Here is a 288,358-nt window from a genome sequence, read left to right as displayed (position 1 = left end):
GCGAAAGATTGGATGGGTTTCGGCTGTCCTAACTGGGGTGGGTAGTTCATTCCAACATTGTGGGGCAAGGACTGAGAATAGACAAGAAGGCAGAACTAAATTTGAAAGTTTAATTGCATTGACAAGTTGACAAATACATAACTTAATGCATCTTAATGAACATAAACAGGAAACACATCTTTAGGCCATCCTATATAACAAAATAAGAACACAATAAATCGGCCTAACAATAATAGCCTACACAACATGTCTAGTAAAGTACCTGCACAGCAGGATGTCTGGCAACACCACATTAGAATAGTATACACAAATATACTAGTATAATATAATAGTATACCCAAAAAACCCAAATATCGGTTATCGAATATCGATAATATAACAACCAAATATCAGTTATTCGATAGTTGCCCTTTATCTGGCACTATTTAAAAGTTTCACTGAGATCGGAATAAAGGAGTTTTTAAACCTATTTAGTCTAGAGCGTGGAACTCTAAACCTTCTCCCATAGGGCAGTAGCTCATACTCGGCATGTAAGACATGGGAGGGGTCCGAGACTATTCTATTGGCTTGCCTTAGAGTAAGTAGCCTGTTAAAAAATAGACTGCAGGGATGGGTGACCTTTCACCCCTATGATCTTCCATGCACTCTGCATCAGACGGACCAGTTTGGACTTTAATTGTACAGACAGGTTACCAAACCAAGCTGTAATACCGTATCTGATGAGACTCTCTAATACAGATTGGTAGAAAAGTAACAAACATTTTTTATCTACACCATGAACTCTAAGGCGATGTAGAAAGTGCAGTCGTTGTTGTAGTCTGCTACACAGGCTATCTACATGGGTGTTCCAGGTTAGTGTGTTATCGACAAAAATCACAAGATATTTATATGAAGAGACCGGCGAGATGGACTGTGTGTGGATGACCACAGGCCTGTGGTCCCCAACACCTCTGGGGTCAAACACCATCTCCTCAGTCTTAACTGATTGAAAATGTTATTAACAGATTGCAGAATGGGTACAATACAGTAAGGCTCAATACACACAATTGTTAAGGGGATGCAGACCAGAGAAAGACTTTCGTCTTGTTTACACCAGGTCCCCCATTTTCTATTTATAATGAATTGTAAGTAGGGTGCAACTAGCACTGTGCAATCCATTCTCCAGCCCTTAATGTTGCTAGTCTTTAGCACTTTGTGATGGAGCAGTTTGTCAGCCATCAGTTGAGTGTTTGCATGTGTTTTACACAAGCATGTGTCCCTATCACGGACGGTTGGCCTCACTATCCAAAATGGGCAGGTTTTCCATAACTTACTATAGGAAATCTTGAGCTGTGGATGTTCATTCTTGAATATGCCAAAGACTGTACGTTTCATTCAGAAAGCGCTTTTGCATTTTCACTTTCTTCTGCGTCAATGTGTCTCTCTTCCCTGTTGTTGCCCGTGAGTTATCATCACGTTCCAGAAACTCTTTGACTTTTGTCCTGGTAGAGAGAGGCAATGCATTTGCATGTTTCTTCTGAAGTCCAGTTCCTCTTCTGTATTTCCGCATCATCTTTGCAGAGAATCCAAGTTCCTTTTGAGCCAGATACACCAACTTGTACTTTTTCAGAATTCCCCCCCTTAGAATCTTTGAAATTACTTGCTTCTCTTTAGTGTTGGTGTCTCGCAGCTCTGACACTAGAGTATTGTGGAACAATAGTGACTTCCTGAGATCACATTTCTTTGACTTCATTTGTTGTTTTGATTTTGATCGTGGTGATTCTTGTGGTTTGAGCTTATTTGACAGTCTTTCATATCGTTTTTTATATTTCTCCATATTTCGTTTTGCTCTCTCCAACATCAGGTTGGCTTCACACAGATCTCTGTAGACTTTACTTCTGTTTCTGTTCACCTTTTTTCGTCCTCTTTGTTGTGGGGTTTCTTGTGGTGTAGGCTGATTGGGACTTTCACATCTGGCAATAGGGACAGGGACAGCATTGTGTTGATCAGGTTGTTGTGTTGGTGACACTGGTGGCCTATTCACTGTTAGGTAGTCATCCATATTTCATATTTGCTTATCGTTTGTTCTTTTATTTCTTTGATTGATTCGCCATTGATGCCTTTTATATCTTTGTGTGCATTTGGGCAGCTGAGATATGCATTGCAGCTTACCCGTCTCTTTTCTCTTTTTATACCGCTCTTTTTCTTTTTGAAAGTATCTTTGATATTGTTCTGGATCATCTTTAAGTCTGTCTCTGTATGATTTTGACCTTTGGCCTGTTGATTTAGGTGCCATGGTGAAGACACTAGCATAAACAAATACAAAATACTGTCATCTTGATAGTTTTTAATAATAATGTAATCATACTGTGAGATATCTGTTTAAATAATCTAGTGTGTTCAATAGCTAAGTGGGGGGCAATAATATGCAAATAAAAAACTGCATCCAAATATCACAGTTTTCTCCTAATTATAAAATATATATGTGCGAATTGTATGTGTTTCTTTTAAAAACAGGTGGTTTACATAAAATATTTTATTTATTTATAATTTAAAGCAAACAAATAACCCTGTTCAGGAAAGGGACATCATACCTTTCTGAAAAAGTAATTTTCATCTTAATATTGCAATGAAAACATATTTAACAGTAATGTATTATGTCCATGACAGGGTGGACATATCTCATGGTTTATTCTTTGAATATATGCCCATATTTATCTGAAAATATGTGTGGGAGCTCAGCTTATATATATTTCTACAACTTCAGTATCTACTATTTATGATAAGACATAAATGGAATGGGAATAGGGGGGGGAGACACCCCACTAATACTTGTCTACGCCACGAAGCCCCGCCTCAAACCCGTGAATGGCCCGTCTGCATCAGACCAATCAGATCAATCCACTACTGTACTACTGTATATATAAAGTGTTATAGTTTGTACAGTGTGTTGTGTTGCTGCCCAAAATGACTAAAATTTGCAAACAACACTCGAGAGATGTGCGCAGACTTCGATCTCAAGGCATGTCGACCAAACAAATTCGGCAACACCTTGCATCGGTCGGAATCCACGTTACACAGAACACAGTTTGGACACATTACAAAAGGAAAGAACCACGACCTCGAGCGCCTCCTAAATTGTCTGAGTAAGTACATGTAGAATGTAAAACGTTAGGTTGGCAATAGTTTAGCGATAGGTTAAAAGTGCATTTATATCATTTTAAGTTTTTATTTTCCACTCGTGTTTTGAGCTACAAAAGGTAACGTTTTTGACAAATATTGAAACGCAGCTACAACAGATTGCAGAATGGGTACAATACAGTACAGCTCAATACACACAATTGTTAAGGGGATGCAGACCAGAGAAAGACTTTCGTCTTGTTTACATCAGGGTCCCCCATTTTCAATTCATCAGGACATATATGACATACATGACATACAGATAGTCAGTACTGCTACATCTATACATTTATGACATACCAGATTTGCAAATACAGTATATACATTTGACGTAGAAACTGTACATTGGAGGAGGTTGGGTGGGGGGGGTTGGGTACACTGGGATATTGATGCAAACAAATGTTGCAGGGACTTATTATAAACATCATATTGGCGTGACTGTATGCATCAATTAATGTCCTATTTTTTTTCTTTCTCTATAGCAATGTCATGGTTGCTATTGACGAGATGACCAAGGCACGCGATTGCATGGTTGCAAGACAAGTCCAGAAACAGCTGGATGACATGTTTGGGGTCCGTGTCGGACTGAGTGCGATACGGGGAGCGAGTAGACGTCTTGGCTGGAAATATGGCCAGACAAAATTCTGGCCAATGATTCGGGAAAAGAATAAAGAATTACGACTTGCACAAGCTCACCTATGGCGTGACACATTTGAAACGTGGCATGACGTCATTTTCACAGACGAAAGCACTGTGTCACTCGAACATTTTGCTAGGCAATGTTTCTCCAAGAAAGGCCATCGAATGGGTAAACCAGCCCCAAAACACCCATTGAAACTCCATGTTTGGGGCGCGATTTCCAGAGAGGGCCGGGGCCCTCTGGTAATTTTTGATGGGATCATGGACAGAGTGTTTTTTGAGGACGCAATAATCAAGGCAGTTGTCAGCCCCTGGATACGTTCAACCTTTGGGAGACGCCACAGATTCTTCCAAGACAATGACCCAAAACACACAGCCGCACGACATTGCATTGAAGCAGAGGGAATTAATTGGGTCAAAACACCCGCTGAGTCTCCAGACCTGAACCCGATTGAAATCGTTTGGCACATGTTAAAAGATTTCATTCGCAGAGAGGCGAAACCTCACACAAAGGAGGAATTGGTGGATGCCATCAACTTTTTTTGGACAAATAAACTCACAATAGAAATATGCAACAACCTCATAACTGGTTTGATAAAGGTTTTGCCATTAATTATAGAAAATAATGGAGGTCAAAGCGGAAAATAGAATAATGAAAGAAGAAAGGGGGACCCTGATGTAAACAAGACAAACGTATTTTCTCTGGTCTGCATCCCCTTAACAATTGTGTGTATTGACTAGTGTACCCATTCTGCAATGTTAATAAAATTATAAAAAAATATAGAGTGTTTTGTGATGAATGTACTGTACATAACTATCAATAGACTAGCTAGCTATTTGTCTGTATCTCTTTCACTGTAAACATTTTTTTATCTATTCTATTCTACTATTTTATTGCACTGCACTGCACTATTCTATTTTACTCTGTCTACTGTAGGTTCAGTGATGAGCTGGTGCAGGTCAGGATCTGACACCACCCTCTTTGATGCCCCTGTTAGAAAAGATAAATATTAAGCTGTGTGCAAGGAATAATATGAAAATGTGCCATTGAATAGCCTGTAGCTATTTACAAATACAGTACTTTGTACAGTGATACAGGTATAAAGACACTATGGTAGTAAGTCATACTGGCCAGCAGCGTAACTAGTAAGAGTAGGTAAGAGATATGTACAGATATAGATATAGTATTAATATGTACAGTGATACAGGTATAAAGACACTATGGTAGTAAGTCATACTGACCAGCAGTGTAACTAGTAAGAGTAGGTAAGAGATATGTACAGATATAGATATAGTATTAATATGTACAGTGATACAGGTATAAAGACACTATATGGTAGTAAGTCATACTGGCCAGCAGCGTAACTAGTAAGAGTAGGTAAGGGATGTACAGATATAGATATAGTATCTACAGATATGTAAATGTCATTAACAGATTGCAGAATACAAATACAGTACTTTGTACAGTGATACAGGTATAAAGACACTATGGTAGTAAGTCATACTGGCCAGAAGACCCTATTGATAATTTTGCCAACGGAACATATATTTTCAGCAAAGAAAGAAACTGCAATAAACAAACGGATACATTCACTGTGTGTTCTGCCTCTCATTTTGTTGATGAAACAAAACCATCAGCAACACAATTTACCACCAAGAGCGGATAGTTTAGTCTCACAAAAGACCGCCGGTGTTGTTAGCTACATGCTAATGTGAATGGCTATATCCATGTATAGTATATAGCTTAAATGCTAACGTAATGTGGTAACGTTACCGATATGAAATGGATGCAAACGTTATTTAACACATTGCAGAATGGGTACAATACAATACGGCTCAATACAAACATCTGCCTTGCTTAAGGAGAGAGATAGAGCCTGGTCACTTGCCAGACGCTCTGGTGATCAGTCTCACTCCATCCAGTCAAGACATTCTCATGGCTCTGTAAAGAACTCATGCTTAAGGGACCCAGCACAGAGAAGGTCTTAATATACTGCAAGAGAATTGAAATAAAATATCCCTATAGGCCGTAAAGTGAATGCTGTATCGTTTCACCCCTTTTTTTAAGTTTTAAATAGACAATAATAAAAATAGTAGATGTAAACAAGACGAAAGTCTTTCTCTGGTCAGTATTGTACCCATTGTAGTGGAATATACTATGGAATATATTACATTGGATGCCATTTTGTCACAGGAAAGATTAGCCTCTAGGATGGAACTGTGACCGTACTGTATCAACCAGAGGCATTTGACACCTCCCTGCCCCCTCTCCTTGATGAGGTGTTAATAGGTGGATAGGTGGGGTGGGGGGGGGGGGCTGTACAAAGAGAGTGTTTCATCTATTATAACTCCAAGCAATATGGCCTCCTGAAGAAGTGGCTCTATTTGAACTCTGCAGAGGAAGGGTGGCAAAATGTTCCAGTTTCTGAGTCCTGATGGGGGTTGTCAGTCTGCCTGCAAGAAAAAAATTAAAAATTAAAATGTACAAATCTCCATCTCTGCTTATTTTTAAAGCAAACTACAAAAAATGGTAGTGGCCATACTGGTTGTTTACATCAGGGTCCCCCATTTTCAATTCATCGTAACATATGACATACACGACATACAGATAGACATTACTGCTACATCTATACATTTATGACATACCAGATTTGCAAATACAGTACTGTTTGTGATACATAGTAGTATAGACATAGCAGCATAGGTAGTACTGTAGTAGTAGATAGTAATACATACTGTACTGTATTCTAATGATATTCCTACTTCTGCAGTAGTTGCATTTATTTTACAACATATTCAAAATAGTTTTGGGAGCAGGACTAAGTGGATTATGACTTCTGGAATCTATTCAGTTCATGACAACAATACAAACATTAAAAATTAAAATGTACAAATCTCCATCTCTGCTTATTCAAACCAGAAGCTCGCCGACAACAAACTATCATTACACATGGGCAAAACAGAGTCCATTCTCTTCGGTTCAAATAACAAACTCAGCAAAACAGACGGCTTCTCAGTTACAGTGGGTGACAATATTGTCACAAGGAAAGATGAAATTACCTACCTGGGTTCCATCCTAGAGGCTAATCTTTCCTGTGACAAAATGGCATCCAATGTAATAAAAAAAGTCAATCAACGAACTCGATTCTTGTACCGGATCTCCTCCCTGGTAAACAAGAATACCCTGAAGACTCTGGCAGGAGCACTCATTCAAGGGTACTACGACTATGCTTGCACCTCATGGTACCAAAGCACCTCAAAGGCACTAAAAACCAAATTACAAACATCTCAAAACAAACTAGTCAGACTACTGCTTGACCTGACTCCTAGAACCCACCTCACCCCTGCACACTTTGCCAACCTAGGATGGCTTAGAGTAGACAACAGAGTACAGCAACTTGCAATGGGCCTGGTCTACACGATACACTACACGACCAAGGTACCCATGTACATGTCAAAATACTTCCCAAAGGTCAGTGAATACCACGATCACAACACCAGAGGGAGCTCCACAAATCATGTAAAACCCAGATTCGGCTCAAACAAGGGACTAAACACGTTTCGCAATTATGCCACAACAATGTGGAACGCCCTACCCAAAGCTGTAAAGGAATGTAAATCACTACCCACCTTCAAAAACACTCTCAAAGAACACCTACGGGAGACTGCAATTCAAAACTGGCCCCTACAAATGTCCTAACCCAGTTGTACAATAAAGACCAAGCATGGCTTTGTCAGTATTCCAATGTACAGCCCCACCCAACCCCACCCCACCTACCCAACCTCCTCCAATGTACAGTTTCCATGGCAAATGTATGTCAGTATTCCAATGTACAGTGTCCCCCCCCCCTACCCAACCCCCCCCCCCCCCCCCACCTCCAATGTACAGCCCCACCCCACCTACCCAACCTCCCCCAATGCACAGTTTCTATGTCAAATGTATATACTCTTCTTCTGGATTTTTTTAGTATCACAAACAGTACTGTATTTGAAAATCTGGTATGTCATAAATGTATAGATGTAGCAGTACTGTCTATCTGTATGTCATGTGTGTCATATGATGAATTGAAAATGGGGGATCCTGATGGAAACAAGACGAAAGTCTTTCTCAGGTCTGCATCCTCTTAGCAATTGTATGTATTGAGCTGTACTGTACTGTACCCATTCTGCAATCTGTTAATAAACTTTTCAATCAATCAATCAATCAATCAATCAAGTGAATAGGAAAATATGATTATTCGATCCACAGGACAGCCTGATCACAAGAGTCGACGGTCCAGTTTACATTTTAACATAGATAAATGCCTTGTATTTTCAATTCATCATAACATAATATGACATACACGACATACAGATAGACAGTACTGCTACTGTACATCTATCCAGCTAAATGAACGTTAGCTAATGTTACGGCCAGCCTTGCGGTCGCATTCTATTTTTCGAGGGACCATAACCATAACGTTAACTTGACAGCAAATGTGGGTATGCTTTATTTGAGCAGTTGCTAGTGTTAGTTGATTGTCGTTCTGACATAACTGCAGTAAACAAACGAACGGTAAACCTAAATTATCTTACCATGATGATCCACCAGCCTGCTCAATCCAGTTACACTCCCCCCAGAGCGTAACTAGAGCCACAGTCTGCGAATCAGAGGCAGAGTAGGGCGGGTCTTCGGTGCCAGCACGTTGGGTTGTCTCGTAAAAAATAATACTGCACTGTATCTAGCTGATTATCCTTAAAAAACGCACGTTAATCGAAAATACCACACCATTACTGTACCCATGACAGTCAAATAATCAACAGAAAAGCATTACATTGCAAAATAATATGTCCAAGACTAGTGTCGCATGCACACACACACACACAGATTGTACAATAGCCCCCTCTCTCCACCGTGTAACTCGACTCCCCCTACTGGTTGAACCAGGCAGAGCAGCGTCAGCTGACGTCATCTTGCGTCAACAACCGGCGTCTAGCTTGCTACCGGCGTTAGAGACCTCGTTTTCCAGTCCCGCATCTGTATACTAATTAAGAACACAGTGAAGTTTGAAATTATCAGGGAAATAAGGGATAAAGAGGGGAGGTATGTAATGGTCAAGGGGAAAATGGAAGGTCAAATGGTAACACTAGTGAATGTGTATGTGTAAAGGGGAAGCCCGTGGGTATGTCCACAGTCACGGAAACAGGTGTGTTGACGAGTGACTGTGGCAGTGCGGGCTGGTAAATTAAACTCACTTCCCCATAACAGGGTTAACAGACGCATAGGTACGGTAGTTAGGAGTGAATTCACTTCTTAGTGCAGCGGCCTGTGTCGTCGCCCGCGGACGCGGGAGCCCCCTGTTCGACTCCCCCTCGGGACATTAACATTTAACATCAAACACAACGCAGACCAATATGATCCATCACAGTGTTGCCCAGTGACCCGGATGTCCTGAGGGGCGTGAGTTTAGGGAGGTGAGTGTAACGGGGAAGCCCGTGGGTATGTCCACAGTCACGGAAACAGGTGTGTTGACGAGTGACTGTGGCAGTGCGGGCTGGTAAATTAAACTCACTTCCCCATAACAGGGTTAACAGACGCATAGGTACGGTAGTTAGGAGTGAATTCACTTCTTAGTGCAGCGGCCTGTGTCGTCGCCCGCGGACGCGGGAGCCCCCTGTTCGACTCCCCGACATTAACATTTAACATCAAACACAACGCAGACCAATATGATCCGTCACATATGCTCCACCAGAAAGTGAGAAATATCTATTTGAAACAATCTTTGATATCATAGCGATGGAAGGGGAAGGGGTCCTAATCTGTACAGATGATTTTAATGTAGTACTGAACTATGACATAGACACGACAAGCACAAAGAAATGGAGGACAAACATTAGCAAATATATGAATATACAAATGGTAGAATTAGGAATCATGGATATATGGAGAGAAATGCACACACTAGACAGAGAATACACACATTATTCACATCCACACACAACATATTCAAGGATAGACTATTTTCTCATGACAACAGGGGACAGATACAGGGTAGAAGACTTCAGGATAGGGGTAACGGACATATCAGACCATAGCGCAATATATCTGACAGTGAATCTTAAAAGTAGGCGGAGAAATACAGTTTGGAGACTGAACGTAGGACTATTAAATAACAAAGGTTTGGTTAACAAAGTAAAAGGAGACATAATTAGATACAGAGAAGAAAATGATAATGGAGAGGTAGACCCAAACATTTTATGGGATGCACTAAAGGTAGTAATACGTGGACAATTTATAGCAAAGACAGCATTACTCAAGAAGGCCAGAATAGAGACATACCAGAACTTGATAAAGAAACTGAAAGAATTAGAGAAAGAACACCAAAGCTCAAAGAACCAAAAGACACTTAGTGAGGTAAAGGAAGTTAGAGGAAAGATGAACAAAGAACTGCTGACAGAAATAGAGAAGAAAGCTAGGTACATGGAACAGACATACTATGAAGGAGGACAGAGAGCGACCAGACTTTTAGCTAGACGAATCAGGACACAACAAAAACTGAACACAATACACACAATAAGGGACACAAACACAAACTAAATACTAAGAGAACCAGCTGAAATAGAGAAGACATTTGAAGAATACTATATAATAATAATTAATAATTTAGGACCTGCTCAGAGGTCATCAAACGGCACACATGCGATGCATGCATGCAATTCGTATCTGCGATTAACCCATCCCATCGTCCTTCCCCCCCAAGGGCAGCCGGGAGCAGACAGGCGTCAACGTGAGCCGCGCCAGGGGACCAATCCAAGTGCTCCTGTCCGTCTTCGTCAAGGACGCCACAGCGTTAGCGATCTATTGTTGTGCATGTTTTTCCATTGGGTTTATCTTATCGGGGGGAAACCCTTGCGAGCACGGGGAGAACATGCAAACTCCACACAGAAAGGCCTGGGAGATACCCCACCTGGGTAACTGGCATCATGGAAACCTGGTCCCCAAGCGGGAATCGAACCCTGGACCTTCTTGCTGTGAGGCGACAGTGTTAACCACTACACCACCGTGCCGCTATAAGAAACTATACACACAACCAAAAAGAGGAGATAGACTTTTTTTTTAAATTAGATCTACCATCGATAGGGAAGGAACAGAACAAAATATTAAACACAGAGATTACAGAACAGGAAGTGGGGAATGCGATCAGTAAAGCAAAGAACAGTAAGTCACCGGGTAGCGATGGATTCCCCTCTGAATTCTACAAAACATTTAGACAGGAACTGAGCCCCATATTAGAAGCAGCATTCAGACACACGATGAAAGAAGGCACAATGCCACCTTCATGGAAAGAAGCCATAATTACTACAATTCCAAAAGAAGGGAAAGATAGAGAACTGTGTAGCAGTTTCAGACCAGTGTCCATACTTAATGTAGATTACAAGATGTATACATCAATAATATCCAAAAGATTTGAGACATTTATGACAGATATTATAGACGAAGACCAGACCGGATTCATTAAAGGAAGACAGACACAGGATAACATAAGGAAGACAGTGCACATAGTAGAGGAGATACAAAAGGAAGGAGGAAGTGCAGTATTAGTTAGCCTAGATGCAGAAAAAGCATTCGACAGTGTAAGCTGGATATTTCTATATAAAGTATTGGAGAAATTTGGATTAGACAAAAACGCTATGAAAACAATTAGGGCATGATATCAAGAACCGACGGCAAGGATTAAGGTAAATGGTAGTCTGACGGACCGGATTAAACTAGAGAGAGCTACCAGACATGGTTGTCTTTCGCCGACGCTCTTCGATGTATTCATCGAACCACTGACTCAACTAATTAGACAGACCAAAGACATCAAAGGGGTGGAGATAAGGGGAACAGAACATAAATTGGGACTGTTCGCAGACGACGTGATAGTATATATGAGACAACCAGACACAAGCTTTCCGATACTGATGGATTTACTGACAGAATATAGATATTACTCGGATATGTGGACTCTGAGGTACTTAAAACTGTTCACTCTCTCAACCGGTGCCCCTCGTCGATGCTGAGGGGGCTGTAGTCCCTGACCCCCGACCTCCTAAAGTCCACAATCATCTCCTTTGTTTTGCTGACGTTCAGGGAGAGGCTGTTCTCTTGACACCATCCCGCTAGGACCTTGACCTCTTCCAGGTAGGCCCTCTCGTCGTTTGCAGAGATCAGGCCCACCACTACTGTGTCGTCAGCAAATTTGATGATTGTGTTGTTGTTCCGCTGTGCCACACAGTCATGTGTGTACAGGGAGTAGAGGAGGGGACTCAGAACACAGCCCTGGGGGGCCCATATGTTGAGGGTGATGGATGAGGAGGTGCAGTTGCCTGCTCTCACCACCTGGGGTCTGCCCGTCAGGAAGTCCAAGACCCACTGGCAGAGGTCATAGTTCAAGCCCAGGTCCCTGAGCTTGGCTATGAGTTTGGAGGGGACTATGGTATTGAATGCTGAGCTGTAGTCGATGAACAGCATTCTCACATAGTTCCCCTGCCTCTTGTCCAGGTGTGATGCTGCTGTGTGCAGCACATGGGCTATGGCGTCCTCCGTGGACCTGTTGGGGCGGCATGCAAATTGCAGGGGGTCCAGGTTGATGGGGAGGGAGGAGCAGATGTAGCCCTTTACTAGCTTCTCAAAGCACTTCATGGCTATAGAGGTGAGAGCTACAGGGCGGTAGTCGTTGAGGCAAGCAGGCTTGGATTTTTTGGGTACGGGGATGATAGTGGACTTCTTCAGACAGGTGGGGATGACAGCCTGTTCCAAGGACAGGTTAAATATGTCAGTGAATACCGGGGCCAGTTGGTCGACACAGACTTTTAGGATGCGGCCGGGGATACCATCCGGTCCTGCTGCCTTCCTGATATTCACTTTCTTAAAGGTCCTCCTCACCTCATGTTCTGTTACCCTGAACACTGAGTCTCCCTCAGCAGCCCCCCCCCCTCCATTGCAGTGGCTTGTAGGCTGGTGTTATTCCCAGCCTCAAACCTCGCATAGAAGGTGTTGAGATCATTTGCTAAGGAGATGTCACTGTTCAGCTTGAGGGAGGTGCCTTTGTAATCTGTCATCGTTCTGAGGCCCTGCCACATAGCTCTAGAGTCAGCCTGTTCATATTGAAGTTAAATTGTATCCCTGTAGCGCATCTTTGCTTCTATTACTGTCCTCCTGACGTTGTATCTCGCCACCTTGTGGTCATTCATGTTGCCTGCCACAAGCCCGGCGTTGTAGGCTGCAGTTCGTGCTTTCATAGCCTCACGGACGGATTTGTCTCCCCACTACCCACTCTAATTGTGGTAGTGGGGATTGTTTCTTCCACCAAAGTACATATAAAGTCCAGCACTGTCTCCGTGTAGTCATTAATGTTATCTGTGTTATCGCGGAACACCCCCCAGTCTGTACATTCAAGTGCAGCCTGTAGCGTTTCCTCTGATTCCACAGACCATTTCTGCACCTCTCGCGAGACTACCGGCACACGCTTGAGACTTTGCTTATACTCTGGAAAAAGAAAGATGGCGGCATGATCCGACTTGCCGAAACCACTGGCAGAATGAGCCTTGTAACCACACTTTAATTGCGAATAACAATGGTCTAAAATGTTACCGCCTCTGGTGTTACAAGTCACATGCTGGTAGAAGTCTGGCAATACTTTTCTCAGATTGGCGCTATTGAAATCACCCACAACCACAATAGCAGCGTCAAGGTTCGCTGACTGGATTATATTTACCTCGTCATGAAGCAGGGACAGCGCGTCGCCTGTGTTTGCTTGTGGGGGAATATACACTCCGACCAAGATGACCGACGTTAACTCTCTCGGGAGAAAGAAAGGCCGACACTTGATGGATGTTAAGACAACCAGTTCAGTAACCAGGAGCTCAAGTGGGAGGTGTTAAGACAATGTCTACATTTATGTTTGTTTCATATTATATATTATTTATATTACATATATACAATGTGGGAATGGTTCATTTTTCCTAATACATTCTAAGGGGTATGATTTGTGACAAGATGGCCGCCAACCCTGAGCTGCTGTGATGAGAGTTGATTGCTGCAGGGGGTAATGAGCAGCAATGCAATTCAGGTGTGAATGCCATCTTGGGGTGGAATAGGCAGAGGGAAAAAATTCTTTGCAGTGGAAGGACTAGTTTCCTTCAGTGGGAGAAGAATGCCCATTTAGAATTAGAAAAGAGGGTTCAGTGAAAGAAAGAATCACTCCAGAGACGCCATTGGTATGTATGTTTGTAGTTGTGTAATTGTCAATTTAGATCACTATAAATTGTACCTGTGGAGGGCTGGGTTGGTGGCAATTTTGTGGGAATCATTCCAATTAATGAATGTTTGGGTGTACTGTGTAACTAGATAGGAGGGGATGCCTTTTGGCAAGTTGTTTTGTTTACTTTGGGTTGGATCTGGTCCCTTGTGATCAAGTAACAATTGTTTGGTTAAATGTAATTCAAACATAATTGATTTGGTCTGGTTAAATTTAAAGTAAAATGTAATTGGAAGGTTGGTAGACTAATTTGGTTAAATTGAAATTCAAACTAATTGATTTGGCCTGTAAAATAGCCAAATGATGTATAAAATGTAATTTGGTTAAATTGAAATTCAAACTAATTGATTTGGTCTGTAAAATAGCCAAAGAATGTATAAAATATAATTTGGTTAAATTGAAATTCAAACTAATTGATTTGGTCTGTAAAATAGCCAAAGAATGTATAAAATATAATTTGGTTAAATTGAAATTCAAACTAATTGATTTGGTCTGTAAAATAGCCAAAGAAGAGGGCGACATTGAGAGGGCTGCCAAAGGAACTCAAGCTACATTTGAAGAAATAAGAGACATGGTCCACGATAACCTGTGGTCCAGGTATGGCCAAAGTGAGCTCACAGATGCAGTTCTAGAAGCAGAAAAGACATGTGATCAAGCGGAGAGCTTACCTGTTCAAAGTGCCAACCTGGAGTGCTACGAGGTGCACCTGGCTCTCTTGGACAAGCGGATAGGGGAGGCCCTCAGAGTCCTGTCAACGTGGGAGAGATGGGTCCCCTCGACCCAAAAGGGGGACCTAGATGGCAGAGGCAAGGCCCTGAAAGCAATCAACAACCGGCTGGAGCTAAGGAAAGCTGAGTTTGTCACTGCACGACGGATTGAGACGCAGGCAGTATCCGCAGCCACAGGAGCTCCAAGGGAAGGAGCACTGCCCACGCCAGCAGCACCGATGGTGAGGATTAAGCCAACCACCCTACCTATCTTCAAGAGCTGTAAAAGAGAGTATCACAGATGGAGGAAAGACTGGGAGAGCCTGCAAAGGCAAGGGGAGCCATCTGGATCAGCTGAAGTCAAGAAGATTCAGCTCCTGGACAGTGTGGATGACAAGATTTCAAGGGAGCTCAGGCTATCAACCTACAACACTGCTGAAGAGATATTCAGAGTCATGGAGAATAGGTGTGGAAACAAGTCAACCATCGCCATAGAAATACTGGAGGAGCTGGAGAAAATACCACCTGTGAGGGGAAACCAGCCAAGGAGAGTAATCGACCTCATACAGTGTGTGGAAAAGGCCCTGGCAGATCTCACAGATCTGGGAAACTCTGGTGCCATAAACAACCCGCTGGTAATTAAATCTATAGAGAGCAAGCTACCTGACTTTGTTCAAAGAGACTGGCTAATCCTCATGGTTGATCCAATAAACAATGTAACTCCAGACAACCACTTTAACATGCTCTTGAAGTTCCTGAAAAATCAAGAAGAAATCCTCGAGCGGCTTGAGCAGCTAAGGATTGTGGAACGGACGGACAGACCAGACCATCCTGAGAAAAGGTATGAGAGAAAATATGCTGCTACAAGAACCACAAAGAAAGGAGAGCTGGAAGATGGGTGTGTTGTATGTGGTGATGAAAGGCACATCAACAATATATTCTTCTGTCGGAAATTTAAAGAGCTGAAGCTACCTGAAAAGAGAGCTGCTTTGAAAAAGCTGGGAGCATGCAGCAAATGTCTTGGATGTCATGACAGGAATGGATATTGCAGAGACACTTTCCTTTGCAGAAATATAGACTGTAAAAAAGGAGGCTGCATCCCAGATCACCATTACTGGCTCTGCCCAAGAGGAGAATTTAAGAAGGGCGATGAGAAGAGTGGAAAAGGCAGCAGAAAAGAGAGCAAGCTGACAGATGAACAGGAGAATTTTCTGTCAGAGCTTTCCCCAGATCTTGCAGAACGGTGCAAAAAGGCTTTCACCAACAAAACAATGACGGGCAGCACTGGGAAAGACCAGTCGAAGCTTTTGGAGAGAAATGGCCTGTGTGAACTCCCTGTCATCATGATGCTGATGGAGGTCACTGCCAATGCAGGGCAGAAAATTGGAACTCTGGTGGACCTTGCTTCAGACACTAACTACATTACCCATAAGGCTGCGGACAGACTAAGGTTACAGAGTGAGAAGATAACCTTAGGTGTGCATGGGGTTGGTGGAATGACCGTGAAGGTGGACACTGAAAGATATATCCTCAGAGTCAGAGTCAAGACTCCCAAAGGAACAGAGAGATCTCATCAGCTTGTCTGCTATGGCCTGGATGAGATTGCTAAAATCCACAAAGTGATTGAACCTGAGAAGCTGCAGAAATTATTCCCAGAGGTCAAGCCTGAAGAATTGAAGAGGCCAGAGGAAGTTGAACTTCTCATCAGTCACAGAGAGGGAAGACTCGCTCCACAGAGGGTGAGAGTTGTTGGAGACCTCGTTTTGTGGGAAAGCCCCTTGGGAAAGACAGTGGGCGGAGCACACCCGGACTTGTTTGAGGAAGTGGAGGTGGGAGCTCATGAGTCCAAAATACACTTTGCCCGTTCCATGAGAACAGCTGCTGTCAAGTATGAGGAGATCATCAGAAGCCCCACAACTGAGACAGCCCAGCAACATGTGACTCAGGGAAAATGTACAGCGGACATTTTGAAGGCTAGGGGATTCTTTCTCAAACCTTGGGTTCGATCAGGGCAAAGTGGGAGGCAAGACACTGCAGCAAAAGTCATCCCGAGCAAAGAAGGACCAAAAACATTGGTTCTCCCCAATCAAATGAGGGAGGAGGACAACAAAGCCCTGGGAATCGGATATAAGGTGGAGGATGACAAACTCTACATGATGACCTCAGTAAATTTTTCCAAAAGGAAAATGAGAATAGGAAAGGATCTTCTCCAGGAGGAGGTGAGACCTGAGACACCCAACCCCCTGACTATGAGGGCTCTCCTAAGTCAAGTAGCTGGACTTTACGACCCAGTTGGGCTAGTTACACCTGCCAAGCGGAAGGGGGAAACCGTTGTCAGGAAAGCATTCCAGGAAGCAGGGGGTGGAAAACTGACCAGAGAAACATGGGATAAACCACTCTCAGAGGGGCTCAGAGAAGAAGCTATTCATCTGTTTGAAGAGTATGTGCAGCTTGGTCAAATTAAATTCCACAGGAGCCTCACACCACCTGACTGGAAAGGGAAGCCATGGGGAATCACATTCTCAGACGGAAGTGACAAAACCTATGGCGCTGTGATGTATTTGAGGTGGGAAACGACAACAGGAGTTGAAGTCCGATTGGTGGAATCAAAAGCCAAGCTGACACCACTCGATCAAAAGGGAGAAGAAAAGTTCAGCACCTTGTCCAGACTGGTCTGGATCATTGCCTGGGTGTGGCGAGCTGCCAAGAAGTGTCTGGAGAAAAAAGGCCAAGCCAAAGACGAATCAAAGTGGGAGGCAATGTCACTCATGGAAATGTGCAAGAAAACCGTGCTGGGTGTGAACAACTTTCCAGACACTACACTAAGCAGAATGGCAGTGTACAAAGATGTGGACTCTGGACTCCTAGCTTGTGGAGGCAGGATGCAGATGTTCAATGAAGACAAGAGTGCATTGTGAAATGGTGCTGTGGGAGATGATGCCTTGAAAGGTCAATACAAGTTGTAAAAGTGTAAATGCTTACAGGAAAGCCATCGTAAGAGATGTACATGTAAGGACCTTCCCCAGCTATCCTGTACACATCGGAAAGCCAAAGAAAGGAGGGGGCACAGAAACAAACACTAAAGGAACCGATAAGCTATCGATTAAGATCCCAGCCACCATTCTTCACAGGGATGTCAGACGTCTGGTTATCATACTTCCTGCTGAAGAACAGCGAAATGCTTAAAGGACTGGTATGACCTCCTTGGGTTCAGTAACCAGGAGCTCAAGTGGGAGGTGTTAAGACAATGTCTACATTTATGTTTGTTTCATATTATATATTATTTATATTACATACAATGTGGGAATGGTTCATTTTTCCTAATACATTCTAAGGGGTATGATTTGTGACAAGATGGCCGCCAACCCTGAGCTGCTGTGATGAGAGTTGATTGCTGCAGGGGGTAATGAGCAGCAATGCAATTCAGGTGTGAATGCCATCTTGGGGTGGAATAGGCAGAGGGAAAAAATTCTTTGCAGTGGAAGGACTAGTTTCCTTCAGTGGGAGAAGAATGCCCATTTAGAATTAGAAAAGAGGGTTCAGTGAAAGAAAGAATCACTCCAGAGATGCCATTGGTATGTATGTTTGTAGTTGTGTAATTGTCAATTTAGATCACTATAAATTGTACCTGTGGAGGGCTGGGTTGGTGGCAATTTTGTGGGAATCATTCCAATTAATGAATGTTTGGGTGTACTGTGTAATTAGATAGGAGTGGATGCCTTTTGGCAAGTTGTTTTGTTTACTTTGGGTTGGATCTGGTACCTTGTGATCAAGTAACAATTGTTTGGTTAAATGTAATTCAAACATAATTGATTTGGTCTGGTTAAATTTAAAGTAAAATGTATTTGGAAGGTTGGTAGACTAATTTGGTTAAATTGAAATTCAAACTAATTGATTTGGCCTGTAAAATAGCCAAATGATGTATAAAATGTAATTTGGTTAAATTGAAATTCAAACTAATTGATTTAGTCTGTAAAATAACCAAAGAATGTATAAAATATAATTTGGTTAAATTGAAATTCAAACTAATTGATTTGGTCTGTAAAATAGCCAAATAATGTATAAAATATAATTTGGTTAAATTGAAATTCAAACTAATTGATTTGGTCTGTAAAATAGCCAAATGATGTATAAAATGTAGTTTGGTTAAATTGAAATTCAAACTAATTGATTTGGTCTGTAAAATAGCCAAAGAATATATAAATGTGTTTGGAGGGAAGAAATAATCATATACTGAAAATACTACAATTGAAATGTATTTGATTATTTGGCATGCACTTGTTATTTGTGGAGTGGCAAATGTTTGTGTTTTTCTTTAAAGGTTTTCAACCTACTTCTGATGATGCAACAAATGATGATGTGTTGGACCAAAAAGTCATTAAAAACTGCAATATTGAAGTCGAGTTGTCCCAGCGTCCTCTGTTGAGGTTTCAAGCCATTTTCAAGTTTGGGCAGCACTGGCACCAAAGGGGGAAAAAAACCACATAACTTGACAATGGATATATACTCCAGGTTGGGGGAGCAGTGGTTCGAAAGCTCTTTCACGTTGCCTGGATCGCTCCAATTGTTGTTTAACATGAAGGCTATTCCACCTCCCCGTTGTTTTCCGGACTCTGCTGTTCGATCCTTGCGGTGTATGAAGAAGTGATCGGCCGGTTGGATAGCGTGGTCTGGGACGTCCGGCGTCAGCCACGTCTCGGTGAAGCAGAGAACGTTACAATCTCTAACGTCTCTTTGGAATTGAATCCTTGCTCTGATGTCGTCCAGTTTATTGTCTATTGATTGTACATTGGCTAGCAATATACTGGGCAGTGGCGTCCTGTGCCGCCTGGCTCGCAGTCTGTTTCGGACACCGGCTCTCCTTCCTCGACGCCTGGTCCCTTTGTTGTTGCGTGGGCGGAGGTATGGTCCTGATGTCCTCAGGATCTCAGCAGGCCATTGTTGTGGTTCGGCGAGCTGATCCAGAGAGTAATCCAGTTGGTAAATTTCCCGTAATCCAATGTCTATGAGTGACTGACGGTAATACACATTAAAGGCACCTACAGTTGGTACAAACAAAACTCTTAAAACTATAAATATTAACAAAAGTAAGCACAGTCTCGACGGAGTGCACAAATAGGCAGCCGGTCGTTGCGGTGCCATTTTCCATCCAAGAGGGGTGGAGGGGTTATACGATGCAAACTATACATAGATTAATCAGAAAATCAAGAGAGACCTAGAACGATGGACAGTAATGCCCCTAGATTTCATCTCAAGGATCGAAATCATTAAGATGAACATATTACCAAGGTTATTATACCTATTTCAGTCTTTACCTATATTAATACCACAAAAACAATTCAGAGAATGGGATAGACAGATATCAAGATTCATTTGGGGGGGGGGAAGGCCAATGATCAGATATGTGACTCTACAACTACCAAAGGAGAAAGGAGGAATGGCAGTACCCAGTTTAGAAGACTATTACTATGCAGCACAGCTTAGAACGTAAGGTTATGTATATAACCTAGTTATATGAGTACTGGCTAAGCGTCCCGCTCTTAAGCCTATCGAGATATACCTCATCTCATGTACCTATTGTACTCCATCAACGAAAAAAACAAGTACACCCACACCTGCCGGGTCCCGCCCCTATGGAGGCGTAGCCTATAAGACAGTAGGCATGGTCACCAAACACTCTTCCTCGCCAAAAATCCCGTTTCCAGTAAAAGATCCCTCAAAAGGGAACTCAGGGCCGCTTAAGAGCGGGACGCTTAGCCAGTACTCATATAACTAGATTATATACATAACCTTACGTTATATTATCGTACTTGGCCATCGCGTCCCGCTCTTAAGCCTATCGAGATATGGGGTAGAGCGGATGCGAGGCCCGACAAATGTACCCCCTGAGGACCCGTAAGCCCACATCAAGGGGTTGGGGAGCCCCGTCACCCCATCCTTCCTAATGAAGGGGGTCGCAGTCAACTCCACCTGAGTGCGAGCAAGAGGGAACTAGAACCCCTTGAACACACAGCACAGGCGGAACCACATGTGACCTAACACACTGTGGCCCATACCCACACACTCCTGCTACCCTACCAAAGGACGGGAAGCAGGAAAGGCCACAGACCCCAGAACCGCCTGGGAGACAGAACCCCCGGTCATGTCCATGTGGTAAAACCTTACAAAGGGGCCCGGGGAGGACCATGAAGCTGCAGCACAGATGTCCTCCACCGAGGCCCCACCCAGGAGAGCGGCAGAGGCAGCCACTCCACGAGTGGAGTGCGCCCTGACGCCCCCAGGGGGATCCAGCCCGGCCAACGTGTAGCAGAGGGAATGCCCTCGCACAACCAATGGGACAGGCGCTGTTTCGATAGTGCCTTACCGGCACGAGAACCACCGTGACCGGCAAAAAGCTGATCGGTGACCCTGAGGTCCTGAGTACGGCTGAGGTAAATTCCCAAAGCACGGACCGGACATGACAGGTGAAGGCCCGCATCTAACTCACTAGCGTGAGGAGGCGGATAAAAACGCCTGAACCACAATATCCCTGGAGTGGAAGAACTCCGGATATTTTTAGGCACGAAGGCAGGATTAGGCCGCAGAGTGACACCGCAATCGGAACGAAAGACAGGCACTCTGGCTGTACCGAGAGAGCACAAAGCACACCCACGCGTTCAGCAGAGGTGACGGCCAGCAAGAACGCGGTCTTGAACGACAGCTGTTCCAACGGCGCTTGCTCAAGAGGCTCAAACGGGGACAAGGACAACCGACCGAGGACCAATTGAAGATCCCAACTCGGAGCCAAAGAGCATAGCACCGGCTTAACGCGTCGAGCGCCAAGCAGGAAACGCTTCACAAGAGGGTGGCTGAACAAGACATCCCCCTCAAATCCCTCATGATAGGAGGATATAGCTGCTGCATATACCCTCACCGTCGAAGCCAACAGTCTATCAAGGAGAGACTGGAGGTAACTAAGGACAGCATCCAGGGGGCAGGAGACTGGGTCCCGGCCCCCCGCCTTACACCACACTTGGAACATACGCCATCTGCCCGCGTAAAGCGCGACAGTGGAGGGAGCATGCGCATTCCGGATGGTATCACCATCAAGATCAAGAACCTGCGCCCCTCAACGTACCCGTCCCAACAACTGACCTAACAGATGTATGGGGAAGAATCCCAGGCGGCACGGCATCGGAGTACTCTACTTCCAGTCTACAGCAAACCCCAGGTCGGTAGAGACCTGCCTGGTACAAGACCCGACGATCCACCTTGACCGCGAAGGACCAGAACGTCGTCAGGGCAGAATACACTTCGTAACCCCTGACGACGCAGAGGCCCCAGTGCGGCCTCCACGCACTTGGTGAAGATGCGGGGAGCCAGAGAAAACCGAACGGCAGCCTCTGGTACTCATACGCTAACCCTGCAAAGGAAGCGTAGGTAAGCCCTAGGATGGAAGATCGGAGATGCGAAAACGCATCCTACAGGTCTATGGAGGAGAACCAGACCCCCACCTGACCGTGTTCAACAGGCAGGAGACGATCCAAAAAATGCTGAACCTTCCCATGGGACAGGTCCAGCATGGGTCTGACACCGCCCCCCCCTCCCGATTTCTCACCAGAGAACACCGGGAGGAGAACGCCACAACGATGGCTTGCTTCGTCCACAGAGATTGGATCTCGTTGACCAGAGCTGTCACTGCTGGTGACCCTGACAATAGGGTCTGTACCAAACCCGAAAACGGGTGGGGTTGTGTAAACACAAGTCCCCGCCTCAGCGTTCTCTCCATCCACCTTGACATATGGTACTGCTGTAGTCATATGTGATGACACTCCCAACGCAACCGCCGCCATGTGGCGCAGGTCCGCCAGGAACTGTAGATAGTTGGCCCGGTTCCACCCGCTGTGCGTAGCCAACCCTGGACCCTTGCGAGCAGAGCGTTCCGTGGAGTCGGGTCGGAACCTGACACTACCCACGAGGCAATCGCACCCAAGGGGGGACCCCGACAGAAAGGGCCGGTTTGATACGGGGGAAGCTGACATCAATCTAGGTGACAAAAGCCCCCCCACTGAACACCCCTCCAGAACATGCTGAGGAGTTGTTCTGCAGCCAGACATGCAAGGCGTGAGGACCCCATGGGTTCCTACACACCGTAGCCCTGCAGTGATATTACTACCACCTAAATCACGCGCACCTCTTCATTTCAGACCACTGCCGATCTCGCGGGAGTGGGAGGTACCAACATGATACCTGGCCTGGCGAAGGCAAGGCCGGGGAAGCCCGCACTGTGTGCCTCAAAAGGTTTCGAGCCCCCCTGCTGACAACACTTATAGTTGACAGACGTAACACCAGGCTCAACCAACACAGCTTATGGTGTGGGAGCCGCTTGACAGCACAACATTCTCACGGACAGACCCAGGCTCAGCCATCAACTGGGTGTCAGCCCCTGTCCCCATGAGAAGCGAAAAGTGGGGCCGCCCGCGCTTCAACGAAGGCACACGGCCCGCAGCCAAAGGAAACAATCAGAGCCCCCTTTTTCCGCTGGTGTTGGGGGAGGGAGTGATCGGAGAGCGGGCTGCTCGCGGCAGGACGGCGACGGCTTGTTGTTCAAGCCGAGCCCAGCCAACATGGCCGATCCCTCGGCCGCCAAGGCTGTCGGCCTTGTGGACACCTGTCGATTCAACGCCCAGGATACCTCTGGCGGGGGAAACATGGCCGCCTGTCGAGGGCCTCATCATCGCCGCTGACGAGGCCGTGCTCTCTCTTCTCCTGGCTGCGCGGTGTGAGGCGGTGTGGGGCCTAGGACAATACCGCCCGCGCTCCAGCAGAAGACCAAAATCCCCTGCGGAGAGGGGAACCCTGAGCGGTTATAGCTTGCGGCTAGGTCAAAGCTAATAACGTCAACAACCTCAGATGTGTCGACGTCGGCTTGCCCTCAAGGCCCCGCCACCAGACACCATTTTTTTTGATAGAAAAAACAGCAATTCGAACACAGTTACTAATCACTGCCAATTCCATACCATGGCGGTACAGGCTTTAGCAGCCCACCAGCCACTCGCCAGGCCGACCCACCTCATGGCGTCGGCCGGGCGGGGCACTGTTTCAATATGTCAAAAGCAAAGGACTGATGTTAACACGGAGCACCATTGGTGGTTGCAAACAGCAACCTCCACTGTGGTGTGCACCATGAAGGGGTTAAATGAATAAAATAACTAACACCACAAATACTGTAGAATGAGCAAGCCCATGTACACAACGTTAAGGGGAGGCGGACCAGAGAGAACCAGTCCTGCATTCATTCATAATATTCACAACAGCACACCAGCCCTAGCTTAGCCCATTTACCCAAAAGGTAAACAAAGCCCCCCCCGCACTACTCCCCCAATAGACACCAATTGACCGTCAGCAGGAATGGTTGAGAGGAGAGAAAGCTGTAGCATAGACAAACATTCTCATAGCGGAGAGACAGAACAAAACAGTAGCCCACTACACTACTATAGCATAGCGTTCAACGCTACTATGGACAGAAAACAGTCAGCTGAGCCACAACACGGGTCGCCGCTAAGTCCCGTCCTGCAGTAGTATAGATCTACTGCCACCCGCCGAGCCTCCAGCATCGGCTTCCGGGTGGAAACCCTGTTCAAAGCCCCGCCGGGGCACAGGTTTAACGCTACCTGGCTAGGCCTACCTAGTCATGGCACACCCTGTTGACAACCCATTTACCCGTAAAAGGGTAAAATAGGACTCAGCAAAACCCCCACATTAGCTACCGACTGACCTTCATTGAGGAACCGGGCAAGAGGAGGGAAAAGCAGCAAAATCCCACGGCGGAGACATTAGAACAGCGTAGCAGTAGTGTTAGCATATAGCATTAGCATTAGCCTGTAGCGTTAGCATTAGCTGTTTAGCAGCACGCTTCCAGGATCGTTTGGAACCCGTCCACTGCAGTGAACCGTTCACCAAACCATCCCGCCCCTGGTGCCGACACACAACATGGTTGTGTAACAAAACAAACCAGCATTACTAACACTAACATCAATGCCTCTGATGACACAGGGCCTACCTGTGTACAAGCTGGCCCGATAGCCAAACCTTGCACGCTGATCCTTGGTCTGCTGCCATCAGACGAGGAAACATCAACATAGGCCCGACGTGTCGCTGAAACATGCCCCGAAGATTCCAGGGGTAAGCAAACCTCCGGTAACTTTCAACATTACGCAATTTCTCATAATCTTTTCATAACAACTAGTTTACATAAGGTGCACTGCGACCGTTATGATGGAAACGAAAATAGAGGAAGAGTGTTTGGTGACCATGCCTATACTGTCTTATAGGCTACGCCTCCATAGGGGCGGGACCCGGCAGGTGTGGGTGTACTTGTTTTTTTCGTTGATGGAGTACAATAGGTACATGAGATGAGGTATATCTCGATGCGATGGCCAAGTACGATAATATAACAGTAGCATGCTGGTGCAATGTGAATTATGAAGCCAAATGGAAAGACATAGACACCAAAAGAGAGGGATTCAAAGTGCAGGCACTAATAGGAGATAGGGAGCTGTTCAGAAGACGGGAACAACTACTAAACCCAATTACCAAATTCACTATAAACGTATGGAACACAATAGTAAAGCTATACATAGGAAAGAGATGTAGAAAAATAATGTTGTTTTGATTTTTTAGGATCCGAGTGTGGGATGCCGTATGTATTTTATCCAAGTATGATTTAAAATGTTTTATTTTTATCCAGGTAGTGGAAAGCAATAAGTAGAAGTTAGGATCTATGGTTAGCATATTATACTAGCTAATTAAGGATAGTTAATCTCTATCCGAGTGTGGACTGTAGTATTATTTGATAACCATAAATCCACATCCTGCCTGAAACTTGTGTTCATACAGATAAGAGAAAAGGATGTCTGTTTCTAGGTTAAGGAACTCAGTAACTAATCATTAAGTCATGTGCAAAATGAATGGATCATGTGTCTAGTCTTATAGAAACAGTCAAAGTGTAACAGTTGGAAATCAAATATACTGGGATCTACTGAGAATGACAAAAGAACATGTCTCCTTCAAGCAGCTGTTTACTAGGAGGAACTAGGTACAGGATTACAACAGAAACTGTTTATACAGGGTGTGTGGGAAGCAGCTTGGAATGTGAGAGACAGTAGGTGGGTCAATAAGAAATGTTTACAATGGGTGTGGGCAAACAGATAAAACAAAAGGTGACCGCATCACATGTAGCCGCTATCTCCTGCCCCGCGGCCTGGGGACACAGGTGCAACCCAACTGGTCTGATCAGTATGGAGTTTCAAATAGAAATTATTGTTAAATAACTGAAAGGTGTTTTTACTGATTTAGGATGTTTACAATGAATGTGAACTACCTGTAAATATTACTGTTATGTTGGACTGATTATGCTGAACAGAATGATATGAAAATGCTGTGTTTATGACAGAAAGTCATCGAGGTTACAATCAAGCCTTTATATAAACCAAACTGGATTTTTACCTAGGTTTGAAACTGGGCTTGATGGTAACAGACGGTGATTCTCATCTCATATAAAGATTCTATTAGTTAAAAGTAATATGTCTGTATTTAGAAAATCAATCTCAAATCAATTGGATATATCTTGAAGCGTAAATACTAAAAGGTATTAAGTTTAGTTTAGGCAATTCAACTCTCTGACTTAAAAAAAGGCATAAGTAAGTTGGTCTGCTTAGAGGCCACCTCCTTTTTAAATACCAACTATGAAGGCTTGCGATTGGGTGAAAATCATAGGGGTGGGGTCACTTGGTGACGTCACACCGGGATTTCTCTCATGGATAAAATGGGAAGGTGGGAGACACACAGAAACGGAACGGACACAAGAACACACCTCCCGATTCACACAGAGGACGGCGCGAACAGAGGAGAACACGGAGAAGGAGCTTTTTGGAACGAGAACAGAACCTCTTTGTTTGTCACCAGACAGACAAAGACAATCCACAACTCAACGACGAAGACCATTCTTTTTAACTGCTTTCTTAGACTAATATTAATGGCAAGCGGCACAGTGCTTTTGGTACATTAATATTATAGCACACTTTCTTTTAATTGAACCAGAATCATTGTTCACTTGTTACTTTGAATTAAAAACAGATGCTGATACAACTTCTCCTCCTTCATTCTCCTGCATAGCTGCCGTCGAACAAGGCCATTTCCTGGCCTTTTGAAAGTACAAGGGAATTGGTACCGGACAAACACACAATGCAGAGTAGGTTAAAGCTGGTTCTGTATATCAGAACAGAAACATAGACCCCTTGATACTTTACTACAAGAGGATAAATTTGTCAAAATGGGAAAAGTGGGAGGAATATAGGAAGACAAGAAACGACATCACAGAAGAATGAAAAGGAAACAAGAAAAGAAATTGAAATGTAAATAAACAATGTAAAAATAGAATGGACCGAAGAACCCATGTCACCCTTTTTTCTTTTCTCATTTTTGTCAATTTATTTTTTATTTTTGATATTATGTCTTTATAATTTTGTATGTCGAAATGTACTGTTTATGTTGTTTATCAAAAAAACTGCAAATAAAAATTTAAATAAAAAAAAATAGTACTGGTAAAGTCTGATTCATTATTACAATATTTTTTTTATGGTATACAGTTTTACACTGGATACCTTTGCATGATGGCGGGTGGTGAATATTCTGGAGTTGGGAGGGGTGCAATGATGTACACTCCGATTCCATCAGTTGGGAGGGCTAGCACCAGTTTTCAGAATTCACCTCTCACATCTACACCTATGCCTGATCTTGGAAAGTTATCAGATGCCAATGACAGTTACACTGTTCCGCCACAATTGAGTGCAGTTAAATTAGAAGTACCTGACACAAATATTGGGGGTCCTTCAGTGGAGATGGTAGCAGGCATAGCGAAGCAGATTGGGATCTCCATAGGGGAGAGTATTGCCGCATGCCTAGAATCAAAGGGGAACAGTGGGATCGGGTACAATGTTGCAGCGAGTACATTAAACTCAGGTGGGACGGTCCTGTCTCTGGTAAACATGGTGGTGAAGTCTGAGATTAGGGAGCCAGTGTGCTTTAGAGGAGATGGTTCTGATACATGCACAGTGTATGAATGGGAGTCAGTAGTCAGGACATACTTGCGAAAAAGGGGGATCTCAGTGGCAGAGCAGGCTGAGGAGGTCATGAGTAGGCTCATGGGGAGGGCACAGGAGGTGGTGAGAGTAAGCATACGCAGTAACCCCTCTTTTGATCTGTCTAGTGGCCCAGGTCCTATTTTTGATATGCTAAAACAGCACTTTAGTGACACTGCTTTCTCCACCATGCCTTTAGCTGACTTTTATTCCACCATCCCATTCTCTGGTGAGCAACCTTTTGATTATTGGCTCAGACTGAACAGGGCTATGGACGTGACCGAGGACCGAGGTCTAAAGAGACAAAGTAAGACAATTGATGATCCATCTCGTGAGCTCACAGCCATGTTTATTAGACATTGCCCTGACCCTGAACTGTCTCTCATATTCAAGTGCAAGCCTTTACCACAGTGGACAGCTGCAGATGTCCATGAAAGGCTGGTTGAACACAAAAGGAATCCGAGACAATCATCCTGGCCAAAGGTAACCCCTGCCATCACTACGCTGCGACAGGAAGTCGGTTCAGCTGGTCATCCCACATCACCTGTTGCTAAGCCTACTAATGAGCCTGCTCCAATGCCTACAACTCAGGCTTCCCAGGGGCCCACAGACCAATTGGAGCGTATCATCGGTATGTTGGAGCATGCTCTTGAGCAAAGTCCTCAGCAGCGCCAGTTTCAGGGTAGGACAGACCGTCAGTATCCAAGAGGCCAAAATAACAGAGGCAGGCCTCCGGTGGCCTGTGAGCTGTGCAGGGATATTGGGCATACCACCAGTTTCCATTGTAGGGCCAATCACCTCTGCTTTCTCTGCTATGCATCTGGCTTTGCAATCATCTGGTGTGGTGTCTTCAGAACCCACCTCTCTGCAACAAGGAAACTAGAGGGCCAGCATTTGGGGGGGGGGGGGGGTGAGTGTTGGGCCTTCTATCGATACCCCAGTAATGAGAGATGATGATTTAGATTTAGTCCATTCACAAGAGTGTGTTTTGTGAAATGAGAACGGTGACTGAAGTTGTAATGCAGAATACTCAGAAGCTTTCCCCTTATGACGATCTGTTTCATGCAAAAGTATTGCTTGGAGGCAAAGTTGAGGTGAGGACCATGCTCGACAGTGGGTCGATGGCTTGTTCGTTGAGTGCTAAGATTTTGCCACAACTCTTATAGGAAGGAGTGTTGAAAAGCCCTGCATTGAGCCCAACAGACGCGATTCTAGTGGGATGCAGTGGATCAAAGTCTACACCCTTAGGAGTGTGTGAGCTGGAGATGGAGGTGTTTGGCTGTCGTGTGACTGTCCCAACATTCGTGGTTGAAAATCAGGGAGATGATCTCATAGCTGGCAGTAACCTCCTAAAATACTTGATTCGTCAGCTAAAGATATCAGGGGACTTGTTGAACAAGGGCCCCACATCTGAACACGGTGAAGCTGAACAGCACAAGTTATTGAGTTTGATGGCCAATGTGGAGATGTGGACAGGCAATGACATCACTGACAAAGTGGGGACCATGAAAATAAAAATAGCCATGACTCTAGAGCCCTTCAGTGAACATTTGGTATGGGGCAGGTTACAGAGTGTGAACAACATCTCAGCTGGTAGTGCTGTCATTCTGGAGCCCAGCTGTGTGAAGTCAATACCGGGATCAGTCCTGATTGGGAAGACAGTGGCCCTGCTGAGGAATGATGGATGGCTGCCAATGAAGGTGATAAATCCCTCTGGTAGATCAGTGACCCTCAGACGAAATGCCAAGCTTGCCGACGTATATCCATGCATGGCCTTGGAGTATTTTGACTGCTCTGAGGTGGATGACGTTTCACAACCCCTTTTGCAGCAACAGGGGCAGAGGGCAGATGATAACCACCGTGATGAATCGAGTCTGACTGATACATCCACCTTATCGGACAGATGTGACAGAGAAGAGGAACCTGGTGGATGTGATGGCAGTCCTGGTTCAGTCTTATGTGGTTTAGAGTTGTCTGACATAGATCTTGATTCCTGTGATGTGTCCTCTTTGTGTAAAGAAAAACGTGTGCATCTGATAGCTCAGTACCAGTTTATATTTTCCAGGCATAAGTTAGACTGTGGAAGGGCTACAGGCTGTCTTCACCGGATTCGACTCAGTGATGAGAAACCCTTTCGCTTGCCATACAGACGAGTTCCACCTAATCAGTATGAGAAGCTCAGGCTGGTGTTGAGTGAGATGGAAGAACAAGAGATCATAAGTAAGTCAAATAGTGAGTTTGCTTCACCTTTGGTCATTGTTTGGAAGAAGTCGGGAGACCTGAGACTCTGTAATGACTTCCGATGGATTAACGCATGCACCATCAAAGACACCCATCCTCTTCCACATCAGGCTGATGCTCTAGCAGCATTGGGTGGCAACGCCTACTTCTCCACCATGGACCTCACTTCCGGCTACTACAATGTTGAAATGCACAAGGATGATCGGAAGTATATAGCCTTTACATCGCCATTCGGACTATACAAATACAGCCGCATGCCACAGGGTCTGTGCAACAGCCCTGCCACCTTGGATGATGTCCTGGTGTTCGCGCCTACAGAAGACCCATCCTGATTTCAGTGAATCTTTCCTGTTCTCAGTGGATGCCTCCAGTAATGGCCTTGGTGCAGTTTTGTCACAGGTGCCTGCGGGTGGGACAACAGCAAGACCAATTGCTTTCGCAAGCAAGTCGCTCACCTATGCACAGTCGAAGTATCCTGCGCATAGACTGGAATTTTCTTCTATGAAATGGGCCGTCTGTGACCAGTTTCACCATTGGTTGAGGGAACACCAGTTCACAGTATGGACTGATAACAACCCGTTAACGTACATCTTGTCCAAGGCAAAACTGGATGCGTGTGAACAGAGATGGGTTGCTAAGCTAGCCCCATACCAGTTTGACATCAAATACATCCCTGGTCCCAAAAATATTGTTGCAGATGCCCTGAGCAGAGAACCGTTCATCCGGCCTAGTGCACTCCATCGTCTGACGAGGGTTGCGTACAAGGCATTGCTGGGTGAAGCTGATGCTGTGCGCACAGAACAGGTTCAGGATGTGTTCCGTTGGTCTAATCATCCATTCGACGTGACCTCCGATGTTGAGCCTGCGGTGGCATGCCAGTGTGTGACTGTTTCCCAACCTGGTGCCCTTTCGAGACAGGAAGTAGCAGCTGTTTGAGTCACACAAGCTGCAGAACAGTGATATGGGGCCCCATGCGCTGCTGCTGCCACAGCTTCCTCAGATAGTTATGCCATCAGAAGAGATTTGTGGAGAGGTGCTGTCACATGATCAACTCATGAATAAGCAAAAAGATGACCATGTGTTAAACAAAGTGATTTCCTTTGTTAAGAGAGGACAAAGACCTTCAAGAAGAGAGCGTGCTCAGGAGTCTGTGGATGTCCTTCGGTCACTGAGGGGCTGGGATAAGCTAACAATGAGGAGGGGTGTGCTGTATCACCTGTCAAGGAACACAGTTACAAAGAAGAAGATGTACCTGTATGTGGTCCCCGCTTCGCTGCAAGCCATGGTGTTGAAAGGTGTCCATGACGAGGCTGGTCACCAGGGCCAACAGCGGACTTTGTACCTTACCAGACAGCGGTTTTACTGGCAAGGCCTGGAGAAAGATGTGATGGAGTATGTGAGGTGCTGTCGGCGATGCGTGATGAGCAAGACTCCTGAGCCTGAAGCCAGAGCCCCATTGGAGAACATCATAACGACTGAGCCCCTTGAACTTGTGAGCATAGACTTCTGGTGTGCTGAGGATTCTGCAAACAAGTCCTTGGATGTGCTTGTTGCTACTGACCACTTCACGAAGATGGCACATGCCTTTTTGTGCCCAAATCAAACTGCTAAGGCTGTGGCTCATCAGTTGTGGCATAACTATTTCTGTGTGTATGGCTTTCCGAGACGCATTCACTCAGTTAGGGGAGCCAATTTTGAGAGTGCTTTGATCGCTGAGCTCTTGGATGTTGCTGTTGTTCAAAAGTCCCATACGACACCTTATCATCCAATGGGCAATGGATCATGTGAGAGGATGAATAGGACTCTGGGCAACATGATAAGGGCACTGCCTCCAAAAGCAAAGCACAGATGGCCACAGGCACTCAAGTCTCTCACATTCACCTACAATTGCACTATCCATGAGACCACAGGATATGCACCATTCTTGCTAATGTTTGCAGAATACCGAGACTGCCTGTTGACATGGTCTTCAGTACGGTTCTGGACAACCCTGAGGTTGTGAACTATGATAAGTACGTCCAGCTCTTGCGGAAGGATCTGAAGGAAGCTATGGGAATAGCACAAGCCACGGCAGTCAAGCAGTTGAGGAGGCATGGTGACATATACAACCGAAAAGTTCAGGGAGCACCTGTTGAAGTTGATGACCGGGTATTGTTGGCCAACAAGGGAGAGCATGGTAAACGAAAGCTTGCTGATCGGTGGGAGAACACCATCTACCATGTTGTTGGGATGAATGCTGACAGTCACACTTTTTTTTTGTGATCAAATATTTTTTATTTTAACTTCTTCACATGGAACAAGACACATCACAATACAACAATAACAATAATACACAAAAAGACATCACAAAACAGCAACCTATTACAAAAAATGGGAAGACAATAATGGAGACATACTGTAGTGAACATCCTGAGCCCCCACCCTCACCAGACACGGCAGCCACAATCCCCATCCCTCGAGGTCCCCTGGTCCGGCGCCCCAGCAAACCAAAGCCTCTTTAATACCACGATCCACCGAGACCCCGAACCAAGGCCCCCCCCCCCTTCCGAGCCCGTGACCATCAGACACACAGCCAAAGGGGCCCAAAACATATACATAATTAAATATACAAATAAAAAACACCAACCACCAAAAACAAAAAGAAAAAACAAGTGGACATGGGCATTCGCATGCTCTCCCCCCCCCCCACTCACCCCCGGACCTCAACGTGAGTTAAATACATAAAATATTATTCAGCAGCAATCGGGTTATATGCGCTCTTTTATTTTTGCCACAGCTGCCAACCAGATCGCGATACTCGACTCATTAACCCCTATAACCCGTGCAGTGGATATCTCCAGATAAATCACATCAAGATAAGTGAGAATCCATACCTTCGGGCATAATTTATCTGGGTGTATCCATCTTGAGGCAATACATTTTTTGGTGGCTGTGAGGCCGGCTAGAATGAGTCTCTTCACATGTATAGAGGTCGGTAATTAAGAAACATCATTCAATAACAATACAGAAGGCAGAATCCAGGGGGAGGTCCTTATATGAGGACATAAGTAAATGGCGATAAAAGTCAGAAACGAAGCCTCTCGATGTCTCTTTGTCATAAAAGAATTTGTGAAAACGATGACGCTCTAGTGGAACATCCCATGGAACGCCATGAGCCCTTAGAGCTGCTCTTATTTGTAAATAAAAGAAAAAGGAGGTTCCGGGGAGATCATATCCGTTGGATAGATCCTGGAAAGAACGGAGACCAGAGTTAACGAAGATATCCCCCAACGTGTGGATGCCTTTCTTTTCCCATCTAGGGTACGTAATAGTAAATTGTTGTTAAATAGAGGGGAATGCGTGTGCCACTTATGGTGGTTAGTACACACTTTCTGGGTGTCACGCCAAGTCTGGATCACATGTCTGATAAGAGGGCATAATTTGCATTGCTTAATTCAGTCGTGCCCAACCAGTCCGACCGGTAGATCGCGCGCTGGTTTCAAGTAGACCGCGAGATTATTTTGGAAAATCATTTAATTTGATTTGATTTGGAGGGGAGGACAACACACGTTCGAGCAGTCCTGTGTATAACAGGCAGTCGGCAGCCTGAGCCAATCGATACCGTCTACATTCCGTACATTCCGGACAGCAAGCTTCACCCATAGGGATGCAAATTGATGCCTTTGTTTTCATGGAGTGGCATGAGTGCGGGTCGGGCCCATCACCTGGCAGGTACAGTATAAACATGGCTCTGAGACCAGCCTTGAGTCACTCGAAACTGCAAGATGAATGGAACACCACCAGCTAAAAAGAGGTTCATTCAGAGGACGCTACTTTTCAACAACGCAAGCAAGACTTCACTGCCGCCAGAGCCAGGACCCTCCGACAAGTTGCCGCCGCCAGGAGCAGCTCCAACGCCGCCTCCGATGAGCTGCCGGCGCCGCCAGGGAGCTGCTCCAACGGCGCCTCCGACGAGCTGCCGGATAGCACCAGCGTCAGCGCCGCAAGCAGAACCGGAGCAGCCAAAAGACCAAAAACATATAATTTCCATGAAGAGTGGGAAGAGGCTTACTTTTTTGTTTATTTCAACGCAAAATCTGCAAACAAACCGTGGCTGTGCCGAAAAAGGGTAATTTGGAGCGGCATTATACAACGATGCACAAGAAACACTGCGTGCAACTTTCCTCACATGCAAGCAGAACTTCAACGTCAGGGTGAGGACACCGCACAGTTTGATTGCACACATTATGAGGAGCAAGTTCAAAGCATCTTGTCAGAGTTTGATAAGCGCTTCACAGACTTTTCAATACTTGAACCTGTTGCAAGCTACATGTGTTTTCCATTTGGAACTGTAGATGTGGATGACATCACATCCAAAGTGGCCACACTGTTTAATCTGGACAGCCGTGATTCCGATCCGCGTGAAAATATTTACGGCCATAGAGGAGACCGTGGGACACCTTTTTGCAACCGAATATGTGTCTCGACAAAATCATGCAAGGAAAAATCGGACCAAAAATGAACCAATGCTCCAGCAGTATTAACACTTTAATCGCCATGGGTTAAATTCATAATTTACCATCCATCGCCAGCTCTATTTGTCTATGGAGAAGTTCCCCTTCTTTGCAGGGCTATAACTTTTTAAATTCTATTGCTAAATTGCCATTATTATGGCCCATTCAATGTCCTATATGTATTGTTCAGGGTGTAGCAACGTTAAACTTTTTCATTCACATATTCATATGGTCTAAAGTATAAGTATGTTTTTATCGTTTTCTGCAGCTTTCTTCAGAACGTGATTTATAGCCCTAAATGCATTATATTGATGATCAAATACAGTTTGGTAGGAATCTGTGCGAGATAAAAAATTTCAACTGGACGTGGTTCTAGAAGTTTCTACGCATCATCTGATGATGACCGGATGGGCGGGGGATCGTTTATAATTCCGTGGGCAGCGTTAGATGATTCATCTAGTGTGGGTCATATGTTCATCAGATCAGTTAGTATAGAAGACGTTAGAATATAATGCTGAATCTTACCGTGGCTTCCTCGCGCCGCTGGCAGATGAGCGTGGAACAGAATTTTTTCTATTATGGGATGGAGAAATGCCCGATCCATTTCCAGGTTGTATAATAGTATATACGTCCAAATCATGTTGTTTTTTCGAGTTATTTGCACAGATCGATGTTCACTGTGTCAATACGGAGTTTCTCTAACGATAGCGAGTGCCCGGACCGCATATGGATGAGCACTACCGGTTCAAAGGTTAATTTCCGGCTGGTGATCTGCCGATCGGCCACCAGATGGCGCTCTTGAACCGCTAGAGAGTTGAGTGGAGCTTTGCAGTGTGTCTCAGGGCTCCGGAAAGGAAATATGTGACCGAGTCCAGGGTTTGTGACTACATGTCTCCATTTTCATTTTCCAGATTTTTCCAGATTGTAAAAGTACAGAATGTAAGCTTTCAAATGATGTGTCATACTTTGAAATATGAGAATGTTTTGAATATCATATATTAATTTAAATCTTGTAACTCAGTCTGTTGTCTAAAACACTCAAGGGGAGAAAAAGCCTCTCAAAGATGTTCACACTTCAGCTAGTTTGGGGGGGGGGGGGGGGGGGGCGTGGACAACTACCCTCACCTCATCGTTAACGTTAATGACTCTCTCTGTGTGAATGCCTTTACCTGGCTCAGTGAATCTGAATCCCAACACGCAGCTCTATTCAGATGCAAAAATAAACACAGCCCCCACCTCTCCTCTGTGGAGAGCACAAACTGTGTTTCAAAATGGCCTTTTTTAAACACAGAATTCTTACAATTAGAGTTATTATATCTGTTCGCTGTTGTACTAAATATGTTCTTCAACTCTCGAACTGTAGTTATATATATATAAAAAAAGATAAAATCTTTTTTTATTGTGTCTATCTGTCATTTCACCCTGGCGACTTGTAGGCTACATCACCAGACTGGGTCACATATGATTTCGATGACAGATTTTTGAAATATTGACATCAAAGACGAGTTACGGCGTCTTCGGCAGAATGAGCATGGCTAGGAATGACGTGTAAAGTCGTCCACGGCGATCATAGTGTTAATGACCCTGATGTAAATAAGACAAACGTCTTTCTCTGGTCTGCATCCCCTTATAAAATTGTGTGTATTAGCGGCGGCTACGTGGCGTAGTGGGCAAGGCGCTCGCCACGAATGCAGAGACGCTGGGCTCGACTGTTCGAGCCCAGCGCTCCACATTGCTTTCAGTTTAGCTGGTCGTTCATACTAATAAACATTGGCCGTATTAGGGGGTGGGAAACTGATGGGTGGGGATCAGGCGTTGTGGACAGCGACTCCTACAGGTTGGTTGGTGCGCCTGCGCAGTAGAATCAGGAAGTGTCGGGGGCAGCGTGAGCCTCCCACGCGTTACTCCTCGCCACTGAGAGATCGAGCTGCGCAGGTGAAAAAATGCGACTGCTGTTACCTCAAGTACCGGAGGGGACTTGTGCTATGTATGACTTAGTCCACATTGCAGCCGGCTTGTGGGAGGCAAGAAACAGCGTTTGTGACAGGGGAGGGTTGAATTGGATGATACGAAATTGGGATGGGAGAAAAAGTGGATACAAAAAAAAAATAAAAATTGTGTATTGAGCCGTACTGTATTGTACCCATTCTGCAATCTGTTAAATAAATAAAAAGAAAGTTTGACTGGCCGCCGAGCCATACTGTAGTCAGTGTACATGGTGACTGCTTGACTTAAAAATAATAATAATAATAATAATAATAATAATAATAATAATAATAATAATAATAATAATAATAATAATAATAATAATAATAATAATAATAATAATAATAATAATAATAATAATAATAATAATTAGGGATGTCCCAATCGCCTTTTTTTGCTCCCGATCCGATCCCGATCATGTGATTTTAAATATCTATCGATCCGATCGTTTCCGATCCGATCTTTCAGATTAGTAATCAATTTTGACGCATTTGTCAGAAACTGGCGGAGCGAGACAAGCCCCTCTGTTGCCTATAGTCCGGGGCGCGAGCGCGGAGGCTTTTGTTATTACATTCACCCTGAGAAATGTGCTTCTGCTTCATATGAGAAATATTAAAAGTTTCAATATATGTTTGCACATTAGTATACATTCAGATTCAGTGTTCGACTTACGTAATGGTCCATTCTGGTCTTAAACGCCGACGATAATCATCAGTCACAGCAAATAATTGACGTTATCCTCCAGGTGAAAAGTTAGTCTGAAAACTTCGCCTCCAGCCTGTCCTCCTTGCAAACATTGCAACTGGCTTGACTTTCTATTTTAAAATGCTTAGTTCCAAACCTCTGACATTAAGTCTAGCTGCTCAAGTCAGTGGATATTAACCGTGTTTCAGGAGCGACGTGTTGTACTGTTGTTGTGATGTGAGCGTGTAGCCGGTCTAAATTAAAGGGAATGTGTTTGTTGCAACGGTGTAAATTAAAGGGAATGTGTTTGTTGTGGACAATTATTCTGCTCTGTGTAACAATAAATACATTAATGATGATATATTATATGTAATTTAAAACCAAAACTAAGGCCTCCGTATGAGTTTAAGACGTGGACATGGTCATGTTTGTTGAATAAAACAATCTTTTTTTGACTGCCGATTTTTATTATAATTTTTTCCCGATCCCCGATCCTCTGAAAAGCATGTGATCGGCGCCGATCCCGATCACGTAATCGGATCGGGACATCCCTAATAATAATAATAATAATAATAATAATAATAATAATAATAATAATAATAATAAAAAAATTTAATACATATTTTTTTAATAATTCTTTTTTGGCATCCCCTGTTATTTTACCCACGCGACGCCACTGAGGAGATGTGCCATGAACTTAACAGCATTTTTTGGATCAACCTACCTGTGTGAGTCTGCTTTCTCTCACATGAAGAGATCATCAAGTCCAAGTACAGAACCACATTGACAGATGACCATCTTGTGGACTGCCTGAGGCTTGCAACCAGCTCCTACAACCCAGACTTTGAAAAACTAGCTACCTCTTCCCAGTGCCAGCGTTCTCACTAAGAGACATTTAATAAAAATAAAAAAACAAGATAAAGGAGAACTATCAGTGACTGTTGACAGACCTTTTTGTGGAATTGTTTTTTGATTGTATTCCATTTTGCAATGTGACAGCTCTGTTTACACATCATTCCTATTCCCTTTTAATTGTACATATATTTTTGTTTTGATTGTATTGTTCCACTTTTGCTTTGGCAATGTAAACACATGTTTTCTCATGCCCATTGAACTGAGTGTGTGTGTGTGTGTTGTCAGTGTGTATGCAGAGTGTGAAATAAACGTGAGAAGTTACAGTTACAGTCTTGTCATTCTTGTAATTCCTACACTACACTGTTACAATGATATATAAAATAGCATATTATATTATATACCCATTCAATATGCACATGACAGAAAATATTATATGCCATATAATATTTTCTGTCATGTGCATATTGAATGGGTAATACTATTACTACTAATACTAGCCTTATGCACCTTATGACACTGTGATTATATTTTTCAGTTAGTTAGATAGTCAATTATATTGACCTATTTGTTTACACTGCTTGTGTTGTTTTTACTACCTGTACCCCATTCCCCCATGCTGCTATTATGCCTGAATTTCCCCAAGGGGATCAATAAAGGAATATCTTATCTTATCTTAGCCGAGAGTAGGACAAATTTGGGCTTGTAGCTCTCGGCTAGGTGGCAAATTAAAAAGTAGATCTTGGTTCAAAAAAGGTTGGGCACCCCTGGCTTAATTGAAATGTTGGTATACACAATATCCTGAAGTCTATGTGGGGACACCATCTTCTCCTCCAATGGTCGCCAAGACACGGCTGCTTGAGCGCAGTGTTAATTTTGGCAGCTATTTTCATTTTAGTTTTAGTCTTAGTCATGTGTCAAGTGCTCCTTTTTCGTTTTCATCATATTTAGTCATCTTCATTTATTTTTTGTTTAGTCAGTTTTAGTCAACTAAATGTCTGAGCATTTTAGTCATAGTCAGTTTTTGTCTCAATTTTGTCTTTTTTGTTTTAGTCTAGATTTAGTCGACGAAAACGGATGACATTTTTGTCTATTTTTAGTTAATGGAAAAAAACTTCAGAAAGTCAGAAATAGTCAACATGGAACATTTTCTGATTTAAATTGCGTATTTATTTTTTAACCTAAGGGAATCTGAGTCGGTGGCACAAGTGATACACAGGAAGTATATGTTGGTGTAGACATGGTCCAATGTATTCTTGCTCTTACAGTACAGTATATGTTGGTGTAGACATGGTCCAATGTATTGTTGCTCCTACAGTATATGTTGATGTAGACATGGTCCAATGTATTGTTGCTCCTACACAGTATATGTTGGTGTAGACATGGTCCAATGTATGCATCAAAGAGAGCATTACGGATGTGGTGACGTTGTTTCTGACCAGAGACGACACTGAACTCTGTCTGTCTTCTGATTGCTGTGTCTTTCCTTTCTCTCTGCCATGTCTGTCCTCTCTCTGCTGTGTCTGTCCTCTCTGTCATGTCTGTCCTCTCTCTCTGCTGTGTCTGGCAGCGGTTTATTCTATAACAGGATACTGTAAACTAAGTAAACAGAACACACAGTAGTACTAGTAGTAGTACACTGATTGCAATCTGCTTGCAAGTTGCATACAAACATTATATAAAATCACATTCTGAGGTCAGTGTTAAAGTGCCACATGGAAGAGGTCTGGTTAGTGGTTAGAGGTGGTCTAGGTCTGGTTAGGGTAACTTAGGGGTAGTTAAGCATTCATTATAATTTATTATTATTATATAGATAGATGGATGTAAAGGGCTAGACCAACTCTTAACCCCTATCCGGACCTAGACCACCTCTAAGTCACAACCATAACTTAGGGGTTAAAGTTAGAGGTGGTCTAGGTCTGGTTAGGGGTTAGAGTTAGTGGTGGTCTAGGTCTGGTTATACTGATCCGATACCAGTGCATACATACATAAAAAAAAATATTATATTATATAAATTATAAAATTTTGTTTCTTTTCATTTTTACAGCTACTGTTTTATATATACTGTTTTTTAGTAATAACTAGAAAGTAAAGGTATTTATTCAACAAGAGGTGATTGTATAGATTAGTATTAGTATCATTAATTGACAACTAAGCTCAATGAGTTCACCCACGGAATGGTTGTTGGTACATTGGTTCCACAAGGACGTTAAACGTTGTTGCGCACTTCCTATCCAGAGGGCTCCGGTTCAGTTAGCTCCTAGCAGAGGATATGTTGTGATTTTTTATGCAAAATAAATATTCAACATTCTCTTTTGAGACTCCGCCTCAGACTCTTATCATTTGGCACTAAAAGCTAAACATTGTCACCGGTATGGCTGTCTGCATTATGTCATTAATTGTGTGCGAGAGTTCGATCAGTTAGCCACGTTAGTGTGAGCTAGGTTAGCCACTAGCTAACGCGAGCTAGATGGAAATACAAACAATGTGGTGAATAAGTGATTTACCTTGGAATACTCCTTTACCAACTTGCTGTACTTTGCTTGCAGGTCTGCAGCTGGATTATGAATAGTCCCAACTTTAGCCAAGGTAACGTTCAGCTAAAACTAGCTTTTCAAATAGCTCCAGCTAATGCTAATAACACAGAGCTCCCGTCAGCCGTCACACTGTTCTGTCGGGACGATGGCATTAAGAAAAGTTATAATTAGTTTGTCTCGTCTTGTTTTAGTCAACAATATCAACATACATGAAGAGAAATTTCGTCCTGGTTTTTGTAAATTACATTTTTGTGTGCTCAGTTGTGGTCAACGATATTTAATAAACTATTTAGTCTCGTTAGCGTCACATGGTATTCAATAATGTGACGTCACGTCTCGTTGTCGTCATGAACAAAAAAATCTTTCGTCATCAATTTAGTCAACAAAATTAAAACTGAGCGTCAAACCAAGTGATCAGAGGTCTCAGAGAGAAAGCTTGAAAATAATATTTAAAGTCTGGAAACGCTAAGCCTCCATCGAGTTTACTTCTTTGGGCAGTTGATCTCTTCAAGCGAGGGCGTTTATTGTTCCATATGAATTTATATGAGGCAGAGCGCAATTTCTGCCAGTAACCAACAGGAAGAGGTAACGGGAGCATTGAGCTGATACAATTTATTCTCGGTAAAATATTCATTTTAATTATTGACGCACGGGCCTGTAATGAATTTTTTTATTTGGACCATCTGTTGAAGTCATTCGTAATCCTGTCACCCAAGCTGGAGTAATTATACCTTACCGTCTGGCTAATAGTGGGGAATATTTCAATCCCGAGACATTTAAAGTGCTCCACCATAAGTATGTTTGCAGGTAGGATGGTAGCCTTCGCAGGCTCATTAAGTGGGAGAAAAGCAGATTTTGGCCAGTTGATCTTAAAGCCGGACAGGCTGCCAAATTCATCTATCACGCTGAGCAGATGAGGTAGAGAGACGGAGGGATTCTGCATAAACAGGAGTACATCATCTGCGTATAAGCTGATATGGTGATGTGTGCCCTGAATTGAAACAGGAGATATCATTTGGGATTGTCTTATGTATTGAGCTAGAGGTTCGAGAGATAAGGCAAATAGTCCGGGGCTAAGAGGAAAACCCTGTCTAGAAGAGCGCGAGACAGAGAAGAGTGGCGAACAGAACTTCCCCGTTAAGATCATGGCCGAAGGCCCTGTGTAGAGAACTTTGATCATATGAATTAAACCCTCACCCAACCCCATCCTTCTAAGAACTGCCCACAAGTAAGACCACTCCAATCTGTCAAATGCCTTCATTGCATCCAAGGACATGACCGCTGTAGGAACTGCAACACCCTTGCTGGCATCAATCACATGCAGTAACCGTCTGATGTTATCAGTAACCAGGCGGCCTCTTATGAAGCCGGTCTGATCAGGGTGAACAAGAGATGTCATATGCTTTTGACGTCGGGTGGCTAGAACCTTGGCATATAGCTTAAGATCGTCTCCGAGGAGACTTAGGGGCCTGTAGCTGCCACATTCGGTGGGGTCCTTATCTTTCTTGAATAAAAAAGATATAAGCGCCATATTGACGTCTCTGGAGAAATTGCCCTCTTTGATTGAGTGTAAAATCATTGTGAGTAATAAGGGACCGAGTACATACCAGAATGCAAGGTAGAGTTCCGGTGGAATGCCGTCCCATCCGGGAGCCTTGCCCCATTGCATATCCGCAATCGCCTCTCTAAGTTCAACTAGCGTGATAGGTGCAGCTAACAGCTTAGCATTATCTTCCGAGATCTGTGGTAGGTTGATTTGATCAAGAAAATCCTCCATCTTGGTATGGTCAAAGACCACCTCTGACTTGTACAGGTTGGAATAAAAAGAGCGAAATGTATCATTAATCTTTTTGGGGTTGGTGGTTACCTCCCCCTGTTGGTTCTTAATGGAAGGGATATCCGCAAATTGCTCACTGGCACATATAGCTAGTAGGTGACTAGGCCTGGAGCCGTGAAAGTAGTAGTGCTGTCTTGTTCTGTGCATCTGAAATTCAGATTGTTGTCTTAAAATGGAGTTAATCTCTTTTTTCACTACCTTCATTTGAAGCTCTAGTAGTCTAGTCGACTAGAGCAGGGGTTCCCAAACTTTTCAGGCCGCAACCCCCAAATAACGGTGTCAGAGAGCCGCGACCCGCACTATTATAGGAGGTAAAAACATTTATTTTACAAATAATTATAATATATATATTTTTTTTTATAAATGGAAATGTATGGTTGAAACATGCAAACGTTCAAATGCACACACACTAATAAGCATTGGAGGCTTTTAACCAGGGCCGGACTGGGGAAATCATTCAGGCCAAGAAATATAGTGCAAAATATAGCCCCAGTCAGGCCACTTTTTAAGCAGGGGGTCTGGGGGTCACCCACCAGGATTTTTTTTTGTTACAAAGACTTTATTTCCTGCATTCTGGTGCAGTTTTTTTTTTTATTTGTACCATTTAAATGCCAGTGTTTGTGATGGAATCACAAATTATTGTAAAAAAAACAGGCTAGCATATATGATTAGTAACAACACTGATTTTTCATTATTCTTTTTTTAATCCTCTTTCTCCGATTTTTCTCTGTTTTCTCCCCGTCCCAATTTAGTCGTTGTGCCAATTCCCCCCCTCCCCTACCTGGTTGTTGTGTGCATGTTCTCCTACTGGTCGGTACAAGGGAACCCTGAAGTCATCCGCGTGCTTCCTCCGACACACGCGGCGACAGCCAGTGACTCTTTTTTCACCTGGCAGTGAGGACTCTCATTGGTGAAGTGTAATGGGTGGGAGGTCACGCTGCCTTCATCAAGTCCTGCCTCCGCTGAGCAAGCGCCCAGACCTGACATGTAGGCGTCGCTGTCCACAACGCCAGATTCCCACCCATGACTTGCCCTCCCCCTAACCCAGCCAAACGAGTTAGTATGACGATCAGCCCAAGCCTCAAGCAATGCTGACTCCGGGAGTCGAGACCGCAGTCTCTTGCATTGGTGACGAGTGCAATCTCCGCTACGCCACCTGACCGCACAACAACAACACTGATTTGGATGGATTTTCAATTTTTTTGTAATGTCAGATTGAAAAAAATACAATCTTTTATTCAACTTCAGCCCTGATCATAACACCACATATTCATTTTATAATTATAACCCTTTAAATGCCAGTGTGTGTGATGGCATATATCAAATGCAAAGTAGATTTTTCTGGGGGGGATTATTACAGGCTAACATGTGTCAATGATTAGCAACAACACTGATTTTGGTGTTTTTTTGTTTTTTGTAAGGGTCCCGCCTCCACCAATCACATGCGGCTCCCTTTGTGTGTGTGTGAGAGCAAGAGAGAGAGAGAGAGAGATAGTTCTCCAACTTGTGTGAGTTGCAGTGATCTCCTGGTTGTTCCCCATCTAGGTTATCTAACTATTGCGCTGCTGCAACTAGAAACACTGACCTGGCCTGCTTATAAGTTCAGTGGCCTGACTGCATAAAGTTTTTATTTTTATTTTTTAATCATCTGGTGACCCCCACTTTGGGAAACCCTGGACTAGAGTAGTTGTGCTGCAATGAAGAGATCAACGCGGCATGAAGCTTTTCCAATTCCACCAGCTTGGAGAGACGTCCCTTGCGGAGAGTAGATGCAAAGAGTGTCAGGATCTGAACTTTCTGGACAGTCCTTTGGCGCCCCCGGGTGGTCTGTTCGCGGTGCTACAGGCCGCCGCCTTTCGTATGGACTTTTGTGTACACATATTGTCAAGTCTGTTGTCTGTCTTGCTCCCTGTGTATCTCCCATTAGTCCAGATTGAAGGATTTGGGGTGCGTTTTCAATGTATGTGATGTATAGATTGGGGGGAGATGATCACAGCTAAAACGGTGATCGAAATGTGCATGGAAGACGGTGATAGAAGAAGCGGTTCAGAGGCAGTAGCCAGCAGAATGTTTAGCAGCCAGCCGAATGTTTGTTGACATTCCTTGTAAGAACATCTGAGATAAGAGCGAGTGTCTCCCAGAGCAGGAGGGAGAGGTTCATCTTAATGAAACGTGAAATGTGTGTAAAGGTTATTAACGCAGTTGTCATGACAACACGTCGCATGACAACCAGAAGGCTGGGCCGTCGTTGCGACGACGAACAGTGACAATAAGTCGAACAGTGTTTCCGGGTGTAAGACAGACTAGAATCTGACCAAGAGCGAGTAGGACTGAGATCACACAGAAGACACTCTCTCCTCTCATCACAGAGAGGAGGGGGGGGGGAGGAAGAATGCCACATCATCATTAGCTTCGGCTAACGCGAGGAGGGTTAGGCTAAAGACCAGGCCTGAACACTATTGGACTGAATAACAAAAGGACGATAGACGAACACACCGAAAGATCATTAGAATAGACTATTCAAGGACAATACAATCTGTTAACATCTGAGCTGAGGTTTCTGTTCATCAAATAAAACCACGCTTTTCCTTGTAAGGTATTTCACATTGTCGAAGTGTCGGATTCTTACGGAGGTGGAGAATTATTATGGTTTATGGATTGCACTAACGGGGGAGATAGGATCTTATCAGCCAGTGTCGTAGACGTCAGGACCATTAAAAGTACACAACGCAGAGGAATTGGATGGAGCCAAACAGACGAAGACGTGATACTGGCCAGTTTGATCAGGATCTAACAGTTGGAGCCGATGACAGCCGGATTTGCAAGAGATTAAAACAACGGGAACAGTTGGTTGCCGAGAGATAAGAACAACGGAAAAAGACTTTTTCAATAATGGGGTGACAGTGGACAACAGTCATCGTGTGTGGGAGAATCATGATCGAAGCAAGGCCGGCCAGCCCTGGGAGAGAGCGTCGAGTCGAGCGGTCATGAGGCGGACCAGCGCTGTAGGAGAAACAGCGCTCCGGAGAAAGATGTGAGTTCACTGTGCACACATGGTTGTTTTGATCTTTTAAGCCAAATAAAAATGAACAGATAGTGCATCCGTAAATAAGTAGCGACAGAGAAGCCAGCTGTGATAATATGAGCAGAGAGCCATGGTGTTTTGAAAAACCAAGATGGGTTTTATCTACAGGGAATGAAAAACAAACGGGCCGGTGAAGGAAGGCAGTGTTCTAAGGGGTTAATTCCATTTTTGTTGGTCTGTAATATAAGGGTTGTTTTCCTCGCAAGAGGCGGGAACGCGGGACTGTGAGTCGGGAGAATCTACCTACGTTTTTCAGACCTACCGTCATTTGGCATTCAGTCTATTTTTGACCTGTTCAGTACTTGCATGTTAGTAGATCATCTATTGTCATGTGACCTGCAGACATCATTATGACCCGTTTGGCCGACGAGACTCTAAGAAACAGTTGTTTTGTTGTTAGGCCTTGAAAAAGGAGGGCAGGGTTCGTTTGTTTGAGAGAGTAGCCATTATGAGCGAGACAAGATGGCCGCAAAAGGGGCCACGAGGAGGATGATAGGTTTCTGTTCATCAAATAAAACCACGCTTTTCCTTGTAAGGTATTTCACGTTGTCGAAGTGTCGGATTCTTACGGAGGTGGAGAATTATTATGGTTTATGGATTGCACTAACAGGGGAGATAGGATCTTATCAGCCAGTGTCGTAGACGTCAGGACCATTAAAAGTACACAACGCAGAGGAATTGGATGGAGAGCCAAACAGACGAAGACGTGATACTGGCCAGTTTGATCAGGATCTAACAAGATGTTCTAGTCTCCCTTGTATTCCCTGTGTTGTTATGTTACAATGTTTATTCCTGCCTGTTAGTTCAGTGTCTAGTCTCCTTCCCTTGTATTCATGTGTCCTGCCTGTCAGCCCCCAGCTGTTCCTTGTTGTCTAATTAGTACCTGTATATATTCTCCCCGCCCCTGTCTTCCAGTGTTGCGTCATTGTTTTCCCGTCAGTACCCTTCCATACTGTGTGTATCTCCGTATCTCCTGTGTCAGTACCTTCCCATATTTGTAGTCCATGTTTTCCAGCATTTCTGAGGTTTTGTTTTCCCCTGTAACGTGTGCCTTTTGACTATGCTCAAGTAAAGCTATTATTATTATCAGAACGTCGACTCGTTGCCTTGTCTCTCATACTCCACATTGTCCCGCGATTGAATCCTACACTCCTCTCCTAAACTTGGATCCTCACAAAGAGAGTAGTGTTACTTCTGATAAAACCCTTAACCGAATCCCATAGAATTCTGGGGTCCTGTACCGAACCAGCATTAAACTGCAGGAATTCAGTGAGCTTCTCTTTAAATTGCAAGTTAAACTCTCCGTTTTTCAGCAGTGTAGAGTTAAAGCGCCATCTAGGGGCACAGGACGTTATTTTACTGAGTGAACCCTTGAGTAGGATACCTTTGTGGTCTGAAAGTGCTATGGGCAATAAGTCAACATCAAAGCTATCAAAGAGACGTGGGGAAGAAAAAACATAATCAATCCTGGAAAAGGTCTTATGTCTCAATGAGAAGAAGGAATCTCTCACGGATGGGTTGACCAGTCGACCAGTGCTATAGCCTACATGTCTATTTTTTCATTTTCCAGATTTTTCCAGATTGTGAAAGTACAGAATGTAAGCTTTCAAATGATGTGTCATACTTTGAAATCTGAGAATGTTATTATTGTGATGTGCTAATTTTAAATCTTGTAGCAGTCTTTTTTCCCCAGAGACCTAAGCAGAGAAAACAGCTCTTAAAGATTTGACACCTTTTGCCAGGATTCTGCTGGGCGTAAACAATACCTCCCAGCCACACCTCTCCCCTGAATAGTATTAACATAATTAAGTGCTGTGACAGCCATGCTGACAGATCAGATACAAAATCAAACATTTTGTATTGTAGTAGTAATATAACTACTAGTCTGAATAATGTATATTTCAGTTATTGAATTGAAAACCTTTATTTATGTATTCCAATATCTGTTTTATTGATTAATGATATATTTTGAAAGAATGCAGGTTATAGCTGTATAAAACAAATGTCTGTCCCATTGTACCAATCAATGGAATATATTGCATGTTGGCTATAATGATTTTATAAAAAAGAGAGAGATTAAATGCATGGCCATATATTTATACATTCATGTGACATCACAGCATATTCTTTGTATAGCCCAGTGTTTCCTGAAAACAGATATGTACAGTGTTCAGGTTATACATCTATCATTACACAATTACAACCAAAATAGGAAGAAATTATGTTGACCGCAGGGAATTTTAATGCATAGTTGGTAGAACTGGCCAGCGGAGTGATAGACACAAGCCTCATTATTATCATTATCATTATCTTTGTTACCACCTTTCATGTGACAACTGGACGAAAATCAGCAGACAATATCAAATCAATTCAAGAGGTTTATTAGTCACATACATACCAGGGCATACAGTGAAATGCGGGTGGTCATGCCCGCATCGATTGTGCAATAATCCTAATAATAAAATACATAAACAGGTAATAAGAAGGCATAAGATGTGCATGATAAAAATAGACATGCTAATACAGTTTCAACTCTGTCATTATGCTATACTACAATAATCTAAACTATACAAGAACCACATCGGTTCTTTACTTTAAAGTGACCTTTCCATTTAGTTTAAAGTGACTTTTTTTTATTCATTGCATACATACCAGGGCATACAGTGAAATGCGGTTGGCCATGCCCGCTATGATTGTGCAATAAAACAATAGTAATAATAATAAAAATATAATGTACATGTACCGGTACACAACAATACAATTCTTCTATGTCCCTATGCTATACTAGTACTACTATACTATCAAGTCAAGTCAAGAATGCAATAATAAGAATCCAATAGGATGAGAATGCGACATTGTGCAATAATACAAGTAATAAGAATAAGACATATCAGGTATATGTACATGAGTTTTACAAAAGCTTTTACTCTACAAGAACCACTCCTGTTCTTGTTTAATTTTTTTAAAGTGACCTTACATTGTGAGCGTGTGCAGCATGAGTGTGTGTGTGTGTTCATGTTAAAGTGACTGCTAGTACAGTGTGTGTGTGTGTGTGTGTGTGTGTGTGTGTGTGTGTGTGTGTGTGTGTGTGTGTGTGTGTGTGTGGGTGTGTGCTCTACATCCATGTGTCTTCTCCATGGTATCTAACATCGTACAGTCTTCTTGTTCTGAGGTGCTCTAGACGTTGGGAGTGGGCATGTAATGTCTTTTGCGTCATCAGAACAGTATTGTCTTATCTCCTTATAAAGATATTCCTGTCGGTCGTTGTCTAGACCAGGTGGGGGGAGGACAGGAAAACCAGAGATGGTTGGGTAGCGTTTTGGGTCTTTCAACAGCTGAAACGTGAATGGCTCTGTATCGTCACAGTGTAATTTCGCCGTCACCATGCCAGGACTGTTGGCATCGAAGCTGAAGTGCTGGTATTTCTTTATTTGTGGGAATCTTTTGAAGAAGCCTCCCAGATGTTGTTGCCAGTCGTAGCTTGGAACATACACTGTGCCATCTTCGCGACCGACAAGTTGGGGGATATTGACTCCTTTCACTGCAGAGCTTTTCCTGACGATGTCTGCGATGCCTGCCAGGGTGTCGACCGCAGTCTTCCTGTAGACCTGCTTTATCAAACCGAAGCACCAGTCGGGGCCAAACTTAGTGTGGCCTGCAATTAGGAAGTGGAGCGCAAGCTGCAGGTGAAGTTTGTGAATAGTACGCCACGCAAAATACCACAAGACATAATTGTTTTTATTTTGCCCGGAGCAATTGTCGCAGTGCAGGTCCACTGATTTTTCTCCAACTCCATAGTTGGTGAAGAAATGATCCACATAGCTGATAATGGCATTGCTGCCTTTACCAGTTGACATCCCTTCATCAATCAGGTAATTCACCTGCTTCGTCAGCCCTTCACAGTGGACACTGAACAGGCCACATTTGCGCGGTGTCTGAAAAAAGATGGGACCCACTTGAAAAGGGTGAGATGGAAAATGAACCTGACAGAGAAAGAAGAAAAAGAAAAAAGGACATTGAAATAAGGGAACAGGGGAGGAAATTAGGCCACTTTACTAGCCAAATGCAAGTATTTTTTATGTTTGGCGAGTAATTCATGAAAAAATACTGCTAAAACTATAAGGAACTATTTTTACATTAAAACTGAATAAACTATAATAACAATAATAAACCGTATTTGTATAGCACCTTCATTCCAAGAATTGCAGCTCAACGTGCTTCTCTCTCTCTCTATTCTCCTCTCTTTTCCTATTCTCTCCTCTCTTCTCCTATTTTCTCTCTCCTCTCTCCTCCCACTCTCATCTCATCTAAATACACTCCAAATACAACTCAAACGTTCCTGTAAGTTTTCCTTTAACAACAAAAAGCAACATTATATTGGATATTCACCTGCTGTGCGTAATCAAAGCTGTAGTGCATCGTGATATCTCTGCTTGCAGGTGGGGAGGGGCCTAGCGACAGATCCATGTTCGCGGCGCATGTGCTCTTTGTGGCGGCAGTCATCTCCTGCAACAGCTCGCGTTCTCTGTCAACAAGGGCCAGATGTTTTAACTGCACCTGGATGAAAGCATGAATGAATGAAAACGTTATTTAACAGATTGCAGAATGCGTACAACACAGTACGGCTCAATACACACACACACACACACACACGGCTAATGAGGTGGCAGTGCTCAGTTATCCTCAGGTTATCCTAATGTCATGTGTGTTGAAGCTAGGGCTGGGCGATATGGCCTAAATATGATATCACGATATTTTCTGACCTTTCGGCGATACACGATACACATCACAATGTTTTTCTTTTTTTCCCCAAACAATTCATTATGAGGCTTACCAAGACAGTATTCGAGTTTGTAAGCTAACATTAAAGACAAAAAAAAATACCCATGCATTTAGCATTTTTATATTATATATTAGATTTAGATTATTGGATTATTAGATTATATATTGCATATATTTAGCAATGAGATATTATATGATTTAGATATGAAATATGATTAATTGAAAATGGGGGACCCTGATGTAAACAAGACGAAAGTCTTTCTCTGGTCTGCATCCCCTTAACAATTGTATGTATTGAGCTGTACTGTACCCATTCTGCAATATGTTAATAAAGTTTTAAATCAATCAATCAATAGCATTTTAACATTTTTATGAAACTACTGTATATTTGTATGTCTCTAAATGTTTTGATGAATTGAAAATGGAGGACCCTTATGTAAAAAAGGCGAAAGTCTTTTTCTGGTCTTCATCCTCCAGTCCACTGTTGTTGTATTGAGCTGTACTGTACCGACAACAACAACAGCTCCCTGCGGCTGAGATATGAACAGTAAAATGCTTGCTATCTATGTCGTCATCGGACGTTGGTATGTTTGGGTAAATACGCTGATGTTATTGAAAGTTGAAGCAACATAGACGTAAGGCTGTAAACAAGCCACTATGGACGGGGGTACAGGGGAATAGATGGTGGTAAAAAACATGTAGTGTAGTAGTGAAAGTAGACTGTACACACCTGGAGTTTCTCCACCTGCAACTTCTCTGGCCTTCCCGCGGCTTGCTGTAATTGGTGATTGTTGGAGTAGCATTGAGAACACAGATCTGTCCTGGGTTTTGTGATCATTATCTGCGGAAGGAGTGCTTTCCACAACCGAAGGAAGGATCTCTGACCAACAACACGAAATCCTGAAAAGACAAGTGTTTTTGTTAGATTGGTAGAATAAGAAAAAGTGGGAACCATGTGTGTGTGTGAGAGAGAAAGAGAGAGAGCAAGGGGTGGTTTTGTGACATACCTTCTATACTGCTGTAAAGGCGCCACAGGGAAGCTTTGGTAAGATTGGTTGGCAGTAACTTTGCAGTGAAATCCTTGTGACCAGCATGACGGCCAGGCAACACAATCGCATGGAGGACAGCAAAGTTGATCAGAAATTTCACAACCCTTTTTACGTCAAAAAGAGACAAAAAACGCTTGTGATTTCTCGGCTGTTTCTTCCTCTCCCGCGGTGTGAGGCCATCTGTCTTGTAGTGTTTGAAAATGCTTTTGAGAAGCGCATCGCTGATCCTAAACAAAAATGTTAACAATAGGGAAGAGAATTAATGAATGAAATACACACATTGTACACACTGTATCTGTATGTCATGTATGTCATATATTATGTTATGATGAATTGAAAATGGGGGACCCTGATGTAAACAAGATGAAAGTCTTTCTCTGGTCTGCATCCCCTTAACAATTGTATGTATTGAGCTGTACTGTACTGTACCCATTCTGCAATCTGTTAATAAACTTTTCAATCAATCAATCAATCAATCACTCTTGTTTACATTCAGGTGTAGTTTTTAAGAATCCCTATCCTAGCGATGTGCATTACAAAATGGCCGCACAAAAACTACACTACCCAGAATATCCAAAATGGACGCCCTCGCAGGGTAGAATAGGATTCGACGACTATCTCTAGACTTTAACACCTATTTAAACCGATTTATTGCTATTGCTAAACATACATATACGTCCAATACAATACATCTACGTCCAATACAATATACAAGCATAAAGACACTTACCCATAAATGAAACAGAACGTTGGACGACAGACAACAACGTCGTGAAATCTGTATGTTGTCCTCGAAGCCACACGGACAGCGTTTACTCTCTTTGTACTTTGCATCTTCTCTGAAACATTTTGGCATGTTCCAATAATGGACAACAGACACATGTCCCTTTCTCTTGGTGTCAACGACGCTGTGTCCAATCGGTTTTGGTAAATTAGCTCAACCGACAGTTTTTTTGAACAAGACAGGGCAGATCGTTCTGAATTTTCCTTTCGGCGCGCCTGGCACTTGCAGTGTATCTTTCTGAGTTCCTCTTCTATTTCGCCCTCCACCGTTAAACCAGACATCTTTTCAACTGATCGCATGGTCGATTCAGCTGAAAAGCCCAATGCTACAGTTTCAACGCAAATGTCCCCGTCTTCCTCTTCTGTTTCGTCGGTAGGTTCGATTGGATCTGGGACAATTTCACCTGCGTCTTCGGTCTCTTCATCGTCGGATGAAAGAGCTGGTGGCCGCTCACCTTCCGTGATGTAGTCCGTGATGTGGTCACTCATTAACGCCGAGGAGTCTATACTCATTCCATCTCTTCCTCTATTAAGAGCAACTGATAATCTTTGTGCGGCCATGTCGATGTTATCTAAGCAGCAAACAAGTGTTGTGGGCTACAGGTGCTGTGAATTATAAACACCAGACAGTGTGGGGGCGTACCTCACATTAACAGCAGCCTTTCACATGCAAAAATAGGACAGCCCGAGGGAACTGCCCCCAGAGCTTCGTGAGAGACGATCAGAGTATGTCTCAAGGAGCCATTTTTAAACACAATTTAAACACAATTAGAGTTATTATATATGTTTGCTGTTATACTAAATATGTTCTTCAACCCTCGAACTGTAAGTATATATATATATAAAAAAAAAAAAAAAAACGGAAATGAAAAAAATAATAAAATAAAAAATACTTTCCCTTCTCGTCAGGAACCTGGGTCGCCGAGTTGTAGGCGCGCACGCTGGGCGTGGTCACATATCGATTACCCCCGTGTCCTTAGACCTGGGCCCTCATTTATCAACGTTGCGTACGCACAGATATGTGCGTAACCCGTGCGTACGATAATTTCTAAGCAAAGTGTGGGACTTATCAATTTGAACTTGTGCTTGACTTTGTGCGTATATCTACGCACAGCTCGGAGCATGCGTAGCTGGCGCCCGGTGGTAGAATATGTTTACAACGCGGAAATAAGCACTGACTGCGCTCCGCGTAACTCAACTCGTTATTATTTTGCGCATAGATTGCAGAAATACGGGAACGTTTTGATTATATTTAAAAGGCTTTGCCATTGTTAAACGTAATAAGTGGAACCCCGAAGCTGTAAGCAGAATACAAGTCATATGAACACCCACGATATAGTGTTCTTCCCCCTTCCTATAAGAAAGAATAAAAAACGCATTGCAACGAGAACAGAGGTTATTTGTTGAGTTTATAAAACCCTTGCAATAAATGTGTCTTAAATTAATGAAAAGCATACATGCTCTGGATACAGAGCATATATCGTGTGGGTGATATGACTTGTATTCTGCTTACAGAATTCCACGTATTTAGTTTTACAATGTCAAAGCCTTTTAATATAAATCAAAACGTTCCCGTATTTCTGCAATCAATGCGCAAAATAATAACGAGTTGAGTTCTAACAAAGAACGTATTACATGCTGGGTAGGCTGATAGAGTAAACTATGATATGAATATGATATGATATAAAGGTATACTGGTCCGTCCGAGGATAGCAAGGAGTCGGATAGCCATTAAATGCCATTTGAGAATATAGGCTATTAATGCAAAGCGACGGCCTATAGCCTATACATATTATTTAATGTTTTCATAAGCGTAAAGATACAACAGCTAGATTAATGATCAAGTTGGTTTACTGTATGCAGGGCTTCGCAGGGCTGTGCCATGTGTTATTAAATATGTGCAAGTTACTGTTGCATAATGTAGGCTATGGCTGCTATTATATGTAATTCATATAGGCTACCTAATACCGACAACAAAATAGATTGTATGCCTCTAGTACAAATCATATTATACCCGGTAGCCAATCGAACAGAACGAATAAAGGCATTCATATTCCAGCATGGTTATAATGACACACTAACGCCAAACAGTGGTTAACGAACGGTCAATATTAGTATTTTGAGCTGTCCAGGCAGAATTGCAGCAATGGTCTTAGGGAGTCTTGATATCTGACATCACCATGTACAAATCCTGTTATTTATCCCATAACACGGGTTGTGTCTTATTGGTTCCGTGAACAATCTCGCTCGTGGAGTTTCTCGGGTCAGTCCATTATTTCACATCCCATGGGGGGTGTTTCATGACCATATATGGATAATCATGCACGAGCATTGACGGTAGAACAAAGAGGTATTTATCAACACGGAGGAGCGTAGGACCCATGTACGCACGGTTGATAAATCCCAATATTTCTGTGCGTACACACATTCTAAATTCTGTGCTTACGTACAAACATAGAACACTTTCTAAGAATTGTTGATAAATGAGGGCCCAGGCCTGTAGGGCTGTGGTAGCTTGCTTTTGATCAGAGGTTTTCAGCGTGATTGGACCTATCAATCAATGGATCCCAAACTGCATTAAAATCAGCTCCTACTATTAATGAGTAATCAGGTAGTTTCAGCATAGCTGCAGTGAGTACAGCATAAAAGTTAGCGTCATACAAATTAGGCATGTATGCAGAAATCAGCGCAATTTTCCGGTTAGAACATTCTATTTTAGCAATAGTAATTCAACCATCTGCATCAGACCACACATCTAACAGTTTAATATAAAAATGTCGCTTCGCTATTATGGCTACCCCACAGGCCTTGGTGCTAAAAGAAGAACTTATGTTATGGTAAAATGTATTTGCCAGTCTTGCGTTATCCGCCAATAAAAGGTGCGTTTCACTCAGTAAAGCAAGGTCCACTTCCTTCCTTTTTAGCCACGTTAGTACACTTGTGCGTTTATGCGGTATATTGAGACCCGCTTTATTCCAGATCAATATGTTCAAATTAGCCATAGTCTAAAAAGGCTACAGTATGACTGAATGTAATTAGTTTGGAGTAGAACACCATAATAGATACATATCCACTTGTTAAGGTCCTATTAAGTTCGGAGCGTGAGCGTGAAAACAAAAATAAAACAGAGCGAGTCGATTGAAAAGAAAAACACAATCCCCCATTCCCTCACCCATCCCCCACATCAGAATACTTGTCCGGTATCGATCAAACATCAGTTGGTCAACCTTGACCGAGCACAGCAACCACAACAACATTATGTATTGAAGTGGATTTCCCAAGCTATTTCGGTTCTGCTCTGCTCAGAACCGGGTTGCTGGTACTCTGCGTTGTGTTTCAATACCTTTAAAGCTCTGGGAATCACTTCTCTTCAAACTGAGCGGTGCAGGCAGAAGGAATTAGGAGGAAAGGTAGTATAACAGTTGTTTAATCAAAGTTTAAGAGTGTATACAAATTACAATAAAGAACACTATAAAAGATTCAAGGTACCAGAGCACTATGCCGCTCGCCCTATCTAAGAAATCAGATTAAAAAATGATAGTTGATAAATTGTTGATGGCTTTGTTCTCTGGCTAGTGAACAAAGTAAAGCTATGTTTCTCCCTCCAAAAGTGATGTTCTTTGTTCTTGCCGCCTGCTGCCTTGCCCGCCTTGGTGTGGATGGGTGGTAGGTGTTGTCCTGTGGTTCGGTTTTTCAGAGTCCCTCTTCCCCCCAGCACACCCCATTATATCCCCAAGGCCCATTGTCTCGGAGTTGATGACATCATCACATTCTTTCCTCCAATGCCAGGCCGGCTTTTGCTGATTTGAAAATAGGGGTTTGGCTTATATGCCAACCCCCTTCACATAAACCCGGATAATATTTTCCCTGTATTTTTACTTAAACACATTACTTGACTTGTTAATACTTTGATGAACCTCAAGATATATTGATTACATAAACACAGATATATTTCTTTATCACTCAGTCTGCTGACTTTCAGAAAATATCTAACAAATCTAATCATTCTGTTAGCTTAATAGAATACAAATCAATACCATAGATCAAGAGGATAGAACAATCAATTAATCATATTGAACATAAATGAAAACAGAACAGACACATTAACTAATTACCTAATTTAAGTATGACCAAACCTAATTATATTTTAACTTACTTCAATGACTTCAGAATTACAATATACCAGGAAATAGTTAGCTTGTTTGGAGCTCAAATTAAGGATTTCAATAGTGATCTTCTCTGTGTGTCTGTGAAAATGTGTGTGTGTGAGTGTGTGTGTGTGTGTGACTATGTGTGTGTGTGTGTGTGTGTGTGTGTGTGTGTCTCTGTGTGTGTGTGTGTGTGTGTCTATGTATGTGTGTGTGTATGTGAATGTGAATGTGAGTGTGTGTGTGTGTAATCAGACCTTTGATGGTCACATGTAGCCATCAATATGTGACCTAATCATTGTCTTTGGCAGACCAGTTGGCCCTTTTATGTCTCCTAAAAGGAGACACATGTTTCTCTAGAATTTCCTGCCCTTTGTTCTTACACACCCCCTAAGGGGAAGTAAGTATTACCCCAGCTGCCACTATATGCAAATGCCCTCCTGGAGTGACCACAAGGTCTTGGTGACACAATATGAACTATAGTTAAGGGCCAATTGTTTCTACACATTAGTTTGATTGTTGTTCCACTTTGACTGTTTCTTTAAGACTTTTACACCACAGTTTGATTAGATCTTTGATGATCTATGTTTGGATTTTACCACAGTTCCCCACTTGGATAGTTTACCTATCCTTAATATGTCAAACATAGATATCAATCTCTACACACTACTATCTAGATAACACTTAAGACATTTTAAATCATATTAGGATAAAATATATATGGTTTTCCACACTCAGATCCTAAAATTCAAATTAGCAATTTCAGTTTTTTGTGATCGTGTGTACAGTCTTTAACAACTTGTTCTCGTACCAAGATCAATTTCCATTGGTCTCAACTGTGAGTTGTCAAATTCTGACTTGGAGCATTGAGGAGGGGGGTCCATGTTTTCTAGATTTGACCCTGCCTCCTCTTTATTGCTCAGAGCTGGCGCAGTATCACGACTGCTGGGTGCAACTCCCCATTCTGGGAGGTGGAATTTAGAAAGCAAATTGCCTTTCTCATCACACTCCATCTTCTGTCGAGCACATCTTGACTCGTGTTGACCTCTATTAGGGGGTAGGACCCCCTGCTGTATTGCTGGTTCAGTTGAACCCGGAGCTCTTTCCTCGGGTGTCGCTGTCACGGCTGTGAGGAGGTCATCGCTGGCTGCCCAACCCCCGTTGACCCTCGGATTAGTGGAAGAGGTTTGTTTCTCCTCCCCTTCGCTTGTTGACCCCCTGGTCAATAGTTGAGGCCTTGCTTCTGTTGACAGCCAGAGTTGTTGCTGAGGCCTAGCCGCCTGTCTCCTCGTTGGTTGCCTGTCGTTTCCCTCTGAAGCCTCAAGACTTGGTCACTGCGTTGGCCGAGACTCTCCCGGCCCGAGAGGTAGGCGTCGCCTGGTTCTCCGCAGTGTTGTGGTTCCCCATGGAACCGCTGGGTAGACACTAGCCAGTGTCCTCTCCCATCCGTATCCTGCAGTGAATATATATCGCTTCGGGGGACAGTGCAGGTCACTTCTACCACAAGAATTGATTGAGAATCCATAATTTTCCTCCCTCAGACTCTCTTTACTGGTCTGAGCTTTGACAACTCTCTTTTCCAAATCATTTATCTATATATTTCATGGCTTCTAGATCATATAATTTCAAAATTCTGAAAAATTCACATGGCTCTCATTATATTATGCTGTCAAAACAGTATACTCCTCCACCTCTCGATGTGGAATACACATTCAAACATCGTTACCGTCGTCCTTTGAACAGCCGCACCCGGACCGGACGGTCAGCACCGACACATCCACTCTCCCAGTAACCTGTGTGTATGGCAACAGTCCGCCTTAAACACACATCTTCCACACCACAAGCCAATTATCAATTGCACATGTTCACACCCTACACAAGACTAATTTGGCCAATAGCGACCAAACCTATTGAGCTTCATTAATGTACAGAGAATCATGCTTCCCAACACTTTCACCAATCACGACACACCCCCAGCCCCTAAAACTGGGTATTCAATGGGCGGAGAACAAAAATCCACAACTAGCTCATGTTCCTTCACTTTGTTCCCAGTCCATTTTACAGACATATACTACCCCGTCCTGATGTGTCGAGATCACTCCCAGCTTGCCAGGTACCCTAAGAAAAAATATACAGAAAGAAAGAAAACAGAAAACCAAACACACAAAGAAAACGCTGCCAAACCAATAAATGAAAAAATAAACCAAACTTGTGAGCTTTTTTTTTTTTTTTTTTTCTGAGCTCATTTTTAACTAAGAAACAAAAAGGGAAATCAAATGAATAAACAAAATGTACGCTCCCGGCCTAAGTCAGGAATTGCTCGTAACACACTAGAAAAGAGAAGTAAAAATAAAAGTAAATAAACACCTATCCTATTGCTCATAACTGTTAATACGCTTCTATCAATACTATAAAATACTAGAAACAACTATGAGTCTTTTTAATTTCTTAATCATGCAGTCCACCCTTTGATCAATCTGAATGTTGACCAAGCATGGATAATTTACTGATCACTAGCTGCCGCAGTGTCACATCATCACACTGTCTAATATTGATTAACTGTTTAACATAATTTGATCCTCTTGTTAGTCTGATTAGTTCATGCATTTGTCAGTCACTCATACATCCGTTTTTAGTAACTTTCATTCATAATCTAATCACCTAACACCTCTATCTATTTTTATTTTTTATTTTTATTCTAATCTAATTAGGAGCATATTTTATCATTCAATATATCCCACCTCTACCCTAGTCAGTTGCATATATTTTATTCTGCCGGTGGCCTCTGCAGACATGACCTTTGAAAATGACCTTTCACTCCACAGATCCAACAACACTGGCAGTCTCCCCCGGGTTGTGGGACCCGGTGGGTCAGTCGCCTGTGACCGGATGACCCTGGGGTCATCGGGCCCAGAACATGTCCTGGTGGTATGCCATCATCGCCATGGTTCCCTGGAGCCTGTTCGGAGGAGAAAGCCACGTACCTATTTGGTCCAGTCACAGTTCCTTGAGAGGGGCCCGTTGTTGGGAGGGGCCCGCCACCTGTTTCTGTACAAACACGCCCTGTTGTGGATAGATGGTCCCGCTCTGCACAGTCCCGAGAAATGTGTCCGAGGGTCCCACACGTCCAACACTGCACCCGCCGCACACGGTAGCCATTCGGATTCCTGCCTCTGCCTCCACCTTTTCCTCGTGGTTGCCACATCGTGGGTGGTCCTATTGGGGTTTGTTGTTGTTCCGGCACGGGACCCCCTTGTGGCCCCAACTGGGCCCGTCTCTGGCCATCTGGTTCTCCATTGGAACCTGTCTCCCCTCCGGGCTGTGTGGACTGGATTAGGCCTTGGAGATAGTCCACTACCCGTCTAGCCTCGGCTAGCTGTTGTTCGAGAGGGAGGCACGTCTTTAACTGGCAGTCATCTGCAACGGACACTTCAGCGTGGATTGACTCGGGTAATACAGCTGTCTCTGGGTCGCTTGCTGCAACGACTCCCTGTGGCGGAGTAAAAGACATTATTTCCAGTCCCTCCGTCTCACTGGACACTAGAGGGGAGTCGATCACATTCCAGTCAATCAAGTTAACGTCCAATTCGGTCAATGTAATGTCTGCAGAAGTTATCGGCATTATCTTGATTTGGGTACGCATTCTATACCGGCCTCCTTTAACTACAAGGTTCTGTAATGGCCTGAATATCTTTGGCCATCTTTTCGTCACTTTTATTGTGACATCTCCAGTCGTTGAAATAGACAGATTGTCTACCCTTTCTATGGTCAGTGCATCTAACCCTCCGGTTGCTCCTATCTGTGTATTTTCCATTCTCACCTTTCTTCAAACACTCGTAACGTCACCGTTTGGAAAGCAAGTTTCTCTGTATTCAAACTATTTTTACCAAACTTGAGTTAATTTCACTCACACTTCTATATTGGTGTAAACAGGAATTGATAATCTCGCTCTTGTGATACTATACCCCCTGACTGTCAACAGTCTCTTTGATTTCCCTGTTGGGGTTCGGAATTGTCAGCGCTGGCCATCCGTCCTGGAGCAGCTGTGAAGAGAGAAGCAAAAAATACACTTAATTATCAGTGACATTTCCCATTCACAATCCATCATTTGTCTTTAAGCATGGAATGTCGGGCATCTCCTATACTAAGATCACTTGAGAGCATTTGTGCAATTTTCGTTTTTGATTTATCAATGACACAGCCTTAATCTTTTTCCAGTTGTCTCCATCGGAAAACCAGACTCTCAACCCTGTTGTCATGATCCTCCTTAATACCACTCCGGGGAACTTATTTTGCATCAGCCGTTTCCTTCTGTTGGTCAATCAGAAATTTGTTATTTACAGCCTATCATTTCTAAACATCTGTATTGGACATGGTAATTTAGGTGAATAATCTCACTTTTACTCTAATTGTTATTTGCAAATGACTATGTGTATGTGTAACTATATTTATTTCTGTCCGTGAAAGCCTAGTATGTATTTCGCTCATATTACATTATACATCTCAGTAACATACATATTTTCCATTCATAATTTCTCACACAGTTACTATATCACCCCCGTAACACCTAACCCTTTAGGTGTTAAATAACGCGCTTCTCACGGGAACAGAAATCAATTTCCAGTGCCTTATGTCACTGAAGTCCCCGTGCATTTAGAACAGTGTCACACAACCCGTTCATAACCACCGGTGCCGACACCATCCCCACATTGAAAATCCTGCCGACCAATGACATTCCACTGGCCACCTCGTCCTGTGGCCCACGGCATCACCCCCAGTTTCGAACCTGGAACGCGAAACCCCGGGCCCCCTACTCAAGGATATTCAAAGATCATTCCACTCACAACCACTGCCACACACATACAGCACCTCTGACACCACCGTAACCAGTCACCCAAATACCCACACACAATATAATTCGACGCGCGTAGTGTGGCAGCGAGCCTTCGACGAGTGCACGCATAGCGCACCCCCGTTAATGCGCGGTGGCAGACAGCGAGCCCACCCCCGCCACGACGTTTAGCAGTCCCCGTACCCCTGGTCAAATGAAAAATGTGCGCAGTGCGACAGCGAGCACCGACGAGTCGCACACAGCGCACAAAGCGTGGAGGCAGACAGTGAGCCACGACGAACTGCCTACCCACACCCCCATCGCAGGCGCAGCCGAGTAGAGTATTTATGCCCCGACTTACGGCCCACCAACATGAACTGACACGGAGCCCCCGCCTTACCAGCCGGAGCTTGTCCAAATGCAAGGAAAGAAGTACGAGCGCCTTGTCGAACAAAGCGTAGTGCCAACGCCAGCCAATACCACTGCCAGCACTAGAAATTCCCTAAAAATAACAATAAAACTGAATATGGAACAACAACATACGCATAATAAGTCCCAAACTCAACCCACCGCCTTTGAACCCTACAGTAAACAGCAATAAACAATATACCTAGCACTACACCGCGTTTGAAACCCATAAAAAAAACCTTTGGCCCAAACTAGGAGAGAAAGAGAAACGTTTCGGGGGGGCCGAGGGGGGGGGAAATATATGGAAGAGAGGCGGTGTGGGAATGAGGGGAGTGAGTGAGAGGGGGGGGGGTAAGAGAGAGAGAGAGAGAGAGAGGGAGGGAGGGAGAGGGAAAGAGGGGGGGAGGTGAGAGGGAGAGGGAGAGAGGGGGAGGTGAAAGAGAGAGGGAGGGAGGAGGGTGAGAGAAGGAAAGAAAGAGAGGGGGGGGTGAAAGAGAAAGAGAGAGAGAGGGAGGGGAGGTGAGAGGGAAAGGGAGAGGGAGGGAGGAGAGGTGAGAGGGAAAGAAAGAGAGGGGGGGTGAAAGAGAAAGAGAAAGAGAGAGAGAGGGAGGGGAGTTGAGAGGGAGAGGGGGGGAGGTGAAAGGAAGAGGGAGAGAGGGGGGGAAGGTGAGAGGGAGAGAGGCGAAAGGGAGAGGGAGGGAGGAGAGGTGAGAGGGAAAGAAAGAGAGGGGGGGTGAAAGAGAAAGAGAAAGAGAGTGAGGGGAGTTGAGAGGGAGAGAGGGGGGAGGTGAAAGGAAGAGGGAGAGGGGGGGGGAAGGCGAGAGGGAGAGAGGCGAAAGGGAGAGGGAGGGAGGAGGGAGGGAGGAGAGAGAGAAGGAAAGAAAGAAAGGGAGAGGAGGGAGGGCGAGAGAAGGAAAGAGAGAGAGGGATAGGGGGAAGAGAAGGAAAGAAGGAGAGGGGGGGGGGGGGGAGGAGAGAGACAGAAAGAGAGAGAGGGAGGGGGGGGGGGGGGGGGAGGGTGAGAGAGAGTGTACGAGGGGGAGGGGGGGCCAAGGCCCCACAATCCACCGCCAGATTAAAACACAACAACCCAATCTCACTTTACCAGCACACTAACCCCCTAATGAAAACGTTCTGTGAGCAGAATCCAAAAATATTCATCCTGTCCTCTTCCGCCCCCTACCGCATTCCTAAATAAACTCCACCCTCCCCTTAAAGATGGACGCCGGCGCCCCTGCTAAGATGGACGCCCCCTCGCGAGACATCCCGAGAGCCCCGTCATGCCATGACGTCAGCACAGTTAGCTTAGCTTCGCTAGCCACGTCGCGGGCCGTCAGACCGCGCACCCTTACGACGTCACAACCGGCGACCATTCTAGTCGTTAGCGCGGCTAGGTAGCATTAGCTTAGCTTCACCCATGATCCCATAAAAACGCTTCCCAACGACCCACCGACCCGTCCCGCCGCGCGGGCCGTCTCCTTGCAATGTTAATATAACACCACATTCCCCTCAACAGAATCCTATTTCCCTCAAAACGCCAGTGTAGTGATCTAAATAGAAATATAAAAACATAACAGCAAAACACTAGTTTGACCCCTCTGTCGTCATCACCGGCGAGCTTAGAACGACTTCCGGGTCCCCGTCTAGATAATCCCAATCACCTTAAACATTACACATCTATTTTATCCGCCACGAATATGAAAACTTTTAAGTGCCTTACACATCCCCGTAATCTCAAGACACTATCGATCGACCCTATACATTTGACCCTATGCCTATTTGTCCTGCCGTATCCTCCGGCGCCTCAGAGGCTAATACAACAGCTAACTGCTGCTGCGTTCCACGGGCCCCGGAAAACCGGCGTTACCATTACACTTCCCCACGGCCAACCGGTGACTTAAATTACATAATAACACAACTATACTCTCACACGTCCCACCAATCACTCCTAACCATAGCCATTCGCCAACTAACCATAGCCATTCGCCAACCATACATTCATACACGCTTCCTAACACAAATAAAAAATACAAAATCAGCATTTACGCACATTACCGTCTCTCGAACGCCGCACAGCAGCGCGACCAGTAAACACTAGACTAAACGAAATCGCACACACTTTTATACTGAATGTTTAAGCTTACCATATCGTTTCCTATAGCTTTTTAATCGACTTTTTCATTAAGTACTTATCAGTCATCTCGACCGAATTGTTTTTAAGCACATTGTTTTCGTATCACAGCGCATGTAATTCAATCAACATGCCGGTTTCGCTCAAGATTAAAAAGGGATCTCCGGACCCAATTCGATATTATACCTAAGGACGAATATATATCTTCATTTAATTCGGCCGATTGGTTCCCGCAGACACGTCCTGACTATCACGCGATCAGCCAGTAAACCATTCTATTATTGAGCCTCTTGAACACACCGGCACCCCTACCATCTATTAATTACTACGTGTTATTCCTGTAATCGCACAGACCAAGTTCCCCGATCATGCAGGGGCCAAACTCATCTTTACCATACCTGATTTGCATGTTCTAAATAACAACAGAGCTCTTCTTATACACAGCTCCCTCCCCATTCAGAACAAAAAAATCTTAATCAACCATTACCCGCGCCCTCTTCCTGAGAATAATTTTTAGGGAATTTATATACTCAGAACGCGCCCCTGTCGCACACACCAGATCGCCGCGCTTCCTAGCCAGAAAAGCCTTTTATCTGCCATCATGCGACGCTAATCATCCCATTACACCATGATCAGATAGTCTGTGCACCCAATACGTCATCATATTACAACAATATGAGGTCTTTTAACTACTTCACATAATTCCACATGAAGCAATTGCTTTACCCAACCCCTCGTTGTTCGAACTGAGCAGCCCATTCTTCTTCAACACTCACCTCTCTCACAGGAACGAAGCTCACACAGTTGCGTCCTCCGTCGTCCGCTGATGAGGTTGATGAGTGAAGGAAAAAAAATTCTCGTCCAGGGCCGCCACTTGTTCACGGGTCAAACGGCACCAAAATGAAGTGGATTTCCCAAGCTATTTCGGTTCTGCTCTGCTCAGAACCGGGTTGCTGGTACTCTGCGTTGTGTTTCAATACCTTTAAAGCTCTGGGAATCACTTCTCTTCAAACTGAGCGGTGCAGGCAGAAGGAATTAGGAGGAAAGGTAGTATAACAGTTGTTTAATCAAAGTTTAAGAGTGTATACAAATTACAATAAAGAACACTATAAAAGATTCAAGGTACCAGAGCACTATGCCGCTCGCCCTATCTAAGAAATCAGATTAAAGAATGATAGTTGATAAATTGTTGATGGCTTTGTTCTCTGGCTAGTGAACAAAGTAAAGCTATGTTTCTCCCTCCAAAAGTGATGTTCTTTGTTCTTGCCGCCTGCTGCCTTGCCCGCCTTGGTGTGGATGGGTGGTAGGTGTTGTCCTGTGGTTCGGTTTTTCAGAGTCCCTCTTCCCCCCAGCACACCCCATTATATCCCCAAGGCCCAGTGTCTCGGAGTTGATGACATCATCACATTCTTTCCTCCAATGCCAGGCCGGCTTTTGCTGATTTGAAAATAGGGGTTTGGCTTATATGCCAACCCCCTTCACATAAACCCGGATAATATTTTCCCTGTATTTTTACTTAAACACATTACTTGACTTGTTAATACTTTGATGAACCTCAAGATATATTGATTACATAAACACAGATATATTTCTTTATCACTCAGTCTGCTGACTTTCAGAAAATATCTAACAAATCTAATCATTCTGTTAGCTTAATAGAATACAAATCAATACCATAGATCAAGAGGATAGAACAATCAATTAATCATATTGAACATAAATGAAAACAGAACAGACACATTAACTAATTACCTAATTTAAGTATGACCAAACCTAATTATATTTTAACTTACTTCAATGACTTCAGAATTACAATATACCAGGAAATAGTTAGCTTGTTTGGAGCTCAAATTAAGGATTTCAATAGTGATCTTCTCTGTGTGTGTGTGTGTATGTGTAAATGTGTGTGTGTGAGTGTGTGTGTGTGTGTGTGTGAAAATGTGTGTGTGTGAGTGTGTGTGTGTGTGTGACTATGTGTGTGTGTGTGTGTGTGTGTGTGTGTGTGTGTGTCTGTGTGTGTCTCTGTGTGTGTGTGTGTGTGTGTGTGTGTGTCTATGTATGTGTGTGTGTGTATGTGAATGTGAATGTGAGTGTGTGTAATCAGACCTTTGATGGTCACATGTAGCCATCAATATGTGACCTAATCATTGTCTTTGGCAGACCAGTTGGCCCTTTTATGTCTCCTAAAAGGAGACACATGTTTCTCTAGAATTTCCTGCCCTTTGTTCTTACACACCCCCTAAGGGGAAGTAAGTATTACCCCAGCTGCCACTATATGCAAATGCCCTCCTGGAGTGACCACAAGGTCTTGGTGACACAATATGAACTATAGTTAAGGGCCAATTGTTTCTACACATTAGTTTGATTGTTGTTCCACTTTGACTGTTTCTTTAAGACTTTTACACCACAGTTTGATTAGATCTTTGATGATCTATGTTTGGATTTTACCACAGTATCTTAACCATACTAATAAGTAATAATTTGTAAGGTATATTGTAACAATTTAGAAAAAAGGAACCCACTTCACTCAACTGAGAGAAGAAATCTATGCAGAGTTCAATGCGAAGTTCAAAGTGCAGACGATAAAAGCAGGTGCATTAAAACACAGCTTGTCTGAGTTAAACTTGAGAAAAGGGCAACATGCGTACCCATCATTGAGATAACACAGTGGATATAAACCTTGAGCGTTATCATTCAGCCAGAGCAAAAAAGTCATAGTAGACACATGGCAACGGTAATGTTAGCTATGAGAGCTGGGCAACCAGCACGCCTCAAGCTTAGGTTAATCGGGCTCAAGGCCTGTTATATCCTGATTCACGTAGGTAGCTCCACCGCGAGAGGACCATCCCCCTCGACCGGCAGATACGTTAGAACATAGTTCGTTTGAGTGAAACCTGTGAAGCACAGTTCGTCCAGTCAACAGTCAATGCGAAGTTCAGTGCGAAGTTCAATGTTCAGACAATAAAAAGGCAAATGCGTTAAAAAGCACAAGTCGTCTGAATTATACTTGAAAATAGTCAGTGTGCATACTCATTTCTGGAAATATACAGCGTAGAAAAACCTTGAGTGTTACCGTTCTGTTGGACCGAAAGGCCGCGGTAGGCGAGTGGTAACGTTAGCGTTAGCTTGGAGAGCCTGGAAAGTTAGCATAGCTCACGCTTAGCATACCAAGGCTCCGAGGCCTGTCACTCCCCGGTGCCCGTTGCCTGCTCCGCCAGGGCCGGCTCATCATCCTCGGCCGGGGGGGACGCCGTGCCGCTTCGAAGGAATCTCTCCGCCTCGGACGGCGACGTGAACAGGTGGTTGCAGGAGACAACTCCGCGGCCCATCTTGATCTTCAGAGTCGCAGGGTATAATAGGTAGGCTTCTATGCCCCTCTCCCGAGCAACTCCCATAGCCTTAGAGAAGGCCCTGCGACGTCTGGCGGTGGGGTCGCTGAAATCCGCGGGCGAATCTGAGGGTATAATTACCCACTTTTGGAGGGTGTTTCCTGGCCTCTTGGAGAATAGCCTGACGTATAGGGAACCGCAGGCAGCCAAATATAAAGGCGCATGGACGTTCGCCCTTCTCCGGAGGGCCGCTCCTGAATATTCTATGTGCCCTCTCAATCTGTGGTTTAGAGACGGTCGGAAACCACTGTGGAATCATCTTTTCGAGATACTGAATCGGCGCATCGTTTTCCATGTTCTCGGGCAAGCCGTATATTCTGACGTTGCACCTTCTATTCCGGTCCTCTAGTCTAGGTCAACGATCTTACTTTCGTAAAATCGGAACTTGTCTTCAATCGCCGAGATCTCGGAGTGGGTTTCAGCTACGACCGCCACCTCTTCTTCCACCCTAAAGAGCTGCGTGGTCACGCTAGCTACATCCTCCTGGAGCGAGTCCAGTCTGTTGGTTAGCTGCAGCATGCTAGGATCGAGCTCAGCACGGAACAAAGTCCTGATAAATTCACCGTCAACCTCATTTAATGTTCCAATCTTGTTCGGTATTTGTTTAGCCATATCTACGAGGTATAATGTGAGTGTATGTCGTAAAATTAGTGTCGTAATCAATATTAAAGTGAAGTGGTCACGGAGCTCGGAAAAGTTCTGAGCGGAGCGTAAACCGCAGCAACAATCAGATTTGAAATCAGTTTCAAAATGGCTGAACTCTTGCAAGAATAAGAAACCTACTTTACATACAGTAGATTTCATTCTCTGTTCTTCTTGCACGCCTGGTGATACTAAATCCAAATTGAACTCGCCCATTTGAAAGATAAGATTTGGCACAATCCATAAATGTGAGAATTGGCTATAATAAGGTAATTTAGGGGAGAGTGGGGTAAGTAGTGCCAAGGGGCAAGTAGTGCCACCCCTGTTATCTAGAAAACCATAGAAGAAGTTGGTCATGTGACAACATATTTTTGAAGAGGCATCCATTTCACTCGACCTGCAGAGAAGGGAGACACCTGGCTTGAGAGGTAAGCACATTTAAGTTAAAAAAAAAAAGTTTGCCCTCCAAAGTAAAATTTGTTTGATCAAGGTTTTTTGATTGCTGTGTTTGAACAATTATAGACAACTTTGAAAACAGTTCACACATGTTTTAGTGCTTTAGTAAGCTACACCATGAGTCTATACAGTTAGCATGATGCTAGCTCAAAACAGCTGGGGGATGCATTTTTTTCAAAATGGTAGGCTTGGGGTGATTTGTGCCAAAGGGCCTGGGTTAAGTTGTGCCAGGTGTTCTGTTTGTTAAGTTGCCCCAACTTATAATTATTAACTATATATTACTTTATTGTATTTTATTGTTATTGTACATTGTATTCTTACATTTGATCACTAAAACTATGTGATATTCTTAATTTTAGACCAAAATCCATCATGCCACGCAGATATACAAACGGAAGACAGACAGGGTTTCAACTCCTCTTGAGAAGTTGGAAAGAGCAGTGAAAGAGGTGCAACAGGGGAAGACTATACGTCAGGTTGGAAAGGAGATGAAGATCTGCTTTTACCGCTTTTGAGATTAAAATGATCTGTTTTACATAAATTATCAATGGCACAATTTACCCCAGTGTATTCTCTCTAATGTCACAACTTACCCCGCACCGGGGGCAAGTTGTGCCACAAAACCATTTTTTTTTTTTTCTGAAACAGTTTATTTAAAATCCAAAGTGATTGTCCCAGGGATGCACAACATCCTAAACTATATGTACATATTTTAGTTGGGGGCATTACTGTAATCCCCTTGCTTTAAAGGCACTTTAAGTAAAAAGTGGCACTACTCACCCCACTCTGCCCTATAGGCCTGCTATTCTATATTCTATAATAATATTTCAAATAGCATTGGCCTGGATGGGAGAATTCAGTACTGTATCTACAAAACCTTCTGTTTAATCATCTTCCCTTTATTCATGTCCTTAGATCTTTTGTACACCTGATCTCAAGAAGGTACTGAACGAGCTCAGTGGCAATTCTTCATGTCTGGTAATTGTTTGCATGGTGTTATTCACTGTCAAAGATGCAAAGAAAAATCATAATTCATATTCTCCTTTGTTTCATCACAATTTAAGCAAGCCTAGTAATAGACACTCTTTCTGACACTGGGAATACATTCACTGAGGTCCACAGATGTCCCTAGATACCAAGAACATGCAAATGGACCTTGTAGGGGCGCCCAAGTGGCGAACCATGTAACGTGCTGCGTCGCGAAGCGGCCGACCCGGGTTCGACATACTAATAGGATTGCATGATGACGCCGCTGTGTGGCCTGCCGTCTGCCTCTACAAACACTGTGTGTCATTTTAATGTTTGTTTTTCTTTTTTATCATGTTAACTCACTTCTGGTTTATAATCGCCACACGCTCCTAGATCTTAGGCACTCTACTAATGATCTAGCAAATTTTTATCGCAGTGGCCATGAAACATTGCCTCCATTCCTGTCGGATATCCTAGCTTACCTGTGCCGCGCCCCAGCACCACTCCCTCGGCGCAAGCGTTATCGCCGTCGTGGGAAGCAAGGCGGCTATCTGGTGAGACTGAAAGCCGGCTTGGAATAGATTGGGATATGGACCGACCTCATGGCCCGCCGCTACCTTGCGCCTATTGGATCCGGCTGGCACCTGTCGTGGGCTCGGATGAGCTGTTTCAGCCCCGCGGCTACTGCTCTACTCGCCCCCGCCTTCGCGGGGTGAATCTGCGGAATCTCCGGTCTCTGTATCGTGCTCCCCAGGCCGCTGATGGCTCGGACCCGCCGCTCCCGTCCAGATTTGGCCTGGTAAATGCTAGATCACTGGCTAACAAGGCTTTCATACTGAAGGACTTCTTAATTTCCCGGGGACTGGATTTCCTTTTTATAACCGAGACCTGGCTACATGATGGTGAGTCCAGCACAATCACCGAACTCTTGCCGACAGACTGCAGCTATTTTAACACCCAGCGGATGTCAGGCCGAGGAGGGGGGTTAGCGATTGTTTACAAAAGTGGCTACAAGTGTAATCCACTATCGCTACCTTCACCGTTCTGCAGCTTTGAGCTGAGCATGTTTGAGATCAATCAAACCGTGTTGTGTGCTGTGATCTACCGCACCCCTAAGTACAATAAGGATTTTATTAATGACTTTTATGCCTTCCTGGTCGATATCATGCCAAATTATGATCATGTCCTGATTGTCTGGGATTTTAATGTGCATGTGTATTGTTCCGACAACCCTTTGGCAAAGGACTTTTTGAGCACCATCGACTGTTTTAATCTTATCCAATCTGTGTCTGGCCCCACGCATGAACGTGGGCACACACTTGATCTGGTTTTATCATATGGTTTAACTGTTTTTAATCTAGAGATATGTGGATAATTTTTCTCTGATCATATGCCTGTCCTGTTTGACGCTGCACTTGTCGGTAACACAGTCAAACCTGGCGCTTCTGCTCGCCGTTGCCGGATTATTAACCCATTCACTGCTGAGCGTTTCTCTGCGGTTTTCTGTTCAAACAATGTCATTCCAGTTTGTGATGATGCTGAGACCCTTAGCTTGTGGTTTACTGACGCCTGTCAAACTACTATGGACACTGTTGCCCCTTTTAAGACCAGACAGCCCAGGGTTAAATCAGAGCCCTGGATGAATGACTTGATCCGTTCTGCGAAGCGCGAGTGCCGCAGAGCCGAGCGCAAATGGAAGACGGGCAAATTACACGTATCTCTTCAAACACTAAGAGACTGCTGGCATCACTTCCAGAATATTGTACGGGAGGCTAGGACAACATATTTTGCTGAATTATCATGTCAAACTGCCATAAGCCCTGTGTCTTGTTTAAGACCATCAATGATGTACTGAATGCACCATTGACTACCTGTGTGGAGGCCTCTCGTGCTGCCTGTGAAGGTTTCCTTAACTTCTTTATTGATAAGGTCTCCTCCATTAGGGCTTTTATTTCACCTCCTGCTCATGACCCCTCCGTTTTTGTCCCCAGCCCCGCTGTATTTAAAGGGGAACTATCTTATAAATGGCCTTTTTCAGTGTTTAGCATTGTTTCCTAGCTATATGGACTTATATTAATATGATCTATGTCTCTAATTCTCATATTGGCGCATTCTTCCAATTCTCCTCTCACAATATTCACCCTCACTGAACTGAGTCATCTGAAAATGTGCTGATTTGTGATGTCAGAGAGACTCAGCTGCATGTTGAGACTCACACACTCAGCACAGTTACCATTGTGGTTGGAGCCCAGGCTCAAAACGGCTTAAGATCTTGAGGTAGAAAAATGCTGTTTTTGAGTACTTGATTAGAAATACAAAACAATGAATTAAAAAAATCAAAAAATTACAGAGGTGTTCCATAAACTCACAGGAATTGTGTAAAAGTGCCCAAATAGTGAAAGAAATAGTAAAATAGTTCCCCTTTAACACATTTGTGCCCATGATGCTGTCTTCCTTACAGGAGGTCATTGGCAAAATGAAGCCATCGGGCTCCCCAGACGATGCTGTTCCACCTCGACTCTTTAAGGAAGTCTTCCCAGCTGTTGGGCCTACTGTACTTAACATTATAAATAGCAGCCTGTCCTCTGGTGTGGTCCCGGCACTTTTTAAACATACGGTTGTGCAGCCCTTGATCAAGAAGCCTGGGCTTGATCCTGCACTGCAGCCATGGCAAACTTTAGGCCCATCTCCAAACTGCCATTTTTATCAAAGATCCTTGAGAAAATTGTCTATACTAAGCGAATGAATTTTTTAAACAAGCACAATATTCAATGTTTTCCAATCTTGTTTTAAATCCCTGCACAGCACTGAGTCGGCACTTTTAAGAGTTTAATAACATCTTTTTAGCTACTGATTCCAGTGACTGTGTTGTCCTGGTCCTTTTAGACCTGTCGGCCGCATTTGACACGGTGGACCATGAGATTTTAATTGCCCGCCTTGAACAGTGGGTGGGCATCAGAGGCATAGCCCTTAAATGGTTCAAGTGGCTAAGGTGGCTAAGGTAAGGTATATTCTATGTCCATTTTACGGAATCTGAAACGTGTTTTTCTAACGATCACAGTTCTGTTTCACCGGATGTAAATCATGCTCGGCAAACACGATCACAGTTTTGATTTTAAAACGCCCCCCCCCCCCCCTTGATGATTTTGTGAAGGTACATATATACATGTTATATACCTTTGATTTGGGAGTATTTGGGGGTTCAGGGAATCAACCAGAACGATTCGGGCTTATTGCACATAACACGTTTTATTTCGCGATCTATGAAAAAAGACTGGATTATCTTGGAAATGGGCAATGTTTAGCGTGTAATAAACTAGTGTGTAGAAACAAAAAATAAATTCCATGTTGCACTACAAGTAATTTCTGTCAAATGAGCCATTGCCTCCACAGCTATAATACAGAACACACACAGCTTTGCAAATATAGTGAAACACTGCGGAAACTACTATCAAGCTAGCCATCTAGCGGTAGAGATAACTGCTAAGCATGGGGCTCAAAGTGTTAAGGGACCAAAAGTAATTAGACAATTGGTTGCTCAGCTGTTCCATTCCCTCAATATTCAATCTACAAGGAGCAGATAAAAGGTCTAGAGTTCATTTCAAGTGTGGTATTTACATTTGGAATCTGTTGGTGTCAACTCTCAATATCAGTTAAGCAAGCCACCATTAGGCTGAAAAACCAGAACAAACCCATCAGAGAGATAGCAAAAACATGATGTGTGGCCAAATCAACTGTTTGGTATATTCTTAAAAAGAAAGACCACACTGGTGAGCTCAGCAACACCAAAAGACCACAGAAAACAACTGTGGTGGATTATTTCCCTGGTGACCCCTTCACAACATTTGGCCACATCAAGAACACTCTCCAGGAGGTAGGCATATATTTTTTTTGTATCCACTTTTTCTCCTTTCTATTTTTCTCCCATCCCAATTCCACTGTGCCAATTCTCCCCTCCCCTGTCTTGAACGTTGCTCACATATGCCCCCCACTGGCCGGTTGTAGGGAGGATAGAATCCTTGCATCACATGTCCCCTCTGATACACGAGGAGGCAGCCTGTCACATCTTTTCACCTGCCAGCGCGGACTCTCATTGGCGAGGTGTAACGTGTGGGAGGCTCACACTACCCCCGCCATTTCCTGTCTCTGCTGTGCAGGCGTCCCCAACCGACCTGTAGGAGTCGCTGTCCACAACGTCCAGATTACCACCCATCGACTTCCACCGCTAACTCTGCCAATTGAGTTAGTATGACGGCTGGCCCAAGCCGGAGGCAACGCCGACAGCCGGAGTCGAACCCGGTGTCTCTTGCGTTGGTGACAAGCGCAATGTCCACTGCGCCACCCAGCCGCCGGAGGGAGGCATATCTGTGCCAAAGCAAAGAATCAAGAGAAGACTTCACCAAAGTTTGCCAAAAAACATCTTAACACTTTGATTGCCATGGGTTAAATTCATGATATACCATCCCTTGCCAGCTCTATTTAACATGGAGAAGTTCCCCTTCTTTGCAGGGCTATAACTTTTTAAATTCTATTGCTAGATTGCCATTATTAGGGCCCATTCAATGTCCTATATGTATTGTTCATGGTGTAGCAACGTTAAACTTTTTCATTCACATATTCATACTAAAATATGGTCTAAAGTATAAGTATGTTTTCATCTCTTTCTGCAGCTTTCTCCAGAACGTGATTTATAGCCCCAAATGCATTATATTGATGATCAAATACAGTTTGGTAGGAATCTGTGCGAGATAAAAAAAATGTCAACTGGATGTACTTCTAGGAGTTACTACACGTCATCTGATGTTGACCGGATGGGCGAGGGGGCATTTATAATTCCGTGGGCAACATTATACCATTCATCTAATGTGGGTCATATGTTCATCATAGCAGTTTATATCGAACACGGTAATACTACACGCTAAAACTCACCCCAGTCTCCTCGGGCCGTTGGGCAATCAGCGTGGAGTAGACAGTTTTCCATTATGGGATGTTGAAATACCCGATCCATTTCCAGGTTGTATAATAGTATATACGTCCAAATCATGTTGTTTTTTCGAGTTATTTCCACCGATCGATGTTCACTGTGTGAAGACGGAGTCTCTCTAACATTAGCGAGTGCCCGGACCCCATATGGAGTGAGTCCTGCCGGGTTAAAGGTTAATATCCGGTTTCGATCTGCCGATCGGCCACCAGATGGCGCTCTTGAACCGCTAGAGGGTTGAGAGGAGATCAGCACTGTGTGTCAAGGCTCCAGAACGGAAATATGATTTCAATCACAGATTTTTGAAATATTGATATCAAAGACGAGTTACGGCGTCCTCTGCAACTTGAGCATGGCGGGGAATGACGAGTTCCGGCGTTTTCGGCAGTTAAAGTGTTAAAAAGCCTGTACAGTTCTGGAACAACATGCCATGGACAGATGAGACAAAGATCAACCAGAATGATGGGAAGAGAAGAGTATGGAGAGGGAAGGAACTGCTCATGATCCAAAGCATACCACCTCATCAGTGAAGCATGGTGGTGGTAGTGTTATGGCGTGGGCATGGAAAATGTAAATGTCTGACCTTGTATTTATTAATGATGTGACTGCTGACAAAAGCAGCAGGATAAATTCGGAAGTGTTTCGGGCAATATTATCTGCCGATATTCAGCCAAATGCTTCAGAACCCATTGGACGGCGCTTCACAGTGCAGATGGACAATGATCCAAAGCATACTGCGAAAGCAACCAAAATCGTTTTTTAAGGCAAAGAAGTGGAATGTTATGTAATGTAATGGCCAAGTCAATCACCTGACCTGAAATCAATTGAGCATGCATTTCACTTGCTGAAGACCAAACTGCAGGGAAAATGCCCCAAGAACAAACAGGAATTGAAGACCGTTGCAGTAGATGCCTGGCAGAGCATCACCAGGGACGAAACCCAGCATCTGGTGATGTCTATGTGTTACAAAGGGTCAGATTAAACCGAATATATATATTTATTACTTGAGATATATTGTATAATATTTGTATATCGTCTGATATCCCTTGTATATTCTTTGTACATATACACAGAATATCCCTTTACCTAGGTACAGGCCAGACCATAATATTCGTTCTCCTATTGGACAGCGACCCCCTAGGCGCCAACGGCCATACCCCCAATGTCTAGTTCAAAGTCACCGCTAAGACATGTCTCAACATGCCCAGGTTTGCGCAGTAATACGAGACAGAAATGAGGTTGGCACTAGATTATTCATCTTACGTATAAATACGGCGCAGGTGGATACAGCAGCACTTATCCTAAAACGAGTTACCCCAACAAGTTGAAGCCTTCACCACGATACAACGTGCTGTGAAGTGGGCCCTTTTTGCCCCTAAATAGAGCCTTGAGACCGCGTACGAATTGATAGCTAAAGTGTCAGAGTTTAACTCTGTATCGTCGAGTTCGACTTATTCTATTATAAAGTAATAGCCTATAAAGTAATAGTCTATTATGTATAGTGTATCGTGCGGCTACCGTTCTACAGTGACCAGCATTACCACCGTTTCATCGTACCGAGCTAGTGCGCTTATCCAGGCTGGGCGGCCTAACCTTGTGCCGCCATCCGAGGAGGCCTAGACGAGAACCGTGTGGATATGTACACTGGATAACCTACACCGACGAATGCAGAGCCCTTTTCGGCTGGATTATATTGCTTTGGTACTGTGGCTGCTGGAGCAGAGAACCGTCTACCCCCACTACCGTGTGGGATCTACCCTGTGAGGAGCCCTGTCGAGCCCGCCTCTAGGACCCAGAGGCTGGCTAGCTTTCATCCATGCTGCAGTGCATACCGGAGTATAGCTGTTGCTTTGTCTAAGGACCAAGGGATTATTGCACCGTCTCCTGTACCTGGAGTCTCTTTATTCCTCGTTGATCCAGACTTTTGCTCCCGAAAATTCCTCTCCCCTGCTGGCTTACAACCGGAGGGAACCCCCTTAGTATCTCCAGCTGACCTACGAGTGTGCCTTATATAATTCTTATGCTACAGGTGGTATTAATTATCCCCATCGTAATATGCTCATGGACTTACGCTCTTGACCTATTCATGCACATTCTTCGCCATACAAGCGCGACCCTAATTCTCAACACTGTAATCTAATATTGCTGCTCTTCTAATAAATATTCCAAACAGGACTTTCTTTGTTAAGCCGTGTTATTGTGTGGGTGTTCATCATATATACCGTGTACTGTATGGCCAGTAATTAAAGTACATAACTCAGTAGTGGTTTAATGATACCATACTCTCAATACAGTCAGGTAATTGTACCCCTCAGTTACACTATGGGTTCCAGACTTCAAGCAGTGAATGATTTGCAATAAAGTATTAAAAGTGACCATTTTATTTATAGGTTGCTAGTTTGTCCAATTATTTTTGGTCCCTTAAAAAGGGGGGTGCACATGTAGAAACTGTTGTAATTGCTACACTGTTCACCTGGTTTGGTAAATGCCCTAAAATAAAAGCTGAAAATCTTACATCACATCTTGATTGTTCCATTTCAAGTCCATTGTGGTGTACAGGGCCAAAATTGTGTCAATGTCCAAATAATTATGCACCTGACTGTACATACAATAACCTCTGTATTTTCTATACACATACATAACAGTGCAAGTGCATGTGGATTATGAACACACATCATGGAAAAAATTACGTTTTAATCGGTTATACTGTACAATCAAACACAAGCATATAATAAAAAAATAGTAACATTTAATACAATAGTATAACACAAGTGAATTATGTCAAACCTACAGAATAGCAATAGCTGCCACACCAGAAACAGAACAAAAATATCCGTATCACGTTATAACGTGATAACTTCTTGTTTTAACATAAAAGTTTCACGTTATAACGTGATCACTTCTTGCTGGCCATCTCTCTCGTTGCGACGTAGTTATCATGGGTATCTTTTTATCTACAAAGCAATTATTGGCAAACTTCCACCTTATATTACATCTTTGTTGGTCTGGAGTGCTGTCACCTACCAAACTCGTTCGAATGATCGGCTTGTGCTCAGGGTGCCTCGAGTTCGGTCTGAGCTTGGAAAATCTGCCTTCTCCTACGATGCTCCATACACATGGAATACCCTGCAAAAGACTCTAAAGCTCGGAACATTCCCGTCATTCATGGAGTTTAAAGGCATTGCACTTGACCTATGTACTGAATCATGTAATTGTTTTTAATCCATCATTGTAGTAATTGTAATTCATTGTAATTATTAACTGCTATGATATTTGTGTCCTTTGTTAACTCGTCATCACTGTAAATGAGGGAAACCTCAGTGCTTTCACGAGTATAAATAAAGGTTTGAAATGAAATGAAATGTTTTAACATAACAAGTTTCACGTTATAATGTGAAAATCATGTCTGCGAGACCGGAACATTTAGGAATTATGGTGTACATGATTTGATTAAATTCTACTTCATGCTTGGGTTGAGACATGGCGATATTATGCTATTATTGAGCACGGTGGATGATATTGTGATGAGTATGCGTACACTAGACGGGTGTTAAAATGCATGGGGCTGTACAGAAGGAAGAATGAATCTGGCTCTGGGATAGAAATGTCCCGACGCACATAATAATGTGCGGCACATTACATATATATTCTCTGCTTCGAAGTGGTTATGCTTTGGCCCTCTTTCGAAGTGGGTTATGCTTAGAGTTTGGAATCAGGGCTGGTGGTCCATAAATATGTATTCTAGGAGAATATATATGTAATGTGTGAACAATCTTGTGTGTACAAGGCGGACATTTCTATCCCAGAGGCCGTCGGAGCTAAACCAATCAGAGAGGGTCTTCGCTGTACGCGGGCTAGCCAATGAGAGCGTCTTCGCAAACTACGGCTACGGAAAAAAATCATGCATACGGCGCACATCGTTTCCTTATTCAAACATGATTTTCACGTTATAACGTGAAACGTTTTATGTAAAAACAAGAAGTTAGCACGTTATAACGTGAAATGTTTTATGTTAAAACAAGAAGTTATCACGTTATAACGTGACATTTTTATGTTAAAACATGAAGTTATCACGTTATAACGTGATACGGATATTTTTTTTCTGTTTCTGGTGTGGCAGCAATACGCTTCCGTACAAAACATATATACCTTTGCAGATATTCCAATTTGACTTAACGGTGCCCTGAGAGAAGAACACCCCTCAAACGTGCATCAAACTCCAAACCAAGTGAGAGTAAGAGCAGGAAACACCCAACTAACTCATCTGGGAAACCCAGAAGCTCTTGTTGGGAATTGTGTACAAATCAGACCAGCGCCTCCGGGGACTTGGTCTTTTTTCACATCCACGTCCTACTTTTGGGGGAAACACAGACACTGTTCATATCGACGGCCATCGTCGACACAACGCAATGAATCAAGATGCTACCAGGAGAAACACAGGGCTTGTTCCTCTAGCCGTCAGACTTAATCAGGCTGCCGAAGTAAGCTGTGATCGTCTTCAGCTTGTTGTTGAGGATGTTCTGCTCCACCTCCACCTTCCCTCCAGGCCCCGTCAGGGAGGCCACCTGGGACAGGAGAGACGAGAGGGGGAGAACACATGATCAATACAACGGGGGCAATTTAATACTGTGGCACTGTCCACGTTTCAAAATGCTAATAATAATAAAAACACAAGATTCAAAAGTTTCAAAGGTTCAACATAGTTTTGAAGACGTTTTGTAAAACACACAGTACAGCAACACACCTGGTCCATATCAGCGTTACGGGGGAGGAAGTAGACGATGTTGTCGGATATCAGTTTGGACAAGCGGAAGATCTCAAAGGTGCCAACCGTTAAGGCGAACAAATGGAAGTGTTCCGTCCTTCCTCCCTGCTGTTCTGTATCATCGCTCCATTCTACTAATACTTTACACTCCTTCCCCCTGCTATTCTGTATAATCACTCCATTCTACTAATACTTTACACTCCTTCCCCCCTGCTGTTCTGTATCATCATCACTCCATTCTACTAATACTTTACACTCCTTCCCCCCTGCTGTTCTCTATCATCATCACTCCATTCTACTAATACTTTACACTCCTTCCCCCTGCTATTCTGTATCATCATCACTCCATTCTACTAATACTTTACACTCCTTCCCCCTGCTATTCTGTATCATCATCACTCCATTCTACTAATACTTTACACTCCTTCCCCCTGCTGTTCTGTATCATCATCACTCCATTCTACTAATACTTTACACTCCTTGCCCCTGCTATTCTGTATCATCAAATTCATCATCACTCCATTCTACTAATACTTTACACTCCTTCCCCCCTGCTATTCTGTATCATCATCACTCCATTCTACTAATACTTTACACTCCTTCCCCCTGCTGTTCTGTATCATCATCACTCCATTCTACTAATACTTTACACTCCTTCCTCCCTGCTGTTCTGTATCATCATCACTCCATTCTACTAATACTTTACACTCCTTCCTCCCTGCTGTTCTGTATCATCATCACTCCATTCTACTAATACTTTACACTCCTTCCTCCCTGCTGTTCTGTATCATCACTCCATTCTACTAATACTTTACACTCACTCCTAGTAAACATGTTGATGCAACTAGAAGAGTCACCAGGGACATTCTGGATGAACCAAGAACGAACATCAGGATGACCTATTTCCACGCCATTCCGCCCTGGGGGTGGTTGTCAACTCTTACCTTAACCCTAACCTTAAACACCCACAGAAACAGCTTCCGCAATATTACAAATGTCCAATTGCAACGCACCTTTGGGGGTGGGTTGATTTGATTGACATATTAAAGTACCCGCGAATTTACAGTTTGTATAAAGATGGGGGAGGGGCGGGGTACTCAAAATAGATTTGTTTGGTGTTCGCCCTTGAGTGCAGTGTGACGCAACTCACAAATTACCATATTGGCCCAAATATAAGACGACCATTTTTCCAGACTAATTACTACTAAAAGTCCAAATCTTGTTTTTATAAAGAAAATAATTGTATTTGAAAATAATGATAATAAAACACATTGTTTTATTCAATGTAGGCACATTTTTATCATCTTTTGGTAAAATCATCTTTTATAAAAAAATGCATTGTTTTTAACACCTCTGACTGGTCTTTTTGGGCTCGCCATCTTCTAACATTACTCTCTGTAACATCATATTTATTGGCTGCTCGACAGTTGTTTGATGACTGTTTCGTTGATCACGTATGCACTCAATTCTTTCTTTTGTACCTGTCACTGCACTGTGTGTGTGTGTGTGTGTGTGTGTGTGTGTGTGTGTGTGTGTGTGTGTGTGTGTGTGTGTGTGTGTGTGTGTGTGTGAGAGAGAAGGAGAGGGAGATACAGGCTCAATACGGTAGGTACTTTTAGGTGCAGATAAAAAAGCATGGAGGGGAAAACACCAATTATCTGATCGCCATTCCAAGTACTGGTCGCGGCAGTCCGTCCCACGTTATCCGGCATTGCATATGAACGAGGGGGGGGGGGGGGGGGGGGGGGGGGGGGCAGCCTAGTCGATGCATCGTTGTAAGCACTCGTCTTGCCGGAGAATTTTGGCCCCGCCCGCACGGCTCAGCCCAGAAAACAAACTACATCATTTCAAATGGAGTGCAATAGCGGCCGCAAGGCGTTAGTATTGACCGTCTGCAATCTCAGACACACTCAGAACAGCCTGCACAGGCTGCCCCGATGAATTATGAATGGCAATAGCGAATAAAAGAAATAACGATTAAAACCTGAGATATCTCGGGTTTGGCGCCCAGAGCATGGCGAGTTAACCCGAGGCCCCGAATGTGTTAATGCTGCACCATAACGACAACTAGAGGTGCAACTTTCATCCAGAATGTCCCTGGCGTCTCTCGCGCCCCTACACACACACACTATAGTCTTCTAGACACATTTGTCAGTATGTGTACATAAAGCTCAAGCACATCCCTCCATCAGCCAGTGAAAGGATATCCATCAGGCTCCATCATGGTTTTGATGTTGAACACTTCAGCCGTGAGGTAGTCGGGCCCGCCCCACGGCGGCGACAGGAAGACCACGTCTCCATGGAGATGTGGCGCCAGCTGCAGGAAGTCTCCCTGTATGAAGTCGATGCGGTCGGCCACGCCGTAGACTGCCGCGTTGTGACGAGCCAAGTCCAGCCGCACAGGGTCAATGTCTATGGCCAAGACTGGAAGAAAGAAAGGGAGAGGATTAGGAGTAACAGACCAATCAGATCTATTGCTTTTACTGAACAGTTGCACATGGCTCTTCATATCTTAGTACTTCAGGGAGATTCTCCTGATACCCAGACCCTGTCTAGTATCTTCCTGATAGCTGATACCCAGACCCTGTTCCTGTCTGGTTTCGCTCTCATATCTGAGACCAGTATGGGGTTTGGTGCCTTTATTATCATGTATGTGAAAACATCCAAAATGTGATGCTAACAACACACAAAGTCACAAACAATAAAATATGTTATTATGTCTGTAAAATCATACAAAAATAGGCCTTTTTATAAGAGAGGATTGGTCACTTGTTATTTCAATCCTAGCAAGTTTGATAATGTAAGTGTGCACACGCGCACACACACACACACACACACACACACACACACACACACACACACACACACACACACACACACACACACACACACACACACACACACACACACACACACACACACACACACACACACACACACACGATTAGCTTACCTCTCTTCCCAGTGAGGGCGAACTGGATGGAATTTCCTCCGACACCACAGAAGGCGTCTATGATCAGGTGGGAGTCAAAGCTCTCCTGGACCCTCAGAGCGATGTGCTCCGCTATCTTCTCTGGAGTCACAGAGAACCAGCCCTCTGAGAGAGAGACAGACAGAGAGCACAAGATGAGACATGTACTGTAGCTGTTACTGTTTGAGAGGACGTCACTATTACCCTGCTATAGTAAGGAGTTCTGAACACAAGACATGATGCTTTCTGGGGAAGTGAGGACATTTTGGTCAGTCCTCACTTCGAAAAGTGGTCATTTAGGTCGTCCTGGTTACTCAACGGGCTATGGAGTGTTCTGTTCTCTGTGTGTGCTGTAGTGTACTCTCCCGTTCCCCTTTACATTGAAATGTAAAGTGCAGGCAAACGCCTAGTTGATACTACAGACATGGGGGAAATGAAAGAGAGAGGAAAATCATCAACACGGTTTGACATTTCGATACTGTAAAAGAAAATAGAATTTCCGATTCTGTATTTTCAACAGTACACCCCTGATTGTTACCAAGGTGATCATATTGCCCAGCCCGGTCTTTGGTCTGCATGTGTGTGTGGATGGTGTTACATTCCCCATAGGCACTGTGTAGAAAAGAAGACGTCATCCTTGCAGAGATGTGACTCAGTCCCTGTAACACACACAATCACCACTGGGGGAGACCTACTACTGTACACACATTTACATTATATTTAGGGTTTCAGCAGACACTCTTATCCAGAGAGAGACTTATAATAAGTGCCAGAAGAACATTATGCCTAATCATCACAGCAAGAAGCCAATTCATGGGTGTAAGGAAGAGAACATTGGCACTATCTGTATGTCATATATGTTATGATGAATTGAAAATGGGTGACCCTGATGTAAACAAGACGAAAGTATTTCTCTGGTCTGCATCCCCTTAACAATTGTGTGTATTGAGCTGTACTGTATTGTACCCATTCTGCAATCTGTTAATAACATTTTCAATCAATCAAACTAACTGAATAACAAACAAAAAAACATTCTCCCTTTTCCTTTCTCCCTTATAAGAATACAAAAGATCTGTGGTTTATAAACCTTTTTAGGGCAGCTTGGAGCGTTTACCCTCTTGGTGCGGTTCATTTGGGTTTGGTGTGAACATTGGAAACAAACCCTGGGTCTGCACCAAACAACCACACCCTGGTCCACCTGTTTGAGGTGGCCTCTGTCCGCTTTCAAAGAGGGAAGCCTCCCAGGGGAATATTTAACAAACCAATAGCAATATTGGTGATGAAAATAGTTAATTATGAACAAAATAGCATGCATTATTCAATGGCATTTCATGAGTTATCTGATTAAGTGCTTTGTGAAAGTCTGTGAAGTTTGTGCTGAAAAGTGAAAATATCACTATAATATAATAAATAAAATAAAATAACAAAGAACCCATCAGATGACGCTGTATTCCTGAGCTTGGGTTCCTGACAGGCAGCGAGCGAGCGAACTGGAGACGAAAACGCGCGCGACACTGTCCTGATATGACGCGGCGCTTGTCCGAGTGTGTCTGTGTGTGTGTATTTACCTGGAAGCACAGGGGCAAAGCAGCCTGCGATTCTCGACCAATAAAAAGTGTTTAGGGGTGGGGCGGTTAGGTGGTGTAGTGGGCAAGGCACTCGCCACCAATGTGGAGACGCTGGGTTCGCGTGTTCGAATCCAGCTCTCCACATTGTTTTCAGTTTAGCTGGTCGTCCGCAGTAATACACATTGGCCGTATTACGGGGAGGGACACTGAAGGGTGGGGATTGGGCGTTGTGGACCGCGTCTCCTACAGGTCGGTTGGTGCGCCTGCGCAGTAGAATCAGGAAGTGTCGGGGGCAGCGTGAGCCTCCCACGCGTTACTCCTCGCCACTGAGAGATCGAGCTGCGCATGTGAAAAGATGCGACTGCTGTTACCTCAAGTACCGGAGGGGACTTGTGCTATGTATGACTTAGTCCACATTGCAGCCGGCTTGTGGGAGGCAAGAAACAGCGTTCATGACAGGGGAGGGTTGAATTGGATGATACGAAATTGGGATGGGAGAAAATATAGAAAAATGGGAGAAAAAGTGGATCAAAAAAGTGTTTAGGGGCGGGACTCGGCCGCGTAATCGCTCAACTAGAGACACAGCGAGCGAATATTTGAGGGGGGAGCGACATCGCCGCTCAGTTCGCTGTCGCTCGCGGTAGGTCAGGATAGTCTGATTGAAACGAATACATTTTAATCATTTTCGCAATCACGCTCGCTCGCGTCGCTCCCTGTCAGGAACCGGTGTAACTCCAATATGTCTGGTATAAAAAACACAGCACATAAAATCCTCGTCAATCACAAGGGTGTGTTTGTGCTTATAGGATTGTAAAATGCTTGTGTATTTGTGTGTGCGATCGTGTGTGCACGTGGATGCGTTTGTGCGCTTGTGTATGTCCATATGTGCATTTACATCTTTGCTGTCGATTTGTGTGCAGTGCATGTGTGTGTTTATTACCACTGCGGAACGGTGAGTAGAAGACTTGTCAGAGGATGCTCTCTCCTCTGAGACACTTGTCTGCCATCCCTCCGTTACCTTTCCTTTATCTCTCCCTCTCCGTCTTAGAATGTACTTTACCTCTCAACTTGTCTTTTATCCTCTCTCTCTCTCTGGACTAATTAACCAATCGGGTCTCTGACATCAAGGCCACCAAATCATTCCTCTATTTAATTAGCTGAAACCAATCCTCGTCTTCCACGGTGTTCAGTCACTGTGTGTATGTGTTGGCACCTGGTGCTGGTGTATAGCAGCTGCAGCTTTGCCCAAGGTTGTGTGCTGCACATTGGTGGTGGAGGAGGAACGTGGCTACCCTCTATATTTTAAAGTCCTATACATTCAGCCATTCATTCATTATTCAACCAGTTACTCTCTCTCTCTCTCATGCTATCTCTCTCTCCTGCTATCTCTCTTTCTTTCTGCCTGTTCTATCACCTCCTGGGAGAGTCAACACCTGCCAAGCCGGCAGAAAATGAGACAACATTCTCTGCTCTTCCTTAGTGCTTCACGGCTCCCTTCACTCCCTCCCTCCCTCCATCACTCCATCATGGCTGATGAGAGGGAGAGATGTTTTAAATAGAACTGTGATGGATGGATGGATAGACACACCGATAGGAAAATGAACGATAGCAAAAACCTATACTATTGCTGTGTTTTTCTTCGTACACATTATCAAGACTTAGCGCTGAAATGCTGTAGTGATTTTTCATACCCACCATAGATTTACCACAGAAATAATGTAGTGATTGACCATAGTATTTATGTAGTGGAATATTAGATAATGGATGGTTGGAGGGATAGGTAGATGGATTGATGGATGAGTGGAACAATGGGTGGGTGTATGTACCGTAAAACGTAAAAATGAAAAGCCTTCTATTGGCTGGAAATAAAGGCAGTGTTTGTCAGATTTGTGTGTGGCTGGGCACTGTGCAGTGCTGAACTGGGCAATGAGAGATAGGCCAGCAGCACTGTATTGTGGCTGGGGGCTGTCCAGTGCTGAACTGGACATGAGATCCAGCCTGTATGTGCCAGCAGCACTGTATTATGGGTGGGCTCTGTCCAGTGCTGAACCTGATGGCAAGAGGCAACTGAAAACAAAGTAAAATCTTCTCCGTCTCTCAGAGTAAGATCAAATGTGAGATCAAATGAATGATTCAAAATTGATACGTTATCCGATAGCCACATTTTTACATTATATATATATATTTAAAAATGTTATATGTAATATTCATACTGGTTTAAATAACAATTTGATAGTATTTCCCATCTTTGCTGAGCAAGAGTTTTGTTTGAAAGGAATTAAGGGCCTGTCCCATATAACTGGAACGTTTAAAAGTTTAACAACACACACTCCACTCATACGTAGGGTACTTATTATATTATATTATTATATTATTGGGACCACCTCTCGACAATTTGTGACTGGTTGGATCTTGTGTGACTATGCAGGAAGAAATCATTAATTTCATCTCATCTCATGTCGCTCCTACATGAACAAGACAGGAGTTAACTCTACTCTGATCTCTCTCTCAAACAGAATACCTAATGTGTGTCTGTGTGTGTGTTTGAGTCCATCTGTGTGTGCGAGAGAGAGAGCATTTGGGTGTGTATGCGTGTGTGTTCAGGTATGTGCACGTCATTGAGAAAGACAATTGCTAGGAAACCTAGGAAATAGGGCTGAATACGTTACCTTACCCTTCAGGCTCAATCTATCATACACTCCGTGTCTGTCAGCACAAAATATCTCTCACAAAAGAAAGCTAAAAAATATATATTATACCGTATATATAAAATCAATAAATACATAAATAATTCTGCAAGATGACCCCAAACCGTCTTGAGAGCATTGTAATACAGTAGCTACTGTATGGACTTTAATACAGTTGTCTGGTTGACCGTGTCTGTACACAACACAAATCCTGTAACTTTCTTATCTTTTCTTGCTGGGAGGAAGAAGGGGAGGGGGGAGAGAGAGAGAAATGTGAGTTGCGAGGTAAAGTAAATTCTAAGAGAGAAAGAGAGATAACGCCCCACGATACCATATTATCAGGGTATTAGAGGCATGATATTGTCATATCACAGTAATGCAATATATATTGTGATGCATTGCTTTATATAATATATATATATATTAAGGCTGTCAAAGTTAACGCGGTATTAACGCGTTATTGCCCGATTCTATTATCGCCACTATTCTTTTTTTTACTAGACTTCACTCAAGTGTATTGTTGATGCTCTCATTGATACTATGTTTGTTTCTGAAGTGTGTGTGTGAGATATATAGAGAGAGAGGGGGGTGAGAGAGATGAGGAAGGGGCAAGAGAGAAAGAGAGCTGGGAGAGTGTGTGTGAGAGAGAGAGGGGGGTGTGTGATTACTCAGCCCTTGTGTGTGTGAATGTAACAAGTTCCTAACGTTTTCTTTCCCCTATTATTTCATGCACACTTTATTCATTGTTTTAAATTATTATTTTCTTGTAAGTTATTTTGTGCATCACTCTGTTTTGAATTTGATGCAAATTTGCAATGCATGAGGGTCATCCTTTTGTGTTAAATGGCTGCATAAAGCAAGCATTTGTTGACTCGCATGTTGATAAGAGTATTAAAACTTGGAACTTGAAGAAGATCCGTTTAAGGTAGAAAAAAAAGAAAAAAAGCTATTAATTTGCGATTAATTACGAGTTAACTATGGACAATCATGCGATTAATCGAGTTAAATATTTTAATCAATTGACAGCACTAATATATATATATACATATATATACTTTCCTTCAAAAGTCTGCACAGAAAACAGAAAACATTGTTAGCATCTGCAATAAAAGTATATAATACTGTACATCATTGGTTTTATCATCAGTCAGTTCACCTCATTCCAATAATTTTTCAGTGTATCGATATAATATCGGCATGCAAAATATAATGATAGCGATCGATTGTTCCCCCCACCCCCTTATTTGTGAGTGACTGACTGCAGCACATAAAGGCTCTGTATAACAGTATAGCTCTGTGTTTTAAGATCTGAACACGCACAAGAGAGGATGGGTACTTCCAAATGTCCTCCAAACACAGATACAGAAACATGTTAAAGAAGTATACTGCGGTCTCGACTCCCGGAGTCAGCATTGCCTTGGCTTGGGCTAATCGCTATACTAACTCGTTTGGCTGGGTTAGGGGGAAGGAAGCCGTGGGTGGGGAACTGGCGTTGTGGACAGCGACGCCTACAGGTCAGGTCTGGGCGCTTGCTCAGCGGAGGCAGGACTTGAGGAAGGCAGCGTGACCTCCCATGCGTTACACTTCACCAATGAGAGCCCTCGCTGCCAGGTGAGAAGAGAGCCACTGGCTGTCGCCGCATGTGTCAAAGGAAGCGTGCGGATACTTCAGGGTTCCCTTGTACCGACCAGTAGGAGAACATGCGCACAACAACCAGGTAGGGGAGGGGGTGGGGGGAATTGGCATAACGACTAAATTGGGACGGGGAGAAAACAGAGAAAAATCGGAGAAAGAGAGATACAAAAAATAAAAAAAATTAAAATAAAAAAATTAAATAAGTATATCTGAGGACATTTTGCAGATCCTCATTCTAAGGTAGGCCATTTTAGGGCTAGGGGTTTAGTTTAGGGTAAGGGGCTAGGGGATTAATGTAGTCCAGGGGTGGCCAACCCGCGGCTCGCGAGCCGCATGCGGCTCTTTGCCCGTCAATGTGCGGCTCTTCCATCCATAATTTTTTTTTTTTTTTTACTTTTTTTTTTTTTTATGTCACTCATTCCATAAGGACGTAGAATAAACATTTACAATTTTTTTTAAATGGTCCATTTGCATGTTCTTGGTATCTGAATCTAGGGACATATATGGATCAGTGTCAGAAATAGTGTGTCTGTTACTAGGCTTGAGTAAATTGTAATGAACCAAAGGAGAATATCAATTCTATTTAAATTTTTTTTTATCTTTGACTGTAAATAACACCATGCTAAAATTGACCAGACCTGAAAAATCTAAGCAAATGAATAAAGGGAAGATGATTAAACAGAAGGTTTTGTAGATACAGTACTGAATTCTGCCATCTTTTTTATAATGTAAATTTCTCCACCATTCTTCATCATATTGCAACACCGTTTTTTGCAAGACGTTCACAGAAAGGTAGAGAAACTAACTGCGTTCTGTTTTATGGCAATAACGTTCAGGTTTGTGGGAGATAATCCCAAAAAATAAGAGAAATTAAAAAGTAAATCCAGAAGTCAGATGATTGACAGGGGCTGGTGTGAGCTGGGTAGGGTAGTTTTTCGAAATTTGAAAGAGTAGTCAAAAGACTACTCACTTTTGGCTGTGCCACTTCCTCCTGTCAATATGCGCCGGTTTCCGACTCAATGCCCTGAGATTTCTATAATCTTATATTTCACTAATAACAGTTAAAATAATTGGTAAACAAACATAATGCTGAAAATATACACTTTTACTGTATATCTCGGGCTTAAGAGGTTAACCCTGTGAGGCCCAAATTAAAAAGAAATTAGCAACTTCAGAGGCCAGAGGGTGGGACATATAAACACATTTACTATCAAATAGCATTGTGAGGCTGAACAACAGGACCAATTGACTATACATGTGCTTAAAGGGGAACTATCTTATAAATGGCTTTTTTCAGTGTTTACCATTGTTTCTTAGCTATGTGGACTTATATTAATAGGATATATGTCTCTAATTCTCATATTGGCGAATTCTTCCAATTCTCCTCTCACAATATTCACCCTCACTGAACTGAGTCATCTGAAAATGTGCATATCTGTGATGTCAGAGATTTCTCAGCTGCATAATAATGTGGCAGTTGATGTGGCAGTTGGCACCAGGCCACACAGTGGTTGGAGCCCAGCCTCAAAACGGCTTAAGATCTTGAGGTAGAAAAATGCGGTTTTTTGTACTTGATTAGAAATACAAAACAATGCATTTTTTTTTGAAAAAAACCTAGGTGTTCCATAGACTCACAGGAATTGTGTAAAAGTGCCCAAATAGTGAAAGAAATAGTAAAATAGTTCCCCTTTAACATTTTTTAAATAAACATTATTTTTTTAAATGGCTAAAAGTGATTTTGTAATTTTGCAACCGTGGGTCTCACAGGGTACTTTTAACCCTGTGAGGCCCAAATAAAAAAGACATTAGCAACTTCAGAGGCCAGAGGGTGAGACCTATAAACACATGAAGGGTGCCGTGACTGAAAAAAAAGGTTGAGAAACGCTGGTATATGGTGTGGCTCTTTGTGGTACCACAGTCATTTTTTTGTGGCTCTTAGTCTCTGACTGGTTGGCCACCCCTGATGTAGTCAATGGAATTTAGTTAAAAATCCTCACAAGTAGAAGTACATTAAGAAATATTGTTCCCCAGGCTCACCGTGGTCCAGTTTGATGCCATCGTCGAAGCGAGAGAACAGGCGGTACCTCTGGGCCCAGTATTTAGCCAGCTCCGGTTCAGCTGCGATCTCTGCAGGCATCTCGCCACACCTCCCTCTCCTCCGCACCTTCCCCTTGTTCTTCTTCTTCTTCTTCTTCTTCTTCTGCTGCTGCTTGTTACCCTGCTTCACATTGGGCTCTACACACACAGCAGAGGGGAAGGAGTTTATGGTTAGAAATAAAAAATTAAAAATATAAAAATAAAAAAAGACATTCATGCTAGGTACATACTCCTGCCATTGCTCTTAGAAATGGCATTAGAACAGGAGTTGGTCTGCGGGTGCCAAACTCACAAACTGTGGCTGCCCACTGCTCCTAAATAGCTAGGATACACAGAGGATACATTCAAAGTATGTATACAAAAAAGCATACGTGGCAAATTAAGAGATTCCAATAATTGTAGCAATTCTCCGCCCTCTGTTTGAAAAGTTAAATTGCGGGTTACCTATTTGCCACTACAACTTGGCTGTTGAAAACAGACTGGTTCTTCATCTGAAGGGTGGAGTTGCCCCTGTTAACCAAAGAGTGTCAGTTCCCACTCTCCATCTCACATCAGTCTCTAAAAACCTGAGTGAATGGAGTGTGGTATAGTCTACGTTCCCTTTCAATAGTCTGCTAGGCAGGGCTGCCTGTAGTCTGCTGTCAGCCCAGGGCAGAGTAGAGGGTCAATAATGTAGAGACTGACATCACCGTTGCATTCTATAAAAAATGCAGCGTAGCACCAGAGGAAACAGAACAGACTCACCTGAGCTCCCACCACACGTCTCCTCAGTTTTACTGTATGAAGCACACTCTCATTTCACCATAAAGTATGTGTATTTTATTGTGATATTTAATAAACAAACTTGAACTTGAACTTCGCGAGACCACGTAAAAATCCATCTTGCCAGGCTTCAAGTTATGTGCTTGTGCCCGAACCACAGTGGTTCAGACCAATCAGCGTCCTTTGAGGAACTACTGAACAACTCCAGCTACGGCCGTGGATTAGGTGCGACGACAGCGAGAAACAACTGTAATTCTATTATTTGATCACTGCTTTTCCTCTAATCAATCACCTACTAATCATCTGAATGTTCCTTCCTACTGCTATATAGATTTCCTGCTGTTTGCAGATGTAAGACTCACCTGCGTCCTGTTCAGGTGCATCAGGCAGGAGATAGTCAGGGATGTCCAGACACACCATCTGTCTTCTGGGTTTCACCCACTCTTCTTCAACATTATCATCATCATCATCCTCCTCCTCCTGCTGCTGCTCCTCTTCCTCCTCATCAGCGTCACAAGTCCTCGTAGAGAGTTGTTGGGTGTGTTTGGTTGGTGAATAGTTACTATTGTCCATCTCTATACCGGACGGAGGAATACTTTGATGCTCTTCCTCATCCTTTTTTCCCACACTCTCTTCTTCCTCCCCCTCGTCATCCCTCTTGGCCCCTCTTTCCTCCTCTCCTCTCTCAGCTTCTGAAGATGGTGGAGATGTGAGCTTCTTGCCCTCAGGCTGCGTTGTGTGTCTTTCTCCCTCCTGATGTGAGAGGTCATGGCAGAGGTCAGGGAGGTCTGAGTGTACATCCGTCACTCTCTGAGCCTTCTGAAGAAAACTCTGGACCTAAGAAACCGGACATTTAGGATTAAACACACTGGGAAAGACGGCTTCCCCTAATCCATGTAAAAGGAAGTAGGAACTTTTTGACTCCTGGTGTCAAATCAATCGTAAATTATTCATTGTTGTTTGTTATTTATTTATTTTTTAGGGATACTTCAATACCACCTTTTCACTGCAGATACCAACTGACCTATCTGTTCGCTACCCCCTCTTTTCTTGATCCTCCAATCACGTTCTGTTGCTTGCCTCGAACAAACTGCAACAGTTGTGATTGGAGGATAAAGAAAAGAGGGCAGGGTTTGAGACAGGTCTATTCCGAGTACTAAACTTTAGGTATCATCCGTTGCAGAGTTCGGTTCTGAGCCATTCATGTTTGGAAACAACTGATGTTATGTGCTATGGCGGTATGATAAATGTATCAACAAAAATGTAATACTGGTGTCATATTCCTGGATAATATTCATTCATTCATCTTTATTTAATCTCAAAGGATCATTGAGAGCAAGCTCTCATTTACAATGACCTTGAGAAATTAAAAACACAATACAAAAAAAGAAAACAATGTAGAAAGTCAATCAATTAAACATTTAAAATGATTTAACAGCATAGTGGGGTGGTCAGGTGGCGTAACGGAGATTGCGTTCGTCACCAACCCCGGAGCGGCTGGATTCGCCTGTTCGAATCCAGCTCACAGCTCCGGGGTTGTCACCAGCTTGGCTGGCCGTTCACACTAATACAATTGGCAGTATTAGAGGGTGGGAGAAGCTGGCGGGGTGGGTCCGGGTCGTTGTAAACAGCGACTCCTACAGTTCGGTCGGGGCGCCTGCTAAGCGCAGATAGGATCTAAGTGGGATAGTGTGATCCTTCCACACGCTACGCCCTCTGTGAGAATCCGCGCTGCCAGGTGAAAAGAAGCGGTTGATTGGCTGGACGTGTGTCGGAGGAAGCACGTGGTAGCCTCCACTCTCCCAGACCGACTGTGGGGGGTAAGTGTGCAGCGACCAGGAAGGGGATTGGGAATTGGCATAACGACTAACATTGGGATGGGAGAAAATCGGAGGAAAAAGGAGGGGGAAAAAGATACTAAAAAAAAAAAAAAAAAAAAAAACAACAGCATAGTGGTGAAATAGATTGCTACTTTGACTGCCTAAAAACGCTTTACAGCGTCATTGCTGGCCATGCTAAAGTTGCCGGGGGACGCTGTACAGCGTCCTTATATCAATATTTCAAAAATCTGGAATCGGATTCATATTCCCCCTCCGCTGGCCTGAGATTCACCAGCAGGACCCACTGAGCTCTCTGGCGGTTCAGGAGCGCCATCTGGTGGCCGATCGGCGCAACCGCTTAACAGGAAGCGCAGTAGAGGTTTTGCTGGTCGGCCCTATTACTTCCGGGCACTCGTATAGGTTCCGGCACTCTAGCTCGTCACACTACATAGCGATCGATTGCCAATAACTCGATAAACAACATGATTTGGACGTATATACCATTATACAAGCTGGAGATGGACCGGGTAATAATATATCCCATAATGATAAAATTTCTACTCGACGATGATCGCCCAACGGCGCGCGGAGACTGGGGTGAGTTTCAGCGTGTAACGTTACCATCTTCGATACTAACTGCTTTTATCAACATTTGACCCACATTAGATGATTGGTATAACGCTGCCCACGGAATTATAAACGCCCCCTCGCCCATCCGGTCAACATCAGATGACGTGTAGTAACTTCTAGAAGTACGTCTAGTTGGAATTTTTTATATCGCGCTGATTGCCATCAAACTGTATTTCATCATCAATATAATGCATTTGGGGCTATATATCACGTTCTGGAGAAAGTTGCAGAAAGAGATGAAAACATACTTATACATTAGACCATACTTTACTATGAATATGTGAATGAAAAAGTTTAACGTTGCTACACAATGAACAATACATATAGGACTTTGAATGGGCCCTAATAATGGCAATGTAGCAATAGAATTTAAAAAGTTATAGCCCTGCAAAGAAGGGGACTTTCTCCATAGACAAATAGCGCTGGCAATCTATGGTATATCATTAATTTAACCCAAGGCAACCAAAGTGTTAACAATTTAAACTGACGAATAGATACTAATGAATTGAGTTTTAAAGTGCATTGCAAAACATTCCATGTTTCTGGGGAGCAGAAGTAAAAACTATATGAACGTTAAGTGTAAGCCAATAACAAGAGCGAGTATGATAAGGTCCAGAGCTCCAATTCAGCAATGATGTGATGTAGGGTGAGAGATCACCAATAATGGCCTTATACAGAAACAGATGTCTCAGATTGGACATTTGCCATTTTGACACAAGTCTCTCAGACAGATACTGTAGCTCTTAAACCATTTGCAGGCAAATGTGTCAAAACCAACATTCATTAACCTTTGAAATAGAAGAGTGATCAACTGTGTCAAATGCTTTTGACAAATCTACAAAAAGGGTGGCACAATGCTTCCTTTTGTCAAAAAAGTTGGGGATGACATTTTTTGTTCTTAAACCGGATTGATTGGCTTAACACACAGTAATCTGATATAAAAGCGTTCAGTTATATATATATATATATATATTGTATATATATGGTTTGTAGTTATTTAGACTACTTCTATCTCCACTTTTATGTAATGGGAGAACATGATCTATTTTGCATATGCTAGGAACTATCATGGTGACAACGAAAGATTATAATGTTATTTGTTCTGTAATTAATGGAGCTGCTAACTTGAGAAGAAAATTATCCTCTCCAGTTGATTTCCTCGTATCAATGGTTAATACTTCAAGAACAACATTGGGAGAAGGGCTGCAAGGAGAACGTAAGGTTATGTATATAACCAAGTTCTATGAATTCTGGTGACGCTCAGCGTCAGTCTGCACGCACTTCACTTCGTGCACAAGCACTGAATAAAAAATTCCACAATGTACCTTTACATCCCAACATTCGTCTGGCCACACCCCTATCCGCTTACCTTCATAAGCAGGTGTGTGGTCACCTACTCGCCTCCTTCCCAAACTTTCACCACAAGGTGAGATCAAGGGCCGCAGTGGCGTCCTGATGCTGAGCGTCACCAGAATTCATAGAACTTGGTTATATACATAACCTTACGTTCTATTTCATTCTGGCTCCGCTCAGCGTCAGTCTGCACAAGAGGAGCTGAGCGGAAGCCAGAAGCTCGACAAATGTACCCCGCTGAGGCCCCCCACAACCATCAGACCGGGGAGGACCGAGCCCCCCGACCCTCCCTAATGGAGGATACCCTCCCTATTGGAGGACGGGAGGGAGACGGATCCGACCGTGCGAAGAGGAACTCAAGCAACTCAACGCACAGGGTGAGCAGATCGTGGCTTGACCCCACGACTACACACACGCACAACCCGCATGCCACCAGGGAACGAACGGAAGGAACAACCCTCGTTACTGCCCCCAAAATCACGGGGTCAAGAGCAAACTCAACCCCGTGGCAAGGCCGTAGCAGCAAAGCGCGAAGGAAGACCCAGACACAAGTTTCAAGTTTCTTTAATAGTTGTCATACAGAAGTACAGAATACTTTCATACAAAATGCTTCTTACTGTTACGCTCCAGAGACTGTGCTAGACAAGATAGTATCAAATAACATAGTATAGCATGTAATTTAGAAGTAGAAAATGAGGTCACAGTGTTCAGTATAGACATATGTACAATGTTCGATGCAGAATAGACGTAACTGAGTTACCATATAATATACAATACTATGCAGTGTACTAATGTACAGTACTATATAGTGCAAAGCAGAAATGGGATGAGGTACAATTTAGGTACAATTTACAGTAAGGTGTACGAGTTGTAGTGCAATCCTTCATCAATAAATATAAAGTGTGGGGAGTGGGTGCTACAGTGTGTTTGTTTAAAGTGGGTGTGTGCTATAAAGTGTGTGGAGTGGGTGCTACAGTGTGTTTGTTTATGTGCGTGTGGATGTGTGTGCTATGTGCGTTTGGTGGTTGTTGTTGTGTAGTGTTCATTGTTCGTTTAGAAGCCTGATGGCCTGGGGATAGAAGCTTCTTCTGAGTCTTTCTGTGCTCGCCTTGAGACTCCGGTATCGCTTGCCTGACCGCAGCAGTTCAAAGAGGCAGTTGTTCGGGTGACTGGAGTCTTTAATGATTCTCTTAGCCTTGCCCTTGCAACGCTTGTTGTAAATGTTCTGGAGGGTGGGGAGCCCCCCTCCAATTGTGCGTTCGGCTGAACGTGTCACTCTTTGTAGTCTGCTTCGGTCTTGTGCAGTGCTATTCCCAAACCAGGGGGTGATGTTGCCAGTCAAGATGCTCTCTATTGTACATGAGTAGAAGTTCTTAAGGATCTTCTGACTGACTTGGAACTTCCTTAGGCGCCTGAGGAAGTAGAGGCATTGTCGTGCCTTCTTCACAACACTGTCAATGTGTGTGGTCCATGTCAAGTCCTCGGATATGTAGGCTCCGAGGTACTTAAAGCTGTTGACTCTCTCAACCGGTGCCCCGTCGATGCTGAGGGGGCTGTAGTCCTTGACCCCCGACCTCCTGAAGTCCACAATCATCTCCTTTGTTTTGCTGACGTTCAGGGAGAGGCTGTTTTCCTGGCACCATCCCGCCAGGACCTTGACCTCTTCCAGGTAGGCCCTCTCGTCGTTGGCAGAGATCAGGCCCACCACCACTGTGTCGTCAGCAAATTTGATGATTGTATTGCTACTCCGCTGAGCCACACAGTCGTGTGTGTACAGGGAGTAGAGGAGGGGACTCAGAACACAGCCCTGGGGGGCCCCTATGTTGAGGGTGATGGATGAGGAGGTGCAGTTGCCTGCTCTCACCACCTGGGGTCTGCCAGTCAGGAAGTCCAAGACCCACTGGCAGAGGTCATAGTTCAAGCCCAGGTCCCTGAGCTTGGCTATGAGTATGGAGGGGACTATGGTATTGAATGCCGAGCTGTAGTCGATGAATAGCATTCTCACATAGTTCCCCTGCCTCTTGTCCAGGTGTGATGCTGCTGTGTGCAGCACATGGGCTATGGCGTCCTCCGTGGACCTGTTGGGGCGGTATGCAAATTGAAGGGGGTCCATGTTGATGGGGAGGGAGGAGCAGATGTAGCCCTTTACTAGCTTCTCAAAGCACTTCATGGCTATGGAGGTGAGAGCTACAGGGCGGTAGTCGTTGAGGCAAGCAGGCTTGGATTTTTTGGGTACAGGGATAATAGTGGACTTCTTCAGGCAGGTGGGGATGACAGCCTGTTCTAAGGACAGGTTAAATATTTCAGTGAATACTGGGGCCAGTTGGTCGGCACAGACTTTTAGGACGCGGCCGGGGATGCCGTCCGGACCTGCTGCCTTCCTGATATTCACTTTTTTAAAGGTCCGCCTCACCTCATGCTCTGTTACCCTGAACACTGAGTCTCCATCAGCAGCAGACCCCCCCCCCCCATTGCCGTGGCTTGTGGGCTGGTGTTGTTATTACCAGCATCAAACCTCGCATAGAAGGTATTGAGGTCATTTGCTAAGGAGATGTCACTGTTCAGTTTGAGGGAGGCGCCTTTGTAGTCTGTCATCGTTTTGAGCCCCTGCCACATAGCTCTAGAGTCAGCCTGTTCAAACTGGAGTTCAATTTTATCCTTGTAGCGTCGTTTGGCCTCTGTCACTGTCCTCCTTACGTTGTATCGCGCCACCTTGTGGTCATTCATGTTGCCTGCCACTAGGCCGTCGTTGTATGCTTTGGTGCGCGCTCTCAGAGCTTCACGGACGGATTTGTCTACCCAGGGTTTTTGATTTGGGTAAACTCTCATTTTGGTAGTGGGGATTGTTTCTTCCACCATAGTACGAACATAGTCCAGCACTGTCTCACTGAAGGGACTGGATCCCCTGGAAAAAGGGGGGCCCGGAGAGGTCAATGACGCCAGGCATCAAGACCCCACCAGGCGGTCACTTAGTGACACCGCCCCCCACATCTCCAGCATATTCGGACAGGGCCCCTCCAAGAGCGGGCCCTTTCCCCCCATTAGTACACCGCCTGGCACACTGACCCTGCAACACAGGCAGTCAGTCAGCATGGCCGTAAAGCTTTCAAAAAGTTAACCAACGGAAGCAGGCAGCGCACCGGGGAAACCAGGCAGCAGGCTGTATACCGAGCCTGGAGCATTGCGGAGGAGACAGGCGCCAAAGGGGTCAACTGAAAACAGCCCCCCCGGCGGAAGGGGCGTATGCTGGCGTTGTTGCGCACCATGACAAAGCCTCCATCAAAAAACCCCACCCAGAGGGGTCGAGGCAGAGAAGGCTGACACGATTGGCAGACGTCATGAACGTGCAGGGGCACACTTAACCAGGTAACCCGGGAGTTGACTCTGCTCCAACACACCAGGGAATCAACCACCCTCTTGGTACCACATACGGTGGTTGTTCCTATAACCCCTCAAGAAAAAAGGGTTATCCCAGGCCTACGGTTTCAACGAAACATTACTTCGGACCGGGCCCGGCGGCTCGGGAAGCACACAGGGTTACCAGAGGAGGTCCAGAAGACCACCCCAACAGCCCCCTCTTCGCCATGCGAGAGAGGAGCGAAAGAAAGGAGAACCAGCCCCTTATAATAGTGCCAGGTACAACGTGTACCCAACAAAGGGTCTCCATAACGCCTAACCCCGTGACACCCGGGCCGACCCGGCATTTTTCCCCCCGAAACAAGCACAAGTCCCTCAGGGTACCAGAACAGTAGATCCGCATCCCCGGCGGACAACGGGTTAACTGACCTGGACCAGCGCGACCAGAACCAGTCCCGTGCCCTAACCACGCCGACATGCCCACTCCAGGAGAGGGGGCAGGTATGCGTGTTGATCTAAAACATGAAAAGAGGGCGCCACCCAGACGGTCCTATTTATACCGCGCTCAGTGGCCCACCCCAAGGGCGTGAGACCCCTCTACCTATGTTCTGATCTATTCCGTTAACATCCCCCAGATATGAACGAGAATCCGTCGAGACCCAGTAACAGGCTCTCGGAAGAGGAAAAAATCCCCCATCCCAGTTGCCCTATAAAAACGCTGTTTTAATAACAAGCAACCAAGGCGTACTAGCCTCCCGCATGATTCTTAACAGAAACACCCCGAGCCAGCACTATGTATGCGTCGGGACCCAAAACATATCAATGGACAGTCTAACCAGACCCCACATTGATCCTTCAAGGCACCTGGGAGAACGACAAGAAGGTTGTCGTGCTTCATATTCTCCACTCTTTTTTATTAAAAAAGAAAGAAACACCGACTGACATGAATCCCACGTGACGCAGCCGAGGGTACATTTTTTTTTACATCTTTACATCCCGCCACCCTCACCACAGAGAGACGGAACTCCTCAGAGAGACTTCCCACGTGAGTCGTAGATTGAAAAGTCACGGTAACATTGAGTCATGTGACCAACCGACTCAAGTTACACGTATATCGAGCGTAGTAGAACAGTAAGTTCTAGCAACAGAGCACACAACTAACCTCTATCTTTATGTGGAGATTCAGGTCGAGGCAGAAAAAAACCTTTTTCAACCGAGTGTAGGCTGCAGGCCTTGCTTAAGCATGAAAGTAACGTCTAGCCCTCCTATCAAACCCATACTAGCGAAAGATTCACACGTTGCATCCCAATCATATGTTTGGTGAATAAACACAGTTTGTTAACAAAAAATACAGTCCCCCTTTAGGAGGGACTCTTTATTTTCCAACAAAAATCATAGAGGGGCCGGGAAGGGAACAGGGGGGGACCACAGAGGGAAAAAGTCAATGAAGTTAGCGACGCCTGCCACGTGGAGCCCCGGAGGGACGGTAAACGATCGGCGGCTGGTCTCGACGATCCCTACCGTCACCTCCGGGCGTAGATGGGCCGGCTGCAGTGGCGGAGGCGCCCTCTCTCCTCCTGACCTTCTTCGCCGAAGGTCCAGCAGTGGCGGTGGTAGCAGCGGTGGTCACGGCGGAGGAACCTCGACGACGCGGCAGCCGTCTGACTCCACCGGCAACATCGGGCGGGGGGAAATGAGGCTGGAGCACGGAGCGCTCCTCCTGCATCTCCCTGCAGGTTGAGGTCATCAGCTGCAGTGCCGACCCGAATAGTCCAGCCTCGGAGAGGGGTGCCGTCAGAAGGGGAGTCCTCTTCTTCTCCGGCACACGCGCCTGCTCCAGCCAAAGGTGGCGCTGGATCAGAGTGGCCAGGGCGCGCACTTTCCCAGCGGCTATAGCCTGCGGCTTAATCAGATGCAGGATGGCTCCTGCCGACTGGGCGAGCTGATCATGCTGTAAATCAGTCAGCTCCGTGCCGCCCGTCAATATCCCGGACATGAATCTCGCTAGCTGCGCGATGTTAGAAGTGGCAGCTAGAGATTGTGTTACGGTGATAAATGACTGGTCGCTCCAAAATGCCAACCGCCTCGCCGATTTCCCTTGGGGAACCGGCTTCCGTAACGGCTCCCACACCACCTCAGGACAAAGGAGCGCCGCCATCAGCCTATCAAGCCGTGGCACGCCCTCCTTCATGCCGTCTACCAAACCCGCCACCCGCGTGACTTGCACGTAGGCGGGAGTAAGGCCCATTATGTGGGAGACCACCTGGCCCTGACGGACGTAGGCCGCCATTGAGGGGGAAAATGGGTAGACAACGTCCACCCCTCTCACCGGGCGACGTTGCCATAGATGACCTGAGATAGTCAGGGACAGGAACAGGCAGTGGCTGCGGCACGCCGTTTGCGACTGCCGCTGCCGCCATGAGCTCGGGGAACAAAGCACGCAGTTCCCCCTGCATACTTTCCCCCTCCGAACCCGCGTTCCTCACATGCAGCAGACTACTGGTCACGGAGCCACATTCTGATGTGGCTGATAGCAGGGCATCCCGCCACCGAGTCGGAGGTTCTAACCCAACATCCGCGGACGAGGAACCCCAAGGAGACATCTCACCCCCCTCCAGTGTTACCTGGACGGGCGGGAGACATGTCTCCACCGGGCCTTCAAACAAGAACCCGTCCGCCTCTATCATGACGTAGTCCTCTGTTTCCATCGGCCATGTAGAGACAGACGCATCCTCATCCGGCTCCAGCAACTCACCAAAACCAGGCCGTTCGCGTCTGCAAGCCACCATCTTGCGACGGGAGCGAGCTGACGCAAAAAGTTTGCGTCTCAAATCCCCCGCAACCAAAGGAGCCGGCCACCCAACAGCGGACGACTCCCCGGAAGCAGAGGAACCAGAGCCGGAACCAGGCCATCGCACAGGAGACGGCACTGGTGCACCAGCTCCTTGGAGAGGCAAACTACCCATCGGAAGCCTACCGGGCGTGGCTGCCGACCACGAGAGAGGCCTCAACCCCGCTCCAAGATGCACGACAGAGGCGGCGATGGAGAACCGCTGGTGAAGAGTGGCGTTGCGAGCGCGACCCTCCGAAGTAGACATTATGACTTAGCTTTTTTCTTTCGAAATATATGAGAGAAGAAAAAAGCAAGAAAAAATGTAAACACGTCTCAACTTTTTTCAGCTAACAACCTCGTCAAGTGTGGGATCTACCGAAGGCACTTCCTTGTGGTGAAAGTGAAGGAGGCGAGTAGGTGACCACACACCTGCTTATGAAGGTAAGCGGATAGGGGTGTGGCCAGACGAATGTTGTGATGTAAAGGTACATTGTGGAATCTTTTATTCAGTGCTCGTGCACGAAGTGAAGTGCGTGCAGACTGACGCTGAGCGGAGCCAGAATGAAATAGAACTAAGACTCACAGCCCTGACACTAGGGGTGGGACGATACATCGATCCAGATCGATACATCGATGTAATTATCAACAATCGAATCGGATCGATGCAATGTAATAAGATCGATTCATATCGATACTCTTATTTTGAAAATCCTGTGGCGAGTCTCATATCCGCCCAAGAACAACAGCAGTAGCTCCGTGTGTGTAGACGTTACAGCATAGCATTCTCCCTTTCTGTGTGTGTGTGTGCGCGTCTTTGGAAAGACCAGATGAGGTCAGAGGAGTTTGATGTTATTTAAACATAAACAATATAATACATAATAAATGTAGGCCTATACATGATCATGCAACATCAACAAATTGTTGTAGGAACGGTTGGGGAGAGGGAGGTAGGGAGGGGTTTTAGGTTGAGTTTTGAGTTCCAAAAAATGGAGCTTAAAGTTTAAAGCTCAATATATCAAAACGTGGCACTTTACACTACAGTGAACAGGAGGTCTATTTGTATTAAAAACAATAGATTGATTTTCCTTTAAATGTCTGGAAGAGCTCAAAAATACAAATGTCAAATGATATTTTCGTTACCTTTTTTTAGTTGATCTAAATGTTACTGATTGTGTTAAATGGGCATATGATATCATCTCATATCGATTGCAGGCACCTGAATCTAATCTAATCGTATTGTATCGTGAGAGACTTTGTGATATCGGCAAATATCGTATCGTTGTCCAAAGAATCGATATCGTATCGTATCATGATGAAACTGGTGATTCCCACCCCTACCTGACACACCAGCCACTTTCGCTCCCATGTTAAAGGATAACTCCACTATTTTGGGAAATTAGCTTATTTAACATCTTCCCTGGAGTTAGACAAGAAGATGCATACCTTTTTTGTCTCTGTGCGTGCATTTTAGCTTTGGGAATAGATGCTCCGTTAGCATAGCTTAGCTTCATCACTGGAAGTGAGGCAGGACAGTAGCCTTACAGTGCCTTACAGTGTATTGCAAGGTCTGACATTGACCAAACTTGATATGCATGACCTTGGTGGGCTCTAGGTCAACTCCTGAAAAGGGGGTCAATGTCAGACTTTGCAATCAAAAGTTAGGGGGCTAATAACCCTTGCCATAATTTCAGTGCGCCCCTAACTTTTGATTGCAAGGTCTGACATTGACCCCCTTTTCAGGAGTTGACCTAGAGCCCACCAAGGTCATGCATATCAAGTTTGGTCAATGTCAGACCTTGCAATACACTGTAAGGCACTGTAAGGCTACTGTCCTGCCTCACTTCCAGTGATGAAGCTAAGCTATGCTAACGGAGCATCTATTCCCAAAGCTAAAATGCACGCACAGAGACAAAAAAGGTATGCATCTTCTTGTCTAACTCCAGGGAAGATGTTAAATAAGCTAATTTCCCAAAATAGTGGAGTTATCCTTTAACGGACGTAGCTGTGCCCACCGGTCGGAAGCGATCGTTTCCACTTTGGTTGGATTCAGAGGTGTATGCCACCAGTGATGCCACAGATTACTTGTAAAAAGAATCTGATTACTGATTACTGATTACTCCTTTAAAAAGTAATCTAGTTACTTTACTGATTACTTGATTATCAAAGTAACTTATTTACTTTGAAAGTAACTAGGTTACGAAGTTGTCGTCGTCCCCCCTGCTGCTGCCACAACATAAGAATGACAATTTTTTTTTCTCTCTCTCTCTCTCTCTCTCTACCAAATCCATTCTGAGACAACGGACTCAGTGCGTACTCCGCAAGTCGCGCGTTACATGAATCTCTCTCTCTCACTCTCACTCTCTCACTCTCTCTCAAGTAGCCAAATTACACTATAAAACAAACTGGATAGTTTATTTAACTTCATGCTGAAGCCATTCTAAAATCAGCTATAAACGTAAACATGCGTGTGTGGCTGTGTGCGTGCGTGCACGAGCGCACATCCCATCTCCAGTCTAGCTGACTGTACCCCTGGCTCTCTTATCATCAGCATTATGAGATAGTAACTAAATAGTAACACACAGCCACTTGGAAAAGTAACTGTAATCAGATTACTGGCTTGTAAAAAGTAAGTAAGTTAGATTACTATTTACTGAAAAAGTAATCAGATTAGAGTAACTAGTTACTTAGTAACTAGTTACTGGCATCACTGTATGCCACGCACATTTTCACAGAAATACACTCAATATCTGCATTATTACCACACATATAGATGTTGTTCAACCAGCTAATGTGTCTATCTTTCCCAATACAAATAAACCATATTACTATACTTTTTCAGGAGTACAGTCACACTGATCATCATTCTAAAAATGAATTCTAACATTCTAATAAATTATATAATAACTGGTTATACATGCAAAATGGACAATAGAACACTGGAACTGGAAATCTTAAAAAAAATCTTCAAACAGGGACTGACTTCGCAATAGACTAGGCATTTACAGCTGTTCCAATGTAAATGTGCCTTCCTATTAACACATTGAGGACCGGCCGTCACCGTCTAATATGTGGCTGGAGGACAAAGCTTTGTAAACAAACCGATGTACTTTTGGAGAGCTATATCTATACTTTATAGTATTGCTATCTGTCCATTCTCATTGTCACTTGAGTGCATAAACCGTGCCTTCATAATGGCTTAAAGAAAATAGAAAATCCATCGGTTGGTTGTCATTTTATAGCGTCGTGAATATAAGCTTTATCGCAGTTTTCGTCTCATATTATTTCTGGAAATCTAGTTATAGGGCTAAAGGCTACTAACGTTATATCGAACGGCATTTCTGTTGTATATATACGAATGAAATAAAACAAACTGCTTATCATCCGGACTATTACAGAGCATCTATGGATGAAATGGGGGCGGCGGGGGACGGCGATTAGTATTATTGATTAGCAATAGTGTGTCCGTGCAAGTAGCCACATTCACTGATCGATTGCTTGCGTTTTACAACAATGTCTGATCCGGCTGTAATTTGGGTGAAGAGGGTCCTACGGTCAGCCCATGTGATCACCAGCAGCATTTCCCCATTATTCATTGGCATCTGGTAGATCGATATGTCCATTGGCTGATCATAAATCCCATTATTCCAGGCTGAAATCTGCGCTTCGAACCGTGATCAACGGTTCAGGATGTTCGCTTGGGATCAGGCTAAAATGAAACGCCCATAGACTGTAAAAAAAAAAATATATCCACTCGCCCACAATGATACTGCAGTGGAGCGATGGCGCCCCTAAGAAGATCTGGCCGGTATTGCATGTCGCCGATTTCACAAAGGCGGGTAAATCTGCAGAGTCGATGGGGGATCTTGATCCGTTTATTAATATGGAATAAAACAATAACAACTTGCCACAAGTTAACTCGTGGCTCTGGTCCTCAACGCATGGCACCGAAACCCGAGTTAACTCGTGGTTGGGCGGCAAAGTGTTAAAGGCCAGACAAATCTCCTTTTTTCTCAGATATTAAACCAGTACATTCAACATTTTGCTGTCATTTATTTCTAAATTGCCTAAATAAGGACCAATGGGAAGGGTCCCCAGACTGTCTGGCAAAAGACAAACAAACAGATAGTTCAGGGGAGAACCACATGGTTAATCTATCTTTTATCTTAATGTTTTAGAAAGAGCATGTTTATTAACAACAGATAAAGGTCATTATGAAGAAATTCAAAGACAATTTGACATTGGGGATGTCAGAAGTGTAGTGGATGTTGCTATGAAACAGATTCATTAAAAAGGCTTGATCAAATTGGCGGTGATGGCTTTTAGTACAGCAACAGAGACATAATAGTAGTAGTAGTAGTGGGACTGATGGCCAACTTCTTCCACTGCGCAGTAGAGAGTGTACTCACGTACGGACTGCTGGTGTGGTTTTCTAGCTGCACCAGGGCAGAGAAGGAGGCCCTCCACAGAGTGGTCAAGGCTGCAAGGAGGATCACTGGAGCTAGCCTCCCAGATATCTCCACAGTCTTTACCTCCCGCTGCCTACGGCGTGTAAATAACATCTTACAAGACCAGTACCAGCCAGCACACCATCTTTTTCAACTGCTGCCCTCTGGTCGAAGGTATAGATCCATCCAGTCCGGAACCAGCAGACTGACCAACAGCCTCTATCCACGGGCTGTCAGGCTGCTCAACGATCAACATCAACTTGCGCCCCCCGCATCCCCCGTCCCCAACCCCCCGTGACATAACTCCCACTTCCACATTACAACAATAACTGTGAACCGGACTTGCATTGCTGCACTATACACTATTTCATCCATTGCAAGTCAACGCCCCCCCCCCCCCCCCCCTCCTCCCATTAACTCACTGGACTTTCACTGAAATATTTATATTTATTTATTTGCACTAGCACTAAATGCACTTGGGACAATGATGGTATGTTATTATTATTGAGGACATTGGGACATTGATACTTTATTATTAGGGGTAAAAGCAGAGGGGGGCACACCTGGGACGCCAGGTGTTGCCGTTGAGCCCTTCGGAGGTGTCGTGGGCCTGTCAACGAAACACCAATGAAGGAGGGTGCCCACCTGAAGACCCCAGTGAAGCTTTTACCTCTACCCCATTCAAAAAAGTGCTGATTATCTAAGGGATTGTAATATCTAGTCCTATAAGCTCAACTGATAAACTGGAGAAATCCAGTGACTGCTGTGAAAGTGCAGCTGACAACAAGGGAAAGACCATGTGACGGCTTGGAAAGACAGCTGACAGGAAGGAAAGACCCCAACGGGGCTGTCATGGACTAGCTATCCATGATGGCAGGCTCCGTCGCTTAATTAAGTGCACAAAAGCCACCCCTCATTGCTACGAAAAGTCTAAAGAGAAAAACACCCCTAGAGTCTGCGAGAGCGGGGGCGGAAGATGACTCATCGGCTGACCACCCGGTAACTGACCCTGGAACGACGACGAACCAGATAATCGGCACATCAACTGAAGGACAGGAGCACAGAGTATGTAGCTGTGGCTGGTCCAAGGTAACATCCATCAGAGGCCTACGAATACATCAAGGCCGGATGAAGTGCTTGAAGAAAGTGAGGCCGGGATCTCGCATTGACCATTATCTTCTGAGAGAAAGGTCAAGTCAGGCGAGTGAAGCTCAGCGGCAGGATTTAACCCACAGTCCACCGAGCATCAGTACCCCGGCTGAAAGTAATTCAAGCACATCAGAGAACTTGGAACCAAGTCACTTGCAACCTTCTTTGGAGCTGAAAGAAGAGCATCGAGGGGTAAAAGCAGAGGGGGGCACACCTGGGACGCCAGGTGTTGCCGTTGAGCCCTTCGGAGGTGTCGTGGGCCTGTCAACGAAACACCAATGAAGGAGGGTGCCCACCTGAAGACCCCAGTGAAGCTTTTACCTCTACCCCATTCAAAAAAGTGCTGATTATCTAAGGGATTGTAATATCTAGTCCTATAAGCTCAACAAACTTACTATTATTATTGACATTATTATTTTGCACATGCTATATCTTATGTTTGTATGCCAGTGGTGATGTTCCTAACAAATTTTCGTTGTACCAACAATGACAAATAAAGATCTATTCTATTCTATTCTAGTAGTAGCCGTGGTGGTAGTAGAAGTGGTTATGGTGGTGGTAGTAGTAGTGGTGATGGTGGTGGTAGTAGTGGTGGCGGTAGTAGTGGTGGTAGTAGTAGTGGTGATGGTGGTGGTAGTAGTAGTAGTAGGTGGTAGCAGGGCCCGAAATTAACTTTTTGACTCACCGGCCAGTGGCGGGTAGATGGGGAAAATCTACGCGCCAATCATATTTCTTACCGACCAAAAAAAATATGTTTGTGTCACATATATATATTAAAAAAATTCAGTAAATTTTAAGTAGATAGGGTATTATGTTGAAGAATACACTTAAATAAGAGGCCAGAGTAAAATTTTAAGCAAATTATTTTAATATATTCATTGATTAATCAATACATGTCAATTCAATCTTAAGCTTAAATTGTAACCTACCATCAGACTTCTCACTCTACCCTCTTTGCAGGATTTAACAGAACATAATAAAATGTGAAGGTTTTATAAACCTAACTTAAACCTCCTCAATCATGTCCTCATCAGAGTCCACAATCTCATTGATTTACTAACCATGACAAACGTGTTGTTTCTGTTTTTCTTTTTGACTTTGACTGTGAGAAAATAATAATCACACACAAAGGGATAATGGCTTATAGCAGACTTAATGATTTTAGAATATTTCAGATAATGAAATGAAATGTTTATCAACTATCCAGTTAGTATTTATAGTGTAACGTTTGGCTTTAAATCATATTGAATGTAGAGAGAGAGAGAGAGCGAGAGAGAGAGCGAGAGAGAGAGAGAGAGCGAGAGAGAGAGAGAGAGCGAGAGAGCGAGCGCGAGAGAGAGAGAGCCCCCCCCCCCGTCTGAGTTGCCGTAGTTGATGATGTCACACACACTAGACTAGGATGTCAACACACGGAACCTGGATGCCCGATGCATGAAGCGATATAAAGAAACGAATAGCCAATAAATGTGAAGTTATCTTTGAACCTCTGTTGTCAAGCCTTGTTAATATAACCCCCCCCCCCCCTTTCCTCACTAATGGAACTGGTTTTATGGACTCACTGACGGTGCTTTGAGCGTTTCCAGGGTTAGCAGCTAACGCTAATTAGCTTAGCTTAGTCAGCTCATGGTCTGTGGTCTGTGTCTATAATGAAATGATAGGAAAAGCTCTGCGAAACGTTCTTTTGTTAGGTGGTCCCACTCTCGCTGCCGCGGTGGGTTTTCTTTTTAGCGGTCGGCTTACTCTTTCCATAGTTCCACATTATTTGTAACCCATTTAAAGTTATTAAGCTAACGTTAGCTCCCTACAGTGCAAGCAGGCGCCACGGGCAGTCAGGACAGAAGAGTAGTGGATGTGACATCGGTAAACAAGACACAAATTAGGCCTGTCGTAAGACCAAAACACACTGCAGTTTTAATTATTTTACATGACTATTTTGTGACCCGCCACATGGCGGACAGACCTCTCAGTGGCACTCGCCAAACTTAAAATCTGGTCGCCAATGGCAGGCTCTAATTTCGGGCCCTGGGTGGTAGTAGTAGAAGTGGTTATGGTGGTAGTAGTAGTGGTGGTGGTAGTAGTGGTAGTAGTAGTGGTGATGGTTGTGGTAGTAGTAGTGGTGATGGTGGTGGTGGTATTAGTGGTGATGGTGGTGGTATTAGTGGTGGTGGTGGTAGTAGTAGTAGTAGTAGTAGTGGTAGTAGTAGTGGTGATGGTTGTGGTAGTAGTAGTAGTAGTGGTGATGGTGGTGGTATTAGTGGTGGTGGTTGTGGTAGTAGTAGTGGTAGTGGTAGTAGTAGTAGTAGTAGTAGTAGTAGTAGTAGTAGTAGTAGTAGTAGTAGTGGTAGTGGTAGTGGTAGTGGTAGTGGTAGTGGTAGTAGTAGTAGTGGTGATGGTTGTAGTAGTAGTAGTGGTGATGGTGGTGGTATTAGTGGTGGTGGTTGTGGTAGTAGTAGTGGTGATGGTGGTGGTATTAGTGGTGGTGGTGGTAGTAGTAGTAGTAGTAGTAGTAGTAGTGGTGGTAGTAGTAGTAGTAGTGGTAGTAGTAGTGGTGATGGTTGTGGTAGTAGTAGTGGTGATGGTGGTGGTATTAGTGGTGGTGGTGGTGGTAGTAGTAGTAGTAGTAGTAGTAGTAGTAGTAGTAGTAGTAGTAGTAGTAGTAGTAGTAGTAGTAGTAGTAGTAGTAGTAGTAGTTTCTTCCACCCGCAGGATGATAAAATCCTATTCTGCACTGTCAGCACATAAATAAAAATACTCCTACCTCCACCTATCCCTCTCTCTCTCTGTCGTTATCCACAAGGTCAGCTGTATGTGTGTATGTGTGTGTGTCTGTGTCATTTCCTACAGTGAAAGGTGAGTGATGATAACACGTTCCTATGTGGGAACAACCACTCAAGACAGCTGAGAGAGGAGCGAAGATGTGAGGGGAGGGGAGAGGGGAGGGGAGGGGAGAGGAGGACAGGGGAGGGTTGGAGAGGAGCGGTTAGGGGAGGAGAGGAGGGGGAGGTTATGAGAAGAGAGGAGGGTTGGAGAGGAGAGGTTAGGGGAGGAGAGGAGGGGGGAGGTTATGAGAAGAGAGGAGGTTAGGAGAGGAGGGGGTTAGAGGATAGGATTAAAGCGGAGAGGGTTAGGCTATGGTTAGACTAGTGTATTCATGGCGTTTTTTTATACGTTTTTGACGACGTTTGATGTCCTATCTACACAGAAATGCGTTTTTTGGCGTTTTTTTGTGGATATGGCTGAAACGCAAAATTGTGTTTGCGTTTGGAGATACGCAAAAAAAACGCTTCGACAACAGCGTGTAGTCAGCACGGAGCAGTTGTTGCGAAAACGCCCATGCGCAGTAGATACCATCTGCGTGCCCTTCCGGTGACAACAGTGTGCATTCCCTTAACAATTGTTTGTATTGAGCCGTATTGTATTGTACCCATATGCAATATGTTAAATAAAGTTTACATCCATTCATTCTGCTAGCATTACCGATTGCATGAGCAGCTGGCTAACGTGAGCTATCAGGATTCAGACCCTGTTAGCTCAGAGTTCCTCTTTCAACTTAACAAGCATTAAACAAAATGGCCCAGTCATCTATTCACCTTTGTTTAATACACACAGCGTTGTCTCTAATGTTATCTAACTACTGATAGCTCGCGATATCATCAGTTTTGGTGCTTGCTAAGTAGCGTGAGCTAACATTAGCTTCTAGCCACAATGCTATATTGTTATAATGGCATACTCCATTGACGTTAGCATGCAGCTAACAATGCTACCGATCGTTTTTTAGACTAAACTATCCGCTCTTGGTGGTCACTTGTGTTGATGTTAGTTTTGTTTCATCAACAAATGACAGGCAGAACACACAGTGAATGTATCCGTTTTGTTTATTGCACTTTTATTAGGCTTTGCTGAAAAATTATTGCTGCATTGAGTAAATAGACAAGATGGTGGCGCGGCATAGGCGCCTGCCTTATTGACATTTTCTTTGCTGGAGCTTCCACCAGGAAGTGTATTGGCACATTCGTTCTGATTGGTTGAAATTGCCTTCATGTTTGCCACCTACTGCCACCTACTGCTTTGGCAGTGTACTACATCAGTGTGCTCGGCTGACAAAAACGAAAAAAAAAACGAAAGTGTGACTCGAGGCGCATGACGTCGCGGCGATACGCGGCGATACGTATAAGAAAACAATACGAAATGATACGAAAGGTGTAACCGCAGCCTTAGAGTAGAGGAAAGGGTTAGAGAGGAGATGGTTAGAGAGGATAGGATTAAAGCAGAGATTTTTATTTTATTTTATTAGGGATCCCCATTAGCTGGTGCCATAGCAACCAGCTAGTCTTCCTGGGGTCCACACACAAAAATAAAAAAAACATACAAAAACTATTATTATTGCAAAAACAAAATTATTAAAAGTTAGTACACACAATGCATAATGAAACTACTGTAACAATTAAGATTAAGATTAAAATTACATTAGTGTAAAACAAAAACAAAAAATTACTTAAAAAAAACCCAATTTAAAAACAATTTAAGATTCTTTTTAAAAGTGAATCTACTGTAAATGCAGCAGAGGTTTTGAGGCAGGTTATTCCAAAGAGTTAATGCTCTAAAAATAAAATATCTCCTTAAAGCGTTGGTTTTAGGACCTGGCAATTCAAGCTGCCCACTACTGGAACCTCTAGTGTAATGCTTGTGCACAGTATTACTAAAAACAATCTGATTATGTATAAAAACAGAAGTTTTACTGCTCATGACCAACTTGAGCAGTAAGGGTTAGAGGGTTAGAGGAGAGGAGAGGGTTAGAGAGGATAGGGTTAGAGAGGAGAGGGTTAAAGCGGAGAGGGTTAGAGAGGAGAGGGTTAAAGCGGAGAGGGTTAAAGCGGAGAGGGTTAGAGAGGAGAGGGTTAAAGCGGAGAGGGTTAGAGCGGAGAGGGTTAAAGCGGAGAGGGTTAAAGCGGAGAGGGTTAGAGAGGAAAGGGTTAGAGAGGAGAGGGTTAGAGAGGAGAGGGTTAAAGCGGAGAGGGTTAGAGAGGAGAGGGTTAAAGCGGAGAGGGTTAGAGAGGAAAGGGTTAGAGAGGAGAGGGTTAGAGAGGAGAGGGTTAAAGCGGAGAGGGTTAGAGAGGAAAGGGTTAAAACGGAGAGGGTTAGAGAGGAGAGGGTTAGAGCGGAGAGGGTTAAAGCGGAGAGGGTTAAAGCGGAGAGGGTTAAAGCGGAGAGGGTTAGAGAGGAAAGGGTTAGAGAGGAGAGGGTTAGAGAGGAGAGGGTTAAAGCGGAGAGGGTTAGAGAGGAGAGGGTTAGAGAGGAGAGGGTTAAAGCGGAGAGGGTTAGAGAGGAGAGGGTTAGCGAGGAAAGGGTTAGAGAGGAGAGGGTTAGAGAGGAAAGGGTTAAAGCGGAGAGGGTTAGAGAGGATAGGGTTAAAGCGGAGAGGGTTAGAGAGGAGAGGGTTAAAGTGGAGAGGGTTAGAGGAAAGGGTTAAAGAGGAGAGGGTTAAAGAGGAGAGGGTTAGAGAGGAGAGGGTTAAAGTGGAGAGGGTTAGAGAGGAAAGGGTTAAATCAGAGAGGGTTAGAGAGGATAGGATTAAAGCGGAGAGTGTTAGAGACGATAGGGTTAGAGAGGATAGGGTTAAAGCGGAGAGGGTTAGAGAGGAGAGGGTTAGAGAGGATAGGGTTAAAGCGGAGAGGGTTAGAGAGGAAAGGGTTAAAGCAGAGAGGGTTAGAGAGGAGAGGGTTAGTGAGGAAAGGGTTAGAGAGGAGAGGGTTATAGCGGAGAGGGTTAGAGAGGAAAGGGTTAAAGCGGAGAGGGTTAAAGAGGAGAGGGTTAAAGCGGAAAATGTCCGACTTACATCAAGGAACCCGGACCATCAACAAATCAATCTTAACTATATTCACAGGACATACTTGACTCCTATAAGACTGAACAGAATGGGTCTTAAACAAGACTCCAAATGCTCCCAATGTACAAATGGGGACGAAGGGACATTTATGCACATGTATTGGGACTGCTCACCAGTTAAGACATTCTGGAAAGATGTGACCCAACCATTATCAAAACTCGTATCTTGGAATATACCTGTACACCCCTCTGTATTACTATTGAATGATGTTTTTGAGTTTGCAGTAAATCCACAGCTAAAGAGATTGGTTTTATCGGGTATCACAGTAGCTAAAAAGCTGATCGCATCACGCTGGTTTCAACCGGAAAAAATGTGCCGGAAAGTTTGGTTTCTTACATATCTCGATGTGATTTATCAAGAAATATCTACAGCAAGAATTCTGGGTCTCAATGAATCCAAAATGTCAATGTGGTTAGAAGTGGTGGAGAGAATAAAAGCTAGCTTATAATGGTAGTGTCTGGTTAGGAGCGAGGGATAATGGAGGTACTATCCAAAGAGGGGTCCGGGAGGGGGGGGGGGTTCGAGCTGGAGCATATGTGTGTAGGTTTTTAGATAACAGGTATTAGGGGTATATCCTATATAAGACAATTAACTAAAATGTGATTTCATTGGATGTGCACTGACAACTAATGCTTGTATATCTTATCGTGTGTTGTCATGTTTGTTTATGTGTTTGTTTAAAAAATTATAAAAAAATAAAATACAAAAAGTGCAGAGTGCAAAAATCAATTAAGGGGGGCAAGAAAAGCCCCCGACAGTTTACTAATTATATATATAATTATATATATGCTCTACAGTGCGAGCATTTCCCTCGTATTTGCCCCTAATAATATGTGTGTGTGCGAACCGGAAAAATCATTTACTTGCAGTGTGCGAGATGAGTGAAGATTACAAAACAGCTCCGCTGTTAATAGTTCAGAAACTGGACTGAAATTCAGTTTTTGGGTGGAATGCAAGGAGGGAGGGAGGCGGGCCCGCTGCGTGTTACAGGGTACTTGAGGTGCGAACGCAGACAGACAGAGAGCTCTGCTTTCATCAAGCATGCATAGTGTAACTTAAGTTACACTGCTATCTTAACGTTAGCAAGCTAAGCATCTGCATAGCGCGACCTGTGTAACGTTAAGTAACTTGTGTTCGGCGGGGAAAGACCGTTCCATTTGTAACACAACTTCAAAGAATAACATCCAAATCCGATCCAGATGCGCATTTCCTTCATTCCACAGCGCTGAGCATGCAATGCATTTCATTGATAGATCTGGCCAGAGCCTATACTCACAAACGTTCCAGTGCTGTCTTCCTGATGATTTTAATCCAAACGTCCATTCAAAACTTGTATTATGAAATAATTCTGGGATGTCTGACTATTTCCCTATGCATTGGTGCGAGTTCAGCTGACAGTCCATAGAGTCCATGACATAACAAGTTCATGAGATGCTCTGTTCTTTTGTTGTGTTTGAGGTGGATGTTGTTGCGTGTGTGGGGTTTTTCATGTATCAATTTGAAACAAGCCTCTTGACTGTTGGAATTAGGGATGTTAAAAATAAAATAGCTAATAATATTATTCAATATTAGACATTCATTGATCCAGAGGCAACCGGCTATTCATCTGCTATTTGTAGATATATCAAGACAACAACACAACTTGCCCTCAGGGACAATCATATTTAATCTATTTAGATAGAGTATGTATGTATTATTTACAGATAATTGAAGGTACCTCAAAACATGAAACCAAGCCATGTCACACATCGTGTGTGTGTGTTACTTGAACAATTGTCACTGTGCTCCTAAATTTCTTTGTGTGCTCCTAAATTTGTATTTAGATTTTATTTATTAACATTTTATTTAGGAGCACAGGTGCTCCTTGGGAAAAAGGTTAGCGTAGAGCCCTATATATGGAGACATTAACATTACGTTATCAAACATAGGGACGAAGACTGTAAAAAAAAGTGTCAACAATGTTTTATAATCTTTATGTTAATTTTCATTATAAAAATGTTGTGCCCCCGAAATACAAAAAAAGCCCCCGAAAATCAATTAAGGGGGGCAAAAAAAGCCCTTGATTTTTTTTTTTTTTTTGTTTACCCTGCCTCTTGCCTTAGTTTACCCTCCTGACTAGTGTTACACAATACTAACTAGTTAATACTAGTAATCCGATACCAAATCGTTCCGTAATAACAACGTTTCGAAGTAATGTAGTGTTCGACTCTGAAGGAGACGCTGCCGTGTTTGAAATGTCTTTACTTGCACCCTATTACTAAAGACTATTAAGATGATCCGCGTGCTCCAGAGCGTGTTCAGACGATGGGCCACAAAGCTACAAAGTGATCCAGAGCGTTTTAACTGGGTGTTCAGACGACAGGGCCACAAAGTGCTCCAGAGCGTGTTCAGACGACGGGCCACAAAGCTACAAAGCGCTGCAGCGTGGCCAGCTTCACGTGCTGCTTGAGGCCACAAGATCCCCGTTACCATCAAATATCCTCCATCACATGAATTATGTTTAATGTTGAAACATAATATTTCTAACCAGAATTCTCTTCACTGTGATGATAACATGTTACAGTACAATGCAGCTTACATTAGGGATGCCCCGATCACGTTTTTTGCCACCCATACCGATCACAGATCGTCTATGAGCCATATCGGCCGATACCGATCGTTTTTGGTTTTATAAAAAAAAAATTAAATATAATTTTTTTTAAATAAAATATATATATTATATAATCATACTTGTAGTTGTATTATCTGCGAGACATCGCCACCACGCAACAAGTCAAAATGCTCGCTATCTGCAAGCATACTGTCTGTGTGTATACTCTGCTTTGGTCAAATCACATTCAGCATGCCCTCAGCTAGCCCCTTTCGTGACTGCGATGCAAGCCAGGGGCTCGAATACGCATCGAATCAATGTTATAAGACATTGATATCAGGAGCTATCTGTAGCTACTGCTAGCCAGCTAGATAAAATTAAGACAACGCCTCAGTGAACTATTTAGTTGACTGGGTCATTTCGTGTAAACAGTGAGCTAACGTAAGCTAACGTTGGCTACCTAGCTAACGGAGGTATCATGCACTACTAGACTATTGCTGGAGCATTTGTTGATATCAGGAGCTATCAGTAGCTAGCCGGATAAATAACGTTAAGACAACGCCTCAGTGAACTATTTAGTTTACTGGGTCATTTCGTGTAAACAGTGAGCTAACGTGAGCTACCGTTGGCTACCTAGCTAACGGAGGTATCATGCACTCGACTATTTCTGGAGCATTTGTTGATATCAGGAGCCATCAGTAGCTAGCCAGCTAGGTACCGTTAGACAATGCCTCATGTATTAAACTAAAAGTGAATAGTTGACTGGGTCATTTTGTTTAAACAGTAACGTTAGCTAGGTAGCTAACGTTAGCTCACAGAGGTTGCATGCACTAGACTAGAGCAGACTATTGCCGGAGGCAATAGGAGCCTCTGTTGACACGGGTCTGGGAGGGGCAGGGGGAGGAGGAGGAGGGGGAGGGGCAGTGCAATGCAGCTGTGTGCCTGAGAGAGAAGTCAGCGAGTGAGAACTCCGCTAAGAATTGGATCATGTTTTTCGATCGGTTTTCACGATCTGCGAAAATAAAGCATTATCGGAATTCACCAATCTCATATTTATACTGAATATCGGCCGATACCGATCGCTGGTCGATCGATCTGGGCATCCCTAGCTTACATACTTGGAACTAGCTTTTGTTTTTTGAGGAGGCAATGTTATGATATTGAAATGGAGTTTTAGTTGAAAGGCACGGGGATCTGGCTGTTTCTCCTGCATTTCTGGATGGAACAGTTTCCTCAGAAACCTTGTTTTCCTCTGTTGTGATCAGCTTCACACGGTCACTAGAGCGCGAGAGAAAGTCGTGCTCGGCTCCACTTCCAATTTGAAGCTGTGCTTGTCCGTCACGCCAGGATCCGCCATGGAGCGCTGTGCGTCAGCCAGTGTTGTAGTCGAATCACACAATCTCGAGTCCGAGTCAAGTCTCGAGGGACCAGTGTTCGAGTCCGAGTCCGAGTCACCAAAGAAGAGCCTGCGGTCCGAGTCGAGTCCCCATTACCCGAGTCCGAGTCATCGAGGTTGAGTCCACTCCACTCTGGCAGTCAAAGAGCTGACATACAAATAAAGAAAGGTAAGCGGCTGGGTGGCACAGCGGACATTGCGCTTGTCACCAACACAAGAGACACCAGGTTCGGCTTCGGCTGTCGGCGTTGCCTCCGGCTTGGGCCAGCCTTCATACTAACTCAATTGGCAGAGTTAGCGGGTGGAAGTCGATGGGTGGTAGTCTGGACGTTGTGGACAGCGACTCCTACAGGTCGGTTGGGGATGCCTGCACAGCAGAGACAGGAAATGGCGGGGGTAGTGTGAGCCTCCCACGCGTTACTCCTCGCCACTGAGAGTCCGCGCTGGCAGGTGAAAAGATGTGACAGGCTGCCTCCTCGTGTATCGGAGGGGACACGTGATGCAAGGCTTCTATCCTCCCTACAACCGACCAGTAGGGGGCATATGCGAGCAACGTTCAAGACAGGGGAGGGGAGAATTGGCACAATGGAATTGGGATGGGAGAAAAATAGAAATAGGAGAAAAAGTGGATAAAAAAAAGAAAGAAAGAAAGAAAGAAAGGTCTACATTAACCCTTTCTCTGCCATGCTGGGAACAGGATATGGCTATGTGCTGCCACGCATTGAACCAATGGGGTCGGTCACCTTGTTTGCAAGGCTATAACTATATTCTATATTATAGCTATGGATGCAATACTATGGCCCATTTGACATAGAGTATCTATCACTCTAGTGATATGTGAAAAAAAATCCATACATTCCCGTTTTATACCGTGGTGAATATAAGTATGGTTTTAGAGCGGTTTAGGGTAATTCCTGGGAGGCTAGTAATAGCCCGATAGGTGTATTATATTAAATCCATTGGCATTTCGTCCCTACACACGGCACACTTAAAAATTCAAATGCAAAGCGGTTAGGTGGCCGAGCGGAGATTGCGTTCGTCACCAACCCCGGAGCTGTGAGCTGTGGGATTCCAAAAAGAATATTCCAATTATTTGATTGCCATCTGGTAGATCGTATGTCCATTTGGCTCACGACATAACCCACCACAGCATAATGAATCGTGGGTGCCGAAAACTATTCAATGCGATCGGGTGAAGCCCTTGATCCAGGTTACTAGAAAAGTCCGCCCCGGAGGAATTTCATCGACGCACAGCCCCATACACAGAGTCTCAAAGGAAGTGCAACATCGGCTGAATACCACCAGGCGGCGGTATTGGACTTTTGCAATCTCAGACTCATTCCCTATGGTAACACAGGCTGCCTGGATGGATAACGAATGGAAATAGCGAATAAAAGAAATAACGATCAAATAACGAGTATACTTGTTGTTGGCGTCCAACGATTGGCGGCCAATAAAGAGTATACTTGTCGTTGGCAGGGAATGAGTTAAACATAAATGACACAGCGGTCACCATTTCCAATGGGATTTTATTTACTTTGTGACACAATAGACAAACAAATGCGTGCACACACACTATTTAGAGCAATTAAATAATGTTACTGTATTAACCCTTTCTCTGCCACGCTTATATCCATCAATGTTTGATCACTGCCAGCTCTATTTGTCTATGGAGATGTTCACATACTTTGCAGGGCTATAACTTTTTAAATTGTATTGCTAAATTGACATTACTATGGCCCATTCAACATCGATTAGCTATTGTTCAGGGTGTAGGAACGTTTTACTTTTTCATTCACACATTCATACTAAAATACCGTCCAGAGTATAAATATGGTTTTATCGTTTTCTGCAGTAATTCATAGAACGTGAGTTATAGCCATTTATGCATATATTAGATCATCAAATGCAGTTTGATAGCGATTGACGCCAGATAAAAAATTTCAATTGTACAAGGTCCTAAACGTCATGACTCATCATCTGCTGTTGACCGGAGGGGTGGGGGGTCGTTTATAATTCAATGACCGACGTTAAATGATTTATGTAGTATGGGTGATATTGATCAGAGCAGTTTGTATCGAAAATGGTAAAGAAAAACGCTGAAACTCACCCCAGTCTCCTCGTAGCGTTGTCCGATGAGAGTGGAGCAAAAAGTTCGCTATTATGGGATGTTGATCTAGATGAACCATTTCCGGGTTGTATAATAATATATACGTCCAAATAACGTTGTTTATTGAGTTATGGCAACCGATCGATTATCCAGTGTGTCAAGATGGAGTCCCGAGTGGCGTACGGAATAGGGGGGACACCAAGCACTTCCGGCCCCACTTACCCACTTCCGGTTTGGCGATCGGCCACCAGGTGGCGATATTGAACCGTTGGAGAGTTGAGTGGAGATCCCCAGCACCCGTCAAGGATCCGTCGGTGAAATATGATTACCATGACAGATTTTTGAAATATTGATCTCAAAGACGCTGTAAAACGTCATTGGCAGATTACTCATGGCGAGGAATGACGTCTTAACACGTCATTGGCGATTAAAGGGTTAATATAGCCATCAATATCGTATGCCAAATGATTAGGGCCTATTACATACAAAAATATTTAAAAAATAAATAACTATTTATCATTCCGATAAATTATTATTCCGAATCCGAATGCAGACATCAGAGGAGACACTCCAAGCTGCACTTGAATGCACAGACTGGAGTGTATTCCGTAATAACACAGCCAATATTAATGAATACACTGAAACGGTGCTTGACTTTGTCTGTACTCTGGTAGAAGAAACAATCCCCTCTACCACAATTAGAATCTACCCAAATCAAAAGCCTTGGGTAGATAAATCCGTCCGTGAGGCTCTGAAAGTGCGCACCTCAGCCTACAACACCGGGCTGATGACAGGCAACATGGAAGAACACAAGACGGCAAGATACCCTATCCCCCCCCTCACAGTGAGCTGTGGTGTTCCACAAGGAAGCATACTAGGACCGCTACTATTCCTAATTTATGCAAATGACATGTCGTCAGCTTGTGACTGCAACTTGTTCCTGTTTGCGGACGACTCAGCCCTGCTGGTCTCTGACAAGAACAAGTTACAGGTTGAAAAAGCCCTCAGCTCGGAACTAGGCAAAATCTGCATATGGCTCGCCGACAACAAACTATCATTACACATGGGCAAAACAGAGTCCATTCTCTTCGGTTCAAATAACAAACTCAGCAAGACCGACGGCTTCTCGGTTACAGTGGGTGACAATATTATCAAGTCGGCTTGACTATTGTAATGCACTGTTCACTGGTCTTCCCAAAGCAACCATTGGGAAGCTTCAGCTTATCCAAAACTCTGCAGCTCGATTACTAACTCATACAAGGAGAAGAGAACATATCACTCCAGTCCTAGCCACTCTGCACTGGCTTCCAATAACTCATAGAATTGATTTTAAGGTCCTTTTCCTAACATATAAAGCTCTTAATGAGCAAGGCCCAAAATACATAGCAAATTCCCTAGTTAGTTATCTGCCCTCAAGAACGCTACGGTCATCCACTACAGGTTTACTAGACACGCCCAGAAACCAAAAGAGGATAGGAAGTATGGCATTTGCCAACTATGCCCCAAAACTATGGAACACACTACCAACACACATCAGAAACGCCAGCTCCATACACATTTTTAAAGGAAAATTAAAAACGTACCTATACAGTCTAGCTTACAAATAGTTATGGCTTGGAAAAACCTGATGGATCCATGAGGCTAGGATAAGCCTTGTGGACCCAACTTTTTAGATGAAGGAACGGGTACATACGCACACAATACACGACCACTGATGGATCCGTAAGGCTTGGAAAAGTCTTGTGGACCCAACTCTTTAGATGAGGGAACGGGTACATACGCACACAATACGCGGCCACTGATGGATCCATGGGGCTTGGATAAGTCCTGTGGACCCAACTCTGGCCACTGACCACATGAGGGAACGGGTACATACGCACACAATACACGGCCACTGATGGATCCATGGGACTTGGAAAAGTCCTGTGGACCCAACTCTGACCACTGATAAAAACGTAACTACACTAGCGTTATAAGAGCTAAACATTGCTACCTACCGTACAAGTGCATTGGTTTAGTGCACTTCCGGTTGCTACTGAGCGGACATGTTTGTGCGGACCTGTTCTCCCAAACTGGTAAGCAAACTGGGTAACATTATCACGTCTCATGGCTTCTCCTACCATTGTTATGCCGACGATACTCAACTCTTCCTCTCCTTCCCTCCCTCAGATATCCACGTCTCTGTGCGGATCTCGGCCTGTCTGTCCGACATCTCAGCCTGGATGACGTCCAACCACCTCAAACTGAACCTAAGCAAAACAGAATTGCTCCACCTGCCGGCCAAATCCTCCCCCCTAACCGACCTTTCAATCACAGTCGAGAATGCAGCTGTGACTGCGTCCCCGACCGCCAAGAACCTTGGTGTTGTCCTCGACGACCAGTTGAACTTCTCTGCTCACATCGCAGCGACGACCAGAACCTGCCGATTCCTCCTGAGCAACGTCAGAAGGATACGCCCCTTCCTGACAAAAGAAGCCACCCAACTCCTCGTCCAATCAACAGTCATCTCCCGCCTCGACTACTGCAATGCACTGCTCGCTGGCCTCCCGGCCACTGCCACTAAGCCTCTTCAACTCATTCAGAACGCAGCGGCCCGCCTGATCTCAAACCTACCGAAGTCGGCCCATGTCACCCCACTTCTTAGGGACCTGCACTGGCTCCCCATTGCTGCACGAATCCGCTTCAAGGCCCTCGACCTAGCATACCGTGCGGCAAAGGGAACCGCTCCCGCCTACCTCCGGTCAATGGTCTCTAACTACACACCCTCAAGACCCCTACGCTCTGCATCTTCTGGCCGCCTCAGACCTACTCCTATCCAAGCTCCGGGAGGGTCATCAAAGAGAAGTCGCCTATTCTCAGTCCTTGCCCCACAATGGTGGAATGAACTACCCACCCCAGTTAGGACAGCCGAATCACGTCCAATCTTTCGCCGTCGACTAAAGACGCACTTCTTCAACCATTATCTGAATTAAAAAAAAAAAAAAAAAAAAAAAAAAAAAAAAATCTAACCCTAACTAACCGTACTGTCATGCACTTGTCCTAATAAACTAACCTACACTGTAGCACTCAACACATTGATGAACATTGTTGCTCAGCTGATAGAGTTGTGCCCTTCCTGATGGCTTGTCGTACAGAACTTGTAAGTCGCTTTGGATAAAAGCGTCAGCTAAATGACTAAATGTAAATGTAAAATGTAAATGACTGTTTTCATTTTTACGTTATTTTCATTTTTACGTTATTATTATTATTATTATTATTATTTTTTTTAAACATTGATCTTAACTGATCACTGTGACTTTATTGCTTTTATCGTTATATATGCCTATATTTGTGTACAGCACTTTGAGCTACATGACATGTATGAAAGGTGCTTTATAAATACTTACTTACTTACTTACTTACTTACTTACTTACTTACTTACTTACTTACTTACTTACTTACTTACTTACTTACTTACTTACTTACTTACTTACTTACTTACTTACTTACTTACTTACTTACTTACTTACTTACTTACTTACTTACTTACTTACTTACTTACTTACAAGGAAAGATGAAATTACCTACCTGGGTTCCATCCTAGAGGCTAATCTTTCCTGTGACAAAATGGCATCCAAGGTAATAAAAAAAGTCAACCAACGAACGCGATTCTTGTACCGGATCTCCTCTTTGGTAAACAAGAATACCCTGAAGACTCTAGCAGGAGCACTCATTCAAGGGTACTACGACTATGCTTGCACCTCATGGTACCAAAGCACCTCAAAGGCACTAAAAAACAAATTACAAACATCTCAAAACAAGCTAGTCAGACTACTGCTTGACCTGACTCCTAGAACCCACCTCACCCCTGCCCACTTTGACAACCTAGGATGGCTTAGAGTAGACGACAGAGTACAGCAACTTGCAATGGGCCTGGTCTACAAGATACACTACGCGACCAAGGTACCCATGTACATGTCAAAATACTTCCCAAAGGTCAGTGAATACCACGATCACAACACCAGAGGGAGCTCCACAAATCATGTAAAACCCAGATTCGGCTCAAACAAGGGACTAAACACGTTTTGCAATTATGCCACATCAATGTGGAACGCCCTACCTAAAGCTGTAAAGGAATGTGAATCACTACCCACTTTCAAAAACACTCAAAAAACACCTACGTGAGACTGCAATTCGAAACTGGCCCCTACAAATGTCCTAACCTAGTTGTACAGTAAATTACCAAGTAAGGCTTTGTCAGTATTCCAATGTACAGTGTAAAATGTGTGTGTGTCCCCTACCCCACCCCCCCCCCCCCCCCCCCCCCCCCCACCTCCAATGTACAGCCCTCACCCACCCACCAAACCCCACCCCACCCACCCAACCTCCTCCAATGTACAGTTTCTACGCCAAATGTATATACACTCTTTTTCTGGACACTTTTGTATCACAAACAGTACTGTATTTGCAAATCTGATATGTCATAAATGTATAGATGTAGCAGTACTGTCTATCTGTATGTCATGTATGTCATATATGTTATGATTAATTGAAAATGGGGGACCCTGATGTAAACAAGACAAAAGTCTTTCTCTGGTCTGCATCCCCTTAACAATTGTATGTATTGAGCTGTACTGTACTGTACCCATTCTGCAATCTGTTAATAAACTTTTCAATCAATTCAATCAAAAACAACGTCAGGAGAGCAGTAATAGAGGCAAAACGGCGTTACAGGGATAAAGTTGAACTTCAGTTTGAACAGGCTGACTCTAGAGGTATGTGGCAGGGCCTCAGAACAATGACAGATTACAAAGGCACCCTCCTCAAACTGAACAGTGACATCTCCTTAGCAAATGATCTCAACACCTTCTATGCGAGGTTTGAGGGCGAGCTGTGAATAACAACACCAGCCTACAAGCCACGGCAATGGGGGGGGGGGGGGGGGGGGTCTGCTGATGGAGACTCAGTGTTCAGGGTAACAGAGCATGAGGTGAGGCGGACCTTTAAAAAAGTGAATATCAGGAAGGCAGCAGGACCGGACGGCATCCCCGGCCGCGTCCTAAAAGTCTGTGCCGACCAACTGGCCCCGGTATTCACAGACATCTTTAACCTGTCCTTAGAACAGGCTGTCATCCCCACCTGTCTGAAGAAGTCCACCATCATCCCTGTACCCAAAAAATCTACGCCCGCTTGCCTCAACGACTACCGCCCTGTAGCCCTCACCTCCATAGCCATGAAGTGCTTTGAGAAGCTAGTGAAGGGCTACATCTGTTCCTCCCTCCCCATCAACCTGGACCCCCTGCAATTTGCATACCGCCCTAACAGATCCACGGAGGATGCCATAGCCCATGTGCTGCACACAGCAGCATCACACCTGGACAAGAGGCAGGGGAACTATGTGAGAATGCTGTTCATTGATTACAGCTCAGCATTCAATACCATAGTCCCCTCCAAACTCATAGCCAAGCTCAGGGACCTGGGCTTGAACTATGACCTCTGCCAGTGGGTCTTGGACTTCCTGACGGGCAGACCCCAGGTGGTAAGAGCAGGCAACTGCACCTCCTCATCCATCACGCTCAACATAGGGGCCCCCCAGGGCTGTGTTCTGAGCCCCCTCCTCTACTCCCTGTACACACATGACTGCGTGGCACAGCGGAACAACAACACAATCATCAAATTTGCTGATGACACAGTAGTGGTGGGCCTGATCTCTGCCAACGACGAGAGGGCCTACCTGGAAGAGGTAGAGAATCTGTCACAGTGGTGTCAGGAGAACTGCCTCTCCCTGAACGTCAGCAAAACAAAAGAGATTATTGTGGACTTCAGGAGGTCGGGGGTCAAGGACTACAGCCCCCTCAGCATCGACGGGGCACCGGTTGAGAGAGTGAACAGTTTCAAGTACCTCGGAGCCCACATATCCGAGGACTTGACATGGACCACACACATTGACAGTGTTGTGAAGAAGGCACGACAACGCCTCTACTTCCTCAGGCGCCTAAGGAAGTTCCAAGTCAGTCAGAAGATCCTTAGGAACTTCTACTCATGTACAATCGAGAGCATCCTGACTGGCAACATCACCTCCTGGTTTGGGAATAGCACTGCACAAGACCGTAGCAGACTACAAAGAGTGACACGTTCAGCCGAACGCACAATTTGGGGGACTTCCCACTCTCCAGAACATTTACAACAAGCGGTGCAGGGGGAAGGCTAAGAGAATCATCAAGGACTCCAGCCACCCGAACAACTGCCTCTTTGAACTGCTGCGGTCAGGCAAGCGATACCGGAGTCTTAAGGCGAGCACAGAAAGACTCAGAAGAAGCTTCTATCCCCAGGCCATCAGGCTGCTCAACGAACAATAAACACTATGCAACAACCATCAAATGCACACAGCACACACATCCACACGCACACACTCACTTTAAACAAACAACTCACTGCAGCACCCACTTTACACACTTTAGAACACCTAAACACACTTTACACTATTTATTGGTAAAGGATTTGCACTACAACTCGTACACCTTACTGTAAATTGTACCTAAATTGTACCTCATCCCATTTCTGCTCTGCACTATATAGTATTGTATATTAGTACATTGCATAGTATATTGTATGGTAACTCAGTTACTTCTATTCTGCATCGAACATTGTACATATGTCTATACTGAACACTGTGACCTCTATTTTTACTTCTATTTTACATGCTATACTATTTTATTTCATACTTATCTTGTCTAACACAGTCTCTGGAGCGAAACAGTAAGAAGCATTTTGTATAAAAGTATTCTGTACTTCTGTATGACAACTATTAAAGAAACTTGAAACTTGAAACTCAATGCTTGAGTCCAAGTCCAAGTCTGAGTCATCAGTGCTCAAGTCCAAGTCGAGACTTGAGTACAACACTGGTGTCAGCCAGCTTCAGGATCCGTCACGGAGCAATGTGTGTCTGTAGCTTCAGGATCCATCACGGAGCGCTGTGTGTCTGTACTAGCTTCAGGATCCATCACGGAGTGCTGTGTGTCTGTAGCTTCAGGATCCGTCACGGAGCGCTGTGTGTCCGTACTAGCTTCAGGATCCATCACGGAGTGCTGTGTGTCTGTAGCTTCAGGATCCATCACGGAGTGCTGTGTGTCTGTAGCTTCAGGATCCATCACGGAGTGCTGTGTGTCTGTAGCTTCAGGATCCGTCACAGAGTCCTGTGTGTCTGTAGCTTCATGTCCAGGATCCGTCACGGAGCGCTGTGTGTCTGTGGCTTCAGGATCCGTCACGGAGCGATGTGTGTCTGTAGCTTCATGTCCAGGATCCGTCACGGAGCGATGTATGTCTGTAGCGTCAGGATCCGTCACAGAGCGCTGTGTGCCTGTGGCTTTAGGATCCGTCATGGAGCGATGTGCGTCTGTGGCTTCATGTCCAGGATCCGTCACGATGTCTGTGAGCCACGTGTCTGTAGGTTCATGTGTGTCATCCATGCGTCTGTAGGTTCATGTCTGTAGCTTCATGTCTGTCAGCCACGCGTCTGTAGCTTCATGTCCCTGACTCCCATTGAAAACTGGACATCCAAGATACAATGGTAGATAGAGGATGCTGTTGTACAGTAGTGGTGTTTATAGTATTGTACAACGTAATAAACAAGCCAGTTGACTTGCCAGTTTGTACCACTGACTTGTTCTGTAGCCGTTATTGTTTTCCAAGTGTGATTGTTAAGAAAGTTACCTTTATGTGGTCAAACATTCAGTATTGGGACTCAATGCATTGTGACAATAACAGTCAATATTATATTATTTGTTATGTATCGCATTTGAGTTTCATCAGTGAGAAAGTGGATGTAGCTTCCCAGCTTTTTGTAGTTTATCAACAAGTAGAGAGAGAGAGAGAGACTGACAGACAGATATAAGGAGAGAGAGAGAGAGCGAGAGCGAGAGAGAGAGAGAGAGAGAGAGAGACCGACCTTCTGGAGGGTCTTGCTGATCCGTGGCTGTGCACCATCTCCGTGTTCCTCTGTGAAGAAGGTGTGTTTGTTTTTGCGGCAGGGAGCATCTCTCCCTCCCCTGAAGGGTCTCCTCTGGCCGGGTTTCAACTTCAACACACTCCCCAACCTGGCATCGAATGAACACACACACACAGCAAGTTGCAATATCTGTGGTATAATATACAGCCAAATACGCCTCCTGGATAATGCATTTGTTATATGTAAGGCTTACAAACATATATATACACTGTAATTATAACAATAAAGTATGTACATACTGTACTAATAAAACACAAGGACGGTGAACTAAAGCTAATGTTTCTTGTGCGATCACTACTTTAAGAGAGCAGAACATCCAGTGACTTATTTTTGCTGATCCATGGCTGTAATATGGTATAACATACAGCCAAATATCCCCCCTGAATATTATAATTTTTGTATTATAAATATATATACAGTATATGTAATGCTTACAACCTCGTAGGTTTGCATTCAAGTCCTGTTTCAAGCGTTAACAATAATAAGAGGGCAACAGGGAGCCATTATCAAAAGCTGACCATATAAAAACCACATTACATGGCACTGTAGGTGAGCCACCAGCAAAAGACAAACCTTCAGCTCCCCCCACCCCCCCCCCCCCCCAATACCTCCTCTCCTGACTGAACCACTTACAGGGGGTTGGGGCTGCGTTTTAGTCCCAGTTGTTCCCAGGCCTCCTCTGCAGACACCTGGGGGTTCTCCTCTGCAGACACCTGGGGGTTCTCCTCTGCAGACACCTGGGGGTTCTCCTCTGCAGACACCTGCGGGTTCTCCTCTGCAGACACCTGGGGGTTCTCCTCTGCAGACACCTGGGGGTTCTCCTCTACAGACACCTGCGGATTCTCCTCTGCAGACACCTGGGGGTTCTCCTCTGCAGACACCTGGGGGTTCTCCTCTGCATCCAGCTCATGGCTGGAAGAGAAGGACAACAGCGCATTGTTTGCTTTGGGCTCTAAGGTCACTAGTGGAGGTGACGGGGGCGAGTGAGGCATACAGGGTGAGGAGAGTGAGGCATGCAGGGTGAAGAGGGTGAGGCATGCAGGGTGAAGAGGGTGAGGCATGCAGGGTGAAGAGGGTGAGGCATTCAGGGTGAGGAGAGTGAGGCATGCAGGGTGAAGAGGGTGAGACATGCAAGGTGAAGAGTAGGGATGCACCGAAAATTCGGCCACCGAAAGTTTTCGGCCGAAAATGGGCAAAAATGTCCTTTCGGCCGAAAGAGTTTTTTCACCGAAAATATATCACTGAAACAGAAGCAGGGCTGTACGCTAAGCTTTTTCACTAGGGGCACACTTTTTTTTAGGGGCACATTTTTAAATAACAATTTTACCATTATTTATATCGATTGTTTTTGATTTAAAAAAGAAAAAGAAAAAAAATTATTTTATATAATTTTTTTTTAATAAAATATATATATTATATAATCATACAGTATTTGTTGTTGTATTATCTGCGAGACATCGCCACCACGCAACAAGTCTAAATGCTCGCTATATGCAACCAGCTCCACTGTCTGTGTGTACCGAGTAGCCTCCAGCTACGGTCAGGATTCTCCGGAGCTGCAGCTGGGCCCTATACTGTAGCCTCCAGCTACGGCCAGAATTCTCCGGCGCTGCAGCTGGTCCCTATTGACTATATTCAGCGTGCCCTCAGCTCGAATACGCATCGACTCAGTGTTATAAGACATTGATATCAGGACGGAGCTATCTGAACTATTTAGTTTAATGGGACGTTTCGTTTTGAACAGTAAGCTAACGCAAGCTATCATGCACTACTAGACCCTAGTCCTATCTTACACTCCACTCTGAAAAATCTCCCTTTCCCTCCCACTCTGCTATTTCTCTACTTCCTCCCTGCCACTCTTGACAAGACAATGTGTCTCATACCTATATCCACAATCTGCTCCTCCAGAACTGACTCTACCCATCCACGCCAGTTTGCTAGCAACCCGGCTAATCTCTCCTACCCTCCTACAGCCACTAATACACCTGTCACAGTACGGGGAGGCTTATGGAATTGTCAATCAGCAGTCAAGAAAGCTGACTTCATTACTGCCTACGCCCATAGTCTAAATCTGCAGCTCCTGGCTCTAACTGAGACCTGGATAACCCCCAATAACTCATCAACACCTGCAGCATTATCTACAAACTATAACTTCACTCACACACCTCGACCTTCCAGACGGGGCGGAGGCACTGCCCTCATGACATCTCCTTCATGGGCTACAAACGTAACACCACTCCCAGAACTGTCACTCTCCTCTCTCGAATATCATGCAGTATCTGTCTCTAATCCTTTCAATCTCACCATTGTTACACTCTACCGCCCTCCAGGTACACTCGATCACTTCACAGATGAGCTGGACATGCTTCTTAGCTCCTTACCGGAAGATGGTACCCCTCTCCTTCTACTGGGCGACTTCAACCTGCCTGACTCATCTCAGTCAGTCATAGTAGTCTCCCTACTACAATCGTTTGACCTGACTCCCACTGCCATGCCTCCCACCCACAAAGCAGGCAACTCCTTGGATCTCATATTTTCCCGTAACTCCAGCATCATTAACACCACGGTAACTCCCCTACATGTATCTGACCATTCCTTCATATCCTTCTCACTAACTCTCATGCTTAACCGAAAGGTCTTCACCCCAACTCAAACAGTCTCACTCAGACGCAACCTACCCTCCCTATCCCCCTCCACCCTCTCCTCTGACATACTATCCGCTCTACCTTTGAGTGACACCTTCTCTGCTCTCTCCACAGAGATGGCAACCTCCACCCTCCTTTCAGCCCTTGCAACCTCCTTCAACAAGCTCTGTCCCCTCGTTGAGAAACCTGCCCGCCGTTCCCCACCCAGTCCATGGCTGACAGATCCAGTGAGAGAACAAAGACAGGTCCTGAGAGCAGCTGAAAGGAAGTATAGAAAGTCACGCCTCACTGCTGACATCGACACATATCACAACCTCTTGTTAACATTCTCCAAAACCATCACTAATGCCAAAGCTTCTTTCTTCCACCATAGGATCGAGGCCTCTGCCAAGAATCTTCGCAAACTGCATGCTACCATGTCCTCCCTCCTCACTCCCCCCCCACGCCCCCCTCCCTCATCTTTCTCTGCCGAAGACTTTGCGATCTTCTTTGAGGAAAAAGTGGAGAACATCCGCAGCTCCTTCTCCCAACCCCCACCCATTCCAAATGCTGAATCGAGAACCTCATCCTTCACTCTGTCATCTTTCTCTCCCATTACAGAAGCAGAGACCCTGACACTGGTAACGTCAAACCGTCCGACTACTTGCCAGCTGGACCAGCTACCCTCCCCACTCCTCCAGACCATAGCACCAGACATCCTCCCATTCCTAACTGCAACCATCAACTCCTCACTCAACTCGGGGGTGGTCCCCACCTCCCTAAAACAAGCCAGAGTCACGCCGCTCATAAAAAAACCAACCCTGAACCCTACCGTCATAGGCAACTACCGTCCTGTCTCTCTTCTCTCCTTTCTTTCTAAAACACTTGAACGTGCTGTATCCAACCAACTTACTGCTTATCTCTTACAGAATGACCTCCTAGACCCTAATCAGTCAGGCTTCAGGACTGGTCACTCCACAGAGACAGCCCTCATTGCGGTCACAGAGGCACTTCACTTAGCAAAAGCGAAAGGCCTCTCCTCTGTCCTGATTCTCCTAGATCTATCTGCAGCCTTCGACACAGTCAACCACCAGATCCTCCTTGCGGCCCTCGCAGGAATGGGAGTGGCTGGCTCTGCGCTGACATGGCTGTCATCATACCTCAATGACCGCTCCTACCAAGTGTCATGGAAAGGGACCCTGTCGGCCACCCGCCCCCTGCGGACGGGTGTCCCCCAGGGCTCGGTTTTAGGACCCCTTCTCTTCTCCCTCTACACTAAATCACTGGGTAACATTATCACGTCTCATGGCTTCTCCTACCATTGTTATGCCGACGATACTCAACTCTTCCTCTCCTTCCCTCCCTCAGATATCCACGTCTCTGAGCGGATCTCGGCCTGTCTGTCCGACATCTCAGCCTGGATGACGTCCAACCACCTCAAACTGAACCTAAGCAAAACAGAATTGCTCCACCTGCCGGCCAAATCCTCCCCCCTAACCGACCTTTCAATCACAGTTGAGAATGCAGCTGTGACTGCGTCCCCGACCGCCAAGAACCTTGGTGTTGTCCTCGACGACCAGTTGAACTTCTCTGCTCACATCGCAGCGACGACCAGAACCTGCCGATTCCTCCTGAGCAACGTCAGAAGGATACGCCCCTTCCTGACAAAAGAAGCCACCCAACTCCTCGTCCAATCATCTCCCGCCTCGACTACTGCAATGCACTGCTCGCTGGCCTCCCGGCCACTGCCACTAAGCCTCTTCAACTCATTCAGAACGCAGCAGCCCGCCTGATCTCAAACCTACCGAAGTCGGCCCATGTCACCCCACTTCTTAGGGACCTGCACTGGCTCCCCATTGCTGCACGAATCCGCTTCAAGGCCCTCGACCTAGCATACCGTGCGGCAAAGGGAACCGCTCCCGCCTACCTCCGGTCAATGGTCTCTAACTACACACCCTCAAGACCCCTACGCTCTGCATCTTCTGGCCGCCTCAGACCTACTCCTATCCAAGCTCCGGGAGGGTCATCAAAGAGAAGTCGCCTATTCTCAGTCCTTGCCCCACAATGGTGGAATGAACTACCCACCCCAGTTAGGACAGCCGAATCACGTCCAATCTTTCGCCGTCGACTAAAGACGCACTTCTTCAACCATTATCTGAAAAAAAAAAAAAAAACAATAAAAAAAATCTAACCCTAACTAACCGTACTGTCATGCACTTGTCCTAATAAACTAACCTACACTGTAGCACTCAACACTTTGATGAACATTGTTGCTCAGCTGATAGAGTTGTGCCCTTCCTGATGGCTTGTCGTACAGAACTTGTAAGTCGCTTTGGATAAAAGCGTCAGCTAAATGACTAAATGTAAAATGTAAATGTAGACTTACTGGAGCATTTGTTGATAGCTATCAGTAGCTAGCCGGCTGGCAGGCTCACCGAGGTCCCACAGGGTTCCCACGCTTGCCTTGAATTTTTTTTCCATACTACCTCCTGATTTTCCAGGTACCATATTAAGTGATGATCTATAGCAGCGGTTCCCAAACTTTTTTGGCCGTGCACCCCCTGTCACCTCCCGACCTAGCTGACGCACCCCCCAATGGGTTTCCGATGCACCGAAGGGAAATTCTTGGCCAAAACTGATACTGAAAATAGGAAACAGTTGGCCGAAAACCGAATGCCGAAAGGCCGAAAATGATTAATATAAATATATATATAATGTATTTTTTCCCCCAGCTACCCGATTATGGCAAAAGACATGATTATGGCAAAACTTAACTTAAAGGGGAACTATTTTTACTATTTCTTTCACTATTTGGGCACTTTTACACAATTCCTGTGAGTTTATGGAACACCTCTGTAATTTTTTTTTTTTTTTTTTCATTGTTTTGTATTTCTAATCAAGTACTCAAAAACAGCATTTTTCTACTGCAAGATCTTAAGCCGTTTTGAGCCTGGGCTCCAACCACAATGGTAACTGTGCTGAGTGTGTGAGTCTCAAGATGCAGCTGAGTCTCTCTGACATCACAAATCAGCACATTTTCAGATGACTCAGTTCAGTGAGGGTGAATATTGTGAGAGGAGAATTGGAAGAATGCGCCAATATGAGAATTAGAGACATAGATCATATTAATATTTTTTGATTTGATTTGATTTGAAGTCTTTATTTCGAACATGCAATGAATACAACAAACAATAACAAAAAAGAAAAACAACTCAATCTGCATGTTCGAAAAGGAGTAGGAAGAAGTATACACTTATTTAATCCTACCCCTTTTCCACTACTCAAATGAGTGTACTATTTTAAACATAAAAAAGAAAAGAAAAGAAAAGAAAAAAAATATATATACATATATATGCAAAACAAAAAACAAAAACTATATATGTATAAAATAAAATAAAATAGAAACAAAATAAAAATGTAAACACCTGTGAATATCAAGTCCCTTCTTCATCCCTGTAAGTCCACATAGCTAGGAAACAATGCTAAACACTGAAAACGGCCATTTATAAGATAGTTCCCCTTTAAATAATATTAATAATCACTATTATGGGCCCATAAAACATTTATTCAGCACTTTTGAATGCATACATTAATTCCAGACTGACTGCTGAAAGATTGCACTGCTTACTAACTAACGTTGATAAACCCAGGTTTACCACACAGTTAAAACACAGCTACTTACATTTGAGGATAAACTTGCATAAGAAGTTTCACTGTAGATGCCAAGGCTCCCTTGGCTCACCAAGTTGCCTGCATCAAATTCCAACATCCAATATACAACATGGGATCATCCATTTCTATCTACAGTAAAAGCTGTTCACATGTAAAGGGTTTTTATAAACTCATGTTAATTCTGTGCTCAATAGTTAAATTTTATTACACATCATCCAATAAAATTTTCCAGGACAACTGTTTCTCTTTCCATACCTGGAAAATGAAAAAATGAATCCCATGTTTTCCAGGTACCGTGGGAACCCTGTCCCAGTGTTTACAACAGCCACGGGTGCGAGAGGGCTGGAGGAGGAGCAGACGCCGCTGAGTTTGAGTTCAGTTCAGTTCGGCTCACTATAGGAGGTCGAACAACGCGTCGAAAATATGAAGCAATACTAACTTTACTTTTCTTCATAGCTAAATCAGAGTCAGATCAGCCAGTCTATCAGAGTGAGTGCTCAGTCGATTGTTCCCGCTGATCATACCTGCTGAGTGCTCACTGCTCAGCTCGCGTGAGTGACGTCATCGCGTCATCACACGCCTTGGATAATTTAGGAGTGAAATGCGAATCCAAGGCTTGAAAGCACTACTCGCAAGCCCGCCCCCAGATAATATTTACCAATCGCAACGGCCAATTAAAGGGGCAATTCGCGACGATATCATCGCAGTGTACAGCCCTGAGAAGCAACCTGTAACCTAACGCATGTTGTTGTGATGATGTCATCAAAACGCGGATTCATTACATGCGCGCTGTGAGCTCTTCAGTCCTGCGTCCTCCTCTTGGGACTCGGGAGCAATGCATCTCCTCGGGAGTCGCGCTGTTTCTATGTAAACTCCGCGCGCAACGAGTCCAATAAATGAGTCTTTAACATACTTTATCCTTATTTACTATATGCCCGTTGCGGTTAATCACGGAGTGATCTAATATGCATATTATTCAGAGCGAGAGGGGGAGGGATTGTGTTTCTCACATTGACGCTGTCTGTCGCGCGTCTACTGTGCCAAAGTCATCTGGGGACTAGAAAGGTGCGCTCAGTAGAGCACAGATGTCCGCCTCTCTCTCTGATTGATTGATTGAAAACTTTATTAACAGATTGCAGAATGGGTACAATACAGTACAGCTCAATACACACAATTGTTAAGGGGATGTAGACCAGAGAAAGACTTTCGTCTTGTTTACATCAGGGTCCCCCATTTTCAATTCATTAGGACATATATGACATACATGACATACAGATAGACAGTACTGCTACATCTATACATTTATGACATACCAGATTTGTGATACAAAAAGACCCATAATAGTGATTATTTATTATTTAAGTTAAGTTTTGTCATAATCATATATTTTTCCATAATCAGGTAGCTGAACAACATTGGTAAAAAAAATCTATTCTATGAATCATTTTCGGCCTTTTGGCTTTCGGTTTTCGGCCAACTGTTTCCTATTTTCGGTATCGGTTTCGGCCAAGAATTTCCCATTCGGTGCATCCCTAGTGAAGAGGGTGAGGCATGCAGGGTGAAGAGGGTGAGGCATGCAGGGTGAGGAGAGTGAGGCATGCAGGGTGAGGAGAGTGAGGCATGCAGGGTGAAGAGGGTGAGGCATGCAGGGTGAGGAGAGTGAGGCATGCAGGGTGAGGAGAGTGAGGCATGCAGGGTGAGGAGTGAGGCATGCAGGGTGAGGAGAGTGAGACATGCAGGGTGAGGAGAGTGAGGCATGCAGGGTGAAGAGGGTGAGGCATGCAGGGTGAGGAGGGTGAGGCATGCAGGGTGAGGAGAGTGAGGCATGCAGGGTGAGGAGAGTGAGGCATGCAGGGTGAGGAGAGTGAGGCATGCAGGGTGATGAGAGTGAGACATGCAGGGTGAGGAGAGTGAGGCATGCAGGGTGAGGAGAGTGAGGCATGCAGGGTGAGGAGGGTGAGGCATGCAGGGTGAGGAGAGTGAGGCATGCAGGGTGAGGAGAGTGAGGCATGCAGGGTGAGAAGGGTGAGGCATGTAGGGTGAGGAGAGTGAGGCATGCATGGTGAGGAGAGTGAGGCATGCAGGGTGAGGAGAGTGAGGCATGCAGGGTGAGGAGAGTGAGGCATGCAGGGTGAGGAGAGTGAGGCATGCAGGGTGAGGAGGGTGAGGCATGCAGGGTGAGGATAGTGAGGCATGCATGGTGAGGAGAGTGAGGCATGCAGGGTGAGGAGGGTGAGGCATGCAGGGTGAGGAGAGTGAGGCATGCAGGGTGAGGAGGGTGAGGCATGCAGGGTGAGGAGAGTGAGGCATGCAGGGTGAGGAAAGTGAGGCATGCAGGCTGAGGAGAGTGAGGCATGCAGGGTGAGGGGGGTGAGGCATGCAGGGTGAGGAGAGTGAGGCATGCAGGGTGAGGAGAGTGAGGCATGCAGGGTGAGGAGAGTGAGGCATGCAGGGTGAGGAGAGTGAGGCATGCAGGGTGAGGAGAGTGAGGCATGCAGGGTGAGGAGAGTGAGGCAATGGCATGCAGGGTGAGGAGAGTGAGGCATGCAGGGTGAGGAGAGAAGTGTTTACATGTACATCATCACACATCATGTACTTTTAATGTAATTTTATCTGCCTGATAATGTGGTGGCCGTCCTGTTTTTAATGTCAATTTACACTTGAAGTCCCATTGCCCATTGAGATTCAAAAACGTTATAATACATTAGAAATACAAAGTAGTAAAATATATAGCAACATTTTTTATCTCTGATTTGAGGGTTTTTAATAATAATAATAATAATAATAATAATGACTTGGATTTATATAGCGCTCTTCATGAGACCCAGAGCGCTTCACAGAGTCCATTATTCATTCATACACAGTCATACCGGTGGTGGTAAGCTACAATTGCAGCCAGAGCTGCCCTGAGGCAGACTCACGGAAGCGTGGCGAATAATCATCGCCTACGGCCCCTCCGACCACCACCAACATTCATTCACATGCATACACATTACATCCAAATCAGGTGCCCCTCCTTTTTTAAAAGGGACTAAAAGTAATTGTACACTTTACACACTTAGGCCCCGTTTAGACGGAAACGCTAGCAGGTGAATCCGCAAAAATATTTTTTCGGATGTGCCTTTTGTTTATACGGAAACGGCGTTTTTACGGGGTGAAACCGCAAAAAAGTGAGACTACCTTCCAGGGTGGAATTCCTAGAAACTATAGACCTTTGCGCTCTCATCTAAACTGTCAAACCGCATAAAACGATGACGAAAGGGTTGTCACGGCTCTGGTCACGCGTACTGCTTACATCACAGGCATGCGCCAGTAGCCAAGCGTAAACAAAGCATGTCTGATTCTATCCATGGCGATCACCTGAAGGCTACATTGGCAGTACTTTTAACCCTTTCACTGCCACACGACAGAAGGTTAACCCTTTACTATCACACAACCGGCTGTCGTGTGGCAGTGAAAGGGTTAAATACACAAGAATCTGTCCCGCGGCGTGACTGGACCCACTGTCTGTGAGTGACTCTGCTTTGGTCCAATCACATTCCCCATCCACAGTCTGCGAATCAGAGGCAGAGTAGGGCGGGTCTTCACAGCACGTCATGTGACATATGCGCCAATCGTGTGACAGCGGGGCTCCGTCGTTACAGCCTCGTCTGCACGGAGAATTCCACCCCAAAACACTAGTCTAAGCGCAAAATTAAAAGTGAAACCGCAAGACGACTTTTGCGGTTTCTGTTCAGACTCTCTCCGTCTAAACGTAGCCTTAGTTGCAAATCTGAAACCCATAGACATCACCAACATTCCACTTCTTTGCCTTAAAAAGCTCTGAAGCATTTGGCTGAATATCAGCAGATAATATTGCCAGAAACACTTCAGAATTCATCCTGCTGCTTTCGTCAGCCAGTAACACTACCACCACCATGCTTCACTGTACAGGCTTTATTAGATGTCTTTTGGCAAATTCTAAATCAGGTCTTCCTGTTTTTGAGGTTCACCAATGGTTTAAATCTTGTGGTGAACACTCTGGTGAAGTCTTGTTGACTGTGACGATACGCCTACTGTACCTCCTGGAGAGTGTTCTTGATCTGGCCAACTGTTGTGAAGGGTTTTTCTTCACCAGGGAAACAATTCTTCTGTCATCCACCACAGTTGTTGTGGTCTTCTGGGTCTTTTGGTGTTGCTGAACTCACCAGTGTGTTCTTTTTTAGGAATGTACCAAACAGTTGATTTGGCCACACCTAATGTTTTTGCCATCTCTCTAATGGGTTTGTTCTGGTTTTTCTGTTACAGCCACAGCCAGGGCCTTTCTCTCCCCTGTCTATTAGTAGGTCCCCGCTACCTTATATGGGTCTCTCCATGTTCCCGCTTCACCCTCAGCCTCCCTACCTGGGCCGGCCTACACACCTGAGAACCATTACGGAGCCAGGATAAGAGGCCTGCACCCCTGCCAATTCTGTGTTACTCCTTGTTATATTCTGTATGCTTTGCATCAAACGTACCCTTGTTCTCCTGTGTGTAGGATCGCACACCTCCGGCCTGCACCCCCACCTTTGGACCTCACCAGCCTGCACTATCCTGGGACCGCATGGACACACATCACCTGCCTGTATTCTCGCACTCCAACAATTGACTACCTGCCTTCCTCGTCATTCTCTGGGTTTCACATGAAATACCCTAAATCGCCTCATTCTCCTGTGCCTTCTGTTCTGCTCTTGGGTTCTCCCGACACCCCCCCATAATATTTTCAGCCTAATGATGGTTTGCTTCACTGATAGGTCCGCCTCACCTCATGCTCTGTTACCCTGAACACTGAGTCTCCATCAGCAGACCCCCCCCCCCCCCCCCCCCCCCCCCCCATTGCCGTGGCTTGTAGGCTGGTGTTGTTACTGTATTCACAGCCTCAAACCTCGCATAGAAGGTATTAAGATCATTTGCTAAGGAGATGTCACTGTTCAGTTTGAGGGAGGTGCCTTTGTAATCTGTCATTGTTCTGAGGCCCTGCAACATACCTCTAGAGTCAGCCTGTTCAAACTGAAGTTCAACTTTATCCCTGTAACGCCGTTTTGCCTCTATTACTGCTCTCCTGACGTTGTATCTTGCCGTCTTGTGTTCTTCCATGTTGCCTGTCACCAGCCCGGTGTTGTAGGCTGAGGTGCGCACTTTCAGAGCCTCACGGACAGATTTATCTACCCAAGGCTTTTGATTTGGGTAGATTCTAATTGTGGTAGAGGGGATTGTATCTTCTACCAGAGTACAGACAAAGTCAAGCACCGTTTCAGTGTATTCGTTAATATTGGCTGTGTTATCACGGAATACACTCCAGTCTGTGCATTCAAGTGCAGCTTGGAGTGTCTCCTCTGACGTCACAGTCCAACGCTTAACCTCTCGCGATACTACCGGCGTTCGCTTGAGACTTTGTTTATACTTTGGCAAAAGAAAGATGGCGGCGTGGTCCGATTTACCGAATGGACTAAGAGCCTGTGACTTGTACCCATTCTTAAATTGCGAGTATACATGGTCTAATATGTTCTCGCCTCTGGTGGGAAAGGTCACATGCTGATAGAAATTCGGCAACACCTTTTTAAGACGCGCGCTGTTGAAATCGCCCAGAACCAAAATGGCAGCGTCAACATTAGCTGTCTGGAGTTTGTTTACCTCATCGTGTAGCTTTGAAAGTGCGGCCCCAGTGTTCACGTGTGGTGGGATGTACACTCCGATCATGATGATGGACGTTAACTCCCTCGGGAGAAAGAAGGGTCGGCATTTGATGGTGATATACTCCAGGTCTGGGGAGCAGTGGTTAGACAATTCCTTTGCGTTGCCTATATCGCACCACTCCTTGTTTACCATGAAAGCAATGCCGCCTCCTTTCGTCTTTTGGGACTCTTCTGCCGTCCGGTCCTTGCGGAGAACGAAGAAGTGGTCTGCCGGTTCTATTGCATGATTAGGGACGTCTGGAGACAGCCAAGTTTCTGTGAAACAGAGGACGTTGCAGTCCCGAATGTCCCTCTGGAATTGGATCCGTGCTCTGATGTCGTCCAGTTTATTTCCTATCGATTGCACATTGGCCAACAATATGCTGGGCAATGTGGTTCTGTGTCGTTTGGACCTCAATCTATTTCGGACCCGAGCTCTTCTTCCTCGCCGTCGCGCCTTCTCCTTGCCATGGCCACAACAAAGGATCTCGGCGGGCCACTGCTGTTGTTCAGCAATCCGATCCAGAGAGCAATCCAAACGGTAAGTTTTCCTTCATCCAATGTCAATGATTGACTGACGGTCATACACATATAATGCACCAACAGTTGGTGCAAATAAAACTCTTAAAACTATAAAAAGTAACAAAAGTAAGCACAGTCTCGACGGAGCGATCAGAAAGGCAGCCGGTCGGAGCAGCGACATCCTTCTTTAAAAAAGTGAATATCAGGAAGGCAGCAGGACCGGACGGCATCCCCGGCCGCGTCCTAAAAGTCTGTGCCGACCAACTGGCCCCGGTATTCACTGACATCTTTAACCTGTCCTTAGAATAGGCTGTCATCCCCACCTGTCTGAAGAAGTCCACCATCATCCCTGTACCCAAAAAATCTACGCCCGCTTGCCTCAACGACTACCGCCCTGTAGCCCTCACCTCAATAGCCATGAAGTGCTTTGAGAAGCTAGTGAAGGGCTACATCTGTTCCTCCCTCCCCATCAACCTGGACCCCCTGCAATTTGCATACCGCCCTAACAGATCCACGGAGGATGCCATAGCCCATGTGCTGCACACAGCAGCATCACACCTGGACAAGAGGCAGGGGAACTATGTGAGAATGCTGTTCATTGACTACAGCTCAGCATTCAATACCATAGTCCCCTCCAAACTCATAGCCAAGCTCAGGGACCTGGGCTTGAACTATGACCTCTGCCAGTGGGTCTTGGACTTCCTGACGGGCAGACCCCAGGTGGTAAGAGCAGGCAACTGCACCTCCTCATCCATCACGCTCAACATAGGGGCCCCCCAGGGCTGTGTTCTGAACCCCCTCCTCTACTCCCTGTACACACATGACTGCGTGGCACAGCGGAACAACAACACAATCATCAAATTTGCTGATGACACAGTAGTGGTGGGCCTGATCTCTGCCAACGACGAGAGGGCCTACCTGGAAGAGGTAGAGAATCTGTCACAGTGGTGTCAGGAGAACTGCCTCTCCCTGAACGTCAGCAAAACAAAAGAGATGATTGTGGACTTCAGGAGGTCGGGGGTCAAGGACTACAGCCCCCTCAGCATCGACGGGGCACCGGTTGAGAGAGTGAACAGTTTCAAGTACCTCGGAGCCCACATATCCGAGGACTTGACATGGACCACACACATTGACAGTGTTGTGAAGAAGGCACGACAACGCCTCTACTTCCTCAGGCGCCTAAGGAAGTTCCAAGTCAGTCAGAAGATCCTTAGGAACTTCTACTCATGTACAATCGAGAGCATCCTGACTGGCAACATCACCTCCTGGTTTGGGAATAGCACTGCACAAGACCGTAGCAGACTACAAAGAGTGACACGTTCAGCCGAACGCACAATTGGAGGGGGGCTTCCCACCCTCCAGAACATTTACAACAAGCGGTGCAGGGGGAAGGCTAAGATAATCATCAAGGACTCCAGCCACCCGAACAACTGCCTCTTTGAACTGCTGCGGTCAGGCAAGCGATACCGGAGTCTTAAGGCGAGCACAGAAAGACTCAGAAGAAGCTTCTATCCCCAGGCCATCATGCTGCTCAACGAACAATAAACACTATGCAACAACCATCAAATGCACACAGCACACACATCCACACACACTCACTTTAAACAAACAACTCACTGCAGCACCCACTTTACACACTTTAGAACACCTAAACACACTTTACACTTTATATTTATTGGTAAAGGATTTGCACTACAACTCGTACACCTTACTGTAAATTGTACCTAAATTGTACCTCATCCCATTTCTGCTCTGCACTATATAGTATTGTATATTAGTACATTGCATAGTATATTGTATATTGTATGGTAACTCAGTTACTTCTATTCTGCATCGAACATTGTACATATGTCTATACTGAACACTGTGACCTCTATTTTTACTTCTATTTTACATGCTATACTATTTTATTTCATACTTATCTTGTCTAACACAGTCTCTGGAGCGAAACAGTAAGAAGCATTTTGTATAAAAGTATTCTGTACTTCTGTATGACAACTATTAAAGAAACTTGAAACTCATATTGAGAGTTGACAGCAACAGATTCCAGGATGCAAATACAACACTTGAAATGAACTCTAGACCTTTTATCGGCTCCTTGTAAATGGAATAATGAGGGAATAACACACACCTGGTCATGGAACAGCTGAGCAGCCAATTGTCCAATTACCTTTGGTGCCTTAAAAGGGGGGAGGTACATATAGAAATTGTTGCAATCCCTACACCGTTAACCTGATTTGGATGTAAATACCCTCAAATTCAGGCCATGTCCCCACGTATCTGGATCTTTTGCCAAACGCACATTTTATTCCACGATTGGGCCTTTCATCCACACGTAAAGGGTGTTTTCAGAGACATAAATGGAGATTTTCTTAAACGATTTTCCAAAATATCCGTTCAGTGGATCCGTGCAGCCACTGTAAACGCATAGTCTAGATAAACGATGACACCACAGCTCACTACGCATGCTCAGACTGTGGCGGGCCGTAATAATATCTGGCCCGTCAGATTGTTTGGCGAATATTACTTTACTATTTCTCTAATATATATCAGACCGACTATAGGCTAGCTAGGCTATATATTTCAGCTATAATGTCCTAACAGAGAAACTACCACCACCTAAAACATCATTATTACACCTTGTTTTATCCATATAGGCAGTAGCGCTTTGAAGTAATAATAACTTCGGTGGACTTGGTGCTTAATTGTCATTCAAACTATCCTTACTTATATATGCGACGACGGCACCACATGTGAACAGTACAATGCAATTAATGAATGTCTTGTTGTAATTAGTATATATATAGTTTGTGATAAGGACTCGCTATATTTAGTTTCAGAATCCGGAGATTGTTAGCCCCTTTCGTGACTGATGCACCGAGTGAATCCACAGTCACTTGCTCCTCAATAGGAAACCAACATAGATTTACCATGAAGGACTGGTTCTAACCGAACCGTTCGTTATACAAGTATCACAGAGAAATGTCAAAGGTACTCACAGTTGCACGAGGGTTTCGAACAGAGATACAGGATGGTTTGAAAGCTCGGCGTTGCTAATAAACATTTTTTATATTTTTTATAAACGGCTCAAAATGGCATCATTTCCGGCGTTGGCTGCCTGGTGTGATCACAGCGCATGTGCATCATGCACCCAACGCCGGAAATAATGCCGTTTTGAGCAGTTTATAAAAAATATAAAAAAAATGTATTAGTAACGCCGAGATTTCAAACCATCCCGTATGTCTGTGCGAAACCCTCGTGCAACTGTGAGTACCTTTGAGACGTCTCTGTGATACTTGTATAACGAATGGTTCGGTTAGAACCAGTCCTTCATGGTAAATCTAGGTTGGTTCTATGAAATACTGCAGAAAACGATAAAAACATATTTATACTCTAGACGGTATTTTAGTATGAATGTGTGAATGAAAAAGTAAAACGTTCCTACATCTTGAACGATAGATAATTGATGTTGAATGGGCCATAGTAATGTCAATTTAGCAATACAATTTAAAAAGTTATAGCCCTGCAAAGAAGGTGAACATCTCCATAGACTTATAGTGCTGGCAGAGAGGGTACAATGATGGGTACAATGCCCGGCAGAGAATGGGTTAAAATACCTTTATTGTCAAATTATATATTGATAATATACAACAATGAATATAGGGCAAGAAAGAAGAAAAAATAAATAAAAAATAAATAAAATCTAACCCTAACTAACCTTACTGTCATGCACTTGTCCTAATAAACTAACCTACACTGTAACACGCAACACTTTGATGAACATTGTTGTTACTGAGCTGATAGAGTTGTACCCTTCCTGATGACTTGTCATACAGAACTTGTAAGTCGCTTTGGATAAAAGCGTCAGCTAAATGACTAAATGTAAATGTATAGAGGGTATATAATAGGTTATAAACCACAAAGAACTTGCCTCCTCTTCACTTTGGCCCTTCCTCCTCCTGGGGGCTCCTTATCCTCATTGTCGTCTTCATCATTAGTCACTCTCTTATCTCCAGAGCCATTCTGGCTGTCCAGGCCTCCAGTGCCTCGCTTGGAATCTATAGGACAACAGTACCAGCATGTGATTACAACAGGCTTTCACCACCCTGAGCGCCGGGACCTAAAGTGGGGACCCCTGAAGAAACTAGAACGATTCCTTAAAGGGGAGATGAAGCAGTGAACAATGTGATCCTAGTTTGTTTGTTGTGTACCTTGTGTACGACAGGGTCCTATAATAAAATGTGAAATCCTGCTTATTTGTCTGAAAAATCAAATATAATTTCCCTGTTTTCACCATGGGCGGTGCCATTTTGTTGCTGACGTCACGGTGTTGGTTTGGTGTATACACTGCTGGTTAGCTGCATAGTAAACATGGACTGTCGGGTCAGTCAAATGTTGCCTACCAAACAACGGGACCGCGGTGGTTCTTTTTGTATTGCTCCTGGCTGTTCAAACTAATTTTACCGTGTGAAAGAGAGAGGAAAGTTGGTTAATTTCTACCAGTGGAAAAAACAGTGTTGTTGGCACGTTGGCTCAGGCTGGCTGCACTCAGGCGGCGCGATCAGCCTGTTGGACAGGGAATGAAGATCTGCAGCGAACACTTCATTGCCTCGGATTATGTTGTTGAGGGTGGGAGGTTTGTCCAGAAGACCACTAATCAGCTGAAGCCCGATGCGGTTCCCTCGGTTCCTTTCCTGGTGTGTTTAACTCATTCCCATCTTTACTCAATGGCGCCAGCGTTATTGACCATTTTTATTGACCATTTTCGCAATGTTTGTCGCATCGTGTGTTCTGTATTATAGCCATGGAGACAATAGTATGGCTCATTTGACAGGCATTGTTCATAGTTAGGCTTGGGCGGTAATGACGGTATTACGGTATACCAGGATATTTCGAAATCCCGCCGGTATGATTCTCAATACCGTGACGTCACAGACTGCTATTACACTGACACGGAGTTGATTGTAGTGCACAGCACGCGCCAGCAGAGGGTTACGTGGCTATCGTTCTGGGAGCTAACGTTAGTACTAAGCTGGTGCTGGCTAACTGGCTATCGTTCTGGGAGCTAGCGTTAGTACTAGGCTGGTGCTGGCTAACTGGCTATCGTTCTGGGACCTAGCGTTAATACTAGGCTGGTGCTGGCTAACTGGCTATCGTTCTGGGAGCTAACATTAGTACTAGGCTGGTGCTGGCTAACTGGCTATTGTTCTGGGAGCTAGCGTTAGTACTAGGCTGGTGCTGGCTAACTGGCTATCGTTCTGGGAGCTAACATTAGTACTAGGCTGGTGCTGGCTAACTGGCTATCGTTCTGGGAGCTAACGTTAGTACTAGGCTGGTGCTGGCTAACTGGCTATCGTTCTGGGAGCTAACGTTGGTACCTGGTAGGGCTGCACGATTAATCGATTTTTAATCGAAATTGCGATTTGGAATGATGCAATTATCAAATCGCAAAAAAAAATCTTTTTTTTTAACAATTTTTTTTATTTGTTTAACCAGGAAGTCCCATTGAGATAAAATATCGGTTTGGGAGGTAAGGGGTTTTAGATTGTGTGTTGTGAAGTTTAGACTTCAGAGAGGGAGAGTAAAGTACAGAAAAAAAGGTACCGTTGGGTACCGGTATCGATTCCCAGGTAAAAAGAAATATTTTCAGGCTCGGTGTCCCGAAAAGACCCACCGCGTAGGCCAGATGCAAGCCGCATTTTACAATAAACCTCTGTGGGGCTGCTTAAAAAAATTCTTATAATCGCAAATTGAATTGCAATCGCAATATCTGTCAGAAAAATCGCAATTCGATTATTTCCCAAAATCGTGCAGCCCTAGTACCTGGCTGGTGCTGGCTAACTGGCTATTGTTCTGGGAGCTAACGTTAGTACTAGGCTGGTGCTGGCTAACTAACTGGCTATCGTTCTGGGAGCTAGCGTTAGTACCTGGCTGGTGCTGGCTAACTAACTGGCTATCGTTCTGGGAGCTAGCGTTAGTACCTGGCTGGTGCTGGCTAACTAACTGGCTATCGTTCTGGGAGCTAGTGTTGGTACCTGGCTGGCGCTGGCTAACTAACATGGCTATCGTTCTGTGATTTGTTTACTTGGTAACACGGGTTGCTAAGGAATTTAGAGGTTGAAGAAAGTGCACTTTTAGGTTGAAAGAACGGCCCTAATGTCAACGTGTTTCAATATAAGCGTTATGTATGGTGATAACGAGTATATTGTTAGCTCCCCCCCCCGCAGATGAAAATGAAGGTCATACCATCATAATACCAGCAAGGTATGACGGTATGAAAAAAATTGTACCGCCTAAGCCTATTCATAGTCCAAGACTGACTAACGAGTTAATTTCTACATACTGTAGTTTGTGCGCTATTCCATGCTAAACATCGCCCCTTTCCAAAATAATCCAGTATTTTTTCAAAGATCGCCAGATATAACGCGTTATACATTATGCCCAAATCGTTCTGGTTGCTCGCCTGAAACTCCAAATACTTCCAAATCAAAGGTATACCATGTACTAGTGTTGTCAAAAATATCGAAAAATCGATACATATCGATTCTGAATATTTAAAACGGTTTCAATACTCATTTCCCGAAATATCGATACTTTCTGCAGTATCGATACCAGCTGGCTTGCTCAGTGTTTCTACCGCAAGTTGTTGACAGACAGACACACGCTGTTGCAGAGCACGCTTGCCCCTCCTCCTCCTCCTCCCCCTCAGAGACCAAAAGACACACGCTGCTGCAGCCCTCCCCCTCACAGACCTCACAGTTTGTCAACAAAGATTTTAGCTCCGAAAATGGCAAGTGCAGAGCCTCCGCAACTTGTGCTTGTGGATAAAGAAAACAGCAGAAGTGCTGTTTGGAAGTACTTCGGGTTTAAAGTAAACGATGAAGGAAAAGCTAAAGATGGCACGATGCCCATTTGCAAGCGTTGTTACAGAGCAGTGCCAACGATACAGCTATTAGCTAACGTTAGCTAGTCGTTCCTCCGTTAGCTTATGCTAGCTAGCTGGCCACCTTTATAATTACTTCATGGAAACGGAGTAACGTTAAGTCGAGTTCATACTACACTAGTACACGTATGAACTCGACATAACGTTACCCCGTTTTCCATGAAGTGTTTAATTAGCCGCAATCTTGTTGAAAATGTAACGTTAATAAATGCTCCGAGTCCGAGCATAGCTCCGGAGAAATCTCTCTCTCTATATGGGTAACGCATGTATTTCCGGTAACCTGCCCCATTTCTAAGCCATATAACCCAGGACCAGGGTTTCCGTTAGAAAAAATTGTTGCCGGTCTCCGTGACCTGCAAGATTTCAACTACCGGACAAATGAGATTAATTCCGGTCATAGTTTATTGAGCTTTAAAACAATTGATAGGCAGGCTCATGTCATCCTCAAGGCATGTAGATTTATAATATTATTACTTAAAACTAGGCTACTTTTGCGTATACAGTCATTAATATATTCCAAATAAAATAAGTCCCTCGATACTCCGTGCTGCTGCTGACTTGAAATAAAATAGACCGCGTATGTGGCAGTCCGTCCGACACTAAACAGCAGTCTGTTATAATCACATTTTTATGAGCTAACGAATTCCGTTATATTGGACATTTGTATTAATTATATCAAGCGAAGAACTGAGAAAGCAGAGACACGGCAACATTATCGTGGTTTGCGTGACTACTCTCTCCACCTCAATGTCACGCGGTCGAAAAGGGCGCTTGTCTATTGGACAGTGGAAATGTGTGTGTGGCTGCGATCCTGTGTGTGCGCGCGCGCGTGTGTGTGTGTGTCTGTGTGTGTACTGCGGAGCCCAGATCAGCGGAGCCGAGTTTTGACATGGCATTGATCCATTGTTCTATTGAAGCACATTATTACCACCATCCTCTCGCTAAACAACTTGTAGACCACGGTGTTTTTATGAGTGCCCACAAGTAGCCGTTTTAATAATATAATAAGCCGCGCGCCTCGGTAATAATAATAAGCCGCGTTTTTTCTTCCTTCTTCCCAAGATGCACAGACATAGATAGATAGATAGATAGATAGATAGATAGATAGAGAGATAGATAGATAGATAGAGAGATTAGATGCAGTGTGCTTGTTTTGCAGTGAGTGCTGCGAGCAGTGGTAATAATAATCACTTCCTATATTTGGTTCGCGTTTGGTCCGATGAAGCGAACCGAGACCTACGTTTTTAAAGCTCTCGCTGACAACGTCGTTGTCATTATTAGAAGCAACGAGGAAACAAATGTAATGATCGTTTCGTTCATCGCATAGGCTATTTAATTTTAGCCTATTTTAATACAATTCAAATAATCAAATTGTGCTTAGACTCAGGGAATAATTTTCACCGGACATTAAGACCGGAGAAATTAAATATGTCGGACTTCAAGAGATTTTGCCGGACAAATACCGGTAATTACCGGCTAACGGAAACGCTGCCCAGGACGTTATACGAACAACATTAAAATATTTTCTCATGTCAAGAATGATTGTTATAGATGCCAAATAATTCACCTTTAAAAAAAAAAAATCATGTAATGAGGGATGGCGGACCTCTAAAGTTTACCTAAGTTACCGGGAATACCAATTCACTATCTCCTCCAATTTAAGGGAGAATTCAAATGTTTTGGTTGTTTTGTAGGGATATCATCATCATGTAACATAATACCATAGTCCTCCCTGAGTTATCTCAAGAGAATTCAAATTTAGCTGAATCTGAAGGAAAAATACGGGTAGAGGGATATGAGTCAACATAGTTCATGGCCTTCAATTGATGACAAACAAAAAAGGCTTAATTTTCATGGCAGATGCATGATATGTTTTGGGCATGATCTTGGCACCCCAATGAACAACCAAAATGAGTTTCGTCTTTTGTGGCCAATTATTTGAGGAGATAATTACGTTTCACATATTGATCCCAGGTTACCGCGAATACCTATCCTCACAATTCCAGATAAACACTTAAATCTCCTATTTTACTAAAGATTGGTGAGATTTTATTTTTGGAAATCATAACAGCAATAATAAGGGTTAGGTGTAAACCAGAATTACTAGAATGTGTTGTGTTTTGTCTGTTAAAATGAGCAAAAACAAGGAAAGGGTATTCCCAGTAACTTAACAAACAAGTGCAAAAAATACAGTTCTAGAACAAGTATTTAAATTTTTTCTATCTTCAAAGTGTTTGTACAATATTTGTGTGTACTGCATGTATGTGTGTGTACTGTATTTGTGTACAGTATGTGTGTACAGTATGTGTGTACAGTATGTGTGTACAGTATATATGTGTGTACAGTATGTATGTGTGTACAGTATGTGTGTACAGTATGTGTGTACAGTATGTGTGTGTACAGTATGTGTGTTTACAGTATGTGTGTGTACAGTATGTGTGTGTACAGTATGTGTGTGTGTACAGAATGTGTGTGTGTGTGTGTGTGTGTGTGAGATAACAGTGTATCTTCATTGATCTCAATCAGCTCTGCTCTGTTTTGTCTCGTCAGCACTTTCTCTGCCCTGATGAGACAAGATACAGGAGATGGGAGGGGGGGGGTCACATGTAGGGGGGGGTCACATGTAGGGGGGGTCACATGTAGGGGGGGGGGGTACATGTAGGGGGGGGGGGGGGGTCACATGTAGGGGGGGGGGGGGGCACATGTATGGGGGGGCACATGTAGGGGGGGGTCACATGTAGGGGGGGGGGGGGGGGGGGTCACATGTAGGGGGGGGTCACATGTAGGGGTGTGTGTGTGTGTGTGTAGCTTGTAGCTAACGGCCTGGGCCTCCATGATGCTAAGTTAAGTTAACAATATACTCGTTATCACCATACATAACGCTTATATTGAAACACGTTGACATTAGGGCCGTTCTTTCAACCTAAAAGTGCACTCTCTTCAACCGCGAGCCTACAATCCTTAGCGACCCGTGTTACCAAGTGTAAACAAACGCTCTGCAAACAAACCAGCGCGCACATTCGATACACGCAGATATGAAACGAGTCATACGGAGCGTATAACGGAGGCTGACATTAGAGCAATATGACTCACAAACTCACGACAGTAGTACACAACTACACAGACGCACAAAATGTATTCTGCATTAATAATAATCAAAACCCAGCTTAACACTTTAATCGCCGGAAATGCCGAAACTCGTCATTGCCCGCCATGCTCATTCTGCCGAAGATGCCGTAACACGTCTTTGATATCAATATTTCAAAAATCTGTGATCGAAATCATATTTCTCCTCCGGGGACCTGAGATATACTGCTGAGCTCCACTCAACTCTCCAATGGTTCAAGAGTGCCATCTGGTGGCCGATCGGCAGATCGCCCAACAGGAAGTCATGTGGATGAAGTGGTGCTCATCCATATTTCGTCCGGGCACTCGGTATCATTAGCAGGACTCCATCTTGACACAGTGAACACCGATCGGTGCAAATAACTCGACAAACAACATGATTTGGACGTATATACTATTATACAACCTGGAGATGGATCGGGTATTTCGACATCCCATAATAGGAATATCTCTGCTCCACGCTCATCGCCCAACGGCGCAAGGAAGATACGGTAAGATCCAGCGTTATTTTCCAACGTGTTCTTTACTAACTGCTCTGATGATCATATCACCCACACTAGATGAATGATATAACGTTGCCCACGGAATTATAAACAACCCCCCGCCCATCCGGTCAACATCAGATGATACGTAGTAACTTCTAGAACCACGTCCAGTTGTCATTTTTTTATCTCGCGCCGATTGCTATCAAACTGTATTTCATCATCAATATAATGCATTTGGAGCTATAAATCACGTTCTGGAGAAAGCTGCAGAAAACGATAAAAACATACTTATACTTTAGACCGTATTTTAGTATGAATATGTGAATGAAAAAGTATAACGTTGCTACACCCTGAACAATAGATATAAGACATTGAATGGGCCATAATAATGTCAATTTAGCAATACAATTTAAAAAGTTATAGCCCTGCAAAGAAGGGGAACTTCTCCATAGACAAATAGAGATGGCGAGGGATGGTAAATTATGAATTTAACCATGGCGATCAAAGTGTTAAGCCATTAAACCAATGCAGGGCTGTACGCTAAGCTTTTTCACTAGGGGCACATTTGCCCCTAAATGAGAAATTTAGGGGCAAAAAATATTTTTTAGGGGCACATTTTTAAATAACAATTTTACTATTATTTATATCGATTGTTTTTGATTAAAAAAAAAGAAAAAAAATTATTTTATATAATTTTTTTTTAATAAAATATATATATTATATAATCATACTTGTAGTTGTATTATCTGCGAGACATCGCCACCACGCAACAAGTCTAAATGCTCGCTATATGCAACCAGCTCCACTGTCTGTGTGTACTGAGTAGCCTCCAGCTACGGCCAGGATTCTCCGGAGCTGCAGCTGGGCCCTATACTGTAGCCTCCAGCTACGGCCAGGATTATCCGGCGCTGCAGCTGGTCCCTATTGACTATTCAGCGTGCCCTCAGCTCGAATACGCATCGACTCAGTGTTATAAGACATTGATATCAGGACGGAGCTATCTGAACTATTTAGTTTAATGGGACGTTTCGTTTTGAACAGTAAGCTAACGCAAGCTATCATGCACTACTAGACTTACTGGAGCATTTGTTGATAGCTATCAGTAGCTAGCCGGCTGGCAGGCTCACCGAGGTCCCAGTGTCCCACTAGAGACTAGTGTTTACAACAGCCACACGGAGACGCCGCAGCTCTCTCCGTGTGTCTGAGTTCAGTTCAGTTCGGCTCACTATAGGAGGTCGCGCGTCGAAAATATGAAGCAATACTAACGTTACTTTTCTTCATAGCTAAATCAGCCAGTCTATCAGAGTGAGTGCTCAGTCGATTGTTCCCGCTGATCATACCTGCTGAGTGCTCACTGCTCAGCTCGCCTGAGTGACGGCATCGCGTCATCACACGCCTTGGATAATTTAGGAGTGAAATGCGAATCCAAGGCTTGAAAGCACTACTCGCAAGCCCGCCCCCAGATAATATTTACCAATCGCAACGGCCAATTAAAGGGGCAATTCGCGACGATATCATCGCACTGTACAGCCCTGCAATGTAGTGAATCGCGAAGCCAATACGCACACACACAGTCGAACTGGAACGCTTTACCAAACATACACTACCACCAGCATTCATATCTCATACATTCATCTTCCAATCGCTTAACCATAACATAACTTACTTACCGGGCGGTACCCAAACAACGTGTCCCTGAGTCCACATTCATGCACAAATCAATTTCAAAACGTTAGAAAAACGCTCCGTTTCCCGATTCCTCAATCATCCAATGTCTGGAAGTGGGCCCATGGTTAATAAACGGTCCATAACCGCATTCTATAGAAGAATAAGTCTTTATTTATCGTGCAGATTAACACATGCAAGATGAAAGACCCGACGGAACATGCGCGTTGCGTCACCTGACACCTGCTCAGCTGTGCTCTGCTCTGACTGAGAGAGGGAAAGACAGACTGCCCTGCCCTCTGCTGGTGCGTGCTGTGTGTAACCCTGGTAATATTAACTAACCCTGGTAATATTAACCTAGTGGTTATCCTGTTAATATAATATATGTTAAATATATGTTATTATTTTGTATTTTGTATATCTTATTTACCTCTGGGTAATATGTTCTACATATACCATTATTTCATGTATGGGTAATATGTAGAACTCCTGTCTATGTGAACTGGGAACTGTGGCTTGGCCAATCAGGAAAAAGGTCAGGGTTGATGGGACTGGGTTTAACCAGGTGTGGTGATTGAGCTCTCGAGACCAGAAAGTGAGAGGGTGAGAGAAGCAGGTGGAAGAGTGTGCAAATGTTTGACACACCATTGCTAAGTTGTATCCAGTATAGTGTTATCAAGTGTTCTGGCCTAGAACACACGCTGAACATTATATGTGATGTCGGGGAATTGTGCATGTTAGATAGGCATGCCTAATCAATTGCTCCACATTGGACTGGGTGTTGAGGCTAGCTGGCTAAGCTAGGTAAACAGTAGCAGGCCCCGGATAGCTAACCCGGAAACCCACTACATTCGAGAACAGGATAAGCGGTCTGTGCTACCAGGGCCTGTACAGACTTCGAGAACAGGATAAGCGGTCTGTGCTACCAGGGCCTGTACAGATTTCGGGAACCAGATAGCAGTCTGTGCTACCAAGGCCTGTACAGACTTCCTCTGGCAGCGTGGGAGGCCCACCAGGACTTCACATTGCATCGTACTCAATCTCCACTTTCTCCATTCCCCCCACCTGAACACTGACTCCGGACCGTGAGTACTTTGGCTCGTTAGAGCTGAAGATTAAATGGGATTGTGAGTTTCCCATCAATCAGGCCTGCAACGGGGGTTTTTGTTTGTTTGTTTTTGTTTATTAGATGCCGGCTTAGGTATATTAGTATATTGTATTATTGTACAGGATATTTCATTTGTAATTAGCTGTATCATTAATGCCATTTTGGATATAGGTTTTCATTTATATTTCCTTTTTTGATATTGAGCACATGGTGCCTTTGAGTTTGAACCTGAGTACAGAGTAACAGCTCTGTTATTTTGTTTTCCTTTTTTGATATTGAGCACACGGTGCCTTTGAGAGACAATACTCTATTTATTAACTAACTAACATTTTCTTTATTTCGGTAATGTGTATATATATACACACGGTGTATGTAATATATAACACTATGTTCAATACAGATTATTTTTATATTTAAAGTTAAGTGTCTGGCTTGATAATTTCTATTTCAAAGGTATTGATGTTATATCCCAAACAGATATTCGTATATTTGTATTATTAGATTAGTAAGAGCTAGGTGTTACGAACCTAGGGCCCTGCCCTCTAAGTCAACTGGGGTAAAAGGGGCTACATAAATGGAGGTTCTATATCGACATCCTTTTCCTGAGCTCTCTTAAGCTCTTGCTTTGACATCTGTCTCAACGACTCGGATTCCAAGTGGGTTGGAAACGCATAGATGTCTGGGATGCACTGAGGGGAAGCTCCCAACTGGTCGACACACCTCTGTGGGCAGCCGTGAGTCTCAGGGATAGAGATTCGCTGGCCGATGGCCTTTACTCCAGTCTGTGATAGAGTCACCCATTCATTACGGGTTTCTTCCTCAGGCATGATCCGGGACAGTAGGTCTGCATCTATATGGTGTCGGCCCGGGCGGTACTGTACATCAAATTCATAGGTGGACAGGGCAGCCAGCCATCGATGCCCTACTGCACTGAGCTTTGCTGTGGTGAGCACGTAGGTAAGGGGATTGTTATCCGTACGTACTGTGAATCTGGCTCCGTAGAGATAATCATGCAATTTGTCTACTACAGACCACTTTAGCGCCAAGAACTCCAACTGGTGGATTGGATAGTTCTGCTCAGATGCACTCAGTTTTCTGCTTGCGAAAGCCACTGGTCGCAGGCCCTCTGTGTACTCTTGGTAGAGCACTGCTCCAAGTCCCTTCAAGCTAGCGTCAACATGTAGGATGTAAGGCTTTTGGGGGTTTGCAAATGCCAACACAGGTGCATGCGTCAGACATTGTATGATCTGGTGAAACGCATCTGTGCAAGGCTGATCCCATCGTTCTCCAAAAGGCTCTGACTCTTTGATGTACGCCTTACTCCTATCGTGGGCGTTCTTTCTGCTCTTCTGCGTGGGTGCATAACCCTTTGTCAGCTCCGTCAGTGGTCGCACAATGGCAGCGAAATTGGCTATGAAACGCCGATAGTAGCCACAGAACCCTAAGAAGGATTGCAAGGTCTTCAGGTTCGTCGGGCGAGTCCAGTTGGTAACCACTTCTATCTTTTCCGGGTCAGGTTCGACACCCTCGGCGGACACAATGTGACCCAGGTATTTCACTCTCGGCAGGCAGATTTGACACTTGTCTATGGAGAGTTTCAGTCCGACTTCTCCGAGGCGATCCAGGACCTTGAGCAGCCTTTCTTCGTGCTCCTCTAGAGACCTCCCGAAGACAATCAGGTCGTCAAGGTACACCAACACCTGGAGTAAGTTCATGTCACCTACTGCTCTCTCCATTAACCGCTGAAAGGTTGCTGGGGCTCCACTTATGCCCTGTGGCATCCTCTCAAACTCGTAGAACCCTAATGGGCAGATGAACGCCGCCTTCTCTCTGTCTTCCTCCGACATGGCGATCTGGTAATAGCCGCTTCGCAAATCGAGGACGGAGAACCATTGACTTCCTGTCAGGGCATTCAGTGCATCATCAATGCAAGGGGTTGTGTATTGGTCTGGGATGGTACGACTGTTGAGCAACCTGTAATCGATGCACATCCTGACTGTTCCATTTTTCTTCCTCACAACCACGATTGGTGAGGCATAGGGGCTCCGAGACTCTCTTATGATCCCGGCTTGCAGGAGCTCTTGTAGGTGCTTTCGCACGTCCTCAATGTCTGCAGGTGCCAGTCGTCGTGAACGCTCACGGAATGGGCGAGGATCAGAGAGACGGATCTGGTGTTCTACCCCTTTAGCTAGTCCGACATCCCACTCTTCCATGGAGAAGACATGAGATCTTTGCGACAGTTTTTGGCGAAGACGGGATTTCCACTCTTCTGAGATAGGCGAGTCTCCGAAGTTGATTCTGCTCTCATCAAACTCTGATGAGGTTGTCTCTTTGGGTGGGATGACAGTGACTGAATCCACCAGGTGCAGATACCCAATCACCGTTCCCACTGCTATCCTTGTTTCTCTCAGAGAGTCATTTTTGAGTAGGACTCTGAAACTGTTGCTGTCCATGGCCTGGCTACACACTACCATGGGCTGCAGTGACACACCAGCAGGGAGAGGGGCTATTGGTGAGGCGTCTAGCATTAGGATCTCCTGGCCTACTGCCTGTGTTAGCTCAACTTTGCACACAGCCTGCACATCACCACCAGGGGGTAGAGTCAACGGACCTGGTCCTTTCCACCGCACTGAGCCTACTCTATCTTCTCCCTCCACCATCTCATCTGAGCGCTTCAAAGTAGCCTGGTCTCCTACAGCACAAGCTTGGACGCCTAAGGTCGAAGTCACATCAATCCCACCGTCTCTGCACTGCTTCACCAATTGTCTTACATGACTAGCATTGGTCCCTACAATGACAGATGTCTGGTCTACAGTCTTAGGGCTCGGGCAGATGAGTGCAAGGACTGTCATAGTCTGACTGGTACCTACCACCTCTGCTGGATACTCTACATCTACGACTACATAGCCAAGGTAGGGGTAACTCATATTGGATTCACTTAGACCCCAGAGGGCTAGCCCAGAGACAGGCTGGATTGGGACATGAGATAAGTACTTCTGATACCAGGGTGCAAAAATTATAGTCACCTGGGAGCCGCTGTCTAACAGGGCGGTGCAAGGTTGTCCACTAACCTTCAACTTTACAAGGCTAGGTGGCCCTACCAAACCCTCAGGGATAGATGGACTCTGTAAGGTAACTGCACTCTTTTTCACGTCACAGTTCTTGTTACCATGGGTCTGCTGCTGGTCTTTTGCTACTCTCAGGGCATGAATTAGTCTCTTGATAACCTTAGCCTGGTTCTCAGGGTTTTGACACTTCCCTGCAAAATGACCACCCTCGCCACACTGGTAGCAGAATTTCTCCTCTGCACCCTTTGGCGATCTTCGGGGATAGCTGGAGACAGGTCTTGACACGTCCAACGTCGAGACTGCAGCCGCAGTTTCTCTGGGAGTCACTCTTTGGTCGACTTTGTTTTGGAGTCGCTTCATCTGTTTCCTCAATGCCGCTAACTCGGAGTCAGGACGAAGCTCACTGGGTGTGGCTACATTGAGAGCCATGTTCTCTGCAGTATCTTGCCTGCCTCGGTCTGGCCTAGTCGCCACTGCAGCAACTAAGGACTTTAGCTCCTTTACTTCAGCTTTCAGGCTCTGTATTTCAGCCTGTTTTCCGTCAATTTCTGTCATCACCGGAACACACTGCACAGCGGGGAAGAGTTTCTTCCTTGAGGCCTCATACTCTTCCTCTGAGCGTATATCCTTCAATAGCTGAAGAAAGGTAGGCGGTGCTGCTTTCCTCTCTCTTAGGCGGAGATTAACGAGCATTAGATCAGAGGCCACTGCACCTCGCAACAACTGCTCTATCCGTGCTCTGTCCACATTTGTTAGTAGAATACCACCTCGCTGGCTCACTTTGTCTAGTGACTGCTCCAGACGCCTCAGAAAGTCAGAGAGTTTCTCACCTGGCTGCTGCTGCATCATTCGGAACGAGATGTACAAGTCTTCTCCAGACTGCACAGTTCCAAACACATGTTCCAGGGCTTCCAGGCATTCTCCAGGACTAACATCAGGGTTGCTGGCTCGTGCAGATTTCACTATTTCTAGTGCAGAGCCTTTGAGATTTTCCATCAGCCTCCGCCTCTTCTCTTTATCAGAGCCATCACTTTCTTCTACCATGAGTCGTGCTTGCTCTAACCAGTGTTCAAACTGTTCTTCACCTGATGGAGTGGGCAAGGTCCCAGAAAACAGACGTAGGCGCCGATAGCTGTTATGCTCAGTGGGGGGTTTTACTTTGTCCATCAACTCACTAAGTGCGCGCAAGGATGGATTCGGTTGGGCTAACGGGAGAGTCTGCTCTCTGAAACATGTTCTGGAGGTCTTCCTCCGTCTTCCCCTCAGCAAACAGTAGTCCTGCTAACTTCTCGTAGAATTTAGCATCATCCACAGGGGCTGAGGGGGTCTCTCCTACTATGATTATAGGCCACGCCTCGCCACCATCCGTAGGCATAACTTCAGGGGGAACATTCTCACCCGTTACCTTTTCCCGACATTCACACAGGATCATAAACTTTTTTCGCTGTGTACTGAACGACCTGCCTCTGACACGCACTCGCCCCAGACATTTTACTGTCTCCAGGGTCTTTTCTATGTTGGTGACATCAACATCTTCTGAAATGAGGACCATAAGCGCATGAGCCACATTTAATCCCTCCCCACGGCACCAGTCTTTAAGCTCCATCACAAGCGCAGCTTGAGTGTCCATTTTATCCATTTATAGATTTTTTTTCTTTTTGCTCTTAGCAACTTAAACAATATATATATTTTCTTTTTGCAAATTAAACAATATACATATTTTCTTTTTGCAAATTAAACAATATATATATTTTCTTTTTGCAAATTAAACAATATATATATATATTTTCTCTTTGCAAATTAAACAATATATATATTTTCTTTTTGCAAATTAAACAATATACATATTTTCTTTTTGCAAATTAAACAATATATATATTTTCTTTCTGCAAATTAAACAATATATATATTTTCTTTTTGCAAATTAAACAATATATATATTTTCTTTTTGCAAATTAAACAATATACATATTTTCTTTTTGCAAATTAAACAATATATATATTTTCTTTCTGCAAATTAAACAATATATATATTTTCTTTCTGCAAATTAAACAATATATATATTTTCTTTTTGCAAATTAAACAATATATATATTTTCTTTTTGCAAATTAAACAATATATATATTTTCTTTCTGCAAATTAAACAATATATATATTTTCTTTTTGTAAATTAAACAATTCCTTTTATGGTGCTACTGGCTTGATTTCTAACCTATATATTGTTATAAACCCAAACAGATTCTCACTGGAACCTCCATTTATGTAGCCCCTTTTACCCCAGTTGACTTAGAGGGCAGGGCCCTAGGTTCGTAACACCTAGCTCTTACTAATCTAATAATACAAATATACGAATATCTGTTTGGGATATAACATCAATACCTTTTAAATAGAAATGATCAAGCCAGACACTTAACTTTAAATATAAAAATAATCTGTATTGAACATAGTGTTATATATTACATACACCGTGTGTATATATATACACATTACCGAAATAAAGAAAATGTTAGTTAGTTAATAAATAGAGTATTGTCTCTCAAAGGCACCGTGTGCTCAATATCAAAAAAGGAAAACAAAATAACAGAGCTGTTACTCTGTACTCAGGTTCAAACTCAAAGGCACCATGTGCTCAATATCAAAAAAGGAAATATAAATGAAAACCTATATCCAAAATGGCATTAATGATACAGCTAATTACAAATGAAATATCCTGTACAATAATACAATATACTAATATACCTAAGCCGGCATCTAATAAACAAAAACAAACAAACAAAAACCCCCGTTGCAGGCCTGATTGATGGGAAACTCACAATCCCATTTAATCTTCAGCTCTAACGAGCCAAAGTACTCACGGTCCGGAGTCAGTGTTCAGGTGGGGGGAAAGGAGAAAGTGGAGATTGAGTACGATGCAATGTGAAGTCCTGGTGGGCCTCCCACGCTGCCAGAGGAAGTCTGTACAGGCCTTGGTAGCACAGACTGCTATCTGGTTCCCGAAATCTGTACAGGCCCTGGTAGCACAGACCGCTTATCCTGTTCTCGAAGTCTGTACAGGCCCTGGTAGCACAGACCGCTTATCCTGTTCTCGAATGTAGTGGGTTTCCGGGTTAGCTATCCGGGGCCTGCTACTGTTTACCTAGCTTAGCCAGCTAGCCTCAACACCCAGTCCAATGTGGAGCAATTGATTAGGCATGCCTATCTAACATGCACAATTCCCCGACATCACATATAATGTTCAGCGTGTGTTCTAGGCCAGAACACTTGATAACACTATACTGGATACAACTTAGCAATGGTGTGTCAAACATTTGCACACTCTTCCACCTGCTTCTCTCACCCTCTCACTTTCTGGTCTCGAGAGCTCAATCACCACACCTGGTTAAACCCAGTCCCATCAACCCTGACCTTTTTCCTGATTGGCCAAGCCACAGTTCCCAGTTCACATAGACAGGAGTTCTACATATTACCCATACATGAAATAATGGTATATGTAGAACATATTACCCAGAGGTAAATAAGATATACAAAATACAAAATAATAACATATATTTAACATATATTATATTAACAGGATAACCACTAGGTTAATATTACCAGGGTTAGTTAATATTACCAGGGTTACATGTTTTCACAGTCTGTGACGTCACGGTATTGAAAATCATACCGTCGGTATTCCGAAATACCCTGGTATACCGTAATACCGTCATACCGCCCAAGCCTAGTGTACAGTATGTGTGTGTACACAGTATGTGTGTGTACACAGTATGTGTGTACAGTATGTGTGTGTACAGTATGTGTGTACAGTATGTGTGTGTGTACAGAATGTGTGTGTGTGAGATAACACAGTGTATCTTCATTGATCTCAATCAGCTCTGCTCTGTTTTGTCTCGTCAGCACTTTCTCTGCCCTGATGAGACAAGATACAGGAGCTGGGAGGGGGGGTCACATGTAGGGGGGGGGGTACATGTAGGGGGGGGGGGGGGGTCACATGTAGGGGGGGTCACATGTAGGGGGGGGGGTCACATGTAGGGGGGGTCACATGTAGGGGGGGGTGTGTGTGTGTAGCTTGTAGCTAACGGCCTGGGCCTCCATGATGTGTTCTTAGCTTGTAGCTAACGGCCTGGGCCTCCATGATGTGTTAGCTTCAATTAATTAATTACCGGAATACATATAAGTTACCGTGAATACCTATATGGTAATGGTATTCCTGGTAACCTCTCCTTTTCACAAGTCACCGGAATACATCTCTCTCTCTCTCTCTCTCTCTCTCTCTCTCATGAAAATTGTTGTAGTTGTTGTTTTAACCAAATAAAAAGCAGCAGCACTATTGCATAACTGAGTCATGTTTGCTATGTATTTCTTTCTTTAGGGGAGTTTGTTTCACAGTTTTAGCATGTTTTATAGATGGCTAGGTTAAATAGGTTTTTGTTTTTAAGAGGGGTTTGATTTAGATTAGATAATTTAGTTATTTTTAAATGTCTGATCTAAAGATAAACAAAGGGTTTTAAACGTGTTATATTTATCTTCTCTTATAGTACCAGAGAGAAGCTGAGGAGAATCAACCAGCAACAAAAGCAAAATTTGTTTAAAAATTAAAAAAAATGGAAATATATATATATATATATATGTTTTTTTTTATTTTTTTTTGTATCGAAAATGGTATGGAATATCGATACTTTTCAAGGTATCGTATCGAAGTCGAAATTCCAGTATCATGACAACACTACCATGTACATTATGTGTCTTCACAAAATCATCAAGGGTGGGGGGGTCATTTTAACTCGAAACTGCTATGGTTACCAAAAGCATGTTTTAGGTCCGGTAAAATACTACCCTGTGATTGGTACAAAAACATGTTTCGGTTCGGTAAAATAGACATAGAATAGACCTTACCTTAGCCAGAAGGTACTCCAAAAAGAATAATCCCAGTGATCCCGTCGCGATTACTCGTGTTATGTGTATACGGGAAATAGGTTTGAGGCGATAAAATCTCAGAGTGATCGCTCCGTCCTGATTCCCTCCGAGGGGGAGGAGTTCTTGCTACAAAAATTTAAAAGTGGCTCCACATTAAACGATCCCAGTTCAAACGGTAGGCGATACTGCCACTTGGCAGGATTCGATCGGCATTGCAATTTTAACCCTTTGGTTGCCGAAAACGGAGATCTACGTTTCTGTGGCCCAGCGCTTGAGTGCCGGCCACGTCATAGAAACGTAGATCTACGTTTTTGCTTCGGTATTTCTTTTATTCGCTATTGCCATTCATAATTCATCGGGGCACCTTGTGCATGCTGTGCTGTACTGATGCTGTCTGAGCTGGCAGACGGTCCGATACCGCCCTCTAAGGCCTTCGGCCGCTATTGCACTCCATTAGAAACTATGCAGTTTGTCCCGAGCTGCGGCGTGGGGGCGGGTCCTAAACACTCTGGCAAAACAAGCGCTTGTAGGGATGGCTTGGGACAACGTGATAACTGGATTCCACTAAAACGCAATTTTCGCGTCTTTTTCCTGGAATTACTCAGAATCACCCAAACTATATTCATATTCAAAACGGTATAAAACGGAAATGTACAGATGTTCACATATAATAAGAGACGGAGAGCGTGTGATCATGTTGACTGTTTGTTTACTAGTAGGTAAGTCAGGAAGTACCGTGCAACATACAAACATGTCCGTGTAGCAACACGAGCCAATACCTTACAGGACAGGGGCGAGCGGGGACCGGGGAGCGTGAACACTTAAGGCAACGCAGTTGTACTTCCGCGTTTCTCTGATTGGCCGAGCGCATTCCGCGTTTCTCTGATTGGCCGAGCGCTAAGCTCCAGGAGAGAGGAGAGAGGCTGAAAACCCGCCGTTCTTGCCCGACTGATCCCGGATCCGATTTGTCTGATGAATACCCGCAAAACATGGAGGTCCCGAACGCATGGAAGTATTGATTGCGCCGTAACGAATCATTAAAAAAAGATACCGTTAACTGGAATATGTTGTGCCTTTACACATATGTTGGATTATGTAATTGGTTTGTCATGACAAACAAATAAAAAAATCGCAATTTACCCGGTGGCTACAACAACACACAGTGACAACGGCTCATGCACGTGCTCGGCCAATCAGAGAAACGCGGAAGTACAACTGTGTTGCCGCGACCGGGGAGGGAGCTCTGTGTGTGTGTGTGTGTGTGTCTCTGAAAGACCAGAGACAGAGAAGTCAGAGGAATAACGACCTGTTGAATGCAACTACGGTTCAATAGATTAAATTAGTTTAAGATATTGAACTGTAGTTACATTCAACAGGTCGTTATTGAATAGATTAAAATAGAATAAAAAAATTTAAAAAAAATTTAAGAGAATCTCAAATACAGTTTATTTAAAGGAAAACGCCAACATTTTGGGAAATTAGCTTATTTGTTCCGAGTATATTTGCTTAGAAAACGTAATTGTCTAATTCAATTATTTTTTATTTCTCCACGTGGTAAATACACAGGTCACAACATGTTTACAGGAACGTTTTGGAGTTGTATTTAGAGTGTATTTCGTGACTGTAGGGTACTGTAGGGAACGTCAGGGTACAGGTCTGACCCACTTCCAGTGATAAAGCTAAGCTACGCTAACGGAGCGGCTGTTCCCTAAGCCTAAAGTGGTCTGCACACGGCGGGCGACAGACGTCGCCTGGCGATGTGATCGCCTGTCGCTCAATGACAATCGCTTAGCCCCCCACACCAGAGGCGACCGTTCTCAGGTATAATATTAAGCTATGTGTCGCTCTGTTTAGCTGGGGGTGTTTCCCCCCGGGAGATATAGGACCGGACCGGACGTTAGGTTGTTGTGAAGCGGGTTAGCTGGTAGCTGTGTTGTGCAGTACGAGAGAGTATTAACCTGTAAAACCCATATTGAGCTGGAATTAAACCACCATATACGAATACAACCTCTCCTCATTCTTCCTGACATTACTGCATGCCTGATCGCTACGATACGTTCATTACCAACGATTGGACAAGTATTGTTATGCAGCTGCTGAGAGAGTGTATTTTTCACGGAAGACGCAAACTGTTTTGTTCTCAACCATAATTTTCTTTGGACAATAAACCTTACAAACCACATCAGCTGCAGCCTGGACATTAAACTCTGTCAACATCCACAACTTCTTTTGTTACCCGAGTATAAAAACATCTAGTAGGTGCATCGTGGCGCATTGTTCATTTATTAGTTAATGACAAGCGGCCACTACAGCTTCTCAAACTAACGTTATTTATTTAAATTGTTCCCGTTAATAATAATGAACATAAGTAGCATGGTAATAATACGGAGGTTATTGATCAATGAATGTATTGAATGATACATTAATGGTGTACAAATGATACACCAGTAGAACTGTTCTGTACTACTTCTAGTGTAGAAGTCATGTTATTTCCTCATTGTCCTGCCTGCCGTCGCCTCCAAAAATAGGATCGAGGCGATTTTGAGCGAGGCGACAGAAATAGCTGCGCGACCGTCGCTTCAGAATCTCCTGCCGTGTGGGTTCTCTCATTCATAACAATGAAGGCGATACAATTCTGTCTGTCGGCTCGCAAAAAAAATCGGTCGCCTGGCTAAAATCGCTCGCCATGTGGGGACCCCTTAATGCACGCACAGAGAAGAAAAGGGTATGTATCTTCTTGTCTAACTCCAGGGAAGATGGCAAATAAGCGAATTTCCCAAAATGTTGGCGTTTTCCTTTAAGTGTAGGCTATAGTTAATTTTTTTTTACAGTTTTTGTATTTTTCTGACATGGGGGCTCAACAATAAATGACAATCAGAAATGTCAAGTTGCATGTTGTTATTCTAACCAGCTTAGTTATGTTGAATTTCCAATTTATTTATTTAAATTATAAATTTATCAGGAAGCGATAAGACAATCGAATCGATAAGCAGAATCGATAATGGATCGTATCGATAAAATCTTATCAATTCCCATCCCTAGCAGCTTGGCAATCAAAGTGTTAATGTAGGCAGCGGTGCAAGGGAGATGCAGGGAGGTCCGCACGAGTGGTTAGAATGGGGATCAGAGGGAAAAGATCAAAGGATCAAAACCAGAGAATTCTCGGGAATGGCGCTCAACCGCTGGCGGCGAAACCCGACTTTTCTCGGGTTTGGCGCAGAAAGGGTTAATATAGCCTAATACCAGATTGGTCATCAGTGACAGCCCTAGATATTACCAAGTTCAATATGGGACCACACCTTCCAAATAACATGGTAAACCGCTGGTTTACAACATGAAACACTAATCATTCCTATTAAGATTTGTGGGTGTTTCATCCCTCATCTTCATTGGGGGTCAAGGACAGCCGGTGTTGTTCTCTGTTAAGTCGTGTCTGTGAAGTCTTTTGAGACATGTAACTGTGATTATGGACAAGACAAACCTTGACTTGACTAGCAATAACAGCAGGGAGAAGGTTAGAGAAACAGGAAGGCAGACAATCTGTGTGTCCTTGTTCATCAATGCCCTACAACACTACACACTCGCACAGTCAGACAGTTACACACATTCACATCCGGGAGCGGCTGTTGGCCACTGAGCAGCTCCACTGGAGCACTTATCTTAAGTACCTTGCTCAAGGACCCAAAGACGGCAGTTGGTAAGGAGAGAGAGAGAGCAAGCGACAGGTGTTCAGCCCTGTCGGGGGAAAGTTACGTTTAGCACCCGTTCCAACTCCTACACTCTTAAAAAGGAACACGCCAACATTTTGGGAAATTAGCTTATCGTGTTCTCCAGAGAGAGACAAGAAAATAGATACCAGTTTCCTCTCTGTGCGTTCAGTAGAAAGCTATCTGGCTGCATGTTAGCCTAGCACCATTTATTTACCCTAAATGGTAAATAAATGGCTGCATTTATATAGCTCTTTTATCCAAATCGCTTTACAATTTGTTCCTCACATGTTACCCATTCACTCATACAATCACACACCGACGGCGGAGGCAACCATGCAAGGTGCCAACCTGCTCATCAGGAGCACTTCAACAGGCTGCCCGGGAATCTAACCGGGAACCTCCGGATTACCAGACAACTGCTCTACCTCCCGAGCCACTGCCCTAACCAATCACTAGTGACCAACGTATCCTCCTCACGCTGCACTCCGGAACTGCCACATGCCTGGCACACACAATTCAGATGAAACTGTCAAACTAGGCGTTGCAGATCATATGAATTAAGAGCCAGCAATTGCAAAATTATCCTATTTCTTGCCTAAAATGTTGTCAGAAACATATTTTTTCGAGCACCGTTTAGGTGAAAAAAGAAGGTTTACGATCAAGCCGCCATGTTTTTCCTGCTCCCCATGGTTGACAACGGCATTAGTCCCACCGGAGCCTTCAGGAGAGGTGTTAGTTGGACAATGCCTAGGCTAACCGGCACTGTCCGTTTCCATTCATTGTGCTAAGCTAGGCTAACATGCAGCCAGATAACTTTCTACTGAACGCACAGAGAGGAAACTGGTATCTATCTTCTTGTCTCTCTCTGGAGAAGACGATAGGCTAATTTCCCCAAATGTTGCTGTGTTCCTTTAAGAGTCGTAAATGTCATGATTTCTTTGTCGCAATGCGTTGCTGTGGGTAATTCTACGTCTGGGAACCCAGGTTCGCTCCTGAACCTGTTCTAGCACTTACATAAAAAATATCACGGTAGTTTCATGGTAACTTCAGGTTTACCATGGCACTGGCCATTGTATATACGGTAAGTAATTAACCAAGGTACTGTCATGGTAAAAGTCATGTATCGCCATGGCACCACTTTGTAGTGAAAAGGAAGACAACATTATAGGAAATGCGCTTACAATCTTCTCCATAGTCAGACAACATGAATCAGATAGATACCAATTTCCTCTCTATGCATTCAGTAGAAAGCTATCCGGCTGCAAGCTAGCTTAGCACAAATGAATGAAAGCGGATACAGATCAACTAGCCCAGCTTAAAACTCTGGGAGAGGTGTTTTTGGCCAATGCATTGCCTAGCTGATCCGTATCAACTTCCATTAATTTGTGCTAAACTATGCTAGCTTGTAGCCGGATAGCTTTCTACTGAACACTGAGGAAAATCTGCATCTATCTTCTTGTCTGACTCTGGAGAGGCGTGTTCCTTTAAATAATAGCCTATCATGGTTCACTACAATCCAATTTAAACCATGATGCGTTTTGTTTCTATAATTATTTCATCACTACCATCATTCCATCATCAAATAATCATGGAAATACAATGATACTTGTTTTTGCAAGTGAAGGACCAGTTCCATTACCCATATTTTTTTTTATTATTTAGGTATTTGCCGCAAAACACAGACAATGTTCCAGCAATGGGGGGGGGGGGGGGGGGGGGCTGCTGAATACTACTAGTGCACTGAGGGATGTTTGGGGTGAATCCCAGTTAATAATCTAAAGTACAAACACAAGTAAATAAAGATAGGGGGCTGCTCAAGTTACATACAGTATTATCCCATTTTTATACTGCTAAACTACTATCCTACAGTGTTTTATTATATTTTTGTCACATGTGTATTTTTCAGTGGACTTCAGAGGACTTTGGCTTCATATGACATTTCCGGAGAATAATTAATCTTCCCAAGACCTACATGTGGACCCCGACCTACACATTGAAAAACCTTGTAGTCGACTGCTGCATTGAGTGGCCTTTGTGGCGAGTCTGGGACAAGAAGATGGAGTCTAAACGGCAGTAGATAAAGTTCTACCAAGCTGATAGATATGAGCTGGTATTGATGACTGAAGTAGACTACTGCAGTGAACGATGCTTTAGACAGAATGATGACCCGGACACGTCAGACTCAAGGAAGGCTAGTACAGTCGTAGGCTACCCAAGGGAGAACTAGCTCGAATTTGATGGGTCTGACGTGTCCGGCTAGGCGAATCGGGGACAGTATGGAATCTAAAGTACCTACTACAGCAGCACTGAATTGAATGGATAAATATGCACTGGAGTGGAGTAGACTTGTGCATTCAAAGATGTTTTATATGGGGTGATTCGTGGACAAGATGGAAGTAATACTGAATGTTTACTTTTGGAACAAGTACCTCCTTTGCTCCGTCTCTCTCTCTCTCCCTCTCTTTCTCCATCTCTCTCAAATAGACTTTCTGTCTTCCCCCCCTCCTCCCTCCCCCGCATCTCATCTTTTTCTGATCCTGAGAAGAGGGCTCTCATTAAATATGGATGTAGAAACTGTCACATGCTACTCCCTCATTCAAGGAAAGACAGCGCTATGAAATATTCAGTGAGAATCAAACCTGACCAGCCTCACACAGCTAAAGCTCAGAGTTTAACAAGTAGGGGGTGACATATAAACTGTTTCATGTGCCATCAGCCCAGGAACGGGTTTGCTCGAGTTGTCGGTAAGGTAACACAGTGTTTGATTTGCATTTCGTTTGACACTGGATGGTGTCAAGATGACTCGTGACTCGTTACACTCCATTTCCATCTTCAGGCCGACATTGCCTCCAATCTTACCCATTTCCGTGGGGGAAAGGGATTTCCCCTAAACCAATCAATCAACCTCCTCATGCTGCACTATGGAACTGCAGCATGCCTGGCCTGGCACACACAATTCAGATGAAACTGTCAAACTAGGCGTTGCAGAACATATGAATTAAGAGCCAGCACTTGCAATATCCTATTTATTGCCTAAAATGTTGTCAGAAACACATTTCCTAGCACCAAATGGTGAAAAAAGAGAAGGCTCCCCGTGGTTGACCGCGGCATTAGTCCCACCTGAGGCGCTGATTGGATAATCACTTTTCAAACCGATGATGAACTGCTGTTTCATTGTCATAATGAATCAGATGTCATGTCAAGATGTCATGACCTGCAGAATCAGCTCGGTGGAAGGGGGCGGATTCAAAGGTCTGGACCCAGGCAAGCCACATGCAGGAACACTGGTGGTGACTCTCTGAAGGCAATATGAAAAGGGCTCAACTCAACATCCATGAATTACCATGTGAAAAACCATGAAGGAAATGGAATAGTTATTTTCGTCTTTTCCATTTGGTAGTCTTTGCTCGTCAACTTCTAATGCTGCACAGGTTATGAAACCAACCAACCAAAAAAACAAATGTAAGTTGCCATATTGACTAGTACTACTGCAATTTCTGACTTTCAAGATGCCACACTTTTCCAAAGATGTCAAACAATTACAAAGGGCAGTGTGCAGAATCCCTGGTCTTTAGACATGAAGTTACATGTTGGAAACTCAACTCAGATGAATCCCGATGAACACACTGTTGTCACTGTTGTTAAGAATAACTACGTGAGGTGTGTTCATTATTTTGGAGTTAATTTCTATCAAGTGTTGTTGTTGCTATTGTTGTTGTTGTTGTTGTTGTTGTTGTTGTTGTTGTTGTTGTTGTTACCTGTTCCCCAAAGAGTGCCTGTCTAAAGATACATGCAAACCAAAGGCACTAATCACCAGCTGTGACACCTCGTTTAAAAATATTTTTGCCTCCTACCCGGGGGGGGGGGGGGGGGAAGCACACGCTCTCGGTCGACTGGCCCCCTGCTGTCGTTGCTGCTGCAACCTGTTGTCGCATGTACAGTACTAAACAACAATGTCGCTGCCTGTTGGTGTGCAGCAGCCTTTGAGTGAAAATAAATCCCCCCTAAAATAGAATTCACATCTGTTATAGTACTATAGTACTGTACAACTCAGGTTTTGATTTGCGAATGAATATGATCTCTCCTTAGGCTGAGCACCAAGAGAGGCAGGACTCTAGTGATGATGTCATCAGGAGAGCTGCTCCATAAGACAGTGAACACTATGACCCATGGTGATTTTACTGGGATATGGGTATATTTTCTGATTCAGAGCTGAAAGTCCTATATTTAGTAGATAAAACTAATTTGGATGCAATAGCTCAACCCAAATGTATATAAGCTCAGGAAGTCAGCCGCTAATTCACAGTGTCAACGGACCAACTCCAAAAAGTGTCATGTGACAACATTGTAGAGTCTTGATGCTCTGATTTCCAGCTTGGGCAGATAGTTGTCTATGTTTATAGATTCTGACTTAACTGATCATTGGAATAGTAGTAGTACACAGTGCAGAATCTGCATCAGCGTGGATTTCCCCTTTAAGCACTATAGACCCCAATCAGTGAGGACCCCCTCGGCTAGAATTACCTTTGGTGTCGGAGGTCATGCAGTCTGAGGAGGAAGTGGCTCTTTTGCGGCTATTGCCTCCGTCGTGAGGCTCATCTGTCCCACAGACGACCTCCCCTCGCTGTTCTCCAACACCACATTGGTCAGCTTCCTCTGAGGGAAAACTCATCCGGCCAAGCAGATCGATCACATCGCTTGTACCCGCCTCTATTTGACACGTTTGTCCAGTCAGTGCCTCTGAATCTTGAGAGTCGGAGCACACTGTCATCCGTCGTCTCTCCTCCGTCTCGTTTTCAAGCTTGCTCTTCCGGACTTTCATCTTTCCATCCCACCAATCTACCCTTTCCATCTCTTCCTCCCTCTGCTCTCCCTCCATCACTCCTCTGGTGCCAGCGTGTATCGCTACAGCCCCATCTCCCTCAACAGGCTTGGTGACGTGAGTGCAGTCCGTGGTCCATCCCTGACCCGCCCAGTATGCGTACTGTTCCCAGTAGTAGTGGTAGGTTTCTGTAGCATGCCGGTCCCAGGCGGCTCTGGTGTCGGGGTTGTCCCAGGGAGCAGTCACTGTCTCTGGGGGATGGTTGTCGGAGGAGGAGTGGGTCTCTGGTTTCTCCAGCCAGCCCTGCCATAGGAGATTCTCTCCCTGCTCAGCTGGAGGAATGAAAAACAAGTAAATATATATTATTATACCATGGCCAGGATGAATACTCAGTCATTATTATTTACCAATGGTAGACTGACTGAACAGACCGATTTTCAAAAACACTGAAGTCTTGTATATAAGTCAAGACCTGCACAGCATTCTCAGACGACTTGCTATGGATAAAAACATGTATAAGTTCAAGTTCAAGTTTCTTTATTATTTGTCATACAGAAATACAGAATACTTTGCATGAAATGTTTCTTTCTGTTTCGCTCCTGAGAGTGTGCTAGATAATAATAAGATAGTATAAATAAGTATAATAAGTAAAAAATAGTCAAGAAGTCAAGTAAACACAAGTGTAAACAACAATTGTTCAGTATACCTCTATATACAGTATGTACATCTGGTACAAAAATGGTGAGGTATAGCTTAGCTTGTGGTGCCACCTTGTGGTGGTGAGGTGCAATAAGGAATAAGGAAGAGATGTGCAATTCTCTTACCAATAATATAAATATAAAGTGTAAAGTGTAAAAGTGTAAAGTGTGGTAAAGTGGGTGCTACAGTGTGTTGTTTATTTAAAGTGAGTGTGTGTACTGTGGGTGTGTTGATGGCTTGTTATTGTTCATTGTTCAATCATTGTTCATTGAGCATCCTGATGGCCTGGGGATAGAAGCTCCTTCTGAGTCTCTATGTGCTTGCCATGAGACTCCGGTATCGCTTGCCTGACCGCAGCAGTTCAAAGAGGCAGTTGTTTGGGTGGCTGGAGTCTTTGATTATTCTCTCAGCCTTGCCCATGCACCGCTTGTTGTAAATGCCTTGGAGAGTGGGAAGCCCTAGGGCTGGGCGATAAAACGATAACGATAACTATCGCGATAAATTATTTCCTCGAAATAAACATGAAACGTGGTCGCAAAGTTTCGATATATCGATTTTCCAAGCTTGGCTCCGTTCAGCCTCGGCTCAGCACACTCACTAACGACAACCAACGTTACGTGATGACGTGTTTACGCACAACAGCTAACAACCAATCAGTGAAGGAGATGGCCGAGAGCGAAGTATACCCGGAAGGAGGTAGGACTCACTCACTCAACAACAAGGCTTGCTAGGCTAATTAGCTTGCACGGCGATGTTTTATATATTTACGTGCCGAGTATGTGTGTGACATGAATTCTGAGGCCACGTTTATAGTAGTGGGGGTATACAGTGGACGTCGGTTCAATATATTGTGGCGGAAGAGAGTATTTTAGTGTAATATTTAGCACATTGTCATGGAATACACCGCTTAGATACTACAGGCTTGCTAGGCTAATTAGCTTGCACGGCGATGTTTTATATATTTACATACCGAGTATGTGTGTGTTTTGAATTCTGAGGCCACGTTTATAGTAGTGTGGGGTATACAGTTCGTTTCAATATATTGTGGCGGAAGAGAGTATTTTAGTGTCATATTTATTGTCATGAGATGTCGGCTAACTACTAACGTGCGTCGTGCGCGGACTGATGACGACATCAACTCGACTTGAGACATTCGCAGTAGTGCACTGCAACCTTGCCCAAGCCCGACGGGGCCCTACCCGACCCGACGGGTTCGGGCTGGGTAGGGCTTTGTTTTTAAATAAATAATTCGGGCTCGGCCGGGCCGGGCAGTGCCCTCTTTAAAAAAAAAATTTTTATTGCGTCTTTTTTTTTTTTTTTTTTTTTGCGCTCGCTATACTCATATAACTAGGGTTATAGGTTAACCTTAAGTTTCTGTTTCATTTTCGCGTAACGTAGTGCTGTCATCAGAGCGTGAAAGCCTCGTGTCTGAGGAGTCAAGATGTATAGGTTAACAGATAAAAAATAAGGGAAAGTTGCATTTTTGGAAACATTTGGATGTCTCCCTCCGCAGCCTGCAGGGATAACTCGAGGGGAGCGCGCGGCTCAGGTGGATGATAACTCGAGGGGAGCGCGCGGCTCAGGTGGATGATAACTCGAGGGGAGCGCGCGGCTCAGGTGGATGATAACTCGAGGGGAGCGCGCGGCTCAGGTGGATGATAACTCGAGGGGAGCGCGCGGCTCAGGTGGATGATAACTCGAGGGGAGCGCACGGCTCAGGTGGATAACTCGAGGGGAGCGCGCGGCTCAGGTGGATGATAACTCGAGGGGAGCGCGCGGCTCAGGTGGATGATAACTCGAGGGGAGCGCGCGGCTCAGGTGGATGATGAACAAATTAACCAGACCGAAGCGGCATAGGTTGAAGTTGGAATATAGCCAGTTGGCGAATGTTTTAATTTGTTCTTGGATGTTAACGTTGTTAACGTTGTTCAACGCCTTGCTGACATCAACACAGCGAAGTGGTGAGTTTGATTATTATTATTTGCTGGTGTCTGGGGTGACGTCGCTGCTGCCCTGTTCTGTTGCGCTTTCATTATATAAATGTTGCTCTGCTCGAAATCTGATTTATGTTTTCTGTTTGTTTGTACAGTGACTGAGTAGGCTATTGTGTCGTGTGTGTGTGTGTGTGTGTGTCAAAGAAGATTCCATATAGCCTTCAAATTACGAGTTTTACGAGGCTGACTCGCGCTGGGAAATAGAATTTGCGAAAAAAGGCTATACTGGTTGTTAGTTTTCAGCATGATAATGTGTTATTTAGTTAGACCTATTGGACATTTTCGTTTTTGTTTATTTATTAAGTTAATATATAAACAGTGTTTAGAATATTTAAAACAAAAAATAAAATAATTTTTGGCTATATGTTATAATATATATATTAATGTTTCTTTCGTTTTCACTATCTGTTATTTAGGTAGACCTATTGAACATTTTCGTTTTTGTTTATTTATTAAGTTCATATAAAACCGTGTTTCGAATATTTAAAACAAATTAAAAAAAAATTATAATAAATAATAAAAAAAAAAATCGGGTTTTCACGCGGGCTAGGGCCTAAAATATTATTTACAGTCGGGCTTATTTTCGGGCAGGGCCTGAAGTTCACGGGCTCGGGCTGGGTACGGGCTTCATTTCAAGGCCCTTGCAGACCACTAATTCGCAGCCATAGATATCTATGTTCGCAGCAGCATAAGAAGTTAATTAAACTTGACGGACATTATATCGACGATAATTATCGATATCGAATTATATGAAAATAATTTTATAATTTTATCGCGATAACGTTTTTGGTCATATCGCCCAGCCCTAGGAAGCCCCCCTCCAATTGTGCGTTCGGCTGAACGGGCCACTCTCTGTAGTCTGCTGCGGTCTTGTGCAGTGCTATTCCCAAACCAGGGGGTGATATAGGCCTGCCGCGATAAGCAATAAATCGATTAATTGCTGCGATAATTAAAATGAATGCAATGATTTTGACGGGCGCAATTAATTGCTATTTGCGCGTTTGTTTTAATGAGGCGGAACCAGTGCCCCTTGTCAGTCACTGTGCGTGTTGGGAGGCGGGCCGCTGACGTTACTAGAGTACAGCACGGGAGCTCCGTGGGGCAACGCCACATAGCTTAACTACATTTCTCAATAGTGTTGCTCCTTTTAACCAAGTAGCATTATTTGTAGTGTAACGTTAGCTATTTTTAGACCCAAGTAGTTACTCGCTACTGCCCGGAGAAACTGGACTGCTAAATAAAGATGAAAGATAGAGCTTTGATTCTCATTCCATGTTAACAACATTAGCTAAATAGCTAACAAACGAAATACAACGTATAGCATAGCTACAAGTACAACACAGAATAACGTTAATACAATTACATGCATCATTGTTTACAATGAACGGGTGGGGCTAGTCAAAGGACTGGACACGGGGACAAGTTAAACATGAATTAATTTATTATAACACTCCGGTAGTTTCGAGTCGTGCTGCAGTGCTTACGCACCACAGCTATTCTATTATATACTGCTTTGACGCTTCCTCCTCATCGTTGATTGCCTGTAGTAGCTGCATCTAACGTTAGTAGCTAACGTTAAAACTAACCTAAAGTTAGTTGTTCACCAACTAATAAAAGTTTTGGGAAATAAATTTCTCAAAACAAATTCTCTAACCGGTCGCAATAATATCGCTTATCGCGATATTTTCGGGGGCAATTAATCGCCCAGCAAAATGTGTTATCGTGGCAGGCCTAGTGAATGTTCATGCATTTTTAAGAAGGGCTACTTCCACAAAAAAACAAAGAACTCACCAAAACATCTCAGTAGCACCTTATCTAAATGTTCTATTTCATATATGGAGATTCATATTTATTTATGTATTGCATGCATTTCTACATTTTATTTCCTATTTTGTTTATTCATCCCAGTATCTTTCTTTCTTATGTGTGGAATTCTACAAGGCATTTACATTCACATTTACATTTAGTCATTTAGCTGACGCTTTTATCCAAAGCGACTTACAAGTTCTGTACGACAGGTCATCAGGAAGGATACAACTCTATCAGCTGAGTAACAATATTCATCAAAGTGTTGCGTGTTACAGTGTAGGTTAGTTTATTAGGACAAGTGCATGACAGTAAGGTTAGTTAGGGTTAGATTTTTTTAATTTTATTTCAGATAATGGTTGAAGAAGTGCGTCTTTAGTCGACGGCGAAAGATTGGACGGGATTCGGCTGTCCTAACTGGGGTGGGTAGTTCATTCCACCATTGTGGGGCAAGGACTGAGAATAGGCGTGTAGGTGGTGTATATGTGTTTGAGGATGATATCCTTCAAACAGGCAATAGTGATGATATAATTTGGGCAGTGCTGAGCTGGGTTACTTTCCTACAGTGTATTTGTCCCCCGGCCCCACCCAATGGCCCCATGCACACACACACACACACACTGAAGTAAAAAAAAAAGAAAAAAGAAAAGAAAAAGAAATTTGAAAAAGAAATTATATATTTTTTTTCTTTTTTTACTTCGATTTCTTTTTTAATGTTCGAAGCTTGTGCCATCGAACAAAGCTTCGAAGCTTCGAAGTATTTAAGACAGCCCTACTGGAGTATGAGGGGATGTAACACTAAAGACAACGACAAAGAATTGCTGCAAAATAAACATACATCTGTCAAAAAAAAAAATAATTATAATAATTATAATAATTATCGATATCGAGAAATATGATAACATTATCATATCGTTATCGCGATATGATTTTTTGCCATATCGCCCAGCCCTACTGTCCGCAACATGTCATTAATTGTGTACGCGAGGTGGTTCAGTGACGATGCTAACGTGAGCTAGGTTAGCTAGCATAAGCTACCGGGAGATGGAAGGACTAACGTTACTGGTGAAAATGTGATTTACGTTGGAATACTCCTTTGCCAACTTGCTGTACTTTGCTTGCAGGTCTGCAGCCATTATTGCTGGATTATGAATAGCCCCAACTTTAGCCAAGGTAACGTTATGGCTAAACCTTTAACGTTAGTTAACGCTAGCTTTCGGTTAGCTGTTCAATGCTAATAACACAACCAAGCGAACCCATCAGAGCTCCCCGTCAACACCGCTCTGTCGGGAGGATGGCATTTAAGAAAGTATGCTATTAAAATGACAAACAGCATTGACACTTTAATTCACGGTCGGTTAAACACACGTTTGTTTTATAATGCTCACAGCAGACCGCAGTGTTGTTGATAAATTACGTGGTATCGGAGCGCAAAATTAGAGGGTATTTGCCGATACCGATACCAGCATTTTAGGCAGTATCGGCGGCATTTCCGATACTGGTATCGGTATCGGAACAACTCTAATTGCCAGTCAGGATGCTCTCTATTGTGCATGAGTAGAAGTTCTTGAGGATCTTCTGACTCACGTTGAACTTCCTTAAGCGCCTAAGGAAGTAGAGGCGTTGTTGTGCCTTCTTGTGCCACTGTCAATGTGTGTGGTCCATGTCCTCGGATATGTGGACTCCGAGGTACAGTCATGTGTGTACAGGGAGTAGAGGAGGGGATCAGGACACAGCCCTGGGGAGCCCCTATGTTGAGAGTGATGGATGAGGAGGTGCAGTTGCCTCCTCTCACCACCTGGGGTCTGCCCGTCAGGAAGTCCAACTGGCAGAGGTCATAGTTCAAGCCCAGTATAATGTACTACCGTATTACTGCAACTACTGTACACTGGTGTACTCTACCATGGCCAGGGTGAATAGTATACTCAATTCTGATTGGCTGGAGGGGTGTTGATTATTATATATTTTTTTTTGAACAAATGTTTATTTTCCCTTTTTTTACATAAAACAAGACAAACAATACAATAATAGTAATAATCAACGATAAATCACAGGACAATAACAGAAATAATAATAACAATAATGACAGTCCAGTAATTAAATCAGAATGAAAGTAGATTAGAAGATTAAAAGACATAAAAATAATAAATACAATACATGGGCTCTTGCTCGCCCCCCCCCCCGTCAGGACTAGGGATGGGTACTGAATTCGGTACTTTTGAGGTACCGAACCGAAACACGTCGGACTCGGTACTACCGAGTATCGATTCAAGTGAGATACCAAAAAAATTTATAAAAAAAAAAATGTTGTCAACGTTCACACGCACAATATATGCTTATCTAGGATTTGACTTGATTCAACAACAAAGCAGTTGGAGCAATGGCAAGCCGAAAACGGTCGAAATTGTAGTTATTTGAAGTTTGGATTTTTTTTTTACGACTGAGGTAGGTAAATTACATTTTTTTAGACTAAAGTACAGAAAAAAGGTACCGTTGGGTACCGGTATCGATTCACAGGTACCGGTACCGTATCGGTTCAAATGTGAAAGGTACCCATCCCTACTCAGGACCCCCACTTGGACTATACATCCACTACTTCATTCAGCATCAGAAAATTCCTAATTTATCTGCGTTCCTTTATCTTATCCACCACAGCTACCCAGATTGCTATGCTGGCTTCATTAACACTTCAAATTCGTGCAGTGGATATCTCTAGATAAATCACATCGAGATAGGTGAGAATCCATACCTTCCGGCACATTTTATCCGGTTGAATCCAGCGTGACGCTAGGGCTGGGCGATATGGCCTAAATATGATATCACGATATTTTCTGACCTTTCGGCGATACACGATACACATCACAATCTTTTTCTTTTTTTCCCCAACCAATTCATTATGAGGCTTACCAAGACAGTATTCGAGTTTGCAAGCTAACATTAAAGACAAAATAAAATACCCATGCATTTAGCATTTTTATATTATATATTAGATTTAGATTATTGGATTATTAGATTATATATTGCATATATTTAGCAATGAGATATTATATGATTTAGATATGAAATATGATTAATTGAAAATGGGGGACCCTGATGTAAACAAGACGAAAGTCTTTCTCTGGTCTGCATCCCCTTAACAATTGTATGTATTGAGCTGTACTGTACCCATTCTGCAATATGTTAATAAAGTTTTAAATCAATCAATCAATCAATCAATCAATCAATAAATAGCATTTTAGCATTTTTATCAAACTTAACTACTGTATATTTGTATGTCTCTAAATGTTTTGATGAATTGAAAATGGAGGACCCTTATGTAAAAAAGCCGAAAGTCTTTTTCTGGTCTTCATCCTCCAGTCCACCGTTGTTGTATTGAGCTTTACTGTATTGTACCCATTCTGCAATCGTTAATAACGTTTTCATTCATTCAATCATTCAGCCGGCAACAGAATAATTTTGATTGACAGTCGAGTCTGCCAATTACGTCACACCGCTTGCACCCGCCCTACTGTTCTTAGCACCAATCGGCAAGCGCTATGCGTTTTTTACTTTCCTGAAAGTCCTCCATTGATTTTGACGAGAGCTCAGCTCAACGACAACAACAACGACAGCTCCCCGCGGCCGACGAGTGATTACCAGCGCACCGCAGCATGACTAAACGAGCCATAATGATTTTACTGCAACGAATGTTATAATAAAAGCCTTTCCATACATCCGTCTGATTGAAAACTTTATTAACAGACCGCAGAATGGGCACGCACAACTCAGCACGGGCTGAGATATGAACAGTAATGCTTGCTATCTATGTCGTCATTGGACGTTGCTATGTTTGGGTAAATACGCTGATGTTATTGAACATGTAACTATATAACGTTCTGTTCCGTTAGGGGCTCTGCTTGGCATCACTACTGCACTCCCTCGCGTACGTGCACGCGCACTGAATAAATTCCACAAATGTACCTTTAATACCAGTATTAGTCTGACCACACCCCTCATCAGCTTACCTTCATAAGCAGGTGTGTGGTCACCTGCTCTCCTCCTTCTCGCTTTCACCACAAGGAAGTGCCTCGGTAGTACCCCACTTGACGTGTTGTTAGTTGAAAAGAGTTGTGACTGGTTTACATTGTGCTTAATCTTTTCTTCTCTCACTTTCGTTGTACAAGAAAAGGTTTGGGTCATAATGTATTCCGCGGAGAGTAGACCCGCTAGACCTACTCTTCACCACCGGTTCTCCATTCCCGCCTCCGTTGTGCGCCTCGGTGCTGGGCTGTTGCCACTCTCGTGGTTGCCGACCCAGCCCGGGAGACTGCCGGTGGATAGTTTTCCTCACCGAAGAGCCGAGGGGTCGGTGCCGTCGCTCCGGCGATGGCCTGATCTCGACTCTGGTTCCTCTGGTTCTGGGGAATCGCCCGTTGGTGAACGGGGGGTTGTTCTGGAGCCGGAGGATTTGCGACGCAAACTTTTCGCGTCTGCTCGCTCGCGTCGCAAGATGGTGGCGTGCAGACGCGAACGGCCTGGGTTTGGGGAGCTGCTGGAGACCAGCGAAGATGCGTCCGGCTCGGGATTTCCGATGGAGACTGAGGACTTCATGGACGAGGCGGACGGATTTTTGTTTGATGGCCCCGTGGAGGAGAGTATCCCTCCTCAGGAGACCCCGGAGGGGGGGGAAATGGCTCCATGGGGCGCCCTGTTCGAGGATGTCGAGGAACCACCTTGGCCTCAGCGGCAGGATGCCCTATTGTCAGCCGCATCGGATTGTGGCTCCTTGACCAGTCGCAGCCTGCTGTATGTGAGGGATGCAGGGTCGGTGGAGGAAGGTTCGCAGGGGGAACTGCGGGCCTTGTTTCCCGAGCTCATGGCGGTAGCCGCTGCCGCAAACGGTGTGCCGCTGCCGCTGCCATTGCCTGCACCTGTCCCTGATGACCTCATAGGCCATCCCTGGCAGCGTCCCCCAGTGAGAGGGGTGGACGTTGTCTACCCATTTTTCCCATCGATGAGGGCCTATGTTCGTCGGGGTCAGGCGGTGGCCAACATCATGGGACTAACTCCTACCTACGTACCGGTTACGCGGGTAGCAGGGTTGGTCAAAGGTATGGGGGAGGGCGTGCCTCGGCTTGACAATCCGATGGCCGCGCTCCTCTGTCCGGATATGGTGTGGGAGCCACTGTGCAAGCCGGTCCTCCAGGGGAAATCGGCTAGGCGATTGGCTTATTGGGGTGACCAGTCATTTATCGCTGGTACACAATCGCTGGCTGCGGCGTCTAACATCGCCCACCTGGCTAGATTTGTATCAGGGATAATGACGGGCGGCACGGATCTGACCGAGGTGAAATGCGATCAGATCACCCAGGCTGCGGGAGCTGTTCTGCATCTTTCCCAGGTGCTGGCCATAGCCATGGGGAAAGTGCGCGCCCTGGCCACCCTGGGCCAGCGTCACCTTTGGCTGGAGCAGGCCTGTGTGCCAGAGAAGAAGAGAGCTCCTCTTCTGACGGCCGCCCTCTCCGACGCTGGCCTGTTCGGGAAGGCCCTGCGGTTGATGACCTCAACGTGCAGAGAGATGGCAGAGGAGAGATCCATCCTCCAACCCCATTTTCCGCCTCCCGTCCTTGCCGGTGGAGGCAGAAGGCTTCCGCGACGTCGAGCTGTCTCCGTCGCCGCTACCACTGCCTCCGCCGCCGCTGCTGGCCCTGCCAAGAGGGCCAGGGGACGAAACGGCGCTTCTGCCACTGCCGGCCCATCCCAGACCGGAGGAGACGGTAGGGAACGTCGTATCCAGCAGACTGTAACCTACCGTCCCTCCGGGGCTCCCCGGGGTGGCAAGACTCGAGCGGCGCGAGGTGGCAGACGCCGTTAGGAGTGACTTTTTCCCCTCTGTGTCCCCTCCCCTACACCCTCCGCGGCCCCTCTGTGATTTTGTGCCTTACACATTATTAATTAGTAATAATAAAGAAAGTTCCCCGACGGAGGGGGACTGTGTTTTGGCCGAACAAACTGTGTGTTTCTTCAAACAAATCATATGGTGGGGCTGTGTATATATGAATCTGCCCTTTTTTACGTTGTGGGGTGAGTTGTGTTGTGATTACGAGGTTAAGCAAGGTCTGCAACGTACACTCGGTTCTATTTAGCTTGATGCTCCACATGCAGCTAGAACTGGTGTTATTCCATTGCTTTGACTAAGTATATGTGTTTTCACAATGCTGTGTTGTTTAGTTGCAGTAATACTCGTACGCACACATTTCACGGCCTAGCCGCTTACTCTCGTTCAGCGTGTTTTTCCTATGTATGACATAGGCAACGGGTATAGGATTCACGCACAGGCGACTTGTGTTTTGTTGTAAAACCTTTTACACTTTTACATTCTACCGACTCCTGTTACATGACAGGATCCGGTAGGTTTTCCCCGCCCGTTGTAGCGTTGTTGCTATGGCGACGCCTTCCATGAGCTGGTGTCTTAAAGATGTCGAGGTTGGGCGCAGGGCTCACAGGCCTGCTGCGCCCGGTTTATGTGTCAAACTTGAGTCTTTTGGTCACGTGTCTCACAGTTTACATATCTTTTTTCTTGACCTTGGTCTCATGTGGGAAGGTGTTTCTGGGAGGGTCTGGTCTTACACTCTGATTAAAAGGAGTGACTGGATTGAAATCATGTGAAAAACAGGGTTTTTTACTCCCAGCTGTGCAGATTGGGTCATACGGGTGATGCCTTTTCTTTATTTGTATAAAGAGTTGAATGTGTTTTGATGGATTGGAAATGAGGGTCCCTGATGGTAACAAGACTAAACGTCTTTCTCAGGTCTGCCTCCCCTTAACCTGTTGTGTGTATTGCCGTACTGGGTTGTACCCTTTTCTGCAGTCTGTTGGGTAAATTTTTTCATTCATTCATTCATGGAGTTGATTGCATCTCGCCCCTCTTGTCGTTTCCCTGGGCATCTTGGGGATTCAATATGGTGGTCTAAACCAGGGGTTCCCAAACTTTTCAGGCCGGGGCCCAGAAAATGAGGCGTCAGAGAGCCGCGGCCCAATGCACATCGTCTAGCTTTTTTTTTTTTTTTTTTTTGCCAGGTGACCGAGTTTTTAAGCCAAATATCACTTCAATCCTATTAAGTTAGTTCAAGTTAGTTATTCATTTATATGTGCTATTTATGAGAGGGCTAACTTGTTGCAAAATAATAATGATAATAATAATAGCCTCATTAAAATACTATTGTTGCTTCGGTTGTTTTCAGCGTTTTATGTGCATAATCTGTTATTTAGTTTGAAATGTTCGTTGAAATAAGTAGATTTTTCGTTTTTGTTTATTTATTAAGTTAATATAAAACCATATAGTCACATTTTAGAATACAATAGAATAAAATTTTAGAATACAACTAGAAACACTGTCCTGTCCTGCTTCTAAGTTCAGTGGCCTGACAAAAAAAATTAAAATTAAAAAATTAAAAATTAAAAATAAAAAAAAAAAAAATTTTAATTTTTTTTTAATTTTTTTTAAATCATCTCGCGGCCCACCCGTGGCTGCTCGCGGCCCACCTTTGGGTCGCGACCCCGACTTTGGGAACCACTGGTCTAAACGACCTGTTGTTGATGTGGGTATGTCCAAACGCACACATAGTGCTGGCTCAGGATGTGCTTTTGGGCCATTGGCTGACTAGCGCGCCTTGATTGCTTGGGTGAAACAGCGTTTTTATGGAGCAATTGGGATGGGTTTTTTTTCCTCTTCCGACACCCTGTGTGTTGTCGATGGGTTCCCGTTCATGTCAGGGGATGATGACGGAATGGGTCTGGACATATGGGGAAGGGTCTCACGCCCTAGGGGTGGGCCACCGGGCGCGGTTCATGCCGACACGTCTGGGTGGCGCCTTCTTTTTTATGTTGGGATCAAACACGCATATCTGCCCCTTCTCCTGGGGTTGGCAGGTCGGCGTGATTAGGGCACAGGACTGGTTCTGGTCGCGCTGGTCCAGTCCAGTTGCACCCGTTGTCCGCTGGGGATGCAGATCTGCTGTTCTGGTACCCTGAGGGACTTGGGGTTTTTTCAGGGGGAAAAATGCTGGGTCGATCCGGGTGTCACAGGGTTGAGTGTTATGGGACCCTTGTTAGGTGCGTTGTATTCTGCACTGTCGTAATGGCTTACGGCCGTGCCGACCTGTACGCGTCCGATCTCGTCGGATCTCGGCCGCTGTGCGGGTTGGTCTTGGTTGGTACTTGGTTGGGTGACCTCCTGGGAATACCGAGTGCGGGGTGCTGGGGCTGGTCTTCCATTTTTTACGCTCTTCTCTTGCGTTTGACGCTGAGGGGCCTGTTGGGGTGGTTTTTTCCTCCTCAGGGGACCCTGTGCTCCCCGTATCACCGGGTCCGGTCCGGGGTGATGCTCGTTGACCCGTAGGCCCGGGATAGCCCTGTTGGAAACCAGAACGCGGGCTGCGGCGGTGCCGCAGATGTGTTTTGGGGTTTCTTTCCTGGGGGTTATGGGACCAACCATTGCATGGGGTGATGCCTGGGTGGTTGGTTCTCTGGTGTGTTGCTGCAGTGTCGACTCCCGGTTCTCCGGTTGAGGGTGCCCCTGCACGTTCATGACGTCTGCCGATCGTATGGGCTTTTTCTGTGAGCAGCTGTCAGGGGTCGAGTGGTCTAAGGATCCCGCTTCTGACATGCTGTTTAAAGGCTTGGTTATGCGACAACGCCAGTTTACGCCCCTTCCGCCGGGGCGGCTGTTTTCAGCTGTCCTTTCTGGCGCCTGCCTCGTCCGCAGTTTCCAGGCTTGGGTTGACGGCCTGTTGCCTGGTCTTTTTCCCCGGTGCGCTGCCTGCTTCCTTGGTTAACTTTTGTGTGTTATGACCATACTGTCTGCCTGTTGCAGGGCCTGTGTTCCAGGCGGTGTGCTGTTGGGGAGGACAGGGCCCGCTCGCCTGAGGGGCCTTTGTCCGAATGCGCTGGCGATGTGGGGGGCGGGGTCACTAGGTGCCCACCTGGTGGGGTCTTGATGCTGGCATCATGGACTTCTCCGGGCCCCCATTCCAGGGAGTCCAGTCCTTTTGGTGGGTCTGGGTCTTCCTTCGCGCTCCGCTGCTACGGCCTTGCCACGGGGTTGGGTTTGCCCTTGACCCCGTGATTCTGGGGGCAGTGACGAGGTTGTTTCCTACGTTCGTTCCCGGGTGGCATGCGGGTTGTGCGTGGGTGTAGTCGTGGGGTCAAGCCACGGTCTGCTCACCCTGTGCGTTGGGTTGCTTGAGTGCCTCTTCGCACGGTCGGGTCCGTCGCCCTCTCGTGAAGCCCCTAATAGGGGGGATGCCCTCCATTAGGGGGGGTCGGGGGGGCTCGGCCCTCCCTGTTCTGATGGTTGTGGGGGGCTGTCAGCGGGGTGTATTTGTCAGCCAGCGGCTCCGCTTGGCCTCCCTTTGTGCAGTAGTGATGCCAAGCAGAGCCCCTAACGGAACAGAACGTTAGGTTATGGCTATAACCAAGTTCTGTTAGTTAGGGGTGACGCTTGGCATCAGACGGCCGCTGCAGCCCTTGACCTCACCTTGTGGTGAAAGCTTGGGTAGGAGGAGAGCAGGTGACCACACACCTGCTTATGAAGGTAAGCTGATGAGGGGTGTGGTCAGACTAATACTGGTATTAAAGGTACATTTGTGGAATTTATTCAGTGCGCGTGCACGTACGCGAGGGAGTGCAGTAGTGATGCCAAGCGTCACCCCTAACTAACAGAACTTGGTTATAGCCATAACCTAACGTTAATGCCACAAAACGAATGCCTTTGTTAATAATAAGTAGTAACTTTGATGCAGTAGTGCGTGTGTGGGGGCGGCATTGTTCAAAAGTTTGAACGGGTGTGGACCAGATTGACGCGACACAATCCTCTTGGGCAAAACATCACGATATCCATGATACGTTAAAAAAGTGTATCGTTAATGAACTGTACCCGATATTTATATAATATCGTCATATCGCCCAGCCCTACGTGACGCTATCAACTTTTTGGCAGCCGTAAGACCCGCCAAAATGAGTCTCTGAGAAACATCATTCAACAACAATACAGAAGGCAGTGTCGGTATGGTCAGAGACAAAAATTCTGATAATTGAGTGGTGACATTTTCCCAGAAAGTCTTGACAGGAGGGCATTCCCAATACATATGCATATATGTACCAATAGCATCGCTTGAACATAAGGAGCATCGAGAGTCCGTTCTGAGACACATTAGGTGCAATCGTCTAGGGGTCAGGTAACTCCTTTTTTTTTGCTCCACTTTTTCTCCCATTTTCTATATTTTCTCCCATCCCAATTTTCGTATCATCCAATTCAACCCTCCCCTGTCACGAACACTGTTTCTTGCCTCCCACAAGCCGGCTGCAATGTGGACTAAGTCATACATAGCACAAGTCCCCTCCGGTACTTGAGGTAACAGCAGTCGCATCTTTTCACCTGCGCAGCTCGATCTCTCAGTGGCGAGGAGTAACGCGTGGGAGGCTCACGCTGCCCCCGACACTTCCTGATTCTACTGCGCAGGCGCACCAACCGACCTGTAGGAGTCGCTGTCCACAACGCCCGATCCCCACCCATCAGTTTCCCACCCCCTAATACGGCCAATGTGTATTAGTATGGACGGCCAGCTAAACTGAAAGCAATGTGGAGCGCTGGGCTCGAACAGGCAAGCCCAGTGTCTCCGTCATTCGTGGCGAGCGCCTTGCCCACTACGCCACGTAGCCGCCCAGGGTCAGGTAACTCCTATGAACCAAGTTAAGATGAATCTGTTGGTGATCTGGATTGCGTGATGAAAGCCGAACATTTTCCCAGACTGCATCCCAATCAAAATCTGCTTCCAGGTTTGGGATATCCTTCCTCCAAACCGAGTCTAGGGGAAGGACCTTATTATATGAGGACGTAAGTAAGTGGCGATAAAAGTCAGAGATGAAGCCTCTCGACGTCTCCTTGTCATAAAATAATTTGTGAAATCTGTGGTGCTCAAGTGGAACATCTAATGGGACTCCGTGAGCCTTCAAAGCTGCTCTTATTTGTAGATAGAAGAGATAAGTGGAACTGGTGAGGTTAAATTTGTTGAATATATCTCGATAACTGCGGAAACCATGGTCATCGAAGACATCCCCCAATGTGTGTATGCCTTTCTTTTCCCATCCAGGGTATCTGATAGGTTGTTGTGCAATAAGGAGTAAATTGTTATTAGATAGGGGAGAATGCCTGTGCCATTTATGTTGGTTAGTACACTTTTTCTGTGTGTCACGCCATATCCGGATCACATGTGTAATAAGAGGGCCAAATCTTAAGTTGCATTGCTTAATTGATATGTTGGTGTACACTATATCCTGCAGTCTATGTGGTGCCACTATATTCTCCTCTAATGGTCTCCAGGATACCGCTGCTTGCGAATCAAACCAGGTGATCAGTGGTCTTAAAGAGAACGCTTTAAAGTAATAATTGAAGTCTGGAAAGGCTAAACCCCGTCGGTTTTATTTCTCTGTGCAGTGGATCTTTTTAATCATGGACGTTTGTTGTTCCAAATAAATGTATATGCAGCGGAGTGTAGTTTTTGCCAGTAACCAGCAGGGGGGGGGGGGGGGGGGGTAACGGCAACATTGAACTGATAAGTTAATTCTGGGCAAAACATTCATCTTAACTATTGACGCTCGGGCCTGTAATGAGTTTTTGAATTTTGACCACCTGCCAAAGTAATTTGTGATCTTGTCTCGCAATCCGGAATAATTATACTTCACCGTTTGGCTAATAGTGGGGAATATTTCAACTCCAAGACATTTAAAGTGTTCTACCATGGGTATATTTGCTGGGAGGAAGGTAGCCCTCGCAGTCACATTGAGTGGAAGGAAGGCCGATTTTGGCCAGTTTATCTTAAATCCCGATAGATTGCCAAAATCATCTATTACTTTGAGAAGATGAGGTAGGGAGATGGCGGGGTTTTGCATGAACAAGATTACATCATCTGCATATAAGCTAATGTGATGTTGTGTGCCCTAAATTGAGATCGGTGCTATGGATTGGGATTGTCTTATATACTGTACTAAAGGTTCAAGGGATAGAGCAAATAGTCTGGGACTAAGAGGACAACCCTGTCTGGACGAGCGCGACACAGGGAAGAGTGGAGAGCAGAGTTTACCTGTTAAAATCATGGCCGATGGACCTGTATATAGTACTTTGATCATATGAATGAACCCATCACCTAACCCCATCCTTCTAAGTACTGTCCATAAATAAGACCATTCCAACCTGTCAAAGGCTTTCATCATGTCTAAGGATAACACAGCCATAGGAGGCGCGGCATCCTTGCTGGCATCTATCACATGCAGTAACCATCTAATATTATCCGTGATCAGGCAGCCTCTTATGAAGCCTGTCTGATCAGGGTAAACTAAAGATGTCATATGCTTTTGAAGTCGGATGGCTAGTACCTTAGCGTACAGCTTGAGATCGGTTCCAAGGAGGCTTAAGGGTCTATAACTGCCACATTCTATGGGGTCCTTATCTTTCTTAAGTAGGACAGATATGAGTGCCATATTGACATCCCTGGAAAAGTTTCCCTCTTTGACTGAGTATAAAATCATATCAAGTAATAGGAGTCCAATTATATCCAGTTACAGTTCGGGTGGAATGCCGTCTCAGCCAGGGGCCTTACCACTTTGCAAGTCAGAAATAGCCTCCCTAAGTTCTTCTAGTGTAATAGGTGCATCTAACCATTTAGCGTCTTCCTCTGAGAGTTGTGGTAAGTTAATTTGATCAAGGAATTCCTCCAGTTTATTATGATCGAAGATCACTTCTGACTCGTACAGGTTAGAATAAAACGTACGAAAGGTCTCGTTGATTTTTTTTGGGGTCGGTGGTAACCATCCCCTGTTGGTCCTTAATGGCAGGGATATCCGCAAATTGTTCACTGGACCGTATCTTCATAGCTAGTAGGTGACTAGGTTTAGAGCCATGAAAGTAATAATGTTGTCTTGTTCTGTGTATTTGAAATTCAGATTGTTGTCTTAAGATGGAGTTAATCTCCTTTTTCAACATTTTAATTTGAAACTCCAGTCGACTCGAGTAGTTGCATTGTAAAGAGGAGAACAACGAAGAGTAAAGCCCTTCAATTTGCCATCAATCACTATCCCTGTCTTTAAAGGAGACCCTCTGGAATACCAATTATTTATAACGAGAGGAAAACTGAGAACCGCCAGGATATGCTGTATTTCCTGGAGCAATTCACATCAGGACAGCCAAGGGAACTGGTGCGCAGTTGCCAATACATGCTTCCAGATACAGGTTACACTACAGCAAAGGAGATTTTAAAGAAGCATTTCGGTAACGAACACAAGATTGCCACTTCGTACTTGGACAAAGTGCTCAGCTGGCCAATAATCAAAGCTGAAGATGCAGATGCCTTGCAGGCTTACTCTGTGTTTCTCAATGGTTGTCTCAACGCCATGAGCTCTGTTTAGTACTTAGAGGAATTGAACCATCCAACTAACATGAGAGCAATTCTCAGTAAATTAGCCTACAAGACACAAGAAAGATGGAGATTCAAAGCTTGTGAATTGCAGGATCATTATGGAACAAGGCCACAATTTCCAGAGCTGGTGGAATTTATAAACTATCAATCCAGAATCCTATCACATCCGTTGCTTGGAAGCTTAAATCCCACACAGACAAGAAGGCCCATCATATCACCACCAGGCAAGCCCTTCCCCTCTAAAGACAGGGATTCAGTGGATTTGCTACCAATGTGGCAAAGGTGACAGGCAGCTTCTACAAGCGGGCTGTAACTGAATGTGTGGATAAAGCACCAAGAAAAACAACCAACGAATGTTTACATTGGAAGGGAAACCATGAGCTCAGTTCATTCACAACTGAAAAAGAAAACGCATGAAGAAAAACTGGAATTCTTGAAGAAAAAAGGAGTGTGTTTTGGATGTTTTGAAGTGGGTCACATGAGCAAAGGTTGCCAAAAGAGACTTACTGGTCAAGTGTGTTCTCTCAAACATCCCACAATCCTGCACATCAACAGAAAATATCCTAATATAGAGAAGGATGAAAACTCTAAAGATACAGCCGTGACAGTATACACAAATCAAGCCGAGGTGTGGAGTGAAACCGGGGCCGGTAAATCAGAATGCAAACTCGCCATAGTTCCTGTAAAAATCAAAATGAAGAAAAGTGATACGGTGATTCTCACATATGCCTTTATGGATCCAGGAAGTTCTGCAACATTCTGCACAGAGTCCTTGCTCAGACAGCTGCAGGCAACAGGAAGCAGAACTACCATTTTGTTAAGAACTATGAACGAGGAACAGGTCATAAAGACATCCATGGTAAACGGCATGGAAATCAGTGCTCTTGACAGCAATGAGTATTTGGGACTCCCCGAGGTTTACTCACATGCTACAATCCCTGTGAAAGCTGAAAATATCCCACACCAGGAGGATATAAAGCAATGGCCATATCTACACCAAGTGAAACTTCCTAGAATAAAAGCAGAAATCGGACTGCTGATCAGCAACAACTTTCCAAAGGCTTTGGAGCCATGGATGATAATTAACAGCCAGGGAAAATGACCTTTTGCTGTTAAAACCACTCTCGGATGGACAGTCAATGGGCCACTCACACAGGGCACTGGGAACGTCATTACTGGGAACGTCATTACCAGAAACAGGATATCTCTGGTAAGGATTGAGGAATTGCTGCAACAGCAGATGAAATATGATTTCCCAGAGCGCCAGCATGAAGAGCGCCTAGAGATGTCTCAAGAAGACCATATATTCATGGGAAAGGTCTCAAACTCAGTAAAGCTGCAAGACGGGCATTACAATATCGGATTGCCTTTACGGACTGACGACGCTGAGTTCCCAAACAACCACTGTCTCGCCGAGCAAAGGGTCATGAGCTTGAAACGAAAGCTGTTAAAGAACCCACAATTTCACGAGGAATATAGAACACTTATGGCTGACAATCTGAAGAGGTTTTGCTAGCCAAACAACATCTGACAACAAGCAAAAGGAAGCCAAGGTTGGAAAGACGTGGTATATTCCCCACCATGGGGTTTAGCATCCTAAAAAGCACAAGCTACGAGTGGTGTTCGACTGTGGAGCTACCTACCAAGGTGTGTCACTAAACTCTGTTTCTACAGGGCCCAGACCTCACCAGCAACCTCACTGGTGTCCTCACAAGATTTCGGCAAAGGGCCGTTGCCTTCATTACAGATGTGGAAGCCATGTTCCATCAAGTGAGAGTACCGGATGAAGACTCAGATCTTTTAAGATTCTTGTGGTGGCCCGATGGAAAGCTGGACACGGGCCTCGATGAGTATAAGATGGTTGTACAAATTTTTGGAGCCACATCATCTCCAAGCTGTACAACTTTCGCTTTACAGCAGTGTGCAAGAGACAACATTGGCAACTTTGACCCAGGGGTCATACAGACTGTGCTCAGAAACTTTTACGTGGATGATTGTCTAAAGTCAGTAAAGTCTGAGCAAGAGGCCATACAACTCGCTTTAGGTTTAGGTTCGTGTTAACGTTAGATAATGTACAAAATAAACGTATTCCGCTGCTATAGACGTCGCTCTTTTATTTTGAAAACCCCCAGAAAGGAAGTCATTATATTTGCTTTAGTGACCGTCCGGTTCTGTGTTAGCTCCGGTTAGCTCCGTGCAGTAGTTAGTATTATATTATCAATACCAGCCATTGGATTACTGTTTTCTAAATTGGGGAGGCTTTTAATCGTCAAGGTAAGAGGATTTTAAATCATGGTATCCATAAACTTCAATCGGTTCGGATCCTTTGAATGAATGAGAATGCAAACAAACACGGATTCCACATAGAAATCACTGAGTGCGCACAGAGAGGAGTCGTTCGGCAAAAAAGAATTCCGAATATCTGCTTAGAAAACGTAATTGTCAAATTCAATTATTTTGTATTTCTCCACGTGGTAAATACACAGGTCACAACATGTTTACATGAACGTTTTGGAGTTGTATTTGGAGTGTATTTGGTGACTGTAGGACACTGTAAGGGAACGTCAGGCTATTAAACCCCCCAACTTCCAGTGATGAAGCTAAGCTATGCTAACGGAGCGACTGTTCCCTAAGCTAAATGCACGCACAGAGACAAAAAAGGTATGTATCTTCTTGTCTAACTCCAGGGAAGATGTTAAATAAGCTAATTTCCCAAAATGTTGGAGTTTTCCTTTAAGTATCTGAACAATGAAACCTCAAGATATCACACCTTTGTTGCCAACAGAGTGAGCAACATCCATACGGAATCTGATGTTACACAGTGGAGGTATGTCAACGGCACTCTGACTCCGCTGACTGCGCATCGAGAGGCTTATCAACAGCTCGCTTCTTGAATTCAACATGGATACAAGGTCCTGAATTCATGCAACATCCAGAAACGGAGTGGCCACAATGCCCAGAATGCACATTGACAAAGGACGATCCGGACGTAAAGGTCTTCACTATGAATGTTGCTCCTGTCGATGAGTCTGTGAATACAGTCATGAAATTAATCACCTACTATTCTGAGTGGCATCGTCTCGGAAACGCCATAGCATGGATATTGAGGATTAAAGCAACACTAAAAAAGGCCTGCAAAGAAAAGAAGGAAATGAAAGGTGCACCGGAAAAGAAAAAAGGAAATTGCAAAGCTATGTTGTCTGTTGATGACTTACAGGAAGCTGAACATGCCATTATCCAATTTTGTCAATCAATAGAATACAAAGAGGAACTAGAGTCACTAAGGAAAATAACCCCTGTGAAGAAGAACAGTCACATCCATAAACTTCTTTAAAGTTCTTCATGATGAGCTAATAAGGGTTGGTGGAAGATTGGTCAAGTCTGCAATGCCCCCTGAGGCCATGCACCCCGCCATTCTGCCAAGAAAACATCATGTGACGACATTAATCATCAGACATGTCCATGAAACCGTTGGACACAGCGGGCGGAACCATACACTATCACACCTGAGGCAAAAGTATTGGATACCTAAGGTCAACTCTGCAGTCAGGGCAGTGATTGCAAAGTGTGTCCACTGTAGGAGGTCGAGTAGTGTCAGAGGTACTCAATACATGGCAGACTTACCCCAGGACAGGCTGCTACCGGACAAACCACCTTTCACAAACGTGGGCGTAGACTACTTCGGCCCATTTGAAATGAAAAGAGGGAGAACAATGTTGAAACGGTATGACGTGATCTTCACGTGCCTGAATATCCAAGCAGTGCACTTGGAGGTTGCTCATACACTTAATACAGGCTCATGCATTAATGCAATAAGAAGATTTGTAGCCAGACGAGGCACAGTCAAGACCATGAGATCTGATAATGGAACTAATCTTATCAGGACAGAACGAGAGCTACGAGAGTCTATTCAAGATCTGGACAATCTCAAGATTCACGCCACCTTACTTGAGAAAGGCATATCATGGACATTCAACCCACCTGCCGGATCACACCATGGTGGAATATGGGAGAGACAAATAAGAACAGTCAAGACGCATTCTTGGAGCTTTAACACGGGAACAGACTCTGGATGAGGAAGGATTGGCTACACTTTTATGTGAAGTGGAAGCCATAATTAATGATCGGCCCATCTCTAAAGCCTCCAATGACCCTCTGGATCTGGAACCTCTCACACCAAATCACCTCCTTCACCTCAAAGAAAAGCCTTCACTGCCACCTGGAGTATTCAGCCTAGATGACTGTTATGCCAAGAGAAGATGGCGTCAAGTGCAATACATGGCAGACCTGTTTTGGAAACGGTGGACAAGAGAGTACCTGCCAGAACTGCAAGAAAGACAAAAGTGGACAAAGAAAAGGAGAAACATACCAGCGGCCATCAGGCTCCACAACAGTGGGCAGCGACTAGCAGCCTCCAGGCTCCACAACAGGGGGCAGCGACAGCGACTGCTACCAGACATTGACCTGGGACTTATAGGAACCCAAGGAGGACAACTTACACTACCTTAGGCTTACTGCACCTTAGGTGGACACTGTGATACTGTGATACTGTGAATAATGTATATTTCAGTGGATACCGTGATACTGTGAATAATGTATACTCAGTAGATAGTAAATTATAACACTACCTCATGCATACTGCACCTTATGTGACACTGTGAATAATGTGAATATTTCTTCAGCTAGTCAGATAGTAAATTATATTGACCAATTATATTGACCATATTGACCAAATTGTTTACACTGCCTGTGTTGTTTCTACTACCTGTACACTGTGTTGTTTTACTACCTGTAACCCCCCCCCCCCTCCCCCCCATGCTGCTATGATGCCTGAATTTCCCCAAGGGGATCAATAAAGGAATATCTTATCTATCTTATCTTATTGTCTTAATAATAGACGACTCTGCTCCTAGAAACTCGTGGATCATGGGACGAATCACACAAACCCGGCCAGACAAAAAAGGATTTGTGAGACAAGTCGAGGTGCAAACCAAGACCAACACCTTGATCAGGCCCATCATGAAGCTTGTCTTACTCCTTGAGGCAAAAACATAAGAAGACCCCCCCTATCTCCCCCCCCACCACCATATCCCGTTCTCTTTCTTTCTCCCGGCCCCCCCCCCCCCTCTCTCACACGGACATCGCGCACATTACACACTTCGTGGACTGTGAGGCGCTTTTTTTGCGTTTTTGAAAGCTGAACTTTTTAATCCCTCGTTGGGGGGACTTTATGGACCGTGAGTTTTTGCGTTTTTTGAAAGCCGAACTTTTGAATCCCTCATCGGGGGGACATGGACTGTAAAAAAAAAAATTTAATAAAAAAGGAATGTAATTTAGAACATGAAATTTGTTTAGTTTTGGCTGGCTCCTCCTGATTTTGTTGGTAATTGTACCGTTCTCTTACAGAACAATTAGGGGCCGGAATTTGTTGGAGCCAGATTCAGTCCTTATTATTATTTTACATTTTTTTGTTAAATATATGAAGCAATGTTGTTTGGAAAACGATTGGAAATTAACTTGATTGATAACATCTTTTATTTGTTATGATTTGGATGCGTGTTGCTTCGACAGCGTGGAGGCGTGTCTGGTCCAGCCCATTTTTAACCGGTGATTACAGCACCTGAGTTGTGAACTCATTTTATCAATGGGACTGGTGCGCTAGTAAAACACGACACTAGAATGCAAGGCACGCAGCCCAGACGTTTTTTGACCGTCGCAAGCGCTATGGATTTGGAACTTTAGAAATTGGAAACAGGACACCATGCAATGGGAATAATACACCTCCACGTCGTCTGGTAAGAAACCATCCACGCTAAACAAAGCTTCAAGTAAATGACAATAAATACTCTTTTCTATAAACCAAACAATTTATCTCCGCTGTTTTCTTACGGAAAAATGCATGCGCACGTCAACCAAGGCTGTGGATTCCACACACGTTATTCCTGGATTTGCATAATCCCTCGCAACAATGAATGTACTTGAGGCTATGACTGACAGTGTTGTAGCTACCACACATATTTGATGTGAAAAAAGGTATTGATTTGGCGACAATAAGATGTTTGGCTAGCAAGCCTTTTTGTCAAACATACTGTCAGATAATATTCACTATTTGTTAACCATAAGCACGGTTGCTAGCATGAAGTTAACTTTCTGGGTCATCGCTGCCATCAGTCAAGTGACAGGTGGTTGTCAAGCAGTTGCTAAGGTGCTAAGGTAGTGCAGATGAAAGCCAGCAGTGAGCAAACCACAAGTAACATATTTACTTATATTTGAATGAGTAAATAGCACATTGTTTTTAATTAATCCCAGTATGCATCCTCCTCCTCCACCCTAATGCTTACCCCAGTATGCCTCCACCCTAATGATTATCCCAGTATGCCTCCACCCTAATGCTTACCCCAGTAGACCTCCACCTCCTCCACCCTAATGCTTACTCCAGTATGCCTCCACCTCCTCCACCCTAATGCTTACCCCAGTAGACCTCCACCTCCTCCACCATAATGCTTACCCCAGTATGCCTCCACCTCCTCCACCCTAATGCTTACCCCAGTACACCTCCCAGCCTGTACCCTCCTGTACTGCGGGTGTCTCCTCTAGGGGATGACAAGGTCCCGCTTCCTGGTTTTCAACCTTGGGATCTTCATCTTCCTCCTCTTCCTCTTTTTGTGGAGCTGTTGCCCAGTAGCTGGCTGCCTTCCTGTTGGACCTGTTCAGCTGGGAGGTGAAAACAGATGAAACATCAGTATGAAAGTTCTGATGAGACCTAAACAGGTTGGTTTTCAGGTGAGTTGGTACCAGTTCTACAGGGGGGGGGGGGGGGTGAAAGTTGTTACAGGATTGTTTTATTTGGACTACATTAATGAAGCCATTGTATAAATCACTGCACATTCAATAACTGAGATGATTTCCCTCAAAATAATACACATGTTGGACCTCCATTAATTTAAACTGAAAAATATTGTGATATTTGTGGCGATATCTCCCAGCTCTACTTACAGCTTTCTGGCCAGAATAACTGATGAAGGCGACAGGTAGACCCATGCTGGCCATCAGCTGGGTCTCTTCATCCAAGAGCTCCTCTTCCTCTTCCTCCTGTTCTTCTGCCTCATCTATATCTTCTTTATCATCATTATCTTCTTCTTCAAGGTCATCACCATCTTCATCTGTGAATGTTAAAGGGGTCAGACAATGTAAAAAACACCATCCAAACCTGTCAAAATATGGACAATCAATCCATCAGTGCCAGGAGTCGATTTCAGGGAATGTTGGTTCAAGTTAACAAGTGCCCTTGAGCAAGACACTGAACCCCCAACTGCTCAGTGGTCAACAGTAGAAGTCTGTGTGTGTGCATGTGGGTGTAACCCTCCCTCCTCCTGCAGACTACTCCCCAGGCTGTTGCTGTAAATAGGAACGTGTTCTTGGTCAACTTGCCTGGTTAAATAAGGGATATCATACATTTCAAGGGTGAACCTATGAAGATACGATAAGATAAGAAGAGGTAAAGACGACTTTGAAACTGTTAAACACAGTAATCCAGGACTATTTTATTGCACTGTAAAAAAAAACTGTGATTTTATATGTCTGCACTTTATGTGCTCATTTCATGTCTATTCTATTCTACTACAACTCAATCAAACCATAAACAAAGTGGCCTGTTGGGATGTTAGATCCTAATGTGAAAAACTATGATTTTATATGTCTGCACTTTGTGCTCATTTTACCCTTGCTATTATTTTACTTATTTTTACTTTTATTTCTACGCCCCACTATCCGCTGGGTGCATACTATGACCTTGATCATGTTTTGTACCAGATTACAGAAATTCAAGAAGACTATTGGAACGTTTAATATATCTGCATTATTTTATCCCACTTTATGCTTTGCTCTTGCTGCTTGTTTTACACAGATGTTATGTCTTATTTCTTACTGATGTAAAGCACGTTGAACTACAATCCCCTGTATGAAAGGTGCTGTGACACACAGTAGCGGACATGTGCTCAGCTCCCAAAGTAAAGCTCTTGCTAGCCGGGCGGAGGACGGTCTCGTAGATGCTCGATGTTCACAACACTGTGTATTAAACTTTAAGGTTATCCCAGTATTATATTAGCCCATAGAAGACTGTAGATTCTCGAAATGTCGAGCTGGGATTGTTTTAATTTATTTTCTATTTTTATTTGGGCAACTGAGCTGTTCAGAATCTCCGTGATTTGTATAATGACGGCAATGTTATTAATGTTACACAATGACCAAACTACCGTAATCTCAGCAAACGTTTATATCAATATGTTTATTTGAAAAATATATTAACCCATAACCCACTGCAAGTTCTCGGGAGGTTGAGCTGAAATTAGATGAGTATTTAAATTTAGTCTATTCAATGTTCCATGCCCGTCTTATAGTTAGAATTTCTTAATTATATATTTCTATCATTGTTATTCACCGCTCTTTTTTCTAAGGGAAGCCACCCCTAGCCTAGAGCACTGAGAGTAAGGTAGGTATGGAGATGGTGTTAACTGGAAACAATGAAAGTTTTTTCCTGCTGTCTTTTTCATCTAGGGAAAAATACTTAGGGACTGGGGGGGGTTTGTTACGGGGAGGGCATTCAGATTCAGCAACTTTATTGATCCCGCGTGGGGCAATTCATATTTGTAGCTTCACGAGTAACAAAAACAACAAACAACAAAAACAAAACATCTCAATGACAGCACGGCAACAACAACATTCCATGCAATACACAATCCAGTAAAAGTAAAAACAGACAACTACCGTACTTTTCGCACTATAAGCCGCACCTGACTATAAGCCGCAGCAGCTAAATTGAATGATGTGTACATATATAAGCCGCACTGGACTATAAGCCGCATGTGTTTTAATGTTTAATTACCATATGTAAGGAGTGGAGCCTGCGGCTTAATTTGACTCAACACGGGAAACCTCACATTTCACTTCTTCCATCACATTAAATCAGATGTTATTGTGCTATAAACAACCAATATGATGTAGACTTGGCATCATATATAACCCGGACACGGAAAGGATTGACAGATTGATTGCTCTTTCTCGATTCTGTGGGTGGTGGTGCATAATAACAAGAATTAACTCATTTACAAGTTGTATTAAGTAAATAAGGGAACAGATAAATAACATTTCAATGCAGTAAAAAAAGCAATATTTCGATTTTCGGGTTTTGTCCACATATAAGCCGCACCGTTATATAAGCCGCAGGGTAGAAAAATGGGGGGAAAAGCCGCGGCTTATAGTCCGAAAAGTACGGTAAGTGTAAAAGGCTACTTAAAATGACTACTGTCTGTGTTTAAAAGTCTGATAGCCGAGGGTACAAAAGATTTGGCGTAACGGTTGGTCCTACTTGGTGGAACATCATAACGGCGGCCAGAAGGCAACAGCGAAAACCGCTGAGACAGAGCGTGGAGAGGTTGATTTGTGATGCTCGTCCCCTTCTTGACCACCTGGTCCGTTCAGAGAGAACATAGGACCTAACCAACGGCTCCCTTCCCCCTACTCTAACACAGGCCACCATCTCCCTAATTCTTAAAAAGGACAAGGACCCAACTGACTGTGGTTCCTATAGGCCCATATCCCTTTTAAATGTAGATAGTAAAGACCCTCGCAACCAGACTGGAAGATTTCTTACCAAATATTAGAGGAACAAACTGGTTTTATTTGAAATTGCCACTCTCTCAAATGTCAGGTACTCCCTGTCACCTTCGAACTCTCCAGAGGCTGCCATTGCTCTTGACGCCGAAAAGGCTTTTGACAGAGTAGAGTGGAACTACCTATTTGCAGTACTAAAGAAATTCGGTTTTGGAAACAAATTTATCTCTTGGATCCAACTACTTTATACTTCCCCTAAGGCTAGTGTTTGCACCAACAACTTTAGATCTGCCTACTTCCCCCTAACACGTGGGACGAGGCAATGATGTCCCCCATCTCCCCTCTTATTCGCCGTAGCAATGGAACCACTCTCCGTCCATCTTAGGACTTCCCACTTATTTTCCGGTGTGCTGCGTGGAGAGTCGGAGTATAGGGTCTCCCTTATGCGGACAACCTACTATTGTACCTCTCTGACCCTGTCTCTGCTGCCCCCCACATACTTTCTATCCTCCAGAATTTTGGTACTTTTTCCGGTTATAAGCTTAACTATAATAAAAGCTAATTCTATCCTATCAACGACAGCGCTAGCCAGATCACACAGGTGGAAGTACATTTTCGTATCTCAGCCTTAGGCTTTAAGTACCTTGGAATACAGATCATTGACTCTTTCTCCTCCCTTAGATCTTCTAATTTCACCCCCTTGCTTGATAGGCTGAAATTGGACCTCCACAGATGGGATGGTCTACCCCTGTCCCTGGCAGGCAAGATACAATCTGTAAAGATGATGATACTTCCTAAACTCTCCTATCTATTCCAATGCATCCCAATATTCTTACCCAAATCCTTTTTCAAATCCCTCAACCAGATGATATCTACATTTATCTGGCAAGGCAAACGACCCAGAATAAAATGCCACATATTACAGAGATACCGGGAACCCGGTGGATTGGCTCTGCCTAATTTCATCTACTACTATTGGGCTCAGCGTTTCCGTTAGCCGGTAATTACCGGTATTTGACCGGCAAAATCTGTTGAAGTCCGACATATGTAATCTCTCCGGTCTTAATGTCCGGTGAAAATAATTCCCTGAGTCTAAGCACAATTTGATTATTTGAATTGTATTAAAATAGGCTAAAATTAAATAGCCTATGCGATGAACGAAACGATCATTACATTTGTTTCCTCGTTGCTTCTAATAATGACAACGACGTTGTCAGCGAGAGCTTACTGCTGGGTGTGCGAACTTTTGTGAAGCTGCAGAGCCAGAGCAACAACAGCACAATGCAGTATTCCAGCAGTACTCCAATTCAGCCATTTTCAGCCAATGTTGGGTGGGGGGCGCTGCTGTGCGGTTCCCAGAAAAGAGCCAATAACAGCTAAATGAGCTGCTCTGCAGCGCCATACTCTCGCAAATAAGTCATTGGGAGGTGGAGAGAGTCGTCACGCAAACCACGATAATGTTGCCGTCTCTCTGCTTTCTCAGTTCTTCGCTTGATATAATTAATACAAATGTCCAATATAACGGAATTCGTTAGCTCATAAAAATGTGATTATAACAGACTGCTGTTTAGTGTCAGACCGACTGCCCACATACGCGGTCTATTTTATTTCAAGTCAGCAGCAGCACGGAGTATCGAGGGACTTATTTTATTTGGAATATATTAATGACTGTATACGCAAAAGTAGCCTAGTTTTAAGTAATAATATTATAAATCTACATGCCTTGAGGATGACATTCTTTATATAGCCTGCCTATCAATTGTTTTAAAGCTCAATAAACTATGACCGGAATTAATCTCATTTGTCCGGTAGATTGAAATCTTGCAGGTCACGGAGACCGGCAACAATTTTTTCTAACGGAAACCCTGATTGGGCTGCCAATATTCAGAAGATATCCTACATGCTTCCCTCTCCCTTGACAGACTGGTGCCTGTTGGAAGCTAGGTCCTGCAGTCTAACTTGCCTTCCTGCATCAATCTACTCCAAGCTACCACTCTCTCCCTCTAAATTCACACTCGACCCAGTGGTAATAGCTATACTTAAACATTTTAGCCAATTTCATACCCACTTCAAATATATAGATAGTTCCATCAACGGCCCCATAAATAACAACCACTTTTATTATTTTTGGACTACTATTTTAAAAATATTATCTGAAGTCCTCTCAATCGATCTTGAACCCTCACCCCAAACAGCTATTTTTGGAGTTCCACCAAATACTGGACAATTAAACACTCTAACTCCATCACAATAGCCTTTACCACACTGCTAGCAAGACGTAGGATTTTGTTAGGATGGAAGTCTCCTGCCCCCCCCCAAAATAGTTATGTGGCTTACCGATACTATGTTCTTTTTAAAGTTGGAAAAGATTAAGTTTACCCTTAGAGGATCTACAAAAAAGTATACCCAATACTGGCAGCCGTTTATCACTTACTTTGAAAACCTTACAACGCTACCCACCAACTAAGCCCTGAATAGCTGGAAATAAAACCTGCATCTGACAGACCTGATAACTATACACACCAACCATGGCCTATAGCCTACTGTGCCTACTTGTGAGTGACTCCCTCGAACACCATTTTATCTGTGATTAAAAAATATATATATATATTTAACGTTTTTTACATTATTCTTTATACTGTAACTTTTTATTGATATACGCAGATGTGACTGCATATGACATGTGTTGATATACTCTGTGATACAACTCAGGTACCCTGCTCTGACAATGGCAGTAATAGGAAGTGCTGAAATCTATTACATTTGACCATGTCCTACTTATTTTTACTTTTTTTTCTGATATAGATCCTAGATGCTCATACTCCAAACAGAGGAGAGTGAGAGGGAGAGAGAAGGAGAGAGAGGGGGAGAGAGAGAGAGGGAGAGGGGTGGAGGAGCGAGGGGGAGAGGGGGGACAGAAATAATAGGACCTCGTCCACGTTCTTTTTTTTTTATATATTATTCTTTACACTTTAACTTCTGACTGATGTACACAGATGTGATTGCATAAAATATGTGTTGATATACTCCGTAATACGACTCAGGTACCTTGCTCTGACAAAGACAGTAATGGGGAGGGTTTTGGGGGGGAGGGAGAGGCTATTAATTCGTATCAATTAGATACTATTTGGGCTTGTTTTTATTTACTTATTCTGAAAGAGTTGAAATAATTATTTTCGCTAGCAAGATCTCATTTAAATAAATCTAATCTGATTGATTGGGGTAATGAGGCACTTAAAATTAGCCTATAGATAATATGCATTTCCCCGTTAGAAAATCATGGTTTCGGCGACCGACGCCTCCCCCTTTTGAACTAGGACGGGCACGCACAATTATCCTGTTTACTGAAGTCTGGTTCGATTTAACAAGATTGTTTGAGCCCGAATCAGCCTTTGAGAAACCGAGATAGCCTGAAATCAATCAGGACATTTGATTGACTTAGTTGAACCAGGTATGAGGAACGGGGCCCTGAAGCTGTCCCCGTTTTTGGTGTTGTTGTTTCTCTTTTTGTCTATGTATTGAGCTGTTTTGGGTCAATGTTTTTTGTGCCTGTGTGGTGTTTGTATTGTGTTGTCTTGTTGATTTGGAACCATGGTGAAGCCAAAGACAAATTTCTATGAAAGTGGACAAATCAAAATATCTATCTATCTATACTAGGGCTGACCCCTATTAGTCGATTAATCGGTCGAAAGGACCCGTAGTCGACTGCCAACCTCTTATTCGAATACAAAAAAAAATTTAATTATAAAAAAATATATATATTTTTTTATCATTCTTTCCAAAAGAAAAGAGGCATAGAAGCGTTGCTAACGCTAATGGCACGCATACCAGAGGCTAACTGCCTACGAAAACAGGCACAGATGCACTGAAAGAGAATTTCACCCATCTAATGAACACACTATAGACTATATCAAGACAAATATCAAGATGTATCCAACAGTGGACCAATTTCATGCTTTTGCAGAGGACAAGAAGCCTTCAGTCGACTCCTTCAGACACTAAGCACCCCCCACAGCCCAAATGGTGACATGCATTATAAATAGGGATGTCCCGATCACGTTTTTTTTGCTCCCGATCCGATCCCGATCATGTGATTTTGAGTATCTACCGATACCGATCTTTCCCGATCCGATCAAAAAAAAAGTAAAAAAAAATGTATATATATATATTTTTTTTTTTACTTTCTTTTTTTTATTCAACAAACATGACCATGTTCATGTCTTAAACTCATACTGAGGCCTTAGTTTTGGTTTTAAATTGCATATCATCATTCATTTATTTATTGTCACACAGAGCAGAAGAATTGCCAAAACAAACCAATAGTATCCAGCTGCAGAACGGCAGACCAGCCACACTCTCAGACCCAAACGCATTTCCTTTGATTTAATTATACATCAAATGATTTATGTCAAGGATTGCAATGCCTCGCTTGAATGAAGTTAACTTTTCACCTGGATAACGTCAACATTCAGGGTGAATGTAATGTGAGAAATTGGGATAAAAAAATTAAAAATAAAATCAAATATAATATTTGGGTCTGAGAGTGTGGCTCGTCTGCCGTTCTGCAGCTGGATACTATTGGTTTGTTTTGGCAAAATTCTTCTGCTCTGTGTGACAATAAATAAATGAATGATGATATGCAATTTAAAAACAAAACTAAGGCCTCAGTATGAGTTTAAGACGTGAACATGGTCATGTTTGTTGAAAAAATAAAATAAAAAAAGTAAAAAAAAAAGAATTATAATAATTCCAGATTTTTTATTTTATTTTTTTGTCGATCCCGATCTTCGGAAAATCACGTGATTTTTAATTATAAATGTCTTTTTTGAGTCTCTAGCATTATATTATAGTAATAGGAGTTAGTATCAATGTGTTTTGGTCTCTAAATACCATATTGGCGGATTGCCGTCATTCAGGTCATTCATTTCCTGGATCCATTTTAATCAGGTCGTTCTGATTTGACGCGCATGGTGACGTCACGTGGCGCTGGGGAAGCGGATAGTGATCCGATTGGCTCTGTGGTTGGAGCCAATGCCCGCCCACAACCTAGGCAGCCCACACAGCGATAACAGAGCGAGTGGAAATCACTTCCTCAAACAGCGAGGCAGATAGTGAAACCCGACACCTCGACTGCACCCTGCGAGGGAGAGAGAGAGGGAGAGACAGAGAGAGAGAGGGAGAGAGAGAGGGAGGGAGAGAGAGAGGAGAGAGCCCGCGTCTGCGTGTGCTTGTTTACACAGCGTTTCATTCTCAGTCCCGCTGAGTCCGGGGCTCTCTCCCCCTCTCTCTTTCACTCTCCCCCCTCTCTCTCTATCCCACCCTCTCTCTCTCTCTCTCTTTCCCTCTCCCCCCTCTCTCTCTCTCTCTCTCTATCCCACCCCCTCTCTCTCTCTCTATCTCTCTCTGTCTACCAGTCGCAGACTGTGTGGATGACTGTCACTCAGTGCTTATGGGCGGAGCCAGGCCATCACAGCCTGAAATACTGATGCTGTGAAATGAGGCTTTTGAGTACTTGATAAGAAATATAAAACAATGAATTTTTTTAAAAAGAAAACCTTACAGATGTCTTCAATAGACTCACAGGAATTGTGTAAAGTTGCCCAAATAGTGCTAGGAATAGCAATGCAGGTCCCCTTTAAGTCGACTAATAGTCGACTAACGGCACATTTTGGCCAATCATAGTCGACTATCCAAATCCTTAGTCAGGGACAGCCCTAATCTATACACATTGTACTTTCACTTGTTTCAACATTTTTACTTTCAATTTAAACGTCTTTATCTCTCCATTTCTCTTTATATTCTCCGAGATGTAGGCTGCCCCCTTGTAGTAGTCGGTTTGGTCGGAGTCAACTAAGACTAAGCTTTATGCTTTTCTTCACATGATGAAGGAGTTATTTCCTGAGAAATTATAAATGTTGTTTATAGAGGTAATTCTGCATGATTTCATGTAAAAAAACTCACATTTCACAGATTTGTCAATGATATCATCTATTTGATTGGTGAAAGCATCTTTGACAATTACCACAGCCCTATCTAGATGTGTTGTTGTTGGTCTTCTTTGTGTGAGCTGCCCCAAGACAAATCCTTGTATGTGCATTGTACTTCCCAAACTCTCTATTTACAAATGGGGCTGCAGGAATGGTCAACCTGAAATTCTGATCATTGGCGACTCCATTGTTAGATCTGTTGAACTTCCAGGTGCTATCACTTTCTGCCTCCCAGGCAGTAAGGTTTCTGACATCACATAACTGATTCCAGTGCTAACTGACCTCCATCCCTCAGCTCACACACTGATTATCCATGTAGGTACTAATAACGTCATGCGTGGTCAATCTATTGATCTCCGTGACCAGCTGGACTCTCTTGCAATGACAATACAGAGCCTAGTTAGTATGGGTGGGGGAAAAAATAGATAGAATAGAATAGAATAGAAATACTTTTATTATCCCGTGGGAAATTTGACACTGCAAATCGTTCAACATTTAAACATTTAGACAGAACAGGTCACAAATTAGAATAATAGAGTAAAATAGAATAAAAATGGAATAAAATATACAGTAAATAAATACAGTAAAAATATACTGAGGTCTACAGTAGGTGTAGTATTGCACAGTGCTGTTTCGAACTATGTCCAGGAAGATGGTAACTGCCACTCTGTGCTCAGGGCTGTGTTCTAAGCCCCCTGCTGTACTCACTCTACACACACGATTGTGTGGCCAAGTTCAGCTCCAACTCCATAGTGAAGTTCGCAGACGACACAGTGGTGGTGGGGCTGATCTCGGACAACGACGAGAAGGCCTACCGGGAGGAGGTTGAGGTACTGGAACGCTGGTGCCAGGACAACAGCCTGCTCCTGAACATTGGTAAAACCAAGGAGCTGATCGTGGATTATAGGAGAGGACAGCAGGAGACACACACACCACTGATGATTAGGGATGGGTACCGAATTCGGTACCAAACCAAAACACGTCGGTACTACCGAGTATCGAATCAAGTGAGAAACCAAAAAGAAAATAAAAATAAAATAAAATAAAATATTTTTTATACGTTTATTTTTAATTTTTTTTTATTTTATTTTTTTCATGTCAACGTTCACACGCACAATATATGCTTACCTAGGATTTGACTTGATTCAACAACAAAGCAGTCGGAGCAATGACAAGCCGAAAACTGTCGAAATTGTAGTTATTTGAAGTTTGGATTTTTTTTTACGACTGAGGTAGGTAAATTAAATTTCTTGAGACTAAAGTACCGAAAAAAGGTACCGTTGGGTACCGGTATCGATTCACAGGTACCGGTACCGGTTCAAATGTGAAAGGTACCCATCCCTACTGATGATTAACGGGGCTACCGTGGACAGGGTGAGCAGCATTAAGTACCTGGGGGTCCACATCTCAGAGGATCTGACATGGTCAACACAGTAGTAAAGAAAGCGAAGCAGCGCCTCTACCACCCAAGACAGTTAAGGAAGTTCAGAGTATCGGGGAAGATACTCCAGTCCTTCTACTCAGGAGCTGTAGAGAGCATCTTGACCGGAAACATCACTGCCTGGTATGGAAACAGCACGGCACAGGACAAGAAGGCCCTACAGAGAGTGGTGCGCTCAGCCGAGCGTACCACGGGTATTGCGCTACCTCCCCTGCAGACTCTATACAACAAGAGGTGCAAATCCAGAGCCTGCAGGATAATGAAAGACCCCCACCACCCCAATAACAGCCTGCTCCAGCTGCTGAGGTCAGGCAGACGCCTGCGAACCCCAGCTACTAGGACGGAGAGGCTTAGGCTCAGCTTCTTCCCCCAGGCCATCAGAGCCTTGAACAATGAACATTGAGTGCCACAGAACACTGAACTATCCACACACAAGCACACATGAGCACACACACGACACGCACGCTGTGCACGCTCACACACTAGCAGCCACTTTAACACTTTAACAAGAGCGGGCACACACTCATGCCGCACACACGCACACTTATGGCCAAGAGGAAAGGCCACTTTAAATTAGTATAACAACAGGAACAGTGTATTGCACTACTAAAGCTACCTAACATGTCCTATATGCTCTGTAAATAACTATACCGAGATGTCACACCATGTTACCTGTTACCTGTTTATTGCACAATGTTGTTTTTTTATTGGATTCTATTATATGTTGTACCACTGTATTGCACATCGTCGCGGGCAAGACCACCCGCATTTCATTGTATACTTGTATGCCGTGACAAATAAAACTCTTGACTTGACTTGACTTGTGATGCATTGTATAGTCTGATGGCTGTTGGAATGAAGGACTTCCTGTGCCGTTCAGTGCTGCATTTGGGTAGTGTGAGCCTAGCACTAAACATGCTCCTCCTGTCAGCCAAGTCTGTGTATAGTGGGTGGGAGGGTTTTCCCTGATGGCCTGGAGCTTAGCAAGGCTCCTCCTCTCCGCCACCCTCGCTAGGGAGTCCAGCTCCACCCCAACCACGCTACTGGCCTTTCTGACCAGCTTATCCAGCCTGGTTGTATCCCCTGCTCTCAGTCCGCTGCCCCAGCGTACAAGAAGGCGCCCGCCACCACCGACTCATAGAACATCCTCAACATCCTTGTACAGACATTGAAGGATCTCAGCCTTCTGAGGAAGTAGAGTCGGCTCTGGACTTCTTGTACAGTGCCTCTGCATGTTTTGACCCGTTCAGTTTGTTGTCGATGTGCACACCGAGATATTTGTACACCTCAACCATGTCCACATCAACTCCCCTGATGGAAACGGGGGTCACAGGTGCACTCCTCCTCCTCCCCAGCTCCAAAACCAGTTCCTTGGTCTTTGCCACATTTAGCTGCAGGTGGTTTTTATCGCACTGTAACTGAGGGGTACAATTCCCTGACTGTATTGAGAGTATGGTATCATTAAACCACTACTTAGTTATGTACTTTAATTACTGGCCATACAGTACATGGTATATCTGGTGAACACCCACACAAGAATACGGCAATGACAAAGAAAGTTCTAGTTAGAGGTATTTATTATTAGAGCAGCAACGGTAGGTTACAGATTGAGAATTATAATTGCGCTTGTAAGGCGAAGAACACTTAAAGTAGGTCAAGAGCGTAAGTCCATGAGAATAGTAAGATGGGTATAACTGACGCCACCTGTAGCATAGTAATTACATAAGGCACACTCGTAGTCAGCTGGAGACACTAGGGGGTTCCCTCCGGTTGTAAGCCGGCAGGGTAGAGGAATGTTCGGGAGCAAAGTCTGGATCAACGCGGAATAACGAGGCTCCAGATACAGGAGCCAGTGCAGTACTCCCTTGGTCCGCAGACAAAGCAACAGCTATACTCCAGTATGCACGACAGCATGGATGAAAGCTAGCCAGCCTCTGTGGTCCTAGAGGCGGGCTCGAGGGTGCTCCTCACAGGGGTAGATCCCACACAGCAGTGGGGTAGACGGTTCTCTGCTCCAGCAGCCACAGTACCAAAGCAATATAATCCAGCCGGAAAAGGCTCTGCATTCGCCGGTGTAGGTTCTCCGGTGTACATATCCAACAGTTCTCGTCTAGGACTCCTCGGGTGGTGGCGCGAGTTTAGGCCGCCCAGCCTGGATAAGTGCACTAGCTATAGGTACGACGAACCGGTGGTAATGCTGGTCACGGAGAACGGTAGCCTCACGATACACTATAAATAATAGACTATTACTTCACAATAGAATAAGTCGAACTCGACGATACGGCGTTAAACTCTGACACTTTAGCTATCTATTCGCACGCGGTTCTCAAGGCTCTATTCAGGGGCAAAGAGGCCCACTTCACGGCACGTTGTATCGTGGTGAAGGCTTCAACTTTTAGGATACTCAGTACTGCTGTATCCACCTGCGACGTATTTATACGTAAGGTGAATAATCTAGTGCCAACCTCAGTTCTGTCTCGTATTACTGCGCAAACCTGGACATGTTGAGACATGCCTTGGCGGTGGCTTTGAACTTGCCATTGGGGGTATGGCCGTTGGCGCCTAGGGGTCGCTGTCCAATAGGAGAACGAATATTATGGTCTGGCTTGTACCTAGGTAAAGGGATATTCCGTGTATATATACAAATAATATACAAGGGATATCAGACGATATACAAATATTATACAATGCGTTATAAATGTCATTTTTCAGTCTCTAGCATTGTATTATAGTAATAGGAGTTCGTATCAATGTGTTTTTGGGCCTAAATACTATATTGACGAATTCCTCAGCTACAGCCCATCCCCTGTTTGCCTCTAGTAAATCAGGTCATGTTGATTTGACGACCTGGTGCACGTCACAGGGCGCTGTTTATAGCGCACGGTGATGTGATTGGCTCTGTGGTTTTAGTAATGCCCGCCTCCATTCTTCGACAGACAGACCGGCGTTAGCTCTCGGGACTCGGGAGCGATCGCTAGCTAGTTAGCACCAGCCGGGGCCGGCGTTAGCAACCGGGGGCGTCGCGGAGCATTCAGCCTGCTGGCTACCTAGATCCACTTCAACCAGCGTCGCGGAGCATTCAGCCTGCTGGCTACACAGCTTGTCGGTGTGCTAATAGCCTCTGCAAGCTAACGGTAGCTGGCTCCAGGCTATTAGCACATCGACAAGCTGCTGGAGCTCCCGACGCTCGGCTGGTTGAAGTGGATCTAGGAATGCTCCGCGACGCTCCCGGTTGCTATCATGTGCAGGTCCTCTTCTCAGACCTGTGTACTGCACACGCATCATGCACGCTACACATCGCTGCATGTTGATCAATGGTGGCCCACTCGGTGCATCACAGTGGGCTACTATTGTGCTAACAACAACCGCGGTGTCCGGCTTGTCGGCCGGCATGAGTGCTCGATTTAAAATGGTTCTCTCCTCTTTGTATACCTTTGTCCTCACAAGTATTCTGCCAGGGAACTTATGGATACGACAATAGTAGTAGTTATAAGGTGTTTGATCATTGTGTCGTTGTACATATTGTGTATACACCGTTAGAAGCTAACGTAGCTTAGCTTGGTAGCTATTGTGCTAACAACATACCCCGACGTCTAGCTTGTTAGCCGGCATGAATGCCCGATTTAAAATGGTTCTCTCCTCTTCGTATACCTTTTTCCTCACAATTATTCTGCCAGGGAACTTATGGACACGACAATAGTAGTAGTTATAAGGTGTTTGAGCTTGTAACGTTAGTTAGCTCATAGCTATCGTTTGAGCTTGTAACGTTAGTTAGCTCATAGCTCTCGTGTACCACGATAGCTATGAGCTAACTAACGTTACAAGCTCAAACACCTTATAACTACTACTATTGTCGTGTCCATAAGTTCCCTGGCAGAATACTTGTGAGGACAAAGGTATACAAAGAGGAGAGAACCATTTTAAATCGGGTATTCATGCCGGCTAACAAGCTAGACGTCGCAGCATGTTGTTAGCACAATAGTAGCCCACTGTGATGCACCGAGTGGGCTACTATTGATCAACATGCAGCGACATGTAGCTTGCATGGTGCAGTGCTTTGCCCCACAGGTCTGAGAAGAGGACCTGTGGTACCCTTGACTGAGATTTCATAATCAAAACTGTTAGATCAACCCTGAAAACTGAAAATATCTGTGGTAATAGTTCATAACATGGACTCTCAGAGTGATGGAACCTATGTTAGCTTCTAACGGTGTATACACAATATGTACAACGACACAATGATTTACATTATTACAAATATGGTAACGTGGTTGTGGCTTTTACAAATAGTGGTAACATATATATATATAGATAGACAGTACTGCTACATCTCTATATTTATGACATACCATATTTGTACCTAAGGGGGGACCCTGATGTAAACAAGACGAAAGTCTTTCTCTGGTCTGCATCCCCTTAACAATTGTGTGTATTGAGCTGTACTGTATTGTACCCATTCTACAATCTGTTAATAAAGTTTTCAATCAATCAATCAATCAATCAATAAGACCTCCACCTGGATGGAATGACGGGGAGATGGGCGGAGCTATTTGGTGGGTGGCTGTCACTCAAAGTGTGGGTGGAGCCAAGCCAATAATAGCCTGCTTTCATGAGGCTGAAAAATGCTGGTTTTGAGTACAAGATTAGAAATATAAAACAATGATTATTTTTGGAATAAAAATTACACATGTGTTACATAGACTCACAGGAAGTGTGTAAAGTTGCCCAAATAGTGCTAGGAATAGCACTGCATGACACCTTTAAAGGGGCTATGCGTTATAAATGTCATTTTTCAGTCTCTAGCATTGTATTATAGTAATAGGAGTTCGTATCAATGTGTTTTTGGGCCTAAATACTATATTGACGAATTCCTCAGCTACAGCCCATCCCCTGTTTGCCTCTAGTAAATCAGGTCATGTTGATTTGACGACCTGGTGCACGTCACAGGGCGCTGTTTATAGCGCACGGTGATGTGATTGGCTCTGTGGTTTTAGTAATGCCCGCCTCCATTCTTCGACAGACAGACCGGCGTTAGCTCTCGGGACTCGGGAGCGATCGCTAGCTAGTTAGCACCAGCCGGGGCTGGCGTTAGCAACCGGGGGCGTCGCGGAGCATTCAGCCTGCTGGCTACCTAGATCCACTTCAACCAGCGTCGCGGAGCATTCAGCCTGCTGGCTACACAGCTTGTCGGTGTGCTAATAGCCTCTGCAAGCTAACGGTAGCTGGCTCCAGGCTATTAGCACATCGACAAGCTGCTGGAGCTCCCGACGCTCGGCTGGTTGAAGTGGATCTAGGAATGCTCCGCGACGCTCCCGGTTGCTATCATGTGCAGGTCCTCTTCTCAGACCTGTGTACTGCACACGCATCATGCACGCTACACATCGCTGCATGTTGATCAATGGTGGCCCACTCGGTGCATCACAGTGGGCTACTATTGTGCTAACAACAACCGCGGTGTCCGGCTTGTCGGCCGGCATGAGTGCTCGATTTAAAATGGTTCTCTCCTCTTTGTATACCTTTGTCCTCACAAGTATTCTGCCAGGGAACTTATGGATACGACAATAGTAGTAGTTATAAGGTGTTTGATCATTGTGTCGTTGTACATATTGTGTATACACCGTTAGAAGCTAACGTAGCTTAGCTTGGAAGCTATTGTGCTAACAACATACCCCGACGTCTAGCTTGTTAGCCGGCATGAATGCCCGATTTAAAATGGTTCTCTCCTCTTCGTATACCTTTTTCCTCACAATTATTCTGCCAGGGAACTTATGGACACGACAATAGTAGTAGTTATAAGGTGTTTGAGCTTGTAACGTTAGTTAGCTCATAGCTATCGTTTGAGCTTGTAACGTTAGTTAGCTCATAGCTCTCGTGTACCACGATAGCTATGAGCTAACTAACGTTACAAGCTCAAACACCTTATAACTACTACTATTGTCGTGTCCATAAGTTCCCTGGCAGAATACTTGTGAGGACAAAGGTATACAAAGAGGAGAGAACCATTTTAAATCGGGTATTCATGCCGGCTAACAAGCTAGACGTCGCAGCATGTTGTTAGCACAATAGTAGCCCACTGTGATGCACCGAGTGGGCTACTATTGATCAACATGCAGCGACATGTAGCTTGCATGGTGCAGTGCTTTGCCCCACAGGTCTGAGAAGAGGACCTGTGGTACCCTTGACTGAGATTTCATAATCAAAACTGTTAGATCAACCCTGAAAACTGAAAATATCTGTGGTAATAGTTCATAACATGGACTCTCAGAGTGATGGAACCTATGTTAGCTTCTAACGGTGTATACACAATATGTACAACGACACAATGATTTACATTATTACAAATATGGTAACGTGGTTGTGGCTTTTACAAATAGTGGTAACATATATATATATAGATAGACAGTACTGCTACATCTCTATATTTATGACATACCATATTTGTACCTAAGGGGGGACCCTGATGTAAACAAGACGAAAGTCTTTCTCTGGTCTGCATCCCCTTAACAATTGTGTGTATTGAGCTGTACTGTATTGTACCCATTCTACAATCTGTTAATAAAGTTTTCAATCAATCAATCAATCAATCAATCAATAAGACCTCCACCTGGATGGAATGACGGGGAGATGGGCGGAGCTATTTGGTGGGTGGCTGTCACTCAAAGTGTGGGTGGAGCCAAGCCAATAATAACCTGCTTTCATGAGGCTGAAAAATGCTGGTTTTGAGTACAAGATTAGAAATATAAAACAATGATTATTTTTGGAATAAAAATTACACATGTGTTACATAGACTCACAGGAAGTGTGTAAAGTTGCCCAAATAGTGCTAGGAATAGGAAAGCAGGGAAGACAACGCCAGGGAAAGATCAAATAAGCTATTGTATGTTAGATAACTTAAGTGATATGAGCAAAGAGGTATTATTAAAGTTGTATAATAAGATATGGGATGAGGGGTATTTGCCGACTCAGTGGAAAGAGTCAATTATTGTTCCTATATGCAAGCCAGGAAAGGATCCAAGTTTAGCAGGAAGCTACAGACCGATAGCATTAACATCACATGTAGGGAAAACTATGGAGAGAATGATAAATGAAAGGTTACAGTATCATATAGAAAAGAATGAATTATTAGAGAGTTATCAGAGTGGGTTCAGAAAAGGGAGAAATACGATAGATCCAGCTATATGTCTAGAAAATGAGATAAGGAAGGCGCAAGCTAATAAGGAAAGTGTAGTAGCTATATTTTTTGATGTGGAAAAGGCGTATGATATGATGTGGAAGGCAGGACTATTGATCAAGTTAAAACATATGGGAATAAGAGGGAGAATTTATAAGTGGGTGGAAAACTTTCTAACAGGTAGGTCAATATCAGTACGGGTAGGGAAAGAGTATAGTGGAGAGTATGTAGTGGAGAATGAGACACCTCAAGGAAGCGTAATAAGTCCAGTTTTATTTTCTATTATGATAAATGAAGTGTTTAAGAATATAGAGAGCAGTATTGGGGTGGCATTATTTGCAGATGATGGGATTATGTGGAAAAGGGGAAGGAATATAGAGTATATAGTTAAGAAATTACAAGAAGCAGTAGAGAAAGTAGAGAAGTGGACAAAAGAGTGGGGTTTTAGATTTTCAGTGGCGAAGACAAAGGTGGCATTTTTTACCAGAAGGAAAGTGTCAGAACAGGTTAGTCTTAAGTTATATGGGGAAAGGTTAGAGAGAGTAGAGTGCTTTAAATATCTAGGGATTTGGTTTGACAAAAGGCTTACGTGGGCAAACCATATAGGAAAAGTTGTTGCTAAGTGTAAGAAAGTATTAAATATTGTAAGGTGCCTGAGGGGTAGGGAGTGGGGAGCAGGTAGGGGTTCTTTGAAAGCTGTGTATATAGGGTTAGTAAGGTCTGCTTTAGATTATGGCTGCATCGTGTATCAGTCTGCATCGAAAACGTTATTAAAGAAGTTAGATATAATACAGTATCAGGCGTTAAGACTGTGCTGTGGTGCGATCAGAACAACCCCAGTATCTGCATTGCAAGTGGAAATGAATGAAGCTCCTTTGGAGTTCAGACGGAAGCAGATAGCGTTAACGTATTGGGTAAATTTAAAGGGCCATAAGGAGAGTCACCCCACTCAAAAGGTATTATTAGAGTGTCAGGAAAAAGAAAAGAAAGAGTTTAAGAGTTTTGGGTGGACAATAGGGAATGATAGTAGGGAGATAGGGATAGGGGAGATGGAGATAAGCCCGACGGTACCATTGTCTGATGTTCCACCATGGCTGTTTGAGGAGGTGCAGGTAGATTTTCATTTATTGGAAAGAAGGAGGGAAAGAGGTGAGGAAGTGTTGGATAGGTATGAAGTTAGTAGGTATATAGAAAGTAAGTATGGAGAGCAGATTAAAGTATACACGGATGCATCAAAAACAATCAGTGGCAAGGTGGGGGTTGCATTTATAAGCACAGAAGTAGATATCATGGAAAAGGAGAGGGTGAGTGATAAATTGTCGGTATACACAGGTGAGTTAATGGCTATTTTGTTAGCTATTAATTGGGTGGAAACAATTAAACCAAGCAAGGTATTAATAGCGTCAGATTCAAGTAGCGCATTAGTAAGTATAAAGAACATAGAGTCAGAATCAAGGCAGGACATTATTTTAGAAATAGCGCAGGCGATGTTTAGGGTAAGGAGGGTAGGCGCAGATGTGTGTTTCATATGGGTGCCAGCACATATAGGGGTGGAGGGGAATGAACTGGCGGATACATTTGCTAAGGAAGCAGCTAGTAGAGTAGAAGTAAGTAGGGAAGTGAGGTACAGCAAGGCAGAAGTTAAGAGTGTAGTTAAGTATGAAATGAAAAAGAAGTGGCAGGAGGAGTGGGATAGAGGAAGTAAAGGTAGGCAGTTTTATAATATCCAGAGCAGTAGGGAAGATGAGAAGTGGGGGTAGGAGTACGAGGGAAGAAGTGATTGTATCAAGAATGAGATTAGGGCACACAGGGCTAAATAGTACACTTAGGTTAATGGGCAAGCATGAGACGGGTAGGTGTGAGTATTGCGGTAGGCAGGAAACAGTGGAGCATGTGTTAGTGGAGTGTAGTAAGTATAGGGAAGAGAGACAGATCCTAAAAGAAAGGTTAGAGAGAGACCACATCAAGCTGGAGGTAAGAGAAGTGTTGCGACTGAGTTCAGGGAATGTGGGGTATAGGGCAATTTTTAATTTTCTAAATAGTACAGGTTTGAGTGGTAGGATATAGAGTAGTGTAGAATAGGGATTGGCATGTGCATAATCCATCTAGCTCTAAAATCAATTTCAGTAGGTGGCGGTAATGCACCAACACGTTAGTGCCAACCGCCAATAAACATTAGAAGAAGAAGAAGAAGACGTTACGACATGTTTACGACAGTTACAGTAAGTGGGAGTGGCGCGAGAGGTAGTCATTGTGCGATTGATGAACCACGGGAGGTAGTAATAAAGCGTCTTGTTAACCAACCAACTGTTCCGTTGTCCGTTAATATCCAAGATATTACATGTACAATCGTCGTTTCTGTAAATGAGGGAAACCTCAGATGCTTACGATTTTAAATAAAGGTTGAAATAACGCACCACTGTCTGTAACTGACCTTGGGGTCCAGTCGTTGCCAGGTATCCGTTGTCAGACCGATATAACTCACGATCCCTAAAAAGAGGGGAGGGAGGGAAAAAACGAGTGGAAGACACAAATAGAGAGACACAAAGAAAGAGATGGAGAGAGGGAGAGAGATAGGGAGATGGAGAGAGATGGGGAAACAAAGAAGAAAATAGAAGGGAAAGCGGGAGAAAGAGTGGAAGACAGGATGAATCAATGACCACCTTATCCACAATCTCACCTTTCAGTTTTGCATATCTTGTACTGTCAATTAATGTTTGTTGTGTGTGAGATAGAGAGGGAGTGTGTGTGTATTCAAATGATGTCCAGTCACTTACTGTACAAAGGCTCTTGAACACAGACAGTGAATGATCGCACCATCCGTGGAGCAGTTCTTCTGACTGAAGAAGATATCGGCAACGATACTCCACGACTTGCTCGTATCGATCATCATACAGACAGAGACAATCACTGAGTCAGTGACACAAGGAACCAAACTCAACAACTAGCTTGGTTGTTTTTATGACGAATTGTTACTGTTACTTTTCTCTTTCAATCCATATGTCTCGTTTTGCTACCAAAACATCTCAAATCAAACGAAACTAAACGGATAGATAAATGATTGATGACACAACTCCACAAACAGGCTCCACCGAAACACACGCACGTTGTCGCTGCGTTGAGAACATACCGAATATTGGTTCCTGGTTGTGTCCCATATTAAAGGCACCGGGTAGAAACGTCTTCATTGTATGCTAGCTGATCACGAGAAAGAGGGAGTCCAGCAAGTGGACAAGAACAACATGTAGGTGTCCTTTGGTTTTCTCGTGTTTAATGAAATTGCCTCGTAAATGCGACTGTACTTATAGACACGTTGAATGAGTTGCTAAGTGCAGAATATACAATTAACAGATGTGTTCCTTCTCAGTGACAATGGATCGATATTTCTGCTAGCTAACGTTAGCTTGAGCTAGCTGTCAAAATAACATGACTGGAGGAAGTGTCGAGGAGCAAGAGAGAACCAAAGAGCTTTATAACTATAGGTACTATTCCATTGGTGGATTATTTTCGTTTTGTGTTTCTTTTTCGTTTACCCAGTTTGTCCATGCAAGGCATCAAGCGCAGTGTATCATCATAACTAAGTAATGCGCCGTTAACGTTACACACTTGAAAATAAGGTTCGTGTTTTTCAGAATAAATGTATGTCAGTAGACTGTTTTATTATGGTGGTGATACATGGGTCAACTTTGTGGGCAATGTTGGACAAGAGACATTTCAACATGATATACTGATTGCATGCATCACTATGAATTGAAAATGAGGGACCCTGGTGTAAACAAGACAAACGTCTTTCTCTGGTCTGCATCCCCTTAACAATTGTGTGTATTGAGCCGTACTGTATACCCATTCTGCAATCTGTTAAATACAATTTCATTCATTCATTCATTCATTCATGGTAACCTCTTGTTGCCTAGATTAATTATATGTTGTAGTTTTCTGTCTCACTGTATTACCGCATTACCCAACATGTTGAGTGGTTCGTCATAATAATACTGTATTAGACTTGATTGATTGATTGAACATTTTATTAACAGATTGCAGAATCAATGGGTACAATACAGTACAGCTCAATACACACAATTGTTAAGGGGATGCAGACCAGAGAAAGATTTTCGTCTTGTTTACATCAGGGTCCCCCATTTTCAATTCATCTTAACATATATGACATACAGATAGACAGTACTGCTACATCTAGACATTTATGACATACCAGATTTACAAATACAGTACTGTTTGTGATACAAAAAGAGAGTATACATTTGACGAAGAAACTGTACATTGGAGGGGGTTGGGTTAGGACATTTACTGTACATTGGAGGGGGTTGGGTTAGGACATTTACAGGGGCCAGTTTCGAATAGCAGTCTCCCGTAGGTGCTCTTTGAGAGTGGTTTTGAAAGTGGGTAGTGAATCACATTCCTTTACAGCTGTGGGTAGGGCGTTCCACATTGATGTGGGATAATTGCGAAACGTGTTAGTCCCTTGTTTGAGCCGAATCTGGGTTTAACATGATTTGTGGAGCTCCCTCTGGTGTTGTGGTCATGGTATACACTGACCTTTGGGAAGTATTTTGACATGTACATGGGTACCTTAGTCGTGTAGTGTATCTTGTATATTCCATCCGCCCCTGATTCTTTAGTTTTTGCTGCAGGGAAATGGATGGTCCTGGACTATAGATCAATCCTAGCTTCGTCTGTGGTTTATGCAGCTGTGGTCCCGTGAACAAAGCCTTTCTTTATCTGATAAGGCAGGGGAGTTCGAATTTTAAGCAGCAATTAAAAAACGTTGCCATCCGACGTCACCAGTGTCAGTGCATTCTCTGCAACATCCGGTCATTTAGGGTTAGCAATTTGGCTTTTACAAATCGGAACATTAACAAAACATACAATCTTTTGGTGAAACGCAATTTTTAAACGGAAAGGAAAATACGACATTTCTGCCATAGGCTGGGGAAAAGAACCGGGGCCTGCGTGATAAGTCTATTCATAATGTTTCTGGGAAACATAAGGTTGCCATGCAATCAGTAACAACTAGCCCCTTTTGTGACTGTGATGCACGCCAACAAGGTTTGGCTGAGTGTGGCGTGCATCACAGTCACAAAAGGGGCTAAGTAACAACCTACCTACCGAACAATGTTGAACAAAAAGTTGGATTATGTATCTAAATGCATCTGTCTGTCATATTTCGCAGAGTGTATTATTTGCTATGTTGTGTGTCGTTTCCCCCCTGCAGTCTGTCTAGTCACACCTATAGAAGAGATATTGATATCAAAACACTGGCACACAGCCAATTAATTTGGTCACGTGCCGTTATACGTTTTCAGCCAGACAGAGTTCATTATGTCCGAATGATGTCTAAAACCAACTGTACTTATCTTATTTGATCATGTTTACTAGGGATGGGAGTAATACAGCATAGTCTCTCAATATGTTGGTGGCAATATTCTATTGTGGACGCCCAGTATCGTTTAAAAAAAAATCAAATGTTCTTTGCTGCAATACAAATGATTGAAGTGAGACAGACTTTAACTTATTAGATAAAACATGTTTAAATATATTATGTTCAGTTGAAACAAGGTAATAAATCGCAATATATCACATTGTTGAAAAATTGCAATACTATCTTATTGTGACAATAAGTATCATGATATCGTATTGCGGTGCCTCTGGTGATTCCCACCCCCTATGTAATAGTGTCCTAATCACGCATAATGGTCTGGAAGACACAGCCATTAGCTTTCTGTCTGAAGCCTACAGCTTGCTTGACATGATCAATCTGTTTGATTCCTCTGTCATTATTCAGGTATTTTTTTTTTGATTCAAACTTCACACCACCCCTGATTTTTCAGAAAGGATGATAATTAAAAACAATCTGACATAATTCATTTTCATTATACATTTTATTGAACAAAATTGTCTATCATAATTCACATTATCATAAATAAATAAAAAATAAACCCTGGATTCCATACTCTCCTAATCCATAATGTGGCAACAAATCATAGGGGATTGTCTCCCCGCCCAAAAAAAAATATGGTTCTGGAACAGACAAAGACTTGTTGACATTCTGCTTTATTGACATTGATTCTAGCCCACATTATTCGTCCTCTGTGAACTCCCTCTCTCTCTCTATGCTCTCTCTCATGTGTATCTAAACAGCAGATGGTATCCCCTCACGGTGTGGATCCTTGGACTCTAGACAGGCTGGCTGGCTGGCTGACTGTTTTGGCTACATGTAGCTAGTTTACTGGCTGGTTGGGCTGACTGACTGACTGACTCCAGCAGCATGTCAGACAGTGGGAACCAATCCTGCCTGTCGGGAGCAGTGGACTCTGTCTCCTTCCTGGCAAGTGTGTGTGTGTGTGTTCAATACATAGGAACACTGGGATAATATTGGCAGACTCACATTGCACCACACCCAGCACATTCCTTAGTATTCCAGAAATCTTGACTTGAACACAAGTTCCTGTTTAATTATTTAACCAATTAATTGATCCTTATGTGACGGATCATATTGGTCTGCGTTGTGTTTGATGTTAAATGAGAATGTCCAGAGGGGGAGTCGAACAGGGGGCTCCTGCGTCCGTGGGCGACGACACAGGCCGCTGCACTAAGAAGTGAATTCACTCCTAACTACCGTACCTATGCGTCTGTTAACCCTGTTATGGGGAAGTGAGTTTAATTTACCAGCCCGCACTGCCACAGTCACTCGTCAACACACCTGTTTCCGTGACTGTGGACATACCCACGGGCTTCCCCGTTACACTTAGGCGTGCATGTGTGTCTGTTACATGTATGGGAGAGCTGGGGTAACAACAGCAACAGCGATATGCAAGATGATAGAGAAGGGGGAAATGCAGACCCTACAAAAATTAAAGGAGACATTTGGACTAGAAAACAGGGACCACTTCAGATATCTACAGGTTAGAGATTACTACAATAAAGAAATAAGAGGGGACAAGGACGAAGAACAGAATGGAATAATCAAGATGATAGTATGGGCATACGAAGGGGGGAAAGGAAGGGTAATATCAGCACTGTACCGGGCTATAATGAACAGCAAGGGACACACGACCGATTATATAAGGGAGAAATGGGAGATAGAACTAGAGATAGGAATAACAGAGAAGGAATGGGGTAACATATGCGAGGTGCAGCACTCAACAACAGGATCAAGGGTATGGAAAGAATTTGGATGGAAAAACATAATCAGGTTCTTTATAACCCCAGAGTTGAAGGGAAAGTATACACCAACACAAAGGGCATGCTGGAAGATGTGTGGGAAGGAGGGGGCAAATCACACGCACATATTCTGGGGATGTCAGAAGCTGAAGGGGTATTGGGAGGAGATAGGGGAGGCAATGACCAGAATAATAGGATACGGGTTACCACAAACGGGACTGGTGCTTTACTTAGGGGACCTGACGCACAAGGGTATACAAGGGGGGGGACAAGTATTTAATAAAGATAATGCTGATATCGGCCAGAAAAGCAATAACGAAACTGTGGTACAAAGAAGATCCGCCAACAATAGCACAATGGGTAGGAATAGTAGAGGAGATACAGGATATGGAGAGGATAACACACATGCTGAGGCTACAGAAAGAGAAATTTGGAAAAAGATGGGGAAAGTGGGAGGATTATAAGGGGAACGAAAACGACATCACAGAGGAGGAAACAAATGCAACACAAGAGGGCGAAGGGTAAAGGAGGAAAGGGGTTCAAGGAGGGTGTCACACACCTTTGCTTTAGTTAGTTTTTTCTATTTTTATTTCTGTTGGGTATGACAATTGTTTTATGTTTTTTGTACTTTATTATTTAGGTCTGTGTAACAGTGTTGTTTTATGATGTGTTTAGTTTTAATTTCATGAATGTACCCATATATGTATGTCGTTATGTTATGGATGTCAATATAAATGTTATGTTGTATGTCCATAAATGTTGAATACAAATTTAAGTTTAAAAAAAAAAAAGGGCTAACTGCTCACTGATGATTGGTCCCTAGGTGTGTGTGCTCCATGCGTTTCAGGACTACCTGAGTGTGTTCGAGTATCTTCTCTGGGTCTTCACTCCTCTGGCTATTGTCTTCATCCTACCCTTCCTCATTGTTATCCTCCTCTACCTCTCCATACTCTTCCTCCACGTATACAAGGTACGTACAAGACAGTTTCCAGCTTTTATTTAACAGGGGCCCGTAGTTCACTCTGCTTAAGAAGCCATATCTGATTTAATAATAATACTAACTTTATTAATATATCGCACCTTTCATACATTGATTGCAGTTCAAAGTGCTTCACAGCAAATAGCACAAAATGAACATAGGCATACACTATAATATATAAAAATAGCATGCAGTTGACAGAATAAAATCAATAAAGTGCAGACATAAGAATAGGTATAACAGGCAATAAAAGTAGTGCAATGTAGAAAGTGCATACATGAATAGGCATACAATAAGTAGAATAAGCACAGTGTTGCTCGAAAGCATGTGAACCCCCCTGGAACAGCCAGTCCCCCAAACACCCCACACATCAATCCCCACCACATCCCCATCCAAGCCACACCCCCTGATAAAGCATGTCATGACAAGACACACCCCCTGATAAAGCATGTCATGACGAGACACCCCCCCTGATAAAGCACGTCATGACATGACATCATCATAACATTATTATTTTCGCAGCTGGTAAATTAAAAATAGCCAAATAATGTTGTGATACTAAACATATACCTTGCATGCATGATTCAGGGGATGTTAGCCTAGACACTGGCGCATAATTAATTATAAGGATGTGAACGACACACATGTTTTGCTAGTCGACGTGCTGGAGGCCTAAATCGAGAAATCGTAGGTTTCTTTTGGGTGCGTTTTTTTTAAGACCTATCGGCTTAAGATGAGATAAGATAATATATTCCTTTATTGATCCCCTTGGGGACATTTGGGTGCCATAGCAGCATGGGGGGGAGGTGAGGTACAGGTATGGGCAGGGTAATAGAAGAAAGATATAAATATAGGCAATAAGATTTGATCTGAGTATAAAAATATGAGAAAAAATAAAGGTACAGATGATGGCCTGTATGCTCTATTGGTTATATTATGTTACAATAAATATAGGCAATAAACTATTTGAATCCTAATTACCATAATTTTCGGACTATAAGCCGCGGCTTTCCCCCCCCCATTTTTCGACCCTGCGGCTTATATAGCGGTGCGGCTAATCTATGGATTTTTACAGCTAACTGGGCTCGCTCCCTCAGCTCTGTGACCGTCAGATCAGACTCGTAAATCTGCTGCAGCAGTGCACGCCTTGCCCCTCCTCCCCCTCACAGTCGAGCCCTCCTCCTCCCCCTCACAGTCGAGTGCATGAGCAGCTCCTCTTTCAACATAACGGAAGCATTAAACAAAATTACCCAGTCGACTATTCACTTTAGTTTAATACATGCGGCATTGTCTAATGTTATCTAGCTGGCTAGCTACTGATAGCTCCTGATATCAACGTCTGATATCATCAGTTTGGCATTCGATTTCGCAGGTGATGGCTAGCGTTGGCTAAGTAGCTATCGTTCCGTGAGCTAATGTTAGTAGCTACCTAGTGTTGGCTAAGTAGCTAAGTAGCTATCGTTCCGTGAGCTAACATTAGTAGCTACCTAGTGTTGGCTAAGTAGCTATCGTTCCGTGAGCTAACGTTAGTAGCTACCTAGTGTTGGCTAAGTAGCTATCGTTCCGTGAGCTAACGTTAGTAGCTACCTAGTGTTGGCTAAGTAGCTATCGTTCCGTGAGCTAACGTTAGTAGCTACCTAGTGTTGGCTAAGTAGCTATCGTTAGTACCTAGCTACCGTTACTGTTTAAACAAAAATGTTAATAAATGGGAGCTTCCTCAAACAGCCATCTCTTTCCCGACAATCCCCTCTGTGCACGAACCCTTACATATGGTAATTAAACATTAAAACACCTGCGGCTTATAGTCCAGTGCGGCTTATATATGTACACATCATTCAATTTAGCTGCTGCGGCTTATATTCAGGTGCGGCTTATAGTGCGAAAATTACGGTAATTACTGACAGTGAATTGAAAAGTGGAAAGGAAGGTGGAGATCACATGATTTTTGTCCACATAATATATATATAATGTAATCTCTTAGATCACAAGATTCTGTCTGATATAATTCTGACCAAAAAAGAGCAATCAGGATTGTAACCAATGAGAGCTATAAAGCACATACAAATTCTTTGTTTTTAAAAGTTTCAGTCCTGAAATTAAAGGACCTGGTGGATTACAAAACCGCCCAGTTCATGTACAGAGTCATACATCACAGCCTTCCTGACAAGATACAGAAAATGTTCTGTGAGAGAGCGGGACTCATATAACCTTAGAGGGAAACTCAAACTGGAACAGCAATCTTCAAGAACAACCAGGAAGGCTATGTGTATTTCTCTGTGTGGAGTTACCTTGTGGAATGATCTGGAGGAGGAGACCAAATCTATAAGGATATTAAAGAGGAAGTTCAAAAAGATGGTGTTCGCAAAGTATACCAGGGAGGAAGTCCAACTTATTGTATGAGAATGATTTGAGGGGAAGGGTGACATGACAGTATGGTCTAGTGTGTGTGTGTGTGTGTGTGTGCATGTGTGATTGCGTTGTGTGTGTGGTTGAAGTATTTGCAAATTGTATTGTATCATATGTTGTGTATTGTAAATCGTGTCGTATTGTACTTGCTGAAGTATATATAATCTTGCAATTAGTTATTTGGTGGGGGATGGAAACGGATAAGCTTTGCTTCTTCCATCTCCTTTTCAAACGGTCTACAGTTTCTGGCTGTTTATTTTTTTTGGGGGGGGGGGGGGTTGTCTTTTCCCATTTCATTAATTTTTTCAAATGTTGTTTTGCCGGACAATGGTAAATGTAGCCAAACTAACACTGTGGTTTGAAATAAAACGATTGAATCTTGAATCTGTATAACAATAATCTCCCGTTTACCAAAGAAGTTTTTATTTAATTAGTTTTTATAGTTTTTTTTAAGGTTCAACAACAACATTACATACATACATACAAACATACATACAATACATGACTACATATAACCACACAATACCTAAAATTAGGGATGCTCGATATTGGCTTTTTTACCGATACCGATATACCGATATTGTCCAACTCTTAATTTCCGATACCGATATCAACCGATACCGATATATGCAGGGTTTCCCCCCCAAAAAATAAAAAAATTTGGGTAAATAAAGGTTATAGAAACGTAAAAAAAATAAAAATTTGAAAACCGATACCGATATTTTCCGATATCACCCGATATCACATTTTAATGCCGATATCGGCCGATAATATCGGTAGGCCGATAATATCGGACATCCCTACCTAAAATAAATGAAAAAGAAAGTAGACAAAAAGAGAAAAAGAAAAGTAATAATAATAATAAAAGAAAATTGCATCGTTCTTATACAGGTTGTCACTTGCCATACAGAAATTGCCTATCTAATAAATCACTGTTTTATGCCTAAGCATCCTCAGCCAGGAATTTTAGATTAAAATAATCTAAAAATTGCTGCCAAACTTGGCAACATTTCTGGTTAGAGCCCCTGGTGGAGTATTTAAGTCTCAAGTTTTAGGTGTGCCATGGAGCGACTGGGTGGCACAGCGGACATTGCGCTCGTCACCAACGCAAGAGACACCGGGTTCGACTCCGGCTGTCGGCGTTGCCTCCGGCTTGGGCCAGCCATCATACTAACTCAATTGGCAGAGTTAGCGGGTGGAAGTCGATGGGTGGTAATCTGGATGTTGTGGACAGTGACTCCTACAGGTCGGTTGGGGACGCCTGCACAGCAGAGACAGGAAATGGCGTGGGTAGTGTGAGCCTCCCACACGTTACTCCTCGCCAATGAGAGTCCGCGCTGGCAGGTGAAAAGAAGTGACAGGCTGCCTCGTGTACCGGAGGGGACGCGTGTAGCTTATTCCCAGCGGAAGAGTGCGTCGCGTGCTTCCGCGTTTTCTCTTATTGGCCATGACGCCCATGTGACCACGGCAGCGCGAGAGAGCTGCAGCGCGGAAATAGGCTGTCTATTGCCTCGCGCTGCAGCGCGGAAATAGGCTGTCTATTGCCATTCTCTAAGACAAACTCTAACCTTAACCAGCTCCTTAACAGCGCCTAAACTTAACCCTTCTAACCTTAACCAACTCCGAAACAATGCCTAACCTTAACCTTAACCTTAACCATGCCTAACCTTAACCTTAACCAACTCCGAAAGAATATTGCCATTCTCTAAGACAAACTCTAACCTTAACCAGCTCCTTAACGGCGCCTAAACTTAACCCTTCTAACCTTAACCAACTCCGAAACAATGCCTAACCTTAACCTTAACCTTAAGTTAACATGCCTTCTAAACTTAACCGGCGAAAGAATGCATGTTAAAAAAAAAAAAATTGAAGGGATTCGAACTTGTCACCAACGGACCGCAGCGCTGCCAGTTGAGCTAAGCGTCGAATGAAAATCATCTGGGATTACGGCTACATAATGCCGCAAGCTCTGCCGCAAGCTCTGCCGCTCCGCTCTGCGGCTGCCGCGGGGCGTGTCGCAGCCAATCAGGGAAAACGCGGAAGCACTCGGCAGCACTCTTCCTCTGGGAATAAGCAATAAGCGGAGGGGACACGTGATGCAAGGCTTCTATCCTCCCTACGACCGACATATGGGGGGCATATGCGAGCAACGTTCAAGACAGGGGAGGGGAGAATTGGAAACAGCGAAAATTGGGATGGGGGAAAAATAGAAAATAAGGAGAAAAAGTGGATAAAAAGTTTTAGGTCTGCCATCACATCTTCGACCCAGCGTCGATGTGATGGAGGAATGGCTGACTTCCAGTTAAGCAAAATAAGGCGTCTAGCCAACAAAGAGGAGAAGGCCACAGCATCTGATTGAGCTGACCAAAGAAGTTTTTAATTAAACTGTATAGTGGTGGGGCGCCCAAGTGGTGAACCATGTAACGCGCTGCGTCGCGTCGCGGCACGGCCGACCCGGGTTCGATTCCCGGACCCGGCGTCATTTGCCGAATGTCTTCCCCCCCCCACTCTGTCTCTATCTCTATCTCTATCTCTATCTCTATCTCTATCTCTATCTCTATCTCTATCTCTATCTCTCTCTCTCTCTCTCTCTCTCTCTCTCCTGGACTGCCCAGTAGCAAAAAGCGATAAACGCTACAAAATAAATCTTACAAAAAAAAAAAAAAAAAAAATGTATAGTGGCATGAATAAAATCAGGCTTTGTATGGGGGATATGTGTTGCCAGATTAGATTGATGAACCATTGTATCCCCTTCATACATTGTGTTTAATTATTCCTGCGTACAAAACCACCAAAATGAAAGAAATATTGAAGCCCCCTTTTCACAGCATAATGTTGGCAGGTATGGGATTATGTCCAATTACTCTGTGTCCAATAAAAAGCTGACCTGCGTGATCACATGGCTTTGTTTAGAACATTTGGTGTGCTTGACGAGGTGTAGTGTGAAAAATGCAACAATGTTGCAACTTCACCCCTGAATCTACCTGAGTCTACCGAACTATAGGGTGTAAAAGCGACCCAAGTCACCACATCAGCCTCCCTGTTTGAACTGACAAAAATGCGTTGAGCTGTTGTGAATATTTAGTTGTTAAAACTCACTTCCCAGGTTAAAATACAATCATTTGGCTCATTCGAAAGCCTTGCCTTAGAGCTTGCTCATGTCAGAGTAGCATTGCCATGTGTCACGCCAGCTGGCACCAGGACTCGTGGGTTAGAGACCGGAGAGCGAATCACCCTGAGAAGAGGATGTATTTTTGTCAGTGTGAAATACCACCTGTTGTGTGACAACGGGATGACCGGCTATCTCTCTTCTTTGTTCTGTTCTCTTTCTCTCTCTCTTTCATATCTGACTCGCTCTTTATTCTATCTCTTCATCCTTCTTCTTCTCCCTCTTCCTCCTCCTGTATTTCTGCTCCTCTTCCTCCTCATTCCTCTTCTTTACCTCCTCCTTTCCCTTCTTTCTTATTTGTCTTCTTCCTAATCTCCTCCTCCACTCCATCCTTCTCCCCCATCTTTCTCCATATACCCCTCCTCCCATCGTTATCCATGTGTGATGTCCCTCCCTCCTCTCCCACGCCTTCCTCCTCTTTATCACATTCTTCCTCCTCTTTTATCCCCATATTCTCCTCCTCTGTCTCCTCATTCACCCCTTCCTCACTTCTTTCTCCTTTTATGGTCTCCTCATCTTCCTCACCGTTCCTCACTTCCCACCCCCCTACCTCTCCTCTCATAATCATCCTTGTGTCCTCTTTTCTCACCTACTCCTCCTCACCTGCTCTCCCTCATCTCCTCCTTCTCTTCCTCCTCCTCTTTCTCACATCTTACTCCTCCTCCACATCCTTCTCTTCCTCATCCTCCTCTTTCTCACATCTTACTCCTCCTGCTCCTCCACCCCCTCCTACCTCTCCTCCTCTTCCTCCTCTTTCTCACATCTTTCTCCTCCTGCTCCTCCACCTCCTCCTACCTCTCCTCCTCATCCTCTTTCTGACATCTTCCCCCTCCTGCTCCTCCACCTCCTCCTCCCTCAGAGGAAGAACCAGCTGCGGGAGGCCTATAGTAACAACCTGTGGGATGGAGCCAGGAAGACCCTGGCTACTCTCTGGGATGGACATGGTCTCTATTGGCATGGTAAGTGTGTGTGTGCGTGTCATATGTGTTTGGTGAGATTACTAGGAATGAGAGAATGAGGGTTGAAGTATGTGTGAATGACTATGATTTCAATAATAAAACGGCAGTCTGACTTCATGCAGTCATAGGATTTTGATATTCTTTTGTGATTTGATATGATTTAATTTAATGTTCTTCATATATATTGTCATAGAAACCTGTGATGACTTTAGTCTACCATGTGATTATAACATTCTTTAGAACAGAGATTAGTCTTTGACCTTTGCCTGCAGTATACTTAGCATATTATAGACTTAGGGAGTGGCTACACTGATCGATCTCAAGACACAGATACAATAGAAGGAAGGTATTGCTTATGTGGTTGCAGAAACAATAGCTTTTCTATTTTCTGTTTCTTTCTCGCTTAAACATCTAGCCTAGGGACTACAACTGGAAACTAGAAACCCTGCTAATGTTGGCATGTTTACAGTTTTTAATTTGTATTCATTTATAAATGTATAACTGTTGCTTGATATGCACTGTCCCTGATCAAATAAACTGAGCAAACTAAACTAAACACATCCATCAGTTCCAAATGTCCGTCCTCTCCAAACACGAATAACAATCCGGCAGAGACGGACACATCATCAGCCTGGAATGGATACTCGTAAAAAAATTATTAAAAACAAATGTAGACGGATAAGCACAATGGATCAGTGAGACCAGGGCCCTAAAGTTATATCTAACCTGTTCCAACCATGAATAAGAATACAAATAATAATGATAATAAACTTTATTTGTATAGCAGTAAAATAGACATACAAATTAGCATAGAATAGACAGAATAAAAGTGATGCAAAGAATAAGAAAAAGGGTAAAAGCAATGCAGATAATAACAGTACAAATATTGTCTCACACAGTTTAAAACTTGAGTCTTTCTTCCCAATAGATGAATGGTTTGTTTAGTTATCTGTAGCCTGTTCCCATCCCTGAATGGCTTGTGTTTAGTTATCTGTAACCTGTTCCCATCCCTGAATGGTTTGTGTTTAGTTATCTGTAACCTGTTCCCATCCCTGAATGGTTTGTGTTTAGTTATCTGTAACCTGTTCCCATCCCTGAATGGTTTGTGTTTAGTTATCTGTAACCTGTTCCCATCCCTGAATGGTTTGTGTTTAGTTATCTGTAGCCTGTTCCCATCCCTGAATGGTTTGTGTTTAGTTATCTGTAACCTGTTCCCATCCCTGAATGGTTTGTGTTTAGTTATCTGTAGCCTGTTCCCATCCCTGAATGGTTTGTGTTTAGTTATCTGTAACCTGTTCCCATCCCTGAATGGTTTGTGTTTAGTTATCTGTAACCTGTTCCCATCCCTGAATGGTTTGTGTTTAGTTATCTGTAACCTGTTCCCATCCCTGAATGGTTTGTGTTTAGTTATCTGTAACCTGTTCCCATCCCTGAATGGTTTGTGTTTAGTTATCTGTAACCTGTTCCCATCCCTGAATGGCTTGTGTTTAGTTATCTGTAACCTGTTCCCATCCCTGAATGGCTTGTGTTTAGTTATCTGTAACCTGTTCCCATCCCTGAATGGCTTGTGTTTAGTTCAGTGGCGTAACTCTCTCTCCAGGTGTGCCGGGGACAGATTTGTGGGCGTGGCGAGTGACGTCGCTGGGGGGGTGGGGGGGGGGGGGGGTAGGGGTTGCTGCAAACTATTATTTTTTGTAAATATTGAACCACACAGACAGCAATCAGAATACTGGCATTTCCATAACGCTTTGCCACCGCGCATTCAGTCCACACTGCAGCTTTCATCTCTACAGTATATTTTCAAAAACATGAGGAACAACTTTGCTTGAATTGTCTTTATTATGAAAACTAAAACAGGACGTTTGCATATTCTCAATGTTGCTGTCGACGTTGTCGCGGTCGCGTCGATGTGGGGACTTGCTTCTTCAAACCGGGTGGACAAAGTTTACAGACAAACGTTAGATTGTTTCCGTCTGAGTCAGTACTGACTTTAACGTTAAACTATTTTAAATCCCCAAGCACCGACGTCAAGATGTAGAGTTCTCTGAGCGAGTGCTGCTCTCGACCTGCTGCTGCGCAGCGCTCAGCTTCTGCTCGCAGACGCAGATTCAGCTGTTGTTGTGATGAGTCTGATGACGTAGCAGGGGTTGACAGGCGCGTTGCCAGATCGGTTGGTTTTCCACATAATTTTAAAGCCTGTTTACGGTGTATTTTAACTGGGTTTTCGGCTGAAATACATATGAAATCTGGCACATCTTTGAACGCCGTTATAACAGAGTGCTGAGAATGAACGCACTTTTGAACTCCTAAGTGCTCCTAACTACTAAGTGCAAGCCCAGATAAGTACTCGCTATTTGCATATCAATAGCGCCGGTCGTATTTAACACACCTGACGACCGGCGCTATTGATATGCAAATAGCGAGTGCACTCCCAGTTGATTTCAGGAACGCACCACACACACACACACACACTGCTGGTGTCGTCACTGCTGCTGGTTTAGCTCTAGATAAGGGCAAGAATGCGACCCCCATCTACTCCTCTTTGCATAATAGTAGGACAGGTAGTCAGAAGGGGGGGGGACATAACTGCATTCTGAAAAAATGGGGGGGACCCATTCCAATGTCCCCCGTGGGAAATACGCCCCTGGTTTAGTTATCTGTAACCAATGTTCCCTCTAAGGTGCGCGCACGCACATGGCCAAATGCTCCCGCGCACATCTGAAATCGGTCGCGCACAGAAACGCTTGTGAAAAAAAAAAAAAAAAAGACGTTTGTTTGGATGCACGTAATTCACATGTTCTGGGTTGGCTAGCTCTTGGATACGATCCAACCTATTGCGTGGCACCACAGAGAGACGATTTAGTATCGGCGTCTGTGATTTGCCTAAATGTTTGGCCCTTCCTGAATCTGCAGCAGCCGACGCGGAAGTGAAAGCGGTAGGGAAAATATACACGCGGACGGGCGAGACGCGACGACAGGAATGAGCAGTTGCAAAAGAACAGATCTGACAGCCAGCAAGTGAAAGTGCTCATTGACAATGTACTACTTGTCATACAAATGAACGCATCGATGCTGTCTGTTCAACAGATCCATGATCATGTGGCAAAATATGTGAGTATCCCAGAACACTGGCGGAGCAAGAACTATGCCTTTTGAGTTTGTGAAGTTTCAAGTTTCAAGTTTCTTTAATAGTTGTCATACAGAAGTACAGAATACTTTCATACAAAATGCTTCTTACTGTTACGCTCCAGAGACTGTGCTAGACAAGATAGTATCAAATAACATAGTATAGCATGTCATTTAGAAGAAGAAAATGAGGTCACAGTGTTCGGTATAGACATATGTACAATGTTCTGAGTTACCATATAATATACAATACTATGCAGTGTACTAATGTACAGTACTATATAGTGCAAAGCAGAAATGGGATGAGGTACAATTTAGGTACAATTTACAGTAAGGTGTACGAGTTGTAGTGCAATCCTTCATCAATAAATATAAAGTGTGGGGAGTGGGTGCTACAGTGTGTTTGTTTAAAGTGGGTGTGTGCTATAAAGTGTGTGGAGTGGGTGCTACAGTGTGTTTGTTTAAAGTGAGTGTGTGCGTGTGGATGTGTGTGCTATGTGCGTTTGGTGGTTGTTGTTGTGTAGTGTTCATTGTTCGTTTAGCAGCCTGATGGCCTGGGGATAGAAGCTTCTTCTGAGTCTTTCTGTGCTCGCCTTGAGACTCCGGTATCGCTTGCCTGACCGCAGCAGTTCAAAGAGGCAGTTGTTCGGGTGACTGGAGTCTTTAATGATTCTCTTAGCCTTGCCCTTGCAACGCTTGTTGTAAATGTTCTGGAGGGTGGGGAGCCCCCCTCCAATTGTGCGTTCGGCTGAACGTGTCACTCTTTGTAGTCTGCTTCGGTCTTGTGCAGTGCTATTCCCAAACCAGGAGGTGATGTTGCCAGTCAAGATGCTCTCTATTGTACATGAGTAGAAGTTCTTAAGGATCTTCTGACTGACTTGGAACTTCCTTAGGCGCCTGAGGAAGTAGAGGCGTTGTCGTGCCTTCTTCACAACACTGTCAATGTGTGTGGTCCATGTCAAGTCCTCGGATATGTAGGCTCCGAGGTACTTAAAGCTGTTGACTCTCTCAACCGGTGCCCCGTCGATGCTGAGGGGGCTGTAGTCCTTGACCCCCGACCTCCTGAAGTCAATTAATGCAATTGTACAGAATGAGACTATGTGCAATATTCGAAATGCGTTTCATACTTTGATAGTAGATGAGAGCACAGACATCACAGTGTACAAAATGCTAGTTCTGTATATAAAATACAGAGAGGAAAATGATGTCAACTACAAAACTGAGTTTGGTGGCATCATTCAGTTAACGTCATGCACTGCTCCAGCTATTGTTGAGGCTATCACGCAGTTTTATTCCAAACATGAATTAGACATGCAGAGAATGGTGATGCTGACCTCTGATGGTGCCTCAGTAATGCTAGGAAAGAGGAGTAAACAAGTGACTCTTTTCTGATGTGCAGTGTTCTGATGTGCAGTGTGCACACAGACTAACAGAAAGGATTAAGTAAAAGCTATGACCAGACCAGAGGAGAAGAGCTGCCTTTGGATTATTTTATTTATAATTTTTTGAGGAACAGAGGAGTAAACAAGTGACTATTTTCTTATGTGCAGTGTTCTGATGTGCAGTGTTCTGATGTGCAGGTGTTCTGATGTGCAGTGTTCTGATGTGCAGTGTTCTGTTCTTATGTGCAGGTGTTCTGATGTGCAGGTGTTCTGATGTGCAGGTGTTCTGATGTGCAGTGTTCTGATGTGCAGGTGTTCTGATGTGCAGTGTTCTGATGTGCAGTGTTCTGATGTGCAGGTGTTCTAATGTGCAGGTGTTCTGATGTGCAGGTGTTCTGATGTGCAGTGTTCTGATGTGCAGTGTTCTGATGTGCAGGTGTTCTGATGTGCAGGTGTTCTTATGTGCAGTGTTCTGATGTGCAGGTGTTCTTATGTGCAGTGTGCACACAGACTAACAGAAAGGACTAAGTAAGAGCTAAGACCAGACCAGAGGAGTCTGGAAACTTAAGCCAGACCTTTCTGTTCCCCGAAGTCGGATTTTCTAAATCACCATGGTAACGGATCAGAAAGTTTGAGCCTGGTCGGGAGCAGGGTTTAGTTCAGTTAGCTGGATGAACCATGGCCACGCCCCCGCAAAGAAATGCCAGCTCGCTTCCTGAAATATTTCTCACAGTCTAGAGATCCCATTATACCATTCTGAATTATGTTTCTGTGCTTCGTTTTCCTAGAGGGGGCTTTTGAAATGTATAATAATAGAACTAAATGCTGATAATAAATCATATTCAGCCTATAGATTTACTTTGTCCTAAATAAAATAATGCACGTCATATACGGCGCTCGGAGTGCGATACACGCTGCATGTTGTTATTTTAATAACGGCGCATTGCAAATGTGAATCCCGCGGGGATATTTTTAATTAATGAAACCTATCGGCCGTTTGGCTCTGATTAGTTTCATATATTCTCCGCTGTAGATTTGCTTAACGGAGCGCCCGGATTGTGTTTCATTCAAGCATAAAATTGAAGTGTCTATGCGTGGATTGTGGTTTTTGTGGATTATGAATTACGAGGACTCTGAGGATTGTTGAATTGACGGATTTGAGAAATTGAATGAGCCGTTGACGTCACATTAATGCATTTGAGAATAAAGAGATAAAACTTCATTCAAAAGAAAAATATTCGAAACACGGGTCTCTTGTATTGATGGATACACAATGAATATATCCCGTCTGGCACAGTGGTCTAACGCCTAGTGCTCTCGCCTGTCAACCGGGCGACCCGAGTTCGAGACCCCGCGTTTCCAATATAATTCTTTTGGAATATAATATTAATGATTATACGCAAAAGTAGCCTAGTTTTAAGTTAAAATATTATAAATCTACATGCATTGAGGATGTCATTCTTTATATAGCTCTCAACGTGCACCAAATTGAATTATTCCTACATTGCAAAAAGAAGAAAAAGACTAGAAGAAGTGGGATTCGAACGCGGGTCGTCTGCGTGAAAGTCAAAACGACAAACCGTCACACCACAGTGCAGATAAGTAAAACATCCACCATACATCAATCAATGGGTAAGAGAGCCGTATCCTTATTCTGAAACGGTTGAACTAATTATTTTCGCTAGCAAGATCTCATTTGATTATCCATTCCATGAACCTACTGCCAGCAGGGCACGTTTAAAGAAACATAATCTGATTGATTGGGGTAATGAGGGACTTAAAATTTGCCTATAGATTATGCATTTAACTTGTCGGCGAGGCTATTGAGCCGTACTGCAATCTGTTAATAAAGTTTTAAATCAATCAATCAATCAATGCCGTTAGAAAATCAGGATTTCTGCGATCGACACCTGCTGTCTTCTCAGCTGAGGCGGGCGCGCGCACTGATCCTGAGTATCAAGTCTGGTTCGAGTTAACGAGACTGAATCCACCTTCGAGGAACAGGAAAATCCCGGCTTCAAACATCGGGTTAATTGAATCTGGATAATGGGACTCTTGATCGACTTAGTTGAACCAGGTACGGGGAATAGGGCCCTGTTCCCATCCCTGAATGGCTTGTGTTTAGTTATCTGTAGCCTGTTCCCATCCCTGAATGGTTTATGTTCCATATATTATAGTGATAGGGCTGACCTTCGAATTTTTGTTTGGCTTCGAGATAACAAAAAAAATATATATATTATAATTAATTTTTAAATGTATTTATAAAAAGAAAATGTATATTATGTTGTGGGACTTGTACAGCACTTTGGTCAACTTTGTTGTTTTTAAATGTGCTCTATAAATAAAGTGGATTGGATTGGATTAATGAATTAAATGAATAATAATGGCTCTCCGTTACATTACATAATTATGTTGCAACCTTCGTCTATAAAGCAAACAATTATATAAATATTTATATGTAGGGGTGGCCGGGTAGCGCAGCGGACTAAGCGTATGTCTACCACCACAGAGCCAGTGGGATCGAATCCGGCTGTGGTGCCTCCGGCTTGGCCGACCGTCCATACTAACACAATTGGCAGTGTTAGCGGGTGGGAAGCCGGCGTGGGTGGGTCCTGGTCGTTGTAAACAGCGACTCCTACAGTTCGGTCAGGGCGCCTGCACTGCAAGGGAAGGATCTGGGAGAGGTAGTGAGACCTTCCACACGTTACACTCTCCCGGTGAGAGTCCGCGCTGCCAGGTGAAAAGAAGCGGTGGGCTGGCTACACATGTGTCGGAGGAAGCATGTGATAGGCTCCGCCCTCCCAAATCGACGGTAGGGGGTAGAGTGCGCAATGACCAGACAGGGGGGAGTGGGAATTGGCATAACGACTAACATTGGGATGGGAGAAAAACGGAAAAAGAAGGGGGGAAAAGATAATACAAAAAAATATATATATATATTTATATGTAGTTAATAGAGACAAAGGCAGAATTCTACTACATTTTTTATTAAGACATGTTTTTATATGGGTCGGGACACTATAAAAAATACTATAGAGAATTGTCAGTGCTGTAAAGTTTAAACCTTTTTAAATCTTAGACAAACAAAACACTTTGCTTTCATGAAATATTGTAAGCCGTCATTTGAGGCTTTATAAAAGCAGCACAATGAACACAAATCTGTTAGTGCCGAGTCCGACCTCATCTTAAATTACAAACGGCATTGCTTGTTGTAGTTAACAAAGAGAGGCAGAGTTGATTTTGCAACAAAACACAAAAAAATATTGATTTCTTTTTTCTTTTTCGAATTGTATTTTCCCATTCGAATCCCATGCCCATCAAATGAAGCTTCGACGTATTTAAGACTGCCCTATGCTGTGCACAACTCCACACAACTGTTGTTGATTATTATGTAAATAATCAGAGAATAATAAATTATTTTGGTTTAGATTGAGAGCAGTACACTTAGTGTGGTTTGTAGGCCAATCGGATGGAATTTATATTTGTGAAACGAGGGGAATAGGTTTATTTTATTTCTCTACAGCAAAACATATTTGTCTCACTCATTGGGTATTCTAGTGTGTTTTTCATTAACTGCATTAACTGTGTTCCAGGCTATGAGGTACACGGCATGGAGAAGGTCCCTGATGAGGGTGCGGCCCTGATAGTGTACTACCACGGAGCCATCCCTATAGACTACTACTACTTCCTGGCTAGTGTCATCATCCAGAAGGGACGCACCTGCCACTCTGTTGCTGACCACTTGCTCTTTAAGATACCAGGTGGGTGGAGCTTAACGGGGCCTCCGCCAGGGGCTTGTAATTAAACCATAAAATAAAAAAGGCACAATTAATGTTGTGCCTGGGGCGGAACAAGACTCATGTAGGGATGTATTAAATATGGATCTGTGTGAAATACGGATCATTGCCAAGGTAACTCACTGTAAACGATTACACCATTGTATATAATATAGCAAATCAACAGAGTAATATACTATAGCTTCAATAGTAGCCATTTGACCATGCTACCTAAGAAAAAAATATATCTTAACAGCTTTTAACATTACAGCCTACCCTATTTGTATTTCAGTGTGTCAGTTACTCAGTTTGAATGGCTTATCTATCAAGAGCGACGTCAGGATATTCTTTACATTTTATTTCATGTGATTTATCCATATTCTGGTTGTTTAAATATGTGAAATAAAGTTTTAGATATCTGGAAATGGATCAGTTCTTCACGTCAATCCATATTATGTGATATTGGGCACAAAAAAAGTTGAATTTGTTTGCAACCAAATTTGGGAGATTTTGGGTGGTCAGGACTAATACAACGTTAGTTTTCCAGTCATGGATAGCATGGCAAATTTATAAAATATAGAAAAAGAAAGCAATACGCTTGGACCAGCACTCACAGATTTTGGTTGTTTAATGGCAGCCTGAAACAAACATGTTTCGGAACAATTATGTTCCTTCCTCAGTGTTGATGGCTAGCAAATGTTCTCACCGACAATATTGTTTATATACCAAGAAAAGCAGGAAGTGACATCATCCACAGGTGTGTTGAGAATTGCTATAAGGTCTAATTTGACCCAGGAAGTACTTTGATGCCAAGAGTCCATTCTTAAGTCGAAATTACCTAAATATACAAATAATAAATGTAGATCTATATGTAGATAATAGATACATAAACATAAAATTGTTATACTAGAAACAAAACCAAAATTAACATCTAGTATGTATGGCTAGATGGGTACATTCGAATGCCTTATTAATTTTAAATATAAACAATAAACATTAAACAAGAAACCCTAGGGTAAATAAGTCCGCCCTTTGGCGTAAAGTCAAACTCTTTTTTTGAGCCTCGTAATAAAGAGGAAAACCAATGAAAAAACTAAAGTCGAAATTACCACAATATACAAATGGTAAATGTAGATATAAAATTAAAATTGTTGTTATACTGGAAACAAAAAACATAAATCAAAATAGCAATAACATCTAGTATGTATGGCTAGATAGATACACTCTAATGCCTTATTCATTTTATATAAATAAACAATAAACAATCAAAAGTAAACAAGAAACCCTTGGGTAAATAAGTCCGCCATTATGTATGGCTAGATAGATACACTCTAATGCCTTATACATTTTATATAAATAAACAATAACCAATAAAAAGTAAACAAGAAACCCTTGGGTAAATAAGTCCACCATTATGTATGGCTAGATAGATACACTCTAATGCCTTATTCATTTTATATAAATAAACAATAAAAAATAAACAAGAAACCCTTGGGTAAATAAGTCTGCCATTAGGCGTAAATTCAAACTCTTTTTTTGAGCCTCGTAATAAAGAGGAAAAAAAGGGAAAAAAGAGGAAAAAACTACACCTGTTCGGTTTGTCTGAAGGTTATTAGACTTACTAATGGCTCTTTAACACTTTGACTGCCATGAAACGTCTTTTCACGTCATTGCTGGCCATGCTCAAGTTGCCGGGGGACGCTGTACAGCGTCCTTATATCAATATTTCAAAAATCTGCGATCGGATTCATATGTCCCCTCCGCTGGCCTGAGATCCACCAGCAGGACCCACTGAGCTCTCTGGCGGTTCAGGAGCGCCATCTGGTGGCCGATCGGCGCAATCGCCAAACAGGATGTTGAATAGAGGTTGTCCTAGACGACCGTAGTACTTCCGGCGCTCGCTATAGGTCCCGCGACTCTGGCTCGTCACACTACACAGTGATCGATTGCCAATAACTCGATAAACAACATGATTTGGACGTATATACCATTATACAAGCTGGAGATGGACCGGGTAAATTTACATCCCATAATGATAAGATTTCAACTCGACGATGATCGCCCAACGGCGCGCGGAGACTGGGGTGAGTTTCAGCGTGTAACGTTACCGTCTTCGATACTAACTGCTATTATCAACATTTGACCCACATTAGATGATTGGTATAACGCTGCCCACGGAATTATAAACGCCCCCTAGCCCATCCGGTCAACATCAGATGACGTGTAGTAACTTCTAGAAGTACGTCTAGTTGGAATTTTTTATATCGCGCTGATTGCCATAAAACTGTATTGCATCATCAATATAATGCATTTGGGGCTATAGATCACGTTCTGGAGAAAGCTGCAGAAAGAGATGAAAACATACTTATACATTAGACCATACTTTACTATGAATATGTGAATGAAAAAGTTTAACGTTGCTACACAATGAACAATACATATAGGACTTTGAATGGGCCCTAATAATGGCAATGTAGCAATAGAATTAAAAAAGTTATAGCCATGCAAAGAAGGGGTACTTCTCCATAGACAAATAGAGCCGGCAACCTATGGTATATCATTAATTTAACCCAAGGCAACCAAAGTGTTAAAATAGATCTATAGTCTAATCATTAATACTCCCTTGTATACTTAGATACTTGTTGCTTAAAATAAACTTATTTGTTGGGCTAAATTGATCTTACTCGTATTTACTGAACCCGGCATACATCTTTCTAAGGATACTAAAACTAATAATCGGCCTTAATGGGAAAAGTAATTAAAGGAAGCAGGTCAAAACGTTCTCTTCATTCATACCTCTTGGTTCTATACAGTTAAAGAGGTGAATAAAATAACATTCCCTTTGCAAAAGTAGCTTATGTCTGTCACCTCCCCTGGCGGGCCTATGAACTAACTCTAGACCCATATAACGGAGATCTTTGACAGCATGCTTGCAAGTATTGAAGTGTCTAGCTACCGCCGATTTGACATCTGAATTTCTGATTGAACACTTATGTTCACTGATTCTTAATTTGAATGGTCTCGTTGTTTTGCCTACATATGAAAAATCACAAGGACATTTCAGCAGGTATACTATGTTGGAGGAATTGCAGGTAATACGCCCTTTCACCGATATCCGTTTGCCCGTTTTTGGGTGTGTATAACTTTTGTCTTTGATCATCCCTTGGCAATGTACACAAGATTGACAGGGAAAGTTCCCATCTGGGATGTTAGACATAAAGTGAGTTGGTTTTACCTTGGGAAAATCCGTTTTCACCAGCAGATTTGAGAGATTCGCTTGTCTTTTGTAATAGTAATTGGGCGAATGTTGAAACGCCATTCCAATTAGAGGATCCGACTGTAAAATATGCCAGTATTTATTGACAATGGTACGTATGTCTCTAGTAATCGGGCTGTAAGTAGACACAAAGGCCACTTTATCAGAGTGTACCTTATTCTTCTTAGGGGCCAGTAACAAGGATCTGTCGATCTGCTGAGTTTTGTGCAGGGCCTTAGCTGTTAAAATAGCACTGTATCCTCTGTCATGAAAATTCTCCCGTAGGGTTTCGGCTTGGGCCTTGAATCTGACCTCCGTGTCACAGATTCTCTTATACCTGAGTATTTGGCTGAAAGGTAGACTATTTTTTAAAGCCGGGGTATGGTAGCTAGAGAAATGGAGAAACGAATTTCTGTCTGTCTCTTTTTTGAAGACCTCTGTATGTAATGAAGTCCCACTTGGGGCTTTGTTGATTAAGACGTCTAAAAAGGGTAGCGATTGTAAATCAAACTTCAAAGTAAATTTTATCGTTAATCTACAAGAGTTGAGATATTCAAGGAAGTCATGGAGCTCAGACGATGTACCTGACCAAATAAAGAATAGGTCATCTATATAGCGCATGTAGGATTTGACGTGTTTCTCAAACGGGTTATTTTTAAAAACATGTTCTAATTCAAATTTAGACATAAAAAGATTAGCAAGGTTCACTGCGGCTGGCGAGCCCATGCTGAGTCCTCTGTTCTGCAAATAATATCTTGAAATCTAAAGTAATTCCTCGTAAGCACAAGATCGGCTAGTCTAACTAGCGCGTCTGTGGAGGGGAGTGACTCTGCTCTCGAGTTTAAATAAAAACTCAATGCGTCTAACGCGTCAGCATGTGGAATGCTAGGGTACAGGCTGACTACATCCATTGTAACTAGAAAGTCTGTGGGACTAATATTACAGACTAGAAGCCCACTCAGGAAGGAAGTAGTGTCTTTTAAATACCCGCGTTGTGAAGAGGCCAGATCCTTAATATGTGCGTCTATATATTGCGATATTTTCTCTGTGGCAGAGCCTATGCCGGAGACTATAGGTCTACCTGGAGGGTTAACTAGATCTTTATGGATCTTGGGTAAGGTGTAAATGATAGGCGTAATTGGGTGCTCTACAAACATACATTTGAATTCATTTTCAGTGATTACTTCAGCTAATCTGAGGCTTTTTAGGACTGTTTTAATTTCCGTAGAAAATCGGAACACTGGATCTGAATTTAACTGGGTATACACCTCCATGTCATTCAATTGTCTCATAATCTCAGTCACATACGTACTCTTATTTTGGAGAACTATTCCTGCACCTTTATCCGCTTTTCTAAAAATTTAATCGTCTTTTTCCATGAGTTCCTTGAGCGCTCTCGACTCTGATTCCAGTAAATTGGGGTAAAGCTGGGCCTTGTGGCTGGTATGACCTCATTCTGTACCAGTCTACAAAAAGTATCCACTGAAGGTGGGTTAAGATGGGGTATAAACAAGCTGCGTTGCTTAAATACTCTACTAGTAGGCAAAGAGTGGGTATCGGGCTCCGTTTCTGTATCCACAACCACATTTTCTGGCACGTTAACATATTGGGTTCTGTTAACTATCCCTTTGGCATAAAAGGCCTTCAACTTAATATTGCGAAAAAACTTAAAAAGCTCTACCTTAGTAGTGAAAGCGTCCACTCTCCGTGCCGGGACAAATGATAACCCTTTGGACAGTACAGTATGTTGCAAGTCGCTCAACTGTGTGTTAGAAATATTCACTAGGTTTGATGTGGTGCTCATCTCTGAAACCGTTGGCCTCTTTCTCTGGCTCCTCCGCGTCTTCCGGTGGCCTCTCGCGGCGGTCGGGGTGGGAGAGGGCCGTCCCGCGGGTCCTGAAAAATCGATTGGCTGCGGAGGGAATACCTTTCTTGAGAGGGCGCCTCGTCTGAGCTGACGGCTGTGGAAGAAGAGTCCGAGTGTCTCTGTCGATCTCTGGGCTGCCAGTTCTGCCTACGGCTCCGGGCTTGTGGTTGGTGCAACCATGGTTAGACCCTGTGAGCTGCGTAATCCTGCTCGTCTCTGCGTATATATATAAAATATATAAAGTATCATGGAACACATTAGTGACAGTCCTGGAAAATCAACGTTTTGTTTTTTATTTTAATTTTTTACAAATGTTGCAAGAAATAATGATAATTATTTAACTTTTTTTTCTACCGGAGCAGCTGTCCACTCACTAATGATGTCACCAAATTGATCCACAGTGACATTTAAATACCTAAAGCATCATCATAACTGTATTAAACACATTATTAATTTGGAAATGCATCGATAATGTCCTGGTGAGTCATTTTCTTTAAAGAGTGTCAACCCTGTTTAATCACTGGCTCTCGCCAAGAGGTCCTGGGACATACATTGTCAAAAAGGTCCATTAGAAAGGGGAGGTGACACTCATCGTCGTAATCATACGTCAAACCAGTCAAATCCAGCTTGGGTGGAGGGGAGCTGAGAACACTATAGGCTATGTTCAGACTGCAAATCTGATCCAAACCACATTTGGGGGTGGTTTGAAATGCGCTCAAATAGGATTTCACTGGCAACGCGTCGCGACACGCAATGATGACGTAAGACCCAGAGTGACGGAAGTGCATCAGAGCGGCTAACCTTAGTTGGTAGTTAGCTAAGCTAATATATTTAGGTGGCTTATCTAATCAATTAGTCTAGAAACAGCAAAAACGTAATGTTAGTGTCATGATAAGCTTTTGTTAGTGTGTAGTGGTTTAGACACAGGAATGTCTGACTTGCGCTATGATTCAGGGGCCTTGATTGATTGGTCTGCATCCTCTTAACAGTCAATCAGTCAGGGTCCCCAATTTTCAATTCATCAAGACATTTATGACATGCATAACATACACATATACAGTACTGTTTAAGAGAAAGAGATCATAAAAAAAATATATATATACATTCGAAGGGGAAGAAACTGTACATTGGAGTTGGGTGGGCGGGGGGCTTGGACATTTACCGGGGCCAGTTTCTAATTGCAGCCACCCGTAGGTGACTTTAATATGGGGATGGTTTTTATTCTCAAGCCTTAAAGCAAGTAAAATCCACTATTGGAACTTGGAACCCTTTCAGAGGCCATGCTGTATGTATGGAAGAGATGGGACACATCAGGTCGGCAACGAGAACACTTAGGTCTGGTTAGTCTGTGTCTCCTATTTCAGACCAGGTCAGAAACACACACATACTGTATTCCAAATGCTGTAATACACCTACACACAGTAGCATAATAATCACACACTCACTCACGCTTCAGTTTTATTAACCCCAGTAGCAGACATCTGTTTGAGTAGGAGGCCGCAAACCAAACCGGTTAAACCGGTGTGTGGTTAAAGGTATGGGCTAGCAAACATTAGCTTGGCAATAACATGCTAAATGGTTGAGACTGGAACAGGAGCTGGTGGATCTGCAGGTCAAACCATGTGTCAACCTGTGTGTGTGTGTGTACCTGTGTGTAGGTTTTAAGCTCCTGCTGGAGGTGTTCAGTGTGATCCACGGGCCTCAGGAGGAGTGTGTGCGGGCGCTGCGGAGTGGCCACCTCCTGGGCATATCTCCGGGAGGGGTGCGGGAGGCGCTGTTCAGTGACGAGACCTACCCTCTTGTCTGGGGCAAACGCAGAGGCTTCGCACAGGTGGCCATCGACTCGCAAGCGGTAGGTTGTTTGTTGCCTTGGATTTGACTCTCAATACCGTACACAGAGGACACATTGTTGACCGAAATTAACCGTCCCCCAATGAACTGGTTAGTAGTCTGCGTCCCCTATTTTAGACTGAACACATTAACAAGCATTCAGTCTAGACGGCCTTCATCAGAGCATGGGAATTGACAATAATTGAAAATTAGGCAGATAAGCTCCTCTTGAGAAAACCCTTGATTTTGTATTTTAACAGGGGACATTTATGTATCCACTCCCATTGGCAGATTTCGTTTTTTTTTTTTCTCGCATTTTCTGGGGAATAAGATTTTAAGACTCAAGACAAGATTAAAATTACTTTAAGATGGGGATGGTTTTTATTCTCAAGCCTTAAAGCAAGTAAAAGCCACTATTGGAACTTGGAACCCTTTCAGAAGCCATGGAAGAGGAAGAGATGGGACACATGGCTCCCCTAAGAACCACCAGGGTTAAAAATCACATCATAGCCTTCTACAAAAACCTAGGGGTCTGCAAATACGACTTCAAACTTGAAACGGTAACAACAGAAGAAGTACTAAAAAAAACTGAGCGCCATGACAATATCCCCTCCAAATTCCTCAGAGACTCAGCAGCCGCCATCACCCCAGTCATCACACACATAATAAACCTCTCCATAAAATAGGGATACGTCCCCAAAGACTTCAAAATTGCGAGAGTGACCCCCCTGCACAAAAAAGGCAGCAAATTAGACCCATGCAACTACCGCCCTGTTTCTATTCTTACCTCCATCTAGAAAGTCATGGAAAAAATTGTCTACGAACAGGTCGAGAAGTACCTTGCAGAAAAAAAGCGAATCTACGAATTCCAATCTGGCTTCAGAACACTCCACTCCACTGACACATGCCTTCTCTATTTGAACGACCACATCAAACAAGAGGTGGATGCGGGCAAATACTGCGGCATGGTCATGCTAGACCTCCAAAAGGCTTTTGACACGGGCAATCACTCCATTCTGATTGACAAGCTAAAAGCGATTGGTTTTGATAGTTCATCAGCGAGCTGGATGCAATCCTACCTGGAGGGGAGAGAACAGATGGTGGAGGTAAACGGTACACTATCTCCCCCCCCCCCCCCCCCCCTCCCAGTGAGCTGTGGTGTTCCACAAGGAGAGAGAGAGATTTTATTTGCCATGTATGGACGAATCCACATTGGAATACAGGTACAGAGCAACACTGTGTCTACAACTAATCCAATACAGGAGCAGAGTAGAAACAGTACAGAAATTAAAAACACAGACGGTATAAAAGGACAAATGCTGAGGTTGATATCAAGCATCCCCTAAAGTGGTAAAGTGCATAATGCATAGAGGCACAATTTACAGTAAAAGTGCATATTATCAAAGTGCGTGATGCACAGACACACAGAAACAGCACTTCCACAACCTGACTAAATGACACACTAAAATAAAATAGGATAATATACAAATCTAGCCTTTGAAGTTATTCAAGAAGCATACTAGGACCGCTACTGTTCCTAATTTATGCAAATGGCATGTCATCAGCTTGTAACTGCAACTTGTTCCTGTTCGTGGACGACTCAGCCCTGCTGGTCTCTGACAAGAACAAGTTACAGGTTGAAAAAGCCCTCAGCTCTGAACTCGGCAGAATCTGCACCTGGCTCGCTGATAACAAACTATCATTACACCTGGGTAAAACAGAGTCCATTCTCTTCGGATCAAATAGCAAACTCAGCAAGGCCAACTGTTACAGTTACAGTGGGGTGTAATATTGTCACAAGGAAGATGAAATTACATACGTGGGTTCCATCCTAGAGGCAAATCTTTCCTGTGACAAAATGGCAACCAATGTAATAAAAAAAAAAGTCAACCAATGAACAAGATTCTTGTACCGGATCTCCTCTCTGGTAAACACGTTTGGTAGCTCTTAACAGGAGCACTCATTCAAGGGTACTACGACTATGCTTGCACCTCATGTTACCAAAGCACCTCAAAGGCACTAAAAACAAGATTACAAACATCACAAAACAAAGTGGTCAGACTACTGCTTGACCTTACTCTTAAAACCCACCTCACCCCTGCCTATTTTGACAACCTAGGATGGCTTAGAGTAGACGACAGAGTACAGCAACTTGCAATGGGCCTGGTCTACAAGATACACTACACCACTAAGGTTCCCATGTACATGTCGAAATACTTCCCGAAGGTCAGTGAATACCACAACCACAACACCAGATCCACAAATCATGTCCAACCCAGATTCGGCTCAAACAAGGCACTAAACACGTTCACAATTATGCCACAACAATGTGGAACGCCCTACCCACAGCAGTAAAATTATGTGAATCCCTACCCACCTTCAAAACCGCTCTAAAAAAGCACCTACGCGAGGCAGAAATTCGAAACTGACCCAGATAAATGTCCAACAGCCCCCCCCCTCCAAACCCCCCAATGTACAGTTTCCTCCCCCTCAAATGTATATATCCTCTTTTAGAAACTGTCTGTAAATAAACAGTACTGTATGTCATGCATGTTATGAATTGAAAATTGGGGGACCCTGATGTAAACAAGACGAAAGTCTTTCTCTGGTCTGCATCCCCTTAACAATTGTGTGTATTGAGCCCTTCTGCAATCTGTTAATAAAATGTTCAATCAATCAATCAATCAGGTGGGGAAGGAGAACACTTAGGTGGTCTGTCCTTGTTGTCCCTGTTTAAAGAAAAACATACTTTATCGTTTACTTTGGGTCCAGCCATCGGGAATTTGTTCTTTTGTTGACAAAATAGCAGTCCTGGCAGCATATGAATAGTACACAATATGGTAAAAAAAAAATAAGGTAATATTATAATAATCTGATGTATTTTTTTTGTCTGATGTCAATAATACATATTAAGGTCCTGTGTCTTATAAATGGCCTTTTCCAGTGTTTAGCATTGTTTCCTAGCAATGGGGGTTTGTATCAATGGGGTCTGTGTCTCTAATTCTCATTTTGGAGAGAGAGAGAGAGAGAGAGAGAGAGAGAGAGAGAGAGAGAGAGAGAGAGAGAGAGAGAGAGAGAGGAGAGAGAGAGAAGAGAGAGAGAGAGAGAGAGAGAGAGAGAGAGAGAGAGAGAGAGAGAGAGAGAGAGAGAGAGAGAGAGGAGAGAGAGAGAGAGAGAGAGAGAGAGAGAGAGAGAGAGAGAGAGAGAGAGAGAGAGAGAGAGAGAGAGAGAGAGAGAGAGAGAGATGAGAGAGAGAGAGAGAGAGAGAGAGAGAGAGAGAGAGAGAGAGAGAGAGAGAGAATGAATGAGTAGTGTGATATCACATTTGACATTCCAAATTTTTTCCCAATGTTTCAGAATCATTTTGTGAGAAATCTGGTGTAATATTTAGTCAAAATCCGTTCTACAATAAAGGGATATCTTATCTTATTATTCAATGTTGGCAGAGATCAGATAAGATCAGTGGTCAGTTGCACAAATCCCCAAAGTTTTACCTGATAAAGACTTTACTGAAGTTTCCGGTCTTTTCTTAAGTCTTAGTCTTAACAAACATCCCAGATAGATTCCTTAGCTAAGAAAACAAATACTAAGCTTCTTATATTCCAGTTACCAAGGTGACACCTAAGAAGGTATGTAGGTAGTGTGTATGTTTCTCTTGTGCTGACTTTTTCTAATGTCATATGAAATGACATCATCAGGGTTTGATTTTCCTCGGCACAGATAAAGCCTTGAAGTCCTTGACGAGACGCCTTGTCAATGGACAACTCTGAATCGATAGGCACTCAATCGTTGAATGAGCACTGGAATCCAGGCTTTGGTTTACAGTACATCTTTGTCTTGGAAAGTCTGTCCTAAATAGTCTATCCCTCCCCCCCGGCTTTGTACTCTTGCCGAGTTACTATTCTGTTGTGCGAAATCCTCTTACCTCTCTAATCTCCCTCCTCTCTCTCTCTCTCTTTTCAGCCGATAATTCCAATGTTTACGCAGAATGTTCGGGAAGGCTTCAGATCTCTTGGAACACTAAGTAAGTCCACACACACACCAAACAATGGTGACAAGCTTTTTGAGTTCTTGAGGTACAATGTAAATCCAGCCCATTATCATCATTATTATGAAAAAACACAAGCAATATTGCAAGCTTCAAAATCAGACCCAAAAAAAAAATGGGTTCTCTATTTGTCTTGTGACGCAATTAAGGGTTGTGGGTGGGGGGTTGATTTATCAACATCTTAGAATGTCTATGACATTGTGATGGAGCAGCCTGGTTGCTATGGGAACACAGCAAGTGTCTGGAGTCTACCTCTTCACAGGTAAGTATTTAATTATTCTGCTCTCACACTGGGCTTCAGAGTGATTTTCTCTTCACTCTGCGTTATAGGTGACCTAAATGATCAAAACCAGCCAAAAAGAAAAAGGTGACTCCAATTTTGGAACAAAGGGAACACGTGTACGTGTACTTGTACTTTACTTTATTTGTTTATTTGGCCGGGACAATGCAAAATTAATGAACACCGTGGAGTGTAAAAAATGCCGGATTTAGCACAAGGCTAATTTCCATCGGTTTGTCCCCAAACATAAAAACAGGACACATAAAAACAGTAAAACATTTACAAATACATAGCAGCAATACACACAAATACTAGTGGCTAGAGATATGTCACATGTGGTCACAGGGTTGGTCTTCTTGGCCATTTCTTTAGTTGCCCTCTAAAAGAAGCACGGGTGGGGCTTTCCTGTATGGAAATGGGGAGACTGTTCCACATTTGACTGCCTTCTAGACACACTCCTCTTCCTCTTCTGCCACCCTAAAGATCATGCAGGTTTTGCCAACATCTCTGTCTGACTGCATGTTTGAGAGCTGATGTTTCTTCTGGGTCTGGTTCAACTCTGAGAACAGTGCTGTAGATGATAGGCAGGCAGGACTAAACGTAGTAACTAGTAACACAGTATAACAAGGTGAAAACCAACTGACAACCAATCTGAGGTCTTTTAAGCAGCAGATAAAAGCTGGTATTTTAGAAAAGGTTCCCCTATAAAGGGTCATTAGCATAGAAAAGAGGGAGCACATGTTGTGTATGTACGGTATATGTCATATTTCATATGTTGTGTATTGTAATGTATCTTTATATTAACCCTTTCACTGCCACACGACAGAAGGTTAACCCTTTACTATCGCACAACAGACGGTCGTGTGGCAGTGAAAGGGTTAACCTTCTGTGTATTGTTGCAGTGAAAGGGTTAACCGTTTGGTAGTGGGCAGTGAAAGGGTTAACTGTTAAGTGTATGAGGACCTCAATGGAAATAAGTCCCACGACTTTCTTGTGACATCCTCGATTTGCTGGAAATATGTTTTTACTGCTTTTCAAATAAATTAAATCAAAAATTCTACAGTAAGTCAAATGTTATTGCTGATTGCTAACTCTCAACAGTATTGCTTTGTTAGCTAAATAAAGAGGTTCATTTTACCAGCACAACTTGTTTTAATGTTAATTAAGCTAACCTAACATTACCAGAGGGGTCGCAAATAACGTTACATGTTCATCACATCTAACCTCAAATTAGCCACCTTGACTCCTGCTCACCATATATTAACATCACTTGTAAACTCAACTGAGCTTACCTCGTGCCTTTAAACAGGGTTCCTTTCAGTAATGCAAATACAGACAGGAGATTTGTACGTCAGCAGTTCAGAGTCGAGTTATTTTTAACTTGTGTGGTCACATGGCTCAATGAGCATATGAAGACCCTGCTGTATAATTGGGTCTAATGGATGAATAATAATAGGCCTACAGTAGCCTTTATTTATATTTTACATTTAATCATTTAGCTGACTCTTTTTTCCGCAGGAAGGGTACAACTCTTTCAGCTGAGTAACAATGATCAAACAGTGCTGAAACTTGGGTGCTGCAGTATTGAGTGCATAGACATAAGACATATTATTAGTATAGTAGGAGGAGTGCATGCACATGTTTTGAAACGGTGTAAAAAAAATATAAAAAATGCAACATACAGTAATGGGTATAACGATGAAATATGTAAGGGATAATGTATAGCTACGAGGTCATTGTCGCAAAATAATTGACCGACACGGAGTTTAAAATACAGAGCCGCCTCGGCGAGGTGTTTTAAACGTCAGTGAAGGTAAATTATTTTGCGATGATGACCGAGTATAGCTATACATTATCCCGCTTATTACATGGCTAACTTACTAACAATATACCTAATTCATTTTACAAAATCGACAAGACGAGATCAAATGCAGACGCAGTTGTTCTGTGGCTCTGTCAGCCCAAATAAAGTGATTATTATTATCGCCGGCAGCCCGGCAGGTGTGTCTAATTGCACTGAAACAGTGCCTGTCAGTGGGGCTTGATTACTCCAGCTGCGAAAAACAATAATCACCGGTGGGTATCAAAAAATAATTCACCGCTGTCGGGGGCTATTGACCAATCACAATCAAGCATTTCGGCGAATGTTAAAACGCCATGTAATAAGTTAATATAGACCTTAGATGTTATAGACCTATTGTTATTTGAGCATGTTCATGTTTTTAACATGTACTGTATATGAAAACAAACAAACAATACATGCTTTAAATAAACAGTTACAATTTTGAGGTGTGTTTTATTGAGAGAGAATGATAAATATATCACCTTATCGACAATTTATGTTATTAATACATATATTAATATACAGTAGGTGTCTTTCTCTTGTGTTTCTGATTGCAATTGGCTGTCAATATAAGCCATAATACTGAATTTATTTAGGATTTCTACCTAAAATATTAGCTTTCAGAATATCAAAGACAGTTTTTACATTAAGTTCAGGCACAAATAAAATGGTCTACAATATAAAAATGCACAATTATAAAAATGTTTTAATGAGATCGTCTTTTAGTTTTTTTTCTAGACCGGCACAGTTGTCTTACACTCATTACTTTGAATAAAACACATTACTAGTGTACTAGAAATACAAAAGGATTATTAAGACGGCATATGTCTCTTTCACCATTGGTTCCAATTACAGCAACTTTAGAACTGGACCCAGGTAAGATGGCTGCCATATGGTCCCGTTCCAGAATGTCAATTGATTACGACACGTCACTCATCTATTGTTTTATATCTATGGTTGAATAGCCCCGCCCCCTTGGTGTAAACTCACTCCAAAGTTGAAATACCCCTGCTTCACTACCTGAATTTACCCATCTCAAACCCTGCCCTCTTTTCTTGATCCCGCAATCACAACTGTTGTTTCCCTCCTACAAACGTTTGGGATGCAACACTTGGTGATTGGAGGATCAAGAAAGGGGGATGGTGCTTGAGATGGGTCAATTGGATCCTGTCCAGGTTTCCGGCTGATTGTTTTATTAAACCTTCCCGGTCACATGGTGCTGGTGTGCGGGCGATTCGACGCTAGTTGGAGGGCAAGTGCAGAGTGTGAAGTAGGGCTGCGGCTGATTTAAATCAGACATTAAGCACCCCCCACAGCCCAAATGGAATGAACGATTGAGAGATTGGCAGTTGACTACGGCCTGTGTCTAGACGAGGTTGTGTCTAGATACCAGTCTGATTTGCATTTGAGTTGCATTACACTTATCTTCACTGTGGTCACAATCGGACTACCTCCAGGGGACCAATTGGGTGATCTGATTACAATCTTTCCTCATTGTGTCTTGGGTGCTATCCGAATATAATCTGATTACCTGAGACCCATGTCAACACCAGGTGTAAAGGAGGTTTCAAGAGTCAGATTAAAGGGATAGTTCAGATTTTTGGAACCCTAGCCCTTTCCTACTTACAGTATCAATGGATCTATTTGGATTCGACTTTCTCGTGTTTCTCATACTAGCTCTGGCTAGTTAGCCACAAACTCAATGCAAAGTCAATGGGGTCAATCTCATATCCATACAAACTGATGCCAACTGAAATGTACCCAACTATGTGGCCAACTAGTCAGAGCTGTAGAGAAACAGCATGGATTGTGCTGAGAAAGGACTCAAATCAACGTCATCATTGAGAAGTAGGAAATAGGGCAAGGGTTCTATCCCTTTTAATGGCAAATAAACCGCTCTGGGCTCCGACTGCCTGGATTCAGCCCCGCAATCTACCAGTCTCGCCTACTTTTTAATTAGTATGATTCAGGGTCTGGGCCTGCTGCCCTGGTTGGTGCTTTCTCTGGTTGGAATTCCAACCGGGCCAATCAACATACATTACTAGGCAGAGTCTACTTGTACTTATCAGGTCTGTAGACTAGAATAATGACATTTGATATCAGTCAAACTGGAAGCACTTTCAGACTGGATAATGACGTTCAGTTCAGTTCAGAGTTTTTATTTGCCACATGGAATCATACGTTGATTCGATCTCAGTATCAGGCAAGCGATTCGGTATGACTCACAGTCACAATCAGCCGGATCCTATTCAGACCCACGGCACTGTGCTGACAGACTGTGAATATAATAATAATAATAATTCATTACATTTATATAGCGCTTAAAGCGCTCTCCACAATGTAGGGTGGAAATTGCCTCCTTCACCACCACTGTGTAGCACCCAACCTTGGGCTACTCAGGCTCAATGGCTGCCATACACTGGCACCAGGCACACATCACACTACACAGTGGCTGAACTGCTCAGGAGACAGGGATTGATGTCAGCCAATTAAGGGGAAGGGATGATTAGGTGGCCTTGATGTCAGAGACCTGATTGGGAATTTGGCCAGGAACGTCGGGGAACCCCCTACTCTTTGCGATAGGCATCCTGGGTTCTTTAACGAACGAGATTCAGTCAGGACCTCGGTTTAACATCTCATCCGAAGGACGGATGTTGATGAATATGTTGACCTGACTCCAGTGTTGGAATGGAACTTGATGATTTATGATTTATCTGGCTGTTTACATCTCTTTCTTTCTCCTCCCTCCAGAGTTCTTCCGGTGGCTGTATGAGCGCTTCCGGTTGCCCATAGCTCCGGTATATGGGGGGTTCCCGGTAAAGTTCCGCACCTACCTCGGAGACCCCATCCCCTATGACCCCGACCTAACTGCCGCAGAGCTGGCAGAGAAAGTAAGGCTAAAACTCAGTCCCCGTTTTGCAGGAGTCGATGTATTTTATTTATTTTTCGCTTTACCCTTATTTACCAGCTGACAGTCTTGGTTCCAAGAACTCTCACGCCAGTGGGCAAAGTGATGACACACTTGTGGTATTTTAGTGTATAAAGGGAATAAATAGTCCTGTTCCCACCTCTCTCTCTCTCTTTTTGCCGGCTGTCGCTGCATCCTAGGAACAACAAAACGATACAGAACAGAAAATGAAGTCAAGTTAAACTTGGAGACTTTGTTACAGTGCAAAATATTTATTTGAATGAAGATTCTGTCCAGACAGCCGGACAAAGCACTTCGCCTACTAACCTGTGATTGGTAAAATAAATTGCCTTTCAGCAGAAGCTGCCATTTACGCTTGTGCAGCTAAAAGCACAGGGCAGTAAGAGAATCTTTATTTATTTATCTGATAAAGATTATGTTGGGATGGATGAACCCTCAGGTTAAGGTCGACGCAGCACATCTGCTCTTTTTAAAGGGAAAGATCCGAATTTTGGACTCCCAGCCCTACTTCCTATTTACCAATGATGTTGTTGATCGGTAGAGTCCTTTTTCAGCACAATCCATGCTGTTCTTCATACGGGAGACCTGCGGCTCTGACTAGTTATCCACAAAACCAATGTAAAGTGATGGGGCCACACTCTGTACAAGCCCTGGTGTTCAGTGTTTATTTCAGGGCTTATACAGACTGAAGTATTGAAGTCTCTCTCAAGAGAAGTCTGCTCACTCCGCCGCCATCTTGATAACTAACAGGATCTGACCCGTTCTACACATGCGTTGGTTGCCATGGCAACCACTCACTGCAGAGATCGGTATTACTTAAAATAAAAAATAAAAATGTAAACTCACATTTCACCTCAAAATGCAGTAGATTATAACGATTAGAATAAAAATAACCTCACATTTACTTATTTTCTCTGAATATGTTTGCTTTTTAGCAAGTAGTTTCATTGTTACGTTCAACATTACGTATTTCTCCACTCCCGGAGTGCTCCATCTTTTTAGTCTCTGGTGGGGCCCCAGTACTTTACATTGGTTTTGTGGCTAACTAGCTGGAGCTGCAGGTATCCAGTAGGAAGAACGGCATGGATTGTGCTGAGAAAGGACTACTGATCGACAACATCTTTGGTAAGTAGGAAGTAGGAAACTGGAGCAGTTAGGGGTTAAATGCTCAAGGGCCTTCCTCAATGGGAGTATTATTAACGGCATTATTAAGAATGAGTGCTTTATTTTCAGTTTCTCAACCGGGTCCTAAACCACATAATGACTCAGTGAAAAAGTATTCGCTGAAACTGTGGCGCAGGTGTTTTGAACCACTTGATTTATATAAGAAAAAAAACATATATAATAATAATAATAATACTGTTGCAGCTGTTCAGGACCTCCATCTGTAAAGCTCACAGTGGAAATGTATTTTAAAAGATTCAGTATGATTTAAGTATTTACCGGTATGTCAGACCCAGGCAAAAAATATGGGTTTGAATATGTTTTAAAATATTTAAACTAGTTGGAGTAGGCTCCATTTATCATGCCAGACAGTTAAACAGCAGTGGGCTGGGCACACTGCTTTCAAGATAAAACAGGTGTCTCCCTTGCTATCTTATTCAGAGGTATTTTAATATATATATATATATATATATATATATATATATATATATATATATATATATATATATATATATATATATATATATATATATATATCTGTATTAAATGTTATACAGATTTGCTGCTGTTGCTTGGCACTTGGATTATTAAACAACATTCATATGTTGGTCCTGACCTCGTCCGTGTTCTAGAGTAGATCTTGACCCAGCTTGTTCCTCCTGTGGCGTCTCCAGGTGCAGCGGGCGGTCCAGTCCCTCATCGACCAGCACCAGCAGGTTCCAGGCAATGTCCTCCGGGCCCTGCTAGAGCGCTTCCACACCAGGCATAAAGAGGAATAATGCCTTCTATGACACTTTTTACAAAGACGCACGCTATTTATAAACGCACAGGCCTGCATTCATAACGTTTTTACAAGAAAAGGTGTGAGCTGACCTAAAATCTAACCAGAAATGAACGATGGGCAGCTAGCTACTGTACAGTCGGACACGTTTTTTAAAAACTGGAGAGCGGTATATTCATCTAGACTTCTCAGAATAGGTTGTTTCTTTTCTAGAATCACTGGTCCACAAAGGACTCGAGGAATACCATTTAGAATTTTTGTAATTTCTAAGCACCTGTCATATTACTGGAGAAAGGGTTTTGTATTGGCACTTTTGTTAACTGAAATGTGCCATGGTATGGTGAGCATTCCTTCATTGAAACTAATGGGTACTGTTTGGTGCAAGGTAGCTTTTTAGCTAGCAGTGGTACCCATTGATTTCAATGAGGAATGCTAACAAGCATTGTAGAACAAATGTAGAAAATAGTGACATACCGAATAGTGGTATTTGATATCGGGGCCCATCTCAGGCTAAAATAGGGTATCAGTAGGCCTATTAGTACGGAGTAATATATTCAATATTAGATGTCTGTAATGGAGTCTATAATGGCTTATATGCCAGGGTCCAGTGATCACAAAGTAATGGTCAAAGTCTAATAGTCTATATTCTGTATACTCTGTATGCCATTGATCGCAGTTCAGAACTCAGGATCTATATCGGCTGTGGGAAAAGTCATACGATAAGTGTAAGGTAATAATAATAATAATGAAACATTTTTATCTTACTTTTGAATATATTTAGTGAGCTAGCCTCCCTTATGTCCTCGTGTGTCTTAAGAAACACAGGGTATTTATCATCCTGGGCCTGCGTTCGGCAAACTCCTCAGATTACACTAGGTGGGTACTGATCTAAAATGGCACCAGGGTCCATATTCACGAAGCCTCTCAAAGTAGCACTTGTCTAGAATCGGCTTCAGTCTTATTAGTTTGAATGAGGAAGTGTTTCTTGTCAGATCAGCTCCCCTACTCCTGCTTGTGAATATGGGCCCAGTAATGCAGACACAAAGGTACGACTGTACAGTAATTTAAAACAAGCTATTTCTAGAAGCAGAGGCTTGTAGTTCTAAAATCTTCTCAGCACTGATCTACTGTAGGATCGCATCAGAGACAGACTGAGCTATTCATAAACTAGATCATATATTCACCAAACACCTTATATTAGATGTGTCTTGATAAAGGATCTCTGATCCACTCAGAACAAACTACAGAGAAGCTATGTATAACACAGAGACCTTTGTTTGTCAAACTTACCAAAATAGCTGGGTATACTATACCGGTAGATCTAATGCCATATGAGAGATGAAGTCGATACTGTCTGGTAAGTAATCTATAGTGAGTTTCATGAGCTAAATTAAAATCTAGTGGCCTATGTTTGTAAAACTTATTGTAATAGATGTATATTGGTCGACCAAACACTTAGACGAACACAACTACATTATGGAGCTATCAACATAGATGGTCACACAAGCTTTTTATAAATCTCAGTTTCCTACTAGTTGATTGGAAGTTACCCTACCCAGCTAGTCCCCTACTAGTTGATTGTAGATACCCTACCCTGCCAGTTCCCTACTCGTTGATTGGAAGTTGCCCAACCGAGCCAGTCCCCCTACCTACCAGTTCCCTACTAGTTGGTTAGAAGTTACCCTACCCTGCCAGTTCCCTACTTGTTGATTGGGAGTTTCCCTACCCTGCCAGTTTCCTACTAGTTCATTGGAAGTTCCCCTACCCCGTGCTTTCATTTACACATTTCTGTGTCCCTCCTAATAAGCGGTTCAGTTCGACTGGGGATGCAAAGTGGGTTAGGGTCAGGGGGTTATGGTCATTATACATTTTGTAATTATGAGTGGAATTAGATCAGCACTCCTATTTTATGAGTAAGGGCCACAAGTCTGGGTTCCCCTGAAAACACTACGTTCATCTTTGCTTTGACTGACTGACTGACTCCCCATTGTTGAAACACACATGCGTGAGTCTCCTGGCTAGGTCCGGCTTAATTAAGCCTGCCTAGTGTTGTTTTATTATTATTGATATTATTATAATTTTTCATCAGGCACTTGACGCATTGTTAGGTAGTGATCTTGCGGCCAGTTGTGCCGCTTGGTTCAGAATCAGAGTGAGTTTCATACAAGTGACCTCGTTGACCTTGTTTTATTTACACGTCATGGGGCTCACAATGCTGTGACGTGTGACGTACCAACACTAAACTAACTGATGCAGGACAACTGACATTCATTGTACAAGGACATACATGACTCAAAGCCAGTACAACAAGACAATACAGTGCTGTACTGTACTGTACTGTACATACATTTAATGCTAACAAGCTTTTGCAGGGAGAATGAAAGACGAATGAAAATGTTTCTGTTTTGTTTTTTCCACATTGGAACACATGTGTGGTGCAGGGAAAATAATCGGCTACAATTCCAAAATGTCAAAGTACTGCTTTGATAATTATAGGTTCCAGGGAGTTTTTCAATGCACTTGCAGCCAAAGTTGTTTCTCTTCTCCTCACCTATTTCCTCATTACCTCTGTTAGAGTGAGAAAAAAAACACTGCTACCGTTAATTTAGCAGGATTCCCCTCTTAATACTTAGCAATATAATGCACTTATAATGTTCTCCTTGCTGTTGTTCAGAGTCGATTTTGGATGCGGTCATTTTAAGGACTTTGTTGATTCAGGAGGTTCCAAAGAGAAGACTCTGGCTGGACCGATATTTAATTCTTCTGTATTCGGGACGGACACACCATTATCACTTTTCCACTGCCGATACCAATTGACCCATCTCAAACCCTGCAGGACAGGGTTAGGAGATTAGGAGAATTCTGAGTACTGAACATACAAAGTATCGTCCAATACCGAGTTCCAATCTGATCCATTAGTTTATCAGTTTAGAATTGGACCTTTTAGTTTGGGGTCATCGCACAGAAATTATGCTTCACTTATAATCCATTTTCTCTGTTGGGGATATGTAACATCTTTCTGTGTCCGAAAAATGCAGAAAATCAAGTCTCTCTGCTTTGATTTCTGATCTGTACCCCATTTTTGCGTAGTAACAGCCCGATATCTGATACCACAATCACTGCATCCTTAGCCTTGTATGGCTATATTCGAGGTCCCACCCACAGAATTACCCTTTTCTTCATTATGGCCATTCTGATGAGTCTTTGGAAAAGAAGGGAGACTTCTTTTGGCTGCACATTTGTTTGTTTGTTGGGAAAATACACTTCTTTGCCATCTTCTCCAGAGTCAGAGCTAGGCTAGCTTCTCCCTACTGCTTCCAGTCCTTGTGCTAAGCTAGGCTAGCATTCATCTGGACCTCTCTCTGGGGCTACCGGACACACCGAGATGAAACCGATATGGATCTTCTTGTCTGACTCTGGAGGAGATGGACAATACGTGTATTTCCCAAAATGTTGGGTTGTTCCTTTAAATAATATAATTATGTGTTGTGTTATCGTAGTATTATTGTCATTATGATCACAGTTAATTTCTTTGTTTTGTTTTGTTACAAAGACAACATATTCAGCAATGTTGTGAACTTGTAATTTGCCATGTACAGTAAATGCGCTTTTTTATCTGTTGAACGCCATAAGTGCGGATTTTAACAAATTGTGTGTGTATGTATATATTTGCATGTATGTAAATATTGTGATTCCACAAATTATTTTTGCACACTTTAATTAGTTCGAAGTACCACTGCCAATATGATCTCTTTTCCTTTTCTTCTTTTTTTTAAAGCCTTCATGAGACCAAGCGAAAAGACAATGTCTTTGGTAAAATATAAAAATTGCATTTAAGAAGTATTTATGTTTTTTAACGGGATGACTTACTGAACTTCTGTGAAAATGTTGCCTTTTTCTTCCCTATAATGTTTTGTCAATTGTTTTGGTTTTCTAACTACTGTCAAATGATAGATTAGGCTTAATATCTAGGCTACTGTTTGCACTTTGAGAATCTATGAGGTCCACTATCAGAATATTGTGATTCAGGAGAGTGAGGTGGTCTCAAAATAAATATATTTTATTATGATCCATGTTTACTGACTATTTGTGTATCTTTTTAAAATGGCATTCTGCTTATTTTAAGGTTTAGTATAGGCTACTTGATGTGGTATATTAACTTTTAACTGTTTTACTGCTTGCACTTACTGTAAACTGCTCTGTATGAGTGTGTTAGCTAAAGGTCTAAAATGGTATGACCCATATATATATATATACAATAATTAATTAATTAATTGTATTCGTCCCACGATTCCAAATGTTAAGATATACAGTATAGTTCATTTGAATGTATTTTGTCATTTTAAATGTCGGCCTGTTAAGTAAAACCACCTTGGGATTAAAATGGATTGCATTTTAAGATGCCATTTCGAACACATTTATTTTTGTATTACTTTTTTTAAATGTATTAAAAAAGAAAGAGACTATTTCTGGGTCCACAGCTGTATTTCAACTAAACCATTCTGGCTCAGCCCCACAATTAAGACACAATTAATTAATGTGCCTGTTTACAAATTGACCGGACTGTCCTGGGGGCACAGGAATAGCATACTGTATGTGAATTCTTAAAAATGGGTGGTATTACCCTTTCAATTCAAATGCGTGTGAACAAGCTCATTTACAATTTCAATTACTCATGACAATTTTTTATTACCATCATTAGTCATAATGAACACTAATAATGATACAAATGGGCCTAATGTTTAATTCACGAGTCACAAAAAAGGTTGAGAACCGACTGCTCCAAAATGTTAGCTAACAGTACCTTATGAGGGATGACTACTACAATAAAGGGAGAGAAGAATACCAAGAAAGGAGAATTATTCGCTCACGCATCGTGCTCCGCAAGAATATTGCAACGGATGGCCATTTTGGATAAGCATACTGAATTATTACAGCTACTGTACAGACATGAGAAAAACATGTGTTACATTTTTTATATATTTGGAACCGTTGTGTTTTCCAGCTCCAACCTTTCAGCTGGAACTCTTTTGCATCTGTTTGGAAGTAAACAAAACCTTTATGTCAGTGTGTTCAAACCTATCTAACTCTAATTTATGCAAATGACATGTCGTCAGCTTGTGACTGCAACTTGTTCCTGTTTGAGGACGACTCAGCCCTGCTGGTCTCTGACAAGAACAAGTTACAGGTTGAAAAAGCCCTCAGCTCGGAACTAGGCAAAATCTGCATATGGCTCGCCGACAACAAACTATCATTACACATGGGCAAAACAGAGTCCATACTCTTCGGTTCAAATAACAAACTCAGCAAGACCGACGGCTTCTCGGTTACAGTGGGTGACAATATTGTCACAAGGAAAGATGAAATTACCTACCTAGGTTCCATCCTAGAGGCTAATCTTTCCTGTGACAAAATGGCATCCAATGTAATAAAAAAAGTCAACCAACGAACTCGATTCTTGTACCGGATCTCCTCTCTGGTAAACAAGAATACCCTGAAGACTCTGGCAGGAGCACTCATTCAAGGGTACTACGACTATGCTTGCACCTCATGGTACCAAAGCACCTCAAAGGCACTAAAAAACTAATTACAAACATCTCAAAACAAGCTAGTCAGACTACTGCTTCAAGTCAAGTCAAGTCAAGAGTTTTAATTGTCACGGCATACAAGTATACAATGAAATGCGGGTGGTCTTGCCCGCAACGATGTGCAATACAGTGGTACAACATATAATAGAATCCAATAAAAAAACAACATTGTGCAATAAACAGGTAACATGGTGTGACATCTCGGTATCTGTACATAGTTATTTACAGAGCATATAGGACATGCTAGGTAGCTTTGGTAGTGCAATACACTGTTCCTGTTATTCTAATTTAAAGTGGCCTTTCCTTTTGGCCATAAGTGTGCGGCATGAGTGTGTGCCCGGTTAAAGTGTTATGTGGCTGCTAGTGTGTGAGCGTGCACAGCGTGCGTGTCGTGTGTGTGTTCATGTGTGCTTGTGTGTGGATAGTTCAGTGTTCTGTGGCACTCAATGTTCATTGTTCAGGGCTCTGATGGCCTGGGGGAAGAAGCTGAGCCTAAGCCGCTCTGTCCTAGTAGCTGGGGTTCGCATGCAATACCCGTGGTACGCTCGGCTGGGCCTTCTTGTCTTGTGCCGTGCTGTTTCCATACCAGGCAGTGATGTTTCCGGTCAAGATGCTCTCTACAGCTCCTGAGTAGAAGGACTGGAGTATCTTCCCCGATACTCTGAACTTCCTTAACTGTCTCAGGTGGTAGAGGCGCTGTTTCGCCTTCTTTACTACTGTGTCTATGTGTGTTGACCATGTCAGATCCTCTGAGATGTGGACCCCCAGGTACTTAAAGCTGCTCATTCTGTCCACGGTGCTTGACCTGACTCCTAGAACCCACCTCACCCCGGCCCACTTTGACAACCTAGGATGGCTTAGAGTAGACGACAGAGTACAGCAACTTGCAATGGGCCTGGTCTACAAGATACACTATGCGACCAAGGTACCCATGTACATGTCAAAATACTTCCCAAAGGTCAGTGAATACCACGATCACAACACCAGAGGGAGCTCCACAAATCATGTTAAACCCAGATTCGGCTCAAACAAGGGACTAAACACGTTTCGCAATTATGCCACATCAATGTGGAACGCCCTACCCAAAGCTGTAAAGGAATGTGAATCACTACCCACTTTCAAAAACACTCTCAAAGAACACCTACGGGAGACTGCAATTCGAAACTGGCCCCTACAAATGTCTTAACCCAGTTGTACAGTAAATTACCAAGTATGGCTTTGTCAGTATTCCAATGTACAGTGTACAGTGTCCCCCCCCCCCCCCCCCCCTCCAATGTACAGCCCCCACCCACCAACCCCACCCCACCCAACCTCCTCCAATGTACAGTTTATACGTCAAATGTATATACACTCTTTTTCTGGACACTTTTTGTATCACAAACAGTACTGTATTTGCAAATCTGATATGTCATAAATGTATAGATGTAGCAGTACTGTCTATCTGTATGTCATGTATGTTATGATGAATTGAAAATGGGGGACCCTGATGTAAACAAGACGAAAGTCTTTCTCTGGTCTGCATCCCCTTAACAATTGTATGTATTGAGCTGTACTGTACTGTACCCATTCTGCAATCTGTTAATAAACTTTTCAATCAATCAATCAATCAATCAATATTATATTAGCACTCAGAGTGATTCTTCCTGTTGTGGAAGAAAATTCTGAATGTTTCCTTTCATAAGAGATCAGACTCATGCATGTGCTATAAGTGGTTCAAGAATAAATCTCAAATGGAGCGGCTGGGTGGCGCAGCGGAGATTGCGCTCGTCACCAATGCAAGAGACTCCGGTCTCGAATCCGGGTGTCAGCATTGCCTCCGGCTTGGGCCAGCCGTCATACTAACGCAATTGGCAGAGTTAGTGGGTGGAAGTCGATGGGTGGGGATTTGGACGTTGTGGACAGCGACTCCTACAGGTCGGTTGGGGGACGCCTGCACAGCAGAGACAGGAAGTAGCGGGGGTAGTGTGAGCCTCCCATGCGTTACACCTCGCCACTGAGAGTCCGCGCTGGCAGGTGAAAAGATGTGACAGGCTGCCTCCTCGTGTACCGGAGGGGACACATGATGCAAGGCTTCTATCCTCCCTACAACCGACCAGTGGGGGGCATAGTCGAGCAACGTTCAAGACAGGGGAGGGGAGAATTGGAAACACGAAATTGGGATGGGAGAAAAATAGAAAATAAGGAGAAAAAGTGGATAAAAAAAACAAAATAATCTCAAATTACTTTGGGTATGCAATCGACGGGCGTTGCTAAAATGTGCCGGATGCATAAGAGTGATTGCTGGTCCAGTCATACTAGCTGGGATTATTAAAGCTGTGAGGTGCATCGTTCAATATCACGTTTAGTTTGCAAAACCTTTGTCTTCAAAGTAACTATTGTACGGTAACTGCAGGGTTCAGATAAATGTGGTTGAATAAAAAGTTGGATATTTCCTTTGAAATGTAGTGGAGTTAAAAGTTCCTTAAAATATAAATACCCACATAAGGTACAAGTACTTCAAAATGTAGCTTGAGTAAAAGTACTTTTAACCCCTTGTTACAACCCCTGTGGGTCTATAAAGGGCTGTAACATAACAGTTGGTTGAAAGAAATGATGGACCAGGTTTGTAAACACAAGGATATTTATTGGTAAATGCAAAGGAAGCCCATGTAGCTCAAGGGTGAGCCAAGGCCAAAACAACAAACACCACTATTCTCCAAATAAACCAACCTAATCTATGGTAAAAGAAATTACATTACCTAAACTACCCTTACCTAACCAAAACAGGAGAAAACAATATCCAAAATGAAATGGCAGCTCACCCCATCTGTGCTTCCTGAAAAGAGAGAAAAACACATTAATGGTACAGACAAGAATGGCAAAATATATACAAAACAATCTAAAGCTAACAATGCTCTCTCTGTGGCCATACACACACAAGGCAATTTCCAAAAACACAAAGGCCAATAAACAAATGCAATAGTATCAAAGTCAATGTCACAAAGTATCACTAGGCCTAGCCTCATGCCAGAGAGAGAGAGACACTGAAGTGAGAAGCCATGTTTTAACAGGTGTGTGGTGATCCATGATTGGGTGGTGGGCAATGTTCCCTCTAATTATTTTTTGGTCTGAGCAAACACTCAAACCTCCTGAGCAGACATCAGCAACTACTGAGCAACATACGTCACCTGCCGATTAACCGGTTAGTTGATAAGCGGCGGTTTGTAAAAAATCTGAGAATCTTAATTTCCCTTAATGTCTAACATAAAAATATTATATACATTTTGCTGATACAGAGAAATAATACAAAAAGGCATATTATATTCCTTAATAAAATATTTATTTGACCATTGATTGACTATACAGAGCATAGTCCTTACTTTGGCTGGGTTGGCGGCGGCGGTGTGAGTCGTGTCACTAACTTTTGTCTTTTTAGGAGGCTGACTCGTCATTATTTTATTAAGTGAATTATAATGCAACTTCAAGGGTGACCATATTGTGATTTTTTTTAAAGAGGACACTCTGCCTTCAGCCTCAATATACTTAATCAAAGTTTACTCAAAGATGCCTTATCATTATAATATATTTAAAGTATACCTCCTCTGTATGGATATAAAATTATTGTTTATATTATTTTATATAACAAAATAATATCTCTCTATAACCAAAGTTACTCAACATGCTGTATTATGCCTAAAGTAATCTATCTGACAAATCTCAAGAAAATAACTAAATCAACCTATGACAAAATAATATATATTTTCAAGTCTTACTGGACAAAATAAATAACAAGAAAAATATGATGTAATGTTCTAAATAATACCTCTTCTGTATTAGAAAATCCAGCTTTAAAAAATATATCTTTATCTTTTCAATGTAATGTAAATTATAAAACAGAAACCTCACAAAGATACTAATTTAAAAGTGCACTATGCAGTTTCAGATTTGTTGCAATTAGTGTACTAAACTAATTTATTACACACATAATCCTTAGAATGATTGTATCATAAGCATTTATCAAACCAAAACATCATTTTGAGGCATCAAAATAGTTTTCAATTATTTTCTTCCTCTCTCTGTATAGCTGCATTCTTCAATCAATTCGGTCAACTTTGCCATCAAACTCTCGCCTCGCACTGCTTTGTTTGTAATGTTTTGCTGTGTCCATGTGAGCTTTGAGATTGCCAGCACCTTTATTAGACACATAAACATTATGGTCAAGCTTTGCACGCGTTGCACTCCGCTTCCAATTAGTCTCGACCGGGATGATAAATTGGAAATCTTCTCTGCAGTTCATCTGTAATGTACATTTTCACGTTTGCATTGTGAGGAGCCAGCAATGCTGGTCGGATCTGTCCACTTCCTCATCTGTTGTGTGTGTCTGTGTGAGCGTGCAGTAGCGCTGCCCACAAAGCACTGAAAGCGGGGCTTCTCTTGGTAACGTCACACGCAACAGGTTACCGTTAGGGATGTCCCGATCAATTTTTTTTGCTCCCGATCCGGATCATGTGATTTTGAGTATCTACCGATACCGATCTTTCCCGATCCGATCAACAAAAATATATATATTTTTTATTTTTATTTAATTTTGTATCCCAATTTCTCACATTACATTCACCCTGAATGTTGACGTTATCGAGGTGAAAAGTTAACTTCATTCAAACGAGGCATTGCAATCCTTGACATAAATCATTTGATGTATAATTAAATCAAAGGAAATGCGTTTGGGTTTGAGAGTGTGGCTGGTCTGCCGTTCTGCAGCTGGATACTATTGGTTTGTTTTGGCAAAATTCTTCTGCTCTGTGTGACAATAAATAAATGAATGATGATATGCAATTTAAAACTAAGGCCTCAGTATGAGTTTAAGACGTGAACATGGTCATGTTTGTTGAATAAAAAAAAAAAAGTACAATTTTTTTTTTTTTTTTTTATTTATTTTTTGCGCAACCGATTTCAGATGTGCGCAGGAGCGTTTTGCCATGTGCGTGCGTGCACACGGGCGCACCTTAGGGGGAAGGTTGGTGGTGGGTGATGGTTACTGATTGAGTCTTGTAGTCTTGAAACCCACCCACCAATCGGTGCTGTGCTGCTAATGGAAGGGCAGGCCTAGCAGGGACCAATGGTGGAGGGTTCTGGCTGGAGGGAGGAAACAAAATGGAGAACAAGACACACACTGGGGAAGCACATATATTGGGATGTAACACCCCCACACATAAGACAAAAACATGTTTGACATATAACACATAACACCAACAAAACATGTTTTTAACAATGAGATTCCCATCTCCGATATGAACGTCAAAGTAAAGAGCCATGAAAAAAAAGAAAACAACCAGCAGTCGATACAACAACCACTCAGGTCAACAATGAATGAGTCAACAAACAATAAGTTGACAGCATGAGATCATTATCTCCGAGATAGAGCATCCGCCAACACATTCTCGGATCCCTTCTTATGCTTTATTTCGAGGTTATAATTTTGGACTATGAGCGCCCAACGCATGAGGCGCTGATTGTGGTTGTACATCCGCAACAGAAATACCAATGGGTTGTGCTTGGTGTACACTACCACTGGTAACGCGCTTGAACCGACATATACCTCAAAATGTTGCAAAGCATACAACATAGCCAAAGTCTCCTTTTCAATAGTGGAATAGTTTAGTTGATGTTTGTTAACTTTCCGGGAAAAATAACAAACCGGGTGACTGACACCATCGTGACCCTCCTGTAATAACACTCCTCCAGCTCCCACCCCGCTGGCATCCACCTCCAGCTGGAACGGCATGGAGAAATCTGGAGCAGAGAGAACAGGGGAACTGCATAAGAGAGCTTTAACACCTTCAAATGTATTTTGACAATCAGCTGCCCAAATTAATGGTTTGGACGGGCTACACAGGCTAGTGAGAGACGTGACGACAGAAAAAAAGTTTCGGCAAAAGCCATGGTAATACCCAGCCATCCCAAGGAATCCACGCAACTCCTGCCTAGTAGTAGGCACTGGAAAAGTTGTGATTGCAGATATTTTTGCATCCACCGGACGCACTTGTCCTTGTCCTACCTGCTTACCAAGATAGGTAACCGTAGCCTTGCCAAACTCACACTTGGCAACGTTAAGGGTCAGGGAGGCTTCAGCTAAGCGGTCAAAGACAGTTTGTAAGGTTGTCATGTGGTCACGCCAGTTGGTCGAATAGACAACCGGGTCATCGAGATAGGCATTACAATTTGGAACACCAGCCAGGACTAGGTTCACCAGTCGCTGGAAAGTGGCCGGGGCATTACGCATTCCAAAAGGCATCACAGTATATTGCAAAAAATTGTCAGGAGTAACAAACGCAGAGATCTCCGAGGCACGGGGGTCAAAGGGACCTGCCAGTAACCCTTTAACAAATCTAGTTTGCTAACATAGGTGGCAGATCCAAGGTTGTCAATACAATCTTCCATGCGGGGCAGTGGGAAAGAATCAGGCACGGTGACAGCATTTACCTCTCGGAAATCAGTACAAAATCTAGGAGTTCCATCCGATTTGGGAGCTAACAAGCAAGGTGAACTCCAGGGACTGCAACTTGGCTTGGCTAAACCATGTTTCAACAAATAGTCAACCTCCTGTTGCATCATGGCTCTCTTGGTGATGTTAACACGGTATGCATGTTGCTTGATAGGCACATCATTGTTAACATTAATATCATGGGCCAATACAGAAGTACGCATGCTCAGACTGTCGCGGGCCGTAATAATATCTGGCCCGTCAGATTGTTTGGCGAATATTACTTTACTATTTCTCTAATATATATCAGACTGTAGTGATTGTTAATTGTACATAATTCACCCACGGAACGATTGTTAGGAACAAGAGTTCCGCCCGGACATTATAGGAGGTGGCACTTCCTGCCACCACGAGTCAGTCATCTGCACGCAACGCAGCAGTAGCTGGTTGTTATTTGTGTACTGAATAAAAGCTGTTCGCTCTACCGAGCTACCGTCTTCGACTCCCATCTCTCGGCACTACACTGGTGACCCCGACATTGGTCTCGCTGAAGTATCAGGGACCGGACCGAACATGGCAAACGATGCCGTTATTATTCGATTGCCGGAGTTTTGGGAGCATTCTGCGGCGGCGTGGTTCGCGCAAACTGAGGCGCAATTCGCCCTACGAGGGGTTGACGACGACGCCGCGAGGTATTACCACGTCGTCTCGAGCCTCGGGAGCACTACAGCGGCGAGGACGGTAGGCTTCATAACGGCTCCGCCTGCACGGAATAAATATGAGGCGTTTAAGACGCACCTACTCAGGATTTTTGAGTTGTCACCGTCTGAGCGGGCCCGACGCTTGCTGGATATACGCGGCTTGGGAGACAGCAGGCCGTCGGCGCATATGGAGATGATGCTGAACCTACTGGGCGCCGAGCAGCCGAACTTTTTATTTAAAGAGCTGTTCCTCAGACACATGCCGCCACGGGTACAGACGGCACTGGCCAATACAAACATTGTGGATCCCCGTGCTCTGGCAGAGGAGGCAGATCGGTTCTACCTGGCCACTCGACACTTTGCCCCAGGGCTAATAGCCTCGACTCGCGGTTGCACGCCGCAGGGGGGAGGGGCGAGGAAGAACAGGAGCAGCGCTGCCGCAGGCCTGTGTTATTACCACGCACGTTTCGGCGCGAGGGCGACAAGATGCCGTTCCCCTTGCACTTTCGTCAGGACGCATAAACGCAGACACCTGCGCCCAGTAGCAGCGGTGAGCGCAGGTATGTCGAACGGGCTGCTTTTCATTAGGGACACACTCTCCGGTTGCAAATTCCTCTGCGACACCGGAGCTCAGAGGAGCGTCCTGCCAGCTACAATAGAGGACACCGCCGGCGGTGATAGAGGTCCACGCCTGACGACCGCCAACGATACCCCTATCCGCACCTACGGTACGAGGACCGTGGAGCTGTGTTTTGGGGGCCAGCGGTTCACGTGGGACTGCATCACGGCCGACATTTCGTTCCCACTACTGGGGGCAGATTTCCTGGGTGCACACGGTCTCCTCGTGGACATTAGACATGGCCGCCTAATAAACGCACAGACACGGGCCTCGTTGGCATGTGTCCGCGATGAGGCGACATACGGCGGCCTTCTTACAGCCTTCACCGACCACGAACCCCTCACGTTTTCTGAGTCAAGACACGTCGCCGAGAAGCCCAACGTCGTCATCGGAGCTGTACAGCCGGACCTCGACTACGTCAACAGGGGCTCGGAACAGGCCTCCGACCACGACATCCAGGCCCTCGGGACTGCGGATTCCAGGCTACGCCTGGAGGACGTCGTGATTGGTCACGCGGGTCCGACGCTGCTGTGTGACCTGTCCACCGGACACCCTAGCCCACAGGCCCCTGAGGACTGGCGAAGGCTCGCCTTTGAGGTGGGGTACAACCACCACAAGGTTGAACCCGCCCACGTAGACATTTCCCAGCCCTTAGAGCTGGCCCTCTCCCCCCGCCGAGGCCGTCCGCCGCTACCCCGGGACCCGCCAACGACGGAGCCGCCGTTGGCCTCGTCGACGTCTGTGCCCCCGGGTGTCGGGGAGGACACGGGCGCTTGCGCCGCCCCTACCTCCCCGCCCCTGGCTTTCCGCACTCACCGTGGCCGGTTCATGCCCCCGGGCGCCGTGGAGGGCGCAATCGCTTGCACCGCGCCCCGGGTTGTCCGCTCACGCCGCGGCCGGGTCGTTGTCTCTCCCCGCCGTGGAGATTTTGACCGTGGTTGAATTCTGGGGGGGCTTGTGTAGTGATTGTTAATTGTACATAATTCACCCACGGAACGATTGTTAGGAACAAGAGTTCCGCCCGGACATTATAGGAGGTGGCACTTCCTGCCACCACGAGTCAGTCATCTGCACGCAACGCAGCAGTAGCTGGTTGTTATTTGTGTACTGAATAAAAGCTGTTCGCTCTACCGAGCTACCGTCTTCGACTCCCATCTCTCGGCACTACAAGACCGACTATAGGCTAACTAGGCTATATATTTCAGCTATAATGTCCTAACAGAGAAACAACCACCACCTAAAACATCCTTATTACACCTTGTTTTATCCATATAGGCAGTAGCGCTTTGAAGTAATAATAACTTCGTGGACTTGGTGCTGAAATGTCATTCAAACTATCCTTACTTATATATGCGACGACGGCACCACACGTGAACAGTACAATGCAATTAATGAATGTCTTGTTGTAATTAGTATATATATATATAGTTTGTGATAAGGACTCGCCATATTTAGTTTCAGAATCCGGAGATTGTGATCTCAACATTGACATTGTATCTCTCCGTCGCCCAGTGCGCAGAAGTAAAGCATTGAATCGTGACATATCTAGATTGGTTGTTTCCTCTGGACTGCATAATCCTCCGCATCTATGTATGTCAATATAGCCAATGGAAATGCTAGGAATGGTCAAGTGGGCTGGGTGAACCAATGGACAATTCCTATCGTTTCTCACTCTTCCTGACCGCTCGTACCACTATGGTATTTGGGATATCGCTTATCGCCACCTACTGGCCCGCATGCTTGTTGGAGCAATTTATATGCGTTTACTGTATGTGTTTGCGTCTGTATCCGTTTTATTTTTTTCACTGTCGTGTGGACGAGGATTTCTTTTTAAACAGAGCCTGAGAATATCCTAGTTCTGGCTGGAGGGAGGAAACAAAATGGAGAACAAGACACACACTGGGGAAGCACATACATTGGGATGTAACACCCCTGTACACAGTAGGCCTACAACCAGATCATGTATTGTAACCTGCAGATAGCCTCTTACTCTGTAAATTATTTACAATCCCTGCTTGCAGCCATAGAAAGAAAATCCACAAATAAATTAACCAGAGGCTGGGAAAATGACCACAGTGTACTTTATTAAATGAATTTTGGTACTTTGTGTTGCATTAGATTCAAATAAAAATTTACAAAAATCCAATATAGCTATACAAAAATGTCATCATGTTCATCATGTTTTTTTACAATAAAATTTACTTTTTCCAGATTTAATGCGTTTTTAAAGCACTTCAGATCTTCATCACACAATGCAACTTACTGAAAGACCAATAATGAACAGTTTTTTTGTCTTTTGCATTTTTGTCTATTTTTTAATACACCACATACACCACACTATTTTTTATTGTTTTTTTTTACTCTGTAGTACATCGTCATAGTAACGGCCATTGTGGTGGCGTCGAACCTCTAAAGAGACCCTTCACAGTCAGAACTCAAAAAAGAGAGGAATGTTCTTTTTCAACATGTACATTTTGCATACATTTATTTACAGTTACGTAGTTTTTCTTACGTTTTCTCGCCATTTCAACTTGTGGATTTCCTCCGTTTTCCGCAAACCGAGAGTTACCTATAGGACTATCTGTACAATTATGATTATACAAGTCCCAACAGGATCACGGAATGCCTGGATTCCCATATTCTTCATCTTTGTGTGTTACTGTGCTTGTACTAAAGGGGGTTTGGGCGTTTCTCGCCTCGGACGCACCTCGGCCGCCTACACATTTCTGATCATACTAACGCTTTAGGTGCTTCTCAGAAACCCAACCAACCCTGTCCTTTTATAAGGGGAGCTACAGAGGGACACCCCGCACGGGACGCCACTATCTTCTACATAGCTAGTTAGTTAGTTTATCGATCCAACGTTGATCATTAATACCTCACAGCCCGACACATCGCAAGAAGAAGACGGCCGCTAGCTGACAACGGAGCCACGCGTCTCTCAGACGTCAAGAGGAAGTTGGTCATCGGTAAATGGAGAGGTGTTTGGGATACGGAGAAGGAGATGAGTTAAGAGAAGGAGGAGCTGATTGTTGTTCGTGCAACACGACTACTGTCTTGGGAGTTCATTGGTCCTAGTATAAGCACAGTAACCATTATTGAAACGTAACGCTATTTGTATTAGTGTGAACAGAAACGATCGTAACCCGTTCTCTCACATACGCTCACATGCACACAGTAGGTACGAACAAAACATCCTCGCACCACTTTGACCACAAAAACCAGGGAGTGTACCGATGCACCAATAAACAATGTCCTGAATGATGCAACTGCAAAAATAAAGACAAAAAATATAGAACTATTATTTATTTTTTAAGGCAAACAAAACGTATAAAGCAGCTTAGTTTATGACCGAGAGAGAGGGGGGGGGGGGGTTTGTTGATATTGTACAGTAAGTGCATTTCCTGTCATTGCTTCCTGCTTCCCGATACACTTCCTGTGGGGAGCAGGAAACCGGCCACCGTTCCAAACTTTAGCACCTTGTTCACATTTACAGTCTCAACTAGGAGATCCTTTCAGAAGAATCCAGTACCAATCGCTGCCAGTCACGTGAAAACCACGTAAGTCTCTTTTGGTGAGGTGTACATTTTTACATGGTCAAATGGGTAGAGAATGACACTAACACTGCCCGGGTTAGAGATCCAGTTCTCACGGGTCTACTCTCGTGCTCAAAACATAAAGAAAAGGATGTGCTCATGGTAGGCCACTGTAAGGCACTTTCCATAAAAGCATCCATCACGTCTATAAGATAAGATGGACACTTGTATCCTAAGGGGTTTATTGTACTATGACTGAATCCAGTGGCCCCAGTGAGAGGCCTAAACCTGGCAGCGTTAGGGCCAAGCCCCGCCCACGAGGCACACGCAGGAGCACAAATGTTTTGAGTTGTCGAATTGAAAGGTTCCACTGTTGAATTTCCAAACGCACAATAGCCACATTTAGACAAAGAACATGTATTTTTTCTTTTGAAGTCGGCTACAGGGTTTTCTTCAGATAGCAGCAAAATGATACAAGAGGTGGCTGGTATCCTGCTCACTGAACCAAGATGAGGTAGGTTTATGTACAATTTACATTTATCTAAATGTACACATCATTTCACGATATTGTGATAACTGAACAAATACGCTTGTACCGGTGGCTACCCTGGATGTGTGACATGGCACCAACACAAAGACAAGCACCCGGAATTCGAATTTGAGAGGATCCAACATGTAAGCGGAGTGTAACACATTTCCCCGTATTTTGTTGGTGGCTACAGGTGGCCTGGGCACTGACGTTAAAGGTGCACTAACGTTAAAGGTGCACTAACGTTAAAGGTGCACCGACATTAAGGTGCACTATGCATTTTCGGAGGAAAACAAATAATTTTGTAGGCACTGAACCAAACGTAAGCCTAGAATATTTGAATTTGTGTTTGTTAACAAAATTGCGGGCCCTGCCTTTGTAAATGAGTGATGAAATTGTAACTTTTCAGGATGCTTTCTAGCTTCAAACAGTGTTCCAAGGATTCAGGACAGTGTTTATTCAGTTGTGAAAATATACCTTAGAAATTATTCACTTCTCTGACTCACACAAAACTACACAGCGCACCTTTAAGTACAGCTTGCCGCTGATTCATACTCTTCACTGTTTCTATAAACTCAATGTCTCTCGGAGGGTAGTTGGCTGGTCAAAATTTATGGAGAACGGCAATGGCTAATTAAATGACTGGCCTCTTCATGTCAAACACTTGTACGTTTGACGTTCCATTCAATGACGTGGAATGACAGTAATTCTGTTCTTGATCTTGAACTATTCTCTTTTTCCCAGTGATTGTACAATTATGTGACTACCCCAGTTCACAGACTGTGTGTAGAGTATTTGCAAATTCAACCCACAGTGTAGTTTGAACGGAGTGGTCCTATCTGACCCTTATTTGACCTTTGACCTATGACTTATGACTTGTGCCAATATTTATATTTTCACATGTAGAAATAGAGTAGCTGTTTTGGATGTCATACAACGGAACTGGCTTGTGATTGGATGGGATGGTGAGACTGTGAGAACTGGCTTGTGATTGGATGTGATGGTGAGACTGAGAACTGGCTTGTGATTGGATGTGATGGTGAGACTGAGAACTGGCTTGTGATTGGACGGGATGGTGAGACTGTGAGAACTGGCTTGTGATTGGATGGGATGGTGAGACTGAGAACTGGCTTGTGATTGAATGGGATATGTGCCATATCGACTGTGATAATCAGGATGGGATTGAATGTGTGCAGATGATACGACGATTGACCTATCTCAAACCCCACCCTCTTTTTCTTGATCCTCCAATCACAACAGTTGTGAAAGTTGAAAGTTGTGATTGGGGGCTAGAGTAAAAGAGGGCAGGGTTTGAGATAGGTAAATTCTCCCCCACGCACCCACTTATGCATGCAATATCTCACTCCTGCAAAAACTCACATATATACATACACACACACAAATACCGGTATATACCCCACCATCTTTCTTTGTCTCTCCCTCTCTCATTTACACAACACACACATTCAACTCAACCCACTGCACTCCCAGCCACCCAACACACACACTCACTCATACACAGTGTCTCTACCACAGATCCAGGCCAAAAAACAAAGGATCAAAACGTCCCAAAGCAAACAATGAAATACAAGCCAAGTCAGATCAGTCTGTTTAACACCGGACGGGAGCATAAACACAAGGCAGGCAGAGCAAACAGGCCGGCGTGCTGCTGACATTGAGACAGGTTTTACTAATGTTTCATTCATGAGCCGCTGGACGCGTGCCAAGTGACCTCCATTTAGGCAGAGGTTGATTGGGGAGCTGCGGTTCCACAAACCGGCTGCCACTGTGACTTTATTATTGTAATCATCATCAATGGCGGCAGAGGGGAAATCAACAGGCCTTCTGAGAATCTCAATCCTTGCAGAGGGTAAGGCTCCCATTCTGTTTGTGTTCATTTTGCGACTCAAACGCTCGTCCACGTTGTATGTTTCGATAGCGGGAGCTGTACTAATTCCTCGAATGGGATCTTCACGTAGCTTCTAATGTTGTGGGGGAAAAAAAGAAGAGAGGAGGCTCCTCGTCTATGGATTTCAAATCGAATGAATGAATGATTCTTAGTTTGTTTCGAAGGCGTGGAGGCATCTAGAGGGAGAGACAGCTGTGTGCTTTGTGAAACATTAACCCCTGTTCCACAACAATGAGCGGGTTCTAATTCGAGGTGGATTCTCACTTGAGTGGGAAAACACACACACACAACACATGTGTTATCCTTTGTGGGGAAGGGAACTAAATGGCTTTATAAGTTTAAAGTCCACGAGGAGAGAGAATACTCCCACGTGTGCGCACACACAAACACACACATGTCACCTCTACACGTTTCATTGTGGAACAGTTTCAGAGGACCGACTTTCTAATCTTTATTTTAATTTCTTTATTAACAACAGTTTCACACTTGCACATTACACACATTGACAGCGAGCTGCCCAGTACAACCTCAGCCTTCTATTGCTGATCACTGTGCAGCTTTACTAGAGCGTTTGGGAGTTAAAGGCCTTGCTCAAGGACACATGCCTGGGGATTGAAACCGGTGACCATCAGGTCACAAACGGTCTTCTCTAACCTTTTACATCCCCACCCCCCACGACCCGATTGATACCATCAAATAAACCAACAATTAAACCTGCACAGGTGTATCTGTGTATAGAAGAGCGTTCTTTCTTTTCCGCAGATTCTCAGGTAAACCACCGCTGAGTGGAAGAAGGCCCCTGGTTCCATAGCTCCCACATCCTAATGCTGAAACAAGCATGTGTCACGTGTTAAAAACAGGGTCCTCTGACTGGACACGTGTTAAAAACAGGGTCTGCTGCCTCTGACTGGACACGTGTTAAAAACAGGGTCTGCTGCCTCTGACTGGACACGTGTTAAAAACAGGGTCCTCAACTGGACACGTGTTAAAAACAGGGTCTGCTGCGTCTGACTGGACACGTGTTAAAAACAGGGTCCTCTGACTGGACACGTGTTAAAAACAGGGTCCTCTAACTGGACACATGTTAAAAACAGGGTCCTCTAACTGGACACGTTTATGGACATGCAGAAAGACGGGCAACATTGTAAGAGCTTTAGTCGTTTCAATACATCCCGTTGCCACCAACGACGCATGTTGAACTCTCCCTCTCTGAAATCATATTTCATCATTTATCATTAGAATGTTCGGTTCTCAAAAGTCTCACCTCTCGTGTGAGATGGCACACCCTGAAAGGGTTAAAGAACTGTGCCTGTAGTTTTTACGCTCTTTCTGTTACCAGGCAGGTCAATTAATAAGCTATTAAAACATGTATTATTTACAATGACAGGCCCGGTATAAAGGCACAAGGCCAGCGAAGGGGGACAGTGGATGTGATCAAATGAAATGCTGTACTTTAGTTTGTTATGTGTTGTGCATAACACTCATCTAGAGGATCCTATTGTGTCTGACCAGTGGTCTCTTCTGTCAGTATTGTGCTGATGATCGTCTTCACTTCAAAAGCGTGTGCTTTTCTCCCGTTCCGCTGCTTCTATGGCAATGATGAACTTTCCCTTCCTTTGTTGTAAAGATAAGAAGAAAAGAAAACGGCGTCTTGCTTTTCAAGCCATTAAAAAAGAAAATGTCAAAAAGAAAGAAATGTACACACGAGGACGAGATGCTTTAGAATTTGGAGCAGCCTCTGCAGTGGGCACTGAAAAAAACGAGGCAAACAACAAAACGAAAAGCTCTATTTACACTCTGAAAGAGTTAACGGCAGAGTCCACTATTAATGTTCCATCATGTTGTTGAGTAAAACACACCGGAGAACCGTAGGGAATACACACACGCACACACACAAACACACATACACACATACACACACACAAACACACATACACATGCACATACACATGCACATACACGCAAAGTAACTAAGTCTGTTTTCGTGAGATAGTGCGGCAGCGACAAGGCAAATAATGGGTAAACAAAGCAAAAACTATATTTTCCCTTTACCAATGTTATAAATCATTGAAATAAAGAAGACACATGGACTAAAGAATACAAAACGGTGGACTAGAAAACTGAATTAAAACAAAAGGGAACAAAAACCCTGAAGACTGAAAAAGTCTTGTTTCCAACAGAACACATTATAACAGGCACATCTTCCTAGGCAAGCTACAGGAACCTTTGTACTTTATACTTTTTACACACTATATCATCCAACTGTATTCAGTCGACCATGTGATCCCTGTTCACGGTTGTTGTAGTTGCACCTCCCAGCACAGTCTGCACGTGATTCGATTTTTACCAGTGTGTGATCCACGTTGTCAATGCTGTACGTTGGAACATGCAGAGGTATTTTTTATCTTCTGGGTTTAGTTCTGCTGAATGCGTGAGTTCATTGCATGAGATCATTCAACGTATCCCCTATTGATGAGACAACCAGGGGCATCCACTCAGTGTTTACTTGGCACGGTTCAGTTGAAGAGGCGCGTGTTGCTTACATGGGAATACTGGTCACCTGCGGATACACACGGTGCTCTTATGTGTGTCCTTCCTCACCCAGACTCATTGACTTGTAAACACACACCGGTATAAATCCACCATAGTGTGGACTTAGGACTTAGAGTAGCTTTTACTGTAGCTATGTGGGTTTGGGTTCGGTTCAATTTATTAGCGTGAGAATAAGACAGTCGTTCTACGATTATTCCATTGACAGCTTTTGTGCTTATTATCAGACACTTGACTTAAGACAAGACAACAAAAGCCCAGAGTGCACAGCAGACAGCTTTTCTTTTGTAAGATTTCAAAGATAGAATGTCATTTTATATATATATATATATGATAACATCTGTACCGTTGTTACCTTGACGGTCTGAAGCTGAAAGAGAGGCAGCACCGAGGTGGGAAAATAAATGTGTTTCTCGTTTCCATTCTGTTTCTTTTTACCAGCTCAAAAGGAACAATGAGAACTTGATTTGTAGGTGTCTGATTTCCTGACAGCTCTACATTCATGTCACTGGTTTTGACAGGTTGTGTTTTTGTTGCTATGGCAACAGCCAGCACTGGTAATGTATGTATATGGTAATATATATATATATATATTGGTTTTGATTTTGTGTGTGTGTGTGTGTGTGTGTCTATACATCTATACCAGCATTCCTCAAACCATTATAGTTGTCTCTGGGACTATCAAGTAATGGAGCTTCCAACTTCCAGAAACACTTTATTAAATCGACATTAAATCTAAACACTTGTCGATTACACAAAATACCAAAAAAATAGGCTATATGTTTAAGTACTGTAACTAACTCAGCAACATCCCAAAGACCACCACAGGTCCCTGAACCTGAGTTTGAGAAACACTGGTACCGCTATACCAAACCTGGAGGCTGGGTTCACGGCTTCTGTGGTGCAAGCATGTGGGGCATGCTTTCCGCAAGGCTTGAGGGTCGCCGCGAAGGAGAGAGCGGCAAGAAGTGGGAAAAGAAGAAATCAAAACCTTTTTTAGTCAGCCAATTATTGACAGTCTCTCCTATGTAACTGCGACACCCTCCGTGCTTCAACTCAACTGTGGCCGATGCACTCGGTCACTTTGGCCACAGCAACATTATGTTGACGTCTGCAGCTTGCCACGTACGTACGTTTCCACAAAAACCATGAACCGAGCTTAAAAATCATACGACAGCAGATATCCCATGGACTTTACAAGATATCAATCCACCACTGATTGTAGCATTTTTAAACACATAGTGCCCTCCTGTGTCTGTTGTTTTGTCTCTTCTTTTAACACCACAGACACACACACACACACACTCTCACGCAGACACATACATACACACACACACACTAACGCAGACACATACATACACACACACACACTCTCACGCAGACACATACATACACACACACACACTCTCACGCAGACACATACATACACACACACACTCTCACGCAGACACGTTACATACACAGACACACACTCTCACGCAGACACATACATACACAGTTACACACACTCTCACGCAGACACATACATACACACACACTCACGCCGACACATACGCACTTGTTAGCGTGCATGTGTGCACACCCACAGTATGCACAATTAACGTACAATGGTTTCAGTACACTCTACAATAAATTAGGATGTATAAAAAAAGAATGAATGCTGCATCATATATCAGAGTCTTGTACATCCCGAGGTGGCTGCTTGTCTGACTGACCCCCATCCATCCCTTCCGCCCTCTATCTTTCTTCCTCTCCCTTCTGTTCATCTTGTCAGCTGCTCTCTTGCCTCCTCTCCGTTCCCGCCGACCTCTCTCTTCACCACCATTCCTCTTCTCCTCTCCTCCTCTTCACTCATCTTTATCTCTCCTCACCTTCTTTCCTCTCTGACTCTTTCCTTTTGATTTTCCTCTCCTCCTTTATTTCTCTCCATTCCTCCATCTTTACTCCTCTCCTCTGCTCTCTATCTCTTGTCCTCTCATCGCTCCTCATCTTTCCTCCTCCCCTCTCCTAATTTCCTCCATCTTTACTTGTCTGCTATCTCTTTATCTTGTGCTCTCCTCTCTCCAAATCTTTACTCCTCTCCTCTGCTCTCTATCTCTCCCACCTCCTCCTCTTTCCTCCCCAAACAAGCAGAGCTCAGTATTGTTGTGCAGCCAGGTGTGTGAAGCTGGACTGTTTGTTGATTTGGAAATGTAAATTATTGGCCTTGTGTGTATTTCCAGGTAAGAGATATTGTCTTTTCTATTTCCAGGTAAGAGATATTGTCTTTTCTATTTCCAGGTAAGAGATATGTCTTTTCTATTTCCAGGTAAGAGATATTGTCTTTTCTATTTCCAAGTACGAGATATTGTCTTTTCTATTTCCAGGCACGAGATATTGTCTTTTCTATTTCCAGGTACAAGATATTGTCTGTCCCTCCTCGCTTCGTTACTTTTTTATTTCTGTCCATCCATCTGCCATTCCATCCATGTGTGTAGCACATTCCAGTTTGTTTGTTGTTTGTTGTCTAGCAACAGCATGTTGGCCGGGTAACCAATGCTTCTTTGCAAGTAGTTCAGCTTCTATTCCATCCGGATCTATAGTCCCGTCACTGAGATGGAAGACCCATTCAGCACCGGACCATATCGACAGACCTTATTCCAAACCCAGAGAACCGTGACTGGCCATTACGGTCTGAGCTGTTTTAGGAACAGTTATTGACTATCCTAAATTACCATGGCCCCAGAGTAGATGTAGAAGAAGAAGTTTGAATGGAACCTTTTGGCACTAAAGAGTACATGGCTGATGATGTCATAGTGGAATAAGTAGTGTCATTTGTGGATTGTGGGGGAAGGCAGAGGGTGCCCGCTCTGTTCATTAAAATGCTATGGCAATGGGAGGTTCTACTGGTGCTGACAGAGAGATTTCTATACTATAACTATATCATACATGGAGCTAATTATTTCTCTCTCTCTCTCTATCTCTCTCTCTCTCTCTCGCTCTCTCTCTGCTGATTTTATATTCTATCGGTAACGTCTGTAACCTTGGCGACAGGGAGGGGGTGGGGGGTGTCCAAACCTGTGACCCTCAACTAAACAAGATGCCATCTTCACAGACTGAGCTTTTGAAGCATTCCGTCGATGTGTGCTTTTCATATTTTATATAAAAAAAAGAGAAGAAAATAAATAAACAAGAGTAACACCCCCCAGCCCCCCGGATAGATCACAGCTATGATTTAAGAAACACTAAAACTAACATATCCCGACTAATCAGCTATACTTGGACTGCCTAAACCCTCTCCCGTGCAAAACAGCACAGGGTCAGATGCTGTATGCGAGTGTCGACACAGAGAGGCAGAGTGAAGGACAGAGAGAGAGAGAGAGAGAGAGAGAGAGAGAGAGAGAGGATAAGAGCTTCTTATTGCCACAGTCGTGCTGCTGTTCATGTGATCTGGATTGAAGATGGCCTCTCCTTATCAACAACAGCAACCGCAACCCATTTCCATCCCCCCTGTACTCGGGGTCGGGACCTGACGACTGATCTGGGATCGGACTATAACGTGGTCTCGTACTCCAGCCTCTCCTGCACCAGCGCGTCGTCTTTGTACTGCAGCCGGGGGGGCGTTGAGGAACAGTCTATGGCCAGGATGGCCTTGCGTATACTTCGGTCCAGGACGTGTCGCTCCCAGGCCGGGTAGCGGTTCCGGCAAAGGTCTATTTTGATGACGGTCTCGTCGATGCGTGGCGCGCGAGACGACGGTGTGGAGGGGACTGTGGGGCGCACCTGGAACACCGGCATGCAGCCATCTCGCTCCGAGTATTTCCCGCCGTCGCGCTCCAGTGTCTGGGTGCCGCCGCGGTTGGAGCGCAGCGAGTTGGTGGCGCCCTCCGAGGGTAGGGTGGAGAACTGCGCGGTGGGGTCGAGGTCGAGGGCCTGGCTGCTGGGCGAGCGTCCGAAACGCGGGCCGTTGGGGTGGAAGAAAGCGTAGTACATGAGCATGAAGACCACGCCTGTCAGGAAACTGCTGAAGATGACGCAGAGGGCGGGGACTGCGAAGGAGTCGGTGGCGTGGGGCAACCGGTAGAGGTACCACAGAGTGCTGAGAGTCGCGTTCTCCGCCAGGATCACCAGGTAGTAGATGAAGAGGCGACACCTGTGGTACAGACAGAAAGGCAATGTAGATGAACATATCTGAATCAGTCGTGTTTATTGCCAAGTACGATGCACAATTGCACATACAAGGAACTTGGCTACAGTAGGTGCTTGTTCACACAAAGAAGACAAAAATAACTCATCTAGAATTGTTCTTTACTATACTTTATCAGTGAAAAGAAGTCGTCACCTGGTGCGTCCCTCCTTGACGTTGAACCAGGAGAAGATGTAGATGATCCCTACGACCATGTCAAACACAATCTCCTCCCACTTTGTGATGCAGAAGTCTGTCTCACAGTGGACAATCCAGAAGGTCATGACGCACCAGTGGAGCACGATGAAGATCCCAAAGTAGAGCTGGAACCATAGAATACACACAATTCAGCCTGGATTCTGCCACAGGCTATATGCACGAGTAAATGGCAAATGGCTGCATTTATATATCTCTTTTATCCAAACTTTACAATTTGTTCCTCACATTTTACCCATTCACTCACACACCGATGGCAGAGGCAACCATGTAAGGTGCCAACTTACTTTGTCCCGTGGGATTATGCCCCCTGCGGCTAAATTATAGGAATAGTTGGCCAAATAGTGGTAGGAATAGTTGGTGTAAAGTTGGCCAAATAGTGAAAGGAATAGCAATGCATGTCCCCTTTAATGGCTTAACAATTTGGTCCTCACATTTTACCCATTCACTTACACATTCACACACCGACGGCAGAGGCAACCATGCAAGGTGCCAACCTGCTCATCGGGAGCAATTAGGGGTTAAGTGTCTTGCTCAAGGACACTTCGACACGCTGCCCGGGAGGAGCGGGAATGTAAACCTCCGGATTACCAGACGACTGCTCTACCTCCCGCACCACTGTCGCCCCACAGATACAGTACAGATACATAGCCATGTACTACATAGCCTATAGGCTACAACTCAGAAGGTTAATACGCAGAAGAAGACACCAGCTCTCAGATAGCATGCTTCAGTGTGTTTTTAAAGCCCCAATCTCTGATCTGTGGGGAAACAGCACCCTCTATAGCTTTCTGTCCCAGCCTTACCTTTTTATTGTTTACACTGAGGGCTGGGGGAGCTGCTGGAATTGTTTTGTTTGTATATAACGATAACATGTACCTCTGCATCCAACCCTATATAGATAGTTATTCATATTTATTATTGTTATATTGTAGAAATGTGTGCATTGAAATGTCTGTAAAGTCTAAAGTCTACATTGAAAATGAGGGTGACCTCAATTGTAATTTCGAGAATAAATAAAGGTTGATGGTGATGATGAGCCCATCTACTATTTAGAAGCAGTGGGCAGCCACAGGGAAGGGGGGGGGGGGGCACCCGGGGACCAACTACAGTTCTAATACCAGCGCCTTGGTTTTTATTTTATTTTTATTTAAAAGCCAACTTGCAGGTTAAACCCTACTCTGCAATTATGGGTCTACATCATTGGTATCTAATTTCATTATTTATTTTTTTCCATTTGACGCCGGAAATGCCACTCAGAAAGGGTTAAAAAGGTCCACGCACGAATAACATGTATGGAGCCAATCAAAAATCTTATCAGACGCTATCAGTGCCGTGACGTCACTCGAGGCAAGTTTCCCTACTTCTGATCCACTACAATGGAGTTTGACGAGTGCAGAAAGCTATTTCCTTGATCCAAATGGACGCCTTACAAGACGCAAATGGGTTTAATCGTCGGAGACTTTGATGGACCAGCTACAACTGATTGAAACAAGGTAGTTATAAGGTTTTTAATGTCGTAAAAAAGAACTACATGTACCACTAGGCAGCCTGTTGTTTAGTACAGCAGCGCTACTGGTCTGTGGGCTGTCGCCTTATCCCCGGGTCATAGTATCAAGCTGGCTATATGGCTCTGGCTAACGTTACCCCGCTAACGTTAGCATTATGTCTACTGTCGTGCATGTAAAAAACTTTTGGGAACGAGTAAAATGTGCAGGTCCTCTTCTCAGACCTGTGGGGCAAAGCACTGCACACGCATCATGCCGGCTTGCAAGCTACACGTCGCGGCATGTTGATACGATAGTAGCCCCCTCGGATAGCACTCGGTGCATCACAGTCACGAAAGGGGCTACCACGATAGCTATTAGCTAACTAACGTTACCGTTACAAGCTCAAACACCTTATAACTACTACTATTGTCGTGTCCATAAGTTCCCTGGCAGAATACTTGTGAGGACAAAGGTATACAAAGAGGAGAGAACCATTTTAAATCGGGCCATGTTAGGAGTTTCGAGAATGCTGGCTACCAAGCTAGCTAACTTAGCTACTAACGTTATAAACACAATATGTACAACGACACAATGATTTACATTATTACAAATATGGTAACGTGGTTGTGGCTTTTACAAATAGTGGTTAGCTTTAGAGATGAATGGCTATGATCACGGAGCAATAGTGTTAGGTGAAACAGAGACTAGCTCCTCGGCTAGTAGTAGCAAGGCTCTGTGCTTCGTGCCACTACCTGCCTGTGACTCTCAGAGGCCCTGCTGTCCTGTACCCAGTGTGACGTCATCATTAAGATGACACACGCACGCTATGAACCATGGATTAAAATATGCATGTGCGTGGAGGTTGTGGTTTGGTGGACAACGTGTTTGATAAAAATGCTAAAACTGGGTCAATTTAGAATTTCTTTTCCCTCTTCATGAAAGTCAGCGTTGGCCTAGTCACATTGTTTATTGAACAAAAATACAACCTGCAAGTTGGCCTTTAACCTTTATTTATCCAGGCAAGCAATTAAGAACAAATTCTTATATGTACCTAGTTTTCCTCCTGACAGTGAAACAAGTATGCTAGTGAGGTGTAAACAAGTGAATAGAGCTAACTATTTGTGAGTATACTGACAATGAAATGTTATAAATGATCCAATAGGCTTTGCAAACAGGCACTGCAACACCTGTGTTGACATACTGGACCATGCATTCATTCTGAGCTCCAGCTCCAGCCATCACACATTGGGGCTTTAATGAATGGGCAGCTAAATAACACTACTAGTAGAGTGTTGTACTTGTAGTACTATAGAAGAGGTTAGTAGAAGAGTTTTGTACTAGTAGTCCTATAGAAGAGGTTAGTAGAAGAGTTTTGTACTAGTAGTAGGGGAAAAAATCGATACGTAGTAGTATCGCGATACTTTGCGTGGCGATACTGTATTGATACAGGGACGCCAAGTATCGATATTTAATAAAATGTTTATAAAAATGTATTGTATTTTTTTTTTGTATAAGGAAGTTGCATTGTTCATTTCAATACCTGTAATAGTACAGTAGTCCACACACACATGTGCATTCAGTTAAGTTGGAATATGACTGTAATACAAACAGTTCAGTTTGTCAGGTACATGCAACACAGATTACAGTGTTTACATCTGTCTGCTTGAGAAAATACCATGTTCTGCAATAAAAATTATTGAAGTGAGATGGACAGACTGAACTTTATTTTATTAGATAAAACATGTTGACAAAGTTTTACTTTGCAGTTGAAAAAAGGTAATAAATCGCAATATATCGCAATATATTTAGTATCGCAATACTATCGTATCGTGACTCAAGTATCGTGATAGTATCGTATCGTGAGGCATCTGGTGATTCCCACCCCTAACTAGTAGTACTATAGAAGAGGTTAGTATAAGAATTTTGTACTAGTAGTCCTATAGAAGAGGTCAGTAGAAGAGTTTTGTACTAGTAGTATTACTAGTAGAAGAGTTATGTACTAGTAGTATTACTAGTAGAAGAGTTGTGTACTAGTGACACCATCAGTAGAATAGTTTTGTACTAGTAATACTACTAGTAGAATAGTTTTGTACTAGTAATACTACTAGTAGAATAGTTTTGTACTAGTAATACTACTAGTAGAATAGTTTTGTACTAGTAATACTACTAGTAAAATAGTTTATTACTAGTGGCATCATCAGTAGAATAGTTTTGTACTAGTAGTAGTACCAGTAGAAGCATTTTGAACTAGTGGCACCATCAGTATAATACTTTTGTACTAGTAGTACTACTAGTAAAGTTTTGTACTAATACTACTATGCTACCCATAAATAAGACACACTGACAAATATTATCAGGGAGTGCTGGTATCATTTTCTGCCTCAGTACTAATCAAGACTGAGCACCTGGCTAGACATTATTCTATACGAGTTTGAGTTGCGTTCGCTCTGGCCATCGTTAATTAACGAGTAGATAAAACCACTGCACCTGGAATACGGAGGCGAACAAGGCGAAGGTGATGACGCGTGCGGCGATGGTGAAGAAGTGCCAGCAGAACTGGATGATGACCGCCAGGTAGCTAATGGGCTTCTTGTCGTCCCGCGAGTCACGCAGGGCCTTCTGGTAGGACGCCAGGGCCCACGCAAGCGAGACCAACGACGCAGCTGCAGTCATGCCTGGGAGGAGGTGGAGAGAGACGAGACGGACACTCAATAAAATGCTGGTGCCCTTGAAGAAAAAGGGTGTCGTCAAATGAAAGAAGAGTGCCTGAAGTTTGTCTATTATTTCGTATGATGTTTGTCTCATTAGAGCTGTTTACAGACTTGAGGGGGGAAATAGTGGTTGCATACTGTACATCTGGAACACTTGAGGTGTGTTGGATTTATCTTATCTAATAAGTGACTTGTAAACTTGTCAGAATGTTTAGGTGTTAGGCAAATCAAATCAAATGTATTTGTAAAGCCCGCAATCCCACGTTAATGTCCTCATGGGCTGGACAAGACTTCTTTAAACAAGTCAAGAAGAAACATCACAATAAATCAAGAACAAAAAACCCATCATGAAATCCAAAACAACACTCCCAGACATACCCCAGCAAAGGTAACGAAAAACCTAGCATTAGGAAAAAAGCACCCCAGGCAATGTGGAGGAGAGAAACCTTAGAAGGGCCGTTCAAGGGATCCCCCTTCTTGGATGTCGGTGATAGTAGTGTTGCTATGGATGATAGATGGGTGGAGAATAAAACAGGCGGAATAGTTGGTATGTATGAACGTGTAATAAAACACAAATCAAAAGGCAACACAGATCAAGTACATTGTACAGTGTATCATTGGTCCTTTGTCTCTAACTACACACCCTCAAGACCCCTACCCTCTGCATCTTCTGGCCGCCTCAGACCCACTCCTATCCGAGCTCCGGGAGGGTCATCAAGGAGAACCTGCCTTTTCTCAGTCCTTGCCCCACAATGGTGGAATGAACTACCCAACCCAGTTAGGACAGCCGAAACCCGTCGCCGTTGACTAAAGATGCACTTCTTCAACCATTATCTAAAAAAAATTAAAAATAAACCTATCCCTAACTAACCTTATTATCATGCACTTGTCCTAATAAACTAACCTACACTACTGTAGCACTCAACACTTTGATGAACATTGTTACTCAGCTGATAGAGTTGTGCCCTTCCTGATGACTTGTCGTACAGAACTTGTAAGTCGCTTTGGATAAAAGTGTCAGCTAAATGCCTACATGTAAATGTAAACAAATTGGGATAAACAAATTGTGTTTCAAATGCAGTAGACCAAGGATTCCTCATTATATTCAGCCTGGAGCCCAAATGGATGAAATGATCTGCAACAGGAAAACACATGTGAAATGACCTGGCGCAAATAATTGTGGGGACGATCACTCCATGTGTAAGTTACTGTACTTCATTGTCCCTGTGGGGAAATGATCCCTCTGCGTTTGACCCATCCTAACCACTCAGGGGCAGTGGTCAACCACAGACGGGTGCCTGGGGACCGACTCCAGTAGTAATGACAGTCCCTTGGTCAAGGTCAATGGCAGGAGTATGTACAGTACCTAGAATGCATGTCTTGTGTGTGGGAGGAAACCAGAGTACCTGGAGGAAACCCATGTAAACAAGGGGAGAACATGCCAACTCAGGATGTTCTTGCTGTGAGGCAAGTAGTGCTAACCACTGTACCACAATGCCATGCATTCTACCTACCATATTCCTACATCATCTACAGTAGCTACATATCACTACAGTAGTTAGGTTGTCAGTGTTTTCTTCCTCATCTAGCTACCTATCACTACAGTGGTTAGGTTGTCAGTGTTTTTTCCCTCATCTCTAGTAGCTACCTATCACTACAGTGGTTAGGTTGTCAGTGTTAGCAAAAATGTCCTTCAAAAATAAGAGAGTAAGAGACAGACACTGTGAGCCCAACTAACTTTGCACCCAGACAACGTCAACACCTAGGAGACACAAATAAGCCTCTAGCAGCAGAGCGAGAGAGGGAGACATAGATAAATAAAGAGGGGGGGGGGGGGGGGGGGGGATAGAGAGAGCACTGAACAAACATGATAGCATTTATCTTTACTCTCTGTGTTGTTATGCCCTCCTCCTTGTAAGTGGATTTTGTTTCCACATTTTGGTATGTTTTTGGTATTTTAATAGCATACGCTGGACAGACAATCTAATAAAGGGAGACAAATATACACGGAACATGGGTAAGAAAAGAGCTATCCTCGATTTAAGATGACATATAGGAGGATTGGCCGAGAGAGAGAGAGAGAGAGAGAGAGAGAGAGAGAGAGAGAGAGAGAGAGAGAGAGAGAGAGAGAGAGAAGCAGTAGATATTATGAGTGAGTGAGTGTGAGAGAGTAAGGCGGCGGTTACACCTTTCGTTTCATTTTCGTTTCATTGTCAGATGAGTTTCGCCGCAACGTGGCAGCCTCGAGTCACACTTTCGTTTACTTTCGTTTTTGTCACCTGGGCACAGTGATGTAGTACACTGCCAAAGCAGTAGGTGGCAGTAGGTGGCGAACATGAAGGCAATTTCAACCAATCAGAACTTGAATGTGCCAATACACTTCCTGGAAGTTCCTGCAAAGAAATGTCAACAAGGCGGGCGCCTATGGGCGCCACCATCTTGCCTATTTACCCAATGCAGCAATTCTTTTTCAGCAAAGCCTAATAAAAGTGCAATAAACAAAACGGATACATTCACTGTGTGTTCTGCCTGTCATTTGTTGATGAAACAAAACACAAGTGACCACCAAGAGCGGATAGTTTAGTCTAAAAAATGATCGGTAGCTACATTGTTAGCTGCATGCTAACGTCAATGGAGTATGCCATTATAACAGTATAGCATTGTGGCTAGAAGCTAACGTTAGCTCACGCTAGTTAGCCAGCACCAAACTGATGATATCGGGAGCTATCAGTAGTTAGATAACATAACAGAGACAACGCTGTGTGTATTAAACAAAGGTGAATAGATGACTGGGCCATTTTGTTTAATGCTTGTTAAGTTGAAAGAGGAGCTCTGAGCTAACAGGGTCTGATAGCTAATGTTAGCCAGCTGCTCATGCAATCGGTAATGCTAGCAGAATGAATGGATGTAAACTTTATTTAACATATTGCATAATGGGTACAATACAATACGGCTCAATACAAACAATTGTTAAGGGAATGCAGACTAATTGTAGCTTGGACTGGGGTCCTTATAACAATAACTTGACAACACATGGTAGCTGCAGCTATTTGGGACACAGGGACACAGAGCTGGGAGCTCTGTCCCAAACACACACACACACCCACACACACAAACTCTGTTGCCACCGGAGGGCACGCGATGGTATCTACTGCGCATGGGCGTTTTCGCAACAACGGCTCCGTGCAGACTACACGACTGTTGTCGGCGAGTTTTTTGGCGCTGCTCCAAAACGAAAACACAATTTAGCGTTTCAGCTAGGGCCACAACGTATCCACCATTGAAAAAAAGCGCATTTCTGTGTAAAAGGGACATGAAACGTATTCAAAAACGTATAAAAACGAGCACAAAAACACTGTGTGTAACATGCCCCTAAGTGAGTGAGTGTGTGTGTGTGTGTGTGTGTGTGTGTGTGTGTTGTTCTAATCAGGCTGCCCCCTGTGATGTTGGAGTCTCTCTCTCTCTCTCTCTCTCTCTGAGCACTAGCTGGGAGTAGCTGCATCACCACAACCTATCCAGGACACAACTTGCCAGAGGAGCATAATCCACCATTATGAACACATTATGAATACAATGATTTATGAATGCAAGTCATTTTCATCAACCGTGACTTTCTTTCACCACAAATGCGTGCCTTTTTAATTCCCCCCCCCCCCCCCCCCCCGCTTATTCTGTCCGCCCTATAAGAGCTCTGTACTGCCTCTCTCTCTCGCTTGTTCTCTCCTTCTCTCATTCTCTCTTTAGCACCTGTGGTGCTGAAATGAGGGCTGCAATGTTTTCTCTCTTGTAAATTCAGCCTGGAATTATAGGATACAAATAAACCGTTGATAATCGGTTTCATCTTTAAACCGTTTGTATCATCGCCCTTGTGCACCGTAGGCAGCGAAATGTTAGATAAGATATCTAAAATATCTTATCTAAATCTGCCTTTTTCTGTTAGATTTGTAAGACGGCTTTCAGAATGAGAACGATGAGGCTTTGAGTTGAGCGGTACCTCCGTTACACGAGCGCACATTTGGCATCTTAAAAAGCCGGTTTAGATGCCTGGATCTTAGTGGTGGGGCAATGCTATATAGTCCCCCCAAAGTATTCCATATCATTGTAGTGTGCTGCATCCTGCACAATTTTGCCATGAGAGCCGGTCTGCCCATGGATGTGGATCTGCATCCTGAGGAGCACAGAGATGAAGACTCCGACCAGGAGCCACCTGCCCACCTGCCTCATGTGCGAGCAGATGAGGGCAGACATGTCAGGCTAAACATAGTCACACATTATTTCACATGTCAACAAAATAGTTGTCGAATTCCACCTGTGTGACCAAAAATACAAATAGGCCTACGACCAAATATTAAATGAAAAGTAAGACAAATAACCTACGCACATCACTCCTTTGGGTGCTGGGTTAGGTAATAATCACAATAAAGAGAATAGAACCCGTACACTCATATGCTCCAGAATAAACTTTTAATTTATAATGTTTTGTCAGGTCCATGAGTAGACGCTGGAAACACGGTCAATGAAAATCGTAAGTAACATGTAATCAGTAATGGACAACATTTTAAAATGACTCTCCCAACACCGTGGATAATAGATGAGGAGAGAGGAGAGCATAGAGGAGGAACAAACAGCAGGTGGGGGTGGGGAGGAGAGGAGAGAGGAGAAGAGAGGACAGACTGAGCTTCTTCCCCTCAGCCGCCAGGCTGATCAATGCCTCAGCCCCCCCCCCCCCCCCCCCCCCTCTGCCCCCAAGTGACACTGGCTCAATGACATTGACTGCACTGCACTAGTCCGCACTGGATCTCTGCACACTTCACTTTATATATATATTAGTGCTGTCAGGCGATTAAAATTTTTAATCTAATTAATTACAGGTTTTGTAATTAATTAATCTAATTAATCGCATTTTAATCGCATATTTATATTTCATATTCATATAAATATTTAAAATTCAAGGACATTACATTATTGTAGCAGGTGACTGATCAATTAAATACACCAAGAAGAATGCTTTAGAAATCAATTTTATTAAATAAATAAAATAAATAAAATGAAAACATACCTCTCAATAAGGTAACATTTGTTGCTGATACAGCTAACAGTTTACACTAAGCTACAGTATCCTCAAATCAGGGTCTACTGCAGGGTCTACTGCAGGATCTAGTGCAGGGTCTACTACAGGGTCTACTGTATGCATGACATCTATTCCTCAGCTTGTTTACATTGTCTGAGTGTAAGGCTGCCCTCTTCTTTTGGACTATGTGACCTGCAAGTGAAGAATGCTTTAGAAATCAATTCTATTAAATTGAATAAATAAATAAATAAAATGAATGAAAACATACCTCTCAATAAGGTAACATTTGTTGCCGATACAGCCAATAACAGTTTACACTAAGCTACAGTATCCTCAAAAATCAGGGTCTAGTGCAGGGTTTACTACAGGGTCTACTGTATGCATGACATCTATTCCTTGAGCCAATTGCTAAGACAAACAAGCTTCAGCTTGTTTACATTGTCTGTGTGTAAGGCTGCCCTCTTCTTTTGGACTATGTGACCTGCAAGTGAAGAATGCTTTAGAAATCAATTTTATTAAATTGAATAAAATAAAATGAATGAAAACATACCTCTCAATAAGGTAACATTTGTTGCTGATACAGCCAATAACAGTTTACACTAAGCTACAGTATCCTCAAAAATCAAAACAGCCCACAGCAAGCTAGTGTCTGGGGGCATGACTACAGGGTCTAGTACAGTGTCTACTACAGTGTCTGGGGGCATGACTACAGGGTCTAGTACAGTGTCTACTACAGTGTCTGGGGGCATGACTACAGGGTCTAGTACAGTGTCTACTACAGTGTCTGGGGGCATGACTACAGGGTCTACTACAGTGTCTGGGGGCATGACTACAGGGTCTACTACAGTTTCTGGGGGCATGACTACAGGGTCTACTACAGTGTCTGGGGGCATGACTACAGGGTCTAGTACAGTGTCTGGGGGCATGACTACAGGGTCTACTACAGTTTCTGGGGGCATGACTACAGGGTCTAGTACAGTACGACCTGGAATAGTTTAGGGAATAACAGCAATGATACTTTAATGATTATATACTGGACACACTAGGGGGGGGTTAATCCGGTCGCTTGTAAGCCGACAGGA

General features: G+C 43.8%; 3 protein-coding genes across 6 annotated transcripts in view; 1 reads left to right on the top strand and 2 right to left on the bottom strand.

The window, feature by feature from the left end:
- Nucleotides 1-76,872: 76,872 nt before the first annotated feature.
- Nucleotides 76,873-213,838, bottom strand: tgs1 (trimethylguanosine synthase 1). Its single transcript, XM_084326798.1, has 14 exons — nucleotides 213,532-213,838; nucleotides 213,189-213,244; nucleotides 193,540-193,706; nucleotides 193,089-193,257; nucleotides 168,293-168,922; nucleotides 142,679-142,805; nucleotides 126,870-127,148; nucleotides 126,177-126,324; nucleotides 91,041-91,515; nucleotides 89,857-90,054; nucleotides 81,912-82,055; nucleotides 81,166-81,382; nucleotides 78,938-79,016; nucleotides 76,873-78,758 (listed from the first exon to the last, which is right to left on the bottom strand). The coding sequence occupies exons 1-14, from the start codon at nucleotides 213,645-213,647 to the stop codon at nucleotides 78,645-78,647; spliced, it is 2,919 nt and encodes a 972-aa protein (XP_084182924.1). The 5' UTR covers nucleotides 213,648-213,838; the 3' UTR covers nucleotides 76,873-78,644.
- Nucleotides 213,839-213,962: 124 nt separating this feature from the next.
- Nucleotides 213,963-255,766, top strand: tmem68 (transmembrane protein 68). 4 transcript variants are annotated; one of them, XM_084327335.1, is made up of 10 exons: nucleotides 213,963-213,998; nucleotides 214,292-214,371; nucleotides 216,911-217,097; nucleotides 218,757-218,903; nucleotides 225,347-225,446; nucleotides 233,548-233,715; nucleotides 240,512-240,705; nucleotides 244,647-244,707; nucleotides 249,606-249,745; nucleotides 251,622-255,766. In XM_084327335.1, exons 3-10 carry the CDS (start codon nucleotides 217,038-217,040, stop codon nucleotides 251,724-251,726), a joined length of 975 nt encoding a protein of 324 aa, XP_084183461.1. In that variant the 5' UTR covers nucleotides 213,963-213,998; nucleotides 214,292-214,371; nucleotides 216,911-217,037; the 3' UTR covers nucleotides 251,727-255,766. The 4 variants fall into 4 exon arrangements, with proteins under 4 accessions (XP_084183461.1, XP_084183463.1, XP_084183464.1 ...); XM_084327337.1 differs by lacking the exon at nucleotides 214,292-214,371 and having other exon boundaries at nucleotides 213,967-213,998; nucleotides 216,914-217,097; XM_084327338.1 differs by lacking the exon at nucleotides 214,292-214,371 and having other exon boundaries at nucleotides 213,967-213,998.
- A 21,388-nt stretch (nucleotides 255,767-277,154) lies between these two features.
- xkr4 (XK related 4) overlaps nucleotides 277,155-288,358 on the bottom strand; it is a gene marked incomplete at both ends in the record, with an annotated part of 321,722 nt that continues 310,518 nt past the window's right edge. Inside the window, 3 exons of the mRNA XM_084327214.1 lie at nucleotides 277,155-277,755; nucleotides 277,945-278,111; nucleotides 281,982-282,169. Coding sequence (XP_084183340.1) covers nucleotides 277,155-277,755; nucleotides 277,945-278,111; nucleotides 281,982-282,169 — 956 coding nt within the window. The remainder of the gene's footprint in view (nucleotides 277,756-277,944; nucleotides 278,112-281,981; nucleotides 282,170-288,358) is intronic.

Source organism: Notolepis coatsorum (genome assembly GCF_963971535.1).
Source record: "Notolepis coatsorum genome assembly, chromosome: 13".
Classification (NCBI taxonomy): Eukaryota; Metazoa; Chordata; class Actinopteri; order Aulopiformes; family Paralepididae; genus Notolepis; species Notolepis coatsorum.
Note: the sequence above shows the minus strand (reverse complement) of the source record. Positions and strands in the feature narration are given on the sequence as shown.

Bases quoted from the DNA above. Each gene is read 5' to 3' on its own strand.
- tgs1 (XM_084326798.1), bottom strand. From the start codon at position 213,647: ATGATGATCGATACGAGCAAGTCGTGGAGTATCGTTGCCGATATCTTC. The intron at 193,258-193,539 runs GTAAGTAGAGCT...TTCACCTCCCAG, and splicing joins GTTATTCTGGCCAGAAAGCT to CTGAACAGGTCCAACAGGAA. The intron at 168,923-193,088 runs GTAAGCATTAGG...TCATTCCTCCAG, and splicing joins AGGCTGGGAGGTGTACTGGG to CTGAGCAGGGAGAGAATCTC.
- tmem68 (XM_084327335.1), top strand. From the start codon at position 217,038: ATGTCAGACAGTGGGAACCAATCCTGCCTGTCGGGAGCAGTGGACTCT. The intron at 233,716-240,511 runs GTGGGTGGAGCT...ACCTGTGTGTAG, and splicing joins CTTGCTCTTTAAGATACCAG to GTTTTAAGCTCCTGCTGGAG. The intron at 249,746-251,621 runs GTAAGGCTAAAA...TGGCGTCTCCAG, and splicing joins CCGCAGAGCTGGCAGAGAAA to GTGCAGCGGGCGGTCCAGTC.